Consider the following 281261-nt stretch of genomic DNA (forward strand, 5'->3'; position numbering starts at 1 on the left):
GGGAAGGAGTGGCCCCTGCCAGGGCTGTGGAGGAAACCTCCAGAATATTTCAGGGTCCTGACACAGGCTTGGGAGACGGCCCCTGTCTGCAGGCAGAGTGCATGTGGGTTGGTCCCCTGCCCACCAGAACCCGTGGGGTCAGGGGCACCCACATGGGCGCCTCCACCTGACTTCCAGGAGGGCCACAGCCGGACTGGGCCAGGGGCACACCTGAACTCGGGACCACGGTTGACCCTTCACAGTGACAGGTCCCGGGGTCCTGGGAAGCTCTGAGCAAAAGGATGGCAGGCAGGAGCTCGGGACTCCCCAGTCGCTGGGCTCAGTATCCAGCACCCTGGACTCCAGGACATGCCCCCAGTTAGAAAGGCAAGGAGGGAGGGCCACTGACACAGCCCCCGAGAAATGCTCCAAGAGCCGGTCAGTCAAGAGCTGAGGCTGAGGGCTGTCACAGCGCAGGACCCCAGAGCTCGTGACCCGCTAAGAGGGATCTGGTCTCGGCCAGCATGGATGGCGGGTGGGACCTCCAACTCTGGGGGCCAGGGAGCCCTTACAGACTCCGGGAGGAGGGTGGGCTCCCGAGGGGAGTGCGGGAGCTTGGCGTCAGTTCCGTGGTGACCCTCGGGAGCAGTCATGGACACTTGTCTCCTCCGCCTCGTCCTCATCTCTCCGCCTGTGTCACCTGGTACTCAGGACAACTCCGGCATGATGGTGCGTCTGGGCAGCCCCTGCCCAAGGTCTCTGCTCTGGACGCGAGCCCGGCGTGTTCCGTCAGAGCACCCCAGGGTTGGCACATCCCCGGGACCAGGAATTCCTCACAGTGACCCCAAGTCCCTGCACCCAGCCTGCGGGCCAGTTCTGCCACGGCCTCCAAGCACTGTGGCCACCATCTGCCCGACGGCCACCCTCAGTTGCCCCCTGCCCCCTGCGCTTCTGGGCTCGACGTGTCGGCTAAGTGGAGCATCAGCAGGGTGACCTCCGGGCGCATAATCCAGGCCCCATCTTGGCCCAGAGTCTAGTGCTCCTGCGGGTGCCCGTGAATCCTCGAGGGGAATGTGAACTCTGGACTCAGCCCGGGGCCCCGGGGCCCCGCGTCCTTATCGCCCTGCCCCTCCTCAGTCCCTGACGTGAGTCTTGGCCTTCTAGAGCCCTGCTCCCCCAGAACTAGTGCACCGGGGAGCCCTCTATCAGTCGTCAAGAGCTTCCCTGCCCCTGAGTCACCCTCCCTCCACCTGCTCCTGGCTCAGGGTGTCTGCATCTGCAGCGTGAGAGCAAACCTCCCCATGAGGTCATCTTCCCTGGGTAATAGAGCTCCAGAGAGCGCGGCCTGTCCCACCTGTTCTCCATAAGCCCAGGGCCTAGCACCACGTCCTACAGTCAGCAAGCACGCATAGGCGGGGCTCATGGAGCAGGGGCGGATGGATGGGGTGGGGGTTGGAGTGGTGGATGGGTGGAGGGAGGGATGGGGGGATGGGTGGGTGCATAGATGGGGGGTGGATGGATGGTTGTTGGATGAATAGTGGGTGAATGGTAGGTGGGTGGGTGGATAGGTGGGTGGATACATGGATACATGGGTGGGTGGATGCATGGATGGGTGGGTGGGTGGTGGGTGGCTAGTGGGTGGATGGTGGGTGGTGAGTGGATGGGAGGATGGGTTGTTGTTGAGTGGGTGTACAGATGTAAACAGACAGTCAGACAGTGAACAGATGACAGCCTGGGTGTGGAAAGCATCATGGAATAAATTGAGTTCCCACTTAGTGGGATCCAGGCAACTGATCCGCCCCCAGGATCTTCTTACACGATCTAGTGGTTTTTCCAGGTGGATGGACACAGCCTCTTGCCCTGGGCGTGTCCCCCGGGAGGTGACCATAAGTCCGGAGATGCAGGGAGACTCCGGCCCTCCGTGCAGAGACGGTGGCTCTCGGGGTCCCCAGTGGCAGGAAGGCACCAGCCCTGCCCCCATCTGCCCAGATGGACCTCTCTGTGAGGGGCGTCCCTGACCCCAGGCCCCACTTCCCAACCTGAGCCGGGCAGCCCCACGGGCGAGCTGGACTGCGGGGCTGGGGGTCAGGCTGACTCTGGGGGCACCCTGGGGTGGCAGGGGCAAGGTCCGCTCTCTCCCTGCGGGCACGCTGAGCCGAGGAGCGGAGCACTGACTCCAGAGCCTGGAGGAGTCCCTGGAGAGCGCATTGGAGTCTCATTAGCGCCTGGAGACATGGGTGGGAAGGTCACCACCACCGGCTGACAGGCACTGAGCTCTGCTCCCCAGGGACCACCCACCAGGCCCTGCTCTCCCGTAGGTGAGTCCCCGACTGAGCCAGACACCGGGAGCTTCTTTCTCGCACAGCCCCTGGGACGGGTGCTGAGATACAGCGCCTGGGACATCTGCCCCGCCAGGTCGAGCCTGCCAACTGTAGCGAGATCCCGGAGACTCCCAGTCTCCCCCCACAACTCACCATCCATGCCCTGAGTCTGTCTGCGGGCCTGGAGACCCCTGGGTGTGCGGGGAAGCATCCAGGAGCCCCTTCGCGGGCTGAGGGTTCAGCAGCCTGGAGTACCCTGCGGGTCAGACCCCCGGTGTTCCCGGCCTTGAGGCTGACGTGGCCACTGCCCCCAGCCACTCAGAGGTCCCCAGCAGGGCGGCAGGAGCCCAGCAGACCTGCGACACAGTTGCTCGTGCCCACCGCCCAGGGTTTGGCTTTGTCTACGTGCTGGAGCTCGGGCCTGGCTTCTGGGCATCTGCTTGGCCTGAGAAGAGGCTGGGAGCAGGGGAGGACGCAGTGGGGACGGGCCAGCTGGGAGGTGGCCTTTCCTCCCCCACCCGGTTCACAATCACTGGCCCCCCCTTCCCCCTCCCTCCTCCCTCCCTGTCTCCCCTCTCTCGTCACCCCTCCTCCCTCCTCTTTCCCCTCCCCTCCCTTCCTCCTCGGCATTTTCCCCTCCAAGACTTGGTCAAATTGGACAGGGCTGCTAAAATGTTCTGACTGAGACCCCAGGGCCTCAGAGGAAAGGTGATGAATGAGCAGGACAAGGGAGGTGTCGGCAAATTGGGGACAGCGCTGAGCTGGGGACAGGCTGCCCCCTGGGAGGGAAAGGTGCAAGGCACAGGCCTGGCTCTGTGTGCAGACCCAGCTGTGGGACCCCTCTGCCAGCTGCCAGGGCACTGCAGGACCTGGGCCCCGACTCGACCTGTCCTGCCCTGCCGGTGTACCACGGGGCAGCGGGACACCGGACGGCCTCTCAGACGAAGCATCTGCCCTCCTGGCCCTGGTTTCCAGGGGAGACGCCTTCGTGCCCCTGGCCCAGTGCAATCACGGCCTCCTCTCAGGGGGCAGTGCCCGCGGCTGCTGGCGGCTGAACTGGAAGCACCTTGGGCCAGGACGAAGCCTTCTCTGGGCGTGGGGGCCACCCAAGCAGCTTCTGCCATGAGATAAGGCCGAAGGGGGGGTCGCTAATGGGGGCCACAACACGGCCAGACACAGGAGCTGCCACCCCCCACGGCGTGACAGGGACAGAGGGCGTCTAGCCAGGCCACCAGGAAATGCAGAGGAGGGCTGGGGCCTCAGGGCTGCACCCCGATTCTTGGAGCAGACCGAGCTGGCCTGGGCACAGGTCCCCGGGCTGGCACCCTGGGGGAGGGGACTTGTTCAGTGGCCCTGGGGTCTGTGGTCAACCCTGGACCAGGGCCGCGAGGTCACGGGTCACGGAGCTGCCCCGTTGTGTCATCCCACGGAGGACCTGTGCAGCGTAGAGCGCTCCCAGCTGAACTTTAATTGTTACCTGATTCTGTTTAATATTCGGCAACAAAAACACAGATTCCAACTTTCATTGCCTATTTTATAAGTGTGGTTGGTGCGAATCAACCGGTTTGTTGGAAATTACAGGCGGTTTGGTTTTGTCGCCATTATGGAGATGTTTGAAGCCACTCTGGAAAGTGACCGTGGCAATCTTGGTGTCTCACCCGGCACTTGCTGTGGTCGGCCCTGAGCGGAGACGGTCGCAGGGGCACAAGACAGGTTGGTCTCGCGGCAGCCGCTGGTGAGTTTCTGTCCATGTGGCGTCCACTGTAGGCCGAGATGGCAGTGGGCTGGGGGTTTGAGGACCCCTGCCTTGCTTCCAGCCTCCGATCCAGCTTGAGGGGGGGGGGGGATGGAGGCGGGCGGAGCTGTGCTGGGAGAAACTGCAGCCACCCGGAGCCAAGAGAGACAAAGGTGCCCCTGGAACCTGCACCCTGGGCCCCGCCCTGCCCTGCCCTGCGGGGGCAGGGGACAGGACCTTCAGAATTGACTGAGCAGAGCCAGGAGTAGCCCTGAGGAATAGCACTGAGGGTAGGGCGTTTGCTTTGCGTGCGGCCAACTGGAATTCGATTCCCAGCATCCCATATGGTCCCCTGAGCACCTCCAAGGGTGATTCCTGAGTGCAGAGCCAGAAGTAACCCCTGTGCATTGCTGGGTGTGACCCAAAAAGAAAAAAAAATAAATAAAAAAGAAGTAGCCCTGAGCAAGATGCGTCAGCCAGGGGCTCCGTTCCCCCCCACCCCAAGGGCTGCAGGGTGGGCATGGCCAAGCACCAGGACTCGCCACATGCAGGCACCATTGCTGTGTGCTAAAGCCGCTAAGCACAATGGGTCCCTCGGGGTTCCAGGGTCCCACACCCGCCGTTGTTCCACACAGACCCGTGGCCCAGAATGGGGCTCAGGGGCAGAGTCAGACGGGTCAGCTGAACCAGGAACCCCGGGCACTCCCCAATTAGGCTGAGGCCGGGCCACCCCACCCTGCACCCAGTGTCCTGCAGTGCCTCCGGCGTCTGGGGACACAGGCAGGACCTGGGGGACGGACACAGCCACTGAGCAGCCTCTGGGGAAGAAACACAGGACAGGCAGGGACAGGGGACACCAGTGCCCTCACTCGCCCCATCACGCACCTGGACCAGGGCCAGCATCTGCAATGGGGCGGGGGGCTTGCCTCAAAGAAACAGGCAGGGACCCCAGACCCAGGACACAGCAGGCTGGGGAGGAAGCAGAACCCCCCCTCCACACATGCAATATACACATGCACACGCACACACACGCACAGACACATGCACACACTACACACATGGACACATGCACGTACACGCACACATGGACACACATATATACACACATGCATGTATACATGCATCCTTACACATGTGTGCACAAGCACAACTGCACACGTGTGCACATATATATGCATGTGCCTATGTGCACACGTATACACACAGGCATGCGCATGTCCATATGAATATAAACATGTGCGTGCACATTTGTGCTGTGTCCACATATGCACGTGCACGTATGTGTGCATGCCATGCACTCATGAACATGTACACACACAGACACTGACACAGTCCTATGCTCAGGGAGGCCCAGACGACAGCGTGTTCTTGCAGGCAGGATCATCACCACCCGCACTGGACACTGCCCACTGCCCACCCCTTCCCACACCCCCTGAGGCCCGGTCTTCCTCCCGCTCTCCTGGGGACATGGCAGCCCCAACGCGGCAAGCAGCCCAGCCATCCAGGTGGGCTCAGAGCACCCATCACCCCCGCCAAGGCCCAGGTGCGCACAGAGATCCCCAGGGAGGCGGGCCGGAGTGAGGAGTCGGCAGATGGTTTATTCCTTGGAGTGCCCGGTGGGCGGGCAGGACAGGAGCATCCAGGTGGTCGGGGCCTGCTCTCAGGGGCCCGCTCAGGCACACCCAGGGCCACCCCGCTGCCAGCTGCCCTGGGAGAAGATCATGGCGGTGTTCAGGAGGTGCCATGGGGGCAGCCCAGGAGGGGCATATGCAGGGGCCACAGGTCCTGCTGGCTGGACCCTCGCGGCCACACGTGGAGACGGTGTGGATAGAAGGGAGTGTCCTGGCCGGCCCACGGTCAGTCACACCCACAACGTCCCCAGCCGGCCATCAGCCCGGTCATCAGGCTTGCTGGGAAAGTGCCCGAGGGGGCTGCGGGTGTCCTGGGGCCAGCGCGTGTGCCAGGCCAGGCTCGCGTTTTGTGGGGGGCCTAGGGCGCCGGCCCCTGCAGGCGCTGCACGAGGCGCTGGTAGGTGTCACGCTCCGCCTGCCACGAGTGGCACTTGCGCACGTACTCCTTCCCGTGGACCACGAGCTCCTTCTCCAGGGCGGGGTCGCGCACCAGCCTCCGGGCCAGCTGGAGGAACTCCTGGGGGTGAGAGAAGGGTTGGGGGGGTCGTCTCTGCCTCCATCCCGCCCGGACGTGCTTCCACACCTGAGCAATGCAGGCCGGGGACGCAGCACGACCCCCAAAGCCTGGCCTCTAAGAACCAGGATGGGCTCGCGTGTGCACGTGTGCCCAGGGACCAGGATGGGCACATGTGTGCGTGGGTATGGGTGGGCGGCAAGAGGTCTCCCTGGAGGCGGGGCCTCGAGGTGCTCAGAAGCTCCCGGTGACCGAGTAGCAGCTGTGCCAGCCCCTGCCTGCCGGGGGTCCCGTGATGCTGGTCTGGGGGCCTGCAGGGTCGAGCTGGCAAGGCAGGGTGACCCTCGCCCCACTGCAGTTCCAGAAGGGTGGCACATCCTCTCCCCTCCAACCCTATGGGTCCCGTGGGCAGTCAGCGGGAGGGGGAGGGCAGCGCCACCTACCTGCGGGTTTGCGAACAGCAGCCCCGTGACCCCGTGCTGTACCACGGCCGCGTTCCCTGGGATGTGCCGCGCCAGGACCGGCACCTCCAGCTCCATGGCCTGCGGGAGAGGGCAGCGTGGACACAGGGGCTGGGGGTCAGCAGCATGGACAAAGGGTTGTGGGGTCAGCAGCATGGACACAGAGTCATGGAGGTCAGCAGCGTGGACACAGGGTCTGGGCGTCAGCAGCATGGACACAGGAGCTGGGGGTCAGCAGCGTGGATGCAGGGTCGTGGGGAGTCAGCAGAGTGGACACAGGGACTGGGGTCAGCAGTGTGGACGCACATGACAGCAGCACTGTCAGGTTGGCCGAGCAGGGGTGGCCCCTGGCTGCCCACACAGAGGGCCCAGGGGGCGAGAGGCAGGAGATGGGACGGGGGGGGGCTCGTGACTGGCTGGGGACAGCCTGATAGCCTCTGTCATGGCAGGTGGCCCCACAGAGGTCAGAGCTGGGCCTGCCGCCCTCCAGCCAACTCACTGCCCGTCCGCAAGTGGCCAGACGCAGGAAAGTCGGGGCACAAGGGGTCCCTGCACAGCTGCCGTCACTGGGCGTGAGGGGCCAGAGTGGACACTGTCAGATGGGGCAGAGGCAGGAGGGGGACAAGGGGGATAGGGAGGCCCAGGGGGGCGCTGGGCAGTTAGACCAGGCCAGGCCCCAGGAGGAAGAGAAAGATGTATTGGGCGTGTGGGGGTGGGGTGGGGTCTCCTCGCAGATACTCGGAGAGTCTGTGCAAATCCACAGGGGATGCCCGACAGCCACTGGGGGCCCCAGGGTGCATGTGGGGGAGGGGCCGGGCGGGTGGGGGGCCTGGCTCTGGACTGTGGCGTGTGAGGGCAGCACGTGTGTGCAGGGCGCTGCATGGGGAGTCCTGTGTGGTGTGTTGAGTGGCTGTGCATATGGGCATGCTCTCTGTGCATGGGGCTGGGTGACGAGGCGTGAGGACAGGTGTGTGTGAGTGTCGGCATACGGGTGTCACATGTACCTGAGAGGGCATGTTTCTGAGTGTGCTGTGTGTGAGTGTGTGAGCGTGTGTATGTGTGTATGGTCTGAGTGTACTGTGGGTGTGTGTGCAAGCATTGTGTGAGAGTGTGAGAGTATGTGCCGGAGTGTACTGTGTATATGTGAAAATGTGTGTTATGTATGTGTGTGTGCAAGTGTGAGTATACGTGTGCACGTTCATGCGGTGTGTGTGAATGTGTGTGAGTATGGTCTGAGTATGCTGTGTGTATGCATGTGTGCTTGCAGTGTGTGTGTGTGTGTGTGTGTGTGTGTGTGTGGCAGGCCATCGGAGGCTGGGAAGGACACTGCATGCTCGCGTGGTGTTCTCCAGCCTGAAGGCGGTGCAGGACCCAGCTCTGGAGAGCCTCGACCCGCAGAGGCCCGGAGCAGGCATGGCCCCCCATGCGCACACATAGCTCTGGCTTGGAGCTTGCCCATGAGCTCGCTGCAGCAAGGGGCTTTCATCAGCTTCACGGGGGAACCGGGGGGAACCGCAGCACCAGTGAGGCAGCTCTCTGGGGGGGAGCCTTTGTTCTGTGATTATCAGCCGCTCTGGCTGATGAATCGATTCTAACAAGCCGCTCTGCCCCGCCTCTGAAATCAGTGCCATTCAAATCCGTGGCCCAAAGGTTATTTTGGAGTTTTCTGAGAGCCTTGGGGCAGGAAGAGTCACCACAGCTGCTTCTCCTTTGGAGCCAGTGGGCTCAGGGCGACCTGGAGACCCCGCCCCAGCATGGGGGAGAAGCCTGTTTGCTGGCAAAGGAGCCACTCGGCAGAGGTGGAGGGGGCCCTGCCACCCCCATGACACACGGCCCATGGCTGTGAGGGCTGGTGTGCCGCTACGGGAGGCCAGGAAGCCGCGGCCGGGACACTGGACAGCACTCAGCCTGCCCGTGGGGAGCCCAGGCCAAGGATCCCTAAGACTCATGGGGAGGGGCAGGGAGCCAGAATGAGGGGGGAAGGGGGAATGGACATGACTAGGTGATGCCTGTCCCTGAGGCACAGCAAGGAGGAGGGGCCTTCCCAGCTGAGCTAGGACTGCTGGAGCCCTGCGCTGCAGACAGAGGGACAGATGCTGCCATTACCTCCAGGATGGCTGCTGACATGCCCTCGGACACGGAGCTGTTGACCAGCGCGAAGCAGTTCCTGATGACCGCGTGCAGGTCCTCCTGGGGCATCTCAGGCAGCAGCCGGACGCCCGGGCTCCTGCCGGGACACGCAGGGGGCTTTGTGGGCCCAGCTGTGCCCCCCCCACAGCTCGCGGGCACCCACCCCACCTCCCACCCCACCGAAAGGCTGACATGGGCCGGCGCCAAGCTGTCACGACGCAGACATGCATGTGTGGGGAGGATCCAGCCTCACAGGTGGAGAGAGGGACACACAGTGAATATGGGGGCCACGGCCCGGGGAGGGAGCATCTTTCCCTCCCCTGCCCACAGCCCTGACTGTCCTTAGGACTTCATGTGCTGCAGGCAGATGAGTCCCAGAGAGATAAGAGCAGGACAAGAAGGAGTCCTGAGGATGGAGCCCCGGGGGCTGACCCGCTGGAGGGGTCATTCTGGCCCGAGCTGCTGCGCTTGTCTCTGGGGAGGATGGTGATGCAATGGCAGGAGCTCTGCAGCCACCCTGTCACCTCGGGTGGGCCCAGGGGAGGACAGCCGTGAGGGTGAGAGCCCTGGAGGCGGGCGGGCGCCATGTCCTGTGAGAACTGTGCTGCCCCCATGAGCGGACCCCCCATGGGCAGTTCCCTGATTGGGCCAGACCCGCCAGCTCCCCATACTCACCTCTGCACTGTGGCCTTCACCTCCCTGGTGAACGCTGGGTCCACCTGGAAAGACACGGCCAGGCTCAGGCACCCTTGGGACGAACCCCAGCAGCGGGGCCAGGCGCATCCTGGGGCAGCTGCCCTCCTCCTGCAGGGTGCAAGCTGGACACCATCCCCCACCACCCCACCCCTCCCAGCTGTGCGTTGGGGTCTCCTGTGTGCAGCCTCCTCTCGGCACCGCAGTCCCCACCCGCCCAGAGGCCCGTCCTTGGCCCCCGTGACATCCATGTCCTGCTGACTCAGACCTGGCCAGGGGATTGTTTCAAATGAGGAAACTAGGCTGGTCAGAAGTGGACCTGGCTGGGCTGGGGCCGCTGGGGGAGGGGGTGGGCGAGGGGCGCGTCACTCACCTCTGGGCCCACGATCACCAGGTACACGCCGGGCTCTTCTTGGTGCCACTCTAGGGAAGGGGAGGCCGTGGGCTGCTTTCCGCGGGCACTGGCGGCCGGGCATGGCCAGCAGTCATGGCCATGCCTCACGGGCGCATGCAAGGCCGCGAGGGCAGGGCAGGCAGGGCGTCTGCTCTGCACACGGCCAACCCGGGTTCAACCCCACGCGGCCCCCGAGCCCTGCCAGGAGTGACGCCCTGAGCACTGCCAGGATTGACCCTCTAGCCCTGCCAGGAGTCACCCCCGAGCACTGCCAGGCATGGACTGAGAAAACTCACTCCTCGCCCAGGTACCGCATTTCCTGCCTACAGGGTAAGCGCACCTTGATTTGGCTGGTGCCGTGAGACCAGATGGCCGCATGGACACCCCTTGGGAGGGCCTTCCCCAGTGGACCCCCAGCACAGGGGTGCAGAAAGCGCTGAGGGGAGGTGGGTGGGCTGAGCCGAATCAGCTGCTCGCAGGGCCAAGACTGGAACTCATACCTGCAAAGGCGTCCACCAGGTACAGCGGGTCCTTGACAGGCCGGAGGCCGCAGACCAACAGGAACACGTATAGGCCGTCGGCGCTCGGGCTGATGTCTGCGGGGAGGGGGGCTCAGGGTGGCAGGGCAAAGCCTCGCCCCACCCCGGCCCCGAGCTCTATTACCTCTGGGGGCCCTGAGACCCTCCCAGGGACTAGACAGAGCCAGGAGCCCGGGCAGGTGTGAGGGGACTTCTGGGGAGTGAGGAGCTAAGGCAGAGGTGCTGGGGGAGGGAAGAGGGGCACAGCCCCCCGGGCACCCACACTTAGGGACACCCCCATGGGCACCCACACTTAGGGTGCTCTCAGCCGCCTGCCCGCCCGGCCAGCCCAGGAGAGTCCGGGGGCTCATGGTCAGCCCTGACAGCTCTGTCTTCACAGAAGCAGTGCTGGGGGATGTCTTGCTCCTTGAGAGTGCTCAGGGCCCAGGGCCAAGTCCATGACAGGCCTGTGAATGCGTGAGCCTCGTGGGTCACCCGTGACACAGAGCCCCGGCCCGAGGCCTCGGGCAGCTTGTCAGAGCGACAGTGTCAGGGAAACACAGTGGTCACAGGGAGGGGAGAGGCCGGACTGGTCTCAGCGCGGCTGGTGGGCACACGGGACGGATGGGTGGGGGCCCGGGCTGAGGATAAGCGAGAACTGAGCCACGCGTGGGGGGTTGCTGGGGGCCGGGACAGGCGGGCTGAGGTGCCAAGCTGCTCAGCCGGGCTGCTGGTCCACTTCCTGGACCCCCGGGGACCCCCAAAGGGCTGTCGGAAGCACCACAGCCCCCGCAAGCACATGAGCTGCCGTGTGAGCTCCCCAGTCACGCGCGGCGGGCTGGGGGGGAGGAGGAGGAGGAGGAGGGTGGGGGGCACCGGGCGACGCCCTCACACTGACAGCCACGAAGACGAGAAACGTGAAGCCCTATTTATAACAGCCGAAATAATAACAACCGAATAATAGAATCCTGGAGGAGGCACTTTCTAAAACAGACGCGAAGGAACTGTACAAGGCATCACGAAGACAAACAGGACCTTAAGGAAGCGCACAGACACTCGATGCTGAGGGGACACCAGCCAATGTCCACTCTTAACCTGAGCTGTGGGGTTAACGGCTGCAAAGGGATATGGCAGACATCGGCACGGAGAGGAGGCTTGAAAAATCAACAAAGCCCCAACATGGTCACTCACTCGCGTTCCCTGCTTCCTGACTTGCTATATAACCGGCAGCAGGGCAGCCTGGGTTCCTGGATAACCCCGACCAATGTGTGACGGTGAACTGATTGCCAGCGAGCTAACCGGAGCAGCTCAGCGGGGAAAAAAACACTTCCAGAGCCAAAGAAATACGGCAGGGGTGAAGGCACACGCCTTGCAGGGGTGCCCCCTGCTCCATCCCAGCCCCGCATGGTCCTCCAAGCCGGGCGCTAAGGGGAGCCCCGAAGCACTGGTCATTGCTGCCCAAACACCCCTTTCACCACAAAAAAAAATTATGATAAATGATACTGGGATAACTTGCAGAAAATACAAGATCAGGGCTGGAGCAATAGCACAGTGGGTGGGGCATTTGCCTTGCACATGATCAACCCGGGTTCAATTCCCAGCATCCCGTATGGTCCCCTGAGCACTGCCAGGGGTGATTCCTGAGTGCAGAGCCAGGAGTAACCCCTGTGCATCGCCGGGTGTGACCCAAAAAGAAAAAAAAAAAGAAAGAAAAAAAGAAAATACAAGACCCTGGTCCTTACCTCATTACACACACACACACACACACACACACACACACACACACACGACTAGCTGGGAGGGCACTCGCCTTGCATGTGGCTGACCCCAGCTCGATCCCCAGCATTGCACGGGGTCCTCCAGCACCGCTGGGAGTGATCCCTGAGCACAGAGCCAAGAGTAAGCCCTGAGCTGAGTGTGATCCTTTCCCTTCAAAAAACCCTTAAACTTCTAGAAGAAAAAAAATAAGAGTATCTTTGCAACCGCAAGAAAATCTCCCCCAACAGGACTTAGCCTTTCAGACGGACAACAAACTCCTAACAACCTCAGCCGACCAGAGCCTCCGGTCCAGGAGTGTCTGGGGGCAGGGCCCGACGGGTGCCTGGGCCCCAACCCACCACAGACCTCTCCTGAACAGCCAGGACGAGCCCAACAGCGTGGGTGGGCACGAGCAAAGGGACCACCACAAGTGCCCGGCGATCCTCCATGATGAGTAAATCAGTGCCTGTAGCCGGCTGGGCAGCGTGTGAGGTGACCGGTGCCTCCTCACACAGGGCCGGAGGGCAGGGGCTGTGCGGTGGGGTTCTGGGTTCCACCTCTGCACCCCTGGTCCCCGGGCACGCAGGGATGCAGCCTCATCAGGTATGCTCTCTCTTCAGATGGAAGGGGCAGTAAGCAGGTATGGGCTGGCCCTGCCATGACTCAGCCCAGTGAAGCCCTAGGGCCACACTGGGCCCCCCCAGGAGTGACCCCTGAGCACTGCTGGGTATGGCTCAGGAAACCAAAACCAATTTAAAAAAAGTTAAATTCCTGCTACATTTACACATAAAGACTATATAAAAGAAGCTGGAGCAATAGCACAACTGGCAGGGCGTTTGCCTTGCATGCGGCCGACCCGGGTTCGATTCCCAGCATCCCATATGGTCCCCTGATGACAGCCAGAAGTAATTCCTGAGTGCAGAGCCAGGAGTAACCCCTGTGCATCGCTGGGTGTGACCCAAAAAGAAAAAAAAAAGACTATATAAAATATGATTCCATATTAAGTTAGCCCATTAATGTAGTGTAAATGTACATGATGCTATATTATGCACTTTTCTATGTAATGATTTATTATATATTTGTTAGTTTTCATTCTGGCCACACCTAGTCTGCCCATGCTGTTGTCGCTGACCATAGGCGGGTCCTGCCCACAGGCAACCCCACCCAGAGGTGGCCCGGCCGGTCTCTGGCATGCTCACCTGATTGCTGCAGGAAGCCGGGCCAGCTCAGGGCTGTGTTGGGCACGGTGGCGATTCCTGGGGGAGAGAGGGGTGAGCCGACTGCGGCTGCGTCTGCGCGTGCTTCTCCCAGAACCCCTTGGGGCTCAGCCCGAAGACCTGCGCCCGTCATCCGCTGGCAGCGCCTAAGCCGAGGCATCAAGGCAGCGAGAGCCTCAAGCCGGTCCCTGCTGGGCAGCCCGTGAGGACACGGTGACACCCGTCAGCGTAGACAGCTGGGACACCGGCCATCTCCCCACACGTGCACAAACAGACACAGAGACACACACAGAGACACAGATACACACCCATAAATACACAGAGACACAGATACACACAGACACAGAGACACACACAGAGACACAGATACACACACAGAAATACACAGAGACACAGATACACACACACACACAGACACAGATACACAGACATACACACACAGACACAGACACATACACAGACACACAAAGACACAGACACACAGACATACACAGATACACACATACTGACACAAACACACACAGACACACACATACCAACACACACAGACACACACGCACGCATGCCATGCTGCCATGCGGTATATCCGAGCAGGCCTTACCTTGGCTCTGCACACACACCTTCCCTCTGCTGTGCGGCTGGGGAGAGACCAGGGCAGGAGGTCAGAGGCTGCGCCAGACACGGCACCCCACAGTCACTCGGTCACTCGAGAGGGGCTGGGCTAGCCTGCCCGGGGCCGCCGTCACCACCCCACAGCAGGACTGCACCTGAGCTCAGCCTCGTGCCAGGCTCGCAGCGGCCCTGAGAGTGAGCAAATGCCAGAACATCCAGGGACCCAGGGTCCCGCGGGGCTCCACCCACGCCTGGCACCTGGGGGAGGCAGGCCGAGGGGGACGGACAGGTGCCGGGACCACGACACACACTATTTTCCTCACAGGCTTCTGGCAAAACTTCAGCAAACAACTAGAGAGGAAAGAGCTCGTTTCTGGGACACACCCACAGATGCTGGAAAAGGCCACTGCAACCGTGGGGTGGGGTTGGCAGTGCCCACACTCTCCTCAGGGGAGCCTCCAAGCCCCGACTGCATCGGGGGCTGCATGTCTGGCAGAGTGCGGATGGATGGTGGACAGCTGCCCAGCGCCCACAGGGAACTGCAGCAGGGTTGAGGGGAGCGGGGGTTCGACAGGCTCATCTTTGCCCAGGAGAAGCGAAGGTCCAGACTCCAATGCCCGTGGCCGGAGGGTGGACCCATCCCAAATAGCACCTCTGGGACCGCCAGGGGTCACTCCTGGCACAGAGCCGGAGACAGCCTGGGCACTGCTGGTGGGACCCAAAAGCAAATGCAGAACAGTGTGACCCATGGAAAAAAAAAAAGTTTCAAGAATGTTGCCAGCGAAGGGCTGGAGCTATAGCACAGCGGGTAGGGCGTTTGCCTTGCACGCGGCTGACCTGGGTTCGATTCCCAGTGTCCCATATGGTCCCCCGAGCACTGCCAGGAGTAATTCCTGAGTGCATGAGCCAGGAGTAACCCCTGTGCATCGCCGGGTGTGACCCAAAAAGCAAAAAAAAAGAATGCTGCCAGTGAGAAATGCTGCCGGTTCTCATGTGAAGGGGCAGCAAGTGGCCACCATCGGGAGCCAGGAGGGGACATGGCCCAGCCGTTGCCTTTGGTTCCTGAAGAAACGCCCTAGCAGGCAGCGGTACGGGCGGGCTTGGAGGTCAGCCACGCGCAGTGCGGGAGAAGGACACTGAGCGGCAGCTGGGAGCCGTGCCCGAGGGTCCAGGCCTCACTTGGGCCCATGGCTCTGCTCTGGGCCAGGAGCAAGCCTGGTACCACCCAGCTCAGCCCCCGGGAAGGTTATAACCAGGGGCCACAGGAGACCAGGGCTCTGGGGAACTCAATACACGCTCAGGGATAGGGACAGGAGATGCTTTTCTGGGACCCAGTAATCGGGGGATGGGGAGGGTCCCACCAAGCTGTCATACACACACAGACACACAGGAGTGAATGTCTGGCAACTGTGGGTTGGACAGGCCTCTAGCCTGGGGCGAACTGGGAATCAGCCCGGGGACAGGGCTGCAGGGTTCCAGGCACAGCCCTGGAGAACTTTGGGGGAGGAAGAACGAAGGTCTTTGGTCACAGAATCCCCTGGTCATTTCCCTGCCCCCTGGGACCCTGGACCAGCCGCTGCCGGCCCTCCGTGCTTCTCCAACGCCACAGAAAATGCAGCTTCCGCCTTGGTTTTTAGGCTCAGAGTTGCGTTTCCCCACAGAGATGCTTTGGGACAGACGGATGGCGTCAAGAGGCTGCCACGCCATCAGCCCTGGGACCCGGCTCAACAGTGACCAGGGGCGTGAAGAGCCAGGGGCGGGGGGGGGGGGGAGGGGGGGAACGAGGCGGTGCAGAGTGAGGACACGGAACTATAGCCGCGGGAACTCGGCTGTGGAAACGAGCTTGGTCAGCCACGCTCTGCGCCAAGGGACAGCGGAAGCAGACAGCCCCAGGTGGACACGGTGATCACAGGCCTCCTGTCACGAACAGTTCTCACTGCAGAAACTAATGGCGCGAGCTGTCAGGGTGGGCTCTACAGAGAAACCTCCGGGCACCAATAAAAGTCTGTGCTAAAACAACAGGTTGGTCCTGTAGCTTAATAACCCCTTCTAACACTTCAAAGCCGAGATCCCAAACCCTCCTCACGAGCCTCGCCGGCCCCGCACATGTATTGTCACCCGCCCCCACAGACCCATGCCCGCGCCTGTCTCTGCCTGGAAGGAGCCAGGGGTCCCTCTTACTCAGTGCTGAGGGGAGATGCCCCGTCCAGGGCCCGGCATCCGGCATCTCCTCCACAGCCCCGTCGCTGGGAGGGACAGCCACCATCTCCAGGTGCTGACGGCCACCCCTTCGCCTGGTCAGCGTACCCTGGACCTTGAAGAACCCAGACACTCCTGGCCCCAGCGTAGCAGGGACTGAGCCCCCTCCCCCCTCCCCAGTCCCTTTGCTCAATTGCTCCCGAGCCAGGCCTGAGAAGCACCGCAGCAAGCAAGTCCATTTGCTCTTATGGGGGTGGGGGTGGGGGAAACGACCCGGTACCAGGCAGCTGCCCCAGACCCTGTGGTACTGCACCAAAGGGCAGTCACGGCGAGCACAGGGTGGGCACTGCCGGGTACCCAAAGAGGAGACTCTGAGGGCGGGAGTTCCCAAGTCCCCCTCCCAGCCTGCACCTACCCACTGCCTGTGCGCTGTCTCCCGCATGGCCTCTGTGAATGCAACCGCGAACCTGAAGGAGGGACAGCATCAGCCTGCAGGGGGGCAGAGCACCCAGCGCCAAGACGGGCCCTGTGCCCCCTACTGAGAGCCCAGGCTGGCATCCGGGGCCAACCCTGCCTCACCCGGGAAAAGCCAGGCCTGCAAGGGGAACGCAGCCTGGGTGGAACCCGGGTGAGAAGCCGGGTGCAGCCAGCCCCCCTGGAGCCAGCCGTGCAGAGCTGGGGGTCCCCATGTCCCCCACCTGCTCCCGAACTCAGGGCGAGCCCAGCTGAGTCCCGACAGAACGGCCGGAGCAGCACCACAGCAAGCCCAGGGCTCTCGCGGCACTGGGCAAGCCAGCTCTAGTTAGAGAAAGGCGCTAGGTGGATGAACTGAGGGTCCACGGGGGGGGGGGGGGGGGGGGGGAGGGGGAGGCGGGGGCGGGGAAGGGAGGGCAGGGAGGGAGGGGGAGGGAGGGGGGCCAGGCTGCTTTGGCTGTGAGCCCCGCACACCCTACTGGGAGAGTGGCCTGGCCGCACTCACCTGGCTTCCTGCAGGACCCTGCCCATCACTCGGCACTTTTCCTCCTGGTTCACGTCTTCATTTAAGTCTGTGCCGCCAAAGATGACCCCAAAAGGGATGGGCAGACCTGTGTGCGGGCCAGAGACAGGCCGTGGGCTGGGCCCTGCATCCCGAGGGAACGCAGAGCACACAGGCCAGGCTCCACTCCCGAGGCGTGAGGAGGAGGGAGACGCAGGCGGGAGGCTCTGGGCTCGCAAGACCCCATGGCTCCCTCTAGCTACCTCGAGGGTGACCTGAGGCAGCAGAGCTCCCGGGACCCAACTCCGAGGGTGACCTGAGGCAGCAGAGCTCCTGGGACCCAACTCCGGGCACCACTCAGGGCTGGGCACTTGGGCCCATCCGCATGGGGCCCGAGTCGCTCCCCGGATGCGCGTGCTGTGTAGACCACCTTACCCTGCAGCAGCCGCCCGCTGCGATAGAGGTGCAGAGCCAGCGCGGCCTCCACGCCGTCCACCTGGACCAGGTCGGCCACCTCGGATGGGCTGTCGAAGTCCAAGGCATCCTTCAGGACACACACGTGGCCCGCGGCTTCTAGGTGGTCCCTTGGCGCAGAGACGAAGGGAGAGAAAAGGAGGCCTGAGTGCGTGTGTTTGAGTATCTGTGTGTCTGTGTATGTTTGTGTATCTGTGTGCCTGTGTGTCTCTGTGTCTGTGTGTGTGTCTCCGTAGGATGGCATTGCTTTGTCCTTTCTCCTTTGCCACAAGGAGCTTAGGTTTATCAGGTTACACCCATCACAGTGCTCCAGAGTCACTCCCATTCCTTCGTTATCTGTAACCACTTCTCTATGCTCTCTTCCCCAACCAATTAATCAGCTTTTCCCCCTAATCAGAATCTGTTAATTTGTAAGGTCGGATCCTTCTAGGATACTGAAATTGTATTGTAAGTTAATATTGTCTTTCTCCTCTTCTTATGTCTTATGAATAGTTTACTTTAAAGCAATGTCCTTTTTGTATAGATCCAGGAAGACCATTAATATTATGCTTTGTAACTTAGGATTTAATTGGCTCTGAATCTTATTCACTCCCGGGCATCTGCTTTCTCGACTTAAGCCTCATTTGCCCTTGGTTCTTAGCACCCCAAAAGCAGGGTCCCGACAGGGACTGAATGGACCCAGGGCAAGTGGTGAGCTACCCTGGCATCGAAATGGGCCAGGCCAAAGTGCCACGATTCTTAACTGTAAGTTAAGAGCTTGATCATAGACAAATGATGTCATGATCCAAAAGTAACGATGAGATTAGGACCCTGCTAGGGATAGGAAAGACTATCTGGCCTGAGCACTGCAGTCTGAGATCGAGATGGCCCTAGGAGAGCAATTCTATAAGCTTAAGGTATTTTTTACTGTATCCATAGAAAATAATTTATATTATGTTTGTTGGACAAGGAGAGGAGAAACTCACCCAGGGGATTCCGCTTTAGGGTGGGTTGTCCTGCTGAGAGAGTATCTGTCCTAGAAGCTGCTTTCCCCGTTGGAAAGAACTTTACCCCTACTGATTGTGACCACACCTCTGTGTAAACCCCAACCCCTCATGGTTTTGGGATTTAACTAGAAGGAAAGAGTGGGCTGGGGATCAGTATCCAAACTCTAGAAGGAGGATGAAGGGGGATTGAGGAGGAGAATGAAGTAGCAGAATGGGGGAAGAAGAAGCAGGAGGAGAACCAGAGGAGAATGGAGACGGGAATGGAATAAACTGCACCGAAGACCAACCGGCCTGGCCCTTGTTCCTTCCTTCGCCTGCCCATCGCCATCAACCTCCCCAGGGTGGGGGAACCGGTGTGAGACTAACAAACGCGAGCGGGGAAAGATAGACCACTGTTGTCTTTTTTTGAGTTTACACATGTCTCTGTGTGTCTTTATGTTTCTGTGTGTCTGTATGTGTCTCTGTGTATCTGTGTGTGTGTCTCTGTTTGTCTGTATCTCTGTGTGTGTGTCTGTGTGTATCTCTGTGTGTCTGTGCGTCTCTGTGTGTGTCTGAGTGTCTGTGTCTGTGTATCTGTGTATATCTCTGTGTGTGTCTGTCTGTCTCTGTGTGTGTCTGTGTGTGTCTGTGTGTCTGCGTGTGCCTCTGGTTCTGTGTTCTCCTGGCTCTGTGCTCAGGGGTCACCCCAGGTGCAGGGGCCCACTGAGTGCTGGGGACACCAGGTGGGGTGTGCATGTGAGAGCCAACGTTGTGGTAGCCGGGCCCCTCAGTGCCCTGCCTTGGGTGTTGGACAGTCTGGGGGTCAGTGCGGAGGCCCGGCTGCCCTCCCTGAGCCCTGCTCTCACCCCTCCCCCCCGGCTGCTGACCTTTCCCACCTCCTGCCCGCCCCACCTGCCCTCCTCGGCGCTTCTGGAACACAGCCCACACCTGGCCGGGCCCGGCCAGAGCACCGCACCCTGCTCTGGGCACGACGCCCAGGCTGGAGGGTGACCAGGGCAGATGGAGCAGGTGGGGGTGGGGAGATCCGCCTGCCCAAGGCACAGTGACCACGGGAGATCCGGCTCTGGCCCAAGCAGACGCCACCGGCTGGCCTGACCCAGGCCCATCCCAGGGAGGGCATGGGCCCTGGGCAATGGCAGGAGCAGTAGCACTGGACGTGGGTCAGCTGTCACCCAGAGTGGGTGGTCAGCGCTGGACATGGGGCCAGCCGCCCCAGCACCAGAACAGGCAGTCACAGACGTGGAGAGCTGTGGGAGCGAACCCGCTTCCTCACACGTGAGCTGAGCAGGGACCGGGCTCAGGGCAACCGTCACTCCCGCCCAGTGAGGGCCCGAGGGGTGGGGCGGCTGTGGTGAGTGAGACTCCCCCAGACTGTCCATCCTCCAGGCGTCTTCCCCACACCCCTGAACCCACATAGCCGTGGGGGTTCCCCAGAATCCACAGTGTGCGTATGCATTTGCGTCTCTGGTGCTGCTAGAACCTTCTTTGCAGGCAGCGGTGATGGGAGTGGGGACCTCTGGCCCTCTCCAAGACCAGGGCTGCCACCGTGGTTCCTGGTGGGAAGCGCCCCCCCTCCAGCCCCCCAGGGACTCCATAGCAGCTGCACCTTCCAGGACCCTCCCAGCGACACCAGCCCAGCGCCCAGCACCAGGTTCCTGCTCCTCTCCCTGAGGGCTTCTCTTCGTCCTGCTCTGCCAAGCGCTTCCTGTTCAAACAAGAACACTCCGTCCATCCCCACGAGCCACACCCCCGGCCCGTGCTATGGGCAAAGTCCAGCACTCAGCCTGCCGCTATCCACCGGCTCTGCCCTGCCACTTCCATCCCCGGCTCCATCCCTGCCTGCTCTGTCCCTAAACCTGTCCCAGACTCTGTCCCCAACTCTGGTCCAGACTGTCTCCAGCTGTGTCCCCGGCTCCATCCCTGCCACCTCTGAGCCCACCTCTTTCCCCAACTCTGTCCCCGGCTCCATCCCTGACCCTCTGTCCCCAGCTCTGCCCCTCCCACACTGCCCTCACGAACCCTCTGCTAGGATGCCAAGAAAGCACCGGGGTGCCCCCCCCCCCCCCGTCCAGCCACACCCACGGGAGCAGCCCTGTCCCACAGATGCTGACGTGCCTCTGAGATCCGTCACGGAAGCCGGGTGTGGCCGGCCTCAAGGCCCGCAGCCCTATTGGCTGGGCCCGGGCTGAGCAGGCAGCAGGTGCCCTTGTGTGTATTTCTGGGGCTCCGGGGCGGGGGTGAGGGTGACCTAGAGGTGTTGGAGGGGCCAGGCAGGGCCGCGGGGAGGCTGGGGCTCCCTCAAGGGATGAGCACTGGCCCTTGAGCGGCTCCTGGCCAAGTGAGAGCTGACCTGGGGGAAGACTGGCAGAAAGACCTGAGGGGGCTGCCTGCCCTGTCCCTTGAGAGCATGCATCTCCCCCCGCCCTCTCAGCACCTTTCCGGGGGGATGGGCACCTCACGGCCCAGCACGGTCATGTCCACACTGGGCACAGACCCTGGCCGAGGGGAGGGGGCACTGCAGTGACCGGCTCTTCCCTGCTCCGACCAATGTGAACCCCAGGCCATTGATGCCTCCACTCTTGGGGGGCAGCTGAGCTTGCTGGGGTCTCTGGTTTGGGGCCACCCCTGGCAGTACTCGGGGCTCCCCCTTCAGTGGTCACAGGGTGGGGGGGACACTCAGGGGCCCTGGCCTGCCCCTCCCCACATATAATCCCACCAGCACCTTCTGCCTCCTCTTCCTCCCTGCCTCCCCGACCCTCTCTGCACTGAAGGGGGACAAAAGGGTCCCGGGCCCCCAGGCATGTGGGAGAAAGCCCCACATCACCGCTCAGACTCAACAGGGCTCGATCAGCCACAGTGTCCTAGGCCCTGCAGGCTGGGAACAGGGTGGGGCAGAGGTTTATAACAGGCACCTCGGTGTCTGGGTGGGGGTCCCTCGCGGCTGACCCTAGGCACAGCCCTTCCCTGCGAGCCCATGTGCTGGCGACTGTACCCGTGGGATCCCAGCGGACACCTCTGGGCTTGCTGCTTCATGGGCACAGGGTGAGTCTGGCCTGGGGGGGGGGGGGGCAGGGGTTCCTCACTGAGACATTCCCCAGGCTCTCAGAGCAACCTCTCAGGAGCTGTGCCAAGTGGCACCTCCTCCCGCCAGTAAGCCTCCCAGCCCTGAGTACCCAGCGGTCACTGTGTCACCCTCTGCTGCCCACATCAGGGCACGTGCAGAACCAGTGGCAGCCAGTTGAGAAACCACCTGATGCAAGTTCCAGTTGCTTAAGAAACCAAACTAGGAGAAATGGCGGGCTAAGCTCGGGTGCTGACCTGGGCACCAGCCTGGCCGTGGGCACAAGTGCCCCTCCCGTTAGATCCTGCGGAGCGGGGCCCTGGCACCAGAACAGAAGCCCCTGCAGGCAGACACAGCAGAAGGGACACCCCCATCCGTGAGCGGCCGACGTGGGGACCCGCTTCCCGACTCCGAGGTCCTCCCCCTGGCACGGTGAGGCAGCGTGCGCCCCGCGACCCTTCCTCCAGCAGCAGGAAGACGCGACCGAGGGTCAGGGTGCCCCCAAGCTCGGGGAGCCCTGGGCAGGACGCAACGTTCCTGCAGCCGTGGGAACGCAGAGAGGGAGCTCTGGGAGCCAAGGTCTTTGACGAGAGCTCAGGGCGAGAGGGATCCGGAGTGCGCGCGCCCCGCGCTCGGGGTCCAGCTCCCCGCGCGCGCGCCTCCGGGTCCAGCATCTCCGGGTCCAGCTTCGCGCGCGCCTCCGGGTCAGCGCGCCGCGCGCGTCCCTGGGTGCAGGTCCCCTGCACGCGTCCCCGCGTCCATCGCCCCCGGGTCCAGCCCCCCGCGTTCCGCGCGTCCCGGGTCCAGGTCCCCTGCACGCGTCCCCGGGCCCGCGCCCCCGGGTCCAGACCCCGCGCCGCGCGCTCCCGGCTCCGCGCGCCCGCGCGCCCGCCCGTCCGTTTGTCCGCGCCCGCGCCCCGCACCTACCGGACGCGCCGCGCCGTGACGGCGTTGCCCGTGTGCCGCCGCAGCACCGCCAGGAACAGGAGCCGCATGACCCGCCGCCCGCCGCCTCCTCCTCCTCCTCGGTCCCTGCCGGGCTGGCTGGCCCGGGGCGGGCCGGGGCGGGACTCGGGGCGGGCGCGGGCCGCGGCTCTGGGTCCCACCCGCCCGCCGCTCCCCAGGCCGCTCCCCGTTCCGCGGCCGCGGCGCGAGCCCGGGGCAGGGGCGGGGCGTCCCCGCGGCCCACGAAGGCCCTGCCCTGGGCACCGACCCACGGACCCAGCGCCGGGGACCCCCCTCGCGGGGGCTGCCCCTCAGGGAGGAGGGGAGCGGCGCCCGCACGCAGGTGGAGGTGCCGGCCGGTCCCGGGCCTGCGCCGGGGATGCTGGCGGCCGGTTCCCGCGGGGCCCAGTAGAGGGTGCTGTCCGCGCCCCGGGCGCAGGAGCGCTGGGATGGGGGTGACCGGTCCAGCCTTTGAGCCTGTGGGACCAGGTTCACGCTCCGCAGTGACACCCACTAACCCGCTCAAACTCGGCCCGGGCCAGGCACCCCTTAGCTCCGGCTCTGACGTGGGACGAGCTGGCCAGAAGCAGCCGGTCAGTTTCTCTGGTCTGGGCGCAGTGAACACTTTCAACCCTGGCTCTGCTATGGGGTGGGGTCGTGGTGATGGTGGTAGGGGGTGTCGGTGGTGGAGGGTAGGGGGGTGGGGAGCGGGACCGGGGACATTTGGTCCGCGGAAATGTGCACTGGTGCGGGTCGGTGTTGGAACATGATCTGACCGAAACCCTGCATGAACACTCTGCAACTGTGTATCTCGCTATGACTCAATTAGAAAAACAGAAAGAAAGAAACTGTTAGAAAGGATGCCTGCTCTTCAACAGTTTGGAAGAGCTACAAAGAAGAGTAAGGTTAGTCTTTGAAGGTTGAGTCAAACTCACAAATAAACACACACATAGACACACAGACACACAGGAAGCTGGGGTTTCCCAGACTCCGGGCACAGTGGGCAGCACTGGGCTGCCCACACCGAGGTCTTTAGTGGGGCCCCAGCATGAGCTTTGAGCCCTGAGTTCCACCCCCGAGCCCCGGGAGCTGCTCCCTCCCAAACACTGGGCCCAGAGTAGCTGTCCTGCACTGGGGAGTGAGCCCAAGGGAAGAAGTCGAGGTTTTGTGATTCTTGGAGCAGAGGTGCTTGACCATGGGTAGATGGCGCGGGGGGAGACCGTGGCCTGCGGCTGCCTCTGGCCAGTCAGTTCCTGTGGCTATCTTAGACGCCCTGGGAGGATTGGTCAGTGCTGAGTGCCCAGTGCAGGCTGCAGGGACTGACTGGCCAATGCTAGGCCGCCCTGAGGCACTTCCAGCTTTTGGGTTGAGTGGGGGTGCCTGGCCCTCAGGCTTACAGATCTGTCTCACAGCTCCAGGCCTCGAAAAGCTCCTTGACAATCTCCGTCTGTGGTAGAAGGTGCATTTCTTCCTTACGGGGTCCAAATTCTCTTTCCAGTCCTGCATTACGGTGGGCATTCTTGAGCAGGCCTCAGGGTGCAGTGAGGTTGCTGCAGCCCCATTCATCACACTGGCATTCCAGGAGTCACAAAAATGATGCTGCCTAAGAAGCGCCTGTGCTTTATTTTTATTTATTTTTGCTTTTTGGGTCACACCCGGCGAAGCACAGGGGTTACTCCTGGCTCTGCACTCAGAAATCACTCCTGGAGGTGCTCGGGGGACCATATGGGATGGTGGAAATCGAACCTGGGTCGGCCACGTGCAAGGCAAACACCCTACCCGCTGTGCTATCACTCCAGCCCCTCCTCCCGGGATTTTCAACAGCCCTTGGCCTTCATGTTTAGTAGCCAGCTGCCCACACCTTCCATGCTGGGCGCTTGGGGAAAGCATCATGATAGCTGGTCACCATCCTGTACCAAACGGTGCCCTCGAGAGGCTCCGGGTCCTGGCAGCCATGGCTGACCCCCCTCGGGAGGTCTGTTTTAGAGATGATGGCCTCTGAGACCCCCTTTGGCTATGACCTCCCCAAGAATTGGCAGAGCTGCTAGTCCCGGGCCCCCGCCCCCACCTCACCCTCTGCTGCAGGGACCACATCCTGCTCGGAAGGGGAGTCGCAGCTGACTGGGCTCTCTTGGCCGTGAGGCTTCCTTCCTGGGAACCCAGTCCCCCTGCTGGAACAGACGTCAGGGCTACTGCACAGATTAACTGTCCCCCTCCAGAGTCCAGACTCCAGGCTCTCTGGGGGGCCCCTCGCTTCCTGACCCTGTGCTTCCGCTCTCGGGCTGTGACAAGCTTACTGTGAACAGGCTCAGCTGATGAATCTTTAGGGACTCGTCCCCCAAGTAGGGGATGTCAAAGGTACACGGGCGAAGGTGTCATCGTGCAGGAATATTTACGGCCAGGGTTCGAGCAGAGATGCGGCCTCCCCCTCCACCCCCCAACCGCTCTGTGGCGCTAACAGTAGCCTCGAGGGTCAGCTTTCTCTCTCAGCTCCGCTCTGACTTTCTCTACTTCCTCTGAGGCTGGGGGTGGTTAGTTCTTGCCCCACAGGGGAAGGCTCCATCCTCACTTCTTCCTGAACTCTCTGCCTCCCACCAGCCATCTGCGGTCACACCTGTCTGTGCCCGCCCCAGGGCTGAGGACCGCAGGCTGCGGTGGTGAGAGGGGGAGGGCGTGGGATGCTTTTCCCATGATGGAGACACGCAGGGCCGTGGTTTCGGGCCCTGTTACAGTTCCTTCTTCTGGCTCCTGCTAATGCAGCTTGGAAATGACTAAACGCAAGAGCTCGAGGTGACAGGCCCGTCGCTGAGGATGTGGACGCCCACCGACAGACAGAAGCGACTTGACTCTGGAGCTTTGGTTCTTGGCAAGAACCGCCTGCGGTTCCCGGGCAGCGTGGGCGAGGCCGGCTCTGACGCGCAGGCGGGCACACGGGCGCGCTGCCAGGCTCTCCGCAGCGTTCTAGCACGGAAGCTCTGCGTCTGGCTCGCTCGCGGACCAGAGCCCAGCCCCGAGACTGCGTGACGCCCCAAAGCTGTCTTCATGGTTAGCACATGAGCAGCGTCTGTTTATTTTGATTTTCCCGACCAGGTGAAGCTGTTGCTCTAGTGCTGAGCGCCATCCCACCACAAACAGACTTCAGACCACCAGCCTGGGGCGGGTGCGGGAGCCGGTGCAGAGCCGATACCAGGCTGCCTGCTCACACCACTTCACACACCAGGAGCCTAAACCATTTGCTCTTTTTTTGGGGGGGAGGTCCCCCAGTTGGTGGTGATCCAGGATCTGCATCTCTGGCTCACCTCTCAGGGATCACTCCTGGTGGACTCAGGGACCGTATGTGGTGCCAGGGATCGAACCTGGGTCAGGCTCATGCCGTTGTGTCACCCTGTCACTGTCACTGTCCTCCCATTACTCATCAATTTGCTCGAGGCGGGCCCAGTAACATCTCCATCGTGAGACTTTGTTGTTACTGTGTTTGGCATATCGAATACGTCACGGGTAGCTTGCCAGGCTTTGCCGTGCGGGCGAGATACTCTCGGTAGCTTGCCGGACTCTCTGAGGGGGCGGAGGAATCGAACCCGGCTCAGCCAGGCTGGCTGCGCGCAAGGCAAACACCCTACCACTGTGCTATTGCTCCAGCCCCCCGTGTCCCTTCATTTGCTGGTGTATAGCCGCTGATGGTGGCCGGCAGAACTCTAACCTGGTTTCCCCGTCACTTCTCGTCCAAGTCGTTCAGAGACATTGTGATGAGAGTGTGACCCCTGACAGAGGCCTGGTCCCCGACGTACTTCTCTTCAGGCTATGGCTACTGTCCCTTTAAAGGGCGTGAGTGTGGTCAGGGACTGGCCTTAGGGAGTCTTAGGGAGCTGGCCTGCTGAGATGGCTATGATGGCTGAGTGTTCCACAGAGAAGTGTTGGATATTAACTCTAAGTGTTTTAGGCATCATCAGTGAATTGCCCCTTTTCCTCCTCCCAGAGAAGCTTGTCCTCCCTTGCTTGTTATCCCTAATTTAGCTAATTAGAAGCTTGTCATCCCTAATTTAGTTAAAGTTTATCTTTAAACTTTCCTTTGTGTTGGATATTAACCCTGAGTGCTTTAGTTTTCATCAGTGAATTGCTCCCTTTCCTCCTCCCAGAGAATCTTACCAGGCTCTTGCTAAAATCCCTAATTTAGTTAAAGTCTATCTTTAACCTTTCCTTTGTATTTTACCTCTTATTGTAATAGTTTCCAAGTCAGTCTTGATTACTTGTAAGCCAAAACTTTCTGGTAATCCTGAACTTTGTATTTGTACTGCTTCGTATTTGAAGTGCTGCGTATTGGTACCTGCTTTTTCTATTTCCCCTATAGCCTTTTTATATTTTACTATAAAGCAATGTTTTTTTTTTTTTTGCTTTTTGGGTCACACGCAGCAATGCTACTCCTGGTTCGTGCACTCAGGAATTACTCCTGGCGGTGCTCGAGGGACCATGTGGGATGCTGGGAATCGAACCTAGGTCAGCTGTGTGCAAGGCAAATGCCCTACCCACTGTGCTATTGCTCCAGCCCCTAGAGCATTGTTCTTTGGTTAAACACAGAAAGATTGTTAATGCTGTGCTCCTAATGTTTGGGACTTGATTGACTCTGAAATATATCTGTTCCTGGGCATAATGACTTGGTCATAATTACCTGACTTAGGCTTCAGTTGCTCTAGTTCCTAACACCCCAAAAGGGAGATCCCGCCATGGGACTGGGAGGGACCTGGGGCGAGTGGTGAGCTACCCCGGCATCAAAATGGAACAGTCTAGAAATCATAAATGCGTGATTTTGATGCAAGAAAGCTGTTGTGACTTAAGAGACAGGACCCCCATGGGAAAGGACTAGCTGAACTGGCCTGAGGACTTAGTCTGGGATTTATGATGAAAGCCTTGCTTGCTCTCAGAGCCCAGAGAAGGAAGTGTTGGGATCTTTACCTCTCACTGTGTTTATCCAAACAACTGCAAGTTTTGATAACATATACAACTAGAGGGAAAGATAAAAGCAATGTAGATGTCCCTGGGAGACAGTGTCTCCTTGAGAGACTCTCCCAAAAGAGAATTTCATACACTTTATCTATGCAAATGATCTACGTAAACGTCCAGATGTCTTATTTATGTAAATGATCAATCACACTATGTCCTTACCTCAAGCCCCCTCAGATGTTCCTGAAGTATGCTAGAAGTTCTGCATGTAAACGGGCCATTTTCACCATCAATCTGTGGTCCCTGGTCTCCTGGTCTCTCTGTTGGGGAGGCCTGGGGAGGTGGGGTGATGGCTCAGACCTACTGAACGCACACTCTTCATAGCAGCGGCCCCCCCACCCCCACGTTTTACTTTGTGAACCCACAGAAGGAACACGGTGAGGCATCAACACTTCCCTAGGGAGCCCCACTCCTGTGCTCAGGCCTCTTCCTGGGTCTCCTGCTTGCCCCGTCACTGTCTGCTGAGCAGGTGGGTTTGTGACGGCAGAGCCCACGATGCGCAAGCTTCCCGCAGAAAGGAGTGATGTCAGTATACCCCACAGGTGGCTCACAATTGAGGAGAAAGATTGTCACTTTCCCCCAATCTGCCTCTGCTACCCGGGACCCAGGATTACTGGGTTCTTGTCTTGCTCACAGAAAAGAATTTCAGGAGTAGACAAGCAGTGAAGTAAACACATTTTATTTGGATGAATTTTGAAGGGAAGGAGGAAGAGAAAAGTGGGAGAGAATGGAGAACTAGAGAGAGCAACACTCAAGAGAGAACGTGGGCTCCTTCAACGGTGAAGAGAGCCCCTACACATACGCCAGCATTAGATGGGACAGCGTAAAAGCACAGATCTCAAGAGGGGAGATGTGGGCGACACATGTGCTCAGGCACCGAGTGTGCTCGGCCACGTGGGCACAAGCAGTACGCTGGGCTCAATATGCCGGCCCTTCCTTTGTTCAAGGTGTCTTTTATAGGCTCTTCTCTTTTTGTTGTTGTTGTTGTTTTTTGCATTTTGGGCCACACCCAGCGATGCACAGGGATTACTCCTGGCTCATGCACTCAGGAATTACTCCTGGCCGTGCTCAGGGGACCATATGGGATGCAGGGAATTGAACCCGGGTCAGGCCAGGTGCAAGGCAAACGCCCTACCCACTGTGCTATCAATCCAGCCCCCTTTTCTCGGGTTGTCTTGATCCGGAAGTTCTGGAGTCTTCTCGGGGCTGGATCACATTTTAATTAGATTAAGGGAGAGGTCCCAGGGTTTAAGAAACTTTGTGGGGAGGGGTCCATTCTCCCCAGGGTCGGCTGAAGGTCTCATCAGGTCTGTTTTCTGTATCCACAGGGTGGATCAGTCTTAGGATTTTCCTTCACAGAAGCTTTGTTGACCTAAATTTTATTGCCAAGGGCCTTTCCCTGGCTACCTGCCTACAGGCCACAGGCATGCACCCACCAGAGTTGAGACCACGGGCATGCAGACCACCAGAGTAGAGACCACCACGGACGTGCGCCCGAGCAGAGAGCAGGCACAGATCATCCCTGTGATGCTGGGGGACCCCACGGGTGGCTTCTGTGTGGCACAGAATAGAGAAACGGTCACTTTCTCCTTACCTGCCTCTGCCACCCGGGACCCAGGATTACAGGGTTCTTGTCTTGTCGGGCAAAAAAAGAATTTCTACTTGTCTACTCCTGAAAGTAAAAACAGATTTTATTTGGAGGTTTTGAAGGGGAGGAGGGAGAGAAAGTGGGAGTGTGGAGATTAACGTGCTCAAGAGAAGAGAACGCGGGCTTCTTGGAGGGCAGAGAGACCCCTCCCCCCCAACACACACACCCCAGAGTTAGACAGGAAAGCGTGAAAGTCCACGTCTCAAGGGGGGAGATGCGGGCGATGTGGTCCCAAGCAGCCCAAGCCCTTCCTTCGTTCAAGGTAGCTTTAGGTGGGTTTTATAGGTTTTCCAACCTGCCTCCCATGGGGAGATTGGATTGGCTTCTACCTAGGTCAAAGCCGGTTGCTAGGGAGCTTGCCAAGGCGGGTGGGGCTGGGAGTGCTGATAGACTTCTGTCAAACTCCTTTCCTGGCCTTTTGTTTCTGCTGGGGGTCTGCAGCCCGCCAGGTGAAAGTCTCATCAGGCCTTACTTCCTGTATTCTGTAAAAGTAAAAGTAAAGTAAAGGCCCTCCCTCGAGCGGGCCCAGTAACGTCTCCATTGGAGACTTTGTTGTTACTGTGTTTGGCATATCGAATACGTCACGGGGAGCTTGCCAGGCTCTGCCGTGTGGGCGAGATACTCTCAGTGCTTGCCGGGCTCTCCGAGAGGGGCAGAGGAACCGAACTCGGGTCGGCCATGTTGGCTGCGTGCAAGGCAAACGCCCTACCGCTGTGCTGGAGAGTATTCGCAAATGAAGGGCTGTTGATATCATTATTTCCCAGGGAATTCATTGAGAGATGAGACCTTCTCTATCTGCCTAAGTCACTTGGGTATTCCTGAGTAAGAAGTGGATTAGCTTTGCTTGGGCTAATTAAGTCGCGTGTCCGTGCAGGTGCCCTGGCTAGGGCTCATTGTCAGAACAGTGCAGCCGACTGGGTCAGCCTAGGTCAGCTGCCTCTCTGGCCTCAGGGCCTGCCTGTCCAGGTGTTAGCCCTTTATCAGGAAGGCCACTGGCTGGCAAACGTGTCAAATATTTCTCCCAGTTTAACAGCAAGCCTTATCGGCCATACAAATAAGCCTCAGGCGTAGTTGTCTCCTGGCGGTTTCTCTCTACTGCTCCCTCTTTCTGGATTCTCCACCTCTGCTGCAACCAAAGTTGGCCCCAGAGCTGCAGTCTCTTCTCCCGGCTGGACACTGTCCTCTGCAGTGCCCCTGGCAGGGGAGGTCAGGACGCATAGCCTGGGGCGGGTTCCTTGGCATGACCCCAAGTGGTCAGGTGCCCCGAGGCTGCTTTTTCCTTCCCTGCCCCTCCCGCCCACATCAGGTGTCTGCTGCTGGTGCCCATATTGGATAGTTGTGCTGGGGATTTCAGGGTGGGGGTGGGCAGAGTACCGGATATTGACCGTGGGCTCGTGCGGTGGCACCTGGCCCTGGTTTTCTTTTTGGGTCACACCAGGCGATGTACAGGAATTACTCCTGGTGGTGCTTGGAGGACCCTGTGGGATGCTGGGAATCAAACCCAGGTCAGGAATGTAAGGCAAACGCCCTACCCACTGTGCTATCTCTCCAGCCCCTGGCCCTGGGTTTTTTAAACACAGAAAAATCCAGCCAGGCCTCGGTACTTAAGGGTACAGTAGGAGGCCTGCTGGAAGGAGCCAAACCAAACCACGCCTCCCCACCGTGCAAGGTCGCCCAGGCAGGGAGTGGGTAGAGGTGGCAGGGTTTGGGCGGTAGGCTGGACCTCAGCTAACATGTCCCTCCTGCATGGCTGCAGCCACATAGGGCTCAGTGGGGACTTTTGGACTCGGCTGCCCAGCTGGGGGTGTCAGGAGCCCTCGCCTGACTCTGACCCAGCTTAGCACCTACATCAGGGCCCGAAACACACAGGAGCTGGGCCCACTGGGGCCCTTCAGGGGAACTGAGACCCCGAAAAAGCAGAAGCCACGGCCACAAGCCCGCTCAGGGCGGGTTTGGTAAGTGGACGCCCAGTCGCTGGGGTCCGGGAGGAGCATCGCCCAGCCCAGGCCCAGGAGTCTGAGGAACCCTAGGCAGTGCCTGTGGCCAGGTAATGCCAGCCGCAGGGCCTGGAAACAGAGAAGCAGGGAATGGAAAGAGAGCCCGGGATCCTCGGACCCTTGTTCCCTCGCCCTTTCCATCACTGTGTCTTCTGGAAGCTCTACAGTGAGCGGGACAGTGTGCGCAGCCTCGCCCTCCGCGAACCTGGGCCCCGGGGGGCACGGTCTTTTGGGGACAGTATTCTCTACCCTTGTGTGCTGAACCCCACAAGACACTTTGGGGACGGCATTCTCTGCCCTGGTGGCTCTCGCTGGAGTTCGCGCTTCGCTTGTTCTTCTTTTTCAAGGGTGCTGTGAGGTCTCAGGGGGTCCCAGAACTCCCTCTCAGGGGCTCAACCCAGCTGCATGGGCCTGAAAGCTCCATGCTCTGGCCCACAGGTGTCCAGGTGTGCCAGGGATGCTTGCTGTGCCCACAGCCCTTCTGGGAATTGTTTCTCTGACCTGCGAGCACTCACGGCCAGGCCTGCGGGGGGCGGAGCCTCCGGACACGCGGTCTGGGACCCTCCCGGGGACCGTGGGCTCCCTGCTCAACAGAGGGGGTTGCTGCCCTTCCGAAGGTGCACGCCCGGGGAGTCGTGGGCCCCACCCTCGTGCCACAGGTCCCACCGGCCGGGCGGTCGCGTTTCCAGAGCGACACCCACGCCCTGCGCCCCGGCGCTCTCCCCCGGCGCCTTTACGAGGCGGCCCCCGCGCACGGCGCCCATGCCACGGCCCGATGAGCATCCTCCAGCGGCCACTCCGTCCCGGCGGCTGCCCCGGCGGGGCCTCCACGGGGCCCCTCTGGCTTGTTTGGGCCGGCGCTCAGGGTCCCGCCGACAGCCGGGCTCCCTCGGGGGGTCCCGGTCTCTCCCAGGGTGGGTCGGGCTCCGCAGGGCGCCCGGTCACGGGGAGCAGCGGTGCCCGAGCCCTGGCACCAGCCGAGCGCCCGTGCAGGGAAAGACTTGGGAAGCGACCACTTCCGGGATGCCCGGAAGTCCCGGCGTGCCGCGCGTCGAGAGACCAATGGCATGGCCCAGGGGCGGGCTGGGAGGCGGGAGAAGTCTCGCGAGCGGCCAATGGGGTGACCGAGGGGCGGGAGCGGTCGCCTGAGAGGCCAATGGCACGGCCGAGGGGCGGGCCAGGAGGCGGGGGCGGTCTCCTACGAGGCCAATGGCACGACCGAAGGGCGGGGGCGGTCTTCTACGAGACCAATGGCACGGCCGAGGGGCGGGAGCGGTCGCCTGAGAGGCCAATGGCACGTCTGAGGGGCGGGCCGGGATGCGGGGGGGGGGGGGCGACCTCCTGAGAGGCCAATGGCACGGCCGAGGGGCGGGAGCGGTCTCCTGAGAGGCCAATGGCACTGCTGAGGGGCGGGCCGGGAGACTGCGCTGTCTCAGAAGAGCCAATGGTCTGGCCGAGGGGCGGGGCGGGGGGGGGGGGCGGGACGCGGTCTCCGGAAAGGCCAATGGCACGGCCGAGGGGCGGGAGCGGTCCCGCGAGCGGCCAATGGCACAGCCGCGGGGCGGTCTCGCGAGAGGCGCGGGCGGCGCGGCGGGGGCGGGTCTCGCGAGAGGCGCGGGCGGCGCTGATGGCGGCCGAGGAGGCCGAGCGCGCCCCGCTGCTGGGCGGGCGGCGGGCGCTGCTGGCTGGCCGGCGCGGGGCGTGCGCCGCCGTGCTGCTGTGCGAGCTGCTGGAGCGCGCCGCCTTCTACGGCATCACGGCTAGCCTGGTGCTGTTCCTGAACGGCGCGCCGCTCGGCTGGGAGGGCGCGCAGGCCAGCCAGGCGCTGCTGCTCTTCCAGGGCCTCGGCTACCTGGTGGCGCCGCTGGGCGGCTGGTGCGCCGACGCCGTGCTGGGCCGCGCGCGCGCCATCCTGCTGGGGCTGGCGCTCTACCTGCTGGGCATGCTGGCCCTGCCGCTGCTGGCCGCGCCCGGGACGCGCGCCGCGCTCTGCGGGGACCCGGGGCCCGACCCCGCCGCGCGCTACTGCGCGCCCGCCGCGCTGGCCGGGCTCGTGCTGGCGGGGCTGGGCGTGGGCACTGTCAAGGCCAACATCACGCCCTTCGGCGCCGACCAGGTGAGCGGGGCTGGCCGTTTCCCGTTTCGGGGGCGCCCGTCGACTTAGCGGACCCCGCGCTGGCCGGGAGGGGCGCCGGGAGCGGGCCCGGGGCCGGGACTGCGCGCCCCGGCGGACCCCGGTTCCCAGCAGAGCCAGCGGCCGCCCTGCCCTCCCGAGATGCACGTCTTGGCGTGGAAGAGGGCGCGGGGCGGGCTGCTGGTGGAGTCTGGGGACAGTGATGCGGAGTGAGGGTGTTGGGGGGGACTCGGGACCCCTCGGTCCCCCGCACCCCTGAGCTTCTGGACCTCCAGCGCGTGGCGGTGAGTGAAGCAGCTTAGCAGAAGCTGAATTGGGGACTCACTGCCTGGGACTGCGTGGCCGTCGCCGCTGCCGTGTCTGTCCGTGGTCACTTCCCTGCATGTCCCCAGGCTGGTCCAACGAGCCCGGCCGAGAAGACCGAGTCACAGCAGAGCTTCTTCCTGCCGTGTGACTAAGCGCCTGGTTCTGCTCATGTCTGGTCTGGCCTGTGCCTCACGGGAGGGGACTCCGGCCTCTGCTCACCTGATCCCTGCAGACCTGGGTCACGAGGACCCTGGCCTTTGCCAAGCCTGCATCCTGGCACCCCAATCCCATGTGGGGCATCAGCTGCTGTCACCCAGACACCTAGGGTGGAAGCGCCTCTGCGGACTCCTCCTTTCAGGGCAACCATCCGGAGCCCTCCCGGGAAACTGGAAAACTGCCTCTTCTTAACACAAGTAGCCAGAAAGTGCCCCATTGCCCTGAGCTGCCATCCCGCCTCTGGATCTCTGTGCTTTAGAGGAAGGATGTGGGGGCTGGCTTGGGCCAGGTCCTTTAGGGGGACCCATATCCCATGGGTGTTGCTCTTGGCAGGACTCAGGACTGCAGCGCTGGGATTGAATCAGTGCTTCCTGTGTGCCAACCTGCACTCCCTGCTGGGCTCACCCATCTGTCTAACCCTAACTCCTTGCTCTCTGACCTCCTATGGAGTCACATAACTGAGGGGGTGGCAGTAGAGGTTTCTAAGTACAACCATCATAAGTGAACTGCAGAGTCAGAGGTGTCTCTGGCGATGCCCACCTGTGTTGTGGGTGGGGATGTGCCTTGGGAGTCCTGGAACGTGGCCTGCCCACAGGCCACACAGCAGAGACCACATGGGACACTGGCAGCTGCCTGTGTGTGCAGTGCTGCGGCCCTTAGAGAGCCCAAGAACTCTTGCAGGGTCAGGCCGGCCTGAAGGGTTTCCCGCATGCGTGGGCCTATGTTTCAGCCTGCCTATGCAGTGGAGCATTGACTAGGTGCTGAGGGTGGAAGTGTGGGTGACCAGTTGTGGCCCGAATGCGCTGGGGGCTGAGGCTATGCCAACCAACGTTGGAAGGCGGGCATGTTGCTGACTGGGTGAGGATGTGCAGTGTGGACACTGCTTTCCCTTCCCAGATTCCACAGAGCTAGACCACACACTATGCAGTGCACATCTGAGGCGCGGGGTCGTTCCCCACGCATAGCCACCCTAGATGGGTGGATTCCATGTTTGAAGTCACACACACTCACACTCACACACTCACTCCCTTTGTGCATGGATTCTGTGTTTGAGATTGTGACCAAGAGCTTGCTTTCCGGCTGGTCCGTGGCAGTGGGAGGAAGGGCAGTGACGGATGTGTATTTTGAGGCATTTTCCTGGACCAGTTGTTGGACTCGTCCTCTCTGGCTGCCGGTGGGGTCTGGCCCCATCGCAGGACAGCTTGTTTCCTCAGCAGGTGGCTGGCTGGGCACGAGGAGTCGGTGGCCCACAGCTGCTGTGGGGAGCCTAGTCGGCCTGGGTGGGGCCTGCACGGAGCATGTGACCTGCTGTTTATAGGAACCAGCTTCCCTTCCCGTTTGGTAGCAGCAGAGCTGGCTCTGTGGTTATCTGGGGCCTCCAGAGGGTTCTGGAGTAGTTCTAGGGAGCCAGCTGCCTGTCCTTGGAGGTTTTTCTTTTCTTTGTGGCGTGGGATAGTGCAGAGGGTGGTCCTCACACTGAAACCAGCCACACCCGCAACTTCACCTTTCCCTTTGCTCTGTCTCGGTGGCACGAATATTCTTGAGTCCGTTTTAGAGAACCAGCACATGCTCTTGTGAAATCACGCCTGTGAAAACGCCTTTAACTTTTGGAGTAGAAGCCCAACAGCATGCGTGACCGCTGGGAAAGTGCTCACGACTCTGCACGGTGATTGGTTCGTTGGCACCGTGTGACCTCGTCTGCACAGTGATTGGTGTGTTGGCCCCAGGAGGACCTGTCTCTGCGCAGTGATTGGCTCGTCGGCCCATGAGAACTTGTCTGTTGCGGTGATTAGCGCTTCGGCAACCTATCTGCAAGGTTATTGACTAATTGGCGGCGTGAGACCCTGTCTTTGACCGGTGATTGGCTCATTGGCCTCGTGAGAACCTGTCTTTGCACGGTGATTGGCTCATTGGCCTCGTGGGAACCTGTCTCTGGACGGTGATTGGCTCGTTGGCCTCGTGGGAACCTGTCGCTGCACGGTGATTGGCTCATTGCCCTGGGAGCCCCCCCCCCTCGGTCTCTGCACGGTGATTGGTACATTGGCCCATGAGGCCGTCTGCACGGTGATTGGCTCGTTGCCCCGTGAGACGTCCCCCACCCCACCCTGTCTCTGCACGGTGATTGGTGCGTCGCGTGAGACCCGCCTGTCGGACGTCTGGCCGGAGCTGAGACCTCCAGCCTTGGGGCGACGCGTTACCCGAGGGTGACCTGGAGCCCGGAAGCTTCTCGGCCTGTGCCCGGCCCAGCGCCACCGTCAGACGTCTCGGAATCGGCCAGCGGGGGGCACGGGTGGGCACGGGCGAGCTCCCGGCACCCTCCGCTCTCCTCACCGTGCCTGTGCCTGCAGGTGCGAGACCGCGGCCCCGAAGCCACGAGGAGGTTCTTCAACTGGTTCTACTGGAGCATCAACCTGGGCGCGCTGCTGTCCCTGGGCGGCGTGGCCTACGTGCAGCAGAACGTGGGCTTCCTGCCGGGCTTCGCCATCCCCACGGCCTGCGTGGGCGCCGCCTTCCTGGTCTTCCTGGGCGGCCAGAGCTGCTTCGTGAGCAAGCCCCCCGACGGCAGCGCCTTCTCCGACGTCTTCCGCGCGCTGGCCAGTGCCTGCCGCCCCGCGCCCGCCCGGGAGCCCAGGTGCGCCCAGCCGGGGGTCTGCGCCCAGTGGGGGGTTGTGCCGTGTGGCGGGGGGGTGACTGTACTGTGTGTATGGGTGTGAGCTGTGTATGTATATGTAACTGTGGGGTGTGACTCTGAGCTGTGTGGGTATGATTGCTGTGTGTGGGGGTGTGAGCTCTGGGTGTGACTGCTGTGCGGGTGTGAGCTAATGTGGGTGTGAGCTGTGTGTGACTGCTGTGCGGGTGTGAGCTGTGTGTGTGACTGGGTGTGAGCTGTGTGGGTATGAGCTCTTTGTGTGTGACTGGGTCTGAGCTCTGTGTGACTGCTGTGCAGGTGTGAGCTGTGGGTGTGAGCTGTGTGGGTGTGAGCTCTGTGTGTGCGTTGTGGGGGAGGGTGCACTGTGCTGTGGGGGTTGTGCTGTGCAGAGGGCCCCTCACGGGGTGTGGTCTGTCCTTGAGGGGGCGGGGCTGGCCCCACTGGCTGGGGACATCCCTGCCTGAGCAGAGACAGCCCGTCGGTGGGGTTGTGCTGGCCCTGGGCCCTGGGAAGTCCCGTGTCAGGAGGGCTGGGAGGTGGTCGTGGGGAAAGGATGAGCCTTCCTGGGTGTAGGCCGGAGCAGGGTGCAGAGAAGCCCCAGGGCCGAGGGGGCCCCTTGGGTATCTGGGCCTAGGAAGGCCTTCCTGGGGCACAACCCCCACGGGTCCTGCTGGCGAACTGGCCTTCTGCAGGCTCAGACCCTGATCAGGTCAGGCTCCCCACCGTGGGGTCCCCCAGGGCACAGGGAACAGCATTCTGTCTCCCGACAGGTAGTTGGGAAGTTGCTGAACTCAAACTTGAAAGCCCCAGGCCTCCTGGGCGGCCCTGTGCGGGCAGTGAGGGTCTGGCTGGGCCACCGCAGCCTCCCACCTCCCATGAGTACTTCGCACAGCGTGATTCAGTGTGGAGGGCTGGGTCCTTGGAGCCCGTCTAGGCCCCACTCAGGGCCCGGGAGCTGCCCGTGGTGGTCAGTCGGCGCTAGAGCCACGTTAAAGGGGTCCAGCCTGGCCCGCAGCTTTCCTGCTCCCAAACTTAATTGGTTGCCAAGTAATTGGTTTCTGGGGGTGGGAGGCAAACTAATTGCTTCATTTTATTTCCCCAAGTGAAAGCGTTGGAGCCTTTGAGGCACGCTCTAAACACAGTCTGTTTGATTCCTGTAAGCTGCCCCGCGGAGGGCTCAGCGAGGCCCGGGTGGACGCCGTGCGGGGCCTGCTCAGCACCGTGCCCGTGCTCCTGGCGCTCATCCCCTACTGGATGGTCTACTTCCAGGTGAGGGGCCGCGGGCCCTGCCGGCTCCACGTGGGCAGCCTGTCCCGGGGCCGGGCGTGGCCTGACCTCGGCTCTCTCGCAGATGCAGACCACCTATGTCCTGCAGAGTCTGCACCTCAGGATCCCCGAGATCTCCAGCTTCACCGCCACCCCCCACACGGTGAGAGCCGCACGTGCTGGGCCGGGGGCCCCTCCTGACTGCTCAGGGCTCACTCCCGGGTGTCTGGGGGTCCAGCCGGGGTCGGTGGCTCGCTCTGGCCTGTTTGCGTGCCCTGGTGCTCGCAGGCAGGCTGTGACGTGCCCTGCGCTCTCCCGCAGTTCCCGGCGGCCTGGCTCACCCTGTTCGACGCTGTGCTCATCCTCCTCCTGATCCCACTCAAGGACAAGGTGGTCGACCCGGTTCTGAGGCGGCATGGCCTCCTCCCGTCGTCCCTGAAGAGAATCGCCGTGGGCATGTTCTTTGTGATGTGCTCGGCCTTCGCTGCAGGTAGGGGTCTGCGCAGCCGCTGGCCCCACGCTGGCCTCCTGGACCCGGCTCTCCGAGGCTCTGTCCTTTGTCGCATGGGTGTGCCCGCGACCTCGAGCCTGAGACCGAACCCAAGGGGACTTGTTCTCCCCTGGGAAAGGACAGGCCTTGGCAGCTGTTGGTTGCCATGTGGCAGGTTTGTCACGAGTCAGATGCACGTCGGCCTTGGTCCCTGGTGATTGGGCCAGGGGGCTCCGGCCTCGGGGTCGACTCTGGCCGGTGGGCGCTGAGATGCTGAGGGGGAGTTCCAGTGTCTTCCTGGTCAAGCAGAGACGCTCCAGACTTGCTCAACTGGCTTCAGAGTTTTTGCTTCATTAATACTTGCGAATTACTGGACCGTAAAATAGCTTAGTTCACGTAAAGAGGAAAGCAGGGCCGATACTCCCAGATCAACTGTGCATCACCCCCGTTATGAGGAATTTCACATTAAGCACCACCGAGATGGAATTTAATATTCTCCAACAATGCTTGCAGCCGCCCTCATCTAGTGCCAGAGCGAACATATTGATATGGGACTTAATAGAGTCAAAGGATGTGTCCCCAGGGGTCAGGGACCCAGGCCCAGATGCAGGGACATTCTAGAAGACGTTGCATTTTCTCTTGATCAAACAGATAATTAAAGTGGGGTCGTGTTGGAGTGAAGTCACCCCCGTGTGCTGGCCTTGTAGTTCAGTTTCTCCACAATCCAGGGCACGGGGAAATGAAAGCGAATGAACTGGCAGGAAGTCTTGTTAGTGCTGATTGCTAGGAAGGGAGGGGGTGGCACCGGCTCTCCCCAAGCCCCCAGGAAGGGCGGCTCGCATGCTGCTTCTGCCCCCACTGGTGCCCTTGGTGACACGCGGGGACACAGGCCCACCACAGACCCTCATCACAGGCCTGGGACACAGTGCTGTGCTCCTTCACGGGGTTCTCGGTGAGCATTGAGACTCTTAGGTGTCAGGGGAGTCTGGGGCTGAGGTGTTCGAGGGGACAGGGCTCCTGAGAATCGCGCTCCTCTCCCTGCACCCCAGGGTGTGCCCCAAGCACAGAACAGGAATGAAAGGAAGAGAACAGGAGGCCCCCTGGATGTGGGAACAGGGAATGCCCCTGGCCCAGGAGCCCGGGCCCACGCGCTGACCTGCTGAGCGGTGTCTTGTCTCCGCTTGGTGTCTCCGGTGGGACTCCCGAGTCAGGCTTCTTGGGTGGGACCTGGGAACCACATGGGGGTTAGCTTGTTGGTTCCTCACAGGCCGTGTGTGCGCTGAGCCTCCCCCTCCCCGAGGGCCCCAAGTCGCATCCTGCGCTCAGGATGGCCGTGTCTCCCAAGTCAACCCCAGGCTGGGCAGTGGGGTGTCTGCACGGAGGAGCGGGGGCTCCCTGGGGGTCCTCTCTGCCCCCATGAGTCCCGACTGCAGACTGGGACCTGGGCTCTGTCCCCTGTCGCTGTGACTGCCGGCCTGTGCTGATGCCCCCGTACTCGGGGTCTCGGAGTGAGGGCATCGCTTGTGCCCTCCCGCCCGGGGCCTGCTGACCCCTGGGGGTCTGGGCGTGCCCCGAGTCAGACACGTCCTCCCTCACCCCACACGGCCAGACAAGCCCCCGCGCGGGCCTGGGGCTTTGGGCGCCCCCCTCAGCCCCCACACTCCTGTTCTAGGGGTTCTGGAGAGCAAGCGGCTGGCCCTGGTGCAGGAGAGGAGCGTCAACCAGACCATCGGGGACGTGGTCTACTTTGCCGCCGACCTGCCCATCTGGTGGCAGGTGCCTCAGTACGTGCTCATCGGTCTCAGTGAGATCTTCGCCAGCATCTCAGGTGAGGCGGGCGCAGGCGCCCCGGCCAGCCCCCTGCGGCCCCCTGGGGTCAGCAGGCACAGGGCCAGTGCTAGCCCAGGCTGTGGCTTCAGTGCACACTCAGTTGGAGTGGAGAGCGCTGGCTTCTGGCGGCCGGGCCCTGGCGGGGACATGTCCATGCTGGCAAGTGGGCCTGGCCTCCTGGGGCCTGGGTTGTCTCACGGCTGCCCACAGGGAGCAGCCCACGGACCTGCTCCGTGTTCCTGGCCCCTGGGCCCGGCGGGTTTGCTCCCGCGGCCTCTGTCCCTGAGATGGGCGGGAGTGACGTGGCTGAGATGCCCACCCCAGGCGCTGAGGTTCCCGGTGCAGGATGGGCTGCGGTGTCCCTGTTCTGCCAGGCGCCCTTACCGCCCTCTGTGCTCGCAGGCCTGGAGTTCGCCTACTCAGCCGCGCCCAAGGCCATGCAGAGCGCCGTCATGGGCCTCTTCTTCTTCTTCTCGGGCGTCGGCTCGTTCGTGGGCTCTGGCCTGCTGGCGCTGGTGTCCATCAAGGCCATCGGCTGGATGAGCAACCACACGGACTTCGGTAAGGATGCTGTGGCCGAGGGGGCGGGTGACAGGCAAGTTACAGTGCCCGCCGCCCAGCCAGCCCTTCCCTGCTCAGCCTTCCCCCGATCACTAACCGTCCAGCTCTGCCCCTTGTCCACGCAGGCCTCTCTCATATCACTGTCCTTCCCTGCTAGTGCACACGGGTGGCAGCCCCATCTGTGACCAGCCGGGCCACCATTGTGGAGCCCTCGTTGGAGTGACACACCCTCTGCACGCACTGACCCTTCGGACAAAACTGACTCCAGGAAATGCACTGACCTTCCTGGACACACAGTGACCCTCCTGGAGAACACACTGACCCTCATGAACACACATTAACCCTCCCAGTCACGCACTGACCCTCCTAGACACAACGGACCCTTCCAGACACGCACTGACTCTCCCGGGGAATGTACTGACTCTCCTAGACACACACTGACCCTCCTGGACACACAGTGGCCCTCCAGGACACGCACTGACCCTCCAGGACATGCACTGACTCTCTCGGACATGTACTGTCCCTCCAGGACACGCACTGACCCTCCCAGACAAGCACTGAGCCTGTGCTGACCCTGGGTGTGAGGCTGCGGACCGTGCTCATGGCATTTCCTCCCCAGGGAACATCAATGGGTGCCACCTGGACTATTACTTCTTCCTCCTGGCGGCCATCCAGGGGGCCACCCTCGTGCTCTTCCTCATCGTCTCCGTAAGGCATGACCGCCAGCAAGCGCAGGTGGCTGCGGGGACGCCGGGCAGCAGGAGGGCCTGAGCCGTGACCCCGCTGGACTGTGTTGCTGCCCCTGCAGTGGGGTCAGTGGGTGCACCCGGGGCCTGGGGGAGTCCAGGGCTCACGACCACGCTAGCAGCACTGACCCCGCCCCTGCTGTGACTGTGCCCGAGCCCCATGGACAGCTCAGGCCTTGGCAGCCCGCCCGGCTGCTATGGGGGCCTTGGATAAGGCCGAGACTGGAGGTGTGGGGGGACCCTCGGAGTTGCGTGAGCCTGCGCAGGGCCAACCCCGGACATGGCTCTGTCGCCAGGCGTGGCAATGACTGTATAAAGGCTTCAGATGCTGCCTCCAACTGGTTGTCCATCAGTCACTCACTCTTGGCGCTCACTCCTGGCCGCCAGCTAGCTGCCCTGTGTGTGGGGTCCGGGTGGGCCTGTCCCGGCGAGTGGTCAGGACTCGCCCTGAGAGTAGGGACGGGTCCCCCGAACCGCCAGCCCAGCACTGTCTGCTGTGACCACAAGCCCGGTTGGCCAGGCTGGGCAACTTCCAGAAGCATGGCATGAACGTCGAGAGCGAGGCAGGCCCGGCCCCTCCTAGAGAGGGGCAGGAAGTAACTTTAAACAGGCTTCGCTGAATGGAAATCACTGTCCGTGTCGGCTGATTGCACGGCCCACTGCCACCTCAAGCTGGCCCCTTCTGCAGGGCTCAGAAATGCCCTCCCGAGTCCCGGGGGCTGTGGCCCTTGGCTGTCCAGCAGTGTGGGGCCACCCCCTGGCCACGCCCACGGTGCCATGAAGGGCATTAGACACGGATGCTGCCCAGTGGTGAGTCCAGGTCCAGGGTGCTGGCACGTGTGTTCAGACTCTTGCCGTCCCCTCGTCCCTTGGGCCCAGGTGCTGGATGTCTGCGCCTGGGCCAGGCGGAGGGCAGAGGCGCCTCCTCCTTCCCTCCCCGCGCCCTGCCCTCTGGTGGCTGTGGAGGGGACTGCAGGCTACATGCTGGCCGAGGGATTCCCGAACCTGCTGCTCAGAAGCTTCTTCGAGGGGAGGGGCCTCCCCCCTCCCGTGCCTGTCGGGTGCCAAGGCCCAGCCTGGACAGGGGCCGCTGGACCCTAGCATCAGTGCAGGACACGCCGCAGGGCTTAGCCGAGCCTGGACGGTCTCGGGTCCTGGGCTGCGCTGTGCGGGCAACTCCCTGCAGCGACGTCTGGGCCTCTGGGGAGCGGGAGAGGGCGGGGCCACACCCTTCGCACAGGTTGTCAGCTCCGGGCCCTGCGTGGCAGCTGCCATCTTGGTGGATAAAGCCCGGCCTTGTCTGCAGCCCAGGGTGTGGCAGCTCAGGCCCTGCCCCTTGCTTGCGCATGGACAGCAGCTGTGGGGACTGACCTCATCCCAGAAGGACCGAGCAGCCACAAGGGCAGGCCCCCCCCCCAGCCCCTGCGAACCCCGCCTGCGCCTCCAGTGACCCCTCCCTCCCGGCGCCGTGGGGCCCCCAGAACAGAGGTGAGGCGGAGAGCCTCGGGCAAGCGCTACTAGGCAGGGACGGGCAGCTCTGGGGGTGTCGCGCCTTGGTGCCTGGGGCAGCCCGTGTGCCCTCCAAAGTGCGCATGGCCACATGAGGGAGCAGTGCTGTCCACGGGGGGTGGGGGGGATGGAGGACACTGCTGCTCAGCGTCCAGGGCTCTCCCCAGGGAGGACATGACTCAGAGAACAGCCAGTGTGTGTGTGTGTGTGTGATTACGTGTCTGTGCATGAGATTGTGTGTTTGAGTATGTACGTGTGTGTGTGTGGTGTTTCATAGTGTGAGTGTGAATCTCTCCCTTAGGTGTCTGCAGTCGCCTCTGCAGTAGGGTATCTCCTGGTCTTGTCACCCATCTGCCACCGTCTCCCCTCCACCATCAGCCACTCCCGCCCGCTGACCTGCTCCCCGTCCATCTGTCTATCTCCACCTTGCAGCCTGATCCTTCAGGGCATGGAGCAGCTGGGGCCAGGGCTGGGCTGCTGTGCTTGGGCCAGGGTCCAGCCCAGCCTCCTGTTCACCTCCCCCCCACGTCTCCCCGGTCACCAGCTGTGAGGGTTGTGAGGCGGCGCTGGCCCAGAGAGCTGGGCTCTGTGGGTCCGGCCCTCGCCCCGCTGCCTCCTCCAGTGGCCGCTGCCCCCAATTGCCGATACGACACGATCCTTAATCTCTCATCGATTTCCCTCCTTGCCGGGGGTGGGAAGCCAACCTGCCTCTTCCTCCCACCGTGGAGATGGTGGGTTCAGGGCAGGCGTCAGCCCAGATACCCCCCCAACAGCCCTCAGCCCCCCAGTAATGAAGGGCCGAGGCGGGCAGTGTGGCCAGGGCTCAGGGTGGCACAAGGCCGGACATCCGGAGCCAGTACCAGCCTTCTCTGACTGTCCCAGAACAATTTCCTGTACGGGTCCCCAGGGCAGGTCCCAGCCTCGCCTGCAGCACCCCCTCTCGGTCTGGGGGCCGCCCTCCCGCCTGCTGTCCTGGGGTGCCCGTGTCCCCGCCCCCTCCCACTGTCCCTCTGGGCTGTCCAGAGGGGATGGTGCCTCCACGTGTGGGCCTGGTGTCGGGCCAGTCTCAGGGCGGTGTCCGTGCTGTGCCCCAGGGGGCTGGACCTCGTCCCGTCTGTGGTCCAGTTGGGCTGTTCTGAGGGGGCGCCCGGGCGGATCTCTGTGGGGTCAGCTGACCACGGCCCTCCCTCGGGGCCCAACACACACCTGCCCGCAGTGGAGCAAGGATGCTGGACCCCCAAGAGCTGCCAGGGGCGCGTGCACAGAGCCCACAGAGACCCTTTGAGCAGGACCTTGGAGCCGGGCAACTGTGCCTGGGATGAGGGTGCATCAAAGTGTGAGATAAAAGTGGGGGACCCTGGCTTCCATGGTAACACCCGTCAATCCCTCCTCGGCCATTACACCTGGAGGTGCTGCCTGACTGGGCAGTGAAAGTATGGCTTTAGCCCGAGTGCTGTGCTGTGCAAACCACCCAGCTTCCTTCCTGGCCCCTCACGGGGCAGGGGTTGCCCTCAAGAACAGGGGAACCCTCGACACCCTCCTTGGCTCTTTGCAGAAGGGCGATGAAGATTGGAACCGGGCCAGAGCTGAGCAAAGAGGTCCCAGGCCGCCGGGACACGCAAACTCCTGCTGTTTGCACACGTGCCCAGCAGGGGGGCGCACCCCCAGCCCAGGTGTTCAGCTCCCGGTGGTCCTGGGTGGGGCAGGGGCTTGCACCCTCTGCTAGCATCCTCCGGCCATGGATTTGTCCCCTTGCCTGCCCTGGCCCTGACCATCAGTCACCCCCTCCTTGCCCTGTGCCTCCAGCTGCCGCGGCCCCTTTTCCTTTTTCACTGTGTCATTCCGGGTGTTTGGAGTCAGGTGCCCTGGTCACCGCAAAATTCCCTGCTTCCCGCAGGGCTGTGTGGTGTTGGCCAAGGGGGACGCCTCCGCCCTGGACGTCACCTTGGTGTAGGAGTGAGGAAGGTTCCGGAGCTGCAGCCCTGAAGCGCTGCCCCTCCTGCAGCTCACAGGGGGGCAGAGCCCACCCCACAGTGGCCCGGCTGGCCTGGGCAATGGCTGTGCCCACACTCTGCGTGATCCCCAGGCCAGGTGGGCACCTGGGCGAAGTGGGCCATGTGTGGGTGTCACATTGTGCCTGTGCAGACCGGCAGTGACAGGGCAGGTGTCCTGAGCCCTGGGGCTGCATCTGCTGTGGAGCCACTGACCACGGCCTGCGCTGGCTGCACCCTGCCTGGTCCCCCTCCCACTGTGGCTCCACACTGTGTCCTGCAGCAAGCTCTGCCGATTCCGTCCAGCACTGTGTGTACTCATGGCTTTCTTGGGGCAGGGAGGGTCGGGGGGGGGGACACACTGCAATGCTCAGGACTGACCCCTGGCTCTGTGCTGGGATCCGTCCTGGCGGGGCTCGGGGGACAGGATCGCCGGGGATCAAACTTGGGTCGTTGCATGCAAGGCCAGTGCCCACCGCTTCCTCTCATGCCAGCCCTCTTTCTTTTTTTACTTTTCTCTAGCACAGCAGGTAGGGCATTTGCCTTTCACGTGGCCGACCTGGCTGACCCAAGTTCGATTCCTCTGCCCCTCTCGGAGAGCCTGGCAAGCTCCCCGTGACGTATTCGATATGCCAAACACAGTAACAAGTCTCACGATGGAGACATTACTGGGCCCGCTCGAGTAAATCGATGAACTACTGGAGGGCAATGCTACAGCGCTTAAAATGTGAGACGTGGGCCAGTGTGATAGGACGGCAGCTAGGTCACGTGCCTTGCACGCACCCAATCTTATGTTTGCTTCCCGGCATCCCGTATAGCCCTGAAGCCTGCCAGGAGTCGACCCTTAGCATCACCAGGCATGGCCTGAAAAAAACGGCCCAACTCACCTGAGGGTCCTCAGCTGCGCAGTCTCGCCCCTCCTCACCCTCTCCTTCGATTGTGGGTGTTCTCATAAAAACAAGGTGATTTTGTTCTTTGTGATGCTCAGGCGCGGGGCCTCCAGCCCAGGACTCTGCTCAACCCGGATCATGGCTTCCGAGAGGGAAAGGACTCTGTCCCCCGTGCCGTCAGGGACCCGTCCTGCCTCCACTCCGCACCCCGTTGCCACCTGCCTATACCCCCCTCAGCTCTCCCTCACCGCCTTGCTTTGGATTTGGGGCTGGGTGGGAGAGCACAGCTGACCGTGTCTGCTCCCCGCACCCCACAGACGCGAGCCTGAGCACAGCACCAGGTGTAAGCCCTGATCCCGCGGACGTGGCCCGACACCAGTCAGTGCAACTGAGGCATGAGCAGTGCTGGGGTGGGAGGTGACCTGTCGCGGCCCAAGTCGCTCCCAGCTGAGCCCCCCACTGCCAGCCGCCCCGAGCCCCCACACTGATTTCCAAAGCTGCAGGTGCTACCGGACTCACCCACCGTTGCCCAAACAAGCCTCTGCTGATGCCACGACAGGGTCCGAGAACCAAGTTTCTCTGTTTCCGTGTGACGCAGCCGGCACCAGGTCGGGGCTAGCCACAAGGAGACACATCCCTTCAAAGAATGTCCAGGAGCTGGAGCAATAGCACAGCGGGTAGGGCGTTTGCCTTGCACATGGCCGATCCAGGTTGGATTCCCAGCATCCCATATGGTCCCCCGAGTACCGCCGGGAGTGATTCTTGAGTGCATGAACCAGGAGTAACCCCTGAGCATCACCAGGTGTGACCCCCCCAAAAGGCAAAAAAACAACAACAAAAACAAAGACTGTCCAGTGCCCCACCACCCTCTTCACGAACCGTGGCCTCCCCACTGCCCTGCCATCAGAGCCACAGGCCCAGGGCGCCTGGCTCCACCCACCGTCTCTCCGGGCCCTCAGCCGGAGCGTGTCCTCGCTCCCCACATCCACTGCAGAGGCCGCACTTGGTCAGCCACGTGCAGGACGCGCCCTCCCTGCGCTGACTTGGGGGCAATCGTGCAGAGGCCGCCCCTGTGTGTGGGAGAGGGAGCCTGGTTGGAACCGGTGGTGGCTGCAGCGCCCGGCCAACCGCATGCGGCCACTTGGCTGGCCCATCCCGGGAGCCCCGCGCTGAGCTGGCCCTCATCTGAGATTTCCCCTGTGACTCACACGGGCTGTCCGGGTGGAGGGAGGATCCCGGAAACGCATTGGGATATTCAGGGAACAGGGTGTGGGCACGTGGGGGGCCCTGCACGGGCACTCAAGGGCTGGAGGCTCAGCTCCAGCGGCTGACCGCGTGCCTGGTTTGCTCCCAGCCCTGCACGGCCCCCCGAGCCTCACACCCTAAAAACAGTAAAACATGCGCATGTTTTGGAGACCCGAAACATCCAGGCCGCTGCACTGGACGCGTCCTGCCGGCCCCTGCGGGCTCCCTGGTCCCTCGCTCCCTGCTCGGCCCTGCTCTGCACTCAGCAAACCTCAGGGTCTCTCCAGCAAGGCTTTCACGCATGGGGCCACCTTGCGCCTCCCAGGTCGGATCCTAGTTTCCAACCGCTTGGACACGCTGTCCTCTAAGGTTCTGTCTGTCTCCTGGCTACACATCCTCCCAGCTCCACTCAGCAGAGCTGTGATGGAAACCCCAGACAGCAAGATGGGAGAAATGAGGCAGCGTCTGTGCCAACCCCCTGCCCTTGGGACAGGTTCATGGGTCTGCGATGATCGTCTTCACAAGCGGAGGCCAGGAGGGCAGCGGGGTAGCGCGAGATGCTCACTTCTCTCCCCCCACGCTGGCCCCATGTGGTGGGGGGCAGGAGGACCCTCACGGCGGAGATTCTAAGAGGCCAGACCCCGGCTGCCGGCAGGGCCAGGGCGTACGTCTCACCCCAGCGTCCACCCGCCTGGTCCATGCAGCCTCGGGGCTTCACGGCCCCCCGAGTGGGTCTGCAGGTCCTGGGGGGCTGGGAGGGGTGGGGCAGGGCGGGCAAGCTGGGCACGGGGGCATGGGGGCAGGGCCCCGGCACCCTGGGGCCCTCCAGGGATGTGGCCCAGGAACTGGAAGCCAGGCCTGAGCTCACGGCCTGGAGAAAAGTCACTTACAGGAAAGGAAAAGTGAGCGGCAGGGAGATGACTGGGGTGGTCTGCTGGGGTGGTCTCGGGAGGGCGTGGGGCCGCCATTGCCCCACCAGCCTTGTGCCCACTCATTCCAGGGGCACACTGGCCGCCCATGGGTGCTGTCCCGGCATGTCCTTGCTCCATGCCGGGACCCCCATGGCCATTGAGGCTGCACCCATGGGTGCTGGGGGGACTTGGGGGCACATGAGCCAGCACCTGGCCAGCAGGAGTGTGGCCGAGAGCATGGCGCGGCCGCTGGCTCCGGCCTCCACTGGGGTCTGTGTGGATGTACCGTGTCCGGCTGCTGGCCCGGTCCCTGAGGAGTTACGCCCCTGCTCTCTGAGGCTGTGGTGTCGGAAAGAAGCCAGGGGACCCCCAGAATGGCCCAGCTGTACTCCAAAGGTCCCCCCGAGAAGCCCAGGCTGGGTTCGGGGACCCTGGCGCTGGGACCCCGAGGAACAGGAGGGGACTGTGGCTCTCACATGGCCCTGGACGGCCAGAGGGAAGTGGACAGTGGGTGAGGGAGGAGACGCAGCTCTGGAGGTCTCGACCCTGAGGTCACGGCTCACAGGGCAGGACCCACCTTCCCGTCCCCCGCCAGACACCGCGGCACCTTCTCTCCATCTCTTTTTATTTGTCTTTTGCATTTTTTAACAAAGAATTTTTGGTAGCTTGTCTGTGTTCTACTTTGACCCATAAAATGCCCCTTCTCGGAGCCCAGCCCAGCCCCGCTCTGCCGCGGGCACCCAGGGCCTTGTCCACCCCCAGGAGGAGCCGCTGCCCTGGACACTGGGCCCTGAGTGGCCCCCAAGCCGCTGTTCGTCCCAGTGCTAGGGGGTACCCAGGTGCCCAGCCCTGCGCCAACCGCCTCTCAGGCAGGCGGCACCTACGCCTTCTCTTGGAATTTCTCCAGGTAGAACCTGAGCTCTGGGGGGGCGCCCAGGGCCACGTCCACGTCGGGGCGCCCCCACGTGAGGCCCTCGGCTCGGCCCCGAAGGAGGAGGCCGCCCGGGGGGCCTGCGGAGACCTTGACCTTCTTGCGCATGGACGTGGGTGAGTCCCGGGCCCCGGGTGCAGTCTCCTGCCCACCCCCATCCTTGCCGGCACCCCCCTCCCGGGGGACCCCATCGGGCAGCATCCGGCTGCTGTCCTGCCGGCTCCCCGGGTCCCGGTCAATGACGGTAGTGTGCTGGTCTGAGGGCGGCGGCAGGGGGGGCTCGGCCTCCCCCAGCCACACCCAGTCATGGGAGTGGCTCCCCGCGGCCTGGCCCTCCAGGGGCAGCTGCTTGCGTCGGTACCGGAGCGCGAAGGCAGCGCAGTTGGCCAGGAAGAGCAGGATGGCCAGGCAGAAGACGCCCAGCAGCGCGTACATGCCCACCTCCAGGTCGCTCAGGCCCCGCGGCCCCGCTCCCGCCCGGGGCGCCCCCACTGGGGCCGGGAGGCGGGTCAGGTCCAGCGGGACACCCTCCACGGGGGCCGCGTCCAGCCGGCTGGTCTCTGCCGCCCCGGCATCCACGGGGGCTGCGGTGGGGGTCCGGCCCGGGGCGTCCTCCCCCAGTTCTGCAGGGGCACTGCTGCCCGTCCAGCCCTCCTGTCTCCAGCCGCTGGCCTGGGTCTGACCCTCTGGCTGTGCCTCGGCCCCCTCGTTGCCACCGAACTTGACCCTGACGTAGCCAATGCCTGCGGCCAGCACGCTCCTGCGCTTGGACTTCTGACAGGCCTCGGCGATGCTCATGTCCACGCGGACCAGCGGGCCCTGGCCCTCCCCTTCGGCCCGCACCACCGGCCCCCCGGAGTAGGCCGTGGCCACGGACACCACCGCCTCGTCCAAGGAGGTGGCCGTCAGTGCGAAGTCCTGTGGGTCGTAGATGTCCAGCGGCGCCGCCGAGCCATCGCTAAACTGAAGCCAAGTGCTGAGCACAGCCTCCTGCGGGGAGACGCTCGTCAGGCCCTGCCCGGCTGCCCGGGCCTCTCACCCTGGGCCCGGTGCTCTTCGCTCTCGGGGGCTGTGGCCACTGGGCGGCGAAGGCACAGTGTCCCCCAAGTCCTGGAGTCCCACAGAGCAGGATGGACCCTCCCCTGCACACCTTGAGTACCTCTCACGCCGTCCCTTGGTCCCAGACTCTCACATGCTCCCTCTCCCACTCCCTCACCCCCTCACTCTCCCTCACTCTCCGTCACCCCCTCACTCACTCCCCCTCCCTTTCTAATATTGCCTTTCTCACACTCAGCACTCTCACATTCATACTTACCTCCACAGCACCGTATGTGTGGAGGGGATGGGGTGGAAGAGGGCCTGCACCCCAGCCAGCAGCACGTGGTGGTAGAGACGGAGCAGGAACAAGCACAAACACAAATACCACAGAAACCACAGGCACCACCGATACCACAAATACCACAGAAACCACAGATACTACAGACACCACAAATACAGACACCACAGAAACCACAGATACCACAGAAACCAGATACCACAAGTACCACAGAAACCACGGACACCACAGATACCACAGAAACCAGACACCAGAGAAAACACAAACCATAGACACCACAGAAACCACAAATATCACAGAAACCAGACATCAAAGAAATCACAGACACAACAGAAACTGCAAACACACAGATATCACAGAAACCACAGACATCAAAGACACCACAGTAACCATAGACATCACCAGACACCAGAGTAACCACAGATACCAGAGAAACCTGATACCACAGAAACCACAGTCACCAGAGAAACCACAGACATTACCACGGACATCATAGAAACCAGAGACCACAGACACCACGGATACCACATAAACTACAGAAATCATAGAAACCAGACACCACAGATAGCAGACACCAGAGAAACTAGATACCAGAGAAGCCACAGAAACCACAGTTAGCAGAGAAACTACAGACATCACAGAACCACAGATACCAGACATACCACAGAAATCATAGATCCACAGAAACCACAGATACCACAGAAACAAGACACCACAGGAACCACAGATACCACAGAAACCACAGTTAGCAGAGAAACCACAGACATCACAGAACTACAGAAACCAGACACGCCACAGAAATCATAGATCCACAGAAACCACAGATACCACGGAAACAAGACACCACATAAACCAGAGAAACCACAGATACCAAGAAACCAGACACCAGGAACACCACAGAAATCACAGATCCACAGAAACCACAGATACCACGGAAACAAGACACCACATAAACCAGAGAAACCACAGATACCACAGAAACCAGAGAAACCAAAAGCAACACCGACACCACAGAAACCAGACACCAGAGCAGCACCTCAGCACCTCAGCACCCGCCAGCCTGTGGGCGCGCAGAGGGGAGCTGCTTGCTGCTCTGAACGAGAAGGTGTGGGGAATGGCGGGGATCATAGGTGCAGACTGGGCTGAGACCCCACCCGGGGCTTCTGTGGCTGCCCCCGAGTGGGCACCCCCGCACCTGTTTGGGGGTCCGCAGGAGCTCCTGGGCTGTGGCCACGGCCGTGACGGCCCTGCTGTTGTCTGCTCCGGGCTGCAGGCTGGCAGTGAGCCCTGCCACCAGCTGCACGGCCAAGTCGGTCACCGACACCTTGTCGTCCAGCACCGTCACCGTCTTCTCAGCCAAAATGGAGTCGGACAGAGGGGACAGCACCTGGGCCCGGGATGGAGGGAGGCCGGTCCCCTGTGTGCCCAGCCCCACAGAACCCAGGAGGCCTGAGGCGGTGGGCGCGGGCAAAACCAAACCACAAAGAGGCGAAGGAGGTTCACGGAGGGGGCGAGGGCACTTGGTGCGCTGTGGGGGGACACGTGGGTGGGGCAGGCTCTGGATGTGGGGACCAGGACGTGGCAGAGTTCTGGGCCTATGTGACATCCCCTGCTGCCCCCCACCCCCGGGGGTGGACAGCCCGCGGGGTCCCCGAGCTCGGGCCCACCTGGATGGTGGCCATGCCGACCTCCCGGCCCACCAGGATCCCGCCGTCCTGCAGAGTGGCCACACGCGGCTCCTCCAGCTTGGTGAAGTCGGCCACCAGGTGAGTGATGTCCAGCTGCCAGTCGGGCCCCAGCAGGAGGCGGGGCGATGCCCAGGGCCCGGCCGCCTCCGCCACGAACTGTGCAAGCACCCGCACGGTGGCCCGCTGAAACTGCAACGCGCAGCCGCGACCTCGCCGCTCCTCCTCCTCCTCCTCGTCCTCGCTCTCTCGCGTGGGCCTGGGGAACAGGTGCCCTGGGCTGGGCTTGGGCTCCCAGGACCACCCACCCCGGGCCACCAGGCCGAACCTAGCCGCCCAGCCCCCCGCCCCCCCAGAGTGACGGCGATGAGAACGTTCATCAATACTCAGCAAATTGATGGAGGACGCTCAGCCTCTTGCCAGTGTCCACCTCTCTGGATAGTGGGGCTCTAGAACGTTCTAGAACGTTCCAGTCGCCTGGCCCCCCACAAGAAGTTCCCCTGACTGCCTCGTGTCCTGGTCATGCTGGTCATGCACCGATTTACAGGGACACGTGCGACCCTTCAGGGCAAGAGATGAAACGGACTTTAGTCCCAGCCAGCCACGCATCTTCCCTCAGCGGGGATGTGGGGCCTGGCGGAAGCCCATCCGTTAGGGCTGTGCTCCCTGGGACAGCGGTTCCGGCTCAGCGAGGCTGATCCACTCGGGCTGGAGGGGGATGCGGAACCCACCGCCGAGCGTGTGCGTCGCAGGGTACATCAGCCGCCCGTCCCCATGAGGGGCACGTGGTCCCCTGTCCAGTGTCCACACCAAGGACCGTTTATCCCCAGCTCTGCGGCTGACGCTGGGCCCACCTGGGGGAGCACTTTGGAGAGAGTCCACAGGAGGCCCGGCCCGCCCTGCTCACCTCTTGCTGGTGCCCACGGGGACCCGCCAGCCCTTGATCTGGCTGAGTTCCGTGTCTGAGAGCGTGATCTGCAGGGGCAGGCGGGGCGCCCACACGGTGACACGCAGGATGGCACTCAGGTGCTGGTGCGAGAAGCTCACGGCCGCGTCCACCTGGCCCCTGGTCTCCTTGCCGCTGACAAACACGTGGTCACAGCGCTCTGACACCTGCGGGCACGGCGGGCAGGGGGCTGCAGGGCCGGGACCACCTCCATGCGGTGTCTGCCCAGCGCCGGAGCCCTCTGACCCTGTGCTCCGGACGGGCCCACTGAAGGACACGAGGGCGGGCGTGGCCCAGCGGCCCAGCCCACTCCCGCCCACAGACACTGGGGGCCCGCGTGCCCGGCCACCCCTTCACAGTGACCTTGGCGCAACACTGTCACCTCACGTTTTTTACTGCTTGGTCCCCCATGACCGTTTGCTGTGGCAGAAGCGCAGGAAAACGAATTGTTGAAGGTTGATGGGGGGATGGGCGGACGGGCATGGATGGGGGTGAGGGTGGACAGGCAGGTGTGTGGGAGGCTGGGCGGGTGTGTGGGTTGGTGGATGGATGGGCAGGGGGTGGGTGGGTGCATGGATGAGTGGGTGTGTGTGGGGATGGATGGATGGGCAGATGGGCAGGTGAGCTGATGGGTTGGTGGACAGATACATGTGTGGATGGGTGGATGGATGGATGGATGGGTGGGTGGATGGTGGGTGGGGAGGTAGATGGGTGGGTGGGGGATGGGGATGGTGGGTGGGTGGGTGGATGGATGGATGGATAGGTGGATGGGTAGATGGGTGGGTGGGCGGGTGGGTCGGTGGCAAGAGGGAGAGTGATGGAGAGATGGGGAGACCAGGAGCCCCCCTGCATGGCTAGGCGCCTGCCCACAGCCCCTGAGGCCAAGACCCCCTACCCCTTGCAGTTTCTGCAGAGACTGAAGGGAGGAAGCCAGCTCTGAGGGCACGGGGGGGGGGGAGGGGTAACTCATGGGGCCAGGCTGCTGCCCCTCAGGTGCACGTGCTGCCCGCAGCCTTTACCCGCCGGTGCTACCGCACGGCGGGGATGGTGCCTATCTTGCGTGTGGCTGACCTGGTCATCACACAGGGTCCCCGAGTACCGCTGGAGTGATTCCAGAGTACAGAGCCAAGTGACCCCTGAGCATGGCCAGGTGTGACCCCAACAAACAAAACACAAAGACAAAAAAATCCTTTCCCCGCCACTCAGAGCCTGGACCGTAGCCCTGAGCGGATCTGTTTTCCCCGCGTGTGCATGTGTGTATGCATGTGTGTGCGCGTGTGCTTCTGTGTGCATGTGTGTGTGTTTGTATGTGTGTGCGTATGTGTATGTGTGTGCATGTGCCTGTGTGCATGCGTGTGCGTGCATGTGCGTGTGCGTGCATGTGTCTGTGCGTGTGCATGTGTGCATGCGTGCGTGCATGCGCGTGTCTGTGTGTGCATGTGCGTGTGTGTGTGTGTGTGTAGTCACTCCTGAGAGAGCCCAGCCCAGCCACAAGCTGGGATGAACTTGGCGTCCAAAAGCTTCCCACTCTCTGCACGGGCCCCAGACAGACTCAGGACGTGGCTGGATTTGGAAAAATCGTCCTTCCGGCTGCAACAAAGCTCTTCTTTAAAGAATAACCTGCCAGTTTGCTTGGTGCAGAGTGACGTGTCGTTTCCCTGTGAAGCTCAGAGAGGAAGGAACTCTGGAGTGCGTGAGTCCCTCCCGCATCAGGCAGGTGTGACGCGGCTCCTTCCTCCCCTATAACCCTGCACGGGGACGGGTGTGGGGGTGACTTCATTCTCACACGCAACTGCGGGGGGCACTGGAGGCGGCAGGGACTTTTTTAGAGGGAAAAAAAGTTCTCTTTTTCCCCGACGACTTTCTTGAGCGACCCCTGCTGCGTGCGAGTGCGTCTGTTTCTAACGCCCTTCTGGGGGAGAGATGGTCCCGGCCGGACCTCGTGGCTCAACAAGGCCCCGTCTGCACTTTGAGGCCGGGGTGGACGCTGTCACTGACTGCCCGCTCTGTGCAGGGGAGGGGAGCGGGCAGTTGCCCCATGTCCACTGTGTGTGGGGGCCTGGCCCTCATGGGGGCTTGTGCCCATCTGGGGCGGGGTTCTTGGGGCAGGGTGCTCAGGGCCTGGTGCTCGGGGTAGAGTGCTTGGGGTGGGGTGCTTGGGGAGGGGTGCTCGGGGTGGGGTGCTTGGGGTAGGGTGCTCGGGGCAGGGTGCTTGGGGTGGGGTGCTCGGCATAGGGAGCTCGGGGCGGGGTGCTTCCCAGGGCCGAACTGAACAACACCCTTCGTGTGGGTGACTGCCCCACCCCTGCCGGAGACCCCCGCTTGTTCTTTTCAGGCAGAGGAGAGCGGCTCCATCCGGCAGCTCCCGGCGTAGGGACCTTGGGGATGGTCTTGCCTATGACACTGGGACACACCGTGGCCCTTTCTGGGAGAAGCACAGGGGCTGCTGGGGCACCAGGTGCCCACGAAACCCTGGGCCCGGGCCCTGGCACGACACGAGGCGTCCACCCCATCCAAGGATCTGCACGGCGGCTCTGCAGCTGCCCCCTGGCCGGCGCGGGGGGGACAGCGGCTGCAGGGCCTGACCTCGCCAGCCGGCCAGCACCAGCTGGACACACGAGCCTGGCCCTGGCGCAGCTCTGCCCGAGCAGGCGAGCACTAGAGATGGAGGGGCGAGGGTGGGAGGAAGCCGAGGGCGAGAGTGAGTGGGCAAGGAGGGCGGGAAGGAGGAAACAAAGATGGACATGGGGCGAGGGGCAAGTGACCAGAGGGGTTGAGGGGCCAGGGAGTCCGGGGTGCCGGGTCACTCACTTTGAGCACGTCCTCATCTGCGGACACACACTCCACCGCGCCCGAGACGTCCGTCACAGCCCCGTCCTCCTCTACAGCCACCGCCCGGACCGGCACGGCCACAGTTCTGCCCGTGAGCACGGCCGTGTTCAGCAGCTCCGTGTCCTGCGGGAAGCAGACACCGGGTCAGCAGCCACTGGACCCCGAGGCACAAGGGCCTTCCAGAAAGTAGGGTCCTCGCAGGGTCCGGACTTCCGCGAGTTTAGGCTCCTTCTCTCTCGCTGCCAACCTGCCACCGGAAATACGGGCGCAATGGCTGGAACGCTGCAGCCTCCTGGCTCACGTGTGGACACACGTCCCGCCCCCTGCGCGGGGATGCCCTGGGCCCGGGGCCTCTGCCTCTGTGCTGAGGATTTTCTGTCACGCTCAGGCCGACTCCAGGAGGACCCCCGTGCCGTGTCCAGGCTCCCAGGCCTAGGGGGGACGCCCTGCAGCTGCCCCGTGTGCGGGAGGTGTCAGTGGGCGACCCCCTCCCTGTCCTGACGAAAGGGCCTGCTCGCTTTCCCACAGGGTTTCTGCAAGGGTGGATGAGGAACGAGACCCCCGCCTGCCTCAGAGAGGGGCCGCGTGGGCCTCAGGAGGCAGCTCCCAAGTCTGGGGGGAAGAAGGGACCCCCGGCCCCTGCTACAAGCTTGTTTCTGCTCATTTCCCGCTTGTCTCCGGGACGCAGTTCCACCCAGACACAGGGCCCGGAAGTCTCGAAGGGGAGAGGAGTGCGGGGAGGGGGGTAGTTACGGGGGCGGGGCGGGCGCAGTGGCGCCCCCCCTGCCGAGACCAGCATCCCAGACCCGCATCAAAAGCCCAGCACGGCCCCTCCCCAAAATGCCCCCCAGACCCCAAGAATAACCCTCTGGTGAGGCGAAGCCGAGGGGGGACGGTGCCCCCTGGTGGCCAATCTCAGCATCATAGGCGGTAAGTCCTGCTCTTCTGGCCATCTGGGTCCTGCTCTGAGGACGGGCACTCCGGCCGGGGCCAGCACGGCCCAGTTTGCTCTCTGCCTGGACGGTTCCTGGAATGTTCGTCTGCAGCTCCCCAAGCCCCCACACCCTGGGGACGCCCCCTGCCTCCCCCGGCAGTGAACCCGCGTGTTGTGATGACATGCATGGGGCAGGTGCGCTGGTCTCCCTGGTGCCCTGCCCGGGTGTCGTGCTCACTGCCCAGCACCAGGGGCCCGAGTGCCCCCACGAACCCCCGCACCTCCCCTGCGAGGGGTGTGGCGCATCACCTGTTGGGGCGAGTTTGCTAGGGTCTCGCTCACCCATGCCCCTTCCCCCCGACAGCTGTGCCCCAGGGCTGCAGCAGTCACACGCTTGTGTTAACATGCCCAGGGGGACAGTCCACTGCTGAGCTCACTCCCACACCCAGACTCTGCCCTTCCTTGAGGGCCTCCCACTTCCGGGGTGTTTCTGGATCCCTTAAGCCCCCTACGGGACGGCTTAATACGGCTCAATGACGGAACCGTCGCTCTTCCCTCAGCTGACCTGTGTGTTGAGAACCCGGCACCTGGCAGGACCCCGGGCGCTCGCTGCTGCCCCCCTGCTCCTCCCACCCCTGCCCCCCCCCCCCCCGCCTCCACAGAGAGCCAGGAGGGAGGGAGACAGAGGCGGGCTCAGGCACAGCGTGGAAGTGGGTGCCGCGAGATACTGGCCAGTGGCCCAGAGTCCATGTGACCACACAGTGGTGTCCGGTACTCCACGTTGGACCCCCGCTAACTGTCCAGGGGGGCTTGAAATCGCTCCTCTTATGGGGCTGGAGTGATATCACAGAGAGAGGGTGTTGGCCTTGCACGCGGCCGACCCGGGTTCGATTCCCAGCATCCCATCTGGTCCCCCAAGCACCGCCAGAAGTGATTCCTGAGTGCAGAGCCAGGAGGAACCCCTGAGCAACGCCGAGTGTGACCCAAAAAGCAAAAAATAAAAATAAATTTTAAAAAATTGTGCCTCTGTCTCTAGCAGAAAGCGCAGTCTGAGTAATGAGATTTGGGGCCGCTGCAAAGCCACATCGAATCCCTTCCTCCTGCTCAGGAGCGCGGGCGGCCAGAACCCCAGGGAGCAGCCAGCCGGCGCCAGCACCCTGCCCCGGGCGGCCGCGTGCTCGGGGTCAAGGGACCCTCTGCAAATCCACAGAGAAACGCTTCCGTCCCCCCACGCCTGGCCCAGCTTTGCGGATTTAATTTTGAGAAGCTAAAGCTGTAATCCGGTTGCCAAGTCCCTGGTCTACGCTCAGCGGCTGACAGGGTGGTACGAGTCTGGGAAGAAAAGAGGCAGGGCTGGGGGAGGGGCAGGGCAGGGCGCTGCCTTGGGGGCACGAGGGGAGGGTCACCAGCTGCTCTCCCTATCCTGGATGTCTCTCTCCCAGACCCGCCGCGTCCCCACCCCGGGGGACTCAAAAACCAAAATCAAACCAAATAGCGTCCCGGCTGCATTTCGGGCTGGGAGAAATTCTGGGTGTCCTGAGGGCTGCATGGGGCCTTGGGCTGGGGCACGGAGATCCCCGAGTCCAGAACGAGCCCCAGTGTGCCCCGTTCCATTCTCCAGGGACCACCTGTCATGCATCTGGAGCCCCAGCAGGCAGGTGGGGCGAGGGGCGGATCTCCGCGGGCAGGAAGCCCCGTCTCGAGCTGGACGAGGCCAGGAGTTGTCTCTTGGCTTCTTTTTGTCGTTTTGCTTTTTGGGGGTCCGAGCCCAGCAGTGCTCAGGAATCCTCCTGGTGGAACTCTGGGGGCACCCGGGGTGTTCCGGGGTTGAGCCCTGGTTGGCAGCGTACAAGGCGTGAGCCCACTCGCGTCCTGTCTCTCCGGCCCCCGACAATCTGATTCTTATCTCGCTGCTCTGACATCTCATGTTCAAGCCCATGCCCACCTGACTCTGGGAAGCCACCGTTAGCTCCATCTCTTTCCTCAGGGCGGGCTAGCAGGCGGGACCCTGGTCTCCCCACAGCAGCCCCTGCGGGGGGCTTGAGGCAGGAAGCTCCCTCCCACTGCAGGGCTGATGAGGCCACAGATGGTGATTTATACTCTCCTGGCTGGCAGGAGCGTGCGTCGCCGAGAAGCCGGCCGCACGGCCTTTCAGGCTGACTGGCCAGTGACTTGCAGCCCTTGCTCCGGGGATGTGGATGTGTCCCTGGTTCAGTTCACTCTGCGCTGCTCGGCGGGAGGGCTCGGGAGAGGAACCGTGAACGCCGGGATGTGTTTTCCAAGAGACCCCGCCTCCACCCGCCCCTTCGGAGGGGCACATGGATGCCTCAAATCTCAGCTGCGGTGACAGTCCCCAGGTGACCCAGCACGGCCAAAGCAGGAGTCACGGGGCTATGCAGGCTCTCGGGCCAAGCCTGAGGAGCCTGAGGGAGAGGCGGGTCCCTGCAGGGAAGAAGCAGGAGGGCGGTCGGGTACCCCCAGGCCCCTGCGCTGTGACCTGTCTGCTCATCCGTCCATCAGCCTGGCTCACTCGGGCTCCAGTGGCCCCGGGGATGAAGGGCCCGGCCAGGCAGCAGCTGGGCCGCTCAAGGACACTCCGAGCTGGATGCTTAGAGACCCACAGGGGTCTAGCTCAGCCTGGCACAGACGCGGCCTCCCGGGGCTCGAGTCCACCTGTGGGTTCCCTGCCGCCCACAGGACGACTCGTCATCATTTACTCTGGGGCCATTGTGTGGCTGGCCCCAAGGGGGCCGGTCCCCTGGAGACCCCAACATGCAAAACCGGGCGGCACCGGGGGCCCTGGACCTCAGGAGCGGGGAGTGGACAGTGCCCGTGGATGGTGCCCGTGGCCAGCGCCCGTCCCCCATGGTCTCTCCCCGTCTGGGGTCTGAGAAACGAGAATCCACTCTGGGCGGCACCTATGCCCAGCAGTGCCCGGGAGGGTGGGCCGCATCGGTGGGGCACAGCCTGAGGGTCTCACCATGGGCCCCTCCCCACCTGACCGCCCCTCGCTGGGCCAGGCCAGCCCGGAATTAGTGGCCTGGAAGCCCCCCGACCTGGCGAGCCGCCCCCACACCCGCCCCGGTGAACATGGCCCCCTGCCAGGCTGCCCTGCGCCTCGGTCCGACTCTCCGAACAGACTAAAATGCACCCGAGACAGAGGAGTCAGAGGTAATAGGTCAGAGGTCAGGGGTCAGAGCATTTCTGACTTGTGTGTCCCATCCACAGCTTCCCAGTCGGGCTCAGGGCTGTCCCCCGTATGCGGGAAAAGCATGTCCCCACAGTGGACATAGGCAGGGCCACAGCAAGGTCATAGCCACCCTGCACTGGGCTCTGTCCTCAGCCTGGCCATGTCCTCAGTGGACTGAGTCCGCTCAGGGCCCTGCTTGGCTCCCACTGTCGGGGTCCAGGACTCCCTGTTAGTGTGCCCAAGGCCAGCACGAGGCAGGAAGCCCCGGGAACGGTCACCTCTAGATGGGCTGGGCACCCTCAGGACGGTACAAAGAACACAGCACAGACCTGCCCCTGGGCGTGCAGGGCTGCGGGGGCCGGGCTGGGGCTGTGTCTGGGCTGGGGCAAGGATGCCGGGGCAAGGGGCACACAGTGACCAGCAGCTGCAGCGCCCTGGCCCCGGGGTCACAGACTTCCCAGGAAACAGGGGCCGAGTCCTACGCGCTTACCATGGCCAGGGGCACCACGGCCACTAGGTCCTGCTGGCTGGTGAAGATGTTGGACACAGCGACGCTGATGATCCTGTCCCGGGGGTACTCCACCTCCCAGGTGACCGGCTGGCCCCCAGGCGCACTGCTGATGCCGCTGCTGACCTCGAAGTTCACCCGAGCCACCTCACTGGGCTGGACACTGCTTCTGAAAGGGGCCAAAGACAAGGGCTGGAAGTGGTTCTGGGTCCTGGAAGGACAGTTATAAACTGGAGGGAGGGAGGGAAGGGGGGAGGGAGGGAGAGAGACAGAGACAGAGAGAGAGAGAGGGAGAGGGAGAACGAGAGAGGGAGAGAGGGAGAGGGAGAGAAAGAAGGAAAGGCAGAGGGAGAGAGATGGAGAGGGAGAGGGAGAGGGACAGGGGTGAGGGAGAGGGTCGGAGCCGGGAGGCCGGGCGCGACGAGGTGTTGAGCAGGGCCCGGGACTCTTCATGTGGCCCCTAGGGGCTGAGTGGAGCTGCCCAGCCGTGCCTGCTGGGGTCTGTGGGCACTGACCGCCTCTGCCCTCTTGGCCACAAGGTTGCCCATCACCTGCCTCTCACAGGGCGAGCGAAGCCTCAGTCTAGCGCCCTTGGCATGGAAGCTGGCGGGCCCAGTGTCACCGGGCTCGGCCACCCGTGGGGCCTGCAGAGAGCGCCGGGAAGGGCCCAGGAGCCAGAGGTGGGCTGCGTCTCTCGCCATTCCCGGGCCCGTCCCTCATCCAGGGTCACCAGCTTTGGAGCAAGGTGTGCTTGTGGCTGTACCCGGCCGGGACCGGCCACCCGCAGGGACGGGGTCAGCGGGTCCTGCAGGGCCTCTGCCGGCGGGCCCAGTCCGCGCGGCTGATGACCCCGTTGGAGAAATGAGGAGAGGGATTTCAGCACTCAGGCGACCCGCGGGCGGCCGGGAAGCACCGCTTGCTAAATCAATAGTGTAGATTTATTGCAGTAAGTCTTGAAAGAAAATTTCAAAATTGGCTTTACAAAAGCTCTTACTCAAAGGCAAATAAATTCCCTCAATCGTCACAATAAAGTTTGGACCACTGGAAACCCAATTTGCCCGACCTCTTAGCTGCTCAACTCCATCTCGTAAGAAAATGAAGTCGGAGGTGTGTGGCGCGCCCGAGTCGTTGCCCCGAGCACGGGGGGGCCTCTCCCCGCCTGGCAGACGCTGAATGCCGCGAGGGACCCCGCTAACAAGATGAAGAGATCAGCTGCGATCGGGAGCCGGCCCGAGGGGCACGGCCGGGCCTGCTTTGCCCATTTGAGCTCATGTGTATTTCATGAAGGCAAAGGACACTCACGGCCCCTCCGGGAGATGCGTTATTAGAAAGTCCCATTGACCCCGTCAGCACCGTGGCCCCGCGCCCGAGAGAGCTGAGGGGCTGAAATGGCTCGGCCGGCGGCCACGTGGCCAGCAGAAATCACCTCTGACGGGCAGAGGGTGGACACTCGGCAAACGCCCCTGGGGACTGGGGAGACGGCACTGGCTCACGGCGTCTCCATCTCTGTACCCCACGGGGCCTCGCGCTGGGCAGGCGATGGGCCAGGCAGGGTGGGGGTGGGAGGGCCAGCACCTTCCCGCTGCGTGTCCATAGCACTCCGGGGGCCCGGGGAGTGTCCGAAGGCTGCCCAGGTCGGATGGAGAGTTGGGACTTCAGGGTTTGTTTCCCCCCTTTATCCCTGAGCCTGACACTGACAGCAGGAAGGGCCGGGCGCAGCGTTGGCCTCAATGCCGGGCGGGGGATGTCGCCCATGGAGGCCCGTCCCGGGAGGAGCGCCCACGCGGCCTTGGGAAGCCCCGGAGATCATAGCAGGTGGGCAGGCCTGGTCCTCCCGAGGCCCCCCACATGCCTCCCTCCCGGCCACCAGCAGTCTGCCCAGGGAGCGTCACCCGCGTGTGGACACTGGCAAGCACGAGTGGACCTTGGCCGCAGCCCAGGGGGGGCCAGGAGGACCCCCAAGCCCTGCACCTCTCCACCTTGGTGAGGGCCTGGAGTTTGACGTGGGGCCTGCAGCCATCTGGGGTGGGCTTGGGGGGCTCCCAAGGACGCCTGGGGGGGGGCAGCATGGCAGAGTCTACAGAGCGTCTGGCAGGTGGGGGAGCGGACGAGCCCTGAGCCCAATGCCCCTGACGACCAGCAGCTGAGCCCTGGTGGTCCCTGAGCACTGCTGAGGGAGGCTGCCCCAATAAAGAAATGGCAACGTCACACCTGGGGGAAGCAGCTGGGGTTCAAGCTTGTGGCCCAGGCAACCCCCCCACCCAGATTTTCAGTGCCATGTGGCCCTGGCACCGCGACTCTGAGCACCCACCAGCCCGACAAGGCCACGGGGACAGCCAGGCCCTGTGACTTCAGCTCAGCTTCGCCCTGGCCCAGGGCTGCCACTGAGGAATGGGAGGCTCCGGCTGGCCTGGGTCTAGCGGGTCTAGCCGAGCCTGGACCCCACCCCGGCGTCACTCACGATCCCCCTGGGGGGCGTGGCCAGGGGAGTGGACAGGCGGGGAGTCAGCCCTGAGCACGCACTGCCCAGAGTGCTCAAGGCCAGTGCTCTCAGCTGCAGGCTCACTGGCTGCCGGACACCCTGGCGCACGGCATGCGGGTCCTAGCTGCTGGTCCCAAAGATGGTGAGTGGGGGCCACGTGCAGGGGAGGGGCGCATGGGGTGTTTGCTGGGGAGCCGAGAGGCCCCTCCCCCAGCCGGCCAGCTCTGACGCGAGAAGTGCCCCGAGAAGGCGCGGAGAGACTGGGTCGGGCAACCGGGGCCTCATAGGCAGAGGGAAGCGGATGCAGCCCCCTGGCCGTGCCCACGACCTGCCCAGGCCCAAGTCAGAGGCTCTGGGGGCACCCAGTGCAGAGCCCCTGCTCAGGGCTGCAGACACTGCCCGAGCTCGCCCACCCCGGCACAGTATGGTCGCTCGGCCATTTTGCGGACACGCAGGAGACTGAGTCGGCTGGGCAGGGGGACATCGGCCCCACATCCACCGGGCTATCAGCCTCTCCAGCAGGACCAGGCGGGTCTGAGGAGCAGAGACAGGGCCGCTGGACCTCAGCCAGGACAGTCGCGCTCTGGGTCCCAAACACCACAGGAGGCAGGAGAGGGCCCCACACCTTGAGCCCCTGTAAGTACAGGATGAAGGGGCTGGATCAGCCACGCAAGAGTCTGACTCACAGTCAGGGTCTGGGACGGAGCCGAGGGCCCCGGGAAGCAAGGAGAGGTGGGATACGAAAACTGAGAGGGGGTGGCCGGCTGCACCCAGTGGTCTCTGCTCAGCCCCCACCTATCAGTCAGCCAACACATGCTGTCCATCCACCTGCCATCCAGTCATCCACCCACCCATATATTATCCATCTACCATTCACCCACCCATCCATCCATCCATCCATCCATCCAACCATCCATCCATCCACCCATCCACTCATCCATGCACCCACCCATCCACACCCACCCATTCATCCACCCATTCATCCATCCATCCATCCATCCACACATCCATTCATCCATCCACCCACCCACGCACCCATCACCCATCCACACCCACCCACCCATTCATCAATCCACCCATCCATCCATCCATCCATTCATCCATCCATCCACCCATCCACGCACCCATCCACCCATCCATCCATCCACAGTCACCCACCCATCCATCCATCCCCCCATCCACCCACCCACCCATCCATTCATCCATCCACATATCCATTCACCCATCCACGCAACCAACCACCTATCCACCCCACCCACCCATTCATTCACCCATCCACCCATCCATCCCTCCACCCATCCACCCATCCATCCCTCCACCCATCCATCCATCCATCCATCCACCCCCCACCCACCCATCCACCCATCCATCCATTCATCCACCCACCAACCATCCACCATCCACCATGTATCCATCATCCATGAATCTACCTTCCATCCATCCACTATCTACCCATCTATCCACCCACCATCCATCCGCACCCCCCCCCTCACTGGGTCTGCTCAGGCTCACCTAGGGTACATGGCTCCCTGCAAGGACTGAGACCCACCAACCGCAACTGACCCCTGATGGGTAGCAGTAGCAGCCAGCAACTGTCCGAACTGAGAGGTGGCAGGAGGCGGGAGGGCCTCACCCCATCCCTCCACAGAGGCTGGCCACGTTTCACCAGCAGCTTCAGACTCTGGTGCCAGGGCCCCCTCAGCACCTGGAGATGAAAGAGGACGGGTTCGGGGTGATGGAGGAATGGCAGAAACAAGGAGAGGGGACACGAGAAAGTGGGTCCAGCAACGCTCGAGCTGTATGGGGAAGGTGTGTCGTGGGGCTGCAGGGAGGTACGTAGGCCACAGATGCACCATCTGAGTCTAAATGAAGCCAGGACAGAGACATGCTGGAGGGGTGGCACATGCAAAGGCCCTGGGGCCCATGGAGGGTGGTTTGGGGAGGGGAGGCTGGGTTGACCTGGTGCCAGCAGGGGCCATGGGCGAGCCTCTCCTCTGCCTGTGGCTGCCTGAGGATCCTGGATGCCCCCTGGGACAGGTGCTCCAGCGGCCCCAGCGCACGCTGTAGCCCTCCTCAGGGGCTGTTGGAGCACCAATGTTCCAACAGACGAATTGGGGGCGCCCTGCCAGAGCTCGCCCTGGACGTGGGCCGGAGTTGGGGAGGGTGTGAGTCATCCTACGGGACGCATCTAGGTGACACCATGGCACCCCGGACACGAGGCTCCGAGAATGCTCAGAGCAAGGACCGAGAGTGGGGGTCTCGGCCCCCAGTGTGGGTCCAGTGAGGAGGGGACAGCTGGGCATCCCGCATCCCACAGCTGCAGACAGAGGCCAGGATGGGGCGTGAACCTATCCTGCCCGCAGCTCCGAGCACTGTCCGGGGACCGAGCAGGACTCCCCATCCCCACATGTCCACCCCCTCACCACCGAGAGGGAACCAGAGCGGAGAAAACACACTCGCACGTCTTCCTAAATATTTGACTAAAGAGGCTGCAGGAGGCTGCTTGTGTAATCGTGGGAAACACCAGCCACAACCCCTTCTCCCGAAGCTCAGGGTCCTTCCAGCCAGCAGAGCGCACTCTGGTCTGCAAAGGAGGCCACAGACGTGTAACATATGTTCCATCCGGACAGCATATAGTTAAAGGGGGCTATGATTATTCAGCGGCTCTGGGCCCCGAGGGACACTGTGAAGGGCAGGACGAGGAAGGTGGCACCCAGGGGCCCCGCCTGATTGGGCCTCGGGGTCTCCCCAGACGCGCTGCCCAGTCCAAGGGAACCCCCTTCTCTTGCTCTCGAGATAAACACAGGCTGGAAACCCGCAGGGCAGAGCCGTCACCTGCGGCTTTGAGGGCTCCAACCTGAAGGGTCAGTCACCCTCTAGCCCGTTCATGTTTCCCACACACGTGGGGAGGGTTTCCCGACAAACTCATCAGGAGATGGCGAAGAAGCAGTGATGGCGCCACTGAGCGTCCACGGGCTGGGTGGGCCAACAGTGAGTGTCCACGGGCCGGGTGGGCCAACGGTGAGCATCCATGGGCCGGGTGGGCCAACAGTAAGCGTCCACACGCCAGCTGGGTTACAGAGGCCCCTGCAGAGATGGGTGGCCAGGACTCACCCGTCTCAGCGAGAAGGTGCCAGACTCTTCTGGGACAGCCGGGTCCCATCCTGCGGGCAGGACTCAGCGTGTGCGCGTGTGCGTGTATGTGTGTGTGTGCATGTGTTCGTGTGTATGCTTGTGTGTGTGTGCCTGTGTGTGTGTGTGTGTGTATGGGGGGGGGCTGGCACGCCTCTGTCTCCATCATCTCTATTTGCAGCCACGATGGTGACTTTAGTTATTAATCTTTAGTTATTAACTACTTCTGCTTAATTTAAAAACAATGGACAATTTGCAAACCACAAACCTGGACCAGGGGCGGTGCTCAGACCGGAGGGCTGAGGGAGGCAGGTCAGAGCACAGGACAGGTGAGGAGAGGGGCCGCTGGCTTATGGCCGCGACTCTGAGTGTCGGGAGCTGCCCCCACATACACACACACACAGGCCGGGGGGTCCTGGGGCAGCTCCCAGGCCTGACCCAGTTCCTCGCCCACACGCAGCCTCTGTTCACAAGAGAGAAGGATGGAGACAGATGCTCTCCTGAGGCATGGTTGGGGGGACTCTTAGAGCCACCAGCCCGGAGGGGCAGCGGCTGGCAGCAGTCTGCTCGCTCACATGCTTCTCGCAGCCCGTGTGTGTGTGCGTGTGTGCATGTGTGTGCATGTGTGTGCGTGTGTGCATGTGTGTGCGTGTGTGCGCATGTGCGCGCGCGTGTGTGTGTGCGTGCATGTGTGTGTGTGGTGGGGGTCCTGGGCACAGCCAGCCGGGAGCATCCCTGTGGCCTCGGGACCAGGGCAGGCGCCTGGGTGCTGGCTGTGAGGGGCCCCAGGACAGCCGGTTGTGGCTTTCCTGGCCCCAGGGGGAGCCGGCACGCCTGAGCGTTTGTGCGAGCATGCACATGCTAGTGCATGTGTGTGTGTGCGTGTTGGCCCTGCAGGCGGTGTTCCCCCCCCCCTTCTCCGTGGCGCCCATCGGGAGATCCCAGCTGTGTCTGTGGCCTGTCTGCTCCCCGAGCCCTCAGTCTGTCAGGCATGGGGGGTCCAGGGGCCGCGTGCGGGCCCCGCCCATCCCAAGTCAGCCCAGGCTTTATTTAACTTTCTCTCTCCTTCCCTGGTCTTGGCAGAAGCCGGAATGTAATCAGAGCTCTGCGGCGACAGCTGGGTAAGCAATCCTCGTTTAACCAAGACAATGAAAAATTAATCCGGGCCCCGCGTAACGAAATTTCCCCGGGAACAATGGAACCCCTTGAATTTTATCACCCTCAACAGATGTTGGCTGCCTGTCGCGATTCACCGAATTACCTGTCAGCTTTCACTCCCCAACACGGCTGCCGGGGAGCCCAGGGCTCAGTCATGGCCAGGTGGGAGGGGGACCAGCCTGCCTCGCCCAGCCCCTCTCCTCCCCACACCCCAGACCCCCCACTAGGAGAAGTGTCAGGGGGACGCGGCCCCTCCCTAGGCCCAGCACCCGCGGACAGCAGAGGGATGCCAGACAGCTCCCATCCAGTCTTTGGCCCTCAGCCGGGCTGGCCTCTGGTCCCCCCCCCCCCCATGCCGCTGTCACTTCGCATCCCGCACGCCTGCACGCCTTCCGCAGAGCTCTCTTGGGGTCAACACTGCCACCTCCAGGGCACCTGGACCCCCGCACGGAGCCTTAGGCCCTGTCCCTCCCCCCCCCCCCCGCCCCCTGGCCCCCCCGGGCGCTGACCTGGCCATCTGTCACCTCCACACTCCACGGCACGGGGGTCTCAGGCTCCCTGGGCTCACAGGTCCGGAACAGGGGGCTGGTGGGACCCCAGAACTGGCTCTCGAGAAACTCAGGCAGGAGGAAGGTGTTGGGTCCATCAGGGCTCACTGGGGGAATCCGTGGGGGGCCCCAGACTCTGACTTCGCACTCTCCAGTCCGTGAGGCCGTGGGCTCTGACTTCAGGGCACGAGAGCCAGGACAGGAGGTGGTGCTGTCACCTCAGCCCTGCCCAGCAGAGCTGGGTCTCCTGGAGGGGTGGCCGCAGGGGGGGCTACCAAGGCCGCTGTGGGGACGCTGAGGCTGCAGCTCCTTGCACGGAGGTGAGGGCTCTCAAGGCCAGGGCAGGAGGGAGATGCTGACTGCAAAGGCCCTGGGGCAAGCGAGGAACCAGTAGCTGCAGCCATGAGCCCAGCGCCAAGGCAGGACCTGCGAGGGTGCCCTGGGCCGAGTCTCCCAGCACTGCTCCCTGCAGGCCCGGCCACAGGCTGGCAAACAGCCGTGATGCCTGACTGCTCGGTTGGAGATGGGCCCAGCCAGGCCGTGATGCACCTGCCCCGGGTTCGGGGAGGGGGAGGGGAAGCAGCCCCCGGCTCTCTGGCACGCCCCCGGGAGAGACCAGTCGATGCCGACTAAAGCATTTCCAAAGTGCAGGTAATGGTTCAGCCAGCCCGATGCATTCAAATAAAATGGGAAAAGAAACAATATTCTCAGGGTCGGGAAAAGTCAATAGGTTCTGTCAGAAGGTCCCCGAACAACAGAGGTTATCAGGAGAGCGTGTGTGCGCGCGGGCAGGCCGGCCTCACAGCGGGCACACGGGGACTGAGAGCCCCACGCGCAGGGGGGCCGGGGACTCCTACGCCTCCCCACGGCCCCCGACTGCCCAGGGGCTGTGGCCGGGCTGGCCACGGCGCCACCACGCCGCATTGCCGGGAGGGGCCGAAGGGGCCGAGTGCGGCTGTTTCCCGGGAACCGCGAGGTCTGGGTCTGCCGCTTCCGAGGGCTCTGGGCAGCCACTCTGAGACTCTAAGGTGACCACAGGGCAGCCCAGGATCCGCCATAAGCGCCACGGAGAACATCCCCGCCGGCCACTCCCCAGCCTGGCCAGTGTGCGAGTTCATTCGGGTGTCCACCCCCTCTGCTCTGGACGGCTCAGGCCCGGGGACTGGCTCTGGCGGCTCTCAGCTGACCCCTGGGAGAGGCCCTGGACACCTGGCACACAGGGACAGAGGAGCCCGTGGGTCCCCAAGCCGCAGCTGGAGGCTCTCCGGCACCGGGTCCTGCCCACTCTGGGAGGGGCCGCCTTGGGCGCATCTGACGAGGCAGGACAGGAGTGAGCGGCCAGTCGGAAGGGGTGGCCTGGAGGCCCCTGGGGGCCCCCACTCTGTCTCCGCTGCCCCTCTCCCTGGTTCCAAGGCGACCGCCCTCCTCCCGAGCCTCCGCGCTGCCTCCCGGGGCGGGGAATTGGAGGCATGATGGATGATGGGGCGTCGGGGCCGCTTAGTGGCCTAGTTTACACGCGTGGCGAGGAAACACAGCGCGGAGCGGAGCGGGAGGAGTAACAGCGGCACTTATGAAGAATTAATGCGATATGCAGGAGAGACGGGGAGTTATTGGGTTACCTGGGAACGGCGTGGACAGGGGCGGCGGGGAAAACTGTCCCCGGGCCGCGGGGCGGCAGGAAGCCGGGCGCAAGTAATCTGAAGTTATTAGAATATTCCATCCACGGGGACCTGCACGCCTGCTGCTATCCCGCTGCCTTCTTCCAGAACTAGAGCTGCAGGGTTCTGGCAACTTTGGGGCAGTTTGCAATCCCAGACACCTACTGGGTGGGGGCCGGGGAGGGAGGGAAGGGGGGAGGTCGGTCACCCCCACCCTGACCTGGCCTGGGTCCGACACCATCCGCAGCCTGTCCCACCCCTTCATGGCCGCGCTCACCAGCGACACTCACGCCAGGCCGCTGGGGTTCCACGGGACATGCCTGGGAGGCCATCCCTATCCCCACACCTCGGGGTGTCCTGCTCCCGGGAGGCCCATCCTCACCCGCTTACCCTGCAACCCAGGCCGTGCTCTGTGGGCCTGAGGGTCAAGCAAGGGGACACACACACACAGCAGCCCCTGGCCATGCGGGCGGCTGGCCGGGGTGAGAGTTCACAGCCAGGATGTTAGTGTGAGCTGGTCTCTGCATTCGACTAGGAGAGGCCGAGGCCCCCGGACCCGGCCAGCCGAGCACGTGTGCAGGACGGGGTTTGAGCAGAGGGACACAGGCTTATGGAGTGTCCAGGGGCAGCCCCTGGGAGGAGGGCAGGGGTCCCTGTGAAGGCACGGGCTTCATCCTGGGCCTGAGGGGCAGCCCAGGGCACGGAGAGCAATGGGGGGGGGGTACCCCAGGGAAAGCGAAATGCCGGGAGGGGCTGGGGTGGCCCTGACCGGGGTGTCTGGGCCCAGGTCCCGCGGCCTCTGCTGCCGCCCACAGCCCAGTCACTGCCCTGTCGGGCCCAGGGAGGCCGCCTCCCACCCGCAGACCCGTAACTGCCCCCGCCCCGCCCCTCCCGTTTCTCCTCCTCTTCCCACCGGCTCTTCCTGTCCACGGATGCCCTGAGCGAGCGCTCCCCCCCCCCCCCCCCCCAGCCATGGCCACTTACCGGTCTCGGGCGCCAGGCGCCAGGCGCTGGCACACCAGCACGATGCCACCCCGCTGTGCACCATCCCCCGGCTCCTGCCTGACGCCCCACTGCCGGGGCTCGCTGGCCTGGGCACTCAGGATGTCCACCCCCTTCTTGACCTTGGCCCTGTGGACAGAGACACGGGTCAGTGCTGTCCGTGGACGAAGGCCGGGCAGTGACTTGTGGCTTTTCCAGCCCAGCGACTCCGAGGGGCCGACAGAGGAGGGGTTGGGCCCCTAGGGGTGCGGATTGGGAGGGGGGTTGTGTGTCCCGGGAAGGGGGGAGGGCTGTCCTGAGCCTGGGGCTACTGCAGAGGGTCTGGGCACCCACACTGGGCAGTGCAGCCTCCACCTGGGAGCCTGGCTGGCCCTGAAGGACGTGGGTGATCACTCCCCCTCCCTCTCCCCCTCCTCCTCCTCTTCCTCCTCCTCCTCCTGTCCCTTCTCAAAGGGGCCCCTTAGGGACAGGCCAGCACAGCTTGGGGAGTGGTTGGGATCAGTGCTGGACGCCGGGGAAGCACCATGGGTCAGACCCCTCCTCTGCCCTCCTCTCCCCTCCCCTCCCCTTCTCTCCCCTCCAGCTGCACTGGAGGCCCAGCTTTTCCAGAAGCTTCTGAGTATTTCCCAGCAGCAGCCACAGGCTGAGTTTGAGGGTCTGAACCCATTTCTGGGTCCTCCATGGTGGCCCCTCACACCGCGGCCCATCCCCCTCATGCCGCAGCCCTCCCTCTCCCCCACAGTCCCCACCGATCAATGGTCTCATCCTTCCATCTCCTGCACAGGGGAGAAGGAGGGGTGTGTGTGGGGGGGGTGCTCAGGGGGCTTATTCTGACCGGGAGGGGGCAGGGAAGAAGCCCCCACCCCGCTGTGGTCCAGGCTGGGCTGCCCCGGGGTCTGGCACTTCCTTGGATCCCACACTCAGCCATGCTGGGCCTGCTGTGCCGTGTGTGCATACAGACTGGAGTGCACACGGCCCAGAGTGCACATGGCCCCGCAGGTCCTCGGCTCACCCCAGACGACATGGAGTGGTCGGGTCCCAGCTAGGACAGACAGAGCCCACTGAGCTCTCTCTGCAACACGCTGCCTGTTTTGCGGGCGGGCGGGAGGGGCAGGGGGGCGGGAAGGATGGGCACGTCACCAGGGGACGCATCCTTGCGGGCCTGGGCCCTAGAGGCCACCCCGGTGGGGGTCTCGGTGCTGCCTCACCGTGGGACCTGCAGGCCCGGACCTCCCCACCCCCCACCCGGGACCCTCCCGCCACCCCACACTGCTTGGCTCGGCTGACTCACTGGCTGCCAGGGCTGTGTACCATGGCACATGCTGGGCTGGGCTGTCTCGGACCTGCAGACCCCACAGCGTGGCCTCGTCCCCTCGCCCTGCAGTGCTCCTTCTGCCCTTGGGTCTGGCCCAAGCCCCAGCTCCTCTGCTTGGCCTCACATGGGGCCCGACATGATGCCACCCCCAGGCTCTGCCGAGTGAGCCAGGGCCACAGAGGCCCTGAGCACTGAGGGCAGGAACAAAGCACAGCCGCGTCCTCTGGGCCTTGCATGACAGGCAGATGCCGGCACAGAGACCATGAGGAGCACAGAGCTCTGGGAGAGCATAGAGACCCAGGAGGGAGCACAGAGCACCCGGGAGGGAGCACAGAGACCCGAGAGGAGCACAGAGACCGGGGAGGAGCGCTGAGACCTGGGAGGAGCACAGAGACCGGGGAGGAGCACAGAGAACCTGGGAGGAGCAGAGAGACCCGGGAAGAGCACAGAGACCAGGAGGAGCACAGAGACCCGGGAGGAGTACAGAGACCCAGGAGGAGCACTGAGACCCAGGAGGAGCACAGAGACCCAGGAGGAGCACTGAGACCCAGGAGGGAGCACTAAGCAGTGCAGGGGGTGGGCTTCAGCCCTTCCCCGCCCCTCCCCAGCTCCTCTGCCTGGTCAATGTCAGGGTGTAGGGTGGGAAGCAGGCAGGTGCCTGAAATCAGGGCAGGGGCTCCCCCTGGGGCTGAGGGGGCTGAGACGGGCGGCAGGGGCCCAGGGCCTCGCCCAGACTCACCCCTGCACGGGGGGCTCCTGGGCTGCTCCCCCAGCCCCGTCCCTGAGGCTGGCAGCGCCTTAGAATGCCGATCACTTCCCCTTCTAATTAGCAGCTGCCAGGAGCGAACTTTCCGAGGTGAAACTCGGAGAGCAGATAAATGGGTTTTTAATTTGGGTCGCGGCAAGGTCGCGCTGGAGCGGGTCGTTGTTATTCTTCCTTTCTGAGCTCCTCCGCCGCGGCTTCTGAGAGACACTACAAAGGGTTCAGGCCTTGGAAGAGGACGACTCCTCCCCCGGGTCCTCACTCTCGAGCCAGGGAGCCACGGTGCCCCCCACGCGGGCACTGACGCTGGGGAGCTCCCATGCAGCCCGCTCTGGGCGGCCAGGCTGTGCCCAATTCAGCTGTGATGCCCGGGGCCCCTGATGGCAGAGAGGCTGGGTGGACTTCCTGGAGGAGGCAGCATCACGCGTAAGGGTGATGCTCTTTGCACATATGTGTGCATGCGTGTGAGGCTTTGCAGGTGTCCAGCTCCATGTGCTTGGCTGGCGGGACAGCTATTCCCGCCTCGACAGGGGGTTGGCCTGGTGGTCCTGGGGCTCGCCCACCTCCCACAGACCCTCCAACTCTTCAGAGCACTGTGGAGTGGGTAACCACTGAGCAATGCTAGGGATGGCCCAGGTGAGCCACACAAACATGTGTGTGCATGTTTGTGTGAATGCACACATGTACATATGCGTGTCTGCATGTGACTCTGTGTCTACATGTGTCTGCACATGGGCGTGCATGTGTGCACGTGTGTCTCATATCTGTGCGTGTGACTGCAGTGTGCGCACGTGTGCATGTGTGTGCTTCCTTGTGTGCACGTGTGCACGTGTCCCTGCACATGAGCATGTGGGTGCTTACAGGTGTGTTCCGACCCTGTGCTGCATGTTGTGTGCACGCGTGTTTGCATATGTGTGCATGTGATTGCAGTGTGCATGTGTGTGCATGTGTGTGTGTGTGTGCACATGTACATGTTTCCCTGCACATGAGCCTGTGGGTACTTACAGGTGTGCTCTGACCCTGTGCTGCATGTGTGTTCGCTTGGTGCTACATGGGCTCCCCCCAACCCCCCGCCCCTTTCCAAGCTGAGTCCCAGTGGCTGCCGTGGTTCCAGCACGTGTCTGGGCGGGTTTATTCCGACCATGCATCAGCTCTCCTGAGGCGAATCTACACGTGTCGAGGGTGGAGGAGCTGGTGACATCCCTGTCGCCACAGACGTCCCCTGCAAAGCACTTGCTGCCCGTCACCTTGGCCCACTTTGCTGGTGCTGGGAAGCAGCCAGCCGGAGGCAGCAGGGAGGCGCCCGCCACAGGGTCCTCTGCGCCTGGGGGTGGGGGGTGGGCAGTCATGGGGAGGGGCCGCCGGCTGGAACTTCACACGCTGCCCACCCTGCCAGGCCCACGCTCCCTGCAGGAGGAGGTGAAGGCCGAAACCCGCAGCACCCCCGGGGCCGTCTCCACGGCTCCACACCACACACCTGACACCTGGGCATGTGGGACAGCGAAGAGGCTGCCCTTGCTCCTGCCGGCTGCCCCTCCCCATCAGGCCTCCACATCAGGCTTCCACATCAGGTCTCCACATCAGGCCTCCCCCATCAGACTCTACATCAGGCCTTCCCCATCAGGCCTCCTCCATCAGGTCTCCACATGAGTCCTCCACATCAGGCCTCCCCATCAGACCTCCACATCAGGCTTCCACATCAGGCCTCCCCCATCAGACCTCCACATCAGGCTTCCACATCAGGCCTCTCCCATCAGACTCTACATCAGGCCTCCCCCATCAGGCCTCCTCCATCAGATCTCCACATGAGTCCTTAATATCAGGCCTCCCCATCAGGCCTCCTCCATCAGATCTCCACATCAGGCCTCCCCATCAGACCTCCACATCAGGCTTCCCCCATCAGGCCTCCCCCATCAGACCTCCAAATCAGGCCTCCATCAGACCTTCCCTATGAGCCAGACACGGGCCCAGAGGACGGGTGGGGTGTGAGTTCCCTTGGTGGCCAGGTCAGGGCCCACAGCCCTCCCAGTCAGTGAGGGGCACTGGAACAGTCCGAGGCAGGGCCCTCCACAGCGTGTCTGTGACTTGGTGACTTGGGCTGGACACGCACAGCAGGTGCTTGGGCTGCCCAGGGGAGGAGCCGGGGGAGTAGCTCCCAGAAGGCCCACGCGGGGGAGCCCGTGGCCGCTCAGGGGCCCGAAGACCCCGGGGGGCCTTGTTAGTGCGATCCTGGGGGCAGCCGGCCCACATGAGCACTGCCGTGGACTGTGAGCCCGCGAGCACTAACACGTCTCATACAGTGGACCTGATGGACAGTGGCTGTTCTACCCTTCCTATGTGCAAACGTTCTTGGAGTTCCACGCGTCCGGAGGTGCTCGTGGTGAGCTGTATGGCCACCCCCTTGGCAGCTGTGGGGCGTGTGAACAAGCGGCCGCTGAAGGCAGTGAGTCCCTCAGCCACGGGCCCGGGTTCCACCGTTCTCTGTGCCCTGCCCACACCCCTTGCCCTTCCTCTCACGCAGCTGTTTCTCCCAGAGCAGGAGTTTCAGCTGCAGAAGCGTTGCAGAGCAGACCCGGCAGGATAAGACTCCATCCGTCCGTCCGTCCATCCGTCCGTCTCTGGGTGTCCTGTGGCGAGCCTGAGCCCATCCTGGCTTTGCCCCTCCCAGTCAAACCCTCCAGCCCACGGCTGCCCCCTCACCTCATCATGCTCCAGCGGGCAGGAGGGCCTAGATCCCCCCAATACGGCCTCGGCCTCCTCCCGGCTCCGTGGACGATGTAGCGTGGCATGTCCCCCTCCGACCCCTGCAGGACGCCCAGATCCCCCAGGTTGGACCGGAGACTCTCCCGAGGTTCCCGCGTCCACATTCAGCATTTCTGACATCAGAGCTGCGATGATGCCAGGAGGGCCCCGGGAACCCAGGTGAGGCCAGCACTGCCTGGACACGGGTCTGGGTCGGGGACAAGCACCAGAAACCTGCAGAGCTGAATCCGGGCTGGCCCACCAGCCACGCCCGCATCCTCTCCGTGTGGCTTCCTGAGCCTCGGCCAACGCTGTGTGCGTTTCCGTGGGACTGTTACGGACGGCTCCCCCGCTCCCAACCCCCGAACCATCTCCTCAGCACTGCGGTCTCCTCACCCGTAGTCTCGACAATGAGATTCTGTGTCACTGTCACAGCCGGGCGCTCAGTCACCTGAGAGGAGCGGGAGGTTCCTCCAGGTGTCCCTGCTGAGGACGCCAGCTTGTCCCAGCCACGGGTGGAAGCGGGCAGGGCCGTCCTTCTGCTTGCGATCCCTTCAGCTGTCCCTGTCCAACCCCCTCTGAACCAAGCCATGCCAAAGACACAGGAGTGCCCGCCTCTTAGCCTCCGCTGCCCTTGGCCAGCTCTGCCCCTACAGTACCTGCCGGGCCCCACAGTTGCGAGCTCCTTCGGGCCATCGGGGTCTGCGTGGCTGCCTGGGGACACTAGACAGCTGAGACGGTTTTCTGGAGGGGCGTCATGAAAGTTCAGTAAGTCCAGGGCAATCGAGCAGTGGGTGATGGACGGCCCCAGGCCCCCCTCGCCCCCTGCCCCCCCGTGGAATAAACCTGTTTGATCATAGAGACTCGCCCGGGAATTCCTCTTCCATAAATCAATATTGTTTGCACAGGCCCAGAGCAGAGGCTCCCCCGAGAGCGAAGGCTCTAGCCAGCACTGAGATACGAGTCTGATGGTGTATTTATCTTCTGCCACGAAACAATAGGTGATGAGAAATGGGCCTGGAGGTGCGGAAGGCTGAGGAAGAGGAAGACGCTGATGCATCGGCTGCCTCCTTTACCGGGATGATCAATTCACCAGCTATGGGGAGTCCGGGCTGGGCTCTGGACCGCCAGGAAAACCCGGAAACCCCTTCCATGGACCAAGGTTTCTGCGACTCACAGGCCCAGGTGAGGAACAAAGTGTAAAACTTTCCTCTTCTGTTTGTTCCCAAAGCAGAACCTTTGCCACTCTAGTTCTAGCAAAAATGACCAGCAAGGTGTCGGGCCCCGGCTGGCCTCAGCGGGCCTTCCCGCGTGCCCAGAGAGCCACGAATGGAGAAGTCAGGAGCATTTCTGCCTTGACATGAACCTTCCCCTAAAGAGAAGCTCCTGGAGCAAGGAGACTCGGGGAGGCAGGGCTGGGCTCTGAGCTCGCAGAGGAGGGGAGGGAGAGGCCGCGGCATGGTTCTGAAGGCCCACGGTTCTGAAGCCGGCCCCTGGCCCACGTGAGCTTGGGCTGGGCCCTCGCTGCCTTTCTCCAGGGCTCCCATGTGCCCCCCGTGAGGCCGTGTCCTGGGGCCTGGGGGGCTGGGCGCGGCAGGGTTGCCTGTGGCCAGCTCCCGCGGCGACCCCCAGGGTGTCATCTCAGGGCTGCAGCCACCCCAGTTGTCCCCCTGTCTGGCCACACCGGGTGGCTCCCCCAGGCGCCCCGGACTTCTCCATGACAGAGTCCCTTGGGGTGGCACGGCCCACGGAGCACCAGACGCCCACCACACTCTGCACCCACACAGTGGACATGCTCCGAGACGCAGCCCCCGAGCTGAGTGCTGGCTGCATTGTTGGCTGCAGTTTTAGGCAAAAGGAAGTCTGGTTTCCTTGGTAACCAGCCTGGGACTGCCTCTCAGGGGCGGGGGGACAGGGGAGGGGACAGGGGACAGCTCTGGTCAGGGGCAACTTCCTGGCCTGAGTCTGGCTCCTGTCTGAGGGGCTCAGGGTTTCAGGTCCTTTCGCCCGGTCGCAGGGACCTGGCCAGGAGCCGCTAAGAAGGCAGTAGGGGTGGGTCCTGGGCTGGGGCGCTGGAGGTGCCCAGGGTCGGGGACACTGGCCCCAGGGACAGGTCTCCTCATCCTTCCCAGGAAGAAGCCAACTGCCCCTTCCCTTCGCCCTGAAGATCAGCCTCAGAGTGATGCCCGGGAGAGTGGGCACCCCACGGGGGAGTGGACAGAGACTCTGCTTGGTCTCGGTGCTGAGGACTGGAGGGGTCAGTCCTGGGGTTCCCTGGAGATTGGTCTGGGGTCAGCAGAGGGGAGTGGACACAGGTCAGGGTTCAGCAGAGGAGCGTGGACACAGGCCGGGGCCTGCGTGTGTCTAGAGCATCTCCCCCTCAGGACGTCCTGTCCGCGCCGGAGCTTCAGCCCTCGGTGGCCGCGGGCACCTCAATTGCCCAGGGGGGCCGTGAGAACAGTCACCTTCCTCCTCCCTCACCTTCAGGCCTGGCCACGGCCCCGGCTCCTGGGGTCCTAAGGAGCCCCGCATCCCACTGCCCCTCCCCGCTCAGGCCCAGGCCTGGGTGGCGGCAGTGCTGACGTGGTCGGTGAGAGCTGGGCTGGCCATCGCAGTGGACAGCTCCAGCCCTGGAGATGCCCTGTCCAGGGCATCTGGCCAGACACGGGCTGAGGGGCCCGGCAGAGGCTGCACTGTCCAAGGCTGCGGCCCCTAGGCAGAGACGTGGCACCGACCACCAGGGACCCGCTGCCTCACGGATGGGGCCAGCCCGCTGTGCCCACACCCAGAGCCCGGAGTAGCGACCCAAGCTCTCAGCTCACGGACAGGCTGCGGGGAGGCTCCCTGAGCACCCGCGGTGCTGGTGCTGTCCAGAGCGAGAGTCCAGCTACGGGCATGGGCACCTCCATCCCGCGAGTGTCTCCGGAGGCTGTGGCCTGGAGCCACCCCCAGGGGCCATCCAGGAGGCTGGGAGACACTGTCAGTCAAGCTGTGAGCTGGACACTTTCCAGTCTGCCAGGGCAGGTGCCTGCGGGCAGCAGACCCTTATGTCCATACACACCCTGACTTACACGCTCACTGTGGGGAGACACTTGTCCCCAGGCATGACATGCGGGGGTACACCACTGATGGGACACAGCACAGCCCGAGTCCCAGCGGGCACCAGCCCTGAAACCCTTGGCTTGGCTGGTGGGGGTATGCCCAGTGGGGTGTGCCCAGTGAGGTTTGTCTGGTGGGGCGCGCCCAGTGGGGTGTGTCTAGTGGGGGTGTGTCCAGTGGGTTTTGTCCGGTGGGGTGTGCTGAGTGGGGTGTGTCTAGTGGGGCTGTACCCAGTTGGGTGTGCCCAGTGGGGTGTGTCCGGTGGGTGTGCCCAGTGGAGTGTGTCTGGTGCGGGTGAGTCCTGGTGCCATGCGCCTGGGTTAAATCGCGGCGTCTCTGGGCTCCCGCTGCTTCTCTCAGCCCGTGGAAGACAGGATGGGGGGCGCGTTTCTCTGCAGAGGGGCGTGTTAAGGAGGCCGGCCACGGTCCCACAGGATCACCCAGCCCCCAGCCCTGCCCCTGGGTCCCAGTACTGCTCAGTTCCACACCCAGAAGTGCTCAGGGCCTGTTCCTGGCTCAGTCAGTGCTCTGGCATCACCCCTGTCAGTGCTTGGGGGACCCTGTGCGATGCTGGGATCAGACCTGGGTAGGCCACATGCACAGAAGCGCCTTAGCCCAGTCCTGTCTCCGCTCTGCATATGCTTCTGATGGCCAGCAGGGGGCAGCCATGGTGTGTGGAGTGAGATCAGAGGGTGCTGGGTATGTGTGTGTGTGCACGCACGCGCGTGTGTGAGTGTATGTGTATGTATGTGCGGGTGTGTGTGTGTGAATGCGTATGTTTGTATGTGCGTGTGTGAATGTGTGTTGCGTGTATGTGTATAAGTGTGTGTATGTATGTGTATGTGTGTGTATATAAGTGTGTGTTTGTATGTGTGTGCATGTGTGTGATGTATATATGTGTGATGTGTATATATGTGCGTGTATGTGTGTATGTGAGTGCATGTATGTGTATAAATGTGTGTATATATGTGTATGTGTATATGTGTGTATATAAGTGTGGGTGTATAAGTGTGTATATGTTTGTGTATAACTGTGTGTATAAGTGTGTGTTATATATGTATGTGTGTATAACTGTGTGTATGTATGTGTATGTGTGTGTGTATGTGTGTGTGCACGTGTGCATGCCCAGTGGTCATTCCTCTGTACTGGACCCACAGGCTGAGGTCCAGCCCAGACCTTGTCGTGTCACCGCCAGTGGCCTCCCAGCCTAGGGACATGGGGTGCTGGGCCCATGGACAGGGCGCTGCCTGACCTCCTCTGCCCTGAAACGATCTCAGGGCTCCCAGGGGCCCTGCCAGGTGCCTCACTCCTGGGCCCCCGGGCCCCCGGGCTGTTCTTCACGGCCTACGTCCTAGAGTGCTGGGGCCCCGCGCCTCTGGGGTCTGTGCCGGCCAACATGACCGGAGGCTGCTGGGATTCCCTTGGTCCCTCTGTGCCACACAGCTCTGCCTGGATGGCAGCGAGGCGGGGACAGGCATGGCCTGGGGACACGCGGGGCAGGACCTCACAGTGCTGCTGGCCAGCTGCTGGCAGCCCCAGGACACAGTGGCCACTCCGTCCCTGCAGGAGGGGTCCAGGCAGTCCATGACCTCTGGACCCGGGGATTGGACAGCAGCTGCAGCCACACGGTGCTAGAGTGGACAGAGGGTGTTCAGGCGGGTCATGGCCAGCAGCGGGCTGCAGTGCTGGACTCTGGGGCATGGAGCTGGTTCGATGAGCCTGAGACGGGGACCCCTTCCCAGGGAGGGGCAGTCCTGTGGCCCTGCCATCCCCTATGCTCACCCCTACTCTCCCCCACACTGATCCCTGCTGTCCCCTGCACTGACCCAAGCTGTCCCTCGCACTGACCCCTGCTGTCCCCATACCCACACTGACCCCTGCTGTCCCCACACTGACCCATGCACTCCTGGGGCCTCTGGGACTGCAGTATGGAGGGGACGGTGCCCTAGAGAGAGGACCAAGATCACCCTGCAGCGGTCCCAACCCACGCAGCACTGGGACAGCCCTAGCCACGGGCACAAGGCCAGTGCGGGAGGCCGCGGGGGTCAGTCTGTTCAGTGACAGCAGGAGGGAAGTGGCCAGACCCGGCGCAAGACAACCCCACGCCTCAGGGGCACTGTCCGAAGGGCCTGAGCTAGCAACAGGCACAGGGTCAGCGGGATGCGGCCAGCCCGATGGGCACAGGGGCCTCAGCAGTGGCCCCGGGAGGCACCTCCCAGGACGACCGTCCTTCTGTTCCGCATCTTGGGCTCTGAGCTGCCACCGGGCGCCTGTTGTGACTGAGGCCGGGCTCCGGGGTCTGCACCCAGAGTTTCTCCTGGTACTGATCACTGGGCACTTCCGTCCCTGTGAGGGGCTGCCACAGGCCATGACTGCCTTCCCCGCCGCCTCACCTGAGCTGCACCCTGACTGCTCAACTCACACCATGAGGGTGTTCGACTTCCCACAGTAGCTCGGCCACCGGGGATGGTCACTCCTGGGCCTTCCTAGGGGTCTCGACGCAGCCGCCTGCAGTCCCCAAGCGGGAGGACCCCCCTGGAATCCGTCTCCTTCCAGCCTGAGCCAGAGAACCCAGGGGGACAAGAAAACGCCACCAAGCAAGAAACAGGGCCAGTTCCGTCCAGGCGTCCAAGTCAGACTGGCCAGGGGTGAGGTGAGCCGAGCCCCCTCCCCGCGGCCCGCCAGGCACCCACCTCAGGATGAAGAGGTCCACGGTGGCATTGCTGGCCACGGCGATGGATGCTGTGACCACGTCCCCCCGCCTGGCAGGTCTGGCCGGCAGCTGAATGACCACGTTGTCGTCCAGACGCACCTCCCGGAGCCGGGTGCTGTCTGGGGCCCGGGAGAGGTGGACGGTGCCGAGTCTCTGCAGGCGGGAGGTGGCATCCTCCCGGCCGCCCTGGCCTGTCCGGCTGGCGCTGTCCTGGCCGGCGTCCCCGGCCTCGCAGTCGGCCCGCGGCTCCCCGGCCGGCAGGCTGTAGTAGAGCTCCACGGGGCTGCCCTCGGCGGGCTCGGCCGCCGGCTTCTTCCTGCCGGCCGGCGCCGTCGGGGGGCTGAACCAGCCGGCCGGCAGGTCCAGCCGCGCCACGCAGAGCCCCAGCTCGCCCCGGAGCCGGCAGCTGCCACGCACCGCCTGCGTCTCCCGGAAGGCGAAGACGCGCACGCAGGGCAGCCGCGAGGCCCCGGGGTCCGGCTCGGCCCAGTCCCGGCCCAGCGCGTGGAACAGCACGTGCGCGCGCGGCCGGCCGCGGTGGATCCGCTCCTGCAGGACGTGGGCGCGCAGCCGCCAGCCTGGCGACGGCGGCAGGAGCTCGGGGGGCACCTCCTGCTCTGCGGAGAAGGGTCCATAGCTGGCGCGAAGCACAGGCGGGCGCAGGGCGCGGAGGGGGAAGAAGGCCTGGGCCCGGGCCTGCGGGCTGGCGTTGCGTGGGGCGTCGGGGCTGCTCGCCCGCAGGAAGAAGGCGCTCTCAGCTCCCAGCACCCGGAAGCTCACGGGCAGCGATGGAGAAGGTGGGAAGGCAGCCGTTGCGAGGGCCTCAGCCACTGCGGGAGGGACAGAGGAGGAGGGGGAAAGAGGGAGAAGAAGGGGGGAGAGGGAGAGGGAGAGAGAGAAAGGGCAGGAGAGAGGGAGAGAGGGGGGGAGGGAGAGAGGGAGAGAGGGAGAGAGGGGGGGAGGGGGGAGAGAGAGAGAGAGAGAGAGAGAGAGAGAGAGAGAGAGAGAGAGAGAGCAGAGTGTGGTTACTTGGGCCTCTTCCAGGCCAGACGATGCTGAAACGCTGAGACTCGAGGGTCGCAGTGTGGCCACTGCTGGGCTGGAACCCTCAGGGGTGACCCTGGCAGCGTGTGCTCTGGCTCCTGGGTGGACACACCTGGATGGGGCATGTCCCAAGGTTCGGACAGGCCAGCGCTCGCGGCTCCCCGTGCAGAGCCGCAGTGTGTCGATTGTTTGCCTGAGCTTAAATATAGTTCCTGGCTGAGCCACGTAACAGGGAACAGCCAGCAGGGCTGCTAGTCTGCGAGCGAGACACGTTCCCACAGACATGGAGATGCCTGGAGCACGTCAGGCAGAGCCGGGAGAGCCGGCCACGCAGGGCCACACCATGGAGCCGAGACCGGAGGGAACGTCGGAAAACGCTCGCAAGGAATCCGACACGACTTCAGGTCCCGATGCGATATTTACAAGAAAGCGTTTGCCCACGAGAAATAACTATTCACCTGGCAAGCTCCAGGGGGACCTTGCCCCACAGCCTGCCCTGAGACGGAACGCGGCTGGGTGGTCTCCTAGGGGACCCCGAGGAGCAGGAGCCTGTTCCTCTGTCAGCCCGTCACTCTGTCCGTCTGCCGTCAGACCCAGGTTGGCGCCTTTCCCGTCCCTGCCGGGTGCCTGTCCCACAGAGGCCTCATTTTGGCATCCTGAGAACAAAGCACGCTGTGGGACGCCTTGTGACAGTTTGCAGAGCCGGTGGGCTAATGGCCGTGCGTGCGGAGGCTCTTACCCCAAGGGTCTATCCCCCTCCAGCAGCTCCCGGGGAGCGCCTGTAGGAGAGGGAGCCCCAGGGCACCCGCAGAGCCGGGAAGCCAAGGCCCCCTGCTACCACAGCCCGTCCTACCTGGCTGCACACAAGCTCTCCTTCTCTCCCATATCTTTTTGTCTTTTTACTTTAAAAAAAAGATAAAAGAAAAGCCTAAAAACAAACCTCTTGCTGGGAAGCAGATGCTGTTTGCTCTCTCTGAGCTACGTCTCAGGGCTGTTGGTGTCCCCCCAGAACTCGCCACTGTCCAAACAAGCGGCTCTCAGCCACCACCTGGAACCAAAATGCCCAGCAAAAGCCTTCCTGGGGAGCAACTGAGGACTGTCGTGGTGCAAGGGAGTTGCACCTGGGCCCAGCAGGGAAGGACAGTGAAACCGGGATGGGTCTGGGACAAGGAGAGGGAGGGAGGGGACCACAGAGACATGGAGGAGGTCAGCACAGCAGTCCTGGGATACTGGACGAATCCTTCCCCTCTTGGAGTTTCAGTTTCCACAAATGGACTGAAAAATGAGGATGGGGTGGAGGGATCGATGGGTAGATGGGTGGAGAGAGAGGGATGGGTGTTTGGGTGGAGGGACAGATGGTGGGTAGATGAATGGATGGGTGGGTGGGTGGGTGGGTGAGTGGATGGATGGAGGGAGGGATGCGTGGGTGGAGGGAGAGACGAATGCATGGAGGGAAGGTTGGGTGGGTGGATGGATAGATGGATGAGTGGGTGGATGAATGGGTGGATGGATGAATGGATGGGTGGATAGCTAGCTGGGTGGATGGAGGGATAGGTGGGTGGATGGATGGGTGGATGGATGAATGGGTGGATGGAACGATGGGTGGGTGGATGGATGGGTGAGTGGGTGGATGAATGGATGATGGATGGGTGGGTGGGTGGGTGGAAGGAGGGATGGATGGGTGGATGGATGGGTGGATGGATGGATGGATGAATGGATGGATGGGTGGGTGGGTGGATGGATGGATGGGTGGGTGGGTGGATGGATGGATGGGTGGGTGGATGGATGGATGGATGGGTGGATGGATGGATGGATGGATGGGTGGGTGGAGGGATAGATGGATGGAGGGATGGATGGATGGATGAATGGATGGATGGGTGAATGGATGGATGGGTGGGTGGGTGGGTGAAAGGAGGGATGGGTGGATGGTTGGGTGGGTGGATGGAGGGATAGGTAGGTGAATGGATGATGGTTGGTGGATGGATAAAGGGATGAAGGAGGGTTGGGTGGATGGGTGGGTGGAGGGAGGGATATGTGGGTGAATGGATGATGGTTGTTGGGTGGATGGAGGGATGGGTGGTTGGATGGAGGGATGGATGGGGGATGGTGGGATGGGTGGGTAAGTGAATGGATGGGTGGGTGGATGGATAGGTAGGTGAATAGATGGATGGGTGGATGGGGGATAGGTGGGTGTATAGATGGATGGATGGGTGGGTGGGTGGATGGAGGGATGGGTGGGTGGATGGAGGTATAGGTGGGTGGATGGATGGTGGATGGATGGGTGTATGTATGTATGTATGAATGGATGGGTGGGTGGATGGAGGGATGAATGGATGGGTGGATGGATGGATGGATGGATGGGTGGATGAATGGATGGGTGGATGGATAGATGGGTGGGTGGATGGATGGATAGGTGGATGGATAGGTGGATGGATGGATAGGTGGGTGAATGGATGATGACTGGTGGGTAGATAGAGGGATGAAGGAGGGATGGGTGGATGGATGGATGGGTGGATGTATGTATGTATGTATGTATGAATGAATGGGTGGGTGGATGGAGGGATGAATGGATGGGTGGGTGGATGGATGGATGGATGGATGGGTGGATGGGTGGGTGGAGGGAGGGATATGTGGGTGAATGGATCTTGGTTGTTGAGTGGATGGAGCGATGGGTGTTTGGATGGAGAAATCGGTGGGTGGATGGAAGGATGAAGGAGGGATGGGTGGAGGGTGGATAGTTATGTGGACAGATGGTGGGTATAAGTCTGACTGACGACTGGGTGGGTGAATGGATGCAGAAGACAGAAGGTGGGACCGATGGGTGCAGATGTGGGTGACTGACAAGTGGGTGGATGGATGAATGTGTGATGGAGGGGTAGGCAGAAGAATGGAGAGACGGACGAAGAGATGGATACATAGGAAGATGCATGTTGGGTGACAGCGATGGGTGGAAGGATAGAGGGATGGACAGATGGACAGTTTGGCACAAGACTGGAACCAGCAGGCAGGATAGTAACTGACGCACAAGACAGCCTCAATTCTTCTCCAGCCCTGTCCCCGGGGAGCGGCAAGAGCTGGCTAGGAGGCAGGAGGTGCAGGGGGCAGGGTGGGCCCCTCCTGGCGGACCCTGACCAGGGAGAGGTGCTCTCCACCCCGAGCCTTCTCACTGCAGGCCTGTGCCCCTCCTCGCCAGGACACATGAAGCCCATGGACGAGCTCACGCCAGACGCTAGGACAGAGTCATCGGCAGCCATCACATGGCCACGCTCAGGCCCTTCTCTCACAGGTCTACTGCTGGTCGGGAACTGGGCTGCAGGGAACTGTGGCCGCTCCACAGAGCACGGCTGTGGGGGAGCCAGGTACCCTCCTGGGGGCGCTCAGAGGGATCAAGATGTTTCTGAGACCCCCGACCTGCCCTGGGGGAGGGAAGAGTGGCCGGGGCCTGTCCTGGCTCCGGGCCAGTGGTCAGCACAGGAGGCGGGGTCCTGAGTGAGGGGCGACCTGCTGGGAGGTGCCGGCTGGGACCCCAGGCTAGGAGCCATGAGCTCAGTTTCCAGAACACTTTGAAACGAACTCATGCAAAGGGGAAACTAGCTCTGTGGAGATCAGATCTAAACATCAGGGGGACTCGAAGTCAGAGAATGTGAGTGTTTAGCGCCGAGTCGGAATCACGGCTGCGGCTGCGTGTGCTGGGGGAGAGGGGGGAGAGGAGGGAGGGGAGGGAAGGAGGGAGAGGCGGGGGGGGGGAGAGGCTATTCATCGCAGATGGCGGCATTATTTCTGCAGGGACTGGCTTGGCCCTAGGAGTTCCAATTATCTCAATTCACTGAAATCGGCGCTTGGCGACGTCCTTCCCTCCAGAGGAAAGCGCTCCCGTGGTGTGCAGCGTTTTCTCCCTGGACTGCAGCCGTTAGGGGCAACCGGACCTTCCCCAGACCTGCGGGCCAGCTGCAGGGAGCCAGTGAGCCGAGCTGGGCACGTGGAGACACTTTCCCGGGACCAAGAACATGGGAGGGGAGATGCGAGACGCGCTCTGGTCCCAATGACACTTGGACACTCGCTCCCCATCGGAAAGGACGATGGGCCGGGAAGGGCAGCCTGTGATGCTCACGTGGAGGCAGCCGACCTCCCGCCCCCCGCCCCCCGGCGAGTCTTTCTGCTCTTTCCACACAGGACACAGCAGGGGCCGGGGGGCTCCCCAGGGTTGCCCTGGCCAGAGCCAGAGCCCAGCTGGAGCGCGGGACCCAGAGGCAGGTCGGACCCTAGTCCTCTGGGCCGGTCTCCTGGGCACTGGGCACAGGGGTCCAGCATCGGTGGGACAACGCAGAACCGCAGTCCCTGCCTCACACCGTCCGGAGGGTCCGGTTCGGCCCGAAACTCGAGACAATGTGGAGGAAAGGCTGCCGAGAGAGCAGCCCCGGACTGGCCTGGCCTGGAGCCCCTGGGCTCCCCACAAGGAGAGAGTCAGCCCCCCACCCGCCCCCACTCTCTCACAGCCGCAGGGAAGACAACGGCCTCACACTCATCTCAGAGGAGAGAATTAACCCAGCGGGGGGGACTAACGTGGCCTGCAGGGGCCTCTGCACCCCACACCCAAGCCAAGGCGCAGTCAGAGCCTACACAGAGAGGCCAAGGAGAGGAGAGGAGTAGAGGAAAGGAGAGGGGGAGGGGAGGGGAGGAGGTGGGGAGGAAAGAGGGGAGAGCCTCAGGGACGGGCTCCAGACCCTCGTGGGCTGGGCGGTGCGGGGCCCTGGGGTCCTCCAGGTCTCTGCCTCTCACCCTCCTTGATGCTGGGTCCCAAGAACTCAGGGCTCTTCCTGCTCGGCCTGGCTGGGCATGGCCACCCGCCCGACCGGCCCAGAGAGGCCCTTGGGGCTCACAGCGTGACCAGTCCCGAGGCGCCCAGAGCTGAGGTCCCGGGGGAGTGTCTAGGTGCGGGATGGCGGGGGAGGCCTGACCCCATCCTGGTGGCGGCATTCCAACCCCACTGCAGGCTGCTAGAACCTTCCTTCCTGGGAGGACCCTGGCTGGGTGTCAGTATCGGAGGGTCTCCCAAGGCCACCATCCCGCTGCCCCGTGCCGCCCCGGAAACACCTTCCAGCCCCCACAGTCCCTGCTAGGCCCACACTGACCTCGCCGTGAAGCGAGAGCGGGTGGTCACTGCGGGCAGAGTCCTGGGCCCATCCTGTCCTCCTGCCAGCTGTGGACTGGTCCGCCCCCCATCCTCTCTCCCCCTGCCCGGTTATGGGCTGGCCTGTCCCCTGTCCGCCCTTCCCCTGCCAGCTGTGGGCTGGCCTGTCCCCCGCCTGCGATGTCTGGGCTCCGTCTCTGGGGTGAACTCACCACCAGTCACCGACTTAGCAGCAGCCCAAGGTTCTGTTTTGAGGATGAAACAACAGTGAACGGAAACGCAGAGTCCCTGGAAAACTGTCACCTGCTCCCGAGGGTGGAACGAGAATGACAGGACCCAGGGAGAGGAGAGGGCACGAGAAAGCCGAGAGAGCCCGGTCCTGTTTCTGAGGAAGGCTGCAGGAAATGACATTGATTTAAATATGAATAAACGAGCAGCTCCCCAGAGCTTGGAACAACACCCGGAGGCACGTGGCCTGTGTCTCTCCCGGGGTGTTTGAGCATCTCTCCAGAGCTCCCTCCGATTCCAAAAACCATTCCCACGGCCAGCTCCCGGGTCTCCCCGCCACCACCTCAAGCGCCAGGCCCGGGGCTCATGGCCACAGCGAGGCTGCTGCCCACCAGCCCTTGCGTCAGAATCCCAGCAAGGGAACCACGAGGGGCGTGGCCAAGCAGCCTTCACAGGCGCCCTGGGAGACCCTCCAGGAGCCCGAGCAGGAAAGTCTGCCAGCGGGGCATGTCATTGTGGAGTCACAAGTCGTCTGGGCAGGTGACTATTTTCAGCTGGGCACAGTGCCGCCCCCAGCAGAGCGAGCACCCTGGGAGGAGGAAGGCCGCACGGCAGCCGTGCAGACAAAGGAGCCGGCGCACTAGGAATTCACCCTGTATTTGAACGTGCACCAACGGCAGCGGCTGCACCCACGGACTCAGAATCAACCATCCCGGAACTCACGCGGTACCAGTCCCGCTGCGCCACGAGGACCCCCGCCGGGCACCGGGCGCACACACGTCACCACGCCGCCCTGCTGCTCTTCCCAGTGACACGTGGCTGTGGATTCAGTGGGGGTGAGTGGTGGGGCCGTGGGGCCGGCGCTGAGGTGCGGGGTCTGTCCTGCCACTGCTGCCCTACACGATGCCCCCACGGCCACAGAGGCGGCCCGGCCCCCGCCTGGAGTTTCTCCCCACGCTCTGCTGGTTCCGTTGCCCCCTTCCAGCAGGAGTGACTCCCCTCTCTGCCCAAGCCCCAGCAGACCCCCCCCCCCAGCTCCCCCCGGGGTATCTGCGCCAGAGCTCAAGGGCATGTCAGGAGCAGCTCAGGGAGAAGCACCCAAACCGGCGGCGGGGTCTCCCGTAGCCTGGGGACACAGGTGTGCAGAGCAGACGCCATAGGCCTGGGGACAGGGGCAGGCTGGGGGAGCACAGGGAGATGAGGAGCATGGGGAGTGTAGGAAGATGGGGAGCATGAGGAGTGTGGGGTTCACAAGGAGTGTGGGGAGCACGAAAAGATGGGGAGCACAGGGAGCATGGGAAGACGGGGAGCATGGGGGAATGGGTAGCATGGGGGATGGGGAACACAGGGAGGTGGGGAGCACGGGGAGGTGGGGAGCACGGGGATATGGGGATCATGGGGAGCATGGGGAGGTGGGAGCACAGGGGAGATGGGGAGCACGGGGAGGTGGGGAGCACAGGGGGAGATGGGGAGCATGGGCAGGTGGGGAGCACAGGGAGGTGGGGAGCACGGGGAGGTGGGGAGCAAGGGGATATGGGGATCATGGGGAGCATGGGGAGGTGGGAGCACAGGGGAGATGGGGAGCACGGGGAGGTGGGGAGCACAGGGGGAGATGGGGAGCACGGGCAGGTGGGGAGCACAGGGAGGTGGGGAGCACGGGGAGGTGGGGAGTATGGGGAGGTGGGGAGCATGGGCAGCATGGAGCTCTGCAGGCTTCCAGCACGTGCAGCAGAAGGAAACAGGCGGGAGAGCAGGTGCCTGTCCGGGCTCGTGCCTGCTGTGTGTCGGCATCTGGGGCTCTCCTGGGCCCTGCGTTTGGGGGGTCTTGTCCTGGGCAGGCTAGGCACACTGGGCATCCTTGTGGTTTGCAGCATTGGAAGGAGAGGAGGGTCTCTGAGCGTCATGCTTCTCATCTGGGAGTCAAATCCGTTCACACTCAGCAGTCGGAGCCCCCAGGGTGGGCTCAGGACCCCGAGCTGGAGAGTCAGACCTGGCACCACAAGCTGGCACCGTGACCTCAGCACCAAGCTGTCCTCCGCACCCCCTGCTTCTGCACACCACAGCCTGCAAGTCCCTACAGAACCCACTAACTGCGCAGGAAAGAGAGAAGAGAGCACAGAGACTGGGAGAGAAGAGAGACCAGGAGAGAAGAGAGACCAGGGGAGCACAGAGACCGGGAGAGCACAGAGGGCAAGGAGCTCAGGGCAGGGAGCACAGAGGGCCGCACCCTGGCTCTCTACTGTCCGGGGGCAGCCCCCTCCAGCAAAGACCCTGAGTGGATGAACCGATGGACAAAGGGGAAAGCCGGGGCTCGCAGGACAGCTCAGGTTGGAAGGTGGGCCAGGCAGCCCCGGCTCTGCAGTGCCTCCTGCCCCCGTGCACGTGCTCCCGTTCCCCCTCCCCATGCTCCCATCCTTGCTCCTGTCCCTGCGGGCTGACGGGGAGCAGCTGTCTGCCGTTAGCCCCGCACGCTCCCAAGGAGATGCGAGCTAACTCACGCCCCCACCTGCCGCTCTCACGCACCTGGCTTTCCTGGGGCACGGCATGCCGTCTCCCTGAGCAGAGGGGTCCGGGACCCCCTTCGCAGGCTCTGTGGGAATGGGGCTGCTTCTGTCTCCGTGGGGCGGGGGCCGGGGTCAGGGATGTGGCCACAGCCCTGCCCAGCGCAGGAACCAGCTGGTGCTGCCGATGACTTAATGCTGTTCCCGAGCACGAGGGACTTCGTAGTAACTTCCTCAAGTTGGGCCATCACCATCTCGGTCCGGTGACATTTCTGTCACGCTAATAAGCTCTCTCTTACCCCCAGGGGGTCCACTCACAGCCCCCCAACTCTGCTGACCCGTCCACTCTGTCTCTGTGGTTGCCCGCCTGAAGGATGAGCAAGGGTGAGGCCAGAGAGAGGATGGGACACGCCCTGGGCTCCTGAGCCGGCCACGGCTGAATCCTGGCTTCTGGAATTCCCAGTTACAGAGGCAAAGCGCTGTGTGTGTGTGTGTGTGTGTGTGTGTGTGTGTGTGCGCGCGCGCTCGCACGCCTGCACAAATACACGCACAAACATGAGTGTAGAAACTGCTGGATTTTGTATCTCATGAAGCTGAAGCATCTTAACTCCCGTATCCAAATGATGAATTACACCCCCCGTGGGAGAAGCACAGCGGGTCAGAGAGGACAGGCCGTGCACGATGAGATGAACAGGAGAGGAGGAAAGTTAGATTTTTGTGTTAAACAAAAAATGGACATGATGTATACCAGTAATTATCCTCAGCTAAATTGGTAAAGTTTTTATTAATCCTTTACACAAGAAATATGTGAATGCCTACTTACTAATTTCTTAGATCCTGTCTTTTCCGAAAAGGACTCACAAAGATGCTGACAGGACAGGAAGATTAAATAAATTTAAAACAAGAAAAATGAAGCAAACGGGAAAATACGGGCTGGGAAGGGAGCTGGATGCAGAGCTCAGAGCGGAGCGTGAGGCCCGCCTCTGCAGAAGATTCTGGCAGCTGACGGCCGCCAACCATGGACGGAGACATAGGCCTGGTTTCCAGGAACGGGAGCCTGGGCTGCTGGCCCCAGGGCAGGCACGATGGCCACTACTGGCCAGGAAGTGCCAGTGTCCAGCACCTGCTGGCTGCAGAGCGGGGGCAGACAGTTCCAGTGCAGACTGGGCACCACAGTGGACAGGGGCGTGCTGGCTGCAGCTAAGACGCCGTCCTAGATGGACATGGGCGTGGGGCCGGGGTCTCCGGGCAGGCTGCAGGGCCCCAAAGGTGTCCCCAAAGCCCGGCATGGCTCTGACCTTCTGCCCAGCTTCCTTCGGGTTCCAGACACCACAGAAGTTGCTCGGACATCACATGAAGGAGGGGGGCAGCAAGGAAGAAGGAGGGGCAGGGCCTCTGTCCACCAAGAAGAAAGGAGTGGGGCCTCTGTACGTCACTGAATAAAGGGGCGGGGCCTCCGTCCACCGGGGAAGAAAGGGGCGGGGCCTCTGTCCACCATGGAGGGAAGGGGCGGGGCTTCTGCCCATCTACGAAGAGGCGGGTCTCTGGCTATTTAAGGACAAAGGGGCGGGGCCTCTGCCATCAAGAGAAAGGGGCGTGGCATCTTCCATACAGGATGAAAGGGGTGGGGCCTCCGTTCATACGGGAAGAAAGGGGTGGGCCACTGCCCATTTAAGGAAAAGGGGCGGAGCCTATGCCTATTACGACAGAAAGGAGGCGGGGCCTCTGTCCATCAAGGGGGAGGAAGCGGGGCCTCTGCCATCTGGATCCGCTCCTTGTCCTACGCAGACAGGTCAGCCACCTCTGGGGCTGGCTGCCAGCACGGAGGTCGTCAGCCCCAGTGCAAGCCCATGCACAGGGGTCCTGGGGGAGTGGTCCGGGAAGAGAGTGAGGCAGGGAGAGGACAGAGCTGCCCAGCGCCGCTGTGGGAAGGAGGGAGCCTGCCCGGTCATCTGGACAGTGCTGCCGTCCCTCGGCCCTGGCCCCTCCAAGGCCGCCTCCAGCAGCCCCAGGCAGCGGCGCGCAGAGAGTAGACGCGGGGCTGACCGTCTGTGCCTGGGAGCTCAGGACATCTGTGCCAGTCCCGCCCAGGACCCTCAAGCCCCTCTCCTGGGAGGGCCTGGCAGGGGCAGGCAGAGCGGGGGCACCTCCCAAGACCCCCGTTGACGGGCACTGCGACTCAGCCTGGAGATTTGCAGGGCAGATGCATCTCGAAAATTGGGGGGGGGGGCGGTTACGAACAGCCTGGTGCCAAGTCTACCCTGAGTGTGGGAGCGAGGGGCGTGCAGCCCTGGCCTCCCGTGACCCCCGCAGCCTCACGGTGCCTCTGCAGGAAGCCCAGTCCCAGCCCGTGTCCTTTCTGGCCCCTTGCACCTGCCCTCACTCGCTCCTTTGGCCCGCTTCCCCCCCCCCCCCCACCGCCTTCCCTGTGGCGCGGGATCCCCTTCCGCCCTGCACAGCCCCCCCCACAGCCCAGGAGCCTGGCGGGGCAGAGCTTGGGGGCTGGACCCCACATGTGATGCTGATCTCACAGACGGCCGGCTCTGCTGCTCTCACCACTCACACAGATGCCCACAGCGAGGCCGAAGGGGATGGGCTACGTCCACGTCAGAGACCCCAGCAGCCCGAGCCCAGGAGCCCTGGGCAGGGGCCTGGCCGTGTGCTGGAGAACTCAGGCCCCTTGGCCTCCACCCAAGGCAGCTCTGAAGGTGTCAGGGTGGGAGGGGCTGGCGGGTACAGCAGAGACCCAGCCGGGGGCGGGGCTGCAGGACAAACCCCCCCCCCACACACACACACGCCCTGGTCTAAGCAGGGCCTGCTCCTTCCCCTGCGCACATCTCGTCTCGAGGTCCGGAACTGAGGCGCATTCATGCACCCCCAGCCGCCTCCCGGCAACAAGGGTGAAGGGGGGGGTCTGTCCCAGGGGCCCAGCTGAGCCGCCAGCAGCCGTGGCTTTCAAAGCTCCCATGGGATCCAGTGAAAAGGGGCCCTGCCTTTCACCCCTGACAGCTTCCCGTATAAATCACGCCCGCAGCCTGGACCTGGCCATCTGCACTGAGCTGGCCTGCGCTCTTAAAGGGCCCGGCCGCGGAGCTCAGCCAGCCCCGGCACCCCACGCTGCGGAGAGCACAGAGCACGGGCGGCAAGCTGGGGAGGGATAGGAGTGGGGGAGACGGTGGGGGAAGGACCACGAGGACCCCACCTGCACAGCTCCCGGGCCAAAGGCAGGACGCTGACGGGGAGGCGTGGGGCGGGCATGGTGGGCTGGAGAGCGGGACCCGGAGACCTGCGAGCACTCGGCAGGACTAGACCCTGGGAGTCTGTGTCCTGCAACAGCCAGGGAGCATGGACTGAGACGGGGACTGAGTGCCCAGGGACTGAGTCGGGGGCCAGTACCCAGGGGGCATGGACTGAGACAGGGACCGGTACTCAGGGGGCGTGGACTGAGGTGGGGACCAGTACCCAAGGACTGAGACGGGGGCCAGTACCGAGGGACTGAGACGAGGGCCAGTACCCAGGGACTGAGACAGGGACCAGTACCCAGGGGACATGGACTGAGACAGAGGCCAGTACCCAGAGTCTGAGGCGGGGACCAGTACCCAGGGTGTGAGGACTGAAACAGGGGCCAGTGCCCAGGGGGCGTGGACTGAGATGGGGGCCAGTACCCAGGGGGCGTGGACTGTGGAATGCAGACACAGAATAAAGGTGTCCAGGCCCTCCCGTTGATCATCGATTTGCTCGAGCGGGCCCAGTAACGTCTCCATTGGAGACTTTGTTGTTACTGTGTCTGGCATATCGAATACGTCACGGGGAGCTTGCCAGGCTCTGCCTGCGGGCAAGATACTCTTGGTAGCTTGCCGGGCTCTCCGAGAGGGGCGGAGGAATCGAACTCGGGTCAGCCATGTTGGCTGCGTGCAAGGCAAATGCCCTACCGCTGTCCAGGGAGGGCTGAAATTCCACAGCGGGAGAGACACATATGCCATTCTCTGCCTGCAATGTCGACCTCGTGGTCCCAGAGGGCTGTGAAGGCCCAGCCATCACACCGACTCTCTAAGCAGCCACAAGGAGAGGAGGGAAGGGCGGGCTTCCCCGGCACCCATGGTCCTGAGAAACATTTCCTAGTAGTTCAAACCACCGTGTGGGTGTGGGTCTGTGGGCTGGGCCTGAGTTTCCTGCTGACCCACAGACTCACTCACTGCAGTGAGCTCGAGTTGACAGCGTCCTCCACATGACAACAGTGCTATAACGATGTGATATCCCTTCTACAACAGACCTTGGGGACCCCGTGACTCGCCCAGATGGACTTAGTCCCCGAGAAGTCCCTGAGGCACAGGGCCGGGGGGTTAGGCCGCAGCCTCCCAGCAGCAGGCCTGAGTGCTGGACCCCAAGATCCTGAGTCCTGTTTCAGTGCTGGGCAGAGCGCAGCCTGGGAAGGCGCATCCCCTGGGACCCCGGGCCCCTGCACCCACCTTTCTGCATCTGCTGGACCGTACAGCGCCCACCGCTGCCCCTTACTGACCCAGGAGACTTGTGGACACTAGTCGCGCTTTATCTATCAAACACTAAACGCCAAGCCCACCACAGTGAAAGTTCCCCAGCTGAAGCCAGCCTGAGCACGAGGGGGAGTCGCTCCCACGGGGTGGGGGTCTCAGCTCGGGCCAGGGCCCCAGCTACCCTCACACACGCACGGCTCAGAGCCCCCAGCTGCGGGAAAAGAGACGCGTGGGGGGTCCTTGTCTCTGAGCCGCCGAGCCTGGGCTGCAGGGAAGCTGAGTTTCTGGAGGCGGGACCGCGGCAGGAGGCTGAAGTTTCAGGAACGCCTCCCGGCGGGGAGAAGCCAGGGCTCCAGAACCTTCCTTGATCCCGCTAAGCTGCCGGAGGCGCTCACGCTAATCGCTTAAACCAGCAACATCTTTACAGAATCAGGCGAGACGCCCACTGCCCTCAGACCGGGCCCTCAGCAGGGTACCCCCCACAACCCAGGAAGGACTCGCCCAGGCGCCCTCAGGCAGGCAGAGGGCAGGACCCTACCCACAGACTTACACACTCACAACATACACTCACACATGCATACACTCATCCACACACACAACATGCAGACACACCCACATTCACACTCATAATACTCACACCCACACACTCATAAACACACAAACACACACTCATACACACAGACACACATTCATATACACACAGGTGCTCACACTCATACACTCACACACACACTCATATACATACAAACATTCACACTCATACACATATTCATATGCACACTTACATATACTTTTACATTCTATACACACAGTCAGACACACAATCATATTCACACTCACAAACATGCAAATACACTCACACTCCCTCATATACACACTCACACGCACTCACTCATACCACACTGACACATTCATGTACACAACACATTCACATACACACTCACAAGCACTCACATGCAAACACACACTCACACACACTCATACACATACATATATGCTCACACTGACATGCATGCACACTCACACACACTCATATACACAGTCACACAGACACTGAGCACTGTGTCCCGGGCACCGCTTCCTGCACTCGAGTGCCCACAGGCTGGGGGGTAGCCGCGGTGACACACATCCCGCCAGACCACTCTGGGGGCTGCTCTCAGGGGCCCCGACGCTGTGCCCCAGGTGCGGTGCCCGGGAGGGCAGAGGCCTTGCTGGGTCGCCTCACCTGGAAGTCCCTCTGGACTGGGGTGCAGGCAGGGAGCAACGGAGAGCAGGGGGGGACGGTGCCCATGCCCTTCCCGCCATGCACCCGCGAAGGAGGGCTCCCCAACCTTTCCCGAGCGCGCCGCCGGAAATAGCAACGGGGCTGAATAGGAGGCGGCCCGGCCGTGTAATTACTGACCGGGAGGGTCCGGCTGGGACTCCTGCGTGGGGTGTCGCCCGTCCTGCAGGGGAACAAAGCCTGGCACCCAGTGACCAGCTATAAATAGCCTGGGCACGCCAGCCCCCATGATTCAGCCCTCGGGACACAAAGCCCGTAGCTGGGGGGCTGCAGCCCGAGCGGGATTCCCACGCCCAGCCCCGCCCGCCCGTCACGGCCAGCCAGGCCGGGGACAGAGGCGCCTGCCCGCCGGGAGGGACGGGGAAGAGAGGCTGCAAGGCGGTACTGGGTTCAAGTGTGTGTGTGCACGTGTCTGTGTGACTGTGTGTGTAGGAATGTGTGAGTGTGTAGCTATGTGTGCACGTGTGTTTGTGTGCAGTGTCCGTGAGTGTGCATGAGTGTGTGTCCAAAGCTGGCCGTGTAGGCAGATGTGGTGAGCACTGCTAGGACCCTGACCCTGACCTGAGCTGAGGGGCAGAGGCTGGCCCGGGAGGGCACCTGTCAACCTGCAGACCCTGACGGGAGACGGGAGTGGGAAAAGGGGGAGGAGGGGGAGGAGGAGGAGGAGGAAGAGGAGGAAGAGAAGGGGGAGAAGGGGAGGAGGGGGAGGAGGAGGGCGCCCCCTGCCAGCTCTCGCCGGCCCTGCTAAGCCCTCCGAGCAGCCCTCCTGACCTGCTGCTGCGCTGACCGGCTGATTCCCACAGACACGACAGCTGCCAGGGCCCTGGCACCCCGCCCCACCGAGAAACTTCCAGAAGCCTGGCTCCTCCCAGCCCCTGCCCGGGTTGTTCTGTGACACTGTGGAGAAGGGGGTGGCTGATGCCCCCCTTCTCTCCCTCGACAGGGCGGGCAGCTCGGAGTGGGCGCTGCCCCAGCAGGCCTGCCTGCCTCAGGGCGGGGTCTGTCTCCTGAGCCAGAGGCGGCCCCTGGGAGGCTGGGCAGACGGTGCCGAGCCTGAGGAACAGTCACACATGCTCACTCGCAAAGATGCATGCACACGGGCACACACAGGGGACACACACGCATGCATGCCAGGCACGCGTGCAGGTGAGCACACGCCCACACACGATGCATATATGTGAACACACAGATGAGTGTGCATGTGCGTGCACACCCACACGATGCGTGTACACAGATGGACACACGGGCACATGGGTATGTGTCCAAAGATGGACACATCGTGTGCATACAAGTGCAAGAACACAGGTGATACATGTGGTGCAGATAAGTGCATGTACACAAGTGGACACATGCATGTGTGCACGCATAGATGAACACATGTAGCACACAGATGGACACAGACACACACATATGCAGACGATGGGCATACTTGCACATGTATGCACAGATGGACACACATGCATACGATGGGCATACGTGCACCTATGCACACAATGGGTAACACACATTCATATGGACAGGCACGTGTGCACACATATGCATAAAGATGTATGTGCACACATGCCTGTCCACAGATGGACGCGTGTGTGTGCACACAGATGAACACAGGCGGGTGCACACACATGCACACTCACACACGCTCCTGAGCTCCCGGCTCCCGGCTCTCTGCTCTCCCAGAGCCTCCCGGAGACCCGACTCCAGCATTGGAGCAGCGTCTCTGGTCTGTGGGGGGCTGCGGCCCCCCCTAAGTGCAGACGCCCCTCAGAGCAGGGGGCGGGCCCCAGTGCCGCTGTGTCTACAGATCCGAGGTCATCACGGGCTCTGACCTGGCCCAGGGGAAGGCGGGAAGGGGCTGCCCGTGTCCAGCCGGGAGGGCCCTGCCCTCTGCTCCCAGCGAGTCTCTTCAGCCCCGGGAGCTGGTCCCCGGCCAGGCTAATCCCAGCTCCCCGCTGCTCCCCGGCGAGCCACTTTCTTTCCCAAGTCCAGACGCCGGCTGCAGACGCTGGGCATTTGCCCGGCTTTGAGCAGAAACAGAAGGAAAGCGCAAATGGGTAGCCCCGGGGTCCTCGCAGCCCCGATGGTTCCCACGTCCAGCGTGCCTGGCTCCTTACGCGTGATGGGGCAGAGACAGCCGGGGGCGGAGCCAGGAGACCCCCTGTGCGCAGAGCGGGTTTCCGGCTGCGGCCCTCCCACACGCGGTTCCTGTCATGGTTCCTGCCCAGCCCCCCATGCCCTCCCGGCTCTGGGGTCCACTCTCAGGCAGGCCAGGAAAGCATGTCGCAGTGACCAGACCTGCCCTCAGGAGACTGGAGGCTGGGGGGTTGTGCAGACAGAGGCTCGGGTCATCTGCCCCATCACTGTCCAGGCCACTGTGGACAGCAGCACCCAGCACGGCAGGGAGGGCGCAGGGGTGTGTGTGTGTGCTGAGGACGGGCTGTCCACATGGGGGCGGGCGTGGGAGGGGGCTGCTGTACCCCGGGAGACAGTGTCCGCCTTCTCAGGGACCCGCCCACTTTCCCTAGGGCTGACATTGGGCCTCCCCGCTGGCTGTCCTGCGCTCCCCCTGACCCCAATAAGCCCCTCTGGAGGGTCCAGCTGGCATGGCTTAGGCTGAGCACGGGGGTCTAGCACTCCTTCCTGCCATGGCCGTGCTGGGCTGGCAGGGGGACCGGGAGGCCTGTCCCTGACTCTTGTCCTGCCCAGCTCGTCCCCCCCCACTTGGCTCGCCCGCCCCCTCATGGCTGTCCCGGAGCTGGGCTCAGCCTGACCATGGGCACCTGGGGACGGCCACCCCCGGTCCGCACCTCCTGTCAGCGGTGAAGCCTCGGACCAGCCAAGTTCTGGCTTCTGTGCAAAGTTTTGTTTGAAAAATGTCAGGCAATTTGTCGGCGACAGACATGATCTCATCAGGGGCTCAATCACGCTCCGGCTGACGTCCCCTAATTCGATCCGATGCTGTAATTAAGGATGTAATTAGCTCTGGATTGTGCTGATGTCACACGCCCGCCTTCCGTGGGCCCGTGCGTGGCCTGACTTACACTCGCTCCTCGGGACTCAGGACTGCAGTGTTTGCCACTTCGGTCCCCTCTGGACTCGGGGCGGGACACTCGTTCTGGGCACCGAGGCAAAGAGGCTCGGCCACTCCCGGCCCTCAGCCCTGCGGGCGCCTGCCTGCTCCTCCCGGTCTACAGCATCCCCACGGCCACACGCCCCTCTGTCATCTGGACACGGAACCCAGAGCCTGCAGAGCCCTCTGCTCCGAGGAAATGGTTCCAGCTGCAAGCGTCGGCGGTCAGCAGCGGGTTCGCAGAGGTGACCCTCAGCACACCTGGGGCTGGGGGAACTAGGGTCAGTCCCTGGGAACGGGTTAAAGTGGAGCAGAGATAGGGAGGGAGAGGGGGAGAGAGAGAGAGAGGGAGAGGGAGTGAGAGAGAGAGATGGAGGGAGAGGGGGAGAGAGAGAGGGAGAAGAGGGAGAAGGAGAGAGATGGAGAGAGAGAGGGAGAGGAAGAGAGAGAGGGAGAAAGAGAGGGAGAGGGGAAGGGAGGAAGAGAGGAAGGAAGGGAGGGGAAGAGAGACAGGGAAGGAGGGAGGGGGAAGGGAGGGAGAAACACAGACCCAAACCAGGAGGGGGGAGGGTGAAGGCGCTTACCTTGCCCCCCACCCCCAGCTAAGACAAGGTTCCCCCTGAGCCAGAAAACAAGCCCCACCCTGAGACAAGTCAGTTCACTCGGCCCCTCCCCAGCCTTCCTGGTCAGGTCTCCGGTCTCAGGTCTTGGGTCTCAGGGCCCAGCAGGTGCCCCGGCTCCGTGGGGGAGGGGGCGGTGAAGCTGAGCCCGTGGGAACCACCCCCTGGACACCCCTGCCCGCCTTGGCTCCCGGGGTTGACTTGGCCCAGGGTTACCAAAGCGTCAGGGCAGGGAGGGCGCCCTGAGGGGTGGTGCAGCCAGGACGGATAGCGCGGGGGACGGGGGGTGCGGGGTGGGGCGCCTGACCAGGGGCCTGATGGGGTGGGGGGAGGGTGATGAGGGGGCCTGACGGGGGGGGGGGGCCTGACCAGACGGCCTCTCCCCGCAGGCTGTGGCAGGTCCCAGGCCTGCCCACGGCCCTGAGCGCCCTACTCGGGAAGGCTGACGCAGGCGGGCTGGGGGGGCCTGGCCCCGGGTGGGCTGCTCTGAAGCGCCCAGCCAGTGGGAAACGCCCCCCGAACAAGCGACTCCGAGAAGCAGCAGAGAAGCCACGACGCCATTAGGAGATAATTCCGTTTTTTGCTTTCCTTAATTATTAATAGGCATGGAGGAATAATTTAGAGGTATATTAAAACTGGATGAAGGATTCATAACATCTGGATTGGGAGATTCCAGGAGTGCATGGCCTCGTTCCCGCCTTGCACGTGACGACGGCACAGCCCACGGAGGGTCCCCGAGAGAGCCAGGATTTTGTGTCTGCGCTCACACCTGGCTGGGGGTGTCTCTCCCCCACACCCCCAGGTCCGGGCTGGGCGGGCTGATGGGGACACGCATGGGGCAAGACCCCCCAGCCCTGCCCGCCCAGCCCTTTCCATGGGCCCAGGAATAAGGGACCAGCCCCGCCTCCACACAGGGCCCTGGCCGTCCTGGAGGAGATGGAACCAGCTGAGCTCTGGGGTCCTGGAGTAGGGGGCTGGCCCTTCATGCACGCAGGCTCTAAGCATGACCCCCAGCCGGGGATGGGACACAGTGACAGCAGGGCCCCGGCCTCACAGGGCGGACGGGGCAGGGCGCTCCGGGTGGGTCACCAGGCTCCACCCCACAGCGTGAGCACACCTGGGGATGGCTGCCGAGCCCCTCTCCCTGGCCTCGCTCTCGCCTTAAGCATCAAATGACCATGAGCCGCGGGACACACGAGGATCTGAGGACACGCGTCCACTCTGAGCAGTGGGGCGGGGGGACGTGGGCAGACCGCGCATTCCTGAGCCGTGGGCTGGCGGGGCACTGTTCCATATTTCCTCTCCCAAGCAGAGTCCTCGGCCACCCCGCAGCCAGCGACCCGGGACCCACACGGCTACGGGGCATCAGTGGTAATGAAGGCAGCCAGGCAGGGTGAGGTGTGGCCAGCATGCCAGGACATGCTTCCTGCATGACCAAGGGAGGTCCAATAACCCGTGGGTGGGCAGCGTCAGGTGCCCCCACCTAAGGCCCCTCTGAGCCCACAGCCCCAGCCCGGCTGTCCCCCCAGCACAGAGACTTGCTGTTTCTGACACAGGAAATCCAGCATGAAAGTGACCACCACAAGACATGGCCATCGGGCCACAAAGATGTGTCGGCCTTGGGACTGCGTGACCTGGGACAGAAGAAGGTGCAGGGGTGCCCGGGGAACGGTCACCCCGACAGCCAGCTAACCCAGGGCCACCCGTGTCAGGTGACCAATGCCTGGCACATGCCCTCTGCCCACTGATGGTCTGCTGGGCCGCCGTGTTTCACCGCCGTCCCCTGGAGAGCGCGTCACCCTTCTGGAAATATTCTGTGCCAAGTGAAGGCTGAGTGAGGTCATTAATTATGAAAATTCACAATGCATAATTATAATAATTACTCTGATCACATAAACATTACAGCACCATGAATAATTCACAGCCCCAGAGCCCCAAGAGAGCTGCAATTAGGACCAGGCCCAGGAGGGCCAGCAAGGAAGCTCTGGACCCCTGCCCTGCCTCGGGGGCGGTGGCCCGGGGCACGGGCCTGTCCACACAGAGTCCTGGAGTATGGCCCCCGGCCCCAGCACGGTGAAAAGGACAGGTCGGGGACACCGGTGGGTGCAAAGAGCCCCAGTGGGAGGGGAGGCACCCCTCAGAGGGGGCAGGGCAATGCCGGTGCAGGTTAGGCCAAGGCTCAGGGTCTGACCTGCACTCTCCTGCCTGCCGCCCCCTGGGCTCAGGGATGAGGTGGTGAGTGTGCGTCAGGGGATGAGGGGCTGGGGGTCGGGATGAGGGGTTGGGGGCCTGCAGCCCTCAGGCTTTCCTGCCTTGCTGAGTCCATGGATGAACACCTGTCTCGCCCAGGATGGCACCTCAAGGACCCAGAGTGGCCGGCGGAGTCGGGGTGGACGGTGAGGCTGGCCTGGGCTCCAGGGCTCCAACCCTGAGTGTTCCAGACACCATCCACCGGCCTGGCCATAGGCCTTTGCCGCTGGGATGTCTGTCCAAGAGTCACGCTCTCGGGGCTGGAGCAATAGCACAGCGGGTAGGGCCTTTGCCTTGCACGCGGCAGACCCGGGTTCGATCCCCAGCATCCCATATGGTCCCCTGAGCACCGCCAGGGATAATTCCTGAGTGCAGAGCCAGGAGTAACCCCTGAGCATCGCCAGGTGTGACCCAAAAACAAAACAAAACAAAACAAAACAAAAGAACCACACTCTCTGCACGCACACACGCCCCGAGTGAGAAGCAGTAGTTCCCATGCGAGTCCACGGGCAATGGAGACGCTGGAAGAGACCAGCGGGCCGAGCCCAGGCCTTGGCTGGAGATGTCAGTGGGCACAGGCCACAAGCATGAGGACTGGTGGCTTCCCTTCACCTCTACCCGGCTTGGCCTAGGCAGGTGTGGACAAGGCCAGCAGCAAGTTCCGGGCCCTCTACTGAGAAGCAGAGCACGAGGTTGGATCCGGGTGAGCAAATAAGGAAGCAGCTGTAAGAATCCCCTCGGGGAGGATATGAGCAAGTGACCCTGGGGGCCACGGGGCCTTGGCTCTAGGAGGCCACCCCCTTCGTTCTGTTCTGGGAATTACCACTGGGATGCAGTGCCCGAGTCTGCCAGGAGGGCGGCGCCCTTGTACTCCCCTGCCACCCACGCTGGAGGTGGGGCTCCATCAGCCTCCAAGAAGGGGTCTGAAGAGGACAGAGCTGCCTGAGAGGCAGGAGAAGCCACCCAGCTCTGGGTGAGTAGGGCTGCTCGGGGCATGTGCGTGTGTTATTGACTGGTTCTTACTGCAACTCCTTCTGCAGCAGAGCACCTTTCAGGGGTAGCACCAGCGGGAGAGGGAGGCGAGGAAGGCTGTCACCAAGTTGCCCGGGGCAGCCGAGACGAGGGAGGCAGAGTCTAGCGGGCACCAGCGGGGCAGACTGCACACTAGGGAAGGGCTGGTCTGAAGATTTGAGGAGGATGTTCTGCCTTGACGAGGTGACAAAGACCCACCTCACAGGCACAGTTTCCTGAGGGGAGCCAGAATCGTCTTAAGAGTGTGAGTGTGTGAGTGTGTATGTGAGTGTACTGATCTGAGCGTGTGAACATGTGTGAGTGTGTGGATGTATGAGTGTGTGAGCATGTATATGTGTGTGTGAATGTGTGAGTGTATGTGTTTGAGTGTATGTGAGCGTGTGACCGTGTGTGAGCGTGTGACTGTGTTTATGTGTGTGTGAATTCACACACACATAAACACAGTCACACACTCATGTATGTGTGAATGTGTGTGTGAATGTGTGAGCATGTGTGACCATTTGTGTGTGAACGTGTGTGTGAGTGTGAGTGTGTTGAGTGCATGTGTGTGAGCGTGTATGTGTGTATTTGAGCATGTGTGTGAGTGTGCATATGTGAGTGCATGTTAGTGTGTGTGAGTGTGCAGAGTATATGTGTGTGTGGGCATGTGTATGTGTGTGAGTATGTTGAGTGTATGTGTGTGAGCATGTGTGTATGTGAGTGTGTGAGTGAGTGTGTTGAGTGTGAGCATGTGTAGAGTGTGTGTGAGTGTATGTGTGTGAGTGTGCATGAGCGTGTGTTGAGTATATGTGTGTGAGCATGTGTGTGAGAGTATGAGTATAAGTGTATTGAGTGTGTGAGTGTAAGCATGTGTTGAGTGTGTGAGTGTGTGTGAGCGTGTGTGTGAGCATATGTATGTGAGTGTGAGAGTGAGTGTGTGTGTAAGCGTGAGTGTGTGTGAGCATGTGTCTGAGTGTGTGAGCATGTGAGTGTGTGTGAGAATGTGTGATTGTGTGAACATGTATGTGAGCATGTGTGTGAGCGTGTGTGAGCGTGTGTGTGAGCATGTGTATATGTGTTTGTATATAAGTGTATGTGTGTGAGGGTGTGTGTGAGCGTGTGTGTGTGAGTGTGTGAGTTTTCTCCCCTTGGCAGGGGCACGGAGGCCAGAGGCTGCTCCTTATCTCACATGCTCCGGGCAGGCTGGGCAGGGGTGGGTGATGCTCGCACTCTGGTGGCTCTGTGCCCCCTGCCTGGCTGGGCGTTCTGGCATCGTCGGGGAGCCGCCTTTGGGGGGTCGGCATGGGGGGCTTCCAACATCTCTTCCTCTCCCTGGCCTGGCCTGGTCTGGGTGCAGACACCTGGTCTCCGTGCAGATGCCTGGGGCCCTGTGGGCTGGAGATGCGGGAACCCAGCGATCCCCCCCCCCCAGGACGCGGGAACCCAGGGAGCCCCCTGGAATATGGGAACCCAGGGACCTCCATGCCCTCCTTACCCGGAGGCTACCCCCGGGCAGCTGTGGGCCTGGGATCACACCATGGCCCAGAAGTTTCACGATGGATGTGAAGTCCATTGAGATTTGGGGCTTCTTTCTCCCTGGGATCCAAGTCGGGAGTGGCTGGCATGTGGCATCCTGGTGCCAGACACCCGCAGGGCCCCATGTGAGTGGCGGTGCCCAGGGTGCAGGAGGGAGAGAGGGTCATGGGCAGGACACACAGGGAGGTATGGGAAGGACACAGGAGTATGTGGGGAGGACATAGGAAGGACATGGGAGGACATGGGAAGGGCATGGGGAGGACATGGGAGGACATGAGAAGGACATGGGGAGGACATGGAAGGACATGGGAAGGACCTGGGGAGGACATGGGAGCACAGGGGGGGGACCTGGGGAGGACATGGGGAAGGCACCGGGAGGACACAGGAGGACACAGAGAGGGCATGGGAGTCATGGGAAGGACATGAGAGGTCATGGGTGCGACGGGGCGACATGGAGAGGCAGTGGGGATGGCATGGACATGAATGGTTCCCAGGGAAGACACGGAACGGGCACGGGGAGGTCTGGTTTGTGGAGACGCTGACGGGTGGGGGGCTCGGGGCGGGGGAGGGGAGCCAGTGACCCAAAGCCGCTCTGTAACCCCGAGCAGCGCCTTGCGGCTGAAAGGAGTGTAAATAATGAGTCAATAGCCGAGATAAAAATGGAAGCATAAAAATACATACTCCGTCTAAAGCAGCAGCAGAGAAGGAGGAGATAAGAACAGATGGATCGTAAAGAAAATGAGGGGCAAGATGGTCGATTTTAGTACACATCCATCAAAAGTCCCATTAAATATAAATGGTCTAAACAGAGTGATTAAAGGCAGGGATTCTTGGGGAGGCGGAGCAGCAACCCTGAGGACGCCCCGTCTGTGCTGGGGCGCGGGGAGGAGACGCTGAGAGAGATGGGACTCCAAGAGGCCGCATGCAGCTGGCGGGCCCGGGTGAGGCACTCTGCAGGCCAGAGGGGCCGAACGTATGATAACGGGGTACACTCACCCAGCACCTAGTGGGCTGGCACGCCCTCCCTTCTCTATGGCTAGGGGATAAGAGGGCTGTGTCCAGGACGGGCAGGGGCGCAGCCATCCCTGAGTGACAGGCGGAGCGGCAGGGGACAGCAGACGTGGGTAGCACCCTGACGGCGGCCAGGGGAAACCGAGGCCGTGGCTAGGACACGAAGGAACACACTTTGTTCCTTAGGAGAAGCCTCCCCACGTGTACAACCCCCTAGGCCAGGTGCTCGTGGCCATGTGCCTGTGGCAGGAAGCCCCACACGGGGCCACAACAGGCTAACAGTGACCTGGACAACAGACCCAAGATCCAGAGAGACGTTTGCACCACGGCCACTCGCACCAAGGCAGAGCCACGCAGCAAGTTAGAGCACGGTGACGCGCCACTCCTCTGTGCAACGGTGCAGGTCAAGCTCCCAGGGAGAGGCCAGCACCAGCCCAGCGGGCGGGGTCCTTGCCCTGCACGCGGCCGACCCGGGTTTGATCCCTGGCACCCCATAGGGTCCCCCAAGCACTGCCAGGAGGGATTCCTGAGGGCAGAGCCAGGAGGAACCCAAGTATTGCCAGGTGTTGCCTCCAATCAACAAAAATCAAACAAAATCTCAAAGAAACAACCCACGCCCCCACAGGTCCGGGAGAGCACACTTAGCCGACGGACAGGCAGACAGGACAGAGCGCTTGCAGGGGAAAGAAAGAGTTGGCCGTTCCCTCTTCAGGGCCCAGCGGGACCCCAGGCCCCGTCCCCAGGAGAAACAGGAAGCCACACACACAGCCTCTCTGAATACTTAGCGTGGCTGCCACAGACGCAGGAGAGCCTGGACGGCGTCCAGCATCCCTCAAGCAGGAAACAAGGTACCTTGGCAGAGCAGAGCGTGGGGCGGGGGCCTGGACTCGGGGAGCCGTGCTCTCCCGGGCAGGACCAGCCGGCCAAATGCTGTGGCCCCAGGAGCTCGTTGGATTTCAGGCTGGCGGGGGGGGGGGGGGGGGAAGGGGATGAGGCAGGCCAAGGGTGCGGGGAGCTGTGGGGTGTGTGGGGCTGTTCTCTGCTTTGACTGGGAGGTGCTGGCTTCAGCGCATGTGCTGTTGTCAAACCCTCCAACTCTGCTGGAGGGAGCACCTCACTGGGTGGGAGGGAGCACTCTCGGCCGCACGCACGGGCAGGGAGGGAGCACTCTCAGGCACATGCACAGGAAAGGAGGGAACACTTTCAGTCACATGCATGGGTGGGGAGGGAGCACTCTCGGTCACACGCACGGGCAGGGAGGGAGCATTCTCGGTCACATGCATGGGCGGGGAGGGAGCACTCTTGGTCACATGGACAGGTGGGCAGGGAGCACTCTCAGTTTCATACACGGGTGGGGAGGAAGCATTCTCAGTCACATGTATGGGTGGGGAGGGAGCACTCTCAGCTGCACATGCACGGGCAGGGAGGGAGCACTCTCAGCCACATGCACAGGCAGGGAGGGAGCACTCTTGGCTGCACACGCATGGGCGGGGAGGGAGCACTCTCAGGCACATGGCGGGCAGGGAGCACTCTCGGCTGCACACACAAGCACAGGAGCTGCCTGAAACCATGGGGGGCTGAGCTGTACCCAGGAGCTCGGGAGAGCCCAAGAGGTGAACTCAAGAGCAGGGCAGGTGAGCGGAGGGACCACAAGTGTGCCTGCAGGGGCTGACGGCCAGCAGGAGGGGCACATGCACACAGCACGCCAGGGAACACACTTATGGGACACGCCAGGGGCCACGCTCACAGGCCAGGGGACATGCTCATGGGACACACCAGGGGCCACGCTCACAGGCCAGGGGACACACTCATGGAAAATGCAGGGGACACATTCATGGGACACGCTAGGGGACACATTCATGGGACATGCCAGGGGACACGTTCATGGGTCACACCAGGGGACACACTCACAGGACACGCCAGGGGACACATTCATGGGACACACACATTCATGGGACATGGGCCAGGGCCATAGGACACGCCTGGGGCAATGTTCACGGGCCAGGGGCCACACTCACGGGACATGCCCAGGGGACATACTCACGGGTCACACCCAGGGACATGCTCTTGGGACACGCCCATAGGACCTGCCCAGGGGACACACTCATGGGGAATGGGCCAGGGGCCACGCTCACGGGACACACTCATGGGTCATACCCAGGGGACACACTCACGGGACTCGCCAGGGGCCATGCTCATGGGCCAGGGGACACACTCACAGGCCACACCGAGGGGCCACACTCACGAGCCACGGCTAGGGGACACCCAATGAGTTTAGGGCCACGTTTCCATGCACTGTCTCTCAGGGCAGGCAGTGGGGCGGACAGGCATCCCCACCCTGACCCTGGCGCATCTGTCCACTCTGTAGGCCCAGAGCGGTGAGCAGGTCCTGCTAGACATGCGCCACAGGGAGGACTGGAACCCGGGGTCTGGGGCAGGACAGTGCCCAGGAACTGCCCACAAGCCTCTCCTTAGGGCCCGAGCAGGGGCAGGTTGGGCCCTCAACGTGGCTCCACGGGGCCGGCCGACGGGCTGGGGGCCTGGGGGCAGTGGGCAGGGGTGAGGCGGCCTCAGCACACCTGTCCGGCCTCAAATCCTCAGCAGAGCCGCTAAAGCACCGACACCCCCACCATCACGGGGGAGCCGGGGCTACCAGCGCCACCCTGGGCAGTGTTCCCGGCTCAGAGCCCTGGCCCCAGGGTTGGTGGCCTTGGTTGATCTAAAGAAGAGTGAGTCGGGGTGGGGGGTCCTCCTCCGAGTGAACACTCACACACACACCCGTGCGACGTCTCATCAGTCACACGTTCTCAACCATGAGGGGCATTTCAGAAGTGTCCCCTGCTCCCAGGGTCCCGACTGCCCACAGCCCCCGGCCCGCCCAGGACCCCGCCTGCCCTTTCTCCCTGCAGCTGGCCTGCTTACGGAGCTGGCCACCGAGGGTCACCAAGCCACAGAAGACAAACCCGCGATGGGACCTGAGAGTCGGTGAGTGGTGTTCGCAGACATGAAGCGGGCCAGAAACCCCAGGGGGACAGCTCTGGCACCGCTGTAGGGAGAACAAAGCTGCCGTGTGGGGAGAGGCAGGGCGAGCCGTCCGTCCGACACAGCCAAGACCGCCAGCCTGCGGGAGGGGCTCTCCACACGCACCTGCCCCCGGAACCTAGTGGGAACCTTCAGTGCAGCCCCCCATTCAGTGCCCCCGCTGCGGGCCGGGAGAAGGGGAGTTTACGACACTGCGGAGCACAAAGCCGGTTCCCACGGCCTGAGAAAGCGTCTGGGGGAGGGGCGGGGAGGGGCAAGGGCACGGGCGTGTGTTCATTCAGAGAGAGAGAAAACACACCCTCCAGCCCCAGTCACACTCACTCCACACTCGCCCTCACACACCCACACACTCACTGTTACATGCACACACACTTGCACACTCATTCTCACACGCACACAATCCTCACATCCTTACACTTGCACACTCACACACTCACATACACTCGTTCTCAATACCCACACACGTGCACACATCCTCACACCCACACACTCATGCAAACTCGCAGTCACACACTCGCACACTCATTCTCACATACACCCCCCACACTTGTGCACACTCACTCTCCCACACTCACACACACCCTCATCCTCACATACTCACAACACACACTCTCCCATACACCTATACACGCACACACTCATTCTCACATACATTCACACACTCACACACACTCATCCTCACACACTCACACCATGCACTTGCACAAACTCGCACTCACTTGCACACTCATTCTCATGTACAACCCACACTCACCCTCTCACACACACACACCCTCACATGCGTGCACATGCCCACACCCTTGCACACTCATCTTCACATGCTCACACATTCACCCTTTCATACTCACCCACACACGCCTGCACACACACGCGCTCACTTGCACACGCACGGGCTCACACACACTCTTTCGCACGCACACACTTCTGCTCGCGGGACCGAGACAAAGCCGCGGGCCCAGCCGCGGTCCCGGGCTCGGGGGAGCGCCCGCGTCTCCCGCTTCCCGCAAAGCTACTTTCCCGCAGCGGCGCGGAGGGGCTGACCCGCCCCCGGTGCCGCGCCCGCCCACCCCGGCTCTCGGACCCGCGTCCACGCGCTTGCGGCGGGGTTGCGCCCCGAACCGGGCAGGCGGGTCCGGTCCAGCAGCCCCGTCCCCGACGAGTGTGCAGGGCGGCAGGGGACGCCAGGGACGCCAGGGACGCCGGGACCCGCCTCGGACCCAGACACCCTCCTGGGACCCACCTGGGACCCTCCAGGGCCCCGCGCCCGGGCTCGCCTCCGAGACCCATGCTCCCGGCTCGGACCCGCCTCGGACCTGGGCACCCGCTCCGGGACGCCCTGTCCCCCTGTCCCCGGTTCGGCCGCCCTGTCCCCGCGTCCCTGCCCCGGCCGCCCTGTCCTCTTGGCTGCCCTGTTCCCCGGCCCCCTTGTGCCCCCGTTCCCGGTTCAGCCACCCTGTCCCCCGGCCGCCTGGTCCCCGCGCCCCTGTCCCCGCTGCCCTGTCCCGGCCGCCCTGTCCCCACGCCCCTGCCCCGGCCGCCCTGCCCCCCGCTGCCTGCCCCGGCCGCGGTCACTCACCTGCGCCCAGCAGCGCGCCCAGCAGCAGGCACAGAGCCCCGCTGGGCCCCGCCGCCCACCCGGGGGCCGCGCCCCGCGAGCGCATCCTGCGTCCGGCCCCGCACTCACGCCGCCCGCCCGCCGTCCGGCCACCGCCGCCGGCCCGCGGGCCCCGCCGGACGCCCCATGCCCGGCGCCCTCGGTCCACGCCGCCTCGGCCGCCGCTGCCGCCGCCGCCGCTCTCAGGCCCCGCAACTTTTCCCCAGCAGCGGCCGCGGCGCTGGACGGCCCGCCCACGCCCCGCCCACCAAAGAAGCCCCGCCCCAAAAGGTCCCGCCCCCAGAAAGACCCCGCCCTAAGGCCCCGCCCCAACACAGGCCCCCCATGCCACGCCCACCACCATCAAGACCCCGCCCCAAAGGCCCCGCCCACCCAACACAGGCCCCGCCCCCGCCCACCACCAGCCTCAGCGGCCGCTTCGTCCAAACCCTGCCTCAGGCCACGCCCATCCACTAGCCCTAAGGGCCGCCCCGCCCCCAGCAGCCTCAGGGGCTGCTAGGCCCAGGCCCCGCCCCCTACCCAGGCCCCGCCCATTGAACCTGCTCCTTTTGCCCCGCCCCCTGAGACCTCCCAGCCCCCCCAGATTCCGCCTCCTTAGCACCTCCCACGGCTCAGGCCCTGCTCCTGACCCACAGGGCTCTGCAGTGCCCAACAGAGGCGTGAGAAGAGGGGCTGAAGGGGCTGGGATGCCCGGTGTGCAGGGGCTCACGGCCCACACTCTGTGCGGGTGTCCAGATCCCCCGTGCAGCTGGCCGCTCGCCCTCCGCCCTGAGGGCACTCGCTGCCTCTCCACGTGTTGTTTCACGGGAGACTGGACCAAGGACGGAGGAGGCTCTGGGCAGTGTGGAGCCGGTGCCGGGTGCAAGGGGCTGGGATTCACGGCCCTGACGCACAGATGCAGCGCCTTGTGTGCGTGTGTGAGAGTGAGAGAGAGAGCCCCTGCACGTGTGAAGTCTGTGCATGCCATGTGCATGTGAGCACGTGTGAAGCATGTGCATGTGTGAAGCATGAGCTGTGTGCATGTGTGAGCACGTGCATGCGATCCATATGCATGTGTATGGGCCATGTGCATGTGTGAGTTCATGTGAACCGTGTGCATGTGTGATCCATGTGCACACATGAGTTCATGTGAGCGCGTATGTGTGAGCCATGTGCATGTTTGATCATGTGTAAGCTGTGTGCATGTGCATGAGCTGTGTGCATGTGTGATTATGTGATTATGTGTGTCCCGTGCATGTGTGTGGGCTGTGTTCATGTATGATCACATACGTGTGAGCCGTGTTCTCATGCTGCAGACATGCTCTGGGCAGGCCTGTCTCTGCCCGGGGCAGTACTCCAGGAACTCGGCGGATGGGGAGAAGGGCCCGGAAGGCCCTTCTCTGTGGCCAGCAGCTGGGCGCCCCTCCCTGGCCACCCTCTTGTGGTGTTGCGGCCTGCTCCTGCCACTCCAGCACTTCCTGCTCTGGCCTTGTGCCACGCGGCTCTGAGTAGCCTACAGGGTGGACCCCTGCTCCCTCTCCTTCTGCCAGCCGAGCAGCCCTTCTGAAGCCCGGAAGCCTGGCCCTCCGCCCACCCCCGCACCCTTGTCCCTGGGGGGGGGACCGTCCCCTCACCCAGTCACCGAGTGCTGCAGCGGGGAGGGGATTCCAAAGGTGGGGAGTGCCGGAGTGAAGCAGGGCGGGAGGCTCCTCGGTGGACACGCCCGGCCGACACCTGCCCACAGCACTTCTGGACAGGCTGCCCACGGCGGGGGTGTGGAGCAGGTGGCCCCACAGCGGCGGGGGGTGATCCTGCCTTGCCCACAGGATACGAACCTTTATTACAGGGATCTGGAGCAGCCCTTCCCGCACCCGTGACTTCCAGCTGCCCGGCGTTCCCTGGCTGACAGTGCGCCTCCGAGTCTCCTCGAGGTGCCCAGCAGGTGTATGCTCCGGGCCACTCCACCACGCTCTCCTGAGCTACAGGACAGAGGAGAGAGCCACGGGACAGAGAACCAGGGGAGACAGGAGAGGAACACGGGAGAGAGGAGAGGGCCACGGAGAGAGGACAGCCCAGTCGGGGAAGCCGTCCCTGGCGCAGAGAGTGCCCCGCCCTTCCTGGGGTCTTGGCCTGTTTCCTCGGTCCTGCCAGCTCCGACCTGGCTGTCCTCGGCCTCCGTGTGGCTCTGGGCTCCGTGCCTCTCCCTGCTGCCTCTGGCTGAGTCTGGGCCTGGACGGCTGGCCAACCTGGACGACTGTTTCTCACAGAGATTGAGTTTCAAGTGGAAAAAGACCCAAACAGTGTTGTTTTGGCTTTGGAAGTGATGGGGTGTCAATTAGGTCCATTTCCCAGAGAAATCAGGGCCCTGGCCCAGGCCAGCTGCCAGCATCCCCACGGCCCTGCTGAGCACTGCTCCGCGACTCCTTCCTGCCCCAGCTAGGCTCCCAGGCCACGCTCAGGGGGACCCTGAACACCCCTGAGGCAGCAGCATCCCTGCCACCCTGTGGCCTGAGACACCAGGAGGGACCCGGCTTGGGGAACACTTAGGGGCCAGTTTGCGACTGAGCCTTGCCCGGACAGAGCTCAGTGCTGGAGGCAAACCCAGACTCAGCACCCAGACTCAGAGCCCGGACTCAGCACTCAGTCTTTAGCACCTGGACTGACTCAGCACCCGGACTCAGCACCCAGGACTCAGCTCCCAGACTCAGCACCCAGGACCCAGGTGCAGGCCAGCTGGGTGGCGGGAGGCGGCTCTGCGGCTGATGCCCACCCGGGGCCAAAGGGATGCTTCTGTGGTCACTGCGAGTCGGCCTCACCTGGACTCTCCCAGGACAGTGAAACGGCCAGTCACTGCTGGAGAAGCTGGAGGCCAGAAGGGGGAGTTGTGAGACCGGCAAAGCCAGCACAGCCCGGAAGCTGGGTCAGGGAGGAGGGCGAGCTAGGGGAGAGGGAGGGGAAGGGAAGGGAGGCAGAGGGGAGGGGAAGGGAGGCAGAGGGGAGGGCCGGCTGGGCTGGCAGGGCACAGGACAAGGGCAGGGAGCCAGGAGACACCCCAGGGTCCCCAGGAGGGGCAGGCCGAGGAGGGGTGGGGTCTGTGTGTGGGGGGGGGGTCTGTGTGTGGGGTATGGGTGTGTGTGGGGGGGTGTCTGTGTGTGTGGAGGGTGACCCACGCTCGGGCATGGAGAGCTGGGGCCAGAGTGGTCAGGGCCACCGGCTAGAAAGCTGAGGACAGCCCTGGAGACGGAGAGAGCCAGAGGTGGGCCCAGATTCCCGCCAGATTGCAGCCCAGGGCAAGGAGGCGCGGGGGCTGCGCGGGGTCAGGGCATCCTCAGCCAGGGGCGGGGAGGCGCAGCCGCCCTTCCTCTGCTAAGCCGCGCCTCTCAATCTGGGAGGTGCCTCGGTCACTGGTCACTCGCCCTCCTGGCTGCCCAGGGCTCCGGGGGCCTGGGGCCTTGTTACACCGGACATTTGATCCCTGCGGCGACTCACCCCAACCCAGAGTGGCTTTGCCCTCCTCGCGTCTGCAGCCAGTCGCTTGCCGCCCAGCTCCCAAGAACACTGGACGGACACTTGTCCCTGAGGAGCAGCAGACGCAGGAGCCACAGAGAAGCGGAGACTCATCCAGGGAGGAAGCCAGGCCCCGCCCAGCCTGGCACAGGCCCTGCCTAGTCCAGCAAGGCCCCGCCCAGTCTGGCAAGGCCCCGCCCAGTCCGGCACAGGCCCCGCCCAGCCCATTACAGGCCCTGTCCAGCCTGGCCCTCAGGGGCCCCGGCTCAGGCTTCCTGCTTTCCCCTTGCCCGCAGGATGGCGGCTGGCGACAGCAGCAGGAAACAGCCGCACCCGCCGAGACGCTTCCTCCCCGCGAGGCACCTGTTTCGCCCACACTGTCCCGCTCAGGCCACCCCTGTCCCCCGCCTGTCCCAGGGTCCTAGGTGGGGGGACCCTCCGCCTTCCATGGAGGCAGGGAAGCTGGGCCGAGAAGAACCCCCCTGCAGACCGGGCTCTGGGCCTGGGTTAGGACACGGGGAGGCTTGGGACGCCCAGCCGGGAGGGGGGAGGGAGGGAACCCAGGGGACACACTCACCTCTAAGCAGACAGTGAGCGGCTCCTGGTGCTGTGCTCGGGGACTACTCCTGGCTCAGTGCTCGTTCGGGGCCCCTGCGTCCTTGTGAGGATCCCGGCTTCTCATGCCAAGCCTGCCGGGCCCCGGGAAGGTTGCTTCCTTGCAGAAGGGGCCCCCCTTGCATTCGGGCCGGAGCCGCTGAACCCCCTGGGGAGGCCGGCTGGCACCCAGCGGGACCCAAGGAAGCTTCCACATTCAGCTCTGTCCCTGGTCACTGCCTGGGGTGCAGGCCCGTGGGTCTTGGCGTGCTTGTGTCTGCAAAGAGCCCACCTTGGTCTCGGCTGTACCACCAGCTGAGCGCCTCCCTGCATCCTGCCCTTCAAGCTGCCCCCCTGCGTGGACAGAGGTCGAGGGGTGTCGGGATTGGAGGGCAGAGGGGGCCCCGCAGCCGCCTCCTTACAGGGTAATTGCCTCCGTTGCTGAGCCCGAGGACTGTTCCAGGAAACAGGTGATTAGGGAGCCCAGGCTTAATGAGGGTGCGGACGAAAGAAGGGGACAGAGGGCCTTGCCAGCCATTGTGGGGGAGGGGGGATGCGCGGTGACACCTGTCAGGACGCCCCCGGCCTTCACGCTGAGATATGGGCCCTGTCACCCGAGACGCCAGCACCCGGTGGCCTCATTAAGGCTGCAGCTGAGACCTGACAAAGCTGCTCAGACACAGAGAGGCCGGCCAGGCCCTGCCCGGAGCCGCTCACACCTGCCCTCCCCACTCACCCCTGCCCCCCTCACTCGCACCTACACTCCCCACTCACCTCTGCCCCTCCCCACTCACCCCTCCCCTCCCCACTCCTGCCCCTCCCCACCCCTGTCCTTCCCCACCCACCCCTGCCCTTCTCTACTTACACCTGCCCTCCCCACTCAACCCTGCCCCCCTCACTCGCCCCTACACTCCCCACTCACTCCTGCCCCTCCCCACCCACCCCTGCTCTTCCCCACCCCTGTTCTATCCCACCCGCACCTGCCCCCCCACTCACCCCTGCACTCCCCACTCACTCCTGCCCCTCCCCACTCACTCCTGCCCCTCCCCACCTGCCCCTGCCACTCCCCACCCACACCTGTCCTTCCCACTCACCCCTGCCCCCTCACTCACCCCTGCACTCCCCACTCACACCTGCCCCTCCCCACTACTCACTCCTGCCCTTCCCCACCCACCCCTGCCCCTCTCCACTCCCCCCTGCCCCTCCCCCCACACCTGCCCTTCCCCACCCACCCCTGCCCTTCCCCATCCACCCCTGTCTTTCCCCACCCACACCTGTTCTTTCCCACCCACATCTGCCCTGTCCCCACTCCACCTGCCCCTCCCCACCCACACCCGCCCTTCCCCACTCATACCTATTCTGTCTCCACTCCACCACTCACCTCTGCCCCTCCCCACCCACACCTGCCCCGTTCCCCTCACAGCTTTCAGACATGGACAGGGGTTGTCTGCGCAGTGGCTGGTGGGAAAGTCTGGCCCCTGCTCCCGGGCCTTCACCCTGCCAGGACACAGGCCCGGCTGTCGGCCCCTGCCCTTTCCCACACTGAGCCCTGTTGTCACTGCATCAGCACCAGGCGGGGCCTGGAGACGCGCTAATGCTAGCTCCTGCCATCTCTCTGACGCCTCCTGGCCATGCGGCCACAGCCCCATGGGACTGACCCCCCCAGTATGGCCTGTCAGGCCACCCCCCACCTGTGCACTGCACCCACAGGCTGGTCAGCAGGGATCCTCCTGCCCAACAACGCTGAGCCCTGTGGCTGGCCGCAGCAGCAATGCTGGGGAATCGTGTTTAGGTCCAGGTCTGAGGCCTAGAACGCACCTGGTCAGTAGACGGTGTAGGAAATACTATTTCACCAGAAACCACCCTGAGAATGTGGTGCAGGACCCGACATGCCTCATGCTCCTGCTCTTTTCTAGCCCAGAGACAGAATCCAGGAGATGCTTTGAGGGGCACAGGTAGAACTCTCTGGAACTCTCCAGAACTCTCTGGGATTCTCCAGAATTCTCCAGAACTCTCTGGGTCTGGGCCTCAGAGGGCTCTTCAGTGATTCTACTCCATTGGCAAAGACACCAAAACAAAGATGAACAAATGGGACTGCATCAAGCGGAGAAGGTTTTGCCTAGCATCAAACATGCCAGCTGACAGAAAAAGATGCTCTACAGGATGGGAGGAAACTGTTCTTTGAACCAGTATTTTTAAAACTTAATTTTTATAAAGTTGCTTATGATTTATTACATTTAATATTCCAACACCAGTCCCAGCACCATTGTCCCCCACCCCCACCCCCCACCCCAGTTTCCAGTTTTCAGGGAGGGGCCAGGACGCCCAGCAGGGAGGCAACAACAGTCCCGCCCCAAAGTGGGGAGCGGGATGCAGCCACTCGCCTGGGCCACCTCCCCCCCACCCAGGGAATCTGAGCACGGAACCCCCAGAACCCCCAAGGTGTGGCCCCATTGATGAGACCCTGAGGCTCGGGCCATGGGCTTCGACACGGAGCCTGCCGTGTCCAGCAGTTTCCCTTTCTCCGGCCCGGCTCTCGCACGTGTGCGACCCGGGCTCCTGGCACTCGGTCGTTTGACGGCCGAGCTGCTGCATTAGCGAGGCCCCGAGAGATAGCACTGGCAGGAGATCAATGTGCGGATCATTAGGTCCAGTTGGTGGATCCTGGTGGGCGGCGGGCAGCTCTGGCCAGCAGGATGCGGGCATGGCCAGGATGGCTTCCTCGTCACAGTCCTGGGGGATTCCTTGGTGCCCGGGCTGGCTCATTCCCATAGGCTTCTCCCGGGATTCCAGATGCATCGTGAGTGTCTTCAGAGTGACTCGGATCTGCCGGCCTGACTTGCCCGGGACCTGCCCAGCCTGGACACAGGAGCCTGAGTGGCCCAGGGGATGGACACAGCACTGAGACCCGTTCGCCTGGCACATTGCGTGGGCAAAGGCAGGAATGCCCAAAGCCCGCCAGCACCGGGGCCCCAGGAGGCGCATGTACCAGCACCCACGGCCAGGGTTGGCCAGTCTGTCAGCCCAGAAGATGCAGGGAGCTGTCGGCCAGCCTGTGCTCCGGGGACAGGGGTGCTGCGCCCTGCAGCGGGGACTCTCTCCCAAGGAGCGCGCTCCCTGCCCTGACCACTGCTCCACCTCTGCGTGTGCGTCTCTGCTGAAGAAGCCAGACTGTCCCCCCCTGCTGAGGGGTCTCCACACCACAGTCTCTCTGATACGCAAGCCACGCCCTTGTCTGCCAGGAGCCCAGGGCTGAAAGGCAACCCGCACCCCCACCCCCAGTCTGCGAGGGACCCTAGCAGGCGGGAACCCCTCCGACCAGAGACGGTGGTGGTGAGCGTGCCAGGGACTGGGGCCATGGTCCTGCCTTGCATGGTGGAGACCCCCTTCCTGTCTTCTTCCCGTTGTACCCCCGGCATCCCCAGAATGGAAGCACTCCAGAGGCTATCAGCCTTACCCCAGGGGGATCAGGCTCCAGGCAAACAGGGGTGCTGAGTGCAAAGGTCACAGACTTCGGGGGAGCCGGGTTCACACCCCTCCGCTGGGCACGCTGCCCTGACTTGCTTCAGGCAGTCCCTGGAGGAGTCAGCCAATGCGTGGTGCTCGGACAGACTTGCCGGGGAGGATGTGGGAAGGAGCGAGCTGGCCCGCAGCCCATCCTGCCACAGCACGGGGTCCCCTGAGAGCTCTGGAGTCCACTCGAGCACCTCTGGTCGAGTCTTCTCCCCAGACCCCTGAAGAACCTCCCAGAAGCCTCCAGAAGTGTTCCGGGTGGGCACGTTAAGTCCGTGTAACTGAGTCTCGCTGCCTCCCCGACCCCAGGTGTCTCAGAAAGGACAAAACTTTACAAACATCACTCGTCGCTGTCAAAGGAGCATGAACGGAACCGTCGTGCTTAAAACCACCAGCACAGCACCCCACCCCCCCACCATGGGGGCTCGGTGACAGCATGAATTCTCTCCGAGCTCCAGTATTGGGGTTGGAAGTAACCCTGACAGTGCTCAGCTGGATACAGTGTTTCCTGGGTGTCAGTGGTTACAGAGTCAGGCAGTTTTCTATTATTGGTTACAGTGTTTTCTGGAACAAAGTGCAGCCTCTAGGCTAGTGTTTCCTGGGTGGTCCTGGGTTTCATGTTTGCGGGCAATAGACCTGTGTATAGAATACAGTGTTTGCCGGGAAGAGACAGTCATGCACAGTCACAGTGTCCAGAAGGTCTAGGATGCAGTGATTTGGTGGGAAAGAGTCGTTTAATGGGTTAGTGTGTTCTCTGGACAGAGGATGGGCCTGGAAGGTCTCCAGCATACAGTGCTTGGGGTTGAGTCTGGTCTGTGGTGCTGTTTCCTGGGGGTCTCTCAGGAAGTGCTCAGGGACCTGGGGCTCAGCCCACATGGCGTGGTTGTTTTGGGGGCCCGAGGAGGGCTGCTGTGGGGATCTGCAGGGCCGTACCAGCTCTGTTGGGGACCACGGGATTGGCCGGCTGGTCCCTGACAGCTGCAGTGGCCCGAGGGCTGAGTCGGCGTCTCGGAGGTTTTGGGGTACAGGGGTCCATGCACAGTGTCCCCCTTCACGGCCATGTCTCACTGGGCTCAGCCAGCTGCCCTGCGCACACTCTTGGCTTAGGGGCTCACTGGCCAGGCCGGGGTTCATCTCACTCTGTCACTCATTTTGGATTTGGGGCAACTCCCACTGTGCTTAGGTGCAAGTCCCAGCTCAGTGTTTGGGGGTCCCCTGTGGCTCTGCCCCACGATCGGGCACCAGCACTGTCCCTTCATCCCTGCACGATCGCCCCCACAGCCCGGATTTGGTTTTCTTTAGGAGAGAGTGAGAGCAATGTGAAAAAAAAGTTCTTAGAGAATACGAAAAAAATAAGTGGGTGACATCTGAAAATCAAAATGCTCATGGCAGTGTTCAGTAGAGGAAGGAAATGCCCGTTAGGAAGTTCCCTTTTGAGGGGGTTTCTCCTCACCGTCCCCGCCTGGACCTCACTCGCTTCCTGGGACGTCATTAATCTAAGGTTTATGAAACGGGCGATATTTCAAAATTGTAAAACAGAGAATAGGCCCAGGCACCCGACATTTGCATATAAATAGAAAAAGAGTGCAGGCCCACACTTTTAGGGAAAAATGATTTTTTTTTACATTTTTTATATAATTTTCACTAAATTAGCCTTTAAAAATGTCCTTGTCATGTAGATTGATTTTTTTTTTACTTCCTATTTAAACAATGAAAATAAATTTTTCTCTAAGAAGTTCATTGCAGGAGGCTGCTGACCCCAACGAGAGGCTGCGGGCCTGGTCCCAGCATACGGCAAAGGGGACATGCCATCGTGTCTCCGCCCTGCCGAGTGCCTCCTAGAACTAACAAGAGCTTTCTGGAACGTTCTCTGAGGGCCCAGCACATGGGAGCAGCAGGGGGTGGGGGGGGAGGGAACCCTACCCCCTCCCAGCTCTTTTCTCACGTCCTCCCTGGGGGTGTCTCTGCCTGGGATGGCAGCTCCCACCCCCTTCGGGAAATACCTGGTTGGCCCTTGATCCCCATGCAGGGGCTCGGCACTCCCGGCTGGGTGCTCACTGGTGGGGGCAGGGACTCCTCCACGCTGTTCCAGGGGTCCCAGGGGCCAGTGTGATGGTCACTCTTGAGCGGGACCCACACGGCACTTCCCCCCCCTCACCCAGCCCGCAGGCCCCAACACTGCGCTTGTGCCCAAGAGCCTCACTGGACACCGGCCTGCACTCTGGTCTCGGGCCCACTGTGTTCTCCCTCTGTGGCCGGTAGACTGTCCTCGTGGGCTCCTGGACCTTGCTTCCCCATGCCACCTGATGGGGGGAGCAGGACCCCTCCCAATGCCTGAGTGTGGGGGGCTCTCCGTGTACCCCACCCCTGCAGGGCCCTAGCCTGCTATGCCTCCCACACCCCAGCCCCTGCCTCACGCCAGCTGCTGGTTCAGGCGCTCCAGTCTGGGGATCAACGCCAATCAAAGGCGACACCCAAGGTCTGAGGCCAAGCGAGGTTGAGCTCAGGAACCATTCATGACTGGTCAGTGGTGTAAGCAGAGGGCAGGGGCCTGGGCGGGACGGTAGAGAGAAACCCAGGCCAGGCCTGAGCAGACGTGGCTCGTCCTTGCAGGCAGTGGATGAGTGCAGGGGTGAGTGAGCTCCCAGGGTGGTGCTGGGGGTGTGAACTGCAGGGCAGGTGCAGGGGTACGGGGGGAGTGAGCTGCCAGGGCGGGTGCAGGGGGAGTGAGCTGCCAGGGCGGGTGCAGGGGGAGTGAGCTCCTAGGGCAGGTGCAGGGGTGAGTGAGCTCCCAGGGTGGTGCAGGGGTGAGTGAGCTTCAACCACACTGTCCTCGTGGGCCCCGGGCCACATTTCTACCTTCCACAGAGCGTGTTTCTCCTGAACAGACCTCCTGTCCTGCCCAGGGCGGGCTGCAGACCCCACAGCGCGGCCCCCTCTGCTCCCCAGCCAGGTGGCGGTCGGGCCAGCCTGCCCTTCTGGAATGTTCTGTGCAGACGTCTGACCCACAACCCCCTCCAGTCTAGCGGGTTCCCCCAGGTATGTGAGGGCAAAGGGCAAGTGTCCTCCCACAGGTGACGGACCCCCAGGCCCGTTTCAGGACGATGCTGCTGGCCCTGCATACACCCCTCCCCCCTTCTCACGTGGCTGGCACAGGCCCACCCGACGGTCGACAGTTGTGTTTGTGTCCAGACCCACAGGCGTTTCTCCCAGGAGGAGGCTGCCCACCTTCACGCTCCGCCTCTCCTCAGGCCCGGCCAACCCAGCGGCCCGCCGAGGACCAGTGGCTTCCCCCATCAGACCATCCTGAAGACCAGAGTGAGGAGCTGAGCCCAGCTGGCGCCTGGCCCCCTCCCCACATCCGCACCTCCTCTCTGCACCCCTGTGTCGGAGGCGCAGTGGAAGGAGATAAACTAAATTAGGTTTTTGCTGAGCCCGACCACTTCTCGTGTGAATTATGCATCAGCCGTGCACGCCACGAGTCAGAAGTAAGTACAAATAAGCAAATGTCACTTCTGAGTGTTCCTCAAAGAGCCTCTGATTAGAAGCGAGCCACGGACATAAATACTGAGACTAGTCTTTTAAATGTCACAGAATGAGAAATTTACTCTCCATCCATATAAATCTCTCTCTCTCTCTCTCTCTCTCTCTCTCTCTCCCCCCCCCCCCCACCCGGAACCCGCATGCAATATGCATGAAGATTAGCATTAGTGAGTTTAGAAAAATCAGTAATTTTCGTCCTGTGATGTCTCAACACGTGTAACGTTGGCGGCATGACGAGTTCCGATCTGAGCCAGCACTGCCGACAGAGGCCAGCCAGGAGCTGGTGCTGGGCAAGCCGAACGCCAGTGGGACCTCCAAGTCCTCACCTTGTGCAAGACTTCAGAGGGGAAAGAAATCCACGTGTCTGGGGCTGCTTCTTTAACTCACAGGCTTAGCGGCCAACATGCCTGGGATGGGGTTTGATGTTGGTGTCCACTCCCCAAGCAGTGGCTGGAAGGTCGCTGGAGACCTGGGCTGTGAACAGGGGGTGCACTGCAGGGGTGGTCACAGGGCAGTGACGGGTACCTGGGAATGCTGTTCTCCAGCCGCATATCCGGGCTGGGCTGGGCACAGCACCTTGGCCACCGCCTTATCCCCCCCCCCCCCCCCCCGTCTTCCTTCCCTCCCTCCCTCCCTCCCTCCCTCCCTCTTCTCTTCTCCTTTCCTTCCTTGCTTTTCCTCCCCATCCCTTTGGTGGTAGCATAATTGTGTATTTTTCTATTCCACCGGACACCAGCCTCTTCCTGGTTCTCAGGACAGAGCAGGCAGCATCTTTGGTTTGAAAGAGAGCGAGATTGCAAATCCAGACCCACAGGCTCCAGTGGAGAGAGAAGGTCAGGCAGGATGGCCGCGTGCAGTGGGAGACGGTTCCTTCCACCGACGGTTCCCATACGCCATTGGGCTTTGGCTCAGTTCACTCCAGCAAAGGCGGCTGAGGTGTTTATTTTTATCTATTTATTTATTGCTTTTTTTGGTCACACCCGGCGATGCTCAGAGGATACTCCTGGCTCTGCACTCAGGAATTACTCCTGGCGGTGCTCAGGGGACCCTATGGGATGCTGAGAATCGAACCCGAGTTGGCTGCATGCAAGGCAAACGCTCTCCCCACTGTGCTACCGCTCCAGCCCTAAGGCTGAGTGTGTTTAGAGCAGTGAGGAAGCCTTTTTGATTTCCTGTAAGGCCTCTGTAAGCTACAGGAGCTGTGGAGAAAACGCTCAAGACCGTTTGTAAGCCCATGTCTAAAAAATCAGCCTCACCCTTCATGAGGTGGATTTGCTTCGAGAGTTAAGGCAGGGCCACTGCTCGGGCAGCTGGTCTGTGTGACCCCAGTGTTGCCTGAACGGGGCCCCAGAGCCGAGAGGAAAACACCAAGAGTGAAATGCATTTCCATCATTTTGATCAGCAGGGATCATTAGCTCCTGTATGAAAGCACACAGAGCAGAATGATTTACCTGAAATGCAGTTGCAACTGGCACGTCTGTGAGAGGTTCCTCTCTCGGCCTGGCTGAAGCACCGTGTGTTCTGGCCGGCACTGAAGGGAGAGTGTGCGGGTGTGATGAGCGTGTGAACTGGGAGTGGCCCCTGGCAGGGGCAGTGAGCACACCCGCCCCCCTGGTCACTCCCGTCCCGAGGGCAGTGTCTGTTGACCACAGGTCCCATTCTTAACCATTAGCTTACATGACAGCTGCCTCAGAGGACGAGCCTCCTTGAAATTAAAAATAATCAAAAATCATTTGCGTTTGCCCAGAGAAACGGACGCGGCTCTCGTTTCCTCGGGCGGGAAGGATAAAAGCATACATTTTGATTAATAAACGGATTTGCAGGAGCGTGAGCCGGGCGAATCCTACGGATCCATCCGGATATGCCATCGGGAAGTATTATTTATGATGCTGTCAGAAGCCGCTGCGCCTGACAGGTAACAGCGCCGGTCCGAGAGACGCTGACCCCGCCATCCTTCCCACCACTGGCCCGGTGGCGGCTGCGGCCCTGGCAAGGGGGCAGAGGAGAGGCGGTGAAACATCCAGCAGTGCTCAAGGGAGCCCCCAGCATGCCCGGAGGCGGCCAGGGGGCACGGCCTGGGTGAGGCGCGGGGAAGGTCCCTCTTCTCACAGACCCAGCAGGTGGGCGGCTCTGTCCTGGGGCCTTGGTGAGGACAAAGGCCTTGTCTAAAATCCCTCATTGCCACTTTCCATTTTGAAGAAGTTTTTCCCGCAGAGGGGCCCGTTAGCTCACCCCAGTTGCTCCCTGAGTGAAGTGACGCCTAGACGTGGAGGGAGGCTGGCCCTGGCACGGACATGTCTGGCATGGAGCTGTGTCCAGCCTCAGGGAGTGGCAATCCCCCCTGCCTTGGGGTGGACGCCTTCTAGTAAATGCCCCCTGCAGAGACCCCCGGTCAGTGCCCCCATGGGCTCTGCTCTCCGAACCCTCCCGCTCGGCCCAGTTTTCTCTTCAGGTTGTACAACTGTTTTTTTTTCTTTTTCTTTGAGATGCTATTTTGCCAATTTGGAAGTTGAGCATGGAACACGTTTTTCTAACTTGTCAAGAATCTCCGTCTGACTGTCCCGTGGCGGGGAATGAGTGTCCCTTGGTGAGTGTCTAATTGCCCCTGACAGGAGTCGCGGCTGGCTGCTGATCACCTCGAAAGCCCAGAGCCTGTTTGGTATGAAAATGTGTATTTCTTGATAAACATGGAGTTGTGCTTTCTTTTTTCCTGCTCCCTTTTTGACCTAATCACACAAGTTGCTTCCAGGCGTAGCTATTAGCAGGGGATTTTTATTCCAGGACATGGTTCTCCTTCGATGTCCTTCCTCTAGTTAGAGATGCCACTCTTCTGAGGTGCGTTAGGGGTGTTGGGATCTGCGTGGTTCTTTCCAAGGCCCTGGGTGTCTCTCCAAGGTACATTAGAGGCGATTGATCAGACGTGTCCTCTCTGCCAGGCACCATCAGTGACGAGATGGGCGGGGGGCGGGGGACAACAGGAGCCTGCCCGGTCCCCACCCAGTGGGACACTTATAGCAGGCGGGAGGGACATGGTGGCCACCACTCTCAGGATGGGCTGAGGGGCCAAGCAGAATGCACGCTGGGTACAGAGTGGAGGTGACAGGTGACAGGGCTGAGGCCAGATGGCAGCAATGGATAGTAGCCAAGGAGACAGCAGGGACACTGCACCCGCTGGGGAAAGCACTGGACAGTTCCCTGTACAGTCTGGTGCCCTGGGCAGTGCGATGACCTGAGCAGTCCAGTGCCCCGGCCAACGTGGAGCCCTGGGTGGTGTGGGGGCCCGGACAGTGCAGGGCCCCAGACAGTGCAATCCCCTGGATGATTCAGTGCACTGGACGGTGTGATGACCTGGGCAGGGAGAAGGTCTGGACGGTGATCGCCACACTGGTCTGTAATCAGGACTTACTCCTGGCTCTGTGCTCACCTGGCAGGGCTTGCGGACCACGTGGTGCAGGAACGACCGGGGCTGACCATGTGCGAGGCCAGTGCCTTCCCCGTCCTATCTCCCAGGCTTTAGCTCCTCCTCCCGCCCCTCTGGGCTCCCCCAGGTCTGGCCAGCGCTGGCCAGCTAGCCACAGTGATAGAGAATATCACATCAACGTTCTAATAAGCTGCGTGGAAGCATTGCATCTTCCTGTGCGCCGTTACTTAGTGACTGATTGAGCCACATTTGAAGTCTGTCCACTCATGGGGCCCCCGGAGATCACGGCAGACAGCCAGCCGCAGCTCAGCCTGTGGATAGCGTGAGGCTCGCCCAGGTACACCCAGCCTGGCCAGTGCATGGGCACTGAATGGGAGGAGGGGAGACCCCGTGTGCAGACGCCAGGCTGGCCCTGGGCGCTGGACCCCTCCCGGCAGCCTCTGGGGCCCCTAAGCCCTGCATCTTGAGAGGTCACCAAGGAGAGGAGGCCCGCAGGTCCGGAGAGGCTCCTCACAGCTGAGCGAGCTTGGCACACGGGGCCACTGCAGAGCCGGAAGGAGAGTCTGTGGCACCGGAAGGAGACGGGGGACAGAGCCGAGCAGCTGAGCACAGGCCACCCCAGGCCCAAGCAGCCCCTCACTCTCCTGGCCACTTAATCACTTAAGTCACTTAACTTCTCGTTAGTCGTCGATTTGCTTGAGCGGGGGCCAGTAACGTCTCCATTTGTCCCTGTCGCGTGCTAGTGTAGCCCAATGGCATCTGTTCGCTCTGGGAACATGAAGAGCCTCAAACCGATCATTCATGATCTTGACGAAGAAGTCTGACCATCTGGTAGGTGGGCGGCCACGCGGTCTTTTGACATCCCGTGGAATCCAGTCGGTAACAGCTCTAGTCTAGCGGTCATCTTTAAATCTCATTATGTGACCAGCCCATCTGATTTTTGACACCTTGGCAAATGAGACAGCGTCCCTGATTCTTGATCATCGACGGATGTCAGAACTCCGGATTCTTTCTCTCATTTGAGTGAAACGTGATATTCCAAGCACAGCTCTTTCTATTCTTCTTTGGGAGACCTGAATAGCGTTCTCATCTTGTTTGCGTAGGGCCCAGGTCTCTGAGGCATATGTTAATGCAGGAAGAACCGTGGAATCAAAGAGATGTGCCCGGAGCCGGAGGTTCTTCGTCCTCTTAGCTATTTCTTCGACGTTCTTGAAGACGTTCCAAGTCGCTCTCTTCCTCCTGCGCAGCTTGGGTGCCAGGTCATTTGTCATGTTGACTTCTCGACCTAGGTACACATAGCTGTTGCATTCGGAGATGGTCGTTCCGTTGAGAGCGAATGGGGCGTCAGGAATGAGGCTGTTTCTCATAAACATTGTCTTCATAAGATTCAGCTGTAGTCCTACCTTTCCACACTCACGGTCAAAGTCGGCCAGCATTTGTGCCGCTTGGCTGATGTTTGGTGTTATTAAAACAATGTCATCAGCAAAGCGGAGGTGGTGTAGTTGCCGACCATCTATCTTCACTCCCATTCCTTCCCATTCCAGTCGTCGCATGATGTTCTCGAGGGTGGCACTGAAGAGTTTCGGTGAAATGGTATCACCCTGCCGCACCCCTCTCTTGACATCAACGATCACTTCTTTGTAGAATGGTGAGATCCTGGTAGTGAATCCGCAATACAGCTCACGGAGGATCCTGATGTATTGGGCTTGAATGCCCTGATTGGCTAGGGCTTCAATGACCGCTTTCGTCTCAACAGAATCAAAGGCCTTCTTTAAATCAATGAACGTTAAACAGAGCGGCATCTTGAACTCCCGAGAAACCTCAATGAGCTTGGTTATCGTGTGGATATGGTCGATGGTGCTGAATCCTTTGCGGAACCCGGCTTGCTCGCATGGTTGTCCTTCATCTAGTGTTCTGCCAATCCTATTTAGTATGACTCGAGTGAACAACTTGTAGATGACAGACAATAGGCAGATCGGGCGATAGTTGCCAATGTCGTGGATGTCTCCCTTCTTGAACAGTAGTACGGTCCTGCTGGTTTTCCATTGGGACGGAACCTTGCATTCAGACAGGTAGCAAGTGAAGAGCCGAGCCAGTGTATTGATGAGTACTGACGGCAGGTTCTTCAGGTGTTCAGATCTGACCTTATATGGGCCGGGTGCTATTTGTTTCTTTACCGACGAAATGGCATGTCGGATTTTGGAAGGGAGAACGTTGGGAACGACATATCCATCCTGTGGAATTTGGTATGTCGGCAAGTGGACATGGCTATCGAAGAGATTTGAGTAGAAGTCATTGATAATCTTCTCCATTGCCATTCTGGAGGATGCGATGGATCCATCAGGACGTCGGAAGGCAGTCATCTTGGTCTTGTAGTTGGCAAAGGACAGGCGGGCGTTACGAATACTTTTCCCGGCTTCTGCCGCATCTACCAGTACTTCTGCTCTTCTCTCTTTGAGGTCTTCCTTGATCGCATCTCTGCACTGCTTTGCGAGCTCGGACGTTAGCTTGCGGTTGCCTGAGGCATGCGCCAAACCACGCTGGCGGATTAGCTCAAGAGTTTTCGAAGACAGGCGACAGACTCTCCTGGCCAGTCTAGAAAAATCTTGAACCAGGCGGTCAGTGGCGAGCACAGGTGAGGGGACGGGAGGGGGCAGGGAGGGGACAGGAGGGTGCAGGTGAGCGGAAGGTGCCTAGCCATCCTTCTGGCTTCTCAGTTGTCACCGAGGAATCTCAGCAGGTTGATGAGACGCTATCCGTGGGGCCTGTGACTTCAGCTGCTTCCCTGAAGCCAGGACAGTGATCCTGGGGTTGGGCAGGACGGTGGCAGACCTGTTGGCGCGGGGCTGGACACAGCTGACGTATCCCGGGAACAGTCTGCGTGAGTGAGACGCGCGTGTAGCGGTGATTTGTCACCATGGGAAAGCGATTAGTCGGGTGTTTTCACCCAGCACAGAAGTTAATTTTAGATCTGCAATTTTAAGTGAAAAACTCTCCAGGATAGACTTAAGTGAAACCAGGCGAGAGTGGCTGAGAGGCCGGGCGGCCCCTGGAAGTTTATTTATTGGGTTAACGAGGCTGTTTAAGTATTTACGAGAATGGCCCGTGTTAATGAGGCATATACATTGCTTCAAAAGATGCCCACTATCATAAATTTATGAACGTATTTTGAAATATTTAAGTGAATTTAATTTACTCACTTATTAAAACTTAAATATTTATAAAATAGTAGATTTATAAATAGAACATGAGCATTTTTCAGTCAAACCCCCAGGTTTTAGTAAAATCAACTCTCTCAATGTTTACATGGAGGCTATTACAAAGCACAGATTTGGGGACGGCAGGTCCCTTGGACTGGGCAGCGGTGGGGAGCGCAGGGGTGGCCAGTGGGCCTGGCGGGAGCGTGAGGAGCTGCGGCCACGCGTGGGAGCCTGAGTGTGGCCAGGGACCCTGGGGTGACTAGAAACACAGACCTCAGTGTCCTCCCACTGAAATGGGTCGTGTGCCTGAGTGGCCTCGGCGGACCCACTGAAGGGGTGATGAGCAGAGTCACGGGAGCTGAGCAGAGTCACGCTCACCGGGGCACGGGGCTGGCTTCTGGACATTCTGCCAGACCCAGCATACACGGGCCATCTGAACCAGGAGCATGGCGGCCGCAGGGCCGGAGCATGTCCACGCCCTCGTGCAGAGGTGGCCAGGGACAAGCACAGGGTGGGGGCATCAGGCCGGGTGGAAGGTGGCACCGTGGGATTCGTGTCACGCAGATTAATTTACTCTTTCCAGCTCCTGGGGGAGAGATGGGCTCTGGACGACCCTCTGGCCTCACTAATGTGGGCATCACTTGAGTGGGAGCCATCCGCCAGGCCAAGGCTGGCCCTGAGATCAACCCTGTCTCCATGTATCGTAAGGGCAGGCTGGATTCAGCAGGAAATGGACCAGCCCCGTTGCACAGTCACTGGGCTGGGGGCGGGAAGTGGGGATGGAGGGAGGAGCATGAGCCCCAGGCCCGTGGGAGCCGTGCAGCAGGCCCATGCCCCCACAGAGGCCCGACTGCCCATGCCACGCCACGCCATGCCACGCCACGGCCAGTCGCCTCCCCAGACTGCCCAGCAGGCAGGCCATCTTCCCACTTTTTTGTGGGTAAACCATCTTTCCCAGACTCCTTTGCGGGTGGACCATCTTTCCCAGCCTGCCTTGTGCTTGGACCACATTTCCCAGCCGCCCCCACACCGGTGGCTTTGTGCCGAGGAGGGGGCTGTGCTCGCCCCTGTCCCCAGCTCTGGAGTCCTGGGTCCCAGGCCTGACCAACTCGGGCAGCGGGTCTGGGGGACGGGTCGAGGCATCGGCAGAGGGCAGGCCCCGCTCTGGTGTGTCACTGCAGGTGAGCGCCGGGCACCTCCTCGTACCCGGCGCCCAGTGCCCCCGCTGATTGCCTCTGCAGCTCCCTTCCTCCGAGCGTGATGCTCAGAACCGTGCGAGCCCTGCTCCGGCCGTTTCCCCGCCCCCTCCCTCGCCAGCTGTCATTTTAATCCGTGCGCTGTCGCTTGTGTTCTGAGCCGATCCCTAAACTTACACTGCTCTTTAATTCATGAGCGCCGGCAGCGCCGGAGTCCCGCTCTGTCGAGTGGGACTAACAGGCCGCCTCTGGACCCCCGGAGCTGCTGGATTCCTGCACGTTGGTAAAGAAAACAGCCGCGTCGGCTCCCTGGGCGCTCGGCCGCTCAGATCTCTGCAAACGGGTACTTGTTCTCCAATTTGACTGAAGGAAACTCCTCTGATTCCGAAATCAAACCTGAACTCCCACACGGCGCCACTCCGCCCCGCTGCCCCCGTGTTTAGCGAGACCTGGCAGCAGCCTCGCCACAGTCAACAGGTGGTGGGGACGTGGCATTGGTCCCTCCCTCCTCGAGGAATCAGGGTCACAGCTGACGGGCCTCTCTGGGCAGTCTCCCGGCCAGGCGTCTGTCTCCTGCTGCCTGCGCCGCCCCCCATGTCCCCCGGTGTTCTGGTGTCAGGGCAGCCCCCACAAGGGAGCACTGTGGGCGTGGTGGCTCCCACGAGAGCGGCCACATCATAAGGCATTTGGAGAAACCGTGGCTGGAATCCAGATGAGGCCACAGGCCACTTGCAGGGCGATGCTGGTGGGGACGGCTCGTGGCTTGGCATGGGCGGGGCACTGAGCGCTGGGTGGATGCTGGACAGACGTTGGCAGCCAAGAGGCACCACCTGTGCAGGTCGAGTCTTCAGGGTGGAGGTTAGGGGAGCAACTCAGAAGGACAGGAGGGGACAGGGCTGGACAGGGCCGGTGCTGGTGGCAGTAGGCCCCTGACTCTCATCTGAGCCTGGGAATGTCAGGCCCGCCCCTCCCAGGATGTCCTCCAAGCAGCTGCCTGGCCATCAAGTCTCAGGGCAGCAACGGTGTGGCCTGAACTGCAGTGCCTTGTCCCTGGTCCCCAGACAGTGAGCAAATTCCGTGCTCGAAGCCAGCACCTGGGCGGTCCTTTATCCCCACAGCCCTGGACGTCAGTGTGGCGCCCCCTCTTGGATGGGTCAGCTGATGCCTCTGGGTCCGGCAGCCACGGCACCCCTGGAGTCACTCTGCCACGCAGAGGCTGCTGTGGTTCTTGAGGCGCATCAAACACTGACAGCCAAAGCAATTCTGAGGAAAATGGGCTGCATCGCCTCCAAACTGTGCTGTAGTGTTACCCAGCCAGCACGCACTGGGCTAGAAGCCGCTCTCGGGGCAGCGGCCCAGAGTTCAGGGCCTGTCGGGACGTCTGGAGGCCTGGGCAGGTGTGAACCAAAGGTGCCGTTTGCTTCCCGGGGAAGAGGAGAGAGAAGAGGAGAATCACCCCAACCAGCGGAGCTGCAGAAGCTAGGCCGCGAGCCCCCCAGAGGAGGAAACGAAATTCCTGGTCTGCCCAGCTCCTCTCGGGGGTCCCACCCTCTCCAGATGTTCCTGATCTAGAAGATTCCCCCTGAGTTCTGCTCTCCGTCAGTGCCTCGGGAGGACGCTGGACCCTCCTCAGAATGGCCCGCGCCCGCCAGACTGAGGGCCACTCGGCCACTTGGTCCTCCCAGTCCCGGGACCTGCTGCCTCTTGGCATCCGGAAGCACCAGATTGTGGACACTGAGTGGCTGGAACCAACCGGAAGCTGATTCGCCTCCAGCTTATCGTGAAGGGCAGCGGCTGCAGCCCCGGTCAGGGAGATGGACTGGGGTGTCCAGTAGTGGCCTTCCAGGTGCAGCCATGGGCGTGGGGTGGGGTGGGGGTGTTGTTAACCGCACGTCGCTCCCACTGTGAGCACATCCTGTCTCTCCTTGGGGGCAGCGAGCACTGTCCCTTGCCCGGGGCTCAGCACTGCTCGAGCAGAACAGAATCGGGTCACAAGACAGCAAAAAACCCGACATCTGACAGGGGCCCGGCCGCTTTCCACCCTCGTTAGCTTGGCTTCCTGTTCAAACGGCAAAGCGTTGGGACAAAGCTCTTTGGGGGAAGAGAAAAGAATTTCACGGCCCCGCACAGCATCTGAGGGTGAGCGGGCCCCTAATCGCATTTCGGTGTGGGAACTCAGCCGCCCCTTCTCCGCGGCGGGTGGGCGGCAGAGGGCTGGGGAATCCGATTCGGAATTCAGCCCCGCGCTCTCCGTGAGGGAGCCTGTGACACGCCATTTAGCCGAGACTCTCTTGTTAGGGGCTAATGGGAAAGCCGAGCCAGCTTGATAAGCGCCCGACTTCCTTTTCGCAGCTAATAACGGCCGTTTCCCGAGAGGTTCGGGTTTGAAAATTGTGTCGGCTTCAGCACGGACACCCTTCCGTTTAATCTGCGGGCGGCCTGCAAGCCTTCACGGGAGAGTGGGCAAGGGGGGAGGGCGGCCCGACGCCTCCAGGGAGATGTCGGGCGACAGGAATTGGCTTCGGCTTGTCCTTCGGGGCTGCCCGGGTGAGGGGTCTTTGCAGGCGCCTGCAGTGCCCGGAACATTCCCTGGTCCTGTGAACACACCTTGGCAAGAGTCCACGCATGCGCCTTGGCCCGTCCTGAGTTTGGGAAGTGCCGACGTTCTCATGTCTCGGTGACACGCGGCCGAGAGCGACACGTGCAGTGAGATTTGGACAGGACGAGGCCTCCCTGCACGGGCCTCCTGGTCCATCCACGGTCTCTAGGCAACACCGAAGTGCTTTGTTCCACACCCTGTGGGCCCTCGTGCCAATGGGGTGAGGTTGGCGCTGCCGTGAGCTGGGGAGGAGCCGTGGGTGTGGGGAAGCGGTTTGCAGACTAGCCCTGGGCCTCATCAGGGAAAACTCCCCCCACATCCTCACAGGCATTTGTGGAGACAGACACCCCAGTCCGGCCCGAATACAGAGCCTAGAGCTCAGCTCTGGGGCAAGGAGGGGCCTTTGGGTGCCCGGTGACCAGGTGGCTGGGTCCTGCCCTGCTCTGGCCTCTCTCCCCGAGGGGTGCTGGTGTGAAACCAAGGGTCCGGTGGGAGCCACCTGTTTTGGGCGCTCCAGCTCTGGCCTCACCAGCACCTGACACCCAGGGAACAGGAAACTTCACCCCTGTGTCTCTCCCACCCCCGCAGAGTGGGTGCCGGCCGTCGATGACCCAGGGCCTGGGAACGGAGCCGAGAGCCAGTCTGGCTTCTGAGTGCTTCTCCTTCGGGTTGAGTGACTGATACCGCTAGAGACTTAACTGGTGGAAAGCAGAAGCTTGATTAGCGTTTGGGAAAATACAAAATGTGGGCCCTGTCCCCAGGGACACGGCCCTGGGGTCGGTCGGCGCCACGGGGCTGGGGTTCAGTCCCCTGCAGCACACTCTGGGTCTAGGATCCTCCTGGAAACTCCCCCTGGCTAGCGAGGCCGCGCTCTCGCTCGGGGTCTTAGCAAGTAAGCGTGGTTCCCAGATGGGTGGTTCCAGGCATGCTGGGCCGGGCGTGGGAGGGCTGTGCCCCCCAAACAGGGAGTGAAGCCGTCGTGCCCGGGCTTGCTGAGATCCAGGCTGGAGCCGGGGGTGATGCTCAGCTCATCAGAGGCCACGCTCAGAGCTCCTGCCTGAGCTGGTCACTACACCCACACGCCCTGACACGCACACTCCAGCCCTGAGCACTCACACGCCCCGACACTCACATGCCAGCCCTGAGCTGGCCTGGACACACACACACCAGTCCTGAGCACCCACATGCCCCGACACGCATATGCCAGCCCTGAGCTGGCCCTGACACTCTCACGCCAGCCATGAGCTGGCCCCAACATGCACATGCCAGCCCTGAGACGCCCCTGACACGCACACTCCAGCCCTAAGCACTCACACGCCCCGACATGCGCATGCCAATCCTGAGCCGGTCCCGACAAGCACACTCTAGCCCTGAGCTGCCCCCAACACGCACACAACCAGCCCTGAGCTGGCCCCGACATGCACATGCCAGTCCTGAGCGGGCCCTGACACACACACTCCAGCCCTGAGCACCCACACGCCTCGGCATGCACATGCCAGCCCTGAGCCACCCCTGACATGCACACGCCAGCTCTGAGCACCCGCCCCACTCCTGCTCGCGTCCCCCACCCCTGTTCCTCTCAGGCCACAGACCCTTCTGGAAGGCCGAGCCGGGAACATGCTGCAGGCCCCACCCCGCAGAGTCGGGAAGCCCTGTTGCCTCTGTCCACGTCTGCCCATGTCCCTGAGCAGCGAGACTCAGCAACTGGCAGCAGCGGCTGGAGTCCGGAGCAGGACAGGGACAGGGGACCCATCCCTGACCCTCCAGGCCACAGGAGGGGTCTTTCCTTGGGCTCCTTGTGTGATTGGATAGTGTGTTCTCTGCCCAGCCTTTTAATAAAGGAAGCATACGTTACGCAAGGGCTGGGGTGACAGCACAGCCGGTAGGGTGTTTGCCTTGCACCGCAGCTGAACGAGTTCGATTCCTCCACCCCTCTCGGAGAGCCCAGCAAGCACCCGAGAGTGTCTCGCCCGCATGGCAGAGCCTGGCAAGCTACCCATGACGCATTCAATATGCCAAACACAGTAACAACAATTCTCGCAATGGAGATGTTACTGGGCCCGCTCGAGCAAATCTCTGAACAATGGGAGGACAGTGCTACAGTGCTACGTTATACAAACATAACATTTAGACCAATTACGACTGAAGTGCATCCTTTCAGGCAGAGGGAGTGACTTGGGGCTTTGTTTCGTTCTTTCTGGAGTGGGGGCTGGTGGGCCAGGTGCCTCCGGTGTGTCCCTGGCTCGTTCTCCCTGCCGAGGGCGCCGGCTTTCCTTGCTCTGCCTTGTGGCAGCTGGACAATAACCTGACCCGTGTCACCCCTCAGGGGCCACTGAGGGCTTCACAGAAGGGCCAGTTTGGGCTCTGGGTCGGCTGGGCCTGGAGATATCCCAGTTTCCTGTGGGCCCTTCTTGTTGGAACAGGAGATGGTTCCCTTGTCATGGATGGAAGAGGCAGACTTCCATAGTCTGGACATACACGTGCATGCATGTGTGTGAGCCTTGTGCATCTGTTGTGTGCACACGTGTGCGTGTGTGTGTGTGTGTGTGTGTGTGCGCGCGCGCGCCAGTGGGGAGTAGGGCACCTCACCCGCCCCAGGGAGGCCCGCTCCCTCTGGCCAGGCCTGAGCACTGGCCAGGGCTGCATGCATGTTTGCTCTCAGGCAGTGGCCAGGCGTGCCCCTCTCTGGACTCCGGGCGAGCCTGATGGACAGGGTGTCAAGGTGTTCGTTCTGCGTGACCAAGACGCAGCTGCACTTCTTGGCTCCGTGGTTCCGGTCTTTTGTTTGGGCCCTCAGGCTCCTGAGCATCTTTGTCTGGGTGAGAGTTTGGATCTGGCAGGGCCGGGCCCGTCCTCACGCTGCTTCTCCCGGAGCACCTGCCACCCAAGCCTGGCCCGTGTCTTCCGGCAGAGGCTGTGAGGGTCCAAACACAGTGGGCGGCCCGCGGGGGCACGTGCTGGGTGGGGGCTGGCTGCTGCCCCCACCCCCTGCGAGGACTGGTGACCCACGGCCGGGTCAGACGGCGCGTATGCCTGAATTGCTGAACCAGCGGCAGGCCCCTCGCCCGAGAAACTCTTCCAGACCCAGTAGAGATATATAAAGCACGTGTGCAAATTAAACACGGGCTGAGACTGATTGTGAAGGAATCTATTTTAAAGTCACCCAAAGCCGCCATACAAGCGCCCCACTGGGATTGCCCCTCAGTTTAAGAAGCTAGAACGGCACCAAGAAGAACAACATTCTACAGAAATTATTAAGCTGATTTTAGCACAAGGAAATGGTTTGCAGCCTGGGGAAATAAATTAGAATATGAAAGCACGTAAGCAAAACACCTGAAATAATAACTAGGTCATAATTTCAAGAAGACAAGCCCAAATGCCTTCCCTCAGCTTCTCAAATACCACTTTCCTCCGCTTTGACATTTTTATTGTGGTTTTTCATAGTTTATAAAAAAATAACCGTCTGTATTTATAGTGCAAAATTATTTGCATATTTCACATTTACTCTTCTTTCTTCTGTGCTACCTTAGTCAAAAATGAATTCTTAACATCTGTGCAGGAAATTCTTCAAGATCCTGCTCTAGGTGCCCTTCTTATGGTTAATAAAAAAAAAGTCCTTCCTCCAAAAGAAATGAAAAGTGTTAGGCAAACATTTCATTTTTATGCTGAGCAGTCTTTTTGTTAATAAATTTCCTTTCTCTTTCCAACAGCCGACTGAGACTGACTTTTCTCCAGGAGAAGGTCTGGAGCAGTGGGCGGCGGAGTGGTGCTGCCCGTGTGCAAAGGTCACGAATCCCATCCCCCAAAGGGCAGGGCAGGAGGGGGCCTGGGCAGCTCCGTATGTCAGTGGGGGCCGTATCCGCACAGGTCACAGCCTGCAGGTGGACTGCACCTACCTGTCAGCCAGGCCCCTGGGGCAGCATGGAGGGGGAGATTGGTCTAAACACGGAGACACGTGGGGCTCGGCCCCTGACGTCCAGCAGTAATGACAGCCCAACATGTATGCTGCATCCCAGGGGTTACTGTTGGGGGCGTACCTGCACTGTGTGGGTCATTAACGGGGCGCCTGCGTCCCGAGGCTCCTTAGCAGGCACAGCTGAGTCCTGCTCCAGCTTGGCTGCTGGCACTTATCAGACTTCCCTGGGGGCTGGAGCGATAGAACAGCGGGGAGGGCGTTTGCCTTGCACGTGGCCGACCTGGGTTTGATTCCCAGCATCCCATATGGTCCCCTGAGCACCGCCAGGACTGATTCCTGAGCATCGCTAGGTGTGACACAAAAAGCAAAAACAACAACAACAACAAACCCCCAAAAAACCAAACAACAAAAAAACAGACCTCCCCATAGGTCCAGGAGGAGCTCCTCCAAGGTGCATGCATGAGTCCCGTCCAGGGAAGGAAGGCAGGCTACTCTGGATGGTGCTAGCAGCCAGCTACATTCTGAAGGTGTCGAGGGTCCAGCCTAGTGACTGCCCAGTTGGGCGAGCAGACAGGCAGCCTGGCCGCCGGGCCGGCCTCCCAGTGCTCGGGAGCCTGTGGACAGCAACTATGCTGGACTCTCCTCTCCCTCCAGATTTATGCGAGAAAATGATGACTCCTCATTGCTCCTGGTGAGCAGTGCAAACCCTGGCATGTCCGTGGAGTGTCTCCAACACGCAGAGCTCTCGACTGGCTCGACTCTCCTCCCGGAGCTTCTGGATCTTTGTTCTGGAGGGAGGGGCACAGCCAGGGCTGCTCGGGGGTTACTCCTGCCTCTGTGCTCAGGGAACTACATTTGATGCCAGGATCAAACCAGGTGTAAGGCGAGTGCCTTAACTAACTCCCGAACTGTCTCTCCGGCTCCTTTATATCTTTTTTTTTTAAATTCTTAAACTTTGTAGAGTGGATAATGGTGCATCCTGAAAATCTCAAGTTGTTAGCCCAACAAAATGTATTTCAAGAATCATCTCTGTGGGCGCAAAAGCTTCAAACTTCAACACACACACAAGTGACACACACATACATATTCACATTGAGCTAATTAGGGTCATGAACCCGGATCTTCACCAAATGAGGACAGACATATGCACACACCCGCACAGGCACACATGCACTTACACATACATGCAGACATGTGCTCACTCACATGAGCATACACACACGTGCATGGACACACACATGCACACACACACTAGCAAACGCGCACACACGCACTTGTCTCCAGGTCCAGGAACTAGGTAGGTGGCCAGGGCCACCCAGGGTCAGTTCCCTCTCCACGCCTCCGCCCCTCTGACGTGACCCCCTTGTCCCACTCCTGGGAGAACCTGGATCTGTTTGCTGGCCAGAGGCGTGTGGGCCCAAAGGCCACATTCCTGCACCCGAAGCTTCTCTGCAGGGCTGAACACATGGCGTGGCATGGTGTAGCGTGGCGGTGTCACTCGTTAGCTCTGTGCCTCGGTGGCTGCCCAGCCCTCCAGGAGACATGGGGCTCTTGGCGGGCTCCTTGAGGACATGGCCCCTCGTGGCTTGCATGCGGTGCGTGGGTGATCCCGGGAGTGCCGTTGTTGTGGCCGTCTCTGAGAGAGATGTGGCGCGGTCAGCGGGCAGAGACCTGCGTCCTTCCCAGGCAGATGTGCTGTCTGCGTTACCCGCCAGCCAGAGCCCACTTAGCCACCGAGGCGGCAGGGCTAGCGCGCGCCTTTGATGTGCTTCGGCCTGCTCATTAAGGCCAATTAGAGCAGATGCGCACATTCCCGTCTATTTATAGGCCATTTGGACATCTTTTGTGAAACAATAGCTCACATTTACGACTGCTTTTCCAGGGGGCTGTGTACGACTTTCCTGTAGCGTTTGGAGTTCATTGTCGTGCGCTGGATATGGGCCATTTGACAAATGTGTGCGTGGAAAAATAAATTCCTCCCGCACAGCGCTTCCCTTCAGGCGCAGAGTTTATCATGATCCATTTATAGATCTTCACTTGACCGTGACTGCCTTTACACTCGGGGTGGGAGCTGTTTCCACGAGGGTCTCAGCTCAACCTTCCTGCTGTCTGGGACATTCCCACAAGTCACCCTATGGGACTCGTGCTAGTGCTTGGGGCCGCTTCGTTCTCTGACACGGCATCTCACACAATGCCCTGACAGTCTCCCCCCTCTGCATGGCCTGTGGGCCCGTGTCCAGGCCTGGACATTCTGAGTGCCGTGCGGGACCTCTGCTTGCTCTCACAGCTGTCCGTCCTGTTTCCCAAGCTGTTTGTCATTTTTTTTTTTTGCTTTTTGGGTCACACACAGTGATGCACAGGGGTTATTCCTGGCTCTGCACTCAGGAATTACTCCTGGGGGTGCTCAGGGGACCATATAAGATTCTGGGGATCAAACCTAGGTTGGCCGTGTGCAAGGCAAATGCCCTATTTGCTGTGCTATCGCCCCAGTCCCTGTCTGTCTGTCCTCTGGCCCTCTGAATCCCTGTGTACAGTGTGTGGACACTCCATGTGATGTCCAGGGTGCCTGGGGTCTGTGGGTCTTGACCAGAGCCCGCGCTGAGAGGACAGCTGGCAGCCACCTCTGCCGGTTGGCAGGTTGCTCTGTCTCAGCAAAGACGACGGGCCCCGGGACAGGGGAGGTGCCTTCGGGCTCCGGGCAGTTCCGCCAGCAATGCTGCTTGTTTTCAGGGCGACAGCCCAAATCTCTCTCCCTGGGCCCATTCCTGGCTGTTTCATTGCTAGTCTGCAGTCAATGGCATTTAAAAGGCAGTTTATAATGCTCGATGTCGGGGCGTGCTGCGGGGATTCAGCTCTACGGGGGTCTCAGGAGTTGATCTGAGACCCAGCGGCGTGGCCAAACCCACCACTCGAACCTGACAACTGCTCACGAATGCTCTGACAGACGGGTGATGTTGGCACAGGTGCCGAGTGAAGCAGCAACTTACTCTCACATTCCGGGTCAGTCCCGCACCAGAAGCAGGGAGAGACCCGCACTCTGCCGGGGGTGCCCCCCACCGAGAGAAATCTCCCCACTAGAATTCGAGTCTCGGAGAGTTGTCCCTATCTGGAGGAATTTAGGGGCGTCTTTCCTGTCTCTGGGGAGGGGGGCCGAGGACCTGGCCTCTCAGCGGGGAGGACTAGAGGAGGACGGAGACTCGGGCTCCCCTGTGCGTGTGCGGGAGGGGAGTGAGTGGGTGAGGGAGGTGTGCTGAGGTGCAGTGGGGAAACTCGGGGTGCCCTGCAGCGGAGGGTGGCCTCTGGGACACTTGGCTGGCCGAGACAGGGTCAGTCGTCTGGACACTGTCTTCCAGAAGGGAGTTGGGGCCGCAGTCCCGGGTGGACGGCTGTGCCGCTGCTGCTGCCCCCTCCCTCGGCTGGCCTTCCCCCATCGCCTCCACCTGCCAGGTGTGTCCAGGCCGGGACCACCTGGGTCTCCGTCTCGCAGTGCATCTGCCTTTGTGTCTGTCTCTCCTCTAACCCTTCACAGCCCACCAGCTTAGCATCGATGGGTTCACTGATGGCACCTGTATCTGCCGCACAACTGCACCGGTTCCCGCGCTCGGACCTGCCGCGTGTCTCCGTGTCTGTGTATTGCTGTACCTTCCCAGCGGCAGCTCTATTTTTACCACTCGACTTTAGCTCTATTTTTGTACCTTTGCCCATGCGGCTGTCTGGGCTTTTGACATCCGTGTGCCCGTGGTGTGTGTGTGTGACAGTCTCGGCCGGAGAGGTAGGGGGAACCCCTGTGTCTGGGCGTGTGCGTGGCACTCCCCGGGCACGCCCGAGCCGCTCAGGGGCTCGCACTCAGGGCCCCGCTCTGCACCCTGGCCGGCCCTTCCCCCGGCCCGTCCCTCCTCTGGTGGGTCTGCGCTGAGCATGTGCTGCTGGCTGGGGAGGCAGCCCCACGGGACACGCTTCAGGACAACAGTACTGTCCTGGCTGGGCGCTGTCACTCCCAGCCTCGGAGAACAAAGAGCCCTTGCAAATCTCTTCAGATTCCTTAAAATGTCGGGAATTCAGACCAAGCTCACTGCGTTCGCTGTCTTCCCTTCGGGGCGGGAGGGAGTGAGTTTGTTTGCTATGTAGCGCCACCCTCAGAACCCTGAGACAGCCGCAGCCCAGGTTCCACTGTCGGCCAAGCACAGCCTGTTTCCTCCTGTGCCCAAGCTCAGCCCACCTGCCCCTCACAGCCCGAGTCCAGAACATTCCCTCAATCCCACTGTGAGGCCGGGCCCCAGCTCCCACACAGGCCGAGTGGGGGCTTCTTCGAGCATGGCAGCCCCTGAGGGTCCAGCGCCCTGCCACACCTGGAGAGACCACGGCTCTGTGCCACGCCATGGTCAGCAGGATTAGCAGCCCCCGGCCAGGTCCAAGGGACAGGGTGGCGTGGCCGGATCAGGCTCGGCAGGAAGAACGAGGCTTTGTGAGGGCGTCGGGCTGCAGAGAACGTCCTGTGGGGTCAGTCTGCCTCCTGGGCGCTTCCCGCCGTCACACAGCCTCTGCCGGGCCCCACCTTCCAGCCCATCAGGGACTGGCCAGTGGTGGCCCTCCATGCCCACTGGCGAGCTGACCCCCACTGAAGCCAGGCCTACAGAGGCCTTTGCACTCCTGCAGATGTGTCCCTGCACTTGCCCTGCCCAGGGTGGAGTCTTCAGGGTCAGCGACGTCCACCCTGACTCCCTCGCTGCCAGAGGCATGGTCAATGCCTCGAGTGGGCCAAGAGCTGGGGGTAGCTGCAAGGTCTGAGGCTGACCCCGGCATCACTGGGAACTCAGCTCAGCACTTACCCTAGCTGAATCCTAACCCCGCCGTGACCCTCACCCCAACTCTGACCCTTACTCTCATCCTCACCCTGCCCTGACACCATCTCTAACCCTCCACATCGCCTAATGCTTACTCCTCCGTCTACAAACCCTCGGGGCCTGGCGGGAGAGAGGCTGGGGTGAGGGGCGGTGAGAGGGCAGGCGAGGCCCAGACACGAAGCCCCTCATGGGCACCAAGCAGAGAACCGGCAGTGGCCAGCCAGGTACACACCTGGGGACTAGACACTCACAGCTGAAGCCTGACACCCTGTGGTCCTGCCCTGTGGCTGCCGCTATGTCCCCGGCCTTGGAGGGACACGTGGGACATTAGGGTCCAGGCCCCCCCCCCCCCCGCCTGGTGCGAGACCGTGATTCTCCTTTCTCCCACATCTGAGCTGAGAGGCGGACCTTAGTCGTGTGGGTCTGGGCCCTGGATGGCTTCCTCGAGGCTTGTTTGGCCCCCCGGACTCTGGTGGTGCCATAGGGTCACTCAGGGTCGCGTGGGGTGTGGGGTCAGCCCTGCCCCATTGCACTATGTCTTCCAGCATCTTCATGAGGAAGGTGCCGAGCCCTCGGGGTTGACCAGCTGTCCATGAGCCAATCCCCCCTCCTGTGCCGCGTGACTGAGAACAGCACCAGTAGGATGAGGAGTGCCCAGCCCAGGTGGGTGCTGTGGTGGGAGGTCACCGGGTGTTGCCCCTTCCTACTCTCCTGCCCCCACCCTGAGCCCGCCCAGAGCCACAGAAGAAGCCCCCTCGCCTTTGTGAGCATTTCCCCCCATGAGTGGCTGTTTATTGCAAACTTTTAGAGTAAAATATGGATGGGATTTTAATAAACAGTGGCAGATTTAAAAACAAAACAAAAAAACAAACTACAAGTGTACCCAGGATGAGTCGCGAGGCACCAAAGATCACGTATTTTATTCTCTGAAGCAATTGAGTTGGACGCAACCAGAATCGGTCAGTTGTCTCTCCCGTCCCCTGTGACGGATAAAGATGAAATATGGGCCATTGTGGCCGCCTGGACATCCTGGGCCTGTGGGTTTATTGTTTTCAATAAGTGTGGGCAGTCGGCGCCGTTATTCCTTCACACAGTTTTCTCTCTCTCTTCTATTAAGCTGCTCGAAGCCGCCCATAGCTCATGGATACTCTCTCCACTTGGAGAAATTCTTTTCCTCTCTGTCTCCTTTGGACAATTTTGTTGTTGTTTGGAGGACAACCCTCCCTCCTGGCTCTGTGCTTCAGGATTGCCCTTGTGGCGCCGGGTTCCCGCAGCTCAGCCACTGCAGGGTCCGAACCCTGCCCTTGTCCCTTCGCAGGCCTGGGAGAGGAACTCGAGTTTGTTTGGGGCTACACTCAGTGGTTGCCCAGGGCTTGCTCCCGGCCGTGCTCAGGAGGGCCCTCCATGGTGCCAGGGATCGGCTCCATGTCAGCTACGTGCAAGGCAAACACCTTCCCTGCCGCACCGTCCCCCCGACTCCTTTTCACATATTTATGTAACGGCAGTGAAGATTGATGTGATTTCCAGGTCGGCACAGGGACTGGGAATAATATTCCTCTCCAACAAAACAAATAATTTCCTCTGATTTAACTCCCAGTGAAGGAAGTAATCCGTTTTTTAAGAAAACACGAACCTTTCCCAGAATAAGCAGGATGCCCTCCTCCCCCTCCCCGGGTGCTGGGGACTCACGGCCACGTGAGGGGACTCCCACTGCCCACTCCCGGCGAGGGCGACAGGCCTGGGCGAGCTTCCGGATGCAGATTTCTCCTGACTGTGTGTGTGGAACCAGATTCGTCAGGGACTTCGAGGACAGACAAGAACCCGGAGCACAAATGCCCCCCGACGGCTTTTCCCCCTCTGAGGAAGCGGCTCAGAGCAGGGTGAGCGGGGGTGGCTAATCCGAGGCTTCCAGGTGGGCACAGGCCCTAGGGTGGGCAAGGCTTTGCTCTTCGGCCCTGGGCAGGCCCATGAGAGATGGGCTGAGAGGGGCTGACTGTGAGGCAGAATCCCAGCCGCCGTGCGCTGCGGCCCGCCCCTGAGACCCGCCCGGCTGCAGAGGCGGCCGAGAGACCCGGGAGCAGGCGACGGGTTTTCAAAAGCAGCTTCTGATTGTCAGAGCCTGATCGTGCCTGTGATTATGTAAAATAATTGAGTTATGTTGGTTCAAGCTCATAAAACAAACTTCTTATGCGGAATAGATTGATTAATAAAAGATGAGCAATTTCAGCTGTCCTTGCCGATCTAAATCCTAATAATTTTTATTTACTTTATTCACACAAAGCCCCTTTAATTCTGGTTGTTAAATGCAATCACGGCTTAGCGCGCGCCTGTCGACAGTCGCCGAACGCCGGAGCGGCCGCGTTCCCCCAGTTCTGATTTTCAAAACGCATTTCATTAAAATGAGTTTTGCGCCGCGGCGCACCCGGTGAATTGAATCTTTGATAGCGACACAATGTAGCACCTGCTCATCACGGCGGGTGGGGCGTCTCCTCGCACTGTCCAACGGTTCCTCTGTCGCACGTGATGCCGCTTGGGGCGGGCCGTGGACGGGCCAGGGTGCTCGTGAGAGCCCGGGTGTCCTACTGACCCTTTAGGCTCTGCTTTGTACTGAGGCTATAACGAAAGATGCAGCAGACAGGGATGACGGGGGGGAACGCGGCCACGGCCTCCCTCGTGGGTTTCCTTCGAGCCTCTTCATCCCCGGTTGATGTTCAGAGCCTGGCCAGGGTGGGAGTGCCTGAACGTCTCAGCAGCGCTGCCCGCAGGAAGGCAGACGGGGTTGGGCCACCTCCACTTAGGAACCGTGGTGTCGCTCCAGCCGGCAGTTCCCAGCACCCCCAGGCCTCCCCGATGGCTGGGCTTCCTGCCCCTTCACCTTTCCCAGCCCCAAAGTCGGGGCTGGGGCAGAGGTGAGACTGGGACTTCCTGCAGAGAACCTTTTGGCACATTGCCAGGGCCGTTTCGGCACCAGGAACCTGGGGGCGGGGGCACTCACCCAGCATTCCCAAGGGGCGGCTGGTGGGAGGCCTTTCCCGCAGAGGGGGCTTTGCTCCACGAGGGAGCAGGCCTGGTTTTCTCGAACAATCATCTTGACAAGCATCTCACGGCAAATATTTATCTTCTGAGAGAAGCCGCGGCCTGGCCACGATATACACAAACCCCCTCAGTGCCAACGAGACTCTCTGCCCTGCTCTATGGTTTCTCAGGTGGATCTTGATTTTTGATTTGCGTGCACACACACACATTCAGATATGCACACATACACACTCAATACACACACATACATTCACACACACATTCACACACACCACACATACACACTCATACATACACTCACATTCACATGAACTCTTAAACACACATATATGCACACTCACACACATGCATACATTCACACTCACACACACATTCACACACACACACCATTCACTCACACATACACTCACGTTTACAGACACTCTTACACACATACACATTCACACTCACACACTTGCATTCATGCGCTCACACACAATCACACACATGCACACTTACACTCACACACTCTCACACTCAATATGTGTGTAAATATCGCCAATATGTCTGTAATCTCTGTAATTTCAGTTCGGACATGAAACATTCTTGTGTCCTGCCTGCTATTGGGCTTCTGAGCACAGGGTTCCAGAAAGCCCTCAGTGATCAGCCGTGGGGCCGCCCAGCTGTCCACCGTCACTGACTTCCAGCAGCCACCGAGTGAAGGGGCCAGCGTGAATGCGGATATTTTTGAGGCCTGCAGTCCCTCTTGAGCCTGGAGTCCAAGGTAATGCGATTTGGACACGCAATGCGATTTGGAGACGACCGCTGGACTAGAGCCATTGCCGACTGGATTCCACAGGACGTCAAAAGATCGCGTGGCCGCCCACCTACAAGAAGGTCAGACTTCTTCATCAAGACCCTGAACGATCGGTTTGAGGCTCTTCGTGTTCCTAGAACGAGCAGACGCCATTGGGCTACACCAGCACACGATGGGGACGAATGGAGACGTTACTGGTGCCCGCTCGAGGAAATCGATGAGTAACGGGATGTCAAGTAATCAAGTGATCAAGCAGTCCCTCTTACAGAACCCCTGAGCCCAGCCTGGCCCCCTTCCCGGGTGCCCTGAGTCCAGCCTTCCCTGCTTCCGGGGTGCCCTGAGCCCAGCCTGGCCCCCTTCCCGGGTGCCCTGAGTCCAGCCTTCCCTGCTTCCTGGGTGCCCTGAGCCCAGCCTGGCCCCCTTCCTGGGTGCCCTGAGCCCAGCGTGGCCCCCTTCCTGGGTGCCCTGAGCCCAGCCTGCCTGACTTCCCGGGAGCCCCCACACCTTCATACATGCCGCTCTCGAGCTTGCCGTGCCATGGCTGCTGTGCAGGGCTGAGATGTGGACATGGCAGTCACAGACCCCCTGACCAGCACCCTGTGAAGCCCCTGTGACTTGGGGGGGCTGTTGCTGATGGCCGCCACCCCAAGCCCGCAAAGGCGGTGCTTTCTTCCGAGTAATAAAAATGTAAATGACTCGTGCACACGCACAGGTTCTGAGCCGAGTCGGGAGCACAAAGGACTTTTCATCACTTTTGGATTCATATTTATAGACGTTGGGAGAGGAGGACTCGCAGGGCCATTGTTCTTCAGAGAAAGGTTGGTGACAGCTGAGTGCAGCCCGTGCGGTGACAATTACTAATCGGCGTCACAAACAGCCCATCCGTCACTGGCTTCCCGCCAGCCCCAGGACCGGGAAGGTGGTGGTGAGCGCCCCCTCCTCTGTCTTCCTTCCTTCCTCTGAGAAGGTGGCCGGCAGGGAGCCTCTCCTCCCCGAGTCTCTGAGTGCTCCCGGGCCAGAGGGGAGACCAGCAGGTCCTCTGCGGCACGGGGTCACGGGGTCATGCTGGAGGGAACAGAAGCCGCGGGCTGGACACAAAGGCATCCCAGCAGCTGCAGGTGGGACGAATCCTGAAGGGTGGGATGGGCCTGTAGAGTCTTGCAGTGAACAGGGTCAACAGGAGGATGAGCATCAAGCGATGCCTTCTGCACGGAGAACAAGGGAACCGGGGGGAGGCCAGGCCAATGACACCCGCCCAGCATCTGCCCGAGAGAACAGAACTCAGCAGCAGGGGGCTGGGGGCTGGAGGGGACGCAGAGACGTGTGTGTGTGTGTGTGTGTGTGTGTGTGTGTGTGTGTGTAGCATAGCAACAGGCTCCAGGGCAGAGAGACCTGTCCCTGCAGAGCGCCCAGTAGGGAGTGTCTGGGCGCATTTAACAAGAGCACCAGGGATCAGTCCTTGAGTCTCACCCAACCCCCCCAAGAATTGTCACCTGCGCTTAGCGAGTCACTCCTAACTGCAGCATCCAGCCCTAAGTGGGATTGGGCTGGGCAAAGCAGAGCTGGAAAGGTGATAGGTCATGATAGGTCATTCCTGCTGAACTCGATGTGACTGGACCATCCTCTAAGCTGAGACCCCCTATCTGTGTAGGTGGCAATAGAGTGAGTGGCCATCGGCTGGCTCCTGGAGTGGTTTCTCCGTGCGCCCCATGTCTGCCCGGACCCGGTGCACAACATGTCTGGGCATGTTGGAGAAAAACTGTTTTCAGTTCCCCAGTGTGTGTGTGTGTGTGTGTGTGTGTGTGTGTGTGTGTGTGTGTGTGTGTGTACACGGGGGAAGACATGAACCAGCAACTAGCAGGCCTGAATCACTCACAGCCTGATTGACCAGGCGTTTCTCCACAGGCCTGCCCTGCCTTCCGTGTATCTCCCGCCCCTACCAGCCTCAGAGGCACGTGCAGGACAGGTGGACACGAGGAAATGCGGACACTCTGATGAGACATCGGGACCCCCCACTTCACTCTTATCACTCGAGGGGAAACAAGGGGGCATGTATTACTGTGCACGACTGGTGCTTGTGACTGGCCCCCGCGGGAAGCCGCTGAGGTACATCTGTCTGTCACTTTGGAAACTGGCGTTTGTCTGAGAGTCGTCTCAGTTCAAAAACTCTTTGAACAGGCTCAAAAGAAGCATCTTAGAATTGCTAATCATTTTAATATCCTGATAATAATTGTTATTAGAGCTGTAAGGGTCTGCTTTTTAATAACTGACTTTGATTATGCAAAAAGCTTTGAAAGGGTTGTTTGTGAATTTTTTCACCTTAATATATTTATGAAAGCAGCATTAAAAAAAAAGGGATTGGTGTGCCACTTCAGAAGCTATCAGAGGAGGCTGAAGTGTGCTCAGATCTATTTGTGGCCGTATTTAGGCTTTCAAATCCGCCTGAACTCTGCTGCATAACACATAAGCTCCTGCTCCCATCGGAAATTCCATCAAGCACCACGAACCCTGACCCCTCCGATTTGCCGGAGATTGAAAGTGAGTTCGGATCGGGGACAGGTTCTAATTTCTGTAATTTCGTGGGCTTTCTCCACATCTGACTTAAGCCAACGTAGATCCTTCATAAAATTATGCCTAAAAATTGTTTTCAGGGGCCAGGAGGGATAGCACGGCATTTGCGGGCAGCTGCGTCAGATTCTGGTTTGAATTCCAGCGTGCCAGCCGTGGCCCTGGCAACCTCCTCAGAGCTCTAGCTGGTCTAGGGGTCCCGGGAGCCAGAAGGTCCAATTCTCCCACCACCCTTGGGCTGAGCATGGAACCTTCTAGTCAGTTGGCTGAGCCCAGGTCACCTGGGATGCAGGGACCCCCAGTTGTTTTCCTCTGAGCTGGGGCTGGGAGGGTGTCATCATGGGAAGAGAGAACAGCATCCCTGGCACTGGGACCTTGCCGGAGACACCCCCTTCGCCCCCGGTGAGCTGAAGCGGGGACATCGCGGGGATTAACAAGAGAAACGCGAGAGAAACCTGCGTGGACACTTGCAGCTTCGGGGCCGACTGCCCGGGCAGGCAGATCCAACGGGCACCCGCCTCTCTCTGCTCCTCTCCACACTGAGCCTGGTGTGGCGAAGGGTCTTTGCACAGCAGACAGAGGGGCAGCTCCACGGAGAGGCCCCCGGGAGGAGGACCTGAGTCGAGCACCTACAGGACACAGCTGGGCAGCTTCCACCTGTGGTGCTGGCCCAGAGTGGATAGATCCAGTCACCCCCCCACCCCAGCCCTTCTGCTCAGCCTTAGGCCTCCCCGGGCAGTTGGTGATCATGTCTGCAAGAAAGGCAGGTGTGTGGGCAGGAGGCAGGGCTGACCGCTTCCAAACCGCATCCCTTTGGCAGGTACTGACCACGGTGCAGGACTTCCTGGTCAGAGAGAGCGTGGCGTGGGGCGGGGTGTGTGAGAAGCAGAAGCAATTCTGTATTATTAATTAAAAAGAAGAACTAAGAGGCTGGTTTGGGCGGGGAGCAGAATGACGGGGTAAGCATGATGTGCTGAGTAATTAAGAGATTTGGGGTACCATTAATCCTTCTCGGAGAGCCCGGCAAGCTACCAAGAGTATCTAGCCCACATGACAAAGCCTGGCAAGCTCCCTGTGATGTATCCAATATGCCAAACACAGTAACAACAAGTCTCACGATGGAGACATTACTGGGCCCGCTCGAGCAAATCGATTAATAATAGGAGGACCGTGGCCATTAATGTGCATGATAGTATTCTGTTTAAAGGCAGATAACAAGGACGCCCCCTCAAAAACATGAGAGAGGTTTTCTTTGTCACAGACATCATGGAGTAGAAGGGGAAGTGGAAGGGCCAACAGAGGGGTTCGACTCTGCCTGTCTAACCACAGCTCTTCCCTGGGTTACCTTTGCATCGGACTGGAGCGATAGCACAGCAGGTAGGGCGTTTGCCTTGCAAGTGGCCAACATGGCTGACCCCAGTTCGATTCCTCTGCCCCTCTCGGAGAGCCTGGCAAGCTATCGAGAGTATCTCGCCCGCACGGCAAAACCTGGCAAGCTCCCCGTGACGTATTCAATATGCCAAACACAGTAACAAAAAGTCTCACGATGGAGATGTTACTGGGCCCACTCGAACAAATCGATGAATAACGGGAGGACAGTGACTGTGACCGTGACCTCTGCGTCACAAAGCAGCACCTGTGTGGCAGCCATCAGGCCTGTATCCCAGGTAGGGAGAGTGGGAGAGACTCTCACTGAGTCAGCTCTTGCTCCTGGTCTTCCTCGGAAGTCTCATCTCATGCATCACAACCTTTATTTCTATCTTATCAGTCGGGGTGAAGTGGCAATGAATTACAAGAAAAATTCACTGCGCATTGTTTTGTGTGTGTGCTTATTTAGGGCACTTTTCCCGCATAACGAATGCCAGGGCGCTTCAAGGAAGGAAGGAAGAAAAGGTGGATATTAGACAGCAGGGTCCTGTCTGAAGCCCAGAGGGGCAGGAGAGGGATGTGCAGCAACCCTGACTCTCTGGGTGCTACAGCACCCACACACACTGCCAGGGCAGAGCACTAGCCTGCTAGTTCCTATTCCCTAGAAGACACATTGCTAAATGTAAATGTAATTTTATTTTAAGAGGGACCTTTTGTTAAACTGTAAGGTGGAAAAATCACCATGTCTTGCCATAAAAATAAATACAATTAAAACAGATGCATTTGTAAAAGTTGTAATTCTATACTCACACCTCCCAGATTCTGAGCCTGGAGCAGTTCTCCATGAGAGAAACATTAGAAAGTGTTAAAAAAAAAACCCCGAACAAAACAAGAAACAGAAGCTGGAGTGATAGTACAACAGGCAGGGCGTTTGCCTTGCACACAGCTGACCTGGGTTCAATCCCTGGCATCCTGTATGGTCCCCTGAGCACCACCAGGAGGGGTCTCTGAGTGCAGAACCCCTGAGCATTGCCGGGTGTGGCCCAAAAAGCAAAAGAGAAAGAAAGGAAGGAAGGAAGGAAGGAAGGAAGGAAGGAAGGAAGAGAAGGAAGGAAAAAGAAAGAAAAAAGAAAGAAAGGAGGAAAGAAAAAAGGAAAGAAGGAAGGAAGGAAGGAAGGAAGGAAGGAAGGAAGGAAAGAAGGAAAGAAGGAAGGAAGGAAGGAAGACCCCCAGGAGAGCCCTCCTCCTTGTCAGGGAAGCCCTCGGTACTGCCCAATGGAGAGTGAGTCCTCGCAGTGCTCCCTGAGCCGTAGCTGGTGTTCCATCACTTACCTGCATTCCAGGAAAAGCACGTGATACCGCACAGAACCGCAGCCACGGCGGGTGGGACCTCGCCACGGACACGCCATTAACCTCCCGAGTTCATGGCCACTCCCCGGCATCTGCTGGCTGAGACAGTCCTCAGCTCTGTGGTGAGAAAGGGTGAGTCAGTGGCACTGACCAGCCCAGTGGCTGCTGGGATATCCAGCTTCTGTCCACCTGACTGGGCCGTGGTGTCCAGGAGCTGGGGCAGCTGGGCTGGGCGTGGTGGGAACCCGCCCTGAGGAGTCGGTGGCAAGGCGTGGAGCCTGTCTGGGCAGCCCCAGACAGGATGAGAGCGGGCAGTGCCGGTCCATCGGGGGAGCCCTTCCTCCCGGAGGCAGGAGGACTCCGGGGAAAGCAGGAGCTTATTGGAGAGAATGGGCCACCGCTGTTGCTGCCATGAGCCTCTGGCTGTGGTCCGCGAGGGGGAGGGCAGGGTCCAGCAGCTTCCTGGTGGACACTGAGTTGTTGATGATGGCACCATAGAGCAAAGGACAGGAATTCTCTGCTGTGTATTCCCACATGGGTGACCCACGGCCACACCCACACACTCCTGGACACCCACAAGCCCATGGCCACGCCCACACACCCAAGGGCACGGCCACACCCCCATGGCCACGCCCACGCACCATGGACCTACCCATGCCCCTGACCATGCACATGGACACGCTCACATCCACGGTCACACCCACACACCCCTGGCTATGCCTACACATCAACGAGCACGCGCACAACCCCATGACCACGCCCACACACCACAGACACGCCCATAATCCCATGGCCATGCCCACAGGCACGCCCACAAGCTCCTGGCATACCTGCCTGGGGATTTGGGCACGAGCCCCGTGAACGTGCTTGGGTACGGGAGGGCTCAGCGAGCACTGGCTTACAGAGCTTGAGCCGTATTTGCCTTGGGGAGGTGAAAACTAAATGGCTGCTGTTTTTTATAGTAAAAAAAAATCCACAAAAACCAAACAAATGATTTCCAGCGTAAAGAGATGCTGTGATTTCTGAGAATGGTTCTGGTGGGTGTTGATCCACCGAAAATACCCTGACTGCCAGTTGGTCTCTGTCCCTGTGTAATGAAAACACATTATTGCTCTTCCTGTACGTGATGGTCCTTAATTGAGCTGGCAGCGAGTACGCCGAGTTAAACAGAAATGCTCGGCTGCTTGGTTTCTGCCTATCGGGGAAATGGATGCACCTCTCAGTCGGAACCGATGATCATTTTGTTAGCCTGTAAAAGGCGCCCTCGGCTTGACTCAGGGTTAGGAGACAGCACGAGAGAATGGAATGTAGCCAGGCTGTGGCCACCCAGCCCAGTCCCAGCCTCCCTTTGTCCTGAAGCTCTCGTTAACATCATAGGAGCAAGGCCCACACAGCCGGCACAGATGGCAGCTCCCGCGGGAGGCCGGGCAAGACGGCCTTTTCCTCGGGTCTCTCCCTTCGTGAGTGTCCCAGTCGGAGCAGCGAGTTGAAAATCTTCAAAGTCGAGACATCAGCGGTGGTCGGGGGGGGGGGGGGGGGCGCGGTCAGCTGGTCTCCCAGGCAGGTCCTTTAATGGGAAGCCGTGTCTGCCCCAGAGCACCCCCAGGCTTGGCGTGGGCCTCGCCGTAAATAACATAATCATCCTCTCTCCGGTTTGACTTAGGAGGATGGAGAAAAATATTCCCAGCCTCCAAATGTTCCAGCTCATCAAGCGGAGCACAGCGGCATATGGATAACTCGTCGGAGCAGATCGGCTAAATCCGAGCTCTCACTCTGAGTCCGTCTTTGCCGCCAGAGGCTTCTCCATGACGGCTCACACGGGGGGTTGACCTGACAAGTGCGAAGAAAATACCGTTTGCCATATTTAGATGAGTTTTAGCTCTGGGACCCAGACTTCCGATCCCCTTGGGTGTATGTGGGTGATCCCACACACAGAGAAATGGCCAGCGGGCAAGCGGCACTATGGGCTCAGGCGTACCTGCTTCCTGGGGCTGCCATGCCAACACCCTCCCAAAAGCCTGGTGATAAGATACCAGGACGGCTCCCGCGGCCTTGAGGTGAAGGTGTCCATGGGGCAACCTTTGCTCGGGTTGGAGGAGAATGTTTCCTGTCCCTTGGACTCACCGGGGACTCTGGGCTTCCTTGCGTGTGCCCGCTCCTGTCTCTGCCCCCAGTGAGCCCCCGATGTGTGTGGAACCAGGTTTGGCTCTCCAGATGTGCAGTGCCACTTAGAGGAAGGTCTCACTCCCCATCCTGCCAGCCTCAAGGCACCGTGCTGAGACTTTGGCGGGGAATCCATGTCTCAGCGCCGACACGCCGCTTTACTGGCAGCGAGGGGCGCAGGCCGCGTGCTGAGAACCTCTGGGCTGGCACTGCAAGAGGCGCCCGGTGCCAGGCGCAGAGGATCTCTGGCAGCGTCTGTGTACAGCGTTGCCCACCTCTTGGAATGCAAGCGTCGCCCACCTCTTGGAGTGCCCACACGCTTTTGTCAAGTCTGGAGAGGACTTTGGGTCCAGGAGTGTGACCTTCCAAAGCGTCTCAAGCAGGCGCACCCACGGGTCTGAATTTCTCTCCCGTCCGCCAAGGCGACGTGGTCAGAGCTTTCTCCCAACGCCAGCTCTCATCCGAGAAGGATCCCTCCATCAGAACAAGTGGGTCTTACGGCTCATGTCTGTTCACAAAGTGCATTTCCTGAGCCATTGAATGCAGAGGCTGGGAACAGAGTGGGCCGTTAGAGATAAGAAGTGGCCTTTTCGGGGGCGTGGACTTTTTGAATATTCCACGCAGGGAGAGGAGCCAGTGTGCCATGCCCGGGGTATATGGAGAAACCAGCCACATGTTCTGGCTGAGCATTTATTTCAGAACCGGCTTCCCTGCGAAGGGCCAGGCTCCTGTCCCGCCTTGCCTGTGCTCTTGTGCTGTGGGAGAGATTCGTGGCTGCCCGGGAAGTCTGGGATCGTTAGGACAGAATCCGTGTGTTTGTTTGACTCATCTTTATCTGTTTCTGCCGTGCTTTATCCTTTAACGTGCAGACTAAGTGCAAGGTGTGCTTATGTATGTTTTGAGAATTCATATCTGGGTAGCTCTTGGTACTCTAAGGTTGATCTCTGGGAGCTGACTGTGGCCCCTCTTTCTCCTTGGCCCTGGAGATTGCAGACAAGGGTCTGTCTGCAGCGCCTTTGAATCTGCTAGACGCAGTCGTGTACATAGCAAAGCACTTCGTCCTGCAGGCTGAAGATAATGTGCTGTCTTTCATCAGGCAGAATTGAGTTTATATGCAGGGAACGGGAAACCTGATCGCAGTAGTTTAAAATCTAGTGACTTATTTTTCTCTTTTTTATATCATTTCCTTTGGCTATTGGAATTGTTTAAGTGAAGAGAAAGGGGGGAATGCCTTTGTTTTTTTTTTAAATTTTTTTATTAGTGAATTGCCGTGAGGTACAGCTACAGATTTACATATTTTCGTGCTTGTGTTTCAGTCATACAATGCTTTAGTACCCATCTCTCCACCAGTGCCCATTCTCCACCGCCGATGATCCCACTATCCCTCCCACCTCCCCCGCACCCCCACCCCCTTCTGTGACAGGGCATTCCCTTTTGTAAGAGGGGAATGCCTTTGGACTCCGTTAGCAGTTCCTCTTGGTCCCAAGATGGTTGCTGTAGCTCCAGCCATCACAGCCGAAGTGAGGCAGGCTTAGGTTCCTCTAGGGCTCCACAGCTATCTGTAACTCCAAGCGCCAGTGTCCGCCGGGCTGAGGGTGTAGAGGCACCCCACCCTCGGGCACCACTTATCAACATCCCCCAATCCCGCAGCATTTCAGATGCTCAGACACGTGCTTGTACTGCTCCACATAGCCCTGTGGGGTCCTGGTGCTACTGTGAGAACAGGAAGCAGAAGCTGAGCATCACGAAGAGGGGGACACCGCCCAACTGCTCACGTCAGCGTGCAGGGAGGCTCCCACCGGCCCCTCCTGCCCAGCGCCCAGCCCTGTTCTGAGAGTGAGAGTCGGAACGTGTCTGCTCAGAGCACCCCCTTGCAAGGGGGCGTCGGCCCACGTGGGCTCACGGCAGGCAGAGTGTCAGGGCTGCTGCCTGCTGTGTGCGTCCCTGTGGACACTAGACCCTGGCCTCCCCCAAATCCCCACAGCTGGCTGCTGCCCGGGGGGCTCTTGGGATCCCCACCTCCCCGGGGACAGCCTCTCTGCTGAGCCCACCTGTCTGTCTCTTCTCTGCTGGCTCTTCTCGCTTCCCTGTTGTTGCCGGGGGAGGATTCTGTGGCTTTCGGAGCTGACCCCGCGCTTGGTCACGTCTACATCACAGCTGTGTGGAACAGGTTTTGGTGAGTGCAGCTGCCCTTTAAAGCAGATCTCCGGGGGCTGGAGCAATAGCACAGTGGGTAGGGCGTTTGTCTTGCACACGGCCGACCCGGGTTCGATTCCCAGCATCCCCCGAGCACCGCCAGAAGTGATTCCTGAGTGCAAAGCCAGGAGTAACCCTTGAGCATCGCCGGGTGTGACCCAAAAAGCAATAAATAAATAAATAAATAAATAAAAATAAAATAAAATAAAGCAGATCTCCGTTCCTTCAGCCTCAGCACACGTCTCTCCTGGACCCTCCTTCAGAAGCCACAGGAGCGACTCCTTGTGGGGGACGGAACCACCTGACCCACGGCGGCCCCTGTCAGAGGGATTGAGTTTCCTCTCCTTTGCAGAAAGTCAGTTAGCAGCCCCAGATGACCCCAGCCCTAGCTTCGTCTGCTCTGCACTTTTGCGGAAATCCCGTCCAAGGCCCTGGACTCAAGATCCGGTCGTTTGGCCTCTTGCAGCAGCCTCAGTAGCCTCCCTTGCCAGCTGAACCGTCTGCAGCAATATTTCATTCTGACAGCTCAACACGGTGCACTGGGAGATATGCCGGAATCAGGCACCGAAGGTTCAGACGCCTGCACGGGCCACACCGGCGAGGGGAACCGACCCCGGACCAGCCAGGAGGGACTGAAGGGGACTGCGCGTGCCCATGCCCTGACCCTGGCGAGCCCTGCGGAATGTCCTCCTGAAGTTCACATCCGGACCTGGGCCTCAGGGAGGGGAGGCTGCAGGCTTGGCCCTTCCAGTGGCAATGGCCTCAGGGTCCAAGAAACATGCATTGTCGGTCGAAGTGTACTTGACCCCTGGGTCCTCTGAGGTCCTACTGCAGCTCTGAGCCACAGGGGCCACCGAATGGAACAAGACAGACACCGTGAGCAGGTCCAGGAGGCGGGCACAGGCTAAGCTGACTGGGCCAGGCCTGAGATGCCTGAGAAGTTCCAGAAAACATGCAGGACGTCGGGCAGAAGAGGGTTGCTGTGGAAAGCTCAGACTCTCACATGCAGGCCCGAGCCCAGCTGGAACTTCAACCAGCTCGGCTGTGGACACCTGCTGGCTGGGAGTGGCTGGGCAGAGGCTGTGGCGACTCTGTTTATTTTTGCTCCAATATTGATGTAGGTTTGATTTAGATGCAAACAATCCCTCTCCTGGATCTGAAGGCCTGCGCAGCGCTGTGGGCGGGAGTGCTGGGTGGAAGGGGATTTCTCCCTGACCCCACAGGGCCAGTCCAGGCGTCTCTTTCCCCAGGGCGTGTGTGTCTCTCAGAACCCAGATGCCAGCTTCAGCGGACCCCGGCACTGTGTGTGGTCAGCCCAAGCGCCTCGGCTGAGCCGTGTTTGTGCTGTGCCCCCACGGTGTCTCCACCGTGTCCCCGTGTGCCTTGGTCATGTGGGAGCTCACGCCGCCAGGGCAGGGAGGACCTTGCCGGCTGCTGAGGGTTTGTGAAGTAGAGGCGTGGCTGCCAAGGCCCCCAATTCCCCTCAAGATTCCGTCCCCTGTGACAAGTGCCATGGGGCAGCTCTGGGCCGGGCGAGCGAGGCCAGCTGCAAAGCCACTGGATAGATGCCAGTTTCTAACATCAAAGGACAGTAGGAAACAGGCACGAGGCCGAGGGGCACAGAGCCGAGGGGACAGGGGCTGCCCTGGTCTCCTGCCACTCGCTGCAAACCAAAGGAGGCAGAAGTAGGTCAAGAGATGAGTGCGTGTGTATGCGTGTGTGTGTGCATGTGTGTGCACGTGTGTGTGCATGCCTGAATTTACCCTTTCCTTAAACACTTCCAGAAAGTTCTAGCCAAAGGCAGAATGCCTAGCAGGAGGCCATCTGAGACAACTAATTATCTGAAAACTCTAACCCAAGTTTTAGAAATGGATGATAAGACCCCAATTTAGAATTCTGTCTGCACCTTTTTATTTCTCATGAGATGATGGTTTCGGGTCCGAGGGAAGGGCCAAGGCCTCTTGCCACGCGGCCTCCCTGCTGTGTGAGTCACGGTCTCACCAGGGGTCACACGACCTAGTGCCTCTCGCCAGTTCACACACTTGTGCTGCCTTCGCCCAAAGTTCTGAACATTCTCATCACCCCAGAGCGACCCCACCCCTCTGGCCGCCCGCGGTCCCTGTGCCTGCCCTTCTGCCCATGGTCCTTTTCTGGTTTCCTGACTGTCTGTCACACGACTTGTGTCTGTGATGACAGCAGCAAGAATTCCTCCGTGTCTACGACCTTGTGAGCTCCGAGATGACAAACGCCACTGTATGATGGAGCCACAGTCAGTCTGAGTATGTCTACCACCTCCAGCACTGCTCTGGCTCACCTGTGCATGTGCGTGTGTGTATATGTGTGCATGTGTGCAAGTGAGTACACGTGTGCATGTGTGTATATGTGTGTAGGTGTGCACATGAGTGTGTGCATATGTGTGCATGTGTGTAGTGTGTATGTGTTCATTATGCATGTGCGTACTTTGTGTGTGCATGCATGTGCATGTGTGCACATAGGTGCGTGTGCATGTGTGTGTAGTGCACACTGAACACAGGTGTACCCAGCAAAGGTGGGTATAGGCACTAGCACTCAGAGGGCACACTGGCACTGCCCCTGAAACTGCTTCTGCGCTCCCCTCTCCACCCCCCGCGGTGGCCGTTCTCTGCTCCCAGGTGGGCGACTCTCCTGGGCTGCATGATTCCTCTCAGAGCGAGGATCTCCAGCCACCCCGGGGGTCTCAGTGGCAGCCCAGGCTTCACTGTCCAGCCTGAGTCATTCTCCAACCTCTGAATAGACCCGGTTTCGTTCTTCTGAGACCAGGGCCAACAGGCTGGTGTAGTGGGGCTACGGTGACCAGTGCTGGCCAGCCCTGGGACAGGCTTTCCTAGACCCTGACCTCAGTTCTACCAGGTCTACACCCTAGTGATCTACGCTGGATCCAATCCCAGTTCTAATTTTGTTTGTTTTTGGACCCCACCCAGCTGTGCTCAGGGCTGGCTTCCGGCTCTGCGCTCAGGCATCTCTCCTGGTGGGGCTCGGGGGCCCACCTGGGCTGCCGGGGATTGAACCTGGCTGGGCCGCGTGCGAGGCAAACGCCCTCCCCACTGTGCTGTCTCTCTGGGCAGTTCCAGGTTTAATGTTTGAGGACTTCTCGAGCTATTTCCATGGCTGCAGCATCTTTTTCCACCCCACTAACAGTGTACAAGAGTGCCGATTTCTCTACGACCTTGCCAGCCCTTGGCTTTATTAAAAAAGAAAAAAGATAGCCATCGTAGGAAAGTGTGGGGTGGTCACTGGGTGTAATTTGAAACGACTCCCCCGTAATGATCGACGCCGACCTTCTCTTCCTGCTCTTGCCGGCCAGTGGCGTGTCTTTAGGGAAAAGTCTGTCAGAGTTCTTCGTCCGTTTTTAAAATTGAGTTATTTGTCTTTCGTTGTTGCATGTTGTGAGTTATTTCTATGCTTGGGAAATTAACCCTTCTCGGCTGCATGGTTTTCAGGTTCGTTTCTGGGCTGCCTTTTAATCTCTTGTTGTTTTGCTGGGCTGAAGCACTTTAGTCTAAAATAGTCCCGCTTGTCCATTTTGGCTTTTATTGCCTGTGCTTTGGTGTTGCAACACAGAAATCATTGTCAAAACCAATATCAAGACGCCTTCCCCCGTTTTCTTCCTGCAGTTTAGCAGTTTCAGATGTCATGTTTTAATTTATTTTGGGTCTATCTTCATTTCCAATGGAAGATGGAAGTCATGTCTGTCCTCCAGCCTCCTTCCTCCTGCCCCTCTCCTTCTCTCGCCCCTTTGGGGACGCGTGTGGCCTTTGCGCTTCTCGACACCATCAGTCGAAAGGCCGTTCAGCTTCCTCCCGTCACAAGCTCTTGGCACGATCATCAAAGATAAGTTGATTTTAGATAAGCCACTTGCTCTGAACTTTCCCTATTCTGACGGCTTATGCATCATCCTACACTATTTTGATCACAGTAGTTCTATAATAGATTTTGAAACCAGGGTACATGATTTTAGGGACTCGAGGGGAACTGGGCTATTTTGGGTCCTTTGTGCTCCCAAAAGAATTTAAGGATTTTTTCCCTCCCCTATTGTTTTAAAAGCTGAAATTGGGATTTTGTTAAAAATAGCATTGGGTTTATAGATGGCTATGGCTGTTATGGACGTTTTAACAATATTAAGTTTCCCGGTCCGTGAGTATCCAATGCCTTTCTGTTGGTTTGCTCCCTCTAATCTCCTTGGTCAATTGTTGTCGTTTTCCGAGTACAAGAATTTTGCTCTGTTGGATATATTTATTCATCAGGGTTTCATTGTTGATGCTAGTCTGTGTGGTGCTACTGCAGATGAAATTGTTTTAAGTTTCCTTGTGGTCTGGGTTGTTGTTAGTACACGCGACACAACTGCTTCTGCCGTTCTGCAAGCTGCCGGAATCTCTCCAGTCTGGCGCTGTCTTCCGAGTTCCCGTATGGGTGTACGTTTTCATTTCTCTTGTGCTTAGTAACTCTGATAGGATTTTTTTTCTTTTCTTTTTTTAGAGGAACTTTCCCAAAGCCCCTTTCCCAAAGCATCCACAGCCCCGTGAGGGCTAGATTTGCTGTGGGCACCGTGGGAACGCCGGGGCCCAAGCAGAGGGCCACGGGCCCTTAGAGCCTTTCAGTTGGGTGGGATGAGCAGACGCCCTGACTACGTACGGTGTTACCGAGCCTGTTCTCCCCAGCCTGTGTGGACCTGCCCTTGCTGGTGGTGACCCCAGGCCCCTGAGCTAGGCTGAGCTCCTCATCCTCCAAGTCCATACCCCTGAAATGGAATCAATATCGACCTTACAGCACACTCATTTCCCGGCTGATGCAAGATTAAGCACACGAGAACTATTTGAGAGTCATTAAATACCAAAGACAGAGCAGTGAGTTACACCCCTTGTTTCAGTTTGGGGGGCTGGGCTGGGACCATCACTCTTCCCGACTCTGGCCCAGAATCATTTGTAAAGTCATTTCATTTCCAGAGATTGAAAAAAAAAAAAGAAAAAAAGAAAAAATCCACTTATGTCAGTGGGATCTCACCCTCCGTCACTTCTTGGCAGGGGTCATCGGCCAGAGGGTCCTGTTTCCTCACTTGTCCATGCTAATTGCAGGCAGAATAGAGATAGTTCGAGAGCTTCATCCTCTGGACAGGGCAGCCGGCTCCTGGACCTGCTCCTTGTGTGGTCACTCCCGCCTGTGGTCACCCCTGGCCTCTGCCCTCCACCTTCCTAAGCCCCTTGTCTGATTTCTGGGCAGACGCTGGGACTTCAGGTCAAGATGGGGGTGGGGGGTCCCGGATTTGTGGCTGCCATTCCTTTCTCCCCTCTCCGGGCTTGGGCAGAGGTGGCCTTGCCCTCCCTGAAGGCCCAACTAGCTCCTGCGGGGCGGTGTCCCCGCTCCGGCCTCATCTTGTCCCCGCCATAGATGACAGTGGCCACACCTGCGGCCTGCCGACACACCTGCTGGAGGGGCTGGCTGTGTGCCTTGCCGGTGTGGGCAGTCCCCGGGCTCCTTGGGGACCTTGTCCAGGTCCTGGGAACGTCCCACAGTCCCCTGCAAGGGCTCCCACAATGTGGACAGGCCAGAGAGCGCCGCCTTCTCCAGAACCATGGCACACAAGCTGCATCCGGAGTCTGAGGACGTGGAGGCTGAGGGCGTGGAGGCCGCTGACTCCACCTGGCTCTGTCTCCGCTGGACTCGGCTGCGCTGCTGCTGTGTGACGGCTGACGGCCGCTTTCCTGCCAAGAGGGCAAGTTCGGTGGCAGCCACTGCACCCCTGTGGCCTGCAAAGCCGGAACTATCTTAGCACGTGGTTGAAAGGAGGGTCCGGCGGCTTCTGACGGGCTCCGCGCCTCCAGAAAGACAGAGACCCAGTCAGGAGGTCCTGGGCTTCCCCGGGCGGTGCTGGGCACCCAGCCCTGGGCCTGAAGCCTGGAGGCACTGTTGGAGTGGGTCACTCCCCAGAGAGCTGCCACGCTGCAGGACATGGAGGACAAACGCAAGCACAGGCCGCCTCAGTGGATGGCTCGGCTGTGGGTGCTCAGCCCCAGGCTCTCTCCTGCTTGCTGAGATGACGGGTGAGCGTGAGGGGTGGGAGGTCCCTCTCACACCCGGAACGCCTGTTGTTTCCTCCTAGTTCCCTGTTCCCACCCCCATTTCGACCTTGTGGCCTGGGCTGTTTCAGTGGAGGACACGCGGCCTCCCCACTGGGCACAGGGCCCTGAGCATCTGGGCTCAGAGTCCACTGTGCTATGGTTCTGGGGCACCAAGGGAGCCCGGGGAGCTTTCCCGGGCTCCAGGCTCCTTGTCTGACATGCCAGCCCGAGCCCAGCACCCACGGGGGCCTGCCAGGGTCACACTCATAGCAGTGAGCTGGGCCCCGTCCTGCCTGGGCCCAGGGCCCCGTGAGCCCTCCCTGGGTGGGTCCCTCATCTCCGCTGGGCCCCAAAGGGCGTGCACTTGCCACCTCTCCCCGGTGTGCTTTGCCGCTTCTAGAACGTCCAGCCCACATGGTCTGGGAGCCGGATAGTCCCACTGAGGCTCCGGCCTTTGGAGCGTCCCTCGGTGCCAGAGAGGGCAGCGGGCAGGGGCCCTGAAGAACCTGGGTCAGCTGCAGCCTCACACAGGCATGTGCTGGCCCATGTGAGCCCCAGCCTGACCCCAGGGTTCCAGATGCCCTGGATGGGGAGGACCACTGTTTCCCACCTCGGAGCAGCTCCCGAAACCTGCCCAAGGCTCGGCCTGGCTCATCCAACTCTCCCTGCTCAGCTACTCTGAGAAGCCCACCAGGACCCCCTGTGGCCAGCACCCCATCCGGGCAGCACTCCCCCTGTGGCCAGCGGCTTCTAACCAGACCCGCCTCTGCCCCAGACTGGTCCCGGCCACCTGTTTTGCCCTGACACTGCCCCGTTGCCGAGCAGAGCTGCCAGACGGCAGCTTGGTTAGAGTCGGCCTTGCCATAGGCGCGCCCTGACTTGCTGACAAGGATGTGAATTAGCAAATTTGTCTGCAGCGAAAGGCCGGTCACAGCATTTGAAGAGAAATTACGTGGGTCACACCCTGCGTGGATGACAGCGGGTCTGATTCCCAGGCACCGAGCGCCCTGCGGATGTCCCTTATCCAGGGGCAATCTCCCTCAAAGCTGGTCACTTGGGGCTGGAGCAAGAGCACAGCGGGTAGGGCGTTTGCCTTGCACACGGCCAACCCGGGTTCGATTCCCAGCATCCCATATGGTCCCTTGAGCACTGCCAGGGGTGATTCCTGAGTGCAGAGCCAGGAGTAACCTCTGTGCATTGCTGGGTGTGACCCAAAAAGAAAAAAAAAGCTGGTCACTTGGAAATGGCAGGGGGTCTCCCATGGCGGGGGCACGGATGGCCCCAGGGAAGGGAGCTACTCTATGGCCTCAGGCCCAGACATCTGCCCATGTCCGGCCAACAGCCCCACCCAGTGGCCGGGTCAGGCGGGGCTGAGTGTGACCAGGTGACCTGCACGGGGGCTGCTGGACAGGGGCACGTGTCCTGACCTGGCCCACGCTCACCAGGGCCCAGCGGGGCCGTGTCGGGGAGGTCCCCAGTGGGTGGCATATTGAGTCTGGGCAGGCCGTCCTAGGGTGATCTGGGGGTGCCCAGAAAATTCTCGGGTTCGGGTGGGACATGCTCTTTGAAGATGAGCAGCCCCAGGCCCTGGCCAGCCCCCCAGAGTCCAGCCCTTCCCTATGCCCCCTCCCTTCCCGGCTGCCAGCGGCACGCTGACCTCTCTGACGCTCACAGGAGTCGGTGCTGAGCTAAGGGATGGTGAGGGGCTTCTCGGGGGCACCTGAGAGCCGAGAAGGCAGAGGTCTGTGCCCGAGGCACCCTGTCCAGGGCACCCACAGCCCTGTCCATCCCTGCACAGACCCTGCACCCACAGGTGCCCCTCTGGTCTCCATAGCGACCACCCAAGGGTTTGGCTTCACCTGCTGGGTGAGACGGTCTGCCTCAGACGGTCCCAGCGGGGTTGGGGTGCTTCTTCTGTGAGGGTCAGCAGCCCCTCTGCCACTCAGCCCCAGGTGGCCTCCATCTCCAAGAGGGGCCTGGCCCAGTCACGACCCTGCAGCCCTCACCGCCCCTTGGGGCAGCCGCAGGGACCCGGCCCTGAGAAGGAACCAGAGCCTCTCGGCAATCTGTGGACAACACGCAGCTGCCGTCCACACACCGCGTGAAATGGCCACATCTCTCTGGGGGCAACGCAACACAAACCAGGCCAGCCGGGAATGCCCAGGGCAGCTGGGCAGGGCAGGGCAGGGCAGGCCTGGGCTTCGTGCCCGTCTGGGCCTGGGTTGAAGGTTCCTGCACCTGAGTCCACCTTCACACAGAGCCTGCGGGTCAGCCAGGCCCTGCCAGTCCTGTGTCCTTGTGCCCTCGGCTGCCCTCTGTCCCCCACCCCACACTGCAGCATCCACGAGGGGTCACTGGCATCTGTGGGGGTGGTACACTTCTTGGCTTCTATCACCCAGGGGAGGGCACATGGGCTGCACGGGACAGAGCACGGGGGGCCTGACTTGCGGCATCCAAGGAGCCGACCTGCCACTCAGGAAGGTGGAACCCCAGCCGCCAGGGGTGTGGACACTGGGATGTCCCGAGGGCATCCGTCCCAGAGGGGCCTCGGGCACTGCCGAGCCCCAGCCTTGCCCGGAGGAGGGGTCCCGAGATGAGGAGGGGAGGGCCGTGGGTGTGGTGGGTGCCTTTGGGGAGGGGCTAGCCCGGCGAGCCTGGCGGGAGGGGTCTCATCCACACAGACGGAAGCCGGGTCTCACCCGCTGGCCACGAGCCCCTTCTGCAGGACCTGGCACCCGCAGTGGGAAGGAGGCCCGGCTCTGCAGGGGGCTCATTCCAGTGGCCAGTGCACATGCCTGGCCCGGCCAGCAGCCCCTCCGACCCCCACAGTCCTGCCTGGGAGTCGCTCTGTTATTTTTCCTGAAGATAAATGATCTGGAGGACATCTCATCACGTCTATTTCCTTGTGACTTGGTTTTTATTATTTTTTTAGCACTATAAATCAAAGTAGTTCAACTTAAATTGTTTTCCTAAATTTGGGGGTTATGTCACGGACATAAGTTGAAAGAGAAATGCGGCTCTGGAAAAAAACGAGTAAAAGGCTGGAGCCAAAGCCCAGCGGGGAGGGCGTCTGCCTGGCACGAGGCCCACCCGGGCTGATCCCGGCACCACATCGGGCCCGCCAGGAGCGACCCCTGAGCTCGGAACCAGGAGTCGGCCCTACGCACAGCCGGGTGGCCCCAGACACTAAGTAAAATGAGTAAGAGCCATGCCTCATGCTTAGAGCATCTCGCACCAGCGAGGGAGACAAAGAGAATCCACATAAATAAAGCAGAGACCAATCCAAAACAATGATGTTTGATTTAATACGTGATCATGCCGAGTGCAGAAGCCTCCGCCAAAGATAGTCAGTGCAGCCCCAGCCCTGCGGCACGGATGGAATCAGTCAGCGCGTAACTGGCGGCCGTTACAAACAAGGCTGGGGAGAACCCGGGCTGAAAAGCAGCTGTGAGCCTCGTTCCAGCCGGCGCTAATGAGCTCATCTGCATATTCGAAGCCCCTGTGGTTTTTGCATGGATGTGAGAGGGGACGCGGGCGCCCTTCCTCGTGTCCACGGCGTCCCTTCGGTGGGAAATGAGCCGGGTGTTTCATGTGGGCACACCCATAGCGCTCAGGGCGACTCCCTGCTCTTTGCTCACGGTTGACACCCGGCTCTGTTCTCAGGGCTGACTCCCGGCTTTGTGCTCAGGGGTTGCTCCCGGCTCTGTGCTTGGGACTGACTCCTGGCTCTGTGCTCAGGATTGACTCCTGGTTCTGTGCTCAGGGCTGACACCTGGCTCTGTACTCAGGGCTGACTCCTGATTCTGTGCTCAGGGCTGACTCCTGGCTCTGTGCTTGGGGCTGACTCCTGGCTCTGTGCTCACAGTTGACTTCTGGCTCTGTGCTCAGGGTTGACTCCCGGCTCTGTGCTCAGGGCTGACTCCCTGCTCTGTGCTTGGGGCTGACTCCCTGCTCTGTGCTCAGGGATGACTCCTGGCTCATTGCTCAGGGCTAACTCCTGGCTCTGTGCTCAGGGATGACTCCTGGGTCTGTGCTCACGGTTGATTCCTGGCTCTGTTCTCAGGGCTGACTCCCAGCTCTGTGCTCAGGGCTGGCTCCTGCCTGGGCTTGGGTGACCGTATGTGGTGCCGGAGGTTGAACCTGAATCGGCCAATTGGAGGCGGGGCACAGCACCCAAAAACAGCCCTGGGAGAGCGCAGCCTGTGCGTGGAGACAGGAACCCGCAGCCTCTTCTCATGCCTCAGTTTCCCCCTCTGGCTCTGGAGCCAGAGCGCCCATAGACAACCCCGAGGGTTGGAGTTTGGAGGCCACTCGGATTGCAGGGCTGGTCTCTGGGGTCCCAGACTTGGGTCACTTTGTCCTGACTCTTCTGTGTGAGGCACCTTGGTGGGGCCGGCTGGGGAGCGAGGCTCCCAGGAGGACAGACTCGGCCGGGAACCAGCTGTTGGCGGCACGGGTGAGGGCTTGGCAGCAGCAGGCGTCAGCTTGAGCTCGCGGCCGCACCCCACTGTGTGCGTGCGTGTGTGTGTGCACGCGCGCGTGGGTGTGTGTGCGTGTGTGTGTGCGTGTGTGTGCATGTGCGCGTGTGTGCATGTGTGCGTGTGTCTGCCCAACGTGTGCAGGCAGGCCACCCAGTGAGAGACGCTGTCTGTCTCTCCTGCACCTTCTCCCCAGTCACCAGTAGTGTTGGAGGTTTCAGCCTCTCTGTCTCGTGGCTATTAGTCGGCCCCGAGGTCAGCCCCAGCCGAGAGCGTGTCAAGGGTGACTCGGGGGCCGGCTCTCCAGCCGCGAGATGGTAGAAACGGCTGCTCGGGGGGCTCAGCGGCTCTTCAGATGAGAGTGGGTGTCGGCTCCGAGTCCCTGGAGAAGCATTTCCTCTCCCCCAGTACCGCTGTAAGGGTCCAGCTGGTTTGTCTTGCAGCCGGGACGGGAGTGCAGTGGGCAGCGTCTCGGGGAAGCGAGTCTCGCCTGCCTGGGGTGTGGGGGGGTGTCTTTGCTCTTTTTAGAGGGTATTTGCTCTGTTAATTGGAAACAGGAAGCCATTTTAAAAGATTCTGCTAACAGACACATCAAAATGACGGTTTTCCCCTCATTTACTTGGGCCCTTTGTTGCGGTGTCTTTTTCCCTTTTTCCCGGCCCTCAGAAGATGAGAACACGTCTCCGAGGCGGGGAAGTCTCTGTTCCTAGTTTTCGCTTGTGCCAACAGAGCGAATTCACACTGTCGAAGCTGCTGTTCTGCTCCCAGACAGGGTCAGGCCAGCACTGTGCAGACAACAAGGCCGGTTATTGGGCCCCAATTAGGGAGCCGAGAGACGAACGGCCTGGCCTGGGGTGAGTGACGCAGGCGTGGGCACGCAGTGACGTCCTGTGTGGGGGTGGGCGCACTTACTGTGAGACGGGGGAGGAGGGGGATGGCGCAGCCACTGACATCTGGGGTCCTGACCATGGCCAAACGGTGCCTCTGAGTCCCCGTGTGCATCTGTGCTGCCTGGTTTAGAACAGACGTGCCTCCATGCACACACGGTGCACTCACCCCCACCCCACAGCCCTTCTCGCATGTACACGCACACGGACACACCCCACAGACACACCCACCCACACACACTCCCCGCATCCCCAGCCCCACACACCCCACACACCCAATTCCCACACACACCCCACACCCCATCAACACCCACACACACGCCCACCCCCACTCCCTACATCCCTACACCCCTGCCCGCCCCACACCCCCACACACGTATATATAACACACACATATATAACACGTATATATAACAAGGCTTCGTTTTCACCAACGGGGGCGTGGAAACTGCATCTTCAAGGAAAATAAACACCAAGCGCAGGCCTTCAAATGGCTCATTTTGCTCTGCGCGCCGGGACTGGTCTTTCTCATCACAGTCACATCAAAAGGACATTGAGAGAAATAATAGTGTTTGACAACCCGCTGTGTAGACAAACACACACACTCGAGAATGAGCGCGGACAGCCTACGCCGCCCGCTCGTTAGGGCCCTGGCTTTGTTCATGTCCCACTCACCGGCTTCTCAGGGTCCTGGGGAGCACGGCCACACTCGCCCCGGGTTCCCCAAGTTCTGGGATTGGGGCCAGGAGAGGCTGTGCCTGTCAGGCCTCTGTGGAGAGCTTCAGCCGACAGTGTGAGGAAACTCAGCCCTGCACCAGCCGGACACAGCTCACAGACCGTTCCACGGGCAGAGCGAGCCCACGGGTGAGGTCAGAACCCCCTTCCTGAAGTGGCCACCAGGTGCCCTCCTGGGGCGCGTGTGACTCCTGGCCCCGAGCAAGGCTCTGTTGAACCCCCATTCCCCAGACAGGTGGGCACGGGAGACGAGGACAGCACACCCACATCACAACACACCCAGTCTGCATCACACTCGTGTCACACCTGCAGCACGCCCGCCTCACATCTGCATCACACCAGCGTCACACCCACATCATACCCATGTCACATCTTCATCCACCCACATCACACTGACGTCACACCCACATCACACCCACCTCACACCAACGTCACACCCGCATCACACCCGCCTCACACTAACGTCACACCCACATCACACCCATGTCACATCCGCATCAAACCCACATCACACTGACGTCACACCCACCTCACACCAATGTCATACCCGCATCACACCTGCATCACACCAATGTCACACCCACATCACACCCATCCATATCACACTGACGTCACACCCACATCACACCCGCTTCATACCAATGTCACACCTGCATCACATTGACCTCACACTCATATCACACCTGCATCACACTTGCATCATACCTGTATCACACTCACATCACACCCACATCACACCTATATCACACCTGTGTCACCCAGCTCATGAGACATGCTGCCACTGCCCGAAGGGTGGGCATGGGAAAGTTCCCCTGGGGCCACATGCAGTTGGTCATCTGCTGCCCAGCACACACTGCCGTACAGGGGGCTCCCATCTCCAGCCCACGGTGCTTTTGCTGAGGTCCCGGCCAGCAGCCAGCAAGTGCTGTGGACCTGGGTGAGCAGGCAGGAGCTGAGGCCGTCAGTGACGCTCTGCCCACTGGCCTCCGGGGGACTCCTGGCCACCCCCCAGCCCCAGCACAGGCGTCGGCCCGCACTCCCACCCGCGGGGTAATTGGGCTCATTCTGGCAGACCAAAAAAGAAAAAATCGTTTCAAAGAATTTCCATTAGGGAGCTTGCGATATGACAAACTGTGACCAATTTGCTTTTGGTTCCAGAAGAAAATAAATTAAAATCCACAGAGCCTGTTGCACGCCGTGGGATGAATGGGTTCCCGGAAGGGCTGACACATGGCGCCCACGGCTTCCAGGAGGAGCAGGGGCCGGGCTCCGGGGAGCCCACCCAACCCCGCACGCAGGGCCACCGGGCTTCCCTGGCCTGCACTCCCCTGCCCGTGGAGCCCTGTGTCCTCCTGGGCCGCACAGCTCAGGGCCCTGCCCCAGGGAGGCGGCTGGCACCATGTCAACCACCCCTGCCATCCCGCTGGGCTGGCATCAGGTAGCCCTTGCCGGAGGGGCCGTAGGCCCTGCCGCTCAGTGGATTGTGAGGTCTCCGCAGTTACTCTGCCCCTCCAGGGGGGCGGGAAACTTCCCCTCTCCCCTCCGGACCCCCATCTCCCCACGCCAGCCCCATGAGTTCAGTCTGATGAAGAGGGAAGATCTTGCAAAGCTGATCACGCAAAAACACCTGATCACAGCAAACATGACATCACGGCAAACATGACCCGTCACGGCAAACATGACCCATCACGGCAAGCATGACCCGTCATGGCAAACATGACCCATCATGGCAAACATGACTCATCATGGCAAGCATGACCCGTCACGACAAGCATGACCCATCATGGCAAGAATAACCCGTCATGGCAAACATGACCCGTCTCAGCAAACATGACTCATCACGGCAAGCATAACCCGTCATGGCAAGCATGACCCATCACGGCAGACGCCTCTGGCCCTTGCCGGGGATGGAGAGGGCAGTGTGCAGTGGACAGAGGTGGAGTGCAGGCCGGTCACCAAGCACATTTCCAAGCAGGACCTGAGGGGTAGCCGCTGGGGCTGGATGCCCGCATGAGCAGCTCTGCCCTCTGCCCTCCTGCCTGCCAGGGACGTGTCTCAGAGAGAGCTCGGGGTGGGGGTTGGCTGGTGTTTCGTCACTGGGCCCTGTGGTGGTCGTGCCTGTGTCTGGCCCCGTCTCTGCGTCTCCTCCCGGGCCTGGGCGGGCCCGAAGCTCGAACTCTCCCTGCCCGTGCAAGAGGCTTCTTCCCACACCGCTGGTGCCATCCTGTCGTCTCCAGATTGACACGACCCGTGCGTTCCTGGTGGCCGCAGCGTCCCCTTGCGCCCGCACTGGTGGGCCCTGCGAACAGACGGCGATCTGCCCCGTTCTGGCACTTGGCTGGTTTCTAGCCTGCGGCAGTTACTCACACTCCTGCTCTGGACACTCTAAGGCCGACCCAGACACTCTAAGGCACTCTAAGGCCAGCAGCAGCACACGACCCGGTACCACCAGCTGAGGGTGGTGGGTTCGGGGGCGCAGATGCTTGGCTGCCGCAGAGACCAGCGCGTGGATAGAACCGAACATTTTTACCAAGTGATTATATCAATTTCAATTCATATTTTTAATTTTCTTTTTTTATCATTTGCTTGAGTAAACTTATTGCCTATTACATTTTTATTACTTTGTCTTGAATTTATAGATTTTTCTAAAATAGTTCTGGGTCCTTTTCCCCCTTATTCTTTCTCCTTTTCTTCTTCCTTCCTTCCCGCCCTCTTTCCCGCCCTCCCTCTCTCTCTCTCTCCCCTTCCCACTGGACTCTAAATCACACTTCTGGAGGAAACGTAACATTATTTGACTCCACATGGTTTCTGGGTCCAAACCTTGACTCAGCTCCTCCGAGCTGTGTGACTCTGGACAGAGCTCACTCAACCTCTCTGTGCCACTGGGTTTTGGACTCTAAGTGTGAGATAAAAGAGGGCCACGGATCTGGGGTCTGTAAGGGGGTACTGCACCCCGGCCTGCCCCCTTCAGGGGCGGCCTGCAGTCCTGTGTTTCCGAGCAGCTGGGTGGAGGTGGGGAGAGGGTGGGAGTTTCGGTCCCCCAATGGGTCTTTCTGAGGCAGAGGGCAACGAGGAGAGAGCTAACCTGGAGACACGCGGATGGGCTGGACTCTCGTCCCCTGCACATGTGACGTGACGGTGTTTCCTTTGCTTCTTTGGGGCCCAGTTGAGTCTGTGACTCCTGCCGGGTCCCGCCAGGTCCTGGGCCTGGGGCTGAGGCTGTGGGCGCATCCCCTGCCTGCGTGTGCAGATGCGACTCTGCATGGGGAGCGGGGTCCAGGCGGCCCCCCTCTCTGGGGGAGAACCCCCGGTCACTCCCCATCCTGCCCTCTGCAGGCCGGTCTCTGACCCCCCAGACAGAGGTCACCACTCGCTGCAGCCCCCGAACCCAACACCCGTCTCCATGCCGTGGCCTCGCTGTGGCCTCCCTCTGCTGACCCAGGTCAGCGCCTGTCCAGCTCTGCGTGTCTGAAATGCTGTCTCTAATAAGGGGCCTCAGACGGCCGGGAGCTGACCCCGCTCGGCCGTGCCCGGGCCACCGGCTCTCAGGGCTTCCTGCTGTCAACACGATGAGCTCCCAGGCCCGAGACGGCCGCGAGACTTCAGGCTCTGTATGCGGCTTCCAGTCAGAGGCAGTCGCGTCTCCTCCTCCTGGGGTCGCGGGGTTGGTCGCCAGCGAGGGACACATCTTTGCTACAAAGACAAAACCATCAAGGAGAGTTTTATTTAGCTCCCAAATGTTTTTCCAAAAAAGAATTTTCTGCTTGGTGTGACTGAAACTTGTGTTGCAAACTGTGCGTCTAGACCCTCTTCCCCACAGAGAGAAAGACATTCCTGCTCACCCCTACCGTGGTCTACAAAGGTGGTGGGTTTTGCAGGAGGCCCCGGGGGTTCCTTCCTAGTGCCACGTGGCACCCGCCACTAGAACCAGGTGCCCTGGGGGAGGTCGGAGGTGACTCGTGGTCTGCGGCGGCTGTGGGGCTCCAGCCTCCTCATCTGTATTCCAGGCGTTAGGAGCCAGGCTTCTAGCAGCCGTTCTTGCGCACCAGCTGGCCTCGTCCCTTCCTGTGTGGCAGCCTTCTGGAGATCCCCGGACAACCGGATACCCCTGGACTCACCCCAGGCTCCCGCAGCCCCTGCCCCAAACCAGGACCCTCTGTGCCCAGGGACGGGGCTGCGATGCTGAGCGTGTGTGTGAGTGCACGTGCGTATGTTCGAGTGTGAGTGCACTCAGACGTAAGTCGAGTCCATGTATGTCAGTGTGTGTCCGAGTGTGTGCGTGTGTGTGGGAGTGTGTGTCAACTGAGTATACGGACGTGTGTGTGAGTGTGCGTGAGTGTGTGCGTGTGTGTGTCTGAGTGCGTGCAGCGGGGTGCATGTGTGTAGGAAGGGGCGATGGGTCCCAGCTGCTGAGTTGCGTGGAGCAATGATGGGTGAGGCCTGGCTTCCTGGGGCATCTGTGTGTGTGTGTGTGTGTGTGTGTGTGTGTGTGTGTGTGTGTGGAGGCCTGACCTCCCGGGTGGGAGCGAGCCCCGGGGTAACGCTCTGCCAAGTGTCTGGGGCTGTGCTGGGCCCGGTTCTCAGACAGCTGTGCTCAGAGAGTGTCTTGGGCCGCCTCACGGCCGAGCCCCAGACATGCGCCCCTTTCCCCCTCTCCCCCCTTCCAGCACACCTCAGAGCTTCACTGTTTTATTTCTCGCCTGTGGAATTTTCTGCGCCTGCCCAGACGTCAGCCCGTCAGAGATCTTCCTGGGGCTTTCCCACGCTCTCACCTCGGACATTCATCACTCAGGAGGTGACTCACCCTGTTTGCCCTTGATTTTCCTCCTGCGGTCTTCAGGGGCACCTGAAGGTGAAGCCCCCGCTTTTCTGGTGGGCCCCGGGGGGTGTGGACAAGTGGGTCTCTGTTGCTGCAGGCCTGGTGGCCTGGTCACCCGCTCGCCCGCTGAGGGCAGCGCCCTGCTCCCGGGTTTGGTTCCTGTGCTAACTCCAGACAGCAGGATCAGGCTCTGCTTTGTGAAGCGCCGCCCAGATGCTGAGTCAGCGGCATCCTGCCCCCCGCCACCCCCCACCCACGGCAAGGGGCTTCTCTTCCTGCGGGCCCCCTCCCCCGGCTCCTGCCTGCTCCCTCTCCAGTGCTCCGGCCCCTCTTCCTGCTGAGCTGCGCTGGGCACTGTTTATTTCCACTTTTGTCTCATTTTGATTTAATTTATTGGTTTGGTTTTGTGGCCACACCCGGCAGTGCCCAGGGCTCACCCAGGCCCTGCACTCAGGGCTCACTCCTGGCGGTGCCCGGGTGGCCCTGTGGGATGCCAGGATCAGACCTGGGTCAGCCGTGTGCCAGGTAATGCCCTTCCCACTGCACTGTGGGCCCTTGTCTCCTGTCTCAGGATGGCTCGTCTGTGACCTTCCTACTGAGTCTCGAGATGTTTCTCCCTGTCTGGGAGCCAACGTGTCTCCGGCAAACGTTTCCTCCTTTGGAAGCGTCTCTTGCGGAACAAGCTGCGTGGGGCTGATTGATGCTCACAGCTGTGCCTGGGGCCACATCCCAGCTCCCAGACTCCCGCCAGGAGGGGCCCTGAGCACCCCCATCTCAGCACAGGAGAGACCCCCACAGCCTCCCACTCGCGCACCCGCAGTCTCTTGCTGCCCCGTTTCCTCGGGGGCTGCCCTCTGGCCGCCCTTCCCAGCCACGGGCACAGGACAAGCTCGGAGGCTGGTGGCAGAGACGTGGCCCTTCCCGTAGGAGCTTCTCAGCATTCAAGGTGCCCTTGCCTGCAGGAGCCCGGCCCTGGTGGCACCGCCCAGCACAGCCCAGCCCAATGCGCCCCCTGCCCCCTGCCCTCTGTGCCCGGCCCCTGGCCCCTGCCCCCGACCCCTGCACCACACGTCAACCGTGCCCACCCGCGCACCTCAGATGCACCCAGGGGCACCCTCAACCCCACCTCAGCGTTTGCTGCTGCCTCATTGCTGCTAGAGTCTTCTCCCCCAGACCCTCCTCCCTTTCCTCCTCTTGCCTCCTCCCCTCCTTCCCGTCTTCCCTTTCCTCCTCCCCTCCTCTCCTTCCCTCCTTCCCTCCTCCCCTCCTCCCCTCCTCCCTTCTTTCCTCCCCTCCCCTCCTCCCCATCCTCCCTTCCCTCCTCCCCTCCCCTCCTCCCCATCCTCCCTTCCCCCCTCCTCCCCTTCCCTCCACCCCTCCTCCCTTCTCTCCTCCCCTCCTCTCCTTCCTCCCCCTCCTCTTCTTTCTCTTCCTCCCCTCCTCTCCCCTCCCCTCCCCTCCCCTCCCCTCCTCTTCCTCCTCCCCTTCTCCCTGTCTCCTCCCCTGTCTCCCTGTGTCCTCCCTCCTCCCACCCCCTCCTCCTCCCCCCTCCCTTCCCTCCTCCCCCCTCCCATCCTCTCTGCCCTTCCCTTGCCCTCCCCGCCCTGCCCTCCTCTCCCCACCCCTCCTTCTCCCTCCTTCTCCTGCCCCCCTTCCCTGCAGTCACCCCAATCTGCCTGGGAGGAACAGGCTGGGTCCCTCCGCCCCCGCCTCGCCTCCGGACGGTCCTTGGCTGAGCTCCCAGACAGCAGCCACTGGGAGGCGTTTGCGCTCCGGGGCCGTTTCTCTGAGCTTGAAAGAACTGGGCCAAGAGCTGGAACCCAGCCCCATGCTGCCGCTTTGTTAGGTGGGATTAATAAGGACGCCCCGGGCCCGCGGGGAAGGCGGCGAGGGGCCGTTTCTGACGGGGCTGGGACGGCCTCAGAAACGCATTGCCCGGGCGAGAACCTCAGCTCTGCCCCGCGTGTGCGGCTGGCTGTGCCTCAGTTTCCCCCCTGCAGTGGCTGCCGGTGGAATGAGGCAACAGAGAGTCTTGTCTGGCCTGTGGCCTCGAGGTCAGCATCCGTCCTTCAGGCCCCTGAGAGGCCTATGGCTCGTTGAGGTGTCTGACCTCCCGCCCCCGGGCTCAGTCCCGTCTCGCCCCTCGCCCCTGGGTTCTCTAGGACAAGCCGGGGGCAGAGACAGTGGCCGTAGTTTCCACCGGGCACTCAGACAGGTGTCCCCGACACTGACCCGAGCCGAGCCACGGGGGCTGGGCTGTGTCTGGTCCTTGAGCTCGCAGCCTGCCGAAGGTGTCCCTTCATAGCTGCTCCCTGCTGGCCTCCCCAGCGGTCACTCTCGAACCCCACAGGGATGCCCTGTGAGGACGCGGGGGTGGGTCGCTGGGGGTGGATGGCCCATGGAGGCTGAACATGGGGGTGAGCGTGCATGTTGGGGGTGGCCCCTGTGGGCCCTCCCTCCCTGGACAGCTGCCCACGGGGGCTCCTTCACCAGCCCACTGAGCTCTGGCGCAGAGCAGAGAAGCTGTCCCTTGTGGTCCCAGTGACACAGTCCTGGACACCCTGGGGCTGCCCGCAGGCGCCTCTGATGTCTGGACACAGCCGCGGTGGATGGAGCAAAGGTTTGAGGAACCCACCCGGTGAGCTCGGACAGACCCGACTCTCTGTCCCTCCAGCATCTCGGGGACAGGGCCGACTGAGAGGACTGGAGCGGGAGACCAGGCCTTACACGACACACTCTGGGCCATGCTGGCCAAGAAGTCCCATCTCCACCATGAACAGGTGGCTGTCACAGGTGTCGCTGCTGTTCGGGGGGGGGGGCAGAGGCAGTGGGGGGGGGGCTCAGGTCCCTAGAGGGGCACGGGTCGCCCCTTCACAGCCTCTCAGGGACTCACAGGGCCCGTCTCTCTGAAACGGTGAGGGCCCACGAGAGACCCCGGCCCCACAGGGCGGGACACGCAGGAAGGAAGGTGAGCAGGAGGACAGTCAGCCAGTGCCTGTCCCCACCTGTCCCCGCCTGATCCCCATCAAGGCCAAAGGGCCTCCCAGGACTGTCCTGGGCTGCCACCGTGTGAGGGGTCGGACTTGGACGCTTGGTCATCTCAGGGGAACAGCATTCTCCGCCCCGTCTGTGTCCTGGGAGTCAGCCCAGGTCCATCTGTCCTGCGGCCACCCTGCCCCCCCCCCCCAGCCCCATCTGCAGGAAGGTGGCTCCGGGGCCGCGCCCCTCCGTGGGCTGTCTGGGCCCTTCCTGGCACCTGAGGAGGGCTTGGGGTGGCAGGTGAAGCTCAAGCCTTTGGTTCTTGTCAGCCTCAACCTCCCTTTCCCCAGGAATGAGCCAGGCCACACCAGCTTCAGATAGGAATTGCGTGTCACAGACAAGGTGGCTGAATGAGGGCCCGGCCAAAGGCTCCCCACCCGGGGCCCAGCCCGGACCCTTCTGTGAAGGATGAGAAGGACGTCAAAGCCACTTGTGTCACTGGAGGTGACACACAGCCCCGCCTTGCGTGCTCCTGCTTTCTTCCCGAAGTCCCTCGTCACCAACACGTGATCCCCGAGAGTGGGAACTGAGTCCTAGCTGGCTGAGGTGCTGGCTGGAAGCGCGAGAGGTTGCCCAAGAACATTGGCTGGTCAGTGGGTTAGTCAGCTGTTGGCTAGCTGGCCGGTTGGTTGGTTGATTGGTTGGTTACTTAGTTGGTGGCTGGTTGGTCAGTTGGTTAGTGACCCAGTTAGTTCTGTTTTCTCAGTACTGATGACTGAGCCGTCTCCTCCACAGAAGTCAGTGTTGGTCCCAGCCCTTAGCAAAGTTCCTGAGGTGATTCCCATGTTCCCGAGGTAACTCAGATGTTCCCAAGGTGACTCCTAAAGTTTCTGAGGTGATTGCTCAGTTCCTGAGGTGATTGCTAAATTCCTGAGGTGATTCCTAACATTTCTGAGGTGATTTATAAATTCCTGAGGTAATTCCTAACATTTTTGAGGCGATGCCTTACATTTCTGAGGTGAGTCTGAAGTTTCTGAGGTGATTCCAAAGTTCCTGAGTTGAGTCCTAAGTTCCTGAGGTGAGTTTTCTGCAGCCAAGATGTTGAAGAATAGTTAGATCCCAAAAAAAAAAAAAAAGCCAGAACTGAGAGGAAAATCCAGGATTAAGTAAATTCAATTACAAAGATCAACATTGATACGCTCTAACCTTTATCTATCACAGGTGCCTGAAAAGAAAAAAGTCAATGAAAAAAATCACTAATATAATCCTGAATTTAACTGAGTTAATAAGCAGTGTTAAAAAACAATAAATTATATTTAAATTTTTTTGTCAAGTTAATAGGGCAATTATATCGAATACTTTTAATTTTCAGAAATTAATTCGAACCAAATTATCCCCCACTTAACTAGGCATAATAATAGAATCAGGCTAATAGAGTTATTTTGAGAAACAAATGAATGTGTATATGAGAACTATGCTTTTGTGGGGGTCTGGAACTGTACCCATTATTGCTATTACTGATACATTATTTTAAGTTTTTGATAAAATTCAGATGAAGTCGTCCCGAGTCTTGAAGAGCTTCCCGGTGGCGGGGTCGGCTGTGACCCATCAGCTGGGCTCTGGGTCTCTGGCAGAGCCTGTGTAGGGTCCCAGTCCCCGGGGCAGAGGCAAGAGGCTCCAAGACACTGGCCGTGAGACCCACGAAACATGTCCCGCTATGAGTGACCCAGGGGTCCGTGACAGCAGCAGGGACACGTGCCATTTCTAGACTAAACACAGGGAGCTACGGAGCAGGTGACCGATAGCCCCACACCATGTCAGGCGTGCTGAGCACGACTAGGAATGAGGTCGGGGGGACTGTCCGTGTGGACGCAGACAGGGACCCTTGAAGGGCACCAGCTCCCCCGGTCTGTGCCAGGCCTGACCGCATGGAAGCTGCGTGCGGGTCTGGAGATGGACCTTCATGGGTCTTCCCATGTTTACCGAGTCACCGTGAGAGAGACCCTTACACAGCTGCTTGCGCTAGTGTGTCAGTCACACGGTGAGCCAGCACCATCCTCCCACCAGGGCACATCACCAGCACAATGTCCCCGGGTTCCCTCCCGCCCTCATCCCCATGCATCTCCATGGCTTTCCTCCTCTCTCTCTGTCTCGGTCTCTCTCTCCCCCTCTCTCCCTTTCCCTCTCTCTCTTTCTCCTTCTCTTTCTTCTTCTCTCCCCCTTTCTCCTTCTCTTTCTCCTTCTCTCTCCCCCCTCCCTCTCCCTCTCTCTCCATCTCTCTTCCTCCTCTCTCCCTTTCCCTCTCTCTCCCCCTTTCTCCTTCTTTCTCCTCTTTTTCCTTCTCTCTCTCCTTCTCCCTCTCTTTCTCTCTCCCTCTCTCCATCTTTTTCTCCCTCTCTCCCTCCCCCTCTTTTCCCCCCTTTCCCTCTCTCTCTCCCTTTCTCCTTCTCTCTCTCCCTCCCTCCCTCCCTCCCTCCCCCCATTCTGGGCACCACAGTTTGCAGTTCAGACACCGAGAGGTCATCGCGTTTGTCCCTTTGCCTCCCTCCAGCAGCAGTTCCCCTCAGAGTGGACACTTGCACCTATCGTCATCATGGTGGTCCTTTCCCTGTCCCAGCCACCTCCCCTGGCGCCCGAGGGAGGTGTCAACCTGCTCTTTCTCCTCTGGTGATCGGAGTAATGGCATGAGCCCACCGTGGCTGTGCGTTCTCACCTTTAAGTCTTTGAATGCTTTTAATTGGGGGCCAAAAGTAAGTGCCGACGGTTATAATCAAGTGGCCGGAAGTGAAGGGCGGCGCGAGTCCCCTCATCGTCAGCCGTGACCCTCTTTATCTCCGCGGCGCTTTCGAGTGTCAGAGTGGAAGGTATTGTGAGGCAGAATTGAAATCTCTGCCCATTTGTGTTTCCAAATAATGGAAATCTCGAGTGTCTCCACCTGGTAATATTTAATTAAAATATTGTGATGATTCATTCATTTGATTTAGTGCCTTCTAATTATCCTCCAACGTTGCAACAAAAGGTTGAATTTTCTATGAACATGGAGCCTCCCATGCAAACATGGTAAATAATTGGGTCTCGGCTAGGACGGCCTCCGGCGCTTAACTCGAGTGAGACCCTCGGTGGGGCCAGCGACGCCATAATGCCACGTTGGCCGCTCTTTGTGCAGGGGGACCCGAACAGGGTGGGTTTGCCCCCCCTCCCTCCCGGCCCACCAGCGGGAAATGCGAATCTGTTAGCTTCGTCCGGGCCGTGCGGGGCGGGGACCCCCACACCACGCCAAGGACACAGCCAGGGGGTCCGTGCTGCCTGGGGAGGTTTGGTCAAGCCCCTGGGTAAGGAAACGAGGTTGATGGCCAAGGAGCAACGCACAGAGGGGGCTGCTCACCCAAAGTCCGGTCTGCCTTACTTTCCCCACTGGCCACAGGCTTTGGGGAAGGATGTCGGTCCGTGAGGGGCTTGTACTGAGGTTGAGGCGCTGAAGTACTTGGGACGGGGGTGGCCCCCAGGCCCTGCTCCTTCCTGGGGCAAAAGGAAGTCGAGGGGCTCCAGAGTGCGGCCCTGGGTGGGCCTTGGTCAGCTCAGCCGCCTGTGTAGCAAGGGCCCAAGATGTTGTCGGGATGCCCAGCCCGGCCTTGACGAGCCGCTGACCCAGGCCAGCAACTGGGAAACACGTCTCTGGAATCTGCACCCGAGAGATGCCTGTTCCCCCAGTGCTTGACCCGCTGACTTCCTGCGGTCGCAAACAGAGGAAGCCTCTGGCCTGCCAAGTCTGATCTCAGGATGTGGGTGGCTGTGGCTCTGGCCTCTAAGGAGTCACTTGCCAAAAGGCTTTTGTATTTTAATTACGCTCGTGCTTCTCATAAATATTCATCAGACACGAATAGGTCTCCAGGCCGGGATGGGTGTGTGGGGGGGGGAAGGGCAGGCGCGGGAGGGGCAGACTTGGGCAGGCAGGGGTGCGGTGACCAGGCAGGGCCCTGCCAGGCGGCCTCGCCATATCCTGCCCTCCTGGCCCTCCTGCCCTCCTTGCGCCTCTGCCAACATGTGTGGCCTGGACTCACATGAGGCCCCCGCACATGAGGCCCCCGTATTTAGTATGTTCATGCACACGCAGGGCTGAAACACAGGCATGACACACACAGCTATATGTGTGCGTGTGCGTGACAGGGAAACGGGTGTCCGTGCGGCAGTACCTGTTCGCTGTGTGTGCATGGCCGCCGTGAGGCGTGTGGTCGTCATGTGTTCATATGTGCGTGGCTATAGCAGGCTGTGTATGTCCAAATACGCTGTGCACGGCTGGTGTGCGTGCACAGCCATATGTGTGCATGGTCATGGCTGTCACACAGGTGTGTGCTCACGTGTATTCCGCCCTCCCCGCCCCCGCTCACGGTGTCTCTCCGGCCGTCTGACCTGAGGTCTCGCTCCTCAGAGGCTGTTTCCTGAGCTGACGCCTGGACGTCGCGTGGTGTGTGGAGGATTGCTCGGTGCGTGCCTGTGCTGGGGGTCGGGGAAGCCACCCATGGTGTCAGCTGCCCGAGGGGCAGACACAAGGGGCTCCCCGGCCTCTGCCCACAGCCCCCCAAATGCCCGCTCACTGGCCCTGACCTCCCCTCAGTCCTACGCTGCGCTTTCCTCTGGATGTGGGGGAGAAGGAACTAATGAAATGAATAAATCTATTATTTATGGCGTGTTTACTTTCCCTGGGTCTGGGAGCAACACGCACCCGATCCCCATCATCACTCAGTGTTGACGGAAAGCCAGGAAGCAGGGCTCTGGGCCATGACCTGCACCTCGCTCGGGGGACAGAGGGGGGGTGGGAAGGAGGGAGAGAGAGAGGGAAAGAGAGGGCGAGAGAGAGAGAGAGAGAGAGAGAGAGAGAGAGGGAGAGGGAGGGGGAGGAGAGAGAGGAAGGGAGGGAGGGAGAGGGGGAGGGGAGGGGCAGAGACCCTGAGCCCAGGCCCGGCCCAGCCTTGCTAGAATCACACCAACAGACTGTGGGCACCCGCATGCACACAGGCACGCACACAGGTGCACACACTACAAACATGGAAGACACAGGTAAACACATGTATGAACGCGACCAACATGCAATCACACATACACATACACATGAGCACATGAACACACATGCAAGAACACACCATAAACATGCACACGAAGTGACGTGCACACGTATCCACACATGTGCACATGGAAGACATGCACACATGTGCACACACATGCACATGCAGACGTACACAGGGCTGCCCACGAGAGCGCACACACACACACACACACACACACACACACACACACACACACACAGCTGACTGCGGCTCCCTGTGGAGGCGAAGGCAAAGGGGGTGTAGAGCCATCCCGGGTCACCTGAGCTGCTCCATCTGTCTCTGGGCTGTCCCTGCAAAGGCCCGGAGGCAGGAGCCCCTCTGAGCAGGTTGGACATGGAACCGGGTGGGAACGTGCAGGGACGGTGTTGCCGTGTCCAGGCCACGCGGCCCTGCCCACAGCTTCTCAACTGGCTTGGCCTGGGATGGTCGGTGCCCAGGAAATGGGGCTTGAGGGATCAGGGGGATTTCAGGAGGAAAGTTTGGCGGCCGCTTCCTACTTTCATGGCTCGAATATCAATAACCGAAGCCGCTCTCATGCGTTCTCCGAGTTCCCAGGTCGCAGGAGTCGCTCTTAAGAGCAGCTCGTTCCGTTCCTCCCAGCCGCGCTCCCGGGGTGAGAATCCCGCCACCCCTTCCTCTTCCAACTGAGTCGGCTGATGGCAATTTGCATATCATTAAATAATTACTTGCAAATTTCATTAGCCAAACTCAGCTTGGAGCGGTGACATTTCCCCCAAATGAGCGGCTCGGTGGAGCCAAATTGCATTTATTGATCTAAAATTAAGTAAATATTTGATAAAACCCACTGCGTATCCAATTCAAAGAAATGATGGAGTTTTGTGTCAGAGTGGGGTGGGTTCCCAGAGCCAGCGCGGTGACCTCGGCTCTCTGCTGCTGGAAGTGATTCACGGCAAAGGGCGCAGGGTTTTTCATTGGGAAGGTGTGTCATGAAGACAGCTCCGTTCTGAAGAGCGGGATTTGTGTTGTGCGGGGGACCCCCTGGGCGGAGGCGCCCCCAGCCCCGCCTCTGGGCTGACGGAGCAACAAACCAGCATCAGGAGAGCAGAGGAAAGAGGGTCCCAGAGAGAAGGCGCCGAGCGGGCAGAGACCCAGCGGGGAAGGTGGGGGACCTGTGTGAGCCGGAGCCTGGGCATGGGGGAACAAGGAGGGTGGTCGGGGTTTTCTAGGTGTGAGGGGGTCCCCGGCCAAGGGGATTTGGGAACAGCCCAGTCCTGTTCCCTCTGGGTGGCGGAGGAGGGTGGGGCCTCTCACGGGGCCTCAGCGACCCCCTGGGGGCCTCAGCCCAGGACTCCACACCCCACAGTGGTCACCTGGGGGTCTGCGCTACACATAGGGGGTCTGTCCTGGGGGGTAGAGGCACGGAGACATGGGTGCCGGCACAGGCAGCAGAGCCAGGCCGGGACCTGCCGGCTGTCGAGCTCGGGCCGGGGTGTAGGGACAGGGGAAAAGGACAGGGCTGGGCCTGCAGTCGGGGAGGGGGCAGGTCAGTGTGGGGGCGACAGACCAGTGCAGGAGGACAGGTCAGTGCGGGGGGACAGGTCAGTGGGGGGGAATAGGTCAGTGTGGGGGGACAGGTCAGTGGGGGGGACAGACCAGTGTGGGGGACAGGTCAGTGTGGGTGGGGGGGACAGGTCAGTGTGGGGGACAGGTCAGTGGGGGTGGGGGGACAGGTCAGTGGAGGGGACAGGTCAGTGTGGGGGACAGGTCAGTGCGGGGGGACGGGCCAGTACGAGGGAACAGGTCAGTGGGGGGGGACAGGCCAGTGTGGGGGACAGGTCAGTGTGGGTGGGGGACAGGTTAATGTGAGTGACAGGTCAGAGTGGGGGGACAGGCCAGTGAGCGGGGAGAGGCCAGTGCGGGGTGGGCAGCCGTCCTGCGGCCTCGGGCCGTGAGAAGGTCTGTTGGGTTTTCTCTGAGCTGCTCTGGAGGGCGGGCAGGTCCACGCAGCCTCTGCCTCCCGCCAGCCCAGATGCCTCACAGCTCTGCGTGTCCCGTGCTGGCCACCCAGAGACGTCGCCGTGGTGTTGGCGTCTGTGTCTGGCGCTGCCAGGGTCTGAGTCATGGTCTGGGCGTGGCGGTGCGCCCCGAGGCCCGGGCTCCCAGGTGCGGAGGCCTCTTTCCGTCCAGCCTATCCCTGTCCCTTCCCGGGTGATGGCGGCAGAGGGTTTGAGGCCCGGGAAGGTGAGGTTGAACCATTCATTCATCTTGTTGGTTGAGGTCTTGGTGTCAAAAACTCTCATGATGCTGGAGAATTTCTCTAAATTTTGATTTTTCCTTTTGAATTTATGATGCACGTCTAATCAATTCTATAGTATGATTTTATTTAATATAAACATATATTTGATTTCATTCCATTTATTTAATATAAACATATATGTCTTCCTGAATCACCTTTGTGAATTGATAAAACTGAGCGTGTCAGGGTTGGAGTGATAGCACAGCGGGTAGCGGGTTCAATTCTCAGCATCCCATATGGTGCCCTGAGCACTGCCAGGAGTGATTCCTGAGTGCAGAGCCAGGAGTAAGCCCTGAGCATCGCTGGGTGTGACCCAAAAAGCAAAAATAAATAAATAAATAATAAACAAAACTGAGCATGTTTGTGTGGTTCTGTTTTGCCCTATTCTGTTTGATCGTTCTGTATACGTGTCCTTTCACACCACAGTCTTGAGGAGATAAAGCCTGAATAGCGGGTAGTGTGACATTAAACCATTTAATCACCTGTTCCAGATTATTTTAAGTACTCTAAGGCACGTGTAATTCCATACGAGTTTAATACTGTGCTTGTTTATGTCTGAAATACCTTGTTAGGATTTGGAATAGCGATACCATCCAATCGACCAACCAATTTGGGAAAATCAATATTTCTTATGTTGCATTTTAAATCCGTGAGGTTGGCATTCTCCTTTATCTCCCTGGGTCTTCTTTGATTTCCCTCATCAGTATTTCATGATTCTTCAGCACATGGGTTCTGAATGCGCACGGCTGGTTTGCACCTGAATGTTGCATTCCTTCAGTCTGATCATAGACAGCATTGCATTTTTTTTTTATCTCAGCTTCCACTTTCTTTTTTTTTGCTGATATACAGAGAAATGTGATTGGTATTTGAGTATGAATCTTGTATCCTGAAACAGTATTCAGTTTATTTATTGCCAGTTTAAAAGATAATTTATGGGATTTCCTACTAGTTTTCTGCAAAGAAGCACTGCGATCTTCTTTTCCAATTAAATAAGCAAAAAAATGCAAAACCAGGCCTCCGAGAGACTGAGAAATGTAGAGCCAGTAGGAAAGATGTTAAAAGAGGGACCTGAGCTTCCCAGTTGTGTCCTGGGAAAATTTAAAACGTCATCTGATAATAATAGCGCATTTTATTTGAAAAGGTTAATACATTAATATATGCTTTATGCATAAAATATAAATGCATTTATCAATGTGTCTATTATACACATAGGGTATAAATGCATATTTTAATCTTATTCATTAGACATGTAATTGGTTATTCATGATAAGCATGTAGCATGCTCACATATCTCACATGTATGTATGACTACATACATATCTGTCATATCTGAGTTGTGTAAAAAATTGGCTTCCATGCCTCCGCTCAGCCTGTGAGGTTTCCTCTCCTCATTTCAGCTTCACGGGACATTGTTGAAGCTCTGACAGCCACACCGACACCTTTTAAACACATCTCCTGGGTGGAAATCGATAATCCATTAGTCCGCCCCTGGGCGCCGGTGGCTGAGGCTGGCCGCTGGCCGCCCTCATCCGGCGCGTGGAGATGGGCACTTGCCATGATCACAAGGGCTCACCGGGCTCCCAGGGTGCATTTTGATAAACGTTTAAATAACTCTGGCTGGCGGGAACTTTTCTCCCGGAGATGCTAATTCATCGGGCCGCAGAACTCCCGGGTGGAGAAACGGACGGACGGACGATAGAGTGTGTGGGGAAGCCGCCCGAGACTCCGTCCATCTGCCATGCTCACCACTCACGCCCGCACCCCTGCAGGATGGCTCTACCCGGCTCCCGCCAGAGCCCCATGCCTCCTGGCCACTGCTGACCCAAACACCCACATCTCCCCCAGCGGGTGAGACTGCGAAGTGGGTGCCGGAGGGACCCTCTGGATATAGCCAAGCTGGGAACTGGACAGGGGACAGAGCCTTCTCCCTGAGGTGCAGAGGGGAGGGGAAGGGAGCCTTCTCCCTGGGGTGCAGAGGGGAGGGGAAGGGAGCCTTCTCCCTGGGGTGCAGAGGGGACGGGAGCTGTCCTCCTGCTCTGCGGGTGAGTGTCCCCCAGCTGCAGGCCAGAGTTCTCTGTGGAAACCCCGCTTTGGTCCTGGTGCGGTGGGTGCGGCTGTGCCCCCAGGACTCTATTTCCAGTCTGCTGATGCTGCTCTGGGTGACTGTTCTCCATTCGCCAAGCCCCATGTGACCTACCTATCAGGTGCAAGCCCACGGAAGCCCTCAGGCTGTTCCCTCGGAGCCGCCCACCCGGGCAGCGAGCTGGGAGAGCTGACGGGACACATCCTGTTTCTGTCACATGCTCCCTGTCCTGTCTCAGGCCCAGCAACCATGACGCTGCAACAATCCCCCCACCACCACCACGCAGCTCTGCCTGAGAAGCTCCTGCTCCTCACGGACCCCACAGACATGCAGCCCATCAGTCACGGTGGGCCTGGGTGCCACGCAGAGAATCCCCACGGGAAGGTGCGAGCATTCCAGGTGGACTGTGGCGAGTCCCCGCGCACACTGCAACCTCAGGCGTGGCCTCACAAGAGAGGCTTGTCCCTAACTACACCCCTGAGTCGTGTTCACATGGCAGCAGAGCTGGACGCTCCCCGTCGCTGCCAACCCTCACGGCCAAGCCCAGCTGACGGCAGAGGTACCCGTTAGGGGTGACTCGCTCGACTTTCTTATCCATGCCAAGGCAACATTTAAAATGCAACCGAACGTGTATGCGTCTATGCAAATCGTGTTTCCAGAAAATAAATTGGAAGATTAAACTCATCAACTCAACCCTAAGCTAAAAATTACATGATTAATCCTCACTTCGTTTTCCTTTCAGCCACGTCGATGGCCACAAGTGCGGATCCCATCCGCTGCTCATCGGATCGGTTGCTTCAGGAATGTGGAACCTCTGACTATGTGTGTTCTGTCCCCTTGAGCGGGGCGACAGTGACCCCGACAGGTGTGCATCTGGACTGATACGTCCCCCCGGAAACCATCTCTGCCTGCTTCCTCGTGGCTTCCTTTTATAGCACTGCTGATCGCCACTGACCCACAATGCTGCGTCTCAATTTAAGGTGCACGACTGGAGCGATTCTGACACGCTTCTCCCCAGGAACACAGGGCCTGTGCTCAGGAGTATGACCCCCCCTCCCACCCCAGTTTCCTCCAGCTTCTTGTTATTCTTGCTTCTTGCTGGAGGCAGGACGTCGGGTTGCAGGCCGTGGAGACCGGCTGACGTTCTTGTGTCCACCCAGCGGGCACCCTCTGGCCCACCTTCTTCCCGCTCTGTTTCTCTGACTGTCCATCACGTGGCTGGACGCCACATTTGCAGAGTTAATTCTGTGTCCTTGCGAGGCCTCGGAGGCAGAGACCTCCCCTCCCCCCGTCCCCTCTGCTTCCTACTGCCAGGGGCCACAGCCAGGAGGCGACTCTGGGGCCACACAGCCCCTGCTGGGGTAGCCCTACCTGGCTCTCCCCCATTTCCTCCCTTAGTGTTTACCATCCTGCCTCCTTCCCTGCAGGCACAGAACCAAGCATCCAGCACCCCAAGTACCCGGGTGGGGGAGGGGCAGGACCCGGGTCAGTGGGCTGACACAGGACTAGGATGGGAAGAGCAGAAGTGCGGCACCTCTGCTCACCGGGCACCCCTGGGACCCCGCTCCAGGACACGGGCAGCTGCAGACTTGCGGCTGGGGCGGAATCCGTGGGGCAGGGCTGAAGAGGGCCGGGCAGGGACCCGCCGACCAGGAAGGGCCCGCACACTGGCCGGGCACTGCGGCTTTACCCCTGGCTCGTCTAATGAGTCCTGGCAGCCAGCAGAGCCCATGGGCTGGACAGACTCTGGGCAGGAAACGGCCCGCGCTTCGATTCCTGCTCAGAGCCAGGCTGGCAGCGGCTTTGGTGTTGCCTTCTTGCAAATAACCCATCACTAGTAATCACTGCTGACTTCAGGTGTGATGAGGTAGTTAGTTCTTTCCGACGGCAAGGTTCGCCAAACACAGGCGGCTGAATTTGCCTCTAGCTCCTGATAATCCCAGCTTCATTTGCACCGCCCCAAAGGGCAGAGGAAGGGGGCCATGCGCCTGTCCAATCCCAGGATGTAGAGAGTAAGAGAAATGCATGGGACATGGGAAGTGTCACGAGGGCATCAGAGTCATTCGAAGTTGCAGTTTCCCAAAGGGGACAATCGCTCACGTACCTTGTGTGGACGCCTTTGGCTTTGCTGTGTAACCAGGACAGTGAATTGGGGATTTTAAGTTACCGTGCTCTAAGTTTGGGGGTGCTGTTATGGGGTCCCTGCAGTGTGGAGGGGTCTGCCACCATGGGGCACTGCCCTTCTTTGAAGTGAGGTCGCTGGTTCTCACTAGTTTTACTGGGGTTTCACCAGCTTGAAAGAACCTTTCCCTTCCTTCTCAGAGAATGTTCCAAGCTTTTCTTTTCTTTTTTTTTTTTGCAGGGGTTGGGGGGGTGGGGGTCACACCCGGTGATGCTCAGGGGTTCCTCCTGGATCTGCACTCAGGAATTACTCCTGGCGGTGCTCAGGGGACCCTATGGGATGCCGGGGATCGAACCCAGGTCAACTGTGTGCAGGGAAACACCCTTCCCGCTGTGCTCTCGCTCCTGGTCCAAGCTCTTGCTTTGGAAACCATCTGACACCAAGGCTGATGTTCCTCCTTAGCAAAGGGAACATAGCGTACTGGGGTATTCTGTTGCTGGTACGCCCTGCCGGTACTCAGGGAACAGAATATACCTGGGCAACAGTGGAATTTGGGCCCCATATTTCTGCGTTTTCTGTGTGTCAGACATGCCTGCCAGCTTTTCTGTCTGGTAGCGGGGTGGGGAGTGGCACCCCTCTGGCTGGGGAACCCCGGGTCACCGGTGGCATCTTGGTGATTCTGGGTCCTGCCTCTCCGTGTGGGGTCCAGGACACGGCCTGGGTCAGCCCAACGTGGTGCTTCTCAGCCCTGGGGGAGACTGGCTGCGGGTTGCAATGGGGACTCTCTCGCCACCTCCCACCCTCTGGGCTTCACCGTTTCCTTTTCCAACAATGAGCTTCTCCACCAATATGGGGTGAAGCAGCGCTGCCCCCACCGGCCACCCCGTGGGCTTCGCTCTCAGGCTGTTATTTAAGGGAACAAACGTCTGTCCCTATGAAAGTGACCCCGTCCCCGAGCTCCGCGGGAACCCCGGGCCTGACTTGCTATTGTGTGTCTCGGGACCTGCCGCAGGGGCAGAGCGGGTTTAAAAAGACTATTTCAGACCTGCATTGATTGATTAACCAGTGACCAGGCTTCCCTCCCCTCCCTGCAGAGATCGCGTCTGTTTACACAGAGTCGTGTCATCACGGGAGGAGGTCGGAGACGCGGACCCGCAGGCACATTTCTCTCACTGCAGGAATCAAATCGTCCTCTGGGTTCTGATTTTGAATTTAAATGTTAACTTTTATTAAAGCACACTGCACTCATTTTTCCTTTCATTTTCATTTGAACTCAATTTTGCAAAATAATGATTGTCAAGGCAAGGCTGCTCGTGGCGGGGTGCTGAGTTACCCAGAGGGCTGCGCTGCCCCGCGTCCTAGGGCTGGTGCGGGCTCACTCCTGGCCGGCAGCTCTGTGCCGACAAGAGCATCTACAGTGATGGGCACGGACTCCCGCTCGGTCCTCAGTTCCCTCCCGTCACCCCTCAGGCCTTCCGGAAGGCCACAGGCTGTCCTCTCTGTGGCCAGCAGCAGTGGTTCCTGTAGGTCTAGGAGTATAGAACTAACCCAGTTAGAGCTCGTCGAGCCTGTATAGACTTAACGGTTCCCGCTCACACCATGACCTCTGACCGTCCAGTCTCTAATCGGAGATGGGACATGACCCATGGTTCAGTAAACACATGTACGTGTGTACACACACATGCACACACATACACACATGCATGCACACATATGCATGCATACACATGCACATATACACACATGCACGTACCTCCATGCACACACATGCACCCATGCACACACATGCATGCACACACACCTACACGTGTACACATGCGTGTATGCACACACATGTACACACATGTATGCACACATGTACACATATCCATGCACACGCACACACATGCACGCATGCACATGCACATATATCCCACCGGGCATTCGTACTTCCACGGGTTAGGAGTTCGCATGTCGGACACTGGCCTTCCTGCAGTGGGCAGCTCCCATGTTCGTCCCCAGCTCCTGCTGACCAGCTGCTGTGAAGGATCTCAAGCCCTTTGCTCAACCCTGGCCATTCCCACCCTCAGGGCCCATTTCTGGGGCTCCCCTGAGCCTGACTGTGCACCTGTGGACACTCGGCCGAGGGGCTCTGGGGACAGACCCATCAGCGCCGTGCCCCTCCTGCTCCCCGGCTTGAGGGGCAGCATTCAAATCCCGAGTGGACCCAGATGCTGGCACCTTCAATGGGGCTAAAATCCACCCGGGACCCGAGTGCGCCAGAGCAATCAGCCACAGAAACAGGCCGGGAGCGTCTCGTGTGTCCTGTCCCCGCCCTCAGTAAGGGGCCAGTTTCCCTCCCTCTGCCCGGGCAGCAGGGAGGGTCCCTGCTTGGCCCCATGTCCTCTTGTCCTTGCGTCTATCCCGCCCACCTAGGACGCCTGGGCTGGGCTGTCTGCATGTCCCCCGCCCCTGGCTGCTCCAGGTGCTTAGGGCTGTCAGTCTCCAGAGCGAGCACTGCACAGAGAGAATCCTTAAGTAAAACCCCACGTCACTGTCATCTGTCACCTTTAATCTCCACGAAAAATGAATCAAACATGAAGCTTATGCATAATCCAGGCGGCAGTGGAAAAATCATATTTGTGGTATTTAATAAATGCCAGTTTGGGGAGCCAGAATTTATAAGGAGGTGAGATGAATAACCTGGTATTCCCAGGAAGGGTTTCTATTCTCAGGCGTTTCGAGCAAATGTCTTGGAAGATGTAAATAAGGAGTGTGTGCTTGGGGCAGGGCTGAGTGATCCGGGCCCAGCCCAGACTCCTGAGAAGCAACACGGGCCCAGGGCTGGGGGGGCTGGGCGGCACCGGCTCGCTGGGGTCCCCAGGGCCTCCGTAGGGAGAGTTCGAAAGGTCGCAAATGAGACCAAGAGAATCACACATGACAATTGCATCAGGAAAACGTTCCTTTCACCTGTGCAAGCTGCCGCCTTGAGTGGCTTCTCTGCACAGTCCCGGGTGGATTGGTCCAGCCCATTTTCCGTCTCACCCTTGGAGCAGAGGGTCACCCCCAGCCCCTGGGAGATGGGGTGGAGGCCGCTAGTCACGCCCGTGCTTGGGAGGTGCATCCTCCGATCTGGGAGGCAAGAGGGGCTCAGGACCATCTTTCGCCATCCTTCGCAGAGGATGCGGCAGCCCTGGCTCTGACCATGTCAGACCTTGTGGAGCCCAGATGCACTGTGGCCTCCAGAACCTGCTTCCTGCGGCCAGACGTGGGGGACGCACACTGGCCCCCCGAGGAGAACCACTGGGATTCAGACGCAGAGGCTGGAGGGGCTGTGCTGTCGTCGACAGATCTCGGGGGCTGAAGGCGATAACGTGACTTTCCCGGGCACGGGGTCCGGCCCCCTGGTATCAGTCCTGGATTTTCGTGCCGTGAGCGGCACAGGCAGAAGCAAAGGGAGAGAAGCGAGGGCAGCAGGCCCGGGGAGGAGCTCATGGGTCGGGTCTGGGGTCCTCAGCATCCTTGCCGCCAGCCCTGGAGCCGCGGGCAGCGAGCAGAGGCCCGTCCAGAGCACCGGCTGCCCTCCCAAGGGCCAGGAGGGAAGACCAGGGCTCTCACTGACTCTGGGAGCCGGGATGGAGGCAGGGAGCAGGGCAGGGGGCAGGCTGGCAGGCAGCAGTGAGGGACGCGCTCCGGAAGCTTTATTCCCCTCTGCACGGGCAGATGAAACCTCCCAACATATGGCCAGAACTGCTGAGTGAGCGTGGTCAGTGTCCTGCATGCAGCTGAACACTGGCCAGCCCTCGCTCACTCCAGGAGGCGCCATCAAACCTTTCGGGACGCAAAGTTCTGCCTGGGCTGGTCCCTCTGGGGCACTCCTCTTCCGGACACAGGCACCTCACGCAGCTTGTGCCTGACTCTCTGGCTGTCCCCAGCCTCTGCCATCAGAGTGGCGACATCTGATGACCCTGAGGGCAGGGAGGCGGGTCCGAGGGCAGGAGCAGTTGTGAGCCCCGGGAAAGCGGTTCTGAGGAATATTCTCCCAGCACTCCCACAGAGAATTGAGGCAGGCAGGGCAGCTGGGCATGTCCCCGGAATCCGCAGCCTGGCAGAGACATGCCAAGGGCTACATGCGTGTTCCCCAACACTGGGCTCTGGGTAAGCGCCGAGCAGATTCTCAGGCCCCGCGATGGGCATCTCTGCAGCACACGGACCCGGACGCCCAGTGGTCAAGGGGGGCCATCCCAGGCTGGGGTCCGGGACTCAGAGTCCTTCTCATAGATGAGAGGGGCTCGAGTGAGTCTGGCAGTGACCCCGGAACAAGAGGCAGGGGAGGGGGCCCAACCACTCAGCCGGGGCTGAGTCACACGCCAGGCACTTTCCTGGGGAGCCTGCCCGGGTCCCGGTCCCCCAGGCTGTGCAGGTGGCTGAACTCCGCCCCGAAGGGCCTGCACACACCCACTTGGGCAGGGCAGCGGGGGCTGGGGGCTGCTCAGAGAGAAGCTGGCGGGGTCGGTGTGGGTCACCCTCCCGGGACCCTCTCCTCCTCCCGTCCCTTCTTAGACCTGGGCTTGGCCTCGCACCCACAACATCCAAACGCCTGCCATTTGGGGCTCGTCTGTGACCCACGGAAGGACTTTCTCTCGGGCCCAGTCTGGCGCGGTCCATTGGCCAGTGGTTGCCGGGCCGGTTCTCCGAGGGGAGTGTGGGGTCGGGGCCGGATGCATGATGCCACCGGCTGCGTCCATGTGTGCACTGAGACGCGGGTGTCCACGGTGCAGCCGGGGTGCTTGGCCCTACCCTGCTCGGAGCACCCTTAGCGCCATGCGTGCCCCTGTCAGCCTGGCAGGCAGGTCTCATGGCAGAGTCTGCACTGCCGGAGCACGGCCAGGCGGGGTTCTGGGGGAAGCAGGTCCTCAGACGTAAAGCGGGACTCAGGGATGCCCAATGCTGCCCGCTGGCCCTGTGGCCTCAGCACTGCAGGACGCCAGCCTTGGCGGCTCCGAGCCCCTGGCGGAGAGACCCCCAATGCCTGAGGGGAACCCTTGCCCCAACAAAAATAGAAACAAAAGGTGCTGCTGACCCCATTCACAAACCAAGCCCCAGATTTGAGCAAAGACCGGCCCCTGCTCGGCTGTTTCCACCCTCGTCCGTCCCTTCTCTAGTGCACCGACAGCCAGAGCCCACCGGAGCCCAGAGCAGCCACGCAAGGACTTTTTCCTCCTGTTGTTCTGTCTCCTGTGGCGAGCGCAGAGCACGGCGCCCTCGACTGGCACCAGATGCCTGCAGTCCCCGGGCCCGGTCACTGCAGGTGGTCATGATGGCTAACAGGGTCCAGCAATGAATAGGAAGAGGACAGGACGCGGGTGCAGTGCAGTATTTAGAGAACCAGGTGGCATCTGGGACATCACGGGAAGAGGAGCTTCCGGCTCGCCAAGCCCACGGGCCCAGAACTCACTTCTAGCCCCCATCACCCTCGGCCAGTTCCTCCCGGGACGCGGCCAGCGGCTGCCCAGGACAGACGGTCAGTGCGAGGCCCGGGAGCGCCCCCTGGCTGCAGGTTACAGGGGCACACTGGGGCACACGGAGTTTCTCCTGACCCCAGCCCAGGGCCTTGGAAGCCCAGCTCAGGCCTGGCCTGGGACCTGGGGACGAGGCAGAGCCCAGAGATGGAACATTCGTCCTTCTCTGTTCCAGTTTCTATTCTTTCCTCTCCTTTTTCTTTTTTTCCCCCGTCTTTTCTTTTTGTTTTTTAATAAAAACTTTGACTTTCCCTCCGTGTGTCTCAGCCCCGGGGCAGGTGGGGGCCGCAGCGTGTATTTGAGCAGAAGGCGTGAGTGGGAGAATCTGTCACTCGGGGCCAATCCGGAGACCGGCCAGGGCCAAGGGCTGGAAACAGCTTTGAAACCCGATTTGGGTCTCGGCTGGGCCCCGGCCGGACTCTAGCGCCCCCTGTGGACGCCAGGGCGTGTGTGCCGGGTTCCCGAGTTCCCAGTCTGGGCCTGGTGGAGGCAGCTGGAACATCAGGAGTTATCTTCCTTCGTTCTCCCAGTGCCACGGAAATAGCAGACAGCTGGTTTATTTTTAAGATTCTCGCTGCCAAGGACAAAGAGATGAGAGAGCAGGAGACGAGCCAGCCACAGGGGCCTGGGCGGGGGCGGCACGGGCAGGCAGGGCCGAGTGCCCTCGTTGCCCACCCTGATGCTGTTGGCAGGGGGTCCTCTTCGGCTGACCCTCTGCTTCCGTCAGCTTCTCCCCACCCCCCCTGGAGCTTCCCAGCATGCCAACAGAGGGGACATTTGGACAGAACCCCTCCAGGGCCACCTGGGGACAGAGGGAGAGAGAGGCCGGCGGGCAGAAAGTGATGCGAACGGGAAATGTAGCAAGCCCACACCACCGTCCACATGCTGTCCACCACTGCCCCCTTCCCAAGAGTTTTCTTGTCCAGCGCTGAGCTGCTGTGGCCGCTGGGCTTCCCTTGGCCTCCAGCCCCTTGCTGGGTGCTGCCGTGGTGACCCTCGGAGGCCAGAGGCTGGAAACTCTGTATCAGGCGGGGTGCAGACAGGCCCGGCCATGGCGCTCGGACGTGCAGATGGGTCATGGTGCCCTGGACATGCCGGTGGGGACTTTGTCCCAGGTCCTTCCACTGTGGCACACGGGGCCTCTACCTGCCCCGTCTCTCTTCCTGGCCTCTGCAGCCCAGGTCTGGACTGGCCATGGCATAGTGGCCACAAAGTGTGTCAAAGGCCAACTGGCCAGGGTGCCTGCCCATGGGTGGGCTTTGCTCCCCCCACCTCCCGGAAAGCGACTCCCGAGGCCACGCTCGCGCCTGGCTCTGGCCTGGCAGAAGGCGGCTCTGAAACAGCAGATGTTGGGTCTGACAGTGAGCCCAGAGAAGGTCACCCCAGGAGCCCTCCGGAAAACCAAAGGTGCCCAAAGCCTCTCGGGATCCCGCCACCACATCAAAGGGCCTCCTGGTGGCAAAGAAAGTGGATCGTGACCCAGTAATTCCATGGTCCACCTAAAGCGGTGTGGGCAGGCCTTTTTTCTGGCTGCAGGATTGTTCGCCCCAAGGCCCAACCCTCCCCCTCAGGTGCTGCTCAGACCCCACTGGTGGGCGCTCGGCTGGACCCCACTGGTGGGCACGCGGCTGGACCTCACTCAGCGTCTCCTCAGGAACGGGCCAGCAGCTCCGCCCACTGCTCTCGCTCCCATCTGCGGAAACCACCGGGCATTTTCCAGCTTTCATTCTTTTGCCAGATGAACTCACTCCACCACAGATCCTTCCAATCCCTGGCCGGCCTTTGCAGAAAGTTCTTACAAGGAGAGGATGTCGGTGTGATCTGGAAGGCCAGCTGGGCGCTGGGGGGTGACCAGAGGCCTGGGCGCCAGGAGCCCTGCGGGGCGGCCGAGGTGGCTAAGCTCGCGGGTGACCAGATGTGTGGGGAGCTTCTGGTGTCTGAAGGAAGCGCAGGCGTCTGGTCACGAGACTGGCTGGTCCTCCGGCATCTTCCACCTGCCTGGACTCAAGCTCTCGGCGCCGGAGCTGTGGGCTGAGGCTTCCCCCAGCTTCCCCGCCACTCAGCCAGGGCTGGTGCGTTTCTACCCACGGACACACGCAGGATCTCGTCAGTCTCACGGCCTCCTCTTCAGGCACCAGCGAATAAGATTTGTGAGGCATCGGCACTGAAAGCAATGAAACAGGGACTGGGAAACGCTTCCGGAGGCGCGGAAGGGTCCCACCCCCCACCTCCTGGCAGCAGGGGCCCAAGTCAGCCCGAGCCGCCTGGAGACTCACTTCTAGGCTGAAAGAACTCCCCCCCACCCGCCCCCCACCGCGGCTTGCCACTCCACAGCAAATCTACACACACACACCGTTATGGATTCAAACATCAAAACATTGACGGCATTTCAAAATCCATCGGCGCCAGCCATGGCATTTGTCACTAGCTGCCGTCACGGTTCCTTCTGCCCGTGCTGGGGCCCTCTCCAGATCATTATCAACCATCGATTGCCTTCCCGTGACTCACTCGGGAACGGAACCGCCTGGGCCCGCGAGCCGATGCAGATGCATGCACGTGTCGAACACACACACACACACACACACACACACACACACAGAGGCGCGCGCGCGTGCACTTGACGTTCCGAAATTGCTTCTCTGCCTCTGGGGCACACAAGCAAAAGCTGTTTCTAAAAGCATTATTATTATTTCCTGCCCAGAAAGTTCCGCTTCAACCTATATATTTAAAACCAGCCTCGGAGGCAAACAAATATTGATTCTGGAGTGTGCACACTTTTAACAACATTTTCCACAGAGCGGCTGCCCGGGGTGAGGCCTAATGGACCCCGGGGTGAGGCCCAGGGAGCGTCTAGCAACAAGGAGGCACGAAAGGAGAAGTTGAGTTCGTCTTTGATTTGCATCACCCTTCCCCTCCCGCCCTTCCCCTCCGCCTTCTCAGTGCGTCGAGGGGAACGGCTCTCCAGGACCAGGGGTGGGGCAGCCCCTGCCACCTTCTCCCTGTCTGGGCCTGGGCGAGCTGAGCCTGGTGCTCAGGGCGGGACGGCAGCGGCTGCTCAGGCTGAGATCTGAAGGACCCGGGCCGGCGCCTGAGTCTTCCTGCTCAGGGGAGACGGCCTGGCCTCACCTGCAAGCTGGATTCTCACGTGACCCTTCCCAGCCGGGCCACGTGGCGGGGGGGGGGGGGCTGGGAAATAGCCCCCCTTTCTGTTTGGGAGGCCCCTGCCCACCCCAGTTATTTATTTCGCCTTCTGGGCACTCCCTTTGCTTCCCTTATTTGATTTCCTGAGCTCCATCCAAGCATCCCATTCTTTCGTCCTTGGATGCTCCAAGTCTCCTGCCCAAACACAGGTGGGGCGGGGTGGGGCGGGGTCAGGCTCAGCCTATCAGACTTTGGTCCACAGACACACACACACACACACACACACACACACACACACACACACACACACACACACACACGCCCCCCCAAGGCTGAGGACTCTTTGCTTGGCCTCTGCTGTTTGTTCCCTGGGGGATGGACAGTGAGGACAGAGACAAGCAAATGCACCGTCCCTGGGGCCACGGAGGGGAGTGAGGTGTGAGTGGCTGAGAGTGTGCAATTCCACTGCTGCTGGGTGTGTGTGTGTATATGTGTGTGTGTGTGTGTGTGTTTATATTCCAGGCTACAGTTTGTGTACCTGGGGAGGCCGTTTCTGTGCAAAGACCAGGCAATGCCCACGTCCCTCTGGGCAAACAGCCTATTCTTGTTGTTTTTAATTCTCTCTCCTTCCCCTCCCCCCTCCCCTGCCCATTTTCTCAGGCCTGAGGTTTATCTCAACGGCATCTGGGCCTATTATTCTAGAAAGGTCCAGGAAGCCTGGGGAAGCAGGACGTGACCAGCTAACTACCCATGAGCCTCCAGAAACGCAAATTCCCTATTTGGTAGATTCGTATTTTCTTCCTGTTCACATAAACTCTCCTAAAACTCAGATAAGGGAGCCGCGAGATTTCGGGCCTCTTCGGCACTGAAGGAGAGTCTACTCCGTGAGCTGCAGTGATTAGTAGAGATCTAACGCGAACACACCATCAGAGACGGAGCCGGTGCGATTTCAAGTGACACCGAGGAGGAATTCTCTGGAGGATCCGTCTCAGCATCAGTACAAGGACCATTAGCGCTGTCTGTTCAGATGGACACTGTCTGGCCACTGTCTGGCTCTCCAGGAAGCACTCGTGGTTCTACACGTTCATCCTATTTTACTATGATTTTAACACCTTTTATTTGTGTTCAATTCTTAATCGGTGACTTTTCCTTGTCCTAGATTCTTAAACCGAAGGTGTTGGTGGGTGGGTGGGTGGGTGGGTGGGTGGGAGGTGACTTCCTCCCCTGCTTGTTCTGTCTACTCACCCCCATTGTTTTGTGACTGGCATTCAGGCATCTCTGAGCCACATGACCAGAGGCTCAGCAGTGTCACGGGGTGGGGGGTGGGGTAGCCCAACTGGCAGCTTCTGTAGAGGTGCTGTCAACCGTTAAGAGGGGAGTTGGCTTCATTTTTCCTTGCAATACGGCGGAGGGCTTGATCCTAGGGGCCTCGACAGCCACTTTGGGCCACGAGGTAGTGACCCAGGATGGAGTTGGGGGTGAGTGGACCCAGGGGGACAGGGACCCACCTTCACTCTGCTTCATGCCTGGTGCCAGGTGCTGCCCTCACGCCCTATCGAGAACCCCATTCAGGCTGTCCCTGATACACAGCCGTGGTGAACGGCTCCCAGGAAGCTGAATTAGTGAAAGTCCAGAAAATTCATCTGGGGGTGAAGAGCATTTTCTGGGCCTCCATCCTGCTTTCCTAGAGGCCCAAGAGAGAAAAAACTGAGCATTTTCGATGGTTTTAGCCTGGACTGGACACTGGCACAACTGCCCTCCCCGGCCAGTGTCAAGGCCAGCGCCCTCATGCGTACGTGCTACTGGCTGTCGGGCCAACGCGGCTGCCCCCCCCCTTGCCAACGCCCACCCACAGCTCCCAGCAGCTCAGGCAGAAGCACAGTAACACCAACTCTAAACACTCAAGACTTGGAGTGGGGCTCAGCTTGGGGGCTTCTGGTTCTGGTTCTATTTCCGGTGAGGAGTGCCACTTCCCAGTACTGCAGGACTGTCAGCTTCTCACATAAGAAAAATGGAAAATGACTTTTCTCTTTGTCAGCCTGAAAATAAAAAAAATATTTTGTGCTTCATACTTATTCTTGTTCACACACACATGCACACACTCACACATACTCACACACACATGCACACACACACTCATACACACACAAACTCGCACACACATTCACACACATGCACACACACACGCTCACACACACTCAAACGCACACACACACTCACACACACAGAAAGAAAAGTCTAAGCCGCAGCTTGGTCCCCCCAATTGTTTTCATGACTCTAGTGGGTTTATAAAAAGTAATGATTTTATCAAATCCTAAGACCATGGCAGATGGAGAAACTATAATTTGGAGAGATTAAATGAGCTGGATTTGATATGCTTCTAGCATTTCAGGCATTGAAAAATATCAAAATAATTGGAAAACGATGCATTGTGGACCCGGGCTATTTCTCAGCTGAGCAGCTAATAATCACTGCTCACATGGTTCCAGATGTGTGTGCTTCCTCTGAAAACAGGAGTTAAAAATAGCCATCCGATCCCGCCTCCGGGAGCTGGGGCTGGCCTCCTGCTCCCGGCCTCCCCGGAGCGGGCGCTGTGGGCTCTCTTGACAATAAATAAGCAAGCGTGTTCATCACATTATTCAAATGCAATCTTAATTACTTCAGAACTTGCTCCAAACTCTGCTAAGTCGGCTGGTGGTAATGAGCTCGGGGGCCTTGCTTTCCGCGCACCAAGGCGTACTAAATGGACGGCAGCTGGAGCACCAGCGCCTGCTAAGTGGGGTGGGCGGGATCGGGACCTGGACGGCCCCCCTGGGCGCCCCAGAAGCGTCTAGCCGCAGACCCTGCCTGACCCACCGCCCTGCTCCTTCCTGGCTTTCCCGCACTCAGGTGTGCTCCTGGCAGGGCGCTAGCCCCGAGGACACTGACCCAGCCCCGCCCCTGGGCCCCAGCTGTGCCATCCACTCCTGGGACAGCTCCTGAAGGGGCAGTTGACCGTGGACCCCACTCTTCCACAGACCAGTCCGGGAGACCAGGCCAGCGGCGGGTGGTGACCGTCAAGGCTCACGTGTGCTGCTCACGCCACAGATGGGCCCCGAGGCCACCCCTGGCCACCACATCCTGGCACACACAGGGCATGTGAGCCGGACCCCCGAGCTGCTCCCTGGAGCTCAGGGCTTGTTAGTGGAGGGGAGAGGGCAGCTGGGGGCTTGGGGGTCCCCTCCACGTGGCTCTGGGGCTGAAGTTAGGGTCAGCCGCATGCAAGGCGAGCACCGTAGCCCCCTCCCATGGCTCCAGTCCCCAGAGTTCTTTCAAACACAATTTCCATTTCAATCTCGGGGGATGGTGGCCGCAGTGACCACTGACAGCCGCCTGCTCCCATGCCCGTGGGCTCCGGCCTTTGTCTCCAGGACCCGAGCCCCGACTTCTGGCAGAGTGGGGACAGCGGCTGGCTGCCCACAGGTCAAGGTCAAAGGCGCCATCTGCACGGGGAGCCCAGGGGGCTCCGTGGCCACATCTAAGGGGGCGACTGGCCCTGGGGGCTGGGAGGCCTCCAGCTTGCAGGGGGCATCCCAGGCGGCGGCCTCTCGGCCCGCCTCTCTCGCCTCTCTGGGCTCATTAATCCTCAGCTGGGAAGGAACCGGCCCGGCTCAGCTGCCTGCCTTCACCTTGCCGTGTACCGCAGCCGCCTTCCAAGCACACCCGGCCCAGGCGCCCGTGCCCCCCTCCAGGGAGCGTCGGCGCAGAAGCGAGCACGCGAGTCTCACCTGCGCCCGACTCCCAGCCGCTGCCTTCCCGAGCCGCGTGTCAGGCTTTCTCGGCCCTTCTATTTTTGAGCCCAATTAGATGGAAAGTTATATAAGCCCACGGGGCTGGTGCCGCGCTCGGGGGCCCTTGCGTGGGCGCTTGTTTCCCATTAGAGAAACACGTGCTCGAGGCCATTGCGAGAGACTTGTCGTGGCTCTGACACGGTGCCGATGTGGGGAGCGAACTAATGGGTCGGGAGCACTTTGAGACTCGCCTCAGGCAGGTCCTCTCAAACACGACAGCAGCTGGGCCCAGGCCTACCCCCTTCTCCCCTCCCCCCCACCCGCGGCTTCTGGGTGGGCACGTGCAGGGCAATTCCTAAGGCACCTCACACTTTCCAAACCAGGCTCCAGCATGACTTCTCTCCCTCCAGAAGGCAAAGGGTGGCACATGCCCACGGCCAGGGGAGCTGTTAAATGTGTCCCTGAGCCTCAGGGGGCCTGGCCACACCCTCACAGCCTAGACACACCCCCTCGGCCTGGACACGCCCCCACAGCCTGGCCACGGACCCTCAGCCTGGACACGCCCCTCATCCCTGGACACACCCCCTCAGCCTGGACATGCCCCCACAGCCTGGCCACCAACCCTCAGTCTGGACACTCACCCTCAGCCTGGACACGCCCCCTCAGCCTGGACACACCCAGTCAGCCTGGACATGCCCCCACAGCCTGGCCACGGGCCCTCAGTCTGGACACTCACCCTCAGTCTGGACACGGCCCCTCGGCCTGGACACGCCCCCTCAGCCTGGACATGCCCAATCAGCCTGGACATGCCCCCACAGCCTGGTCACGGACCCTCAGCCTGGACACACACCCTCAGCCTGGACACACCCCCTCAGCCTGAACACGCCCCCTCAGCCTGGACACACACCCTCAGGCCTGGCCACGTACCCTCAGGCCTCCATGCTCCAGCCCTGCTGGCCCCTGCAGCCGTCTCTCCCACACCATCAGCACCCTTGGGAGCTTGTGCACAGGAGCACCTGCCCTCGACTCAAGCAACCCACTTACATGTACACACAGAGCCACATGCAAAAACACGCATGCTCGAACACAGACACGTGAGTGTAAGCTGGGATGTGTGTGCTGGGACACACACATGCATACCCACACAGGCACAGAGCCTGACACTTGGGCAAATACACAACACACGCACACACAGGCACTGGCACACATTCGCACGTGCGTGCACACACACACATGCTGTTGGCGTGTTCGGTGAGAAGCAGGGGTGGCCGAGCGGCCCTGCGTTTCCTCTCAGGCCTGGACCTCCATGCTGCTGCCCGTCTGGGCTGAGCCGTCGGGCCGTTTGCCCCCTGTGCCTGTTTGCACGCCCCGTCCCTCACACCGCCTCTCCAGGACGGCCCCAGCAGAAAGCCGATATTTTTCTGGAACAGTCCTCCCGCGTGCTCACAGCTTGCCCTGACGTCTGTATTGATCTTCTCCGATTTGCTGAAAGTCAAATTCTTCAGGTAAAATATCGCCACGTCCCAGGGCCGTGCCTGCAGTCTGTGTCTGGAGAAGCCACCGGCCCTGTGTGGTGTCCCCGTCCTGGCCAGGCCTTGGCGGCCCTGGGTGCCGGTCTGCAGAAGAGCGGGTGTGGGCAGCCCTGGGCCCAGACGCGCAGCCCTGGCCAGCTGTGCATGTGTGGCCGCGCCACGCCCACGGCCCCCTCCCCTCCCGCTGTCAGCCTGTTCTCAGGCGCCCTCAGCAGCCTCTGCATGGCCCCAGATCAGACCAGACCCAGCACTGTGGGTGCCACTGCCCTGGGGCTCCTGCTTTGGATGATCTGTGTCATATAAGGATACAGATGTACCAGCACTGTGACGCACGGCTGAACTCTTGTTTGGGGACCACCCTGGCGGTGCTCAGGGCTGACTCCTGGCTCTGTGTTCAGGGTCACTCCCGGCTCTGTGCTCAGGATTGACTCCTGGGTCTGCACTCAGGGTCACTCCCGGCTCTGTGCTCAGGGCTGACTCCTGGGTCTGCACTCAGGGTCACTCCCAGCTCTGTGCTCAGGGCTGATTCCTGGCTCTGTACTTAGGACTGAATCCTGGCTCTGTGCTCAGGACTGACTCCTGGCTCTGTGCTCAGGACTGACTCCCAAATCTGTACTCAGGGCTGACTCCTGGCTCTGTGCTCAGAGCTCACTCCCGGTTCTGTGCTCAGGGTCACTCCCGACTCTGTGTTGAGGGGTCACTCCTGGCTCTGCACTCAGGGTCACTCCTGCTGGGGTTCAGGGGCCATCTGGAGTGCCAAGGTTCGAACTGGAGTTGGCCGTGTACGAGGCCAGCGCTGTCCCCTGCACTGCCTCTCTGGACTGACCTCACAGAAATGAAGCATTCACGCCCGGAGAGTTCTTGGGTCATTGAGGGTCACTCGCCATGCATGAGTCCTGCCCTGCCCTGCCTATCCCTTCTCCTTGGACATTGGGATCCCCGACCCCCTCGTGTTTCCTAGCAGCGGGGACCCAGCCTCGGAGCCTCTCTAGGTGACTTACACGTGTGTGTGCGGGAGTGAGCCCCCCGCATCCTGGGGCTGAGGTGGAGGTTGGCCGGGCCAGCAAACCATTCAGACCCTTGGCTTCCGCCTTGGGGCTGGTGCCCACCTGCTGGTGCCTGACCCGGCCCCTGCGTTTCTTCTTTCTCAGGCTACTGTGGGCTTCGGCGCTCTCCCGGGTATCCTCCTTCATGTGGTCTCTAGACTGTTTCAAGATTTCAGCTGCTAAAGAAACTCCGCATTGGGGCTGGAGCGATAGCACAGCGGGTTGGGCGTTTGCCTTGCACGCAGCTGATTCAGGTTCAATTCCCAGCATCCCATGTGGTCCCCCGAGCACCACCAGGAGTAATTCCTGAGTGCAGAGCCAGGAGGAACCCCTGAGCATTGCCGGGTGTGACCAAAAAGCAAAAAAGAAAGAAAGAAAGAAAGAAAGAAAGAAAGAAAGAAATGCTGCATCCACATGGCCGAGAGAGTCTACGGGAGGGTCCACTCCTCCCTGGCCAGTGGGCCTAAGGATTGGAGCAACCCAAGGAGGGAAAGTGCCCATGGTTCCCTGCATTCCCCCTACGTTTGTGTTTCAAGGAAGCTCCATGCACACACCATCAGTGACACGCCTGGCACACTCATCGGGAAACCAGGCTCAGCCATGTCAGACTCAGGATGTTCCCCCAGGGGAGCCACAGGGACTCCTTGGCTGGCTGCGAGGCCAGCCGCCGGCGGACAGGTGCCAGGGACGGGCGCAGTGCTAGGTCTGGGCGGGCTTGGTTCGGTTCCTCTGATTCGTGAGGGCAAATGGGTGTGTTGGGCAGGACTGACGCTCGCCCTTAAGCTATTCCAGGTGTTGGGGTCAGCAGCCCCCAGGGTGGCTTCTGTGAGGTGGAGGACACTTTGTCCCCTCCACCACCCAGGACCGCTGGGAGGGCTAGCCCTGAGGTGGTCTGCCAGTGAGCCCTGATGGCCCAGGCTGGGCCCCACCAGCCCCACGGGGGCTGCCAGCCGCACCTGACCTTGGCCCCCCACTCCTTCTCAGGAGCCGCAGGCTGAGGTGGGGCGAGGAGTGCTCTGGGCAGGAAGGGAAGGTCAGTCTTATCCTCACAGAAGAGTTTCAGGAGGAGACCAGCATTTTTGTTTGGAGGCTTTAAAAGGAGGGGGAAGGAGGGAGGGGAGAGGGAGACTGGGCATCTCCAGCCCACACTCAGGAGGGGAGACGTGGGCAGCGTGCCTAGCCTCGTGGGCACGAGCAGCACCTGGGCTCGGGCACACACATGCACACTTCCTTGGTTCAAGGTGACTGTTATTGTTTTTTTTTTTCCCCAGGCTGCCCCTCTTGGGGCTTTCTAGCTAGGGAAGAGTCCGTTGCTAGGGGGGTTGCCAAGTGTTAAGCCCGGGATTCTGAGTTCCCAAGCGGTGAGATGAACAGAAATACAAACTCGGTAATGCAAAAGCAGTAAGTTTTACTGCGGTATACTGGGGTCAACTATCTCACCCCCAGAGTGGTCTCTCGACAGCGACCCCGACTTCAGGCAGCAAGCAGTCTGTGTAGGGTTTGACTACATAAGCAGTACATGCCTTATTGTTTGAGAAAGAAATCTAACTTAGTTACCAGACAAAGGTGTTTTGGCAAGTGTCTAGGGTAATAGTGGTCAGGCAACAGTTTAACAATGTAATTTTCAGTAACAGTAACACGTTCACGATTACATGGGAAATTCTCCTTCTTTCAGGGTTAACAAAAAGCATTGTGAGACTTGATTAATTGAGCTCACTTGCTGAGCCCAGCAACTTTTCCAGGTGGGTTCAGGTTGGCTAGTGACTGCATTGTTTCATTGCTGGGAAAACCGAGTCTGTTTCAGTTCCAGGAACTGAACCTGAGGCCCACCTGATTTTCCTCTTTTCTGCCCTGTCTTGGCGTCAGTTTCGCCCTTAGACAAGCGGGTAGAGTTGAGTGGTCGATGGTCCTTTCCTGGCCTTTGTTCCTGTTCTCTCAGGGCATCCAGCCTGCTCTGGGCTTCTCGGGGAGGGTTAAGTCTGACCAGGCCTCGGTCCCGTGCCCTCAGGCGGGCTCTCGGCAGCCTCAGGGCTAACGGGTGTTATTCCTCCGCAGAATCCCAGTGCCCTGGGGAACCCTGCCTGTCTGCCTCAGCACCACTTGCTCTCTTTGACCTAGCAAACACCTGCCCGTGGGGTGTCCTGGGTGCTGCGCGTGCCGTGTACGGGTCACATGAGCCCCACGTTTCAGAATCTGGGCCTGTTTCTCTGCGACGCGTTGGGCGCGTTGCCGGTGCAGATAAGTGCCAACACCCCCGGCGAGATGAATACATTGCATATGTTAATCAGTGCCGAGGACGAACTTATCGGATGCCATAGAACGAATCTCGACTCGGAATTCTCCAAGAGTTTGAGATATCATGTAACACATCGGAATCAATTTCAGCAGCGGCTAATCAGGTTTCTGCTCCAGATAATATCTCTTCACACATTCTTTATTAGGAGGAGGCCAGAGCCGAGGGAAGATGCGGAGGGGCGGGTTCTCGCGGGAGTGGCGACTTTCAGCACTCTCAGAGCGTTTGCTCCGTGCCGGAGAGTGGACGCTGCCCAGGGTGAAGTGAAGCCGAGGGGCTTTGCAGGGGTCGGCCCCCAGCTGGACCCAGGGGAAACCTGGGGTGGGGTGTGGTGGGGAGGGGGGCGGGAGGCCTGAGGCCGTGGGACTCCCAAGAGTGCTGGCGAGAGGTTGGCGCCCCCAGGAGTGGGCAAGGTCCCACACTGGCCCAGTGCCCAGCTCTGGCCAGCGCGGGGGTGAGGCCGTGGAGTGAGGCCAACCATCCCCGGGACCCCGTCCCCACCAAGTGGCCGCTAGACCTGGCGGGCCAGAGCAGCGCTGCCCAGTGGGCCAGCCTTGAGCCCCACGGAGCCTCGTCAGCCTCTGGGCCGGGCAGGACCACTCACGCCAGAGGAAGGACACTGAGGTGACAGAGCAGAGGGACAGCCGGGTCACTTGATCTCAGTGACATCAGGAAACGTTCCTTTGCCCTCCGCCCCAAGCATTTATACTGTCTCTCCCCGTCCTTCTCTTCCTCTCTGCCTCCCTCTCCCTCCCTCTCTCTTTCTCCCTCCCTCCCTTCCTCCCCCCTCCCTCCCTCCCTCTCTCTTTCTCCCTCCCTCCCTCCCTCACCCTCTCTTTCCCTTTTCCTCCCTCCCTCCTCCTTCCTCTCTTTCTCCCTCCCCCTCCCTCTCTCTCTCCCTTCCTCTCCCTCTCTCTATCTCTCTTCCTCCCTCTCTCTCTCCTCTCTCTCCTCTTTCTCTCTCTCTCTCTCTCTCTCTCTCTCCCCCTCCCCCCAACAAGCCCCAGGAAGAAACAAGCTTGAAGTTTGCTGCTCATCCAACAGTCACTGTCCCCAGAGCTTCAACGCACCCCCCCCCACCACACACACACTGAGCCGCGGGTGCTTCCGGTTCTGAGTCTAGCACTGCCAGACGGCCGAGACGGCAGACGGCTGAGAGGCCAGCTCCTTTCTTCCTCTGCCCCATGTGGCCGTGGGCCCCTCCGAGCCCGGCCTTGCCGCCACTCCATCCCACCCCTGTGCTGGCTGATAACACGCCCTCGTGGAAAGGGGCGTCTTAGAAGCCGCTGCCCGCAGGCCGCTGAAGAAAATGAAGAAAGACGTTTCAAATAAGAGAGCGCTCAGAGAAAGATTCAATAAACCCGCTCAGCTCCAGGCTGGTTCTGTGGCGAGGACGAGCTCTGCAGGGAGGGGTGGGAGGAGGAGCTGACTCAGCCCCTTCCCGCACACACGGGCCCAGGGATCAGGGCTGGGTGGCAGCCACCTGCTAGCCCATTGAGCTCTATCCATGGCCCCCACATATGAGGCCAGCGCTGCCCATTGAACTCCACCTCTGGCCCCCACACGTGAGGCTGACGCTGCCCATTGAGCTCCATCCATGGCCCCCACACGTGAGGCCGGCGCTGCCCATTGAGCTCCCCACACGCCTTTCTGGTAGAGAGCTGTAGGAGCTGGAGCTACTTCGGGCGCCCTGTGGCCCTGCTAAGGTCCTTCCCTCTCCTCTCAGGCGCCCCTGGCTCTCCAGGGCTGGACTTCCCCTTCCTGCTCTGAGCCTTAGCCCTCACTTCGATTATCATGCGGGAAGTGCTCAGCGTGTCAGGGCCGTCATCTCTGCTGCTTAATTCTTCAGAGGACGTGCTAATTGCTTTCCCTCTCTCCTGACATTGAAAGGAAACAGCTCTGAGATAAAGGTGTGGGGGGAGACGTAGCTTCCTCTGTATCAGGAGCAGAGGACAGGCCTCAGCGGGCAGTCGCAGTCGGCTGGAGGGGGGTTGGCCTGGCCTCTCCCCTTCAGCAGATGGGAAGGGCCTTCGGGATGCTGGAGGGAAGGGCCACCACTAGGCAGGAAAGGACGTGATTCAGGAGGTGCGGGGACGCTCCCTGATGGGGTCGGACAGGCACGAGCAGAGCCCAGCCGGCCAGGCCCTGGAAGCACAGAGCCTGCCCCCCATGTGTGTTTATATGTGTACGCATGTATGTGTGTGTGCATGTGTGTATATATGAGTGTGCACATGTATATATGTGTCCATTGTGTATGTATATATATATACACATGCATGTGATGTATGTGCATGTGTATGTATATATGAGCATGTGTGTATGTGTGTATACTTGTGCAGGTATATATGTGTGCATGTGTATATATGTGTGCATGTGTGTATACAGTGTCTATGCACATGTATGTATATATGTGCATACGTGCATATTTTCATGTATGTTTATATGTGTGCATGTGTGTATGTGTATGCATATTGCTGCATATGTATGTATTTGTATGTGTGCTCCTGTGTATATGTGTCAGACTCAGCCTCAGCCCAGCTCAGGCCACAGGAGGCAGAGAGTAGAAGGCCCGAGATCCTCCCAAGAGGTCAGCTGTGTCCGAGGCATGGCTGGCCGTGTCCCTTCCTGAGCCTGGGCAGAGAGAGCTGGTCTCGGACGGCACCCATGGGTGTCACTTCCGCTGGTGTGGTCCATATGCACCCACAGTGCCCACTGCTGGGAAGGAGCGTTTGAGAGTGGAAGCCACTGACGTGGAAAGTTCTGCAGGACAGAAGCAAATATGGGCAGCGAATGTCCTTTGTCTTAGAGGAGATGTATTTTCTTTTTAATTTCATGCATTGTGCACAAGAAATACCCATACGTACTAGTGTCTGTAAGTGAATTTGTTCCATGTGTGCGTATGCTACGTGACACACAGGTTTGGGGTGGAAACACCCACATGGAAGAGTGGGTAACTTAGGGGAAGAAATCAAGGGAAAATCAAACGAGGTTTTGGCCTTATCTGTAATTACTTCATTGACGAATAAATGAATGTGTCATTTAATTACATCCACCTTCTCTTTCACTTTGCTAAACCACATCCCAGGTGAAATGGACCCTTTGAGCACATTGTGGGTGTGACTCAGGGGCATTGACTACACAGCCTGGTGGTATCACACCTGACCTGACCGGTGTTAGCAAGGCAGAAGGAAGTGGGAGGAGAGGAGAGCAGGGGAGAGGGAAGGAGGGAGAGAAAAGAGGGAGAGAAAAGGAGGGAGAGGGAAGAGGGAGAGAAGGGAGGGGGAGGAGGAGGAGGGGGCAGGGGTCACTGGGGGCCACCCTGTGCCTTGGCTGGTGCTGGGCCCCTGCATGCCCTGGCTGTAGCCCCCAGGTGAGTCCTGTGCCCGGGCAGCCCCCTGTACCCCAGCGAGGCCCTTTGCTCGGGCGGGCAGAGGTCAGACTTGGAAGCCAGAGGCCCGGAGGGGCCGGGGTGGGCTGGCCTCCGTGAGGCAGACAGGGGGGTCAGGGCTGCTAGGAGCCTCTCACCACACGCTCTGTCTCCTCCAGAGAAGGATCATTCTGGAAAGAGGGAGCCGCAGCTCTGGCTGCAGCTGCTGGGCACCAGGGGTCCCGGCTGAGTCGGGGGTGAGGGCTGGGGTCTGCCGAGACAGCCGAGCCCAAGTCAGGGCCTCCGTGGCCGCAGGGCCACACGTTGGCGCCCAGTTGCCGGCAGCTGCGGACCCGGGAGCAGAAGAGAGAACTCACCCCCCCCCCCCCCCGGGAGTCACCGCAGGCCCCAAGCAGGACACGTGGCTCTTCCCAGCCCACGTGTGAGCTGGGGGGAGGGGGGGACGAGGGTCTTAATTGGCGCCGCCTGTGTACGAGGCGATCAATCTTTACAACAGCTCTCGCGCCTTATCCCTTTCTTCTTTTCTTTTAATAATTTTTAAAATGAAAGTGCCTGCCATTATCCTCTCTTTACTCCGGTTTTATCACCACTCTCTCTCCGAATCTCAACTCGGGTGCTTTATAGCTGAATTACAGGCGCGCAGAGCTCTGACAGCTTTACGTTACCCATTTAAAAACCAGAGCTACATCAATTTGTGGGCATTTTATGCTGGAGATTTATAAGAGCAATATTGAATAAGATTTAATTAATGATGTAAATGACACCATAATGCTCTGGAGACGCTTCACTCTGGCCATATGCTTGGCACAGGGGGGAAAAAAACTCATTTGCTTCCATCATCTCCAGAGAAACAGGAGAACGAAGAGCCCCCTTCCGTCTTGGCCTCGGCCCTCTGTCCATCAGACTCACACACTCCCGCGGACGAGATGTCAGCAACGGGAACTGACGTTGGCCAGAAGCGCGGGCGAGGAAGCTGTGGTCAACGCGCCAGGGGGGCGCTGCCTGAGGCAGGAGATGAGTCCAGCGCCGGTCGGTTGGTATCACTAAGGTGAAATAAGCCGGCGGGAGTGGGCAGGCAGCGGGCGACGTTCATATGCGGCAAAAAAGAGACAAGGCGAGAGAGGAGAGAAACGAGCGGGGACGGGCCCTGGATTCGGGCTCCAGAGCGAGGCTGCCGAGAGGGTGGGGACAGGCGGGCTCCAGGTGACGTGAGGCTAGTGGGGTGGGTCCCGGCATGCTGGGTGGGGAGGCATGCCTCTGCACCCCACAGCATTAGTGCTGGCTCAGTAACCGCACACCCGCACCTCCAGATGGCAAGCTGCCTGCCGCAGCTGCCCGCGGGCCAGCACTGTGAAGAGTCCAGCACCAAGCTGGGCCGTGGGTTCCCTCTGCCGCTGGCCCCGGCTTTGCTCTCGGGGACGCTGCCCGCCCGCCCGCCCACTCCGCTAAGGGTCTCCGAGCCCAGTCTCTGAGCGGAGACAGCTCAGCGTGGCCGACTCCTGGGTGCCTGCAGCCGTGGGCGTTCTGATTCCTGAGGTCCACCTTCTCTCTGGGAAGAGCATCACCCGGCCACCTCCCTCCCTGGCGGCGGCACAGCACAGAGAGCTGAGAGGGAGCCAAGGGTCACCCCGAGAGGGCCATGGAGTGGCTGAGCGCGTGCAGGCCCTTTCCCAGCTGGGCCCGCGGAAGGAGAAGCCGAGCGAACCCTCCACTGATGTCAACAACGGGACTGACCCGCCCGCTCACAGCCTCAGTCAGGCCAGACAATGACCCTGGGTCCCGCCCCTGCCCCCCCTCGCCCACGTGGGCTAGCCTGGCCCTGGACGAGTGACTGGCTCTGTGCTCAGTGCTCACTCCTTCCTGGCAGGCTCAGGGGACCCTGTGGGACTCGGGGGTCACATCTGGGCAGGCGACGTGCACGGCAAACATCTTCCTCCCTCCCTCCAGGGTTCAAGCAGCAAGTGTTTGCGGCGGCTTAGACTGTGGCCACAAACCCCAGCGTCCTCCGCTCCCTAAGCCTGGCACCTGCAGCGTGGGGGTCCCATGGCGCCCAGCGCCCACAGGGTTCTCCTGGGCAGCCACATCCCCTAAAGAAGCCGCAAGCGGACACAGAGGTCAGGAGCAGAGAGAAGGAGAAACGCAGTTCCCAGCTCTTCTGATAGTTACTGTAAATTCAAAGGGAGCCAATGGCACAACGAGAAGGAAAAAACCAAGTCTGAACTTTAATTATCTAGGACAGTCTCCTGTGACTTCCTCATTCTGGGCTGCCAAGGGGGATATGCGCTGATTAGCTCAGTTTTTCATTAAAACAAAAGTATTAGTCTGCAGAGGAGCATTAAGCCAGTCACTTAATGCTTTGGATACACATAACGGAAATAAATAAGTGTAAATGTGTTGGATTATATCCCCTTCAGTTACTCCATAAAAATATTGCTTTTTGTTTATGTTAAATTAAGTTTATTTAATTTTTGTTGCACTTTAATAAGCTCGTTGGTAGGAAAATAAACTGGAGAGGATAGTATATTACATGGATTCAAATAAGAAAAATAAAAGCTTCCAAATTGGAACCCATGTCAGGCAAAATTTAGCCAATTTTTATTAATTAAATTCAGCAACTTTTAATATGCTTAATTGCTCGGGATCTTGAACCATCAGCTCTCCGGGAATCCAAAGCAGTGATTCATATGCGTGACGTGAAAATGCTACTTCAAAGCCCCCTAATTTGGTGTTCCCTGCCTGACTCTCATGGTTTGGCGCATGCCTCAGGCAACCGCAAGCTAACGTCCAAGCTCGCAAAGCAGTGCAGAGATGCGATCAAGGAAGACCTCAAAGAGAGAAGAGCAGAAGTGCTGGTAGATGCGGCAGAAGCCGGGAAAAGTATTCGTAATGCCTGCCTGTCCTTCACCAACTACAAGACCAAGACGACTGCCCTCCGACGTCCTGATGGATCCATCACATCCTCCAGAACGGCAATGGAGAAGATTATCCATGACTTCTACTCAAATCTCTTCGATAGCCATGTCCACTTGCCGACATACCAAATTCCACAGGATGGATATGTCGTTCCCAACGTTCTCCCTTCCGAAATCCGACACGCCATTTCGTCGGTAAAGAAACAAACAGCACCCGGCCCAGACAAGCTCAGACCTGAACACCTGAAGAACCTGCCGTCAGTACTCATCAATACACTGGCTCGGCTCTTCACTTGCTACCTGTCTGAATGCAAGGTTCCGTCCCAATGGAAAACCAGCAGGACAGTACTACTGTTCAAGAAGGGAGACATCCATGACATTGGCAACTATCGCCCGATCTGCCTATTGTCTGTCATCTACAAGTTGTTCACTCGACTCATCCTAAATAGGATTGGCAGAACACTAGATGAAGGACAACCATGCGAGCAAGCCGGGTTCCGCAAAGGATTCAGCACCATCAACCATATCCACACGATAACCAAGCTCATTGAGGTTTCTCGGGAGTTCAAGATGCCGCTCTGCTTAACGTTCATTGATTTAAAGAAGGCCTTTGATTCTGTTGAGACGGAAGCGGTCATTGAAGCCCTAGCCAATCAGGGCATTCAAGCCCAATACATCAGGATCCTCCGTGAGCTGTATTGCGGATTCACTACCAGGATCTCACCATTCTACAAAGAAGTGATCGTTGATGTCAAGAGAGGGGTGCGGCAGGGTGATACCATTTCACCGAAACTCTTCAGTGCCACCCTCGAGAACATCATGCGACGACTGGAATGGGAAGGAATGGGAGTGAAGATAGATGGTCGGCAACTACACCACCTCCGCTTTGCTGATGACATTGTTTTAATAACACCAAACATCAGCCAAGCGGCACAAATGCTGGCCGACTTTGACCGTGAGTGTGGAAAGGTAGGACTACAGCTGAATCTTATGAAGACAATGTTTATGAGAAACAGCCTCATTCCTGACACCCCATTCGCTCTCAATGGAACGACCATCTCCGAATGCAACAGCTATGTGTACCTAGGTCGAGAAGTCAACATGACAAATGACCTGGCACCCGAGCTGCGCAGGAGGAAGAGAGCGGCTTGGAATGCCTTCAAGAACGTCGAAGAAATAGCTAAGAGGACGAAGAACCTCCGGCTCCGGGCACATCTCTTTGATTCCACGGTTCTTCCTGCATTAACATATGCCTCAGAGACCTGGGCCCTACGCAAACAGGATGAGAACGCTATTCAGGTCTCCCAAAGAAGAATAGAAAGAGCTATGCTTGGAATATTACGTTTCATTCAAATGAGAGAAAGAATCCGGAGTTCTGACATCCGTCGACGATCAAGAATCAGGGACGTTGTCTCATTTGCCAAGGTGTCGAAAATCAGATGGGCTGGTCACGTAATGAGATTTAAAGATGACCGCTGGACTAGAGCTGTTACCAACTGGATCCCACGGGATGTCAAAAGACCGCGTGGCCGCCCACCTACCAGATGGTCAGACTTCTTCGTCAAGATCATGAACAATCGGTTTGAGGCCCTTCATGTTCCTGGAGTGAACAGATGCCATTGGGCTACACTAGCACGCAACAGGGACAAATGGAGACGTTACTGGTGCCCGCTCGAGCAAATCGACGACTAACGGAAAGTTAAGTGATTAAGTGATTAAGTGCCTGTCTCCATGACCGTCTCTTGGGCAGAGGCAGAATAAGGGGTCAGGAGGCGTCCTGGGCACCGCGCCGGTACCTGTGAGGTTTCTGCCCCATCTGAGCTAAGTGTAGAAGGTGCTAGAATGCCTGAGGGCTCTCCTTGGTATATCTCAGAGTATGACCCACGGCCCTGGCACCAGAAAGCCCAGCAGGACCCCGGCCTCTCCTAGGACCGGGGCCAGGACTTTGTCACAGCTTGAGTGCAGCGAGAAGAGAGCTGTGCTCACAGCACTCACCTGCCCTTCTGCCAGAAGGAATATTACATGGGCAGAAAGAATGGCTGGAAACTCCATCTTGCATATTTCTCAAAACCAGGAGAAGGCTGTTGCGATCCGACCTGGCTCTCTGGCAGGGACAGCGTCCTTCCAGAAACTGAGCTGAAAAGGGTTTCTTGCTCACTTTGAAGTGAAGGGGTGGGAGGAACGGGGGGGAGGGGCGTCTGCATGCCTAAGCTTCTGCCTCCACCAAGCCATTAGGAGTGGGGTTCCCACTCCTAAACAGCCGAGCGCTGGTTTCCCCTAAGCCCGCCCAGGCCTGGGAGTGCGGGCTCTTTCGGACCCCGACTTCCTAATTACCCAAGATGGTCTGTCCAGGGTGGCCTCTGGGCATTGGTGCCAGCTGGCCCGGTCACAGACACCGGGGCCCCCCAGAGATGAGCGCGAATTGACCAGCGGGGCATGCGCAAGTCTCCTCGCTTGGTGATCGCCGTCCAGTTCTTGGCGTCAGCCCATGAGAACGCGGGTGTATTTCACCCCCCCGGCAGGCTCGGCGAGGGTCCTGCATCTGCCCCCAGGAGGTCACCCACGCCCAGGAACCCAAGGAAAAGGCACAGCTCGGCACGTGGGAGGCCCCGGACAGACCCCTGAGAACAGGGAATAGGCCTGGCTGGGAGTGAGGCCGGATGGGGCCGGACCCAGCTGGGGGCCGGAACCCACGGGAACCACAGTGGCCCAGCAAGAACCACCAACATTGGCAGACAGCGGGGTAGGGGACCGGAAGATGCCCACTGCAGGAAACTTTGCCCTGGCCGCGGGCACTTTACCTGAGCAGCAACTTCCACTCCCTGGACCTTCCCCAAACCTCACTCCTGCTCCTGATAAGCTCTCAGGGCCTACTGCAAACCACAATGCCCAAAGCGGGGAAGGGAGGGGGGGAGGGAGAGGGAGAGGGAGGGAGAGGAAGGAGAGAGGGAGAAGGAGAGGGAAAGAGGGAGAGGGAGAGAGGGAGAGAGAGGGAAGGAGAGGGAGAGAGAGAACGAGAGAGATAGAGAGAGGGAGAGAGAGGACGAGAGAGGGGAGAGAGAGAGGGAGAGGAGATGGAGACAGAGAGGGAGAGGGAGAGAGAGGAAGAGAGAGAGGGAGAGAGGGAGAGAGAGGGAGAGAGAGAGAGGACGAGAGAGGAGGGAGAGAGAGGGAGAGAGAGAGGGAGAGGAGATGGAGACAGAGAGGGAGAGGGAGAGAGAGGAAGGGAGAGAGGGAGAGAGAGGAAGAGAGAGAGGGAGAGAGAGAGGGAGAGGGAGAGAGAGGAGGGAGAAGAGCGGAGGGAGAGAGAGGGGGAGAGAGAGAGGACGAGAGAGGAGGGAGAGAGGGAGGAGAGGGAGAGAGAGAGGGAGAGAAAGAGGGAGAGGGAGAGGGAGAGGGAGGAGGGAGAAGAGCGGAGGGAGAGAGAGAGAGGAAAAGAGGGACAGGAAGAGAGGGAGAGAGAGGGAGGGAGAGGAAGAGAGAGAAGGAGAGAGAGGGAGAGGGACAGAGAGAGGGAGAGAGGGAGACGGAGACAGAGAGGGAGAGGGAGAGAGAGAGAGACGCATCTGCCATAGAGGCAGGCAGGATGGGGTGATGGGAGGGCCCCTGGGGCCCCTGGTACTGGGGAATGTGCCCTGGTGGAGGGACGGGGGCTGGAGCACTGTGTGACTGAAACCCAACCATGAGCAGCTACGTAAGGGTCTATCTCAGTGATTCAATAAAAAATTAAAAATAAACATCATTCCTCCCCCCTGGAGCCCATGATCAGGTGATATTCGCTGCAGCAAAGCTTCCCTTGCTCTTGACTTAGGAACCTCCTCTCCTGCAGCGCCCCATGCTGGGTCGGCTTCACTCTGGAGCCCCTTCCTGGCCCACAGGTGCTCAGGGAGCTCCCGCTCATCCTAGCGTTTGTCCTGGCAGGGTGGGGCGGGGGGGGGCGAGCCTGGCACCGCGCAGATGCTCACGGACAAAGCATGGCCTTCTGCAAGACTGCTGCTCTGCGGGTCTGTCTGGGTCTCCAGACTCCTGGGAAAACAGCCCTAATTCATGGACGTTTTGTACAGGCTTTGAGACTAAATGTCGATGTTCCTAGACTCACAGCCGGGAAAAATCACAGGTCTTTGTTTTTGTTCTCTTTCTGCTGGTGGAGTCACAGCGACCCAGGGAAGTTCAGCACCGAGATCTTCCTCAAACACGGAGCATCACCTCTGGAAGGAAATCTGTCAGGGTTTTTCTGCCACACATGACATTAGCGACTTAGGAGAGGATTCGGGACACGAGGCGTTTCACAGCAAAGCCAGGAAGACTCAGAAAATCTCATTAATGATATATAGCGACTAGGAGATTACCACAATTCTATTTCACAGTGAAACTATTGTAATTAAGTCAGAGCGCGTGTTATTTGGGAAAATAAGTAATTACCATATGCCCTTGAGACACGCTGCTAATTGGGTGCATTAAGCTAATATTCTTGCAGTCTTGTCTGCAACTGAATTTGATTATCTTCTGTCTAGGCCGTGCTCGGGGCCATGGGTGCCAGATCCGAGAACACATTAGCGTCTCTGCCTGGCGCTGACGGCTGACAGCAGGCTGGTCTCCCGTGGGAAGGGCGCCCACTCGTGTCACAGCAGACTCTGGGGATACGGCCATACTCAGGTTGCCCGCCAGGAGCTGCGAGGGTCAGAATGCCTGGGCAGGCGGCACCGCATCACAGAGGCTCGGCTCCCTGGGGCAAGGCGAGGCTGGAGAGCCCTGGGGTGGCCCGGGCAGCTCAGCAGGGATGAGGAGCCTGGAGGTCACGCCCCACTCAGCCTGCAGGCCAGGCGCAGAGACCACCACTGAGCTGACATCACCGCCTCGACAGGTTCCACACGCACACATGTGCACCTCCCACACGCACACATCTCACACACGCACAGGCACACACATGCACCTCACAACGCACACATCTCACACACAGGCACACACGTGCACCTCACACATGCACACACCTCACACACACGCACAGGCACACATGTGCATCTCACACACGCACACATGCACAGGCACACATGTGCACCTCATACGTGCACACATCTCACACACACACAGACACACACGGGCACCTCACACACACGCACACATGCACAGGCACACATATGTGCCCCTCACACATGCACACATCTCACACACGCACAGGCACACACGTGCACCTCATACATGCACACATCTCTCACATACAAATGCACAGGCACACATATGTGCACCTCACACATGCACACACCTGCAGACGTGCTCACATACGTGTATCTCACACATGCAATCACAGGCAGACATTCACCCATACAGACATGCACACACATTCAGCTCACACATGTGCACGCACATACTTGCACATGTGCTCAAACATGCAGACACACATACACACATGTATTTCACGTGTGCAGACATGCACATGCACATGCATACAGACATGCACCTTTCACATCTCACACACATGCGCGCGTATATGATAATGACCAGGAGTCGGGAGAGCAGCTTGACGACAGTGAACAGCAGACGGTACACGTACACGCCAGGTGCACACGAGACAGACATGTCACTCGCACCTAAAGTCCATCTGTCTTTTCAAGATAGAAGGTGCCCAGGACGGAGGGGACAGTGCGGGCTGGCCTGAGAGCCCGACTCCCCCACCTCAGCGAGAGCGCTGGCCCGGCCCAGGTGGGGGGCCTGGGGCCTGGGGGATGGGGGAGGGAACCAGCCCGGCTCTGCCGGTCTCCAGCTGGGAGGCCCCCCGCAAACCTCCTCCCATCAAGGTGCATGGGGATTCCAGCATCTCTGCCTTTGCAGATGGGGGTCTTCCTCGGTGAATCCAGATCTTCCTCCATGAACCCAGATCTTCTGTGAATCCAGATCTTTCTCTGTGAATCTAGATTTTTCTCCATGAATCTAGATCTTTCTCCGTGAACCCAGATCTTTCTCTGTGAATCCAGATCTTTCTTCGTGAATCCGGATCTTCCTCTGCCAACTTGCCCTGAGTGCTCGGGCGGGGCCGTGGCAGACCAACCCCCTACAGACGCTCAGAGAAAACCCGCCTCAGTCTGTCCTCACTCAGGACGAAGAGAGCTGTGTCCACAATGGTCACGGACATCCCCTCTAGTGCCCCCGGCCTCGACTACGCTACTCTTGACAAGGTGAGAGGCGAGGAGAGAGGGACAGAGCCCCCAGGTAACTCCCAGCCCAGCAGCCCCTCTCCCAAGCACGGCCGGGGGCTCAGTGACCCACCGCTGCTAGGCTGAGAAGCGCTAAGTCCTATTGACCAAACGCCCCTGGGAGTGGCCCTCGGGCCGAGAGCTGCCTGGGAGACGCCAGAACACGGCGAGGCTGGAACGCCAAAACGCCTGCTCCCCACACAGGGTGTTCTCAGGCCTGGCGGCTGTGCCGAGAGGCTGCAGCACCCACCCCAGCGCCCTTGCCTGCCCATCAGGGTCCCTCCAGAGCCCCTCTCAGGGAGGTTGACAGGCTCCCAGCTTGGTCACAGCCTCTGGGCGTGAGTGGTCAGTCTGCAGAGCAGGGCCTGGCCACCTAAGGGACATGACACATTGGAAGATGTCCCCGGTGGACAGGGTCACCTAGCAGGACACTGACCATCCAGCAGATGGCCTGGATGCCTCCCCTGCGACCCCTGACCAGCTGCCCTGGGCTCTCCCACCTGCTGGGCTGTGGGCGGGGCCGAGGGGGACTCTCTCCTCAGACCTCCTGGCCCGGTGTTGACTGAGCCTGGCAGGACATTCCGCTCCGGTGCTGGTGGTCGGCCCCACGCTGACCTTCCTCTGGAGACAGGCGCCCTGATACCCAGGCAGAGGTGTCCACCCTCCTGACAGTCATGAGGGACCCGCTCATCTGAGAACAGTGTCCAGCAGTGCTCTGACCTCACAGCCTGCGGTGGGAGGGGCCAGGGTTTCAAATGTCCACCAGCCAGGGAGCCCTTGGCTCTGGGCAGTAAGAACGGCGCCAGGGGCAGCCTGGAGACAGATGGCCGGCGCGAGGCCGCGGGTCTGGCAGGAACTGGCTACCTCACTCTGCCTGCTGCCCAGCCCCTCCCAGGCCTGTGTGCCCGGGGTTTGGAAGGTTCTCTGGAGGAGCTGGATGGGGCAGTAGCCAGGTCAGTTCATGGCCTTATCCCCCTTCAGGCCCCTGAACCCCCATAGGGGCCCCAGGGCCTTGAAAATGAGGGTTCTATGGACACTCTCCCCTCTGGGGTCCTGGGCTCACTCGTGTTCCGGGCGCTGTCCTGTCCACCACAGCATCTCCGGCCCTGGGGCCCTGGACACAGTGGGGCAATGTGGAGCCCCTGAGTGGACCTGCCTGGCCCCCAGTGAGGGCGGAGTGACCGGTACAGAGATGGGAGGCCCAGGCCCACCCTGTGTGATCAGGATAAGGAAGGCCCCTCCCAAGGCAATGCAAACACCAACCTTGCAGAAAACAGGAAAAAGCAGGAACTAAGGCCCATGAGACCCTCACCCATCTACAGCCACAGACCCAAGAAGCTCCTGCAGGAACAAGAGGCCAGGAAAGGAGATTCAGAGAAGACCATCACAGCTCACAGCCCCCCCTGGCAACCTCCTTAGCAACAGACTGACCCAGGAAGAGGCCCCAGTGGGGCAGGTTGGAGAAACCCTATGAAGGCCGCCTTGAAGGAAGGTCCCAGATGCTGTCTGAGCCCCTGAGCTGCTTGTGCCACGTGGCCGAGACATGCGGTGCCCGAGCACAACTGTCGCCTGCATTTCCCCCCCTTGAGATGGGGACTTTCATGCTTTTCTGTACAATGCTGTGTGTGTGTGTGGGGGGGGGGGGGGTAGGGCTCTCTCCGCCCTTGGAGAAGCCCGGGTTCTCTCTTGAGTGCATTTTTCTCCACTCTCCCCCACTTTCTCTCCCTCCTCCCCTTCAAGACCTCTAAATAAAATCTGTTTTACTTCCCTGTTGACTCCTGAAATTCCTTTTCTGCGAGGCGAGACAAGAACCCCGTAACCTATGGGTCCCGGGGAGCAGAGGCGGATGGGGAGAAAGTGAGCGTCTCTCTCCTTCTCACTTCACATGAGCCAACCGGGGGGGCCCCCAACATCATTGGGACCTCAGCTCTGCCCAGATGAGCAGTTCCCTGTCACTGCAGCAGGGGGCGACCTGCGGGGGGCCCGGAGCGCCCCACTGAGATGGGCCCCCTTGCAGCTCACTGCAGGGCCACAGGCTAGCATCCTGCAGGGAACTGCCTCCTGCCTTGGCGTCGGGCTGGGACCACACCTGCACGCCGCAGCTGGAGGCCACGTCCCCAGTCCCGGCGCCCGCCCGTGGTCACGTGGGTTTCATTTCCATTTTCTCAAATTCCCTCACAATGAGTGTTCATTAAAATACCTCAAATTAAGACTTTTTCTGCCTTCCTGGCCCAATGCATCGGGTCTTTGCTTTTAACAGCTTCTTCAATTCTTATCACAGTATTTCAGGCAGTTTGTCTGTTACATTCTATTAAAACGATTCCACCCAAGGTTGTCACAATTCAGAGATTAGAGCTTCGGCAGGACGTTTGGTTGGGAATATATTCATAGATTCACTTTGTTAGTCTTCAAACACATCCCATGAGCCTGCATTTAACATCTCATTTGATAGCATAATTCAACAAAAGGGATAAAATAGGAAATATTTATTAATGTAACGGAATGGATTTGGGGAGGGAATATGAGCAAGGCTCACCCTGGCGCCCCAAAGCAAATATCCCTGCTACTGGGGACTCAAGGACAAAAAGATTCGGGAGGGGCCCGGAGGGGACTTCCTGCGGCAGGCGCTCTGGGGACAGGTGGCTGTTTCTCATGCCAACGCCCTCATCCCTCCTGGAAGAGCGGGCTCTCACGGGCAGGGAGGGTGAACACCAGTGAGCACTGAGCGTGCACATGCCGCGGCCGCCCTGAGCAGGCAGCGTGAGGAGACACCCGCGGGATGGGAAGCTGGCGGGGGAGTTCTGGGCGGGGGTCTCAGCACCCCCAGACTCTGGCTGGAGGGTCCCGCCTGGGCCACCAAGCAGGGCTGAGGCTGTGAGTGGGCACGGCATGGGAACCTTGCTCCTGCCTTCCTCATGGTCTGTCCCAGCCCATGCCCACTGCACCTGGCAGGAGGGCGTCCTCCATCCGCAGGAGATGCAGGAGCTGGCCAAGGCTGCACTGACCTATCCTCCCAGAGCGCCCCCACGTGTGGTACTCGCAGCCCTCTGTCCTGTCGGTCCCTGCCCAGTGCCCACTGGACGAGACCCAACAATGCTGGGGGCAGGAGGCAGCTTCGAGGCCAGGCAGGTGCCAGGCTGAAGTGGGAACCTTGGTCCCCACCTCTGGCCACGCCCACCCCCTGCACCGGGTCCCAGGCCCGGGAAGGAGATTCTCAGGAGCAATATTCACTGCCCCCCCCATCATGGCTTCAGGTGTCTGGGTGAGGGGGTGATGGCTGGAGGTGCTGCAGCTGTCTTGTGCACCTGAGGTGAGGAGGGGGCGTGACGGCCAGTGCGTGGGTCTCCCAGCTGGCCATGCTGGCACTGGTGGGACAGGTCTGTGCTGTCCGCCGGCCCATGTCCAAGCACCCACACCCCTCATGTCTCTTCCCACAGCAAACTGGGCCCCAGTCCCGTGGCGGCACCTCTCCCGCCCTCTCAGCAAACGCGCTTGCCAGCCCATCTGTCAGGACACAGCCCTGGAGACGCAGGAGCAGGAATGGGAGCCGGCACGCCTGCCCCGGTCTGACAGCCACTCGGGCTCCCTGGAGAACTTCGAAGCCGATGCCTTCCCTGTGGTGCTCTGAGGCCTGGAGCCGCCTTCTGAGCCCCTCCCTGGCAGGTGAGTGGGTGGGTGGGTGGGTGGATGGTCTGCTCTGGGGGTGGGACTGGGAGGGGGGACGGGAACCCACCCGGGGCCTCTGTTTCCGTCCCTCTCTGCTCTGCACCCAAGAGACTGGGGTTCCGCAGAGTACAAACCGGTTTCATTCCCAAGCGCCCGGTGCAGACGGTGCAGACGGCCTTCTCCTCCTCCTCCTCTTCCTTCTCTCCTCCTCCTCCTTCTCCTTACTCCTTCTCAGCAGTGGAATCCGGGCGGCCCCTGCCCACTGCATGGCCTGGAGGTCACGGCTCTAACCGGGGAGATGTCTGCATGCTGGGCTTTGCCGCCAGCCGCACCTCCTTCCTCGGGGACTGTCCTTCAGGCCAGGGCTCTTTCTGAGCACCCGCCCGGATCATCGGAAGGGCAGGTAAAGGACCCTAAGGACAGGGCGAAGGACATCCTCGGTGTCAGAGCTAGCGCCAGAGGGGGACGGCCCGGGTGAGGCATTGGTGACGGCGGTCTTCACCCCAAGGCCACGGGGGCTACGAGTTCAGGAGAGCCTGCTCCGCCCCCATTTCCTTTCCTCCAGATCGAGCCTCGCCAGCCCCGTCTGAGGGAGCGCATCAAGGCCCTAATTGATCCCGGCGTGGCGCAGGAGAGCCGGTGCAGGCCGGGGGCGCCTCTCCCGAGGAGCCCGACCTGCCTCCAGCCCTTATCCGCACAGACAAGTCACCTCATTTACCTGAGATTCAATTTCCCTCCCTGTCAGATGAGATCTCCCTCTCCACTAGCCCCGGAGGACCAGGTGGTCCCCAGGCCCGAGCCTGTCAAACACCCGGATACACTTAGACACACGTTCCGGGCCGCTGCCCCTTGGTGGCGCTCAGCACCAGCCTGCGTGGATGGAGGGCCCGACACACAGAGGCGGGCAGGGAGGAGCCCAGGCAGGGCGGGCAGGGGGACAGTCCCCGAGCGAAGGGAGGGGGCAGGAAAGGGGTCTGGAGCGGAGACCCCAGTGGCCCCCAATGCGGGCAAGGACACAATTCTGGCCCAGGATGGAGCCTGCGGGCGTTGGCATTGAGATTTGACCTCCTGTGCTCAGAGCTTCCTCTGGGTGGCAGAGAGCACTGGGCGGGGCTCCGAGCACCCCTCTGCCGCCTGCATCTCCGAGTCTCCCGAGGGTGGGATAAGAATGTGTCGTCAGCAGCACAGCCCAGACAGAGCTCGGCTAACGCGCCCCCTCGGTCCCCACGCCCAGGGGTCCACGCGCTGGCAGGCTAGGTCTGAGCTCGCCGGTGGGTGCCGTTCACTCCGGGAGGAGGCTCTGGGGCGTATGTCTGTGTCCATGCAGGGGTGAGACAACTTGGCTCGGCTTTATAGGTCCGCAGTGCTGTTTCCCTTTCCAGAGGAGCCCTCGTCTTTACGGCTCGGCGTTTAATTTCTCTGCTGTCAAGAGGCAGGACGGAGTTATTCCTCTTTTTAAAAGAATGATCTAAGTAGGGAGTAATGAATGCAAAACGCTGTACTTAAACGTCAGCAGAGAGGAGGATGGATCGGCCGTCACTTAGATCACGCCATAAACGGGGAGAAAGTAATATTTAATCATTTGCAAAAACGCAAAGAAAACCAACAAAGGCAGAGGTGATGGATCTGGTGCCCTTCAGCTCTGAGTGACTCATCAGGGCACGGGGCTCCCCTGCAGGGGTGGGGGGAAATGCATGTAGGCTGGGGGGCCGCCTGGACCCTCTCAGAGCCCGAGCCTGTCTACCACAGGGCTTCAGGCAGGCAGGGGATTCCCTACCCGTCCCACCTGGGGGGCACAGCTCGGGGCTGAGCGAATGTCCAGATCCTCGACCTCCACCATCTCCCTGCTCACAGCAGCCCACGGGACTCCTTGAACCCAAAGGGCTGGCCTTTGGGTTTTAAAGATTATGTCTTTGGCAACAATAGCTGGAGAAGATCTCGCTGCCCAGGAACTGTCTGGAGCACTGTCCTTCCATTGTTCATCGATTTGCTGGAGCGGGCCCAGTAATGTCTCCATTGTGAGACTTGTTGTTACTGTGTTTGGCATATTGAATACTCTCAGTAGCTTGCCAGGTTCTGCCATGCGAGTGGGATACTCTCAGTAGCTTGCCGGGCTCTCTGAGAGGGGTGGAGGAATCGAACCCAGGTCGCCCGGGTCAGCTGCATGCAAGGCAAACACCCTACCCGCTGTGCTATCACTCCAGCCCCTTGAAAGTAGGTAAAGGGATATTCCTGCCAACCTTTCAATGTCTGTGTGGCAAACCATAATGCCCAAAAGGACAGAGAGAGAGAGAGAGAGACAGAGACAGAGACAGAGAGACAGACAGAGACAGACACAGAGACAGAGAGACAGAAAGAGACAGAGACAGAGAAAGAGAGAGAAGAGTCTGCCATAGAGGCAGGCAGGGGGTGGGGAGTAGGGGGAGGTGACGGGAGGGCCCCTGGGGCCCCTGGTGCTGGGGAATGTGCCCTGGTAGGGGACGGGGAGCACTGTGTAGCTGAAACCCGACCATGAGCAGCTGTGTAAGGGTCAATCCCATGGCGATTCAGTAAAAAAAATTTTTTAAAATTATATCTTAAATATATAAGGAAAACAAAACAGACCATTTTAAGCAGAAACTTCCCAAGTCAGTGAAAGTGGCCCCCAGAGAAGCCCCCCACTGCCTTTGCCTTCCTTCCCGTTGGGGTTTCTGGGTCCCTGTGGGGCCAGGACCTCCTGGGGGGGAGGGGCTCGGACCGAGTCACTTCCAGATTCCCCGTGGGTCATCCTCAAATCCGGGATCCTGACAGGATGGGGTTCCTGCCTGAGGATTCGTGGGTGCAGAGATGCCGGAGGGGCCGGGTTACTGGTTATTCATCTGCTCTGCTCTCTTCAAGTTAAAAAGTGAAGTTATCTTAAAACAAAACACAAAGAGTATATAGCTAAACATTTGCAATTAAAGCATATTTATTTTTCAGTTTGAGCAGATGCCCTGAAAGCTAAATATAGCGCGAAGCCTCGCGGGGCCATCTATTACCCGCTAATAATGGGTGCCTTGGCTCCATTTGTTTCCTCTGGGGTCCGAGTGACAACAAAATAGAAAACAATTGTGCACCGTGAAATTGTGCTGAATCGGGAGGAGCAGAGTTCATGAAAAGCATTTTTCCTCCTCTGGAAATATATTGAATTGTCTTTGCCTCGGCCGGGAGGCGCTTCCTGTGCTGGGTGGGTGTGGGGCTTCCATCACGGAGGGTCTCCGGACTCTTCCCAGGAAGCAGCAGCCACATCTGTGTGTGGGTCTCGGGCTCTGCTGGCCATCGCCCAGCCTAGAGCAGCTTCTCATCCTCGGCGTGCTCCCGTTTGTCACTGCCCCATGGTTTGACAAGGCCCGAGTGACCCTGACACGACACATGGACCCAACTCAACTCTCCTGGGCCTAAATCGTGAGGACAGAAACTCAGTGCCCCCTCAGAATGGCCAGCGAGGCCCCGCAGGGGGCTGAGGCTCCCCTGCCCTCTCGGCTGTGGACCGGCACCCTCTGCCCAAGCCCTAAAGAGCCGCCCAGGTGGCCGAGGGTGGCCAGTAGTGGCTCCCAGCCCTGTCCCCCAGCACTGCTTGGCAGGGCCCCTGATTTGCAGGCCCTGTGGGACAACTCCAGTACAGAATCAACTCGCGTGTTCTCCATGGCTGAGGGTCCGAGGGCACGGCTACTCGTGGTGGGATAGACAGGGCCAGGCTTTGGGCTGGGGGCGCCTCTGAGCAGGAATGCTGGGAAGATGTCAGCCTGGGCGCCGTGTGTGGGCAAACCCTTGTATCTACACTCCGGAGGGGGAAGTGGGGTGCCAGGGTCAGAGTCCTGGACGATGAGGGCAGCAGTGGTGAGAGGGAGGTGTCCGGCGCATGGAGGAGAGGCTACGGGTCACAGGGGGCCGGTGCACGGCCGAGTGCACTCATGGGGTCTCAGTGCCAACATTGTCTTCTCGCTTGTCACAGCTCTGTTTGGGCAAGAGATTTACAGGGCCTGGCGCATGCCTCGTTTCTTAGCTTGGCAGGTGAACCCACCAAAACGTCAACATTTACAAATACGAGTCTGGATGCGGTAACCCCCAGTCAGTCCCCAGCCCCACGGGGTCCCCGAGTGCTGCGAGGGGTGTGCAGCCCTGACTGCGAAGCCCCAGGGCGCTGCTGGGTATACCCTGGTGACCCCACACCGCGGATCTGAGCATCAAGAGCCTCCTGGAGGGGCCGTGGGGCCTCGCGAGTGCCACTCGCCAGGTGCCCCCAACCCCCAATCCAAATAATAATTTAGAGAGCAGTGCAAGGTCATCACGGGAACCAGGCAAGCACCGAGCATAAAAACCCACCGCTAATCACCGCCTCTTCCATTCCCCGCTTCATTCCTGCCTTTACGACCCGCCCGGGTCCCAGGGAAGCTATCCAGACTCTGTTATGAAAGATAATAACTTTCCTTGTGGCTTAGAATAATATAATTTGTATTATGTAATCTCATAAGCCATTTTGCAGTGTCACGCCTCTGAACTTCATATTATTTTTGGGTTCGGTGTCTCTGTTTGGGAACAGTCTGTTTATCACACAATAAAATATTCATACCGAGGAAGGCTCTATGAATTTTCTTTTGACAACGTATTGGAGTCAAGTTTACCTAACAAAATTAAACCAATAGGAGGGAAACTTTCCAGAGGAATTAAGACACTCCAGGTCTCCAGCTTCAGTGGAAAGTTCCTCAAGAGGCCCCGGAAACAGAAGCCTGGGTGCTGGCCCTGCCCAGGAAGGAACAGAATTAGCTCTCAAAGGAAGAAATCCTGGGGCCAGCTGGAGGCGGTGCCATAAAGCCAGGCCAGGGACCGGCTACCCCAGTGGGCACTTGCTCTCGGCCACGCACGGAGGCACAGGACCAGGCTGTGCCCAGTTCACCGGCCAGCTTCATCCACGTGGAGGGGCCTTTGCAGCAAGTCTAGTCAAAGCCTCTGCTTGGAGTCCTTGGCCCAGTCCGAGGTGCCTCTCTCGGAACCAATCACCAGCGGCAGAATGGGCCCATTAGCCCGGCGGGTTTTTGCCGGCGCTGGCCTCCCTGACCCAGCACCCAGCCTCCTCCTCTGAACCAACATGGGCTGGAAGTGTGCAAGAGATGCGTGTGCAAAGCAGAAGTGTCGGGCTGTGTTGGCAGAGTTAAGGAACCTCTGAGCACTGGGCACTGTCCTCCCGTTGTTCATCCATTTGCTCGAGCGGGCCCAGTAATCTCCATTGTGCGACTTGAACTGGGTTAAAATCGGCTGAATTAGAGAGAGACCCAGGGAGGTCACCTTTACCTCTGTCCCCCATCCCCGCGGGAGTCAGACCAGTCCCAGCACCAAGACTGCAGGGTGTGTGTGTGTGTGTGTGCGTGCACGTGTGTGCGTTTGTGTGTGCACGTGTGTATGCGTCTGCGTGCATGTGCATGTGTATGGTGAATGTGTGTGTACATGTGGGTGCGTGTGTGCATGTGTGTGCGTGTGTGTGCGTGTGTGTGCGTGTGTGTACATGTGTGCAGGTGCGTGTGTGTGTGCGTGTGTGCACATGTGTGCATGTGTGTGCGTGTGTGTATGTGAGTGTATGTGTGTGTGCACGTGTGTGGATGTGTGTGAGTTTATATGTGTGTGCGTGCGCGTGTGCGTCTGTGTGCTTGTGCATCTGTGTGTGTGTGTATGTGTGATGAGGATGACGATCCCAGGCCCGGAGTCTGCTGTCTGTGTCCGAGGGCCCCCGTAGTTAAGAACCCTCCCTGACACTGAGTGGGTCCAGGCTGACTCAGTGAAGCCGATTCCCCTCATCCGGTCCTAGTTTCATCCTCACTGCCCGCGTGTGCTGAGAGGCCCGGGACAGGCAGACTCTGGGCAGCTCCTCCTGCACTCAAGGGATGGGGACAGACCCGGGCTGTGTTCGGCAGGCGGGAGCTGACTGCACAGGGTGTAGGAATCGCTCAAGAGATGCCCCAACAGGCCCGCCAGCATCAGCCCAGGCCTGTGCCCTGGAGCCCCTGTGTGCTGACAGGCTGGTGCCCCATGGGTCTCACCCGAAGGACGGGGTCACCGGGGTCATCTGGTGCCCTTTCTCCAGTAGGAAATTGACTGACCCCTGGGGGAGTCCCGTGAACTCTGACCCCCCCCCCCACTGGGGTGAGGGGAAGCCTGGGAAGGTTGGGGGCAGGAGACGCCCAACCTGGCAAGGTTTCGTGACTACCTACCCCCCGCTTTCTCTCGGTGCTCCTTGGGACAGAGGACAGGCGCACTGCCTCCCAGGCCGTCCCAGGGGCCCTGCGCCTCCATCAGCCTGAGAGCCCACACAGCCGGGCCGGGCACAGGTGGGCGGGGATGGGAGGGGGTGCACCTGTGAGGGGAAGGCTCGTCAGAGCTGCAGGAGAACCAGAGAGACAATTAGTGTAATTAGGAAACCAACAGCAAGTAGGACAGGGGAGAGGGGGAGGCTGGCTTCGTCTGAGGACCACAGGGAGAACTTGGCGTGTCTCTGGCGGCCGTGGAGGTGTCGTATTCAGGAGCCGCGACGGGGGTGGTGGACATCCAGGCCCACCGGCTGCCCCTGCTGTCCCCAGCACCTGCTGGGCCTCCAGCACAGCTAGGAGTCACCTTTTCTACCCCCCATCCCAAGAACATCCAGGAGATTGACATCCGGAGGCCCACCTGGCCTGGACCCGCGTGTCTGGAGCCTGTCCGAGGCCAGGTCACTCTCCAGCCAGATCACTCTCGGCCGGGACCCTCATGCTCGCTCCTTGGGGCTCCCAGTCCACTCAGCCGACTGCAGCCTTTGGGGCTTGTTCTCACGTGGCGCGAGCTGGTTGCCCCTGGAGACTGGTAGACCCTCCCGCCAGCTCGCGAGGGGGTACCGGGCGGGATGAGGCCCGGGCACGGCTGTCCCGGCTTTGGCTGTCCCCACCTTGGCGGGGACTCACAGTGGTGGGAGCTGGGGGTCGGGCTCAGCCCCGACACCAGAGCGCCTGCCCACCTGGGGACCCTTCTCCAAACTCGGCCGTGCGGGTTCCACCCGCCACACAGGCTGTCCGCCAGGGTTGCTTGGGGCAGATGGGGTGTCGGGGCCATGGCACATCCCCCCCTACTCCCTGTCTGCCACCTTTCACTTGGAAAGTGTCAGGACACTGCAGCCCCCTGACTTGAGATATCCCCTGTGAAGGGCAGTGGCGATGACGGGGGTCCGGGCTGCAGACGCGCCAGATGGAGGCAGGGGCTGACCTCGGGGCAGCTGGTGGGGGCTCAGCCAGTGGGGACAGAGGGATTGTTTAGGGGGACACACAATCTTGCTCGGAAAACTGCCTGGAGCAAGAGACGGTGCTGGGAACTTAGTTGTTTTTAAAACCTTTCCTGCCGTGGTCCACTCCCAGTCCACGTGCTGCCCCTCGGCGGTGCCCCTCAGACCCAGGGACCTCAAGAAAGCGGCATCTGAGGAGGTTTCTGTTCTGAAAGGAGCCAGGATGCCCAGTTGCTGGGTGCGAGTGCAGAAACCTCTCGCTGACCCCTGCATCCCGGGCCCCTCGGTGGGCCTATTTGTGTTTCTGTTAATTTATGTACTATGAGTTGAATTGTGTCCCCTTAAATGGAGGGGATAAAGTCCCCACTCTCGTCCCGTACCCTGGAATGTGGGGCGTCGTGGATGGGTGTCCAGGGAAGTGCCGTCCCTCTCTGAAGCAGCCTCTCTGTCCCTGCCCCGTCCCGGGACAGACACGGGCTTTGCCGGATGAAAGAGAAACACAATTTGTAAATATCCAGTTGATTCTTCCCTGAGCTGGTACTTAACCAGGAATCCCCTAATCAATGCTTTGTAGGCCAAGGCACGTTTCCATGAAAGCTTTTCAAAAGTGCTTGTTGAGTTATAATTGGCCAAGAAGTTCGGGAAATCTCCTGCACACAATCCCTTTAAGCCTGGTTGACTTAAGACCTAATTACTTTGGAGTAATTGGCCTATAAGAAAGATGTCGGAGCTGCTGTAATTAATACAATGGGCCAAGTAGGGGCTGGGATGGAACCGCTGGATTTTAATTAATTGGATTCTAGGGAATGCAAGTTTCTTAAAGAGATGCTCTTCACTTAGGTGTTTTTACACTTGGGGGTTTTAGGAGCCTATAAAACCTTCTTCACTGAATTTCTGCCCAGCCGAGAAGACCGGAAAACCAACAGAGAAATTGGAAGTGGTAAGAATAGCATCTGCTCTCGCGGGAGGTAGCCAGCGCGCCGAGCCCTCGCGGCGTCTCTCCGCCTCGCTCCCCCAGACGGTCTCACTGCGCCGAGACTCTCAGGCACGCACTGACCATCGAGGTGTTTCTGTGCGCAGTGGGGAATAAGATCCATTTGCAACGCTGTTCAAATCACCACCATCACCTTTCCTCGATGCCTTTCATTTTGTAGACGTGAAACTTTTTTCGGCCGCCCACTCTCTCCCTCTGTCCCTGCGCCTGGTGGTCCTTCCTCGGCCAACAGTCTGAGCCTCTAGTCACTGGCTGGCTCCACCTCGAGCCACTGCGAGCTTCCGCCCTGGGGTAGCGTGTGTCTGGGCCGCGTGTGCTCACCCGTCCACCTAGAGTGTTGGGTTGCGTGCATGTGGCAGCTACAATTGAAGATCACTGTGAGGAGAACACAGCCACACACACACAGACACAGACACACACACAGACACACAGACACACAGAAACACACATGCATGCACACACAGAGACACACACAGACACAGACACACACACAGACACACAGAAACACACATGCACGCACACACACATGCACACACAGACACAGACACGTTTGCACATAGATACAAACACACATGCACACACACAGGCACACACACATGCACGCACACACATCCACACACAGACACACAGACACACACATGCACGCACAGAGACACACGCACACACACAGACACATACACGCGCACACACAGATACAGACACACATGCACACACACATGCACGCACACACACAGATACACACACGCATACACACAGACACACACACACACACACGTCTGAGGTGCTGCTTGCGTTCCGTTTGCGCCCGTCCCTGGCAGTGAAGCCCCTGGCTCAGACCGGGTCTCGTCCTGAATCGATTCAGGAAGCGTCGGCTGCCTGTTCTTCACCACAATGGCACAGATTCAGCATCACCAAGAGCGGCTCCAGCATCTCACACGCTCACTAACGTTTCTGTTACCGTTTCTTTCTCCATTGTTAGTGGTCGCGCCAACAGACAGGCAATGTTTCGCTGACGTTTCCCTGCAGGTCCGTGAGGACGGTGATGCTGAAGGCTCTGCCCAGGAGCTTTTTGGAATCTTTCTTCTTGGGAAAGACATTTATTCAAGTCCTTGGTCCATTTTCAAATTGTTTTCTTGTGGCTGCCTTTGGGAGTTCTCTCTATATCTTGGCTTCTCTTAAAAAGTCGATTGTGTTTCATGATTTATGCCAGCGGTCCCGTTGGTACTGGTCTTCAGATGTCAGAGTGTTTTCACCGCACGGCTACCGGATGATGGAGAATTGATCTATCTTTAGTCAATAGACTGTGATTTTTCTCTTGGACAATGGGTTCTCCTTCCTTTGTTCTTATTTATGTACGTATTTTGGTCTCAGGCTTGAAAAATACCACTGACGCCTTGGGGTATTGGGAACCTGGGTGGGAACTGAATCGAGGTGAAGGACTGGCCACCTCAGGGACAGCTGGCCCTCGTCATCGATCCTGGTGGGCTTGAGAAGAGTATCCTCATTCCCTCATGCTGTGTCTGTTGTCAGGCCAGCTGCCTGCAAGTCAGGGCACTGAGACTCGTCTGGGGATGTGAGAAGCTGCTCAGTCACCCTCACCCAACAGCACAGACACACACCTGCACTTATACATGCGATTACATACAAAGGACCACATGCACAGGCAGCCGCCTGCAGGCCAAGGGGACCGAACAGAAGGTGGAGTCAGTGATCGGATGCAAAAGGTCTAGAATAGAAGGAACAATGAAAATATAGACAAACAAAAGCCGCAGAGCTAAGCAGTCGCCTCCCAGGTCCCCGGGAGACCCTCACGGTCAAGACAGCAGGATGGGAGCAGAGAAACCTGGACAGAGAAACCCGCGTAGCGCATGGACACGTTTCCACCAGGCGACAGGGAGATGGAGAGAATCCGCATTTGACCCAAGCCATCGTCCGAGCTGTTCCATCTGTCTAGCCTGCTGACAGGGAGCTAGACCGCGTTCCCAACGCCCCAATGCCAGGCACCGTCCTAGTGCCCAGAGGGCGGGGAGGTGACGTGTCCAGGTCAGAGGCCGGGAGGCAAGGCCAAGCCTGGCTGCCTCGGGGCTGTCCAGGACTGGCGGGGCCCACGCGGCCCGAGGCTGGCAAACTCCACAGCCACCGGGGATGAGGCAGCTTCTCCCAGAGGCAGGCCCTGGCTTCCCTCGTGATCCCTGCACGCGGGCACGTGACTGCAGGTGTCACAAGAGGCTCCACACAGTTGTCTGGGCGGCTGAAACCAGAATCCCCAGTGCCCGGATGCTAAGCAGAGGACGAGCGAGTCTCCCCGAGTCCTGCTCTAAACGGAGTCATGGATGGATGCGCGGGCTGGCCCAGAACAGCCACGCCCATGTGAGGCCGCCTGTGTGAGGCCAGATGGAGAGACCCGTCACCGACGCACCAAGGGTGGTTCTCTTCACCCTGGCCAGGCCCCGCAGGCCGCACATGGGCATAGCAGGGAAGCTTCCAGGGACAAGAATGTTCCCCGGATGGGGAGGACAAGCCCCCTGGGCCCGGGAACTGCGGGCCATCAGGTGCTCCGTTCCCCCAAAGGTCAATGTCTAGTCGTCTTTCCTGATGGGGGCCTGGACGATGGGTCGGGCGCCTCTGGCCCCGGCTTGGACGGCCCTGAGGTGCCTGTGTGGGGGTCAGTGTCCTTTGCAGTGGACTCGGACCAGTGACCTGCAGAGAAGCATGATCAAATCTAGGATGGGAAAAAGTCTTGGTGTGGCCGAAAGCAACGCAGGAGTGACCCCGTCACTGGTCTCTGGTCCCGGCCATGGTGTCATGGTGTCCCTCCAGGTCACCTGCCCTTGCAGCGTCCCTGTGCTGGGGGCTGAGGAGCTCATGGGGGCAGGAGGGCTGCCCTCACCCCCCTCAGGTCACCTGGGCCCCGTGACTAGAGCACTCAGCCTTCGGAGGAGAATGACCACGCTCCCCTTTCCTTTGGGCCAGAGAATGTTCTGGAAGAAGGACCAGCAGCAAGCACAGTTGCAGGAGAACGAGGCAGCGGCTCCCGGGTGGTCCTGCTGCAGACGGGCCGAGGGTGTGTGGGCCCCCCGGAAACCTGCTGCTACCCTGGGGGTCGCAGGAACCCGGCAGTGGTGGAAGAATCTTGATGGTCTTTTAACGATGTGACTTTTGAATCCCGTATTATTTTTGTTCAAATATCAGGTATGTTGTGCAAATGAAAGCAAAAATAGATACCCCTTGCCTCTCCGACAAATCCACAGAGCCTGAGTCTTCACCCGGGTTTTACCCCCGGGAGAGCCAGCCCAGCCTGGGACCTGCCACTGGATATTTTGTTGCTCAGGTCAAAGTTTCCTTCTGCTTTCGAGAGACTTAAGTATAAGGGGATCCACAAAAGAAGGTGACTTGCAAAAATTGCATGGGAAGAGTTTGTTTTCAGTCACTTTCGAGCCACCGTTTCCGGAAGGGCTTGGGATGCTTCCAGACAGTCAGACAGACAGACAGGCAGACAGTCAGACAGGCAGGCAGACGGGCAACGACACAAATAACCGCAGCTGCTGTGTGGGCGTGCCGGCGCAGTGAAGCTGCGGCTGATAAAATCAACTTAGCTGCAAGTTGCGTGAGTCGTTAGCGTGAGGAATCGCTGTGGGTCTGGCAGACGGGGACGTGCGAGTGCGCGATGTGCTTGTTCATTATCAAGATTTATTGTTTCAGCCCAGGGAAAGTCTTGGCAAAGCAAAAATAAGGTCACTCATACCAGTCAGCAAGGTGCTTTCCATTTTCCAGCGGGTAAGTAAGAGAAAGATAGAGAGGGAAGGAAGCACGAGATCATCCTCCAGGGGTGGCGGGGCGGGGGCGGCCCACGGGGGCACCCAAAGGAAACTTGTCAGAACAGCGAGAAGATGCAGGAGGACGTAGGAGAGCAAGCAGCCGCCTCCAGCAGAGAGGTCTGGCGATGTGTCTTCCAGAAAAATCAAGAGCCGGGGATAGAAATGCATGGAAAGTCACATACACAGGCACATGCACACACAGGCGCACTCATATGCATGCATGCACACACACATGCATGCACACACATGCATGCACCCGCACACACACCTGGGCACATGCACACGCATGCGCATGCACGCACACACAAGCACGCATGCACCCACACACATGAGCACATGCACACACATGCACACATGCACATACATGCGTGCACACATGTGTATGCATGCACATATGCACACACAGGCACACTTACACACACAGACACACATAACACATGCCCGCCCGCAGACTTTCCTAATATTCTGAATTTTGACTGTTTTAGAAAGCAGCACAGGGATCCCTGAGGCCCTTCCTGCTTTCCTTCACTCCTTTCTCCCATCCCTGCCCAGACGCCCGGGCCCACGGGCCACTGCTCAGCTCTCTGGCTCACGAGACATGTGTCCTTCGCTCTGAGTCCAGGCTGGTTGTCCTGGCCAGCACCTGCTCGCCCTCATGGCCTGGTCTGGGGCATGGGGTCACCTTTCGTGGTTAGATTTTTTGTGGCCAGGCAGGTGGGCTGGTTCCACTTTGCCCTCATGCCTCCTCCACGGGGGGCGGGGGGCGGGGGGCTATTCCTAGGGGATATTCTGTTACATGTCTGAGCCCCTCCCACACGCGCACATGGACATGCCTGCAGACACGCTCACACGAGCACGCATGGGAGAAGAGCAGGGTGAGGGAAGGAGCCAGTCCTTTGCCCTCCCAGCTGCTCCTGAAGAGAGGCAGCCCCTGGCAGGACAGGGACCCTCCCTCTGTCCCAGGGACGGAGCCTGTCTCACAGACGATGCTCACGCAGAGCTGCGGTCTGTGGGCAATGCAGGTGGCCTCAAGCCAATGCTGGCCAAAGTAGCCTGGGTGTCCACAGGCTGGACACTGCCCAGCTGGCCACAGGGATGGCGCCATGAGGCAACCGGACAGGTGGGCAGGAAGGACATGGGGCCCCATCAAACAAACACTCATGGTCTGAAACCCCATTTGCACAGAGTGGCAGAGACATCAGGACGTCGGGATCCTGCACGCACCACGGCTGGTGTCCGGGTCTATGGAACAGAGGAAACACACATGCATACACACACATACACACGCACACACATGCATATGCATGCACACAAACACACATGTACACGTGCACACACATGCACACACATGCATACACACAAACACACATGCACACATACATGTGCACACATGCATGCACACACGTCCACACAGACACACACAAACACTAGCACATGCACACGGGGAATGCAGGTGACACTGTGGTGCAGGCCCCGGCCTGGCCGTGGTCATCACTGTCCATTCCAGCTTGCAGGCAGCCCTGAAGGTGCTGAGTGAGGGGGGCCTTGGGGACTCGCGTCCTACTTCTGTGACTTTCCGCCCGTGTCTCTGGCTGTTTCCAAACAAGAGCCACAAACACTGTAACTGGAGGGTGCTGGCCCTCAGGGACGCTGGCTGGGTGGCAGGCGCTCCGGGGAACGGCCCGTCCTGCCGGGCCAGGGGCTGTGTCACTCGGGTGTGAGTAAACCCACGCAAGGATGGGCTCCTGACCAGGGCAGCGTGGGGACACTCAGCCGCCTCCCAGGGGGCAGGAAATGGAGGAAAGAGAATTTGCAGGAGCTCAGCTGTGGCAGGAACCATCGGTGGCCTTTCGGCTCCCCCGGGCGTCCGCTCAGGCCATTCGCGAGAACTCTGGGCGGGCTCCTTCCCCTGGACGGCAGGCGCTGCGGCCCTCACTCCCGCACGCATCCAGTCTAGCCCTCGCTCCCGCACGCATCCAGTCTAGCCCTCGCTCCCGCACGCTGTCCAGCTGCCGCTGCATTGCCCAGGCCTTGCTCGGGTCCAGGTGGGGGTCACAGGCCCGCGCTGCCCGTAGCCTGCCTGGCTGGCAGGCCTGTTCCTTCGTGACACACTGTGCATTCCCGGACACGAGTGTCCAAGCCCCGAGCAGGCTGCCTGCGGGCAGGGCCCAGGAAGGACAGTCTAGTTAGACACGGCCCCATCCACCTGCACCTGTGCTGGGCGCGCCCGGCCCGTCGCTCAGAGGAGCGAGGGGCAGTGTCGCGGCTGGTCAGGCTGGACATGCCGGGTCCCTTGGGCCTTTCTGAGCCATTAATATTTATGGCGCGCGGAGTCGCCCGCATGCCCATCCATCACCCCTGCCCGACGGCAGCTCCCGGGGTGATGAGCCCTGAATGACAAAAGCCACAGTGTGAGGGGTGCGTCTCACGGTGCCTACACCCACAGGGGCCTGGAGGCAGAGACAGTCATCCTGTGGAGACTAGCCCGGCCCGCACTGTGGGTGAGCACCCTGAGGGCCGAGAACATTCGAGAACACGCATGGGGCGGGTGGGGCATGGGCAGTCCTGAGTTTCAGCACTTTGACTTCTCTCTCTTTTTTGGTCTGGGGGCCAAACGTGGTGGGCTCAGGGCTACCTGCTGGGGGGCTCGGGGGACCACGTGAGGTGCTGGGGGTCGACCCTGGCTTGCCCGGGTGCCAGGCAAACGCCCTCCCCCTGCACCCCTGCAGCCCCTGAGGATCTGCTGAGCGCTGCCGACCCGGTGTTCGTGACCAGTTGGCCCGCAGGCTCCTCTGCCCCCAGAGCCATGCACGGCCGTGGGGGCTGGGAGTGGTGCCAGCAGGTTCCCGGGGGCTGTGCCCTCATCTACCTCCGGCCCAGCCCCTTCACACGCCCACACACCGGGGCCACAGACCCGCACTCCTGTTCGTCTGTCCGTCTGTCTGACAGCTCGGAAGTGACCGTGAGAACACCGCCCCTGTTTCGACCCCTCCGTGCACTTGGCCATCTGGGGGAGCCCGGCTCGAACCCACGCCAGAATCCAGCTCGGACCCATGGGCTCTTCACAGAGTCCCTCAGGGTGGGGGAGAGGGACGAGTGGGCGCAGTTCATGGGGTGACCACTAGATGGCGTGCGCAGACCAGCTGTGGCCTCACCTGCCCTGAGGTCCCTCCCGCCCCCAAGGGCCCCCGCCCAGCTGTCCTTGAGGGTCCAGAGCACCTGTCCCCATGGCGCCTTCACACTGTCCCCAGGACACCAGCACGCCTGTCCCCTTCACACTTGTACCCTTCCCCCTCACTACCGGCTCCAGGCCCTGAGTGGGGGTGAGAGTGGAACACCCCCCCCATCCCCCTCTCCCCTGCCCTCCCCCGCCCTCCCCCTGCCCTCCCCTGCCCGCCCCTGCCCCCACCAACCCCTCCCCTGCCCTCTCCCTGCCCTCTGCCTGCCCTCCCCCTGCCCTCCCCCTCTCCCTGAGGCCCCACATTCACTCTGCGGCCCTTTGGGGGCTGTCGGATGGGGGGTCTCCCCTGGCGGTGCTGGGTGGGATGTCCCGGTGCGGGTCAGACTCAGCTGCCCCTCCCCGCTATCTCCTGAGGCTGGTGTGGCTGGGGGGGGTCTCTCTGGGACCCCTTCCCACTGCTCTCTGTGCTGGTGTTGCCCCTGAGTCTGCTTCCCTTGGGTGCTTGGGCCAGTGGGGGCAGAGCATCAGCTTCCCCAGGTCCTCGGAGTGATCGTAGGGGCCACAGGGCCCCCGGCACCCTTGGCGCTTCCCCCTCCCTCACCCGGGACTCCGCTACCCCTCTCAGCCCCCTGGTCCGGCCCCCCGGGTAGAGGGGGACTGTGTGGAGTTGCCTTGGATCCCACCCGACAATACTTGGGCTGACTCCTGGCTCTGCACTCAGGGACCCTCCTGGCGAGGCTCGGGGGACCCTCTGGGATGCCGAGGATCGAACCCGGGCCAGCTGTGTGCCAGGCGAGCGCCCTGCCCACTGTGCCGCCCAAGATCCTCTCCCAGGCCTTAGGAGCAGAACCAGGCCCTCGGCTCCCCGGGCTCGCCCACTCTTGGGGCTCAGTGTCCCTGTCGGGGAGAAATCGGGCCACGGATGCTTTTTGCAACCGAGGTTGTCAGGATGTTTTTTAAAGATGCCGCATGGGCGGGAATCCAGAGGCCGGGAAGGGCATGCGCTTCTCCATTCAGGAACCGCGCGGAGCGTTTGGCTTCAGCTTTTGTGCTTCTCTCGCGAGATCCAGGTCAGCTGGAGAACGACAGGTCCCTGAGGCTCGGGGAGTGGCCGACAGGGCTGACCAGGCAGGACAGCGGTGGGTCTGCGCGTGGGCTTGTTTCTGGCTGCTTCTTCATGTGTGTCAGTGCGTCTGTCTGTGTATACGTCTGCCTGTGTGTGTCTGTCTGTATGTCTATCCGTGTGTCTATACACCTGTCTGTCTGTCTGTCTTCTTAGTTGATCACGATCATGATCACGATCATCCTGTTGTTCGTAAATTGCCTTGAGCAGGCACCAGTAACATCTCCTTCTTCCTAGCCCTGAGATTTTAAAAGAGCCATATTCAATGCTCTTTCAGGGGTAGGAGAATGAGACGTATCATTATTACTGGTATTTGGTATATTGAATACGACACGGGAAGTTTGCCAGACTCTGCCATGCGGGGAGGATACTTTCGGTAGCCTGCCGGGTTCTCCAAAGTAAAAACGAGATAATAAGATGTCATGCGGCCGCATGGAGCTGGGTTTTATAGTCTCTGGGTCTTGGCCGTTGATAGGACCACCTGGTGCCGGTGGCAGCTGGTGGGTGTAACGGCTACCCACTGGAAGATGGGGGATCTGGGTGGAGAAGGCCCAGTCCAGATCCGAGCAGGCTTGGAGATCTCAGCCCCGCGACCCACGTGCCTGGTTCCTCTGCTGGTTCCTTCATGCATGAGGCTTGTCCGGACATGTGGAGAGTGGTTTCAGCATGGCTGTGGCTGGTTCTGAAGGTCTTCGACTGCTGGGGCTCTGCTTGGGACGGGGAAGGAAACTCAACCCTCCCCCCTCCAAGGGGCCCCCGTGAGGACAGCCAGGCGCGGAGACAGGAGACTCTGCACTTCTTAGATCATACTCTGGAAATACAGTTCACAAACACCCGTTTCTGATTCGGGTTTGGGTTCTGATCATTTAGCCCAGTGCTCGCTTTCCACATCAGTCCCGACAAGCTGAAGCTCTTTAGGGAAGAGGCTAATGTTTTGTGCAGTAGAAGTCTGCGGTCTTACACGCCACTTTTCAGCAGAGAACACTGGGCGTGTATGTCTCCTGTGACCATTCCGAGGGCTGACCCACATCTCTGCCTCCACTTCCGTCCTGGGCACCTTCATTCAGTGACCAGGGAAAGGCACTCCTCTCTGCCAGGCCACCCTTAATGTCATGGAAACCACCTGATAACAAAATTATTGTCTCAGGAAAAGGCCTGAAGTCCAGGAGTCATTTTGAGAGTTCTTATTCCTGGGCTGAGCATGCTCAGACTTGACATAGGTGTCGCCTCTGGGCTCAGCCCCCTCAGCCCGGCCCCTCGGCCCACCCGGCTAGAGGCGAGACCCATCTCCAGTTCCGTTGCTTGCCTCATCTAGAGCTTTCTATAAATAAGAATGCTTATAAACATCGGTTCTAGTTGTTTCAAAATAGAGTATTTTTTCTTGCCTCCTTAGAAACATCGAGGATTAATCCTGCTTGGGGAAGGAGGCTGACATACTTGTGTTTTCTCCTGACACACAATTTTTCTTTTTTTTCTTTCTTTCTTTTTTTTTGTTCTGTGATACCCTCTAATTTTTCTCTCTGGCTCTGATTTTCGGTACTTTGATTTTTAAATAGGTGGGTGGAATTTTCATTATGTCTAAACTACCTGAAGGTTTTTTTTTTTAATGCCTTGGAACTGTGAACTTAATTTGCATTAAGCTTAAGTAATTTTTGGCAGTTGAAGTGTGTGCCTGTATGTGTCCGTGTGTATTGATCCACCGTCCATCACTTAGTGTTGCCCTTCTTGGGCAGTGACCACAGGTGTGTGGCATGTCTGTGTGTCAGTGCGTCTGTCTGTGTATACGTCTTCCTGTGTGTGTGTCTGTCTGTATGTTATCTATCTGTGTGTCTGTACACCTGTCTGTCTGTCTGTCTTCTTAGATGATACCCATGAGCGTGTTTGCTTAATAAATTCTAGACTTCCTGGGTTGCAAACCTTTGGCCTTACCCTTCTGCTCTGTATTTGGGCGACTCACCATTGCTGGTCTCGAGTGAGAAGCCGCGCTGGCTGTCCGCCCCCCCCCCCCCCCCCGAGAGCATCCCCATGGCCGGCTGTCCCCCGAGAGCGTCCCTTGGCCAGCTGTCCCCCCAAAAGCATCCCCTCAGCCGGCTGTTCCCCCCAAGAGCATCCCCATGGCCGGCTGTCCCCTGAGAGCGTCCCTTGGCCAGCTGTCCCCCCGAGAGCGTCCCCTCTGTTCTGGCCCTGCTGTCCTCTCTCAGACCCTGTGGGCTCCCGCTGTGTCTCACACCCATATCTTTGTCCTGGAGCTCATATTTGGTTCCGTCGTTGGCCTGTAGGGTCCCTGCAGCCACTGTCCTTCCTGTCATCCTCAGCCCGGCCCTGTCTCTGCCTTTCTCTCCATTCATCCACGTGGTCAGACTGGAGCCACGCTGGGCCTGGGAGGAAGGGTCTGGCCGCCCGGCCGCAGCCATCAGAACCAGCGCCTCTGTCTGTCCCTGGGTCCCAGTGCCAAGCTCTGAGGTGGGCCACGGGCCGACCCCCAGCTGTGTCCTGACCTGCTCCTGCCCCTCCTCCTTCACTGCGGGCCCCTTTGGGCTTCGGGGTCCCCCCTGGAGGGGTCCTTCCCTCTCCCTGAGGCAGCCCCGCCTGACCCTCCCACCCTGCCCTACCCTGAGATCCTTGGCAGATGCAGTCGAGTCCCATGACACTAAATCCACGGAATCTGCGTCAGTGCGGAGCTCTGGTGTCTGAGCGTGGGGTGTGAGGGGTGTCTCTGCTCTTGGGACCCCGGAAACTGACGACGGTGCCAATCCTCAGGGGGATGTCAGCGGCTGGAAGTGTTGCTGGAGATGTCGGCCGGGGCCCTCCTGGGCATCCCAGCACCCCCGTCCGGTGGTGCAGCTGACTCCAGTGCTCACAGCGCCCCCTGAGCTCAGCCTCCCCCCCCCCCCCACGCGCCCGTGCTCACCCGCCAGCCTCCCCATAGCCCTCTGCTTCTGACCTGCGCAGGGAGCACTGGGCCGTGAGCCCCCCTCTTCGGGATAAAGTAACTCGCCTGCGGGGACATCAGTATGCCTTCAGGTGTGAGCCCGCACACGCAGGGGGACGCGTCAGCTGATCGATGCCGGGTTTCTCCAAGTCTCTGGCAGTACAAGGTGATTTAAGTGAAATATTTAACTGGGGAAATAGCTTTCTTAGCGCGCCTGAGAGCCCCGCATGTCCTCGGGGACTTGGAGAGGCGGTCGGCGGACATAGAGAAAAACGGGCGTAAACATTGCGGCTTCTCACGAGGAGCAGACGTGGCGAATACGGCCGACGAGACATTTGTCAGGAAAGCTGAAGTTACCGGCAGGCTGTCGCGTTTTCTGTTTGTTTTGCAAAAACGGCCACTTGAGAGCTCAGGCCCGCCTGCTCTGAAGGACGAAGAAGCGTCTCCTCCGCCCTGTCGGCTCTGTCTCTCCTCATCCCTGACCTGGGCCAAATCCTGCAGGGCGGGTTACTGCACCCGCCTCCCGTGAGAGCCAGATGGGGGAGGCGGGGTGGAGGGGGTTGGAGAGGTGAGTGGTTAGGGTTGACTGGTGAGTTATTGATGACGGCCCTGTTGATGACGTAGGTGACTGTCGGCTGGGGCAGGTGGATTGGGAAGGCCCCGTGCCTGGCCTAGAGGTGTCAGGCCAGGTGAGGGACACAGGCCTCCGTTACTGTCCCGGGGCACGGCCAGCCATGGCCCTGAGCACAGCGGCTGCAGAAGCCGCTGTCCAGGCGCTGGCACACCCCAGAGTGCGTCCCCACCGAGGACAGGTGGCACCGGCCCTGTGAGCATGACAGGGCGGCTGTCCCAGGAGCAGGGTGGGGCGTCTGCTCCCCCAGGTCAGTACGGCATCGTCTGTCACCAAAGGTGACAGCAGGTCTCGGAGAGACTCTCACACCCCCTCGTCCTCACCCTCCCGGCCCGGCCGTGCCGCTGACCAGCAGTCTGAGGGCATTCGCCAGCCAGAGGGCCAGGTCCGGGCGGAGACGCCTGCAGGGCCACAAGGTCGGGCCAAGGTCAGGACTCCCTCCCTGCTGCTTTTTGCGTGGGGACAGGTGGGACAGCAGCTCCTCCAGGACCCCACGTCCTTGGCCCATGGGGGACGGCCAGTGGCACCCTCTCCCTGGGCATGGGGATGGCACTTGGGCAAACAAACAGGGGACGTGTCCTCTGCCTCAACTCAGTGCAGCACCGAAGTCGGCTCGCTCGGCTGCCGTCGTCATCCTGAATATTTACTGGCGGACGTTAAGCAGAAGAAGAAAATTCAAGTGGTGGAAGGATCCGGGCTCCCTGCTGGACAGCAGCTGCGCGAGGGCCGGTGGCATGCTGGCCAGGAGGGACCGGGAGAAGGGCGGGGCCATGGGGGCTGCCAACGGGGCTGTGATGGGGCCCATGGCGGTGGGGGGGGAAGTTGGGGATGGCGAAGGGGAGGATGAGGGTGAAGGTGACATTTGAGATGGGGAGAGGATGAGGGGGTGGGAGGACGGTGATGAGGGCGGAATTGTGGTGGGGGGTCACACGGATGAGGATGACGATGGTGGAGGGCAGAGAGTGATGGGGATGGAGGGCAGAGGGTGACTGTGTGAGGCCAGTGGCAATCTCAGTGCCATCAATGATGGTGAGGGGAGACTGGGTGTGTGGCTGGGATAAGGGTGTCACTGGGGCAGAGTTCCCAGCGAAGGATGGTGACGGTGGTATAGGTGAAGGTGAGTATGGGGGTGAAGGGGAAAGCGGTGGGGAGGAGGAGGTGAAGGAGGAGGAGGAGGAGGAGGAAGAACAGGAGGAAGAAGAGGAGGAGAAGGAGGAGGAGAAGGAGGAGGAGGAGGAGGAGGCGGCGGAGGAGGAGGACGAGGAGGAGGAGGCGGCGGCAGAGGAGGAGGAGGAGGAGGAGGACTACAAAGAGGAGGAGGAGGAGGAGGAGGAAAAGGAGGACGAGGAGGTAGAGACGGAGGAGGAGGAGGAGGACGAGGAGGACGAGGAGGACGAAGAGGAGGATGAAGATGACGAAGAGGAGGAAGAGGAGGAGGAGGACGACAAGGAGGAGGAGGCGGCGGTGGAGGAGGAGGAGGACGACGAGGAAGAGGCGGAGGAGGATGAGGAGGACGACGAGGAGGAGGAGGAGGACAAGGAGGAGGAAGACGACGAGGAGGAGGAGGAGGACAAGGAGGAGGCCGAGGAGGACGAGGAGGAGGAGGAGGCTTAGGAGGAGAAGGACAAGGAGGAAGAGGAGGAGGAGGTGGAAGAGGAGGAGGAGGAGAACAAGGAGGAGGAGGAGGACAAGGAGGAGGAGGAGGAGGGGTGGGGAGGGCGCTGGTGCTGTCAGCGCAGGTGTATGCTGCCCCCAGGCAGGAGGTTTGGGGCAAAACGTTCTGGCCAAAGAGGCAAGAGGTGGCATTGCGCCCACTCCCGCCCGCGTGGCATAGCCCTAGGCATGGACCTGCATCCGCCCTGGCCCATGGTGCAGTAGCGTCCCACCCGCTCCCGCTGCCTGCGGCCGAGACACTTACAGATGCCGCGGGGTGAGAGCCCCCGCCCTCGATCCTGCCTTGACAAGCTTTTCCATCTTTGCCCTGCTAGGGATTCATTGATCTCAGAGTTGATTTATAGATTATAGAATCCGCATGAATAATGGACTTTAAATTAGCAACGTTTCATTGGGTAGCAAAATAATGAACGGCCCTCGGGTGGCAGGAGATTCGCCTCGTGTCGGGGGGATTTGCAGCCCCTGCAAGCCTACCTGTGAGTTGGGCGCGGCCCTTTTGCCTTTTGTGTGCAGAAAATGGTGTTGCTTTCCAACAAAATGTTCTGCCGTTAATGTCCACTTTGTAAGAAACACATATAGGGTCTGGGAAGATAGTGCCATGGACAGGTCACTTTTCTTACACCTGGCTCCAACCCTGACCCCAATAGGCCCCTGAGCCCTGCTAGGAGTCAGCCCTGAGCACAGAGCCGGGAGTCAGCCCTCAGCACAGAGGGGATTCAGACCTGAGCACAGAGTCAGGAATCAGCCCTGAGCACAGCAGGAGTAAACTCTGAGCCCAGGGCCAGGAGTGAGCCCTGAGCACAGAGCCAAGAGTCAGCCCTGAACACAGAGCAGGAGTAAGCCCTGAGCCTAGGGCCAGGAGTCAGCCCTGAGCACAGAGCCGAGAGTCAGCCCTGAGCACAGAGCCGGGAGTCAGCCCTGAGCACAGAGCCAGCAGTCAGCACTGAGTACAGAGCTGGGAGTGAGCCCTGAGCACAGAGCAGGAGTAAACCCTGAGCCCAGGGCCAGGAGTCATCCCCAAGCACAGAGCTGGGAGTCATCCCTGAGCACTGTGGGTATGACCCCAAAAACAAAAATTAGAAAATCTGTTCTACTGAGCTCCTGTTTGCTGCAGCTCCTGACGGGGGCTGGGCAGCCCACTGACCCCTCCTGAGGTTCTGGCCGTTTCTTGGTGTCTCTGTAATCTGGCGAGTGCTGATGCGGGACAGCGACTGCCTGTGTGCCCGCCCCAGGGGTGCCCGTGGAGGTTCCCTCTGTTGCCTGAGGACTCCTGGGTGGCTGTGCCTGAGCCCCACGAACCCGGGTCCTGCAGGCTTCTTGGCTCTCAGGAACACAGGCCTGTTCGGTGGCCACCGGGCCCAGCTCCCAGCCGAGGCGCAGCCGGACGCCTGAAGGATCGAGCTCCCTCTCGGCCTCGGAGAGGCAGCCCAGGGGCCCTTCCCTGGGCAGCCAGGACCCCCGCCCTGCGGAGAGTCAGCAGTACTGCCTGGGCCTGGGCAGGTTGTTTGGACGTGCAGCCGGTGTCTCCTGTGGGGGCACCGCGCCTTCTGATAACGGCTGCTGTCACTGTCCTAACGGGGACCCCCGGGTGCTGGAGCTACGGTTCCTCCCTGGGGCCCGCTTGCCCAGGCCTCTGACACGGCCCCGCGTGGTCACGCTGTAGTCGCCCGAGGCCCTCTGGGTCCTGCCCGGAGCAAAGGACAGAGGCTGACAGCCCGGCCCGGCCCTCCTGCGACCAGACGTCCAGCCACCCGGCCACACCGGCCACAGCTCCGGGCCCGTGGGAGGGGACGGGGACAGGCCCGCAGTGGGCGGCGGGGCCGGGGCAGCCTGCAGGTCCCTGGAGCAGCCGCCCTCGGTGGCTCGCTGCGCCCTTCTCCACGTCGATTGGTGTCACATGTACAGCCAATTTCCACAGGAGGAAATTTAGCATCGCGTGGGGAAATTCATAGAACGCGGCGACTTGTACAGCGGGCGGGAGCGCTGGTGTAAGCACGAACCGCGCTCGCGTGGGCGTCCCGCCGTGGGCCGACGGGCCTCGGCTTCGCTGTGCCCGCGCGGCCGTAGCCGGTGGCGACTCGCCAAGACCAGCCGCGATTCAGGCGGGCACGGCGTGGCCCTGTGGCCTTCGGGGCGCGCACACGTCTCCCCGAAACACACACTCGCTCGGCGGTGATGGGGACGCTGGGCTGAACTGGGTCCGCCCATCTGCTCCCAGAGAGGCCCCCTGGCCCCGCCCCTGGCCCCGCCCTGGCCCCGCCCCTAGTTTTTCCCTGGCCCCGCTCCATAGACATGCGCCTGGCCCCGCCCCTAGCCAAATACTGGCTCCGCCCCTAGCCCTGGCCCCGCCCCTGGCCCCGCCCCCAGCCCCCTCTCCATGGCCCCGCCCCCTGGACCCCGCCCCTGGCCCCTAGTCCCTTCCCCTGTTCCCCACCCCTGGCCCCTTCCCATGCTCCCGCCCCTGGCCCCCCTGGCCCCTGGCCTCTCCCCCTGGTTCCTGTCCCTGATCCCCTTGGCCCCGCCCCTGGCCCCGCCCCCGGCCCTGGCCCCCACCCCGGTCCCAGCCCCTGGCTCCTCCCCCTGCCCCGACCTTGGCCCCCCCCACCCCGCCCCTGGCCCCCACCCCTATCCTGTCCCCGGGCACGCACGCCCAGCGCCCTCCGTGCTTCCTTTACCTTCTGACTGAGCTCGGATCTCAGTCTCGGGGTCCCCCCACTGTCCGTCGTCCGACCCCCAGTCCCTCCGAGACCCCGGGGGGACGCGGGCCCTGGCCCGTCCCCAGCTGTGCGGCGGCGGTTCCTTCCTGGTGATCGCGTGTGGACCCCACGCACGGCCAGGCCCTGGGGGAACAGCAGCCCGGCGTGGGTGGGGGCGAGGAGAGCGGCAGTGGCACCAGCTCTCTTCCCCCCCCCCCCCACCACTGCGTCTGCAGAGTCGCGGTAGGCAGCGTTTGGACTCGGGTTTCAGCAGCCGCAGGTCAGAGGCTGTTTCCCATGTAAGCCCCCCATGATGAGGCGGGCGTGAGCACTTGTGAGGGAGCACCCCTGGGGGAGTGGGCGCTGCCCCTAGGCTGGAGCTCCCCAAGCGCTGCCATTTCCGCCAGCAGCAGCCGGACACCCAGACCTGGTGGGACAGACACGTGAGGTCAAGAAGGTTCCCGACTAGCGGCTGAAGCCGGGGCAGCTGGACCGCCCACAACAGGGGCTGGGCGGGACCAACGGATCCCGGCAGCTCCCCTCCTGCGGGGATGCCCAGCTCCCGCTGCCTCGTGCTGGCAAACGTGCACCCAGGAAACGGCCGCAAAGGGGAGATGTGCTTCACTCAACACGAAAGGCAAACAGCGGCGAGCGGGGCTGGCCACCGGGGGCAGGTCCAGGGGCTGCTGCCCGACAGCCCGGCCTGCAGAGCCCTTGGCCACAGAGCGAGCCCTGAGCCCTGAGCTGGACCCCGTGGCCGCTGTGACATCAGTTCGCTCAGGGGAGGCAGGAGGTGGTCTCTTCTGGGCTGGCCTGTTCCCCTCCAACTGGTCGAGGTTTGGGTGAGGCTCCAATGCTCACCTTTGTCGCTTGCTCTAGAGTTTCCCCAATGGCCAAAGTCACGTGGGCTCCGGACAGATGGCACCATCCCCTGTGGGTGTTCATGGGCTCCCAGCCCTGCTGTGGCACAGGGTCGGGCAGGAAAGCTGTACCCGCACCTGCGCCCATCAGTGTCGGGGCGCCTCAGGGGGGTGTGCGCACCTGGGGGTCCGTGGGGCTGGAACACATCCCGGGGAGATGCAGGCCGCCCTCCGCCCCAGGCAGGGAGGGGAGCAGGCCTGCCAGGTGCAGGAGGGAGACAGACCCCACAGCCCAACGCGTGCCCTGCCATCGCGCCCCTGTGAAAAGCAGCTGCACGTGGCGTCGAGAGGGGCCCACGGAGCGTGGCTCACTTGCGGCCACGGCTTCGCTGCTCAAACTCAGTCACTAATGAAACGGAAGCAGAAGCAGCGACCAGATGGCAATGTGTGCTCCCGGATTGCCCAAACTTTACAAAGCGTCAACGTTTCCAGATAGTTGTTGCTGGGAACAGACATTCTGGGCAAGAACGACAGCGTCTGGGCTGTGGTGATGGAGTACGCCTCTTAAGTAGGCAGTTTGCTTCTTTGGAATTGTGTTGAGAAAATTGAGATATGTATTAAACACATGTGTGGAGGGTTATTTGCAGTGCTTGCATATAACCATAACCGTAAAAAAATTGCGACAACAGAAGTGCCTCAAAACATAAGTTTAATTAAATATCTTATTATACATAATAAAAAATGAAAAACGTATATATGAACAGATAGAGTGAAGCTACACTGTAGAACAAACGGATGAATGGATCGTGGATGGATGGGGTGAGTAGATGGATGGATGGATGGATGGATGGATGAGTAGATGGATTGGATGGGTGGATGGATGGATGATGGGTAGATGGATGAGTAGATGATTGGATAGGTGGGTGGATGGATGGATGGATGGATGGATGGATGGATGAGTAGATGGATTGGATGGGTGGGTGGATGGATAATGGATAGATGGATGAGTAGATGATTGGATAGGTGGATGGATGGATGATGTGTAGATGGGTGGGTGGATGGATGGATGAATGGCTAGCTGGATGGATGAGTAGATGGATGGGTGGGTGGGTGGGTGGATGGATGGATGGATGGATGGATGGGTGGATGGATAGCTGGGTGTGTGGCTGGGTAGATAGATGGATGACTGGCTGGGTGCAGTGCTGGGCAGGTGAATGGGAGGATGGATGGGTAGATTAGGTGGGTAAGTGGATGGATGAGTAGGAGGGATGGACATAGAGCCAGGTGGATATTATTAACTTACACAGAAACAGCGAGTTTCCAGCCGGCCCCCAGGCTTAAAGCAGGAAACATTGTGGGTCTCCAGGTGGGCCCAGGGCACCTGCTGGTTCTTTCAAGCCAACTCTTCTAGGTGGGAGAGAAAAAGAAGCCGGAGAGATGTGGTCACCCCGGCCATGAGGGGTCTGACAGGATCCCGAATGAGCCGGGAAGCTGGGAGCAGCCTCGGACGGGGGCTTGGGGGACGCGGGGTCCAGCCTGACTCCTGCCACTGGCCACGCAGCCCACATTTGTGAGGGTTCAGCCTAGGCGGTGCTCACTGGGCTCCTGGGTAAGGTGTGCCCCCCATGCCCCTGGACCCCTCTGCTGGGGTGTGAGGAAGCTGTTGGGGGTCCCTGATTCCTCAGCTCCAGCCGAGGGCAGTCAGGCATGTGAAATGAGTCTTGCTCTTCTCCCTGTTGTCTCTGGAGGCAGGAGACGCGTCATAGTTAACATCAGGGGGCTCCCGGGATGAAGCCCCGAGGTCTGTTCACTGGGGCCCGAGCCCCCGGCTCCTGAAGGTGCCGTGCTGAGTTCCAGGCCGGGTTCTGGGCTGGGCTGTCTGGGTTCCAGCTGGGGGACCCCCAGGGGGCCTCATGAAAGCCCATTGATGGGGTACGTGGAAAGCAATTCATTTTTAATTGTTTTTAGAAATGGTTTTTCTGGTGTATCAGTTTAGGACAAGCTTGTTTATCAAAACCCACTGGTCCGAATAATTCACAACCCGACTAAAATTACTTTCTGAAATAATAATGAGATTTTTAAAGGAGGAGGTCTCGTGGCAAAGCACCCACGGGACTGTGATATTGGCTCAGAAGCAGTTCACTGCAGTCCACGGATAAAACCTCTCGGGTAGAACAAACAATGTTTTGTTGGTGATTGTAAGGCTGGTGCCCGTCAAAAATGAAATATCATCTCTGATACAGCCTCCCCTTCTTCTCTTCCTTGCTCTCTTCCCTCCTTCCCTTCTTCCTTTCGATGTTTGGAGTCAAGAGCTTCTGTGTAAGATGCCAGCGGAATTGTGATGTACACGACACGGTCTCGGTGTGTGACATAAATTAAGTAGCTGTTTCCTTTCTCGGTGGCACAAAAATAATGGGGCTTTTCTCTAATCAATCTTCTTTCTCTAACAGAATTACACAAATTAAGGAATCGTTTTTGACAAAAACGCCTGGCTAGGGCTGGCAGGCTGGCGTGCAGGCGTGGCCGTGCCCAGGTGAGCGTCAGGCGTGTTTTCCCTGCGTTGGCCCCTCCCTCGAGAGGCTCTTGTGTTTTGGGACAACTCACAGGCCGGCGCGGCCACCCCCAGCCCACGGCAGGGCCAGGCGACCGTCTCTCCTGCTGCTCCATGTCCAGGCTGCTGACCTCAGAATCATTCTTACCTGCCCCCCTCTGCGGGGCGGCGTCTGGCCACGACCAGGCACTAGGGTCAGCTGGGAGCCACCAGGAGGCCGCAGGAGGGTCTCATGGGTGCCGGCTACCCAGGGAGAGCCCGCGTGGAGCCACCCACGGAAGCCCAGTGACCGGCCGTGGTCAGCTTTTCACAAGCAAGTCCATCAGGGCAGTCATTGGGGGCGAGGTGAGGGGCCCACTCACCCGGCCCTGCTCCCTGCCAGAGACTGCCCTCGGTGCTTCCTACCCTGACGGGACGTGTGGACCCTGGGGGGGTGCTACATCACTCACTGGGGGGCTCAGGTCTTGCACGGACACCTCACTGGACAGTGCGGGTCCGAGCAGCCCTGAACCTCCGGAGCTGGATCCTAATGGGGCACGGGCTGGGCCATGAGGCCCCGAGCTGGGCCGTCACAGTGACATCTGTGTGCGTGACTTGGGGATGGGCAGTGTGGCCAGGGCACCCCACGGAGGTGCAGGAGGGAGAGGTGGACACCCTGGGCACACCCCCTCCAGGGTGCCTCCCATCTCTGGTCATCTGGGGTGGGGGGAGGGGTCCAATCACACTTTCCTCTCTCCTAAAGTCAGTGGCACCACTTCCTGCGCCCAGCGGGCAGCCCTGGGCCCCAGGCAGCCCCTGTGTGGGCACAGCTGCGTGGCAATGCCATTGGAGTCTGCACCCACCTGCGCCCTCCCCCGAGCAACACCGGCCTTAGGAGCACTGGGCCCCAGAGTCCCCCACGCCCGGCCTGCGCCTCAGCGCCTTCAGAGCCCAGGCCTCAGCACTGGCCACGCCCCTGTGGAGACAAGCCAGCTGTGCCTCAGTCTACCGCGGAAACATAAAAACAAATTGTGGAAATCCTCCTCTGAATAGCTTTCAGGCGGCGGCGAGGCGGGGAGTAATTCTCAGCTTTGCTTATCTTCACGCCTCGTAGTTCCGTCAGGAGGCTCGTGTGGGAGCCGCGTTCTGACCTGTCCTCCCCGTGCCCGCGCCAAGCCGTGCTGTGAGAGCGCTGTGTGATTGAGTAGTTTCCTATCTGGCCGTGAAACAGTTGCTCTCCCGCTTTGGGGCAACATGTGTGAGGCTCCTTGGGTTGCCGGGGCCTGGACCAGGGCCGGCCACGGTGAGGCGAGCCTGGGGCACAGGCCTGGGTCACTCAAGCCGGCTCTCAGGTTGGTTGTGCTGAGTGGAGCCCAGGATAGGGATCACCCAGAAGCCCTTGCGGTCCCTCGGCTCCATACCCGTTGGGTCTGATGCATCCTTGGAAACATTGGCCCAGTTGCACGGGGGGTGGGAGTGAGATGCGGCAGGGGATGCTCACGGCGCCGCGTGGTCCCGGCAGGGTCTGCCCTGTGACAGAGCCAGTGGAGAGGCTGACTCCTGGGGTACAGACCCTCCTGCTGCAGCAGGACCCTCTTGGAGGCCGACCCGGGAGCCCGGGGAGGAACTCAGAGCACTGAGCCCGAGGAGCAGAGAGAAGCAGCCGAAAGAGCAAGTCCGAGGGCCTGGGAGCTCCCTGGGGTCCCCTGCCCTTCCCTGTAGGCTGAGTGCTGTGAGTGGAGCCCATGTGTGCCCACCCAGTGCTGGCCCTGTCCCGCCAGAGCTGCCGCCCACCACTGTGCCGTGCTCAGGGAATAGCGTTTTGCCTCAGCGCAGGAGGCTGGGTCAATCTGCCCCGTTTATCCTGACTGGTGTCAGAAATTCACAGTGCTGGAAATTCCCGGGGATTTCAATTTGTCTACCTGAGCACCTCAAAGGAACTCAGATTTTCACAAAAACAGGTTATTCCAGGTCACATAGCACCTACGATCATAAGTAAAATGCAAACTAATAACTTCCTGCTGGAATAAGCCATGGGTATTCTTACCACTTCCACTGCTCTGATTATATTTTTTCTCTAAAAATTGCTTTAATTTCCACCAGAGTATCATTAAAAGTAATGCAGACAATACCATGCCCTCGGCAAGACACAGATTTTTTATAATGGAGGAAAAAGAGTGAGAGAGAGAGAGAGAGAGAGAGTGTGTGTGTGTGTGTGTGTGTGTGCATGTGTGTGTGTGTGTGGTCAAAATCTTTGCCTTTTTACAGAATCAAATACCTGTCATATAGGAAGGAAACCGTAATTATGAATTATGGATCATTTGCGAGAAGCGATACAGAATTAGCTCCTGGGCCTATTTCCAAAGTTGGAGTGAATGTATGACAAACTGGATATTGATGAATGATTTATAAAGTCTGTTGAATTTGTCAGCAGAGCCTGCAAACGAGAATTTGTTAGGTCAAATAAATTAAATCGTAATGAAATAGATTGTTTCTTTATGAAAAATTAAAATGCAGACGAGCTGGTGATGGCGAGTCTAAACTTAAACTCTTTCCTCTACTCCAGACCGAGTGACACTTTTGACTGCTGGTCCCAAGTCCACGGCGCTGCCCCGGCTGGAGGTGGCCAGCCCCGGCCTCAGGCGGGACCATCTCTTTGCCGGGGAGAACAAGACGGGGAAGTTGGGAGGTCCCTGTTTTTGTGACAGTTCTCCTTGTCACAGTGGGCTGTTACCAGCAACTTGACACTGAGACAGAATGACACAGAGTGGCTTTGGTGGTCAGCAGGTGTGGGGGGAGGGGGGCTTTGGGTGAGGGCCGAAGACCCCGAGACTCTGAGGACTGAGGGACTCGGTGCCCCGGGCCAGGCCTTCCTGTCCCTCTCTGGCCAACAGGCGCCTGTCAGCTGCCCTGCACTCACTAGTGCTCTCGGGTGGGGAGAGAGTGCTCACATAAGGGCCGTCTGTATGGGTAACAGAGCGGGAGGGTGGGGAAGGGGACGCTGGCTAGCGTGGGGGGGCCAAGCCGACCTGGCCCCAGGGGTGGATGCTACTCTGTGTTTTCCTTCTGGATTCATGAGACCAAGCAGCCACTGCCCCTACGTAGTTCCAGAACATTTCACCCCCCCAACCAGGCCACGTGTATCACGCTGACACTCGCACCCTTTGGGACCATCCACCTAGGTCCCTTCTCTGTGGACCAGTGAGATCTGAAAGTAGCGTGGTCATGGGGTCCCTCACGAGGGGACCCTCGCGCCCAGCACCATGGGAGCACTCAGCTTCCTGCCGAGCCCGAGACGGAGGGACATGAACTCTGACATTTCAACTCGCCAGTGGCTGGGCCACAGGGGTGGGGAGGGACCGTGCGGTCTGGCGTGTTGGGGTGGACACGCAGGTTAGTGATGTCTGCTCAGTAGCCTGGGAGGAACTTCCGGACAGAAACTAGCAGTTGGTTATGCTGAGGAGTTGGCATCGCCCTGTTGGGGAAGGGCTAGAGCGTCTACCTCAGGCAGTCAGGATGGTTCTAAAGCATCTTCTTCAGGTAGTTGGGATGTTTCTAGAGCATCTCCTTCAGGCCTTTGGGGTGATTCTAGAGCATCTCCCTCAGACAGGACGGTTCTGGAGCATCTCCCTCAGGCAGTCAGGATGTTTCTAGAGCATCTCCTTCAGGCCTTTGGGGTGATTCTAGAGCATCTTCTGGTGTCCAGAGGGGCTGGTAGAGGTGATCTAGATTGTGCTTGTTAAGGCCCAAAACATTGGTATCATATGAAATCGCATGGTACAAAGTTAACATGATACCGTCACGCGTCTCAAGATGGTACAAAATTGGAAACAGCACATGCCTCTGCCTGTAGGTCCTGACGTGCCATCATGTGGTTCTGGAAGGGATGGCACTGGGGGAGCCTTGCGATTACGAGTTTTTTCTCAAATGCAAAACTGCAGGAAAGTATAAATCTAAACGGTCAGGTGATGCATTCTGGGACGGGGCGGGTGGCAGCTGAACTTCCGGTCCCCCGAGCGTGTGCGTGCCGCGGTGCGTGGCCCGTCACCCGCTCCTGCTATAGCTCCGAGACCCTTGCGGTTCGGGGATGGAAACCTTTCTCCCCGAATATAACTGCAGAATTTTCTTGGAAGCCAAATTAGAGCTCAGTTCTATAAACTTAGAAGCACCTGGAAATAGAATAACAGCTTTGTCCCGACCGCTGGCACTCACGGAAGGCTTCACTCCCATTGCGTCTCCCCAGCAACATCTGGAACAAACGCCCACTGCCGCGTGGCCAGGTGCATTCAGGAGCCCGACGGGCTCTGACTTACAGCCGTCTGTCTGTCTGTCTGTCCCAGGGAAATCTGTCCGTGGGGACACGTTTGCCTCAGAGTGGGGCCGGGGGTTCCATGCCTGTAACTTATGGGCATGTGAGTGTCTGGCAGGGGGCCAGGCCCTGGGGGCTTCTGAACACGGCAAACACCTCGGGGGGGCGTCGTGCTGTCTCGGCCACCCCCTTGCAGCCCCCCGGGCCGCGGCTGTGTGTCACCAGCAGCTTCGCAAACGCATCTGCTGGAGCAGGGGCGACCTTACCCTTCTCGGCGCCCGCTCCCTGCTCCCCCCGACCTGCCTCTAACGGAAAATCAAAACCAAAGCGCCGGTTTCATCAGCATTGCAGAGCCGCTTTATGGTTCTTGTACCTAATGATAAAAACTAGTGAGTCGAACATTCTGTACTTCTCCAAGCGTCTCAAATGATTTGATCTGATTTTCACTTATGAAATTTATAATTATTTTCTTCATGGTTAATTGTCCTCGGGAGGGGGGGGGAAGGAAGGTTCTCACATCATCACTAAGTGGCACAAAATCTCATTGATTCATCATCGCCCGGATTCCTATTAATTACTAAGGTAAACGCGGCTGTTGCCCCTGGCTGGCTGCGGGTCCCTGAGCTGGGTCTGAGCTGGAGCGACTCTGAGGGACTGTCACAGGGGGAGGGGACAGGCCAGGTGCAATTGGCTCCCGCCTCACCTGGGTTCACAGTGGGGGCCGTTCTCTGAGAATCTGTGACTTCCACACGGGTTCGGGGCCATGGAAGGCCACTCCCCACTGCCACGGCCACCATTGCCCTTCATGGGCACCAGTACCAGCAGGACACACGCCTCCACACGCCTCACGCCTCCACATGCCTCGTGCTTCCACATGCCTCACCACTCCACATGCCTCACCCCTCCACACGCCTCACGCCTCCACACACCTTACCTCTTCACATGCCTCACACCTCCACATGCCACCACACGCCTCACACCCCTCCACACACCTCATGCCTCCACATGCTCCGCACGCCTCCACATGCCTCACACCTCCACACACCTCCACATGCCTCACACTGCTGTACACTGCAGCAGCAATCCTGGCTGCCAGCACCCACACCAGGATGCCGACACGCAGACCCTATGTCAGAGATGCCCTCAGCTCTGCCCCACAGACACTTCCTCATTCTGCAGCTGCCCATTCACAGCCGTGAAGGTCGCCTGTGACCTGCTGGCCACCACTCCCCCAGGCTGCTGGACTGCAGACTCATGGAGGCGACCGACAGAGGAGTTAGATCCCCAAAGGGCACTCTCGAGCGCTCTTCTAGCTGTGCTCCCTCCACTCCCTCCTCCTCCAGGCAGCCCTCCCGGACTACTGCAGACACGAGGGCAGGGGTTTCCCCCAGGGTCTCCAGGGATCCCTGTGGCAGCCTCCAAATTTCCTGTTGTTGCCCTAATATGCCACCGCAGATCCCTCAGCACCACTGTCCCCTGCGTGGTGAGTCAGAAGTTCCCAAGGGCTGTGTGGCTGCGTGGACGGGGCCGGGCGGCTCTCGGGAGGCTGGGGGCCCTCGTGGCCATCGTGGCTTTGCGCTAAGCAAGTCCAGGCCCCTGCCAGCAGGTGAAAGGCCACAGACAGAGAGAGGCAAAGCCACAGATCGGCCCTGGGAACGCGGAGAACATTCTGAATGTCTCGCTGTGAGAGTGGTCCCGGGAGGTGCCCGGCTGAGGAGGGGGAGGCCGGTGTGGGGCGGGGAGGGGTGGAACGCTCTGTCTCCTACTGTCCTGCACGGCTGTGACTCGGGGAGCTGGGAAGAGGCGTGAGGGGCGGGAGGTTGTGGGGCACCATGAGAAACACCTTTTTTATATTATTAATTTTATTGAATCACCGTGAGATAGTTACAAGCTTTCATGTTTGGGTCACAATCACACAATGATCAAACACCCCTCCCTCCACCAGCGCACATTCCCCACCACCAATATCCCCGGTATAACCCCCCTTTCCCACCCTCCCCCTGCTTCCGTGGCAGACATGAGTCCTCATAATCTCGCTCTACTTTGGGGCATTGTGGTCTGCAATGCAGACCCTGAGAGGTTGTCGTGTTTGGTCCTTTATCCACTTTCTGCACACATCTCCCATCCCGAGCGGTTCCTCCAGCCATCCTTTTCTTGGTGATCCCGTCTCTATTCCAGCTGCCTCTCCCCTTTGCTCATGAGGCAGGCTTCTGGCTATGGAGCAATCTCTCTGTCCCGTGTATCTACTATCCTTAGATGTCAGCCTCATGTTATGTTGTTTTATACTCCACAAATGAGTGCAGTCTTTCTATGTCTGTCCCTCTCTTCCTGACTCATTTCACTTAGCATGATACTCTCCATGTCTGTCCATTTATAAACAAAGTTCATGATTTCCTCTCTCCTGACAGCTGCGTAGTATTCCATTGTGTAGATGTACCAAAGTTTCTTTAACCAGTCATCCGTTCTAGGGCACTTGAGTTGTTTCCAGATTTTGGCTATTGTGAACAGTGCTGCAATGAACATATAGGTACAGATGTCATTTCTACTGTGCTTTTTTGCATCCTCGGGATATATTCCGTGGGAAACATCTTAAAGAAATGAACGTCCTGTGTGTGCCTGGCACGCCATGCCACAGCACAGAGGGCGAGGAGGGAGGGGGACATGGGTGCTTGGTTCTTCCCCGGTGCTTTATTATTATTATTATTATTGTTATTGGGCTGGAGCGATAGCACAGCGGGTAGGGCGTTCGCCTTACACGCGGCCAACATGGCCTACCCGAGTTCGATTCCTCTGCCCCTCTCGGAGAGCCCGGCAAGCTACCGAGAGTATTTGATATGCCAGACACAGTAACAACAAAGTCTCCAATGGAGACGTTACTGGGCCCGCTCGAGCAAATCGATGATCAACGGGAGGGCCTTTACCTTTTTTTATTGTTATTATTATTTGCTTTTTGGGTCATACCCAGTGATGCTCAGAGGTCACTCCTGCCTCTGCACTCAGGAATTACTCCTGGTGGTTCTTGGGGATCATATGGGATGCTGGGAATCGAACCCGGGTAAGCCTTGTGCAAGGCAAACACCCTCCCCGCTGTGCTGTCACTCCAGCCCATAGCCACTTTTTTTAAAAATAGTAATTTTATTCATTTTTTTCTTTTTCTTTTCTTTACTAATTTTTTTTAGTTGCTGAGTCACACCCAGCGATGCTCAGGGGTTCCTCCTGGTTCCAGCCCCTCCCCCATACCCCGGAGGCCAGATCCGAGCGTCCCTGCCTGTGGCCTCTCACAGGCCCGAGGATGGTGCTGCCACGGGCTCAGCGACATACACCTGTGTAAAGGGGGACCCACCCGCAGGCTGTGGGTGCTAGTGACTGAGCCCCAGCACCCTGGACCCTGGCGTTAAACCCCTCACTAGCCCCCCTCATCAGGATTCCCTGCTACCCCCAGCAGGCATTTGATGCCAGGGGAGAGACTCCTCCTTCCTGACCATGCTCAAGGACACGGCCAAGGGCGGGGGTCACTGCCGGCCAGGGGGCGCCTGTGGATATATGCGAGCAGGCGGGCTCATGCCTGGCTCGAGCGCTCCTCTGGACACAGAGTGACCAGCGCCGGCCACTTCTCCTTGGCACAGACCCCGCAAGGCCGCACGTCGCAGGGGTGGGTCATGGCCCTGGTTACTCCGCAGCCGAACGCCCCCGTTGCCGCATGGCTGAGCTCTCAACAGACGTAAATATTTTTAGCCTTGAGAGTTGGAAATGGACCATAACTCCTTGTTTGTGTTGCTATGGTGATTTGTATTGTCACTGCTTTAACAAGCCCATCCAACGCACACCGAGCAGCCCGGTAACACCTCCGGGTAATTTCAGCGGCAATCCCCAACAACGTGCGGGGAGAAGGGGGACATTTCAGGAAGGAATTAAAAACAAATAGAAATGAATCTTCTCAGGTCTGAAGCACGTGGCTGCCTGGCTGGCCGGGAAGCGAGGGGGGCGTGGAGGGTCTAGTGGATTCTGGGGGCGGAAGTGTCCCCCTGGACTCGTCCAGTCTGCTTCTCATCCTCCTTTGTCCTCCTCCTTCCTCTTCCTCTCCCTCCTCTTCCTCCTCTCCCTCCTCCCCTGCGCCAATTCCTCTGTCTCTGGGTGAGGCGGGCACTGTCTTCCCGATTCTTTGGACATGTGGCCGGGTGGGCTTTCCCACAGGTTCCGTGATGACCCCAGCCAGCGAGCGCTGCACCTTGGGGGTTGATGTGGGGAGGGGGCGGGGGACCAGGACGTGAGCTGAGTTCAAGGCTTGGGCCTTTATTTTGACGGAAGGGCGACTTGTTCATATTTTCTTCCAGCTAGTATTAACATTTCATGACAGAACTGTGTGAATTAGCGGGGTGTTGATAGGATGCAGCTTGCAGGTAATTATAAGGTGATAACGCAGCGTCGTTCATTAGGGGATCAAGAGCCTCTGCCTCTCCCGTAGCGTCTGCTCTTCAATATGTATTTAGAGCCACACGGATGGATTCCTACCGAGGAGCAAGCCCGTCTGCCATCGCGATCATGCACAGGGGAGGGCCTGAGTCTAAGGACTTTTCCCGCCCCCCTTCTTCCCTGCCTGCCGCCCGCTCCCACTATCTGGTGGACCCCGGAGTGTGGGCGCTGCCTTTAATCCCCGCAGGTTATAAAACTACTCCGACGCTCGCTCCCCATGATGCGAGACTGAACACGTGCTGAGCGTCACCGTACTCTTCTCCCCGTCTAAAGTGGGGACGGGAGATTCCACCCGACTTTGAAAGGGATGCGGGAAGCACCGGCCCCGCTGAGCACTTTCCCTCGGGTTCCTGGAGGGCGTGAGGCAGCACATTCCCGTCCCCAGCTGCCTCTCCTGTCTGTCAGAGACCACCATGAACCCCTGCCATCCTCGCAGGCCAGCATGTGACCCGGTCACCCACCTCCAGCTGAGAGCTTCCGTTTCCTCCGCGACCGTGTAGTAAGAGTGTGGGTGCCGGGGGCAGAGGGTTCCCCTGAGAGGACTGCGGAGCGCAACGCATTTAGGGGTCACTCTTGGGGGCTAGGGGACCGCATGGGGTGCCCGGATCGAACCTAGTCAGGTGTGTACAAGTGAATTTTAACTCCTGTATGTCTCTCCGGCCGTCTAAACCTCTTCCCTGAGAAAAGTTCAGACAGTAACTCACGGGGCTTCATGCCACTATGTCTGGTAACTGGGTACGGCCGTGATCAGAAGTGAGTACGGTGGAGAGGTGGCAGAGTGCGGAGAGGGTCTGGCCACAGCTGGCACACAATCCCTCCCACGCCCTCCCAGGCCAGGCCATCCGTGGTCCAGTTTCTGTGGCCAGGCACAGGCAGTCCCCGGGGAGATTCTGGCTCTTTTTGAGAGAGCAGCTTACCTGGAGACCAACCCCTTTCCAACAGATTTCCTACCGCAACTGTGACCCTTGGCATATGATAAAAATGTAAAAAGTGCAAACTGTCAACAATTAAGTTGAAGCGAGAGGGGTCTCTGAGAGCCGCCGTCAGCCCCAGAATCGCGGACGTCCAGTCTCACAGATTCTTTGAAACAGCCGAGACCCACATATCTGCATTGATTCATTGATTTTTTTTTCTTTTATGAAAAATTGAACATATTCTGTTGGTTCTGCTATATTTTCTTTTTCTCCCATTAGCCTCACCTCTAGAACAGGCAAACAGCACCTTCCACTTACTGCCAAGTGCAGTTATGAGAGTGACTCAGAAATATAAGCCCATATATACGTGCATGTATCCATAAATGCACACATGTGTAAATCGAACATTATCGTATATAAATGTTCTTTGCAACACACAAAAGAATGAAGACGCTTATTTCGAAGGGTGACTCATTAATGAAGGGCTATAGCTTTTTATCTTTGTCCCTTTGGCTATATTTGTGCATGAATTATCGTGCATGCCCGGAGGTGTGCAGCTGCATTCACATACCTGCTACATCTAGACTCTATTGTGCCGATGTACTTCGTTCAATGTACCACGACTGAACATTTATCGTGTTTCCTTACCGACACCATTTGTTTAGCCCCGACGTGCTTTATGGGGATGTGACTCCGCCAGTAAATAAAATTTAGAGCCCACGACACAGTGATGTGTTTACTTATCAATATGCATATGTGTTTGCTTACAGAAGATTAGTCTAACTCCTGGCCCAGATCCTTAAACTTTTAAAGCATCAGCCCAGTGTTTATAGCCTGTCTCCCGGTAAAAGATAATAGGAAGAAAGAGTACGTCTCTATAGCTCCCTAATTATCTAACACAACCCCAGGTTTATGGAAAAATCTACAGCGCTTTTTCAATCAAGCCTGTGAGCAGGCTCAGCGGCCGGGCTGAGGGGTAAGAGCTCAGCTGTGAACCCCATGAATTCCCCCCGACCAGGGAAGGGGAGATTGAGGCACGGGCCCATGGCCAGCCTGCACCTACCCAGCCCCCTAGAAGGGACGCAGCCCTGTGGGGACCTCAGCTGGGCCCTGACCTCCCGGTGGGGTCAGCCCTGGAAGCAATTCCCAGCCTCCGCCCCCGGTCCCCGAGTGACCCCCATATGCCATCACCTGAACCCCGCCGGGTGTGGCCCCAACTAGGAGTCAAATCAGCTAGGAGGCTCCTGGCTCCTGGGGTGGGGGTGAGAGTGAGGGCTGGCCGGGCCTCCCACCCTCCTGGAGCCGTCCAAGCGCTGGGTGCCACCCACCGTCTCCCACCGGGTCGGTTCTGTGCCGAAGCCCCGACCCCTCCTGCGGCCCGGCCATCCACGCCTTGTGGCTTATGGCCGTGGTGGTCCTGCTGCTCTCTATCCTCTCGGGACGACTCACGCCATCGCCTTTGGTCTCCAGGATTCTGGTCATCTGTGGAAATTACATCCTCCTCCCACACGCGACGGGCACCCCACCTTGCCCACTGAGTTCTCCAGCTCGAGGATGGGCATGGAAGCGCCAGCATGTCCGTAAGGCCGAGCACCCCGCTGTCAAAGTCTCCCCTCCCCCCACCTGGAACAGCCGCGGGTCTTGTCTCTGCCTTGGTGCTTCTGCTGCCTGGCCAGGGCCTAAGCTTCGATCCACGCCCGGGGCTTGGGGAAACTGTCCTGGTTCTGTCCATGCATCGCCATTGGGGCAAGCGCCTTGATCTGAAATGGACATTCAGAGTAACTTCAATAAGCTGTTGGTTTGCCCCCAGCTGCAGCCGTAGGCCCAGAGCAAAGCCCCATGCGCTTACACACTTGCCCGGGCGCAGGCTGGTGGCTTCAAAATCAATCTCAGGACAAGCGCCCACCCCAGGGACGCTGGCTGGGGCAGGAAGGTTCCAAACAGAAAACCTGGACGTTATTAAGGAACGGGCAGAGCCCGAAGCCTTGAGCGTGTCCCCAAATGCCCTGAAGCTGTGGCCACTTCCGGGTGCCCGGCGCCTCAAGGTGGGTCCCGAGCCTGCCTGACTCTCGTCCGTCCTCACCGTGCGCTGTTTCCACATGCTGCGTCTCCATCCAGCCTTTTGCTGAGCTTTTGGCTCTCTCTCCCGGTATGTGTGTCCCCAGGGATAGGTCTGGCCACCACCTGTGCAGGGCAGGTCACAGGGCTCAACTGGGCTGTCCTATAAGAGGCCTCAGTGTCAGCCGTGCCCCCGGCAGGGGAGCTGGGAATGGGTGTTCAGGTCAGAGCCCATCTGCATCTGTCCGCACCATGGAAAGAGCCAGGGACCCTCCTGCCTGGGGCCAGGGGATGGGTGGGGTGGGGTGCAGTGGACTCCGGGAAAGCCGTGGAGAAAGGCTGGAATAAACCCTGTTTACCCCTGGGGCTGAGGGCAGGGGCTTGGGGGTTCACAGCAGACTGAGCCCTGAACAAACCCGGAAACCAAGGAAGAAGTTGGCATCTGAGGGAGGAGAGTGCCCGGCCACAAGGCCTGTTTCTGCCCGGATGGTGGAGACCCACCAGCCCCGTCTCAGCGTCCCGGGGGCTCCGCTGCTGCCGCCCTGTCCCTGCCTCAGCTCTCTTCCCTGCTGCTCCTCTGGGCCACACACATCCTCGAAGAGTCTAGAAGCTGCACACGCCCCTAAGGCCAGAGGTGGTGGCCCCGCGGCCCCTGGGCCCAATCTCCCCCTACAAAGCTGCTTCCTTGTCCCCTTGGTGACAATGTTACCACGACCTTCTACTCAGGCTCCCTCGGTGGCGGCCAGCAGGACCAGGAGACCCCGTGGCCACCCCCCCCCACTCCTGCTCGGCCGTGGACAGGGCGTGGCAGATCCAGAAGAGACTCTCACCCCAGGGCTGGACAGAAGTCTCATGTAACCAGGTGAACTGTCGTTAGTGGGCAGAGTCTTCCACGTGGGCGAAGGGCAATGCAGGTCTGCTCACAGCCTCTCTCCCCCAGCCTGGTGCTCACTGGAGTGGAGCCCTGCTCACCCCCGATGCTGCCCTCGGCCACACTGGGGATCTGGACGTCACGGGTGCAGCGAGTTCCCTGTCCAGCACAGCGGGGCCAGCACAGTGAGGGTCAGCTCCGGGCCCGGTGTGCGTGTTTCCGTGGACAGAGCCACGTGGGCCGATAGCCAGCAGCTGGCAAGGGGCTCCAGGGGCCGCACCCTCTGCCTGAGCCCTTGTGCCATGCAGTGAGGATTTGTTGCATAGATTCTGGCTCCTATCGTCCGGCTTCAAAGTGAGGCAAGATGGTTTCATTTAAAGGATTTCGCTTAGAGGAGTGGGAGGGGGAAAGAACACAACTGTTGGGAGGGGAACCGCCGAGAACACGGTCAGGGTGGGCTGAGGAACAGTCTCTAGGTGTGGGGGGAGCCAGCCAGGCCCCGCGGCCCCTGCCCTGGGCCGGTACAGAGGCGGGTGCCAACTGGGACCAGCTGCTCCTGGCACTGTGTGGCCTCAGGTGTCACTGCGAAGCCTGGTTGTGGGCATCTTCCAGAGAAAAAGTCTCTCTTGCCTCTTGCGTTTAAAACCAAAGTAACAAAATAGGAGACTAACACCCAAGGGTGGCCGGGATTAGTACCAGGAGGTTTGCTCCATGGCTTGGAGGCCAGCCACACATGCGAGGGGAAAAGGGAGCTCAGATAGAGAAGGGAGCACCAAATAAAGAGTGTTGGGAGGATCCTCCCAGGATGGGAGAAGCATGCTGAAAGTAGACTATAGACCAAACATGATTGTCACCCATTGCCTCTTTTGCAAACCACAATACCCAATAAGAGAGAGAGAGAACAAAAGGGAATGCCCTGCCACAGAGGCAGGGTGGGATGGCGGGGGGGCGTGGGAGGGATACTGGGATCAGTGGTGGTGGGAAATGGGCAATGGTAGAGGGATGGGTATTTGATCATTGTATAATTGAAACCCAAGCACAAAAAGTTGTAAGTCTACAACTGTACCTTATGGTGTCTCACTAATAAAAATTAACAAACAAACATACAAACAAACAAAAAAGTGGTACTCTTGTTTTCCTGATATGGAACTCAGCTCCGTCTCTCCTTTTCTGTCCTTTGAAAATGGCATCAGAGAAGAAATGGTCAGATCTCGCGGGAAGGGCGAGAGGGAGAGCGTCTTCCTGACGCTGACCCCACAGGACTGGGTGGCGGTGGGTCCTGGATGGTCCTTCCACCCTGCCTGCTGGTCGCTGTTCCCGTCCCAGTGTTGGTCTCACTCGTGCCTGTGACTGTTGTCCCTGGGCTAGCTGATTATTTGGGCATCCCCTCTGCTTCTCTTCTGGTGACCCCCTTCACTGCACGCTGGTCCCGGCCTCCGTGCAGGGCTGCTGTGAGCGCCTCGTGCCCCGCTGGAGGGAAGTGAGTTTGCCTGGTGGTTTCCGAGGAGCGCGTGTCCAGGACAGGCGGAAGGGAAGCAGGCCTGTCCGTCTGAGGCGTCCCTCCTTCCACGAGAGAAACACAGGCGCCAACACCCACGGGAAAGCCAGAGGCTCGGGGCTCATGGCGGTGGCTGCCACCTGCGGGGCCCAGCGCTCAGGAACGCTCCCACTGTTGCATCCTGGGCTGCAGGCGAGTCCGAGCAATCTGGAGGTGAGTCTGTGGGGGAACGGGCAGAGGAGCCCCCGGGCAGTCTCTCTAGGAAGACGTGTAGGGACCAAGGAGTCGTACCAGAGGCACGTGCGTCGCTGACCACCAGGGAAACGGGTCAGGTGTGATGGTGAGGCGATTCCTCCCCGGGGCAGAGAAAGCAGGGGCGGGAGGGGGGCTGCCTGCGTCTCTCCGTGGGGTCTTCGGGTCGTGGTTGCAGGGGCCCGGGCGTGGGGCTCTGGCCAGTGTCCTGCTCTAATAACCCAATACACAGCAGGGCTGGAGCGATAGCACAACAGTAGGGCGTTTGCCTTGCATGCAGCCAGCCCGGCCGAGCCGGGTTCGATTCCTCTGCCCCTCCCGGAGAGCCCGGCAAGCTACTGAGAGTATCTCGCCCGCACGGCAAAGCCTGGCAAGCTACCCGTGGCGTATTGGATATGCCAAACACAGCAACAAGTGTCACAATGGAGATGTTACTGGGCCCGCTCGAGCAAATCGATGAACAACGGGAGGACAGTGCTAGAGTGCAGTGCCAACTCCCAGGAACAGCTCAGCCGCCCTCTCCCCTCTGCACAGCCAGTGGGGGCCTTGGGGTCGGGGTGCCCCGGGGGACATGGTGCGGCTCACCCCAGCCCGAAGATAGATCTCTCGAGTAATAGTTCGGTTCTCGTGGCCCAATGCGGTGAGCACCTGGGAGCGGCTCTCACCACCTCCTTCCTTGGGATAAACGTGTGTGGTGTGTGTGGTGTGTGTGTGTGTGGGGGGGGGGGTGTCTCAGCGTCTCCTGTAGTTCTTCACGGTAGAGCCCATCCAGAGTGTGGGACAAGGGCAGAGATGTAACACCCCCACAGCCCCCAGACTCACTGGCTTCCACACGCAGATTTACACCCCAGAACCAGAACCCCAGAAACCGACCCTCAAAGTCTCCTCCAGCCGGGCTAGAAGAACCTAACTCCCCGCGGGGGCCTGTTTTCCTGAGGACACACCGCTGATTCCTGACCTTGAAAATGCTCCGGCTCCGCCCGGCTCTGGGAAATTGCACATCACTGGGAGCAGCTAGGCAGAATGGCGTCCGGGGGCGCTTCTCCTGCAGGCCGAGTGATGGGGGCATTCGGAGGAGAGGACCGAGGGGAGGGGCTCCCTCACAAGCTGGCGTTAATTGCTCAGGGTAATTCCAGCCACCAGGACGGGATCAAATCAAGTTGAGAACTTTCAGGTGCCATTCCAAACATTCCCCCTCCCTCGTCTCTCTCCCCGAGATGTTCTCTGGCGTCTGGAGAGGGCCCTCGGGAGAGGCTGTGTATGCAAATGTGCTCTATTATCTAAATGACAAAGCCGCTCTCCAGCCTGTTTGCTGGGCTAATGCCCCTGTAAACAGAAATCCGGGGGAAAAGAGCCTTTGAGTGGCAGACTCTAGCCCTGAGAGATAAATCCACTTTTTAAAATGCCAAGCTTGAAAAGATTTAATTATAATGTTATGACTAATTCCATCAAGTATTATTATAACATACTTATTGTTTGGGCCAAAGTTTTTTTTTTTCCTAAAAAAAAAAGACTATTTTAGGGCAAAGTTTGCTTTATAGAAAAATCAAGCAGAAAATAGAATTCCCCGGCCCGTCCCTGGCTAGTGTCCCCTGTTATTAGGGACTGCCATGAGCGCGGCCTGCGATCGCCGCCCATGGCACATGCGTCATCACCAACTTCTGTCCTTGCTTGCTTTGGGGTCCCATCTATGGTGTGGCTTGAGGCTGGTGCCCACCACTCCTGGGCCCCACACAACACCTTCATCACCCTAAACACCCACGGCTCCTTCTTCACCCCTCACCCTCCTGCTCCCCCAGGAACCCTGAGTTTCCCACTGTCTCCATGGCCTTGGGGAGGGGGAGAGGGCACCCTGTGTCCAGCCTCCCCAAAGGTCTCCGTTCCCTTAGCCCGTCGCGTGCCGCTGTCTCATTGTCCCTCGAGGCCTGGCCGCTCTTCCAGTTCCCAGGGCCGGGCCTGGCTTTGGTGCTCAGTGCAGTAAGAGGGGTGACCATGGGTCTCCAGAGAGATGGAGCCCCTCGCTCTGCAGTGCAGGCTCCCCCATCTGGGTCCCTCAGCCACACCCCTGGGTCCCTTTGCAGGCCCCTGTGTCTCAGTGCAGAGTCGCAGGTCCCTGTGCTGACCAGGGCCTCCAGGGACTGCCCGCGCTGGGGCTCTTTGGGCAGGAAGCGAGCGGCCCTTCACAAAGAATCCAGGCCCGCAGGGAACTGAAGTGTCATCGGGACGGGCGTCCAGGGTGGGTAGCATTGGAGGGACAGAACCACACCGCTGTCTGGTCCAGTACCCTGGAGAGAGGGCGGCTCACTGGGGACTGTCCCCAGGGAACAGACGCGGTGATGGCTCCAGGGAGCTGCCCCTGTCTCGGTCTCCACTTCCATGCCCAGCTCTGTGTCCGGGCATGGCCTGGGGGTCCGTCCATGTCATTGGCCGGATGCAGACACGTCCCCGCTGCTCACCCCAAAGGGGAGGCAGTTGATTTGTTGGTCAGGTCAGAGCCAAGTTCGGACCCCCTAAACACCCCTCTCGGCCAGCTCCCCACTGTGCTCTCAGCCTCTCTCCGTCACTGAGCAAATACCCTTCTGGGGCCAAAAACTCAGTAACACTTGACCCATTCTTCTGCTTTTTTTAATTCACTGTCACTGTCCTCCCGTTGTTCATCGATTTGCTCGAGCGGGACCAATAACATCGTGAGACTTGTTACTGTGTTTGGCATGTCGAGTACGCCACGGGTAGCTTGCCAGGCTTTGCCATGCGGGTGGGATACTCTCAGTAGCTTGCCGGGCTCTCCGAGAGGGGCTGAGGAATCGAACTCGGGTCGGCAGTGTCGGCCGTGTGCAAGGCAAACGCCCTACCTGCTGTGCTATCGCTCCAGCCAACTTCTTCCTTTTTACAGTAAAGGAGCTGGTCATCCATTGCAATCAAAGCGAGTGAGTGGACTTTTGGACTGTAATGGGAAATCCCTCGCACTGGAGTCTGTTTCCCACGAGGCTGCTCGGGTCAGCCCGGCAAGGCCCATGGGTAAATGGCAGCCTAAGAAAATCGCCGCTGACCCAAGAAGGGCCCGTGGGCCGGGCTGCTCAGGGTGAGGAGAGGAGTCAGGTCCCCAGGGGTCGAGCCCTCCCCTGGGGAATCATAGCTGCTGGAGCAGCTCTATTGCACGGCACTCACTCGGATACCCTGAAACACACCCTGAAAGAATGACGGTCATCTACCTCCTGACTGCTGTGCGATGGTCACAACCACGGCCGGGGCGCCACTGGCAGCAAAGAGCCATATCCCCCTATGAGATAAAGCCACCTCTTCTCTGGCAACAGATGTTCCGCGCCCCGGACGACAGATGTTCCGCGTCTCCCCTCACCTTGTGAGTTACACAGCTGGAGTCACGCTGGCCACGTCCTCGGAAAGGACTGTGGGTGGGGACGGGCTGCCTCCACTGCGGGTCAGGGAAGGCCCAGCTGACTCGCACACCGCAGTCCCAAGTCTTTGCCGTAGGTGGCGCGGAAAGTCCTGCTCACCTTCAGAATCTTGTCACCAGGCAGGAAGTGAGCGGCTCCGTTTCATACGCGCAGGGAGGGGCAGAGGGCAGAGTTGCGTCTGCAAGTGTCGCCTGGTGCCTGACCAGCTGGGACCCGGGCAGGAATCCAGCTATCTTGGTGAATTAATCTCCGCATATGTCTTGCTAATTTTTATGTCTCCTTGTACTTTTCCCCAACCGGAAGCCATACCCCGAGCACTGACATTTGCCTAATTAACTCTAGATTATCTGAGGTGCAGTGCGGCCAGCCCGTGGGCGCGGAGTCTCTCCGGCAGAGACGTCCGATCCCCCACCCCAGCTTTTGCTGGGAATCACCTACGTGAAGAATGCACATTTTCTTTTATAACTTTTATGTAGGAGTACTGCTATTTATTCAGTGACCGATTAGCCGATTGAATTGGGCAAAATTCCACCTTACTTTTTTTTCCATAATTTTATTTATTTTTTCTTCTTTATTTATTGAATCACTGTGGGAAAAGTTACTGAGCTTTCAGGTTTAAGTCTCGGTCACACAATGATCAAACACCTCTCCCTTCACCAGTACTCATTTTTACCACCAAGAACCCCAATATACCCCCCACCCCTCCCAATGCCTGTGAGGCAGATGATTTCCACTTAACTCTTCTCTACATTGATTACATTCATTATTTCGACAAAAGATGAACCATTATTGTTTAGAATCCCCCCCACACACACACAACAATCAGAATTGTTGAAAAAGCATTTTGAAATACTTTGTTGTCTATAGCTGGTTATGAGAATTATATAATATCACGTGGCCACACTAGTGGCCTCGCGATTTTGGATTTCTGCCAAAAGCCAGATTATTACGAGAATGGTTTCTGTGTGTCTGGTGTTACGGCTGTGCCAGAGAATCGCTCGTGGGGGGCAACTTATGACCTTGGTAGGGCATGAAGGACCAGATGGTACCATCCCCCTTCCCATGAAACTGCAGTTGCCCCGTCACCGCCAGCTCATACTTGGCTTTTCAAGAAGCTCTGAGGTGGCAGCCATCTTGTATGTGGTCCAGATGCATTTCTGCCAAAAGCTGCTGGGTTTTGAGATTTGTTTCTGGGTCTCTGGGATCTGGCCATTAAGCAGTTTCTGGCCATTAATTAGCTTGATCAGGAGCCAGAGTGGCTGTTTGTAGGCAGCGACTCGGGGTCTCGCTGGGATGGGGAGGAAAGGGCCCATCTGGTGAGGGCCCGCATGTCTTGTCACTGCAGGGCCAAACCTGACTGTCCAGTGGCCTCTAGAGGATGGTGGTCACTGGGCCACCAAGGGGAACAGGCCAAGGCACGAAACCTATTCTCACCGGAGTGGCCCAGCGCCAGCAACATACTGCAGGAACAGGATGCATTTCTGCCAAAAGCCTTTGGGTTCCGAGATTCGTTTCTGAGTCTCTGGGATCATGGCCGTTAAGCAGTTTGATCAGGAACCAGAGAGGCCATGCCTCCAAGTATATAGCTGAGCCCGAGGTGGTTTGTGGGTGTGTTTCCCACATACCTAACTTTTGGCCGTTTACTTTCTTGGTAAACTTTGCCCCAAATTTTTGGGGTCTGCCCAAAGGCACAGCAGCAGCAGTGGGGCTGGAGCAATAGCACAGCAGGGAGGCATTTGCCTTGCACTCGGCCAACTCAGGTTCTATTCCCAGCATCCCATATGGTTCCCTGAGCACCGCCAGGAGTAATTCCTGAGTGCATGAGCCAGGAGTAATCCCTGTGCAATGCCAGGTGTGACCCAAAAGCAAAAAAAAAAAGGCACAGCAGCAATTTTGGGGTATCTGAAAGCCTGACGGTGCCATCAGACTGCTGATGCACTCACCTCACAGGTACTAATTGACCTGCTGGCGGCATCATACCCCCTATAAATATATTTAAAAAAAAACACTTGGATATTTGGGTCAGAGCAATAGTGTCCAGCAGGGAGGGTGTTTGCCTTGCACGTGGCTGACCCGGGTTCAATCCCTGGCATCCCATATGGTTTCCCCAGCACCGCCAGGAGTGATTCCTGAGTTCAGAGCCAGGAGGAACCCCTGAGAATCTCTGGGTGTGACCCAAATAACAAAATAAATAAGAAAATAAAAACCACTTTGGATATTAAGGTGGACCCATAGAAATATGTGTGTATCTAAGGAAACAGACCAAAGGGCAGCAAGACACTGCCACACTGCCCCACCCAGAAGAGCAGGAGTATGGGGCATGTCAGAAGCACCCACTTGGCGAGGATGGGTCCCAACCATCGTCATCATGATGAAGGCAAAATGAAGAGGAGGGAGGGAGGGAGGGAAGGAAGGAATATTCATCTCATCTCGTTGCAGAGATTGCCAAGATTTACACCCAAATGTGTTAAACCTCTTAAAAGTCTCGGATTAACCATCAAACCCAGAGGAGAAAACAATGAAACTTGCATTTTTATTATCAGGGGGAAATGCCACCGAAGCCAGAAGTTCTGCAGTCTGTCACTCTCGGAGCCAGGTCCGCTGACAGACAAGGATCTTCCAAGCTGTGGGTCTCATTCGCGGCAGGCGAGACTGTAGAGTAACAGCGGGTTTGAGGCACCTTCATCTGTAATCCAGTGGAACCGCTGAGGTTAGAAGCGGCTGAGCTTGACAGAAAGCGCTAGAGGGGGGGATGCTCCGTGTCACTGCAGAGAGGGGAGACGGAGCCGGGGCAGCCGCTCGGCGCCACGAGTGTGTGCAGATGCCTCGGTGTGAGGCCAAGCAGCCCAAGAATTTCTTCACTTGAGTTGTGGCCAAATGATTTAAAATTCTCCGAGGCAATTGTGCGTGTTGATATTGGAAGTGGAGTAAAGCTATAAGCTGCCGCTTGGCGATGTAGCGAACCAGGTGAGCATGAGTGAATGTTCCAGCCATGAGAACAGTCGTGTTGAACCAGAGCCATAATAATCGCAGCGAACACACACCAGGGGCCGCCCAGCCTCCCAGCGCCTCACAGACACCGACACTCGATTCTCCCAACTCAGCTTGAAGGGGCTCTGTTCCTGCCCAGTCTCAGGGTCAGAGGGAGGAGCTGGCAGGGGTGGGGAGAGCTGGGGGGAGAGACGGGCAGGGGAGCTGGTGTCCCCGACCCGTGCCAACACTCACTGACGCCCTGGCAGAGCCTCGCTGCCCCCCCGAGCCGGGCGCACCCCTTCTGAAGGCGACTAGATGGAGCTGATTAGCATCGGGCTCCCGTGCCAAGGCTGCACGCCTGCAGCTGAGAGGCAGCTCGCCTAGCTCTGCCCCTGGATTGGCAGCTTCTGTGCCTCTCCCTGGGGTTTTTTCTTTTTTGGCACAGGGGAAGAGTTCCAACCTGAAGAGCAGAGCCGAGGAGAGCAACAGCAGGCTGCAGTGCTCAGAGAGCACCCAGGGACCCGCGGGCCCCAGCCAGGCCAGCCTGCACCTGCCCCTCCCTGCTGGGGCTGTGTCTGGCTTCTGGCACCATTACCTGGTGAGCTGGGCTGCGAGGGGTCGGAGATGTGAGCTGTCAGGTGATGGGATTCTCCAGCCATCCTGATACGCTTGCGTCTGAAGACGTGGTGATGTCATTCATCCCCACTCTCATCCTCTCCTCGATGGCGTCATTCACCTCCACCCTCATCCTCTCTTCGATGGCGTCATTCATCCCCATCCTCATCCTCTCCTTGATGGCGTCATTCATCCCCATCCTCATCCTCTCCTTGATGGCATCATTCATTCCCACCCTCATCTTCTCCTTGGTGATGTCATTCACCTCCACCCTCATCCTCTCCTTGATGACACCATTCATCCCCACCCTCATCCTCTCCTCGATGATGTCATTCACCTCCACCCTCATCCTCTCCTCAATGACGTCATTCATCCCCATCCTCATCCTCTCCTTGATGGCGTCATTCACCTCCACCCTCATCCTCTCCTCGATGACGTCATTCATCCCCATCCTCATCCTCTCCTTGATGGCGTCATTCACCTCCACCCTCATCCTCTCCTCGATGGCGTCATTCACCTCCACCCTCATCCTCTCCTCGATGATGTCATTCACCTCCACCCTCATCCTCTCCTCGATGATGTCATTCACCTCCACCCTCATCCTCTCCTCGATGACGTCATTCATCCCCATCCTCATCCTCTCCTCGATGGCGTCATTCACCTCCACCCTCATCCTCTCCTCGATGATGTCATTCACCTCCACCCTCATCCTCTCCTCGATGATGTCATTCACCTCCACCCTCATCCTCTCCTCGATGACGTCATTCATCCCCATCCTCATCCTCTCCTCGATGGCGTCATTCACCTCCACCCTCATCCTCTCCTCGATGACGTCATTCATCCCCATCCTCATCCTCTCCTTGATGGCGTCATTCATCCCACCCTCATCCTCTCCTCTATGACGTCATTCACCTCCACCCTCATTCTCTCCTTGATGACGCCATTCACCTCCACCCTCATCCTCTCCTTGATGATGTCATTCATCCCCACCCTCATCCTCTCCTCGATGATGTCATTCACCTCCACCCTCATCCTCTCCTCGATGACGTCATTCATCCCCATCCTCATCCTCTCCTTGATGGCATCATTCATCCCCACCCTCATCCTCTCCTCGATGATGTCATTCACCTCCACCCTCATCCTCTCTTCGATGGTGTCATTCATCCCCATCCTCATCCTCTCCTTGATGGCGTCATTCATCCCCATCCTCATCCTCTCTTTGATGTTGTCATTCATCTCCACCCTCATCCTCTCCTTCATGACGTCATTCACCCCACCCTCATCCTCTCCTCTATGACATCATTCACCTCCACCCTCATCCTCTCCTCGATGACATCATTCATCCCACCCTCATCCTCTCCTCTATGACGTCATTCACCTCCACCCTCATTCTCTCCTTGATGACGCCATTCATCCCCATCCTCATCCTCTCTTCGATGACGTCATTCATCCCCACCCTCATCCTCTCTTTGATGTTGTCATTCACCTCCACCCTCATCCTCTCCTTCATGACGTCATTCACCCCACCCTCCCTCATCCTCTCCTCTATGACATCATTCATCCCCACCCTCATCCTCTCCTCAAATGGGTCATTCCCCCACATCGCATCCTCGCTGCCTCAGTGCCGTGAGCCCAGCTGCTGCTGTCTATCCGGGAACAGCTAGCAAAGCTCCCGAGTCCTTCCACCGAGGACAGGAAGTATGATTCTCTGCAAACCCAGCCGTGCGCCCCCGTTCCAGGGACGCGTGGGATCACAGAGGTGCTGCACAGACTCTCGCTGCGCCCTGGTTTCCTGACACAGCTGCGTGGGCAGAGGCTGCTCCGCTCAGCAGGAGTGCAGGGGCAGAGCCTGAAAGGCAAAGGGGGCTCCCAGTGGGCAGCCCCGGGCTCCACTCCCAGCTGCAGTCAAGAGGCTGAGGGCGCACCTGGGCTCAGGGGACCCCGACTCAGGCTGGGCGAGAGAGGTGCCCAGAGCCACGCATTTGGGTGAAAATCCCTGCAGAACCCGAGAGTTGGGCCTCCTACTAAGAGCAGTTTGGAGTCCCCAGCATTTCGGCATGTCTGCCCTGATCTGCCACGACCCCGCCACCCCGTGGGACCCCCAGTTACCCCCGAGGAGCGGCTCCTGCTGCTTCTGACAAGAAACTTGCAGGCTCGAGCCCGACCTTCTTCCTGGCTAAACGGACAAGGGTGGAAAGGCGAGAGGAGGTGGCCGGGCTTCAGAGAGCCACAGGGAGGAATAGGGCCATTGCTTTTCTGGTTAGGGGGTCTCGGTGCTCCACCTGTGTCCCGAGCCACCGTTATCACTGATGTGCAGTGAAATCCGGGTCAATGACACTCCAGGTAACTCTCCCAGCCGAAGGAACTCACAGACATGTTCATGATAGATTTTATATTTCAATTATCTCTGTGAATGATTTGACGTCCCTTACTTTGCCCACTTAAAAACAACACAAGGCAGATGTGTCCTAATTAGTGCTGCTAAGCCATCACAGGGGGGGATTGTGTACTGAGGACGGGAAACCGGGGGGGCGTCCCCTCAATTCCTCCTTTCATCTGAACCCTTTGAAATGACAGTCTGCTTCCCACAAAGGCGATCACCAACCAGCGTCAGAAGATCTGCGAATTTCACTTCCAAGAGATGGCCACTGTGTGCCTCGCTCCCTTCCAGAATCTTGTAAGTCTGACATCAAGGGGTGGGACGTCGCCTCCCTCTCCGGAAACTGGGCTGAATCCAGGCCATGGTGGCAGGGGGAGGCAGAGGTGGGCCCCCACGTCCTGGTCTCGGGAAGGGGGGGTTCGGCTGGACTCGGCTTGGCTGGAGATGTCCCCCCCCCCCCGGCATCCTGGGAACTGCAGTGCCAGGACGTCAGAGAGTCTCGCGTGGACTGTCCTGAAGCCACCCTAGGGGACCCTTGGGGGAGCTGACCCCCGGCAGCAGGCGAACAGGCAGATTCTCCCGTCATCACCCACACCACGGGACAGTGGTCTTGTGGTACGGGAATACAGACGGGAGCCCAGTGACGCAGGGGGGACCCCTCACCCCAGCTAGCTGCCGCCTTTGCTGTTCTTGTTGAATATTTGGAGCCATGCCCAGCAGCGCTGGGGGCTGCACGGGGCTGTGCTGGGGGTCCCTCCTGGCAGGGCTCGGGGGGCGCCAGGTGCTGGGAAGCTGAGGTTCCCCCACGCTGGCCTCGCACTGAGCCTCTGGGCCATCCTCGGAGCCTCCGAGTCTCCGGAAGTGTCTGGCTCTCAGCCTGACTGTGAGGGTGTGCCGGACGCGGAGAGACCTCGGCGCCTTCCTCCCCAGACGCAGCAGCGTCTTCTCTGGCGTCCGAGCTCCGTTGTTCTAGAAGCTTCTTTTGAACAGCAGGAGCATCAGCCACTTCCTGGTGCCTGTGAGCAGACGGTGGCCCCAGGCCCGGCAAGGGCCCCTTAGCGCTGACCCTGGTCTAAAGGAAGGTCGGCCCGCGGGGACCGCATTTCCTCCTTCTCTGGCACAGGGTTGCGGGTGCCACTGAGGCACGTAGAGGACAGAAGCTCAGCGGGTCCCATGCGGGGTGGTTGCTCGATGTCACGTCACCCCAAGCCCTCGAAAACAGAAAGGGCAGTTCCCAGCCCTAGAAGTGTGTCGGGTCAGGGGAGCAAGATCTTACAGGCTGTGGAGTCTCCTTCTCCGGCCCACCTGTTCTTCAGGCGCCATTGAAGTCGGTTCTTTTTGCAAATATTAATGAAAATCTCCCAAAGGAAAACGACAAGACATTGGACAGGACTTGGCAATCTTATTGCCTTCAACTCAAAATGAAAATCTCTCCCAGTTAGGCGCATTATAGGAATCCGGAAAAACTAAGGGGGAAAGATCACTTTTCTGACGCTTATGACTGATGCTGGCGGGAAACTCCCAGAGTTCGTCTCCGAGCGCTCCGGAGACGCCAGCACTGAGGGGCCTGAGGCCGGGGGACACAGCAGTGTCCAGCCCCTGCTGGAAACCAGATTCGTGATCTGGGACAATGAAGGGTTTAAGAAATTCTTGGCGGTTTCAGCAGGCTGCCGAGATAATCAAGCCAGCCGCCACGGTACAGAGACAGAAAGAAACTCAGTGAAGAGGAGCAAGAGGCCGGGCGCTGAGTGGCGAAGGCCCAGGAGTCTCGGCAAGCCAGAAGTGACGCCTCAAAGAGACCGAAATGCCACTCTAGCTCAACTCTGCTTAAGACTGGATTAAGGAGAAGCCCCCACCTCCAGCCTCCAGCTGCAAACCTGGGCGGAAGTACCAGCACTCTGGAGAACAAGCCATCCCCCTACCCCGACCCCCATTCCCCCACCCTGGATGGGAGTTCATGATGTGGGTGTGTGGCGGGTAGCTTTGGTGGCTGAGAAACGCCTCCCCTGCAGAAGCGCAAAGAGACAGGACCACAGCCTGGTGGTGAGAATGGCCCGTGTAATGCAGAGCTGCTCGCTTACTTAGAGAACACCCGAAGGGTCTCGAGGGCGCATGTAGGTTGATTGATCATTCACAGAGGGAAAGCGTTTCAGCGGAGGCAATTCTCTTGGGGGCTTTAACTCAAGGAGAGGCTCCGTCTCCCTGGATATTTATAATTGCTTTTCTCTTTCCATTTAATTGTGCATATTAAACAATGAAGTTTGCTCCTTATTAATACTTGCAGCTATGTGGATAAACACAGTAAGAGGTGTAGATTCCAAAACTTAGTTCTCTGGGCTCCGAGGGCAAGCGGGGCTTTTACCGTAAATCCCAGACTCGGTCCTCAGGCCGGTTCAGCTTGACTTTCCCCATTGGGGGACTGGGTCCTAGCTCTCAAGTCATAACGGCTTGCATCAAGACAGTGCTTTTATGCTTTCTAGACTGTCCCATTTTGAAGTCATTTGCCCCAATTCCATCCAAGTCCCACAGTGAGGACCTCCCTTTGTGGGGATGTATTAGGAACTATGGCAACTGAAGCCTGAGTCAAGTAACTATGACGGACGCCCAGGAGTAGATGTATTTCAGCATCAATCAAATCCCCAATATCTGAAGCACAGCCTTAACGGTCTCTCTGTGTCTAAGCAAAGAACATTGCTCTATAACTAAATATGAAAAGGTCATAGGGGAAATAGAAAAGCAAGCAGCTCACTACAAATACGAAGTCCAGAGTCACCAGAAGTTTTGACTTGTAAGTAATCAAGACTGACCTGGGGAATTGCGACGATGAGAGGAAAGCACGAAGGAAGGTTAAAGATAAACTCAGGGGGTTGGGGGGGTGTTTAGGAGCTTGTAAGCTTCTCTGGGGAAAGGAAGAGAGGTGATTCACTGATGAACCCTAAAACACTTAGGGCCACTATCCAACACCCCAGCCTCCACTCACTTCTTCGAACGCCCACCACCCTGCGGAGGTGAAGGAGGTGGGCAAAGACCCTCTATGAGGCTCTGGGTCACAGTCACAGGCCCGGGGCTGTGGAAATGTTTTGGTTTGAGATCTAGATTTAAGAATTGTGATGATGGGCTGGAGCAATAGCATAGTGGGTAGGGCATTTGCCTTGCACGTGGCTGACCCGGGTTTGATTCCCAGCATCCCATATGGTCCCCTGAGCACCGCCAGGGGTAATTCCTGAGTGCAGAGCCAGGAGTAACCCCTGAGCATCGCTGGCTGTGACCCGAAAAGCCAAAAATAAAAGAATTGTGATGAGCATTTTGATGAAACAGATGATTGGGAAATCTGGGGTTCTTTGCCGTGGTTATTATATACCCAGACCTAGACTTTCTCCTTTATTTTCTCTAGGATTCCGTATGTGTGGGAATAAACGGGCTGAGGCTAAGGTCCCAGCTCTGCGCAGCCGTCTCAGAAGCTGGGTCGGGCCGCAGAGCCCCTCCAGGACCGCGTCTGTCCTGGAACATAAGCATCTGCCTGGGGAGTAAGGAGAGCAGCCCAGCAGGTGGAGGGACCCCTCCACAGGTGACACGGGAACACACATGCAGGGCTCAGACCCGGCTGAGGGCAGTTTGCTGAGAAATGGCTCTCGGACAAATATACTCGGAGCCGCGAGCCTTTGTGTTAAGGGATGAGACTGCGCCGTAGTGAGGGAGAGATTGTCTAAGGACGGGGGGATGGGAGAAGGACCCCGCTTGCCGTCCTTCTTAGAGCTTCTTAGAGCCTTCACACGTGCTTCTTAGAGCTGCCTCGGTTTCCCCTTCCAGAGACATTTCGTCCCCCGCTGCCCCCGCAGAGGGACTATGGGGGTCTAGTGGGGGTGCTCGTGGCCGGCCAGCTGGGCGCGTTTGGGCTTCGTGGTGGCGCGTCTGTGTCGGTGTTTGAACACCGGCCCAGCGGCGCTGTTTGCCTTGCGAGCTCTGAGTAATGAAAGGCCGAGATGGCTCGATCCGGCTTCCAGTTTAAATATCAGGATTTCCATCAGCGCTGCCCCGGCCCATTTCTCCAGCGGCTCCCAAAGCCTCGTCCCACACAGCACCTGCCTTGGGCCTCGCGGAGGCGGGCCGCTCACAGAAACAAACGCATTTACCAGGGGCAGGGGATAGTGTGGGCCTGGCCACGCCGAGATGCACCAGCACGTAATGGGGCTTGAAATTGCTTCAAGCTGTACCAGCCGGAAGGGGCGGCTGGCCCACGTCGCCCTGCCTGCAGCACCGACCAGAGGGGTTGGGGGAACCGGGGTGGGGTGGGGGGCAGGTAAGGCCCGTCCACTCTGTGGGGCGCTGCCACTCTCCTGCCTGCCTGCCCCTTTGTTGCCCAGATCATGGTGCCAATAAAACATTATTCATGGAATGTTCTGGGGGTCACAATCAGCCAAGAAGTGACAACCACGAACAAATGAGGCTGCAGGAAGCAATAAATATGGAGATAAAGCAAACAGCCCGTGGTAGGTGATAAATACTGAACGGAAGTGGGACGAGCTCGCCTGTTGTCAGACAAATGGAGGGTGTGGGGAGCTGTCCCTCTTCCCGGAGCCTCAGCGCCGTGGTCCACGTGGGCCTGACAGGTGCACGCCCATCAGAAACCCCTGCTGAGGACTTGCAGAGTGGATCTGTCTCGGGGGAGGGGGTCCCAGCGTGGCAGGGGAGACACAGGGGGCAGCGGGTTCCCCACTGTCCAGCATCCAATGCCCCGCCCAGGCCCGGTCAGCTGTGGTGGTTCTGTAAACAACGCGACAGTGACGTGACCCGGAGCTCGAAGAATCAGAACCTGCCGCGGCACGGAGCAGGTGAGGCTGTGTGGGGGGGAAGGGCTGGCCCGGCAGGACTTGCAGGCCCCTGAGCCCTGGGGGTCACTCCTGAGCACTGCCTGAGAGCAGTTGCCCAGACACCTGCCTGGCGGCTCCTGAGCGGCTCTCGGGGGGGGGGGGGGGGGGGGAGTGACCTCTGAGTGCTGGGGACAGGGAGGCCCGGTGGGCAGGACGGGGCAGGGGCCGCCTTGCTCTCGGCATGCCCGACCTTCATCCCTACACCCCCTCAGGACCCCCAGGCACAGCCAGGAGTGACCCCGAGCACAGTGCCAGGAGGAGCCTCTGAACAACCGCGTGACCTGCCCACACCCTGAACTGAAGCAAGAAGGGATCTGGGTGGGGCGGGGCGGGGCGTGGGCTGGGCTGTGGGCAGCTCCCCTGGTCGCCAGCACCTGCCCACGCAGCACGGGAGGCCAGGCCACTGGTTCGTTCTTATTCTCCTTTTAAAAAATTGAGTTCTGGGGCCTGGAGCAATAGCACAGTGGGTAGGGCGTTTGCCTAGCACCCGGCCGACCTGGGTTCGATTCTCGGCATCCCATATGGTCCCCTGAGCACCGCCAGGGGTAATTCCTGAGCGTAGAGTCAGGAGTAGCCCCTGTACATTGCCGGGTGTGACCCAAAAAGCAAAAAAAAAAAAATTGAGTTCTACCGGCTACCATTTGCATAGCCCTGGAGACCAGAATCAAAGCAAAATGCAGTCTGCTAGGTAGAGAGTGAATGCAGCGCGGGGAGTTGCCTGGGAGCACCCAGCAGGACCTGCGGGGTGGGAGGGGCAGTGGGCACGTCTGCAGGAGTGCAGCCGGGACGTCCCCCAGGCCTCCTCGAGGTCCAAGAGTCGGGGCAGGGGCCACTCAGGGAACCAAACACAGAAGCCACAGCCCTTGGTTTCCACGTCTGAGCCGCGGGTTTGAGCCACATCTCTGTGAAGGGCCGCGCTTGGCTTGCCAAGAGACCATCCCGCCCACGGCCTCCGTGTCTGACCCCCACCCCCGGGGAACATCCGTGCTGCTGAGAACCCCGGAGGGAGATGTGGCCTGGCGCGTCCCACCCACCACGAAGGTCGTAAACTAGAGATGACTGCTGAGCAGCTGGTGGCTTGTCAGGCTCCCAGGAGTCGGGAAGCAGGATTTAGGGGCACTTTGCCCTTAGCGCTCTGGGAAGGACAGTGTTTCTCCTCGAGGGAGAACCGGGGCCCGGGAGCCGCAAGGCAGAAGACAGTCCCCGGCTCCGGGAGCGTGAGGGAGAGTGAGACCTGGGCGTGACCTTTAGCCGGACTCAGGGACAGTGGCCAGCCCGGGGTCAGCACACACTCTGGCCCCCATCTGGGAGACGGCACTGAGCATCCTGGCTGCCTCCACGTGGCCAGCCCACCTGTGGGGGCTGCAGAGACCCCCGCCTCCAGGGAGAGCCACCTGCGCCGACCTTTCCCATCCACGTGTCCCCAGCGATGTGTCCTGCCCATCTCGTCCATCAGGCACCGCCAATCGTGTGGCTTTTCCAGACTCCTCACCCGTCTGGCAGCTCTCTCGGCTCTGAGAGCCCTCGGCGCCCCAGAACAGGAACTCTTTGAGGGGTGACTAGGGGGCGGCGTCCAGCGTCCTGGGTCCAGGCGGCACAGTCCCGCGGGACACGGCAACCCCGAGGCCCTCAGGCGGGCTGTGTGAAGCTCCCCGAGGATGGGGCTTGGGAGGCAACTCGCACTCATTCTCCCTGGCCGTGCGCTAGTGCCGGGCAGATGCAGGGGTGAGGCCAAGCATGACACCCCCATCAGCTCTTGGTAGTCATCCTGCAGGGGTGCAGGTAACAGGGACAAAGGTAACACGGGTCGCGATCCCGGCAGAGGGTGTCCCATTGAGGGGGCTGAGGGCTGAGTTTGGAAGGAGGGAGGAGGGCGGAGCCCGGGGGAGGGGGGATGTCGGGGCATGAGGACGGGCTGTGGGTTGGGAGGGGAGGGGAATGGAGGGCAGGGGATGGAAGGGAAGGGAGAGTAGGGGGGAGGGGAGGGGAGAGGAGGGGAGGGAGGATTTCCGTCTGGAGAGATTGGCTCCTCCCCCATCAGTCATGGAAGCAGCGATTCTGTTTAGCTTTGCTGTTCCCTGACATTCCTGCCAGCATTGGATGTTCTGGAACATTCCAGCTGATGTTCTCTATGGTGTCAGACGTCTCCTTGTTGGTTTGACTGTCATGGTGTGGCGCAGCCCTTCCTGTGCCCACGCGACCTCGCCACGTCCTTCACTCGGGCTCCTCACAGGTCTTGGCTGCCCGCCTCTCGCCCTCGCTGGGGCTGGGGCTGGTCTTCGGTTCTCTGGCCGCTGACCTTTGCAGAGCGGCGTTCGAGTGCCGTCATTTATCCACCTTCGCCTGCGGAGACGGGCTTGGCCCCATTTTTCACGCTTGCACCAGCTCGGGCTGCCAGGCCCGTGTCTGGGGTGTGGGTCTGTGGCACCCCGAGACCGTGGCCGGCAGGAGCCTGGACTCAGCGCTTGGTGTGGGGACGCCCGCGTGTCCTGTCTCGCTCCCTGCACAGCCTCCACTCCTTGGAGGGAGAGTAGGGGACACTCACAGTGGCTGTCCCGGGGCCTCTACACCGTCCCTCTCATCACTCGCTCCTTGGCGGCTTTTTTCTAAGAGTTTTGAGCTATTTATTTTTATTTATTTATTTTTTTGCTTTTTGGGTCACACCAGGCAATGCTCAGGGGTTACTCCTGGCTCTGCACTCAGGAAATACTCCTAGCAGTGCTCAGGGGACCATATGGGATGCTGGGAATTGAACCCGGGTCAGCCGCATGCAAGGCAAACGCCCTACATGCTCTGCTATCACTCCAGCCTCTTGGCGGGTTTAGTTTATTTTGGCTTTTTTGGGTCACACCCAGCGATGCTCACGGGTTACTTCTGGCTCTGCACTCAGAAATTACTCCTGGCGGTGCTCGGGGGACCGTATGGGATGCCGGGGGTTGCACCTGGGTGGGTTGTGTGCAAGGCAAACAACCGCGTGGCTGCCCACCCCTCCGGCCATTCTCCCTCACTCCTTTGTTTGCTTTGCTTGCAGCATCTTGATTGCTGTGCATCGGGAAGTATCGCTTCTCCAAGTTTGCTCTTCCTTTCCACGATGTTATTGGATATTCTGGGTCTTTTTCTTCCCGTAGAAGCTTTCAGAAAAGGTTTTCTGTATGTAAAAATGACTTTGCATGGGGCTGGAGTGATAGCACAGTGGGTAGGGTGTTTGCCTTGCATGCGGCTGACCCGGGTTCAATTCCCAGCATCCCATATGGTCCCCTGAGCATGGCCAGGAGTAATTCCTGAGTGCATGAATCAGGAGTAACCCCTGTGCATCGCTGGGTGTGACCCAAAAAGCAAAAAAAAAAAAGACTTTGCTGGGGTTTCGACTGAGATTCATTAACTATTTAGGTCAGGCTGCCGTGGACACGTTGTGTCTTCCTGTCTCTGAGTGTGGCTCACGCCCCACTGCCCCTTCTTTGGGTTAGCTCAACAGAATTTTTGCTTTCCTCTTACAGATTTTGTTCAGATGGTGATAGATATTTCTTTCGCAGGTGCATATAAAAAATGGAACAAGCCTGCTAGTCCTAGACTTGGGGATAAAAATTAAAATACCTACTTGGTAACTCTGCAACATTCAGGAAAAAAAAAAGAGCTTCATGACGTGCTTTAGAGTGGAATTTCTGAAGATTTAGTATGCTCATTTAAAGTCAATTTATTGGACTGAAATACAAGCCTGTGGTCATGTATGGATTCTCCTTGGCCCATTTACTTACAAGGCACATGGAATCCAAGTACGAAGAAATAATCTTCGGTAAAAGGTGGAATAAGTCAAGATGAAAAACTAGATTCTTTGTTGTTTGTTTTTCTACAAAATTTGCCGGCGTGCACATTTCCCAGACACTGTCTCATGAAATGTGTAGAGAAAATGTCTTCGTGGGCAGAGACCATCAGGAAAATGAAGGAATTAGGGCCAGCGTGAAGGCCCCGCGGGGAGGCATTTGCCTGCACACAGCTGGCCTGGCCGAGGTCTCTGCACCCCAGAGGGGCCCTGGGCACCACCAAGATGGGCCCAAGCCTCGTCCACCCAAATCAAGAAAAATGAAGGACTCGGCGTTTAAACACTGTCTCCCCCCCCTCTCCGTCACCCGAACGTCACAGGGATGAGGAGCCGTCCGCATGGGCAGCTGACCGCGGAGCGTGGGCAGCCGTGGGGAGGGGCTGGTCTGGGCTGGGGGACCAGGATGACATAACGGTCTGGATACGTGGCCGGGCAAACTCAGGCACATTCCTGAGGGGGATGAGGGGCAGCCCTGAGGGAGGGGCAGGCGTTTCACAACAGGGGTGTGAGGGAACGTCTTCAGGGCCAGACTCAGCCTGGCGAGGGGCAGGGGACTGCTCCCCACAGCCCCCACTGTCCCCCCTGCCATCTGCTGCCTGACAGTGGCCCTGGGGGCTACTGGGCTCTGTCATAGTCGCTAGCGAGAGCTCATCACGGACTCACACCACAGCAGGCCTGGCGCTCCTGAGGCCAGCACTCAGCTGTGCCCCCCCTAGGGCCCCAGAGACAGTGCACACGAGGGTGGTACCAGGAATCACCCGTCCCTGGGGGGCAGGGCCCTGCCTCTGAGACACCCCGAGCTCCATGGGTTAGGGGTCATGGTCTTGATCTTCTCGTTGTTCATCGATTTGCTTGAGCGGGCCCAGTAACATTGTGAGACTTGTTACTGTGTTTGGCATATCAAATACGCTATGGGTAGCTAGCTTGCCAGGCTCTGCCGGGCGCGTGAGATACTCTCAGTAGCTTGCTGGACTCTCCAAGAGGGGCGAAGGAATCAACTCGGGTTGGCCATGTTGGCTGCAGGCAAGGCAAACGCCCTACCCGCTGTGCTATCGCTCCAGCCCCTCTTTTATTTTTTGGTTTTTGGGCCATTGGTGCTCAGGGTTGGGGGTGTTCCTTTTTATTTATTTATTTATGCTTTACTCCTGGCAATGTGTGGGAGACCATATGGGATGCTGGGAATCGAACCCAGGTTGGCTGCATGCGAGGCAGACAACCTACCGGCTGTGCTATCGCTCCAGTCCCTCTTTTTATTTTTTGGTTTTTGGCCCATTGGTGCTCAGGGCTTACTCCTGACTCCGCCCTCAGGGGCCATTCCCCGTGGGCTCAGGGGGACCATGTGGGGTGCCGGAGTCACAGCTGGCCTAGCTGCATGCAAGACAAGTGACTTAGCAGCTGTCCTGTCCATCACGCTGGCCCTGGGCTTCTCTCCTCATCTCCTCCTAAGTTCAGGGGGTGGGAAAGAGGGATGGAGCCTCTTGACTGGGCTCCGGTCTGTTTGAGTCCTTGTTAAGGACGGAGGCTACCGGCCCTCCCATGAACGCTAATTTACCTCCTCCTCGGGAAAACGCCTGCACGTTCTGTGGAGGCTGGATAAACTATGCTCAGGAACACTATTCTCTGGATCACTGCTGAGGCCAGAAGGCGAGACCAGGGATTTTCCCCCCCGCTGCTCGTTCTATTATCATGCAACCACGATCGAAGGCTCTCCACGATGCCATGGTGCGCTTTAATGGACTGAGATGCTGGCCAGACTCCCCAGGCAGGAGACAGCTGCTGCCACAGACACGGTGCCTGGTTCTAAAGCCTTTGACCTAGTGCCCCTCACACTATTCAAAAGTAAGTGTGTGAGGGGCTGGAGCGATAGCACAGCAGGTAGGGCATTTGCCTTGCATGTGCCCGACCCAGGTTCGATTCCCAGCATCCCATATGGTCCCCTGAGCACCGCCAGGAGTGATTCCTGAGTGCAGAGCCAGGAGTAACCCCTGTGCATCGCCAGGTGTGAAAAAAGCAACAAAACAAAACAAAACAAAACAAAAGTAAGTGTGTGAGGTGAAAGCTAGAAATCACCATCCAGGTTAACTTTTTATTCTCATTTTCAGAGAGAAAAAAAAAAGGTATCCTTTTGAGAAGATCAATGAGGAAATAAAGATTGTCCCCAAACCTTAATGTATCTCTCCTGACATCTGTTAAGAGTCTCTCAAACATGTTATTTGTGAAAAGAATATCTGGGCAGAGCCCATCGTGAGAAAAATCCAGAGAAGGAAAGCCCATGAGAAGTAGAATCTGAGGTAGTCGTTTGGTGAGGGTGAAACCTGGGCAAAGGAAGCAGAGAAAGGAGCAAGATCTTCAGAGAAAAGACTATTGAGAGCGCTGTCGGTGAAGACAAACGCGTAGGGGTGAATTCCACATCGAGATTCATTAAAGGACCAAATACAAAGGGAACAGTCTTTTGAGAGAAAGATCTGTGCAGAAAAAAAAAAGATGGAGAAGAAAATCAGAGAGAAAAATCTATTTAAAACAAA

General features: G+C 59.9%; 4 protein-coding genes across 4 annotated transcripts; 1 reads left to right on the forward strand and 3 right to left on the reverse strand.

Moving 5' to 3' along the window:
• Positions 1 to 5731: 5731 nt before the first annotated feature.
• Positions 5732 to 22777, reverse strand: GLT1D1 (glycosyltransferase 1 domain containing 1). Its single transcript, XM_056115403.1, has 12 exons — positions 22587 to 22777; positions 17574 to 17722; positions 17142 to 17247; positions 16578 to 16629; positions 13953 to 13989; positions 13334 to 13390; positions 10359 to 10454; positions 9838 to 9887; positions 9447 to 9490; positions 8748 to 8868; positions 6624 to 6722; positions 5732 to 6183 (listed from the first exon to the last, which is right to left on the reverse strand). Exons 1-12 carry the CDS (start codon positions 22652 to 22654, stop codon positions 6025 to 6027), a joined length of 1038 nt encoding a protein of 345 aa, XP_055971378.1. The 5' UTR covers positions 22655 to 22777; the 3' UTR covers positions 5732 to 6024.
• A 10069-nt stretch (positions 22778 to 32846) lies between these two features.
• On the forward strand, positions 32847 to 41719 carry SLC15A4 (solute carrier family 15 member 4). Its single transcript, XM_056115402.1, has 8 exons — positions 32847 to 33363; positions 36252 to 36535; positions 37657 to 37822; positions 37905 to 37982; positions 38141 to 38309; positions 39982 to 40137; positions 40542 to 40700; positions 41320 to 41719. Exons 1-8 carry the CDS (start codon positions 32875 to 32877, stop codon positions 41469 to 41471), a joined length of 1653 nt encoding a protein of 550 aa, XP_055971377.1. The 5' UTR covers positions 32847 to 32874; the 3' UTR covers positions 41472 to 41719.
• A 7153-nt stretch (positions 41720 to 48872) lies between these two features.
• LOC130024690 (transmembrane protein 132C-like) lies at positions 48873 to 161169 on the reverse strand. The gene is made up of 12 exons (XM_056115385.1): positions 161124 to 161169; positions 159046 to 159324; positions 111648 to 111755; positions 109759 to 109992; positions 80947 to 81796; positions 70317 to 70463; positions 60337 to 60523; positions 55702 to 55845; positions 52852 to 53057; positions 51927 to 52203; positions 51455 to 51646; positions 48873 to 49913 (listed from the first exon to the last, which is right to left on the reverse strand). The coding sequence occupies exons 1-12, from the start codon at positions 161167 to 161169 to the stop codon at positions 48873 to 48875; spliced, it is 3711 nt and encodes a 1236-aa protein (XP_055971360.1).
• Positions 161170 to 267684: 106515 nt separating this feature from the next.
• On the reverse strand, positions 267685 to 268542 carry LOC130024691 (KH domain-containing protein 3-like). Its single transcript, XM_056115386.1, has one exon. The coding sequence runs from the start codon at positions 268540 to 268542 to the stop codon at positions 267685 to 267687; it is 858 nt and encodes a 285-aa protein (XP_055971361.1).
• Between the last annotated feature and the right edge of the window lie 12719 nt (positions 268543 to 281261).

This window comes from Sorex fumeus, unplaced genomic scaffold (assembly GCF_029834395.1).
Source record: "Sorex fumeus unplaced genomic scaffold, SorFum_2.1 ptg000029l, whole genome shotgun sequence".
NCBI lineage: Eukaryota > Metazoa > Chordata > Mammalia > Eulipotyphla > Soricidae > Sorex > Sorex fumeus.

Bases quoted from the DNA above. Each gene is read 5' to 3' on its own strand.
- GLT1D1 (XM_056115403.1), bottom strand. From the start codon at position 22,654: ATGCGGCTCCTGTTCCTGGCGGTGCTGCGGCGGCACACGGGCAACGCC. The intron at 17,723-22,586 runs GTAGGTGCGGGG...CTCTGCGCCAAG, and splicing joins GTCACGGCGCGGCGCGTCCG to GGACCACCTAGAAGCCGCGG. The intron at 6,184-6,623 runs GTAGGTGGCGCT...TCTCACCCCCAG, and splicing joins TGCTGTTCGCAAACCCGCAG to GAGTTCCTCCAGCTGGCCCG.
- SLC15A4 (XM_056115402.1), top strand. From the start codon at position 32,875: ATGGCGGCCGAGGAGGCCGAGCGCGCCCCGCTGCTGGGCGGGCGGCGG. The intron at 36,536-37,656 runs GTGCGCCCAGCC...TATTTCCCCAAG, and splicing joins GCGCCCGCCCGGGAGCCCAG to TGAAAGCGTTGGAGCCTTTG. The intron at 40,138-40,541 runs GTGAGGCGGGCG...CTGTGCTCGCAG, and splicing joins GATCTTCGCCAGCATCTCAG to GCCTGGAGTTCGCCTACTCA.
- LOC130024690 (XM_056115385.1), bottom strand. From the start codon at position 161,169: ATGCCACCCACTGGGGACCTCCCCGACACGGCCCCGCTGGGCCCTG. The intron at 109,993-111,647 runs GTGCGGGAAGGG...GCTGGGGAAAAG, and splicing joins CGGGCAGCTGGAAGTCACGG to TTGCGGGGCCTGAGAGCGGC. The intron at 70,464-80,946 runs GTGGGTGCCTGG...CTCTGTCCACAG, and splicing joins GTGGACCTCTTCATCCTGAG to GGCCAAGGTCAAGAAGGGGG.
- LOC130024691 (XM_056115386.1), bottom strand. From the start codon at position 268,542: ATGAATGACGCCATCAAGGAGAGGATGAGGATGGGGATGAATGACGTC.